This window comes from Ruditapes philippinarum, unplaced genomic scaffold (assembly GCF_026571515.1).
Source record: "Ruditapes philippinarum isolate M1 unplaced genomic scaffold, ASM2657151v2 ctg570_1_1_1_1, whole genome shotgun sequence".
NCBI classification, from domain to species: domain Eukaryota; kingdom Metazoa; phylum Mollusca; class Bivalvia; order Venerida; family Veneridae; genus Ruditapes; species Ruditapes philippinarum.
This window is the reverse complement of record NW_026859409.1, coordinates 435,266-723,623: the sequence shown is the minus strand read 5'-3', so window position 1 is coordinate 723,623 and position 288,358 is coordinate 435,266. Positions and strand designations below refer to the sequence as shown.

General features: G+C 31.2%; 2 protein-coding genes across 2 annotated transcripts; both read left to right on the top strand.

Annotated features, from left to right (window-relative positions):
* The first annotated feature begins 68,647 nt into the window (after nt 1-68,647).
* Nucleotides 68,648-184,091, top strand: LOC132756390 (keratin, type I cytoskeletal 9-like). The gene is made up of 2 exons (XM_060747452.1): nt 68,648-69,296; nt 183,997-184,091. The coding sequence occupies exons 1-2, from the start codon at nt 68,648-68,650 to the stop codon at nt 184,089-184,091; spliced, it is 744 nt and encodes a 247-aa protein (XP_060603435.1).
* Nucleotides 184,025-184,710, top strand: LOC132756389 (uncharacterized). Its single transcript, XM_060747450.1, has one exon. The coding sequence runs from the start codon at nt 184,180-184,182 to the stop codon at nt 184,708-184,710; it is 531 nt and encodes a 176-aa protein (XP_060603433.1). The 5' UTR covers nt 184,025-184,179.
* The last annotated feature ends 103,648 nt before the right edge of the window (nt 184,711-288,358 follow it).

Genomic DNA, 288,358 nt, shown 5'->3' with positions numbered 1-288,358 from the left:
AATTTGAAGATCAATTTGATGTATACATTATAAAATTAAAAACCAAGCTTATGTTACTAAAAATATATAAAACTAAATTATAGAAAAAACATCGAAACACGAGGCTATCTGATTTGTACGAGAGGGCGAGATTGACGAGTGCTTTCTCTGTAAATTTGTTGTGATTAATGCTTCCGAGGGATCACTTTATTTCCAGATTTTGATGTTCTTTTTTTGTATCATATGCAAAAATAAAAGCACGTTCCCTGTTATGTCAATACGAAACCCCTAAAAAAAGTAACCAATGAACAAGGATCTGAATATGATATTTTTATCGCATTCCTTTTCCCTTTCTCTGTCGTCACAATATGTAAACGCCAGACAAAATGAACAAATCAACGGGCATGCTCTGAAGTGTGGATAACTAACACCTGCACTGTACATGTATATGTTGTATATGATTTAACTCTGTCACATTTCCAACAGAAATATAGCAAACTATGATACAATTACTAATCCTTTTATAGTGATAATACAATTATGTGCTTGTCTTAGATACTTATGTGGGAGCTATTATTGCAAAAAGTATATAATTATTGTTGATATAGCTCAATAAGACAGTTTATGTGTTCTTTCGATTACATTAATCGCAACGTTTTCTTACATTTTTATCAGATAAATACAGACATTTGTCAAATGAATCAACGCGTTATCTTGAAAAACATTTCCTCTTCGGCGTTTATTTTATATTCTCTTTAAAAACGTAGTATTAATTTATTGTTGTTTGCGATTTTTTAAAAATATTTTACAAAAACAAAATCAGAACATGTGATATAGTAACCTTAAGTTTGTTTTGTCGTCACTTTCATTACATTTTCAACATAATTTGCTTGCAAAAAATATAAAAGTCCATTGTCACAAATAAAAAAAGAGTTGTTTAACCAAAGCAGCAAAAATCAATCAAATTATTGCCAGTTCACGCATAAAACTCACTAAATAATGAAAAACTCTGGTCATTAATACTCCGATGAGTTTTGATCACACGAACACTAGTTCACAACCTTTCCTTTCATAGACAGTGTAGTAAAATGGCTCAAGGGAATTGGTATCACACAGATTGCAATGATAAAATAAGGGGTATCACTGCTTATCTTTTTGAGTCAATATAAGGAGTGTTTGTCGTTTTTGGCTATATTAATACCATGAAAAAAACTTTATTTTCTATATTATTTAAATAAACAACATCTTTTTTGCAAATGAAACATTTCTTGTAACCACAAAATGAGAAAGATTTCGTAAAGAGAAGAACCAATTAAGTATTCAAACATAGCGAATTCGTAGTAACAAATAATTTCTTTATTAAATAAAGTTTTTGCCAGTAAATAATTTCATAAAAACTAGTACATGCGTGCTTCAGAATCTTAAATCTTAACTTAAATGATAAAGTTTTAAACGAATCACGAAGAAAATAAATTTGCATTATGGCGTGCGCCTCAATGGATTGGAATGATATAAGAACCTTTAGAATAAGATATACGAGGTATCTGATTGTGTACTTTATTTCTTACCAGTTAGAATTTGGTGTAACCAACATGAACGAATATCTATTGATATAATGGAAAGCAGATTGTCATGTTTATTTACGTAACCCCTTATTTTTTGTAGAAAAACCAAGTCAGTATTTACCCTTAGGTATCTAAGAGCTTTTTGAGTGTATATTTTGATAAATGATTGAAGTCATAGTTAAAAAATGACAAAAAGTCAATCGGTTAAAACATATACTGCAAAATCATTATTACTTGTGGAGAACTTGTTTTCGTAATTTTCCTGGACAGGTCAGTCCACAAATTTTAGATCACATGAACATTTCGTTTGATGAATTACATTATTTACATTTTATCGTTTGAAAAAGTAGACAGTCTCCGAATTTTAGAACTCACGAAAACTTTCATAATGGCAAAACCACAAAATTCCATGACTTAAAATTAAGCAAATTTAAAAGGATTTTATACGAAACGTTTATCCTGAACATAATGCTAAAAGCAACATGTTCAGGATTCTAGTTCATAAACAATTATAGTGTTTTTCCATTCAACACAGTTTTAAGACAATATAATTCCAACCAAAATAATACAGGAGAACACGAATACTTAACGAATGTTAAGCTTTCGTGTGGGTCATAGTTATGAGCAATTAGATTATTGTGATATTATAAAAATATAGATAAACAACTCCGTTTGACATTTGATACATCAAAATCTCCTGATAACAATACATTTTAGGAAGTTTCAATAAAAAAAACATTTCCTTTAGATATTGAACAGAAAAGGCTTTATATTCCATTGTTTGTCGCGATGGATTTTTGTAGATTCATTAAGAAAACTTACCTTGTTATTAATAGTTCCTCTTTATACATTTAGATAACATGCATATGAAATGTCGTATGCAATCACTAAAATATGTAGTTTCGAAGAAACTGGTTGCTTGAAGTTTGTAAGCCCCATGGTTAGCCGAAATCAGCGTTCCTGTTTCGGTGCCTTATGACTTGTACGACTTATAATGGTAAGCCGTAAAACCAAACAAACTTGTTATGATGAATATATATTAACCATATAATGGTACATACTTGCATGTCATCTTTATATTTATTTTATAATTATGGCAACATGCAAAGGCAATCAGCATTACCGTAAAATGACAGTAAAAATGATATTACTATCTCCTATACGGCAATCATATATCAAGGAGACTGCAAAAGGTAATTTGCTGTAACAAGCTGGTTCTGATCTGTCTCTTAAATATGGCATTTACCTACATTTTTAATTTAATTGCTGCATTAAGCTTCTAGTGAGCATGGTGATTGTGATTTGCTATTCTTACGTATCGATTTATCGTTATTAAACAATTTTTAGCACTATCCATGTTAATTACATAGAAGCTAATGATAAGTTTTAGACACATACTTGGCTTGCGGACGAAATGAGAGGATTAAATATTACATAAATTCAATTTAACCTGCACTTTCTAATGCGTTGCTTGCTATATGTGCAATTATGTTTCTTTGTTCAAGAACAAACAAGTTTTTTTCTGGTTAAAAGGCGCTTTTATATCAGAATATGATTCTTAAGAGAAATTAAACACATAACTGTTTTATATTCTGGTCAATCAAGATAATTACTCTTAGTGTTGAAAAATGAACATCGCTAAAGGCGGTGCTATGGGGATCAGAAATATGTTGCGATTTTCATTCTATCTCACAAACAGACTCCATTAAACTATGTCCCCGATGTTTATTTTTTGGTTTTTTTTATTTATTACTCACGAGAGGCCGTACATTTCAGTAATTTAGTAATTTTACTAAGAATGATGCTTACTTTGCAAACATTTTGAAATTTCAACCCACTTGCCTATTTCAGATCTCAGGTTCTCTGAGAACTGTTCTAGTTTTCTCGCTGTTATTAAAGTATGCATAAAAAAAGTATTACTTAGTAAACTTTTAGATGTTTTGGATTTGTGTATGAAACATGCATACATAAGAATGAATGTAAATAAATAATGCATTTAATAATCATTGGTGATGTTAAATTCAAAACATTGTTGAAATAGTTATATGAAATTAACAATCTATATCATTATACTTCTTATACTTCTTATTTCTAAATGCATGTACATTTCCTGTACGAAACTCTGCTTACAATCTTGTAACGTTTGATTTCAATTGGTAATCAAAATAGACATACGTTTTTATTGTCTGTCTCTACAGTACAGACTGTCATGCCACAACCTAAATACACTTTCTATCGCGTGCGACAAAGGAACATCAATCCAGACATTTTGCAATAACGGATTTGTAAAGAAAAAGTAAGTCCAGTTGTTGTGAATAAGTAAAACAAGAACCCAGTTTTTGCATAATGTTATAATAAATATTTCTGAGAAATAGTGTACACAAATGTTTAATTTCCATTTACTTATATAAAGTCAAAGGCCTCGTTAAGAATGCAATGAGGCCTTAAATAAATTTACTGCTTGCCAATTTTCTTAAGCAAATCACCGACAGGGTTTTTTTCAAATTTTCAGGTTTTAAAATTTAATAGAACAGATTTTATTTAAACTGGACGGTTTATATTATAAAACGCAAGTGGGAGGAGCTAAGTTTCGAAGAGCGCTTAGGTGCAATATACGCATGTGCAGAGATCTTGAAGTTTACTCCTCCTACTAATCAATATTAATGCATCATGTTTTTTTCCGTACACGCACATGTATATCGTCACTAAGGCATATTATTAAAAAAGAAGTTCATTGAAATGAAAAGTAAAAAAGTTTTTTTATTAACGGAACCAGTATCATTTTATAATTTCCAAATAAAAAGTTCACATTAACATTTAACACAATGTTTTTATGTATCTATAGTAATAAATTTGTTTCGACCATAGTTTATACATATAATATCTATTTTCTTATTTTTGTTTATTGTATAATATTGTACGGTTTTCCTTTCAATAATTGCTGGGGCATATTACTGAGCACACTGTCAAGTAACAATTTAATGCATATAAGAGTTATTTAAAACTATTCTCTAATTAAGAACGAAATACCGGTCTGAGGCTTAGGTTTCTCGCCTATCACCAACTGCTGGCTAGGAATTTGCATGAGTTGCGTAAATGAAAGAAGAAGCAATTATAATTGTTCTAAAATTTGAAAGATGAAGCAAGTATTGTTCTCAAACTCGAAATCTTCATTGAAGAATTGAAGCAGTTTTTGGTCGAGGAGATCGAAATCACCGCTATCATTTTGCGCCTCCATATTGTTTAATTAACCTAGACAGAATGCGGAAATTAGCTATGGAAAACACGTGAAACGTGGAACACCCAATATGCACTCTAACCTATACATAACAGGAAATATGGAAATTGAACGGTGAATGTGGTTTGAAAAAATGACTGTGAGACATAATTTGATATGTTTAAATAAATGCTTGAGGATCCATCCTTATTCTATTTCAAAACAACAAAAGATATCACATTTGAGAAATATTGCGTGATGAATATCAAAATAACAGAAATATAGAATTTCAATCTATCTTAAATTTAAATAGATGAGTTTTAATATGTAAACATTAATATGGACAACAATTTAGTCATTTACTTCAAATGTTTGAATGAAAATATATAATTATTACAATGTAACTAATAATTATCTTCCGGTGCACAAATATCTGTAAAACGGTAATAAAAGATAACCGAAAATCGTTTCAAATATTCTCTTCAATGTAACCTCTCAGCCACAAGGGGCACATTTCCAGTAACTTCTTGTATATGAACATGAAAATACAATAATATTTACGATAATTCTTCGTCAAATATTTGGTAAATTTAATTTTTATCACAATAATCTTCTTCTTCTCTAATGACTACAATATAAAGTACCCCAAACGATATGTCGTTAGAAACATATAAACGTTTTTTAAAGTTTGTTATGATGTTGTGACAATGGTGTTTAATATTTAATTTAAGGCATGCAGTTCAAAGATTCCTACTCTTGACATTTAATTTGAATAACAACACACTTAACGACATACATTGAAATGTGTTCTTTTGTGAACAACAACGATGTAGGGAAATTCTCATTGTATTTTTGTTATCCAGTAATCTGATAATATTTTAAGACAGAGTAATTTCATGTAGAAATATATGCATTACAACGAAATAATACATGTAAACAAAAATATACAGAGTTTAAATAAAATATCTGCATTTTATTTAATTTATGTATTTATCTGTAAAATTAGACATACATGTACTTATGTAACGAAATGAGACAAGCATGTAATTAACATATGTCATCCTGTGTGGCAGCTGTAAAAAGTTGCCCCGTACTTCACTTCAGTGTTGTTATATTTTTCTGGTCCTTCAGGATCATTGCCAGCACTATTAAGTGTTAAGAATTGAGTACCGTTCAAGTCGGTTCAAGGGTCGTGAGAGATTTTGCACTTATTCATTACACCTCATGTACAGACTCAATCAAACCGAGTCTGCAATTCTTATGTAATTTTGTTGTGATTAATGCTTCCGAGGGATCACTTTCTTTCAAGATTATGGTATAATTACGCAAATTTGTCACGAAACTATATATTGCATTATGTAATGACGTCAGGTTGTCAGGACTATAGACAATGTAATTATCTCTCAAGATGATACATATCATGTTGTTCTTTTCAAGAAGTTTATGCGCACCAGACAATGTAGACAAAATATTGAAAACGTAATAGTTTCATAGCATGCAAACGAACATAAAGTTTACCTCCTCATCCCTAATACCTATAGCAAAAGATTTGCCAATTTTGATAAAATTAAAGGGAGAAAAAATGTTGCATGCCTAGTGTTGACGACAGAAAGTGGTACGTGAAAGCCCCTTCAAGTCCTCTATCACCGGAACGATTATATTTAATCGGATACAGTCTGCAATTGTTATTTGCATCTATAACTTGTCACAGGGCCATCACTGATAAAAGATAATTTATTTGACATAACTGTCGTATAAGATTATTATTTTCAAGTATTTTTTTCTTCAAATATTAATTTGATATCTAAATATTAATATAAGTTTTACATGATGTTTCGTTTAGGACATATTTTGACTTTGATACAAAATGATTTCACATTTATGACATCTATTTTGTAAGAAAGAAAGAGACGGTGTCTCGGTCAGATGTATGATAGTTTGACATCTCGCGGAAAAGTTGTTGTAAACGCCTTATTACCGTGTTTAAGACATATATATAGTCTTTGTTTTCGGATGATAACATATATTCAACAAGCATTGCTTTAACTTCAAATGCGGATTGATAAGAGGTTGAGCTGCGATTTTGAAATTCAGAGATCAGAAGTATCATAAATATTTTAAGAGTTCTTAAGTTTTGAAAACTAAAAAGAGATAGTTCAATTTCAAACAAACTTTGAACTTGCGTATTTAATACTTTTCATTTCGATTTTAAAAGGCAATTAAACCTTTTTCTGTTTCTCGGTTGGTAAATTAAAGTTTTCAATTATACGATGCTTGTAAAAACAGAGTTATTTTTATTTTCTTTATCGTATTTTGTCTTAGAAATATATACTTTGCGTATTTAATTTACAAACAATATGTTTGTTTATTTATTAAAATCGTTGTAAACATATGAAAGTATATATATGTAAATTTCAGAATTGTTGGTCATGATATAGATGTAGAACATATAATAATAACAGAAAAGAAAAAAAAATGTACATAATGTATAGGTTAGAGTGCATATTGGGTGTTCTTTGTAATTAAGACAGCTTAAAAGTAGCGAAGCGACTGTAGCTTTCTTATTTACGAAAAACATTCAATATGCACTCTAACTCCGCCTATTTTTTTCCGCCAAACACACTGCGTGACGTCACACGATAGCCTAAATGTGTATAACCATATTTGGAAGACGGTAGCGGTACACATTTTCGGGTCACGTGTTTTCCATAGCTAATTTCCGCATTCTGTCTAGGTTAATTAAACAATATGGAGGCGCAAAATGATAGCGGTGATTTCGATCTCCTCGACCAAAAACTGCTTCAATTCTTCAATGAAGATTTCGAGTTTGAGAACAATACTTGCTTCATCTTTCAAATTTTAGAACAATTATAATTGCTTCTTCTTTTATTTACGCAACTCATGCAAATTCCTAGCCAGCAGTTGGTGATAGGCGAGAAACCTAAGCCTCAGACCGGTATTTCGTTCTTAATTAGAGAATAGTTTTAAATAACTCTTATATGCATTAAATTGTTATTAGACAGTGTGCTCAGTAATATGCCCCAACAATTGTTAGATTATTAGAATAGATGATTCCGGATAATTTATGATTAAATTTACTTCCTTATACAAGGATTCTACTTGCAAACAGACATTGAATGTTTTCGGATATAAAGTAAAATGGTATTCACAAATGACGTATGAAAGACGTTTTGTAAAAAGAATATTAGAAACGTTACACGCATAGATTGTGCAACCAACCTTTAAAACATATATTAATATAAAGTTTGATAAACAGATTTCTTTATATATTTAAGACTGGGCAATGATAAATAAATTAAACAAACGCCATTCTTTATATTAATTCAATATTTTGTCTGATAATTCATTTTAAACTTTACCATAATTATATAAAAAGTATAATTGTTGATAATGATTATTAATTTCACGAAGTTGTATCCACTTTTCATTTATACTAACTTAATAAACTTTTCAATTATACTGTCTTAATAAAGTGTTAGCACAGAACAACAATTTGTCTAGTATTAAAATATCTTATAAACGATGCAACCCTTATCTGAGAGCTAAGTGGTTTCATATAAGTATAATGATTAAATTATATATATTTAAAATATTCTTTCCATTCTAGTAAACATCGTACCTAATAATATCAAAATAAATTCTTCAGGCTTTCTTAGGGATAACAATATTTATCAATATGTCTCACATTGTGACAAATCATTAGAATTAAATATAATTTATTCTTACAAAAAAAAGCCAAAATAAATATGTCAAAACTGCTGTTATTTGCAATGGAAATAGCATATGATGTGAATTTTGTACTTTTTAAAAAATATACTGAGACAATTTCTTGTGCGTAGAATAGATAAAGGAAGGGCATGGATAGATTTATTTACTGAACATTTGAATTAAATAACAGCTTTAAATATTATTAGTGTAAAGAAAAAGAAATAAAAAAACTTTAGAAGATTATTTATATAACTACAGCGGAAATAAAATCGTCAAATTCTGCTACAAAATGAAGCCCCTTGTTAAAGAAAGTAGTTTGATTTGATGTTAAATAAATATGTAATGGGTATATACAAAATCATTGTAATTTTAATCAAGTCTGAAAAAAGTTGTATTGAAGACAAAATACCGTACGATCAATAAACATTTTTTTCTCACATTAAACACTGCTTCCTTCACATGATCAACATTAACTTCCTTCTAAATCCGTTACTTAAACATGAAGGAAAAATTATACTCACTTTCGATGCTTTATGTCCTTTTAAAAGACAGCATCCTGATTCACTTATTTACGAATTATAACCATGCATTTAATTGATATGGTTTTACATCATTTTTGCTAATTGGTTTAAATTTTATTCTTGATTAAGCATTAATACATTTTTTGATGGAATACGGAATTTTGTAGCCAAGAAAACAATTATATTGACATTCTTTGTACATTTATTGAATGGAAATAACTGAGCTTGATAGAAACATGCGCTGATATTCAAATGACTGTATCAAAACAATGTTTTGTCACAGACATTGCACCAGTCTCCCATAAGCCTCTGTATAATGTGTCTCTTACGCAAAACAACATACACACGGAAATTGTTTTCTAAAATTTGTCTCAGAATTGGTACATGACTACATGACTAGGACGGAATCTTGCCAGTACTCATTTAAGGACATAGTCATAATTTTGAAAAAAAGAACAATCCGATTTTGTCGATTTCAAATTTCTGTGATTATTGTGATAACACTTGTGATAAAGATATCACACGATGTGCATCATCTCAATAAGGTCTCCAGTCCCCATTCATTTAAAAGTTTAACCAACCTAACTTTAATTTATTTAAACATAATACAAGGCCCGACTTTTGTCATTTGTATGTAAAAGTAAAACGGCGTTCATAAATCACATGAGGACATCTACCCGCATACCAAGTATCATCAACCTAGGCTTTGGAATTTCGACGCATTTAGGGACTTAGATAAGTAATTTTCCTTTCGTTAAATGCGTCATTTGCTATAATCTAAAATATTACTTGCTTGTCTTTAATCCTAGTCTCGCTTACATATTGGCAAAAATACTAAAAGGCTAATACTTACCTATACTTTGAATGACTAAATAACATGTTATTACATGTCTGACTATAAAGGTTATTACCCTCATTGTTGACATCCTTGCTCCTTTTACTTTCAAAACCAACATTGGACTGTATTTATTTATAACATAAGGGCATACATATATTTACAATTAAAAGCTTTCCTTTTTGCCTACATTTTTGTAAAAATCAAAACTTTGACGTTCGACTTTTCTTTTATTATTTGAATAAGAAAAAAATCAGCTGTTGCCAATATAAAGTTTTAAATCAGATAAATTAGAAAAAGAGTAGCATTAAGATGTGGAATAAAACATATTTGATAATATGATACATTTTTATGTTAAAATGAGTGTATGTCTTGTATCGCCCATAGTCCGATTTATTTCCTATTCTAGAACAAAGATTGTTCCCAACACAACTATAAACTAGGTTTTTGGCTTTCTTCAGATATTCTTCATTTCTCTCTATTTTATCGCAACATCAGCGTAATTTGTGCCGTGTGGAGGCTGTAAAAAGTCACCCCGTACATTCAGTCAAGGATGTTTCATTTTCGATATTTACATAAACATCGTTCAGCAGGACATTATTGTTGTGTTTGTGGTACTTTTAGTTTACTTATTGGCATTTTTCTAGTTGGGTTGTTCCAATATTCCTACTTGAATAATGTTGAATCACCCTTATGAAATGTTGCCTGCCTTTTAAATTTGTCTTTTGACGTCATATCTTTGATATGCAGGCTTCAAAACCTCTGATCCTCTTTTAAAGTTCCATTTTATTTAGTTCCGCCCATTGTTATCTCGTTAAGGGCACACGCATTCTTTACTTGAGGACCATACGTCGCTTTTCATGGAATAGCACGAAAGTGTCACATTTAAGGTCCCATGATAACCGCCGTATGAACACATTTACGGATGTTTCTATATTCAAAATTTCACAATTACAATGATTAAATGTTGAATTTTGCTAAAGACTTTGCTAGGGGGCGTGAACGGTAACTTGCACTTTCCATTACCGTCCATGAACAGACTCAATTAAACCGAGCCTGCAGCATTTGCAATTTTATCTTCTTAGGCTTTCTTAAGAGATTCTTTATCTCTCTTTATTTTGTTATGAAAAAGTGCTAAATAAAAGCTGAAAGACCTTAAATGTTTCAATAACTGGAATGTCATAACGGGTTTTGGGAGAAATCGACTCAATATTAAATGAGGCAATTAAGCACAACGAAATACAGATTATACTTTTACATCCCCCATATAATAACTATAATACACTGCTAAAAACGATTTAACCCTTTCCCCCATGAGCATATTGTGAAAAATGGCCATTTTCACTGAAAAGCCTCCTCTTACAAGTTCCAACTGCTATGAAACTCTGAAAAATGCTTCAATACTAATCAAACTTGGCAAAAATGTTGACATGACCATTGCCTTTGTAATGACATGCTCAGTCTTAAATTTCCTGTTACCATGGCAACGAGGGGACATCTCAAAATTGCCAAAAATCACTTTTTTGCCTCGATTTTTCCATCAAAATTTATTTCAAAGTGCTGCAACTTCTCAAGGGATTGAGATAGAGTCAACGGCTTTTAAGTGTTGGTTACACGTTACCTTATGATCAACCTGGGGTCATTTTAAGCCTCTCACAAGTCCAAAATTTTCTTTGCGATGAGGGGGACTCCGCCCCCCCCCCCCCCTTCAAACCCCCAAAACAAAAGGGGATGTAGAAGGGGACACATCCCCCTTATGGCAACCCCCTGATGTATTATTTTGATGGTGTACGGTGCCGAAAAAATGGTCACTTTTTTAACAACATTTCTCAAACGAAAAACAGTGTTTGTGGTCTAAATAGGACATTTTGTCACTGTTTGAGGCCTAAAAAAAGGGGGGGGGGAAGTCGTCTAAACACGCTTATATAAGGAAAAGGTTAACAAAAAAATGATAAAAACCTTTGAATCACCCAAAATCAAGTTTTTTTCATGTTAACATGTGGTCTTTTACCTAATTTTGGTGAAAAATTGTTGTTTTGTAACATTTATATTTTTTTAGTTAACCCTTTCCCCCATGAGCATATTGTGAAAAATGGCCATTTTCACTGAAAAGCCTCCTCTTACAAGTTCAAACTGCTGTAAAACTATGAAAAATGCTTCAATACTAATCAAACTTGGCACAATTGTTGACTGGACTATTTACTTTGTAATGACATGCTCAGTCTTAAATTTCCTGTTACCATGGCAACGAGGGGACATCTCAAATTGCCAAAAATCACTTTTTTGCCTCGATTTTTTCCATCAAAATTTATTTCAAAGTGCTGCAACTTCTCAAGGGATTGAGATAGAGTCAAAGGCTTTTTAGCGTTGGTTACACGTTACCTTATGATCAACGTTGGGTCATTTTAAGCCTCTCACAAGTCCAAAAGTTTCTTGCCGATGAGGGGGACTCCGCCCCCCCCCCCTTCAAACCCCCTAAACATTAGGGGGTACATCCCCCTTCTGGCAACCCCCTGATGTATTATTTGAATGGTGTACGGTGCCGAAAAAATGGTCACTTTTTTAACAACATTTCTCAAACAAAAAACAGTGTTTTTTTTGTCTAAATAGGACATTTTTTTTTACTGTTTGAGGCCTCAAAAGGGGGGGGGGGGCAAAAAGTCGTCGAAACACGCTTATATAAGGGAAAAGGTTAAACACTAAACAGACATTGATCAATAAGAATACCGTACATAAAATGTGTTAGACTGTAAGGAATAAAAAGGTGTTACTATGGAACTTTTATTGACAAAACACGTCAAATATTCTACCCTTTTGCTTTGATAATTCTTATAAATAGTATAATTAACAGAAAACATGTCAGCTATGGAATTGTTGTTTAATAACTCATTTTAAAACAATTCTTCAAATGTGTACAAACAATGCTTTACGTTTGACAATCTTCACTATAGCATATTTGCATTTTGTCGAATGATAATAATTACAACTAATATTCCACGCCATACTTCCATCAGTATGGCAGCAAAACAACTAGATATATCACTTAAGGCAATTTATACCCCACCTGCCATCTTAATTATTTGATAAATTAGTCGTCTGAAGCCACATTTGAAGTAAACTTGTATAGATCAGGTAACATTCTTATTTAGAAATTATTACAATCTTTTATTTAAAAATAATCATCGTTAAAGTGAAGACGATTTTATATTAAAAAAAAAAAAAAAAAAAAAAAAAAAAACAAGGAGAAGAAAAAAAAAACATAACATAAGTAGCCTAATTCCAACTTGACCTGTATTATATGAAGTTTCATTAGTGTACCAAAACGTATACGCATTGTTAAAAGTAAGCATCTACAAAGTCTTTTTCCTGTAAAGAAAAAGGAACATATTTTTTGCCGTGTACTTTGTCAAAAGGTCACAAAAATAGCCTGTAAATATGAGGCCTATTTGATACCAAACAGCGATATATTACTAGACTTAGATCTGATCATGGTAAAAACGATTGACATACAGTCTCCTGGGATTATTTTCCTGATATTGTTGACATCTTTATCCTAACGGACTACTATTATGTTTTTCATTTTTACAAGATATAATGTATCTGATCTTGTCTGAATATTATTGGGAGGAGGTAAATCAACACAAGTTTATCGAATATTATTGGGCGGAGGTAAATCAACACAAGTTTATCGAATATTATTGGGCGGAGGTAAATCAACACAAGTTTATCGAATATTATTCGGCGGAGGTAAATCAACACAAGTTTATCGAATATTATTCGGCGGAGGTAAATCAACACAAGTTTATCATTCTTTATAACCACTCGGATAAATATAATGGAATGGTTAAACCTGCGCATATCATACTTATTAAATATCTCAAAAAATAGACTTGTGCTGACCGGTACATGTGAAGATATTGGCCGTGAGGTATATATACATGTAATATTACTTTTAATGTCTAACAATTAGGCATTGCTACTATTCTGATGTGTAATTCGAGTGTCCCTTCTTTCAATAGAAATTGCATTGAATTTATGAAACATGTCCACCGGGTAAAGACGGCAATTTTAACGTTCGTACGGAAAAGCTACGTTTAAGATTTTGTTCGAAGTGGGTGACCGTATGCTTGTATGTACTATGTTATTTGAAGTGTTAAAACAAAAATGTATTTTGCTGTATTACTTTTTAGAACGCAAACCATTAAGAGACCTTTATTACCGCGCTATATATTCAAAATCACATGACCATGTATATTTTAAGCTCAAATTTACTAACTGAATAAGTAGTGAAGAACATGATCCGATTGTACGGATGTGTTCTTGGTTTGCACTTCGCAGGTTTAATGTTATTTCAGCGATTAATTTCCACTTTTAATACCATTGTTTTGGGTGTGCCACAATATATTGACGCTTAACGTTATAATGTATAAAGGCACAAACATATCACCACGTGAGCACGTCAGAAATCTTTTGAACATTTTCATTTCATTTCATAAATATTCGTTTCGACGTTTTGTTGTCGAATTAACAGGCAATTTGGATCATTTTTAGTGTTTTTCAGTAGAACGATAGCACCTGCTCCTCCATAAATATCTTTCTGTTTTAGTGTTAGGAGAAAACAAATCTATAAAATAAAATCATGATTATAATAATTATAGCATGAAAGTAATACTTATAATAATACTGTATGATAAAATGCTCGTCAATGACAAATATCACCGTTTCAACAAGATTTATACACCTATGACATTAATAAATTTTCAGAAACTTCAAATTCTGTTACACTTCTTTAATAAATATAAAATGAAAAGCAAAATGTGTGAAATCGATAAACAAATAGCGGAAATGAAAATTTAGAACTTGTAGACTGTAACAAAATACTAAATTTTGATATGATGCAGTAATTCATTTATTGTCATCATACATAAAATAAACGTCATTAATATCAGAGTTAAAAGAACAGGTTCTAAGTAGAATGTTGACATAGATTTGATATAAATATATTTCGGAATCATGATGTCTTTTTACTGATATGAAGTAATGCCAACGTTTTTAATTTATGAACTATCATTTGCAAAATATAATACGTTTTGAAAAGCGCGTACAACTCTATTTATATATGATGATATAAAATTGTAAAAGAGAGAGGAATTGGAATGTAGGCCTTGTAGTTAGATGCACGAATTGTAAAATGTCTGTCTCTCAATCCAGGAACTATGGATTCGAACCTTATTGGAGTCTCAACCATATTTCCTTATATGGCACTGATACTGATTAATTCAACGAAACGGACCCGACAGTTGCTAAATAAGCTAAACGTTTCTTCACAAAATTGATAACTTATAATGTATTTAGAACGTTGTCAAGCTCAAATAAGCGCGTCCTCTGTGAACCAGCAAACCCAAATGCACGTAGTTTGTACCACCACACATCATCTGACAGCAGTTTATAGATACATTTGATGAGGTTTGACCTCAGTTGACTGTATTTTTTGTCAGACTTGTGTTCTATGCAATAAAACATCTCAATCGAGAATAAATCACATTTGGAAGATATTTATACGGATTTAATGATGAATGATGATCACCATAATGATATTTGGCAATAAATTCGTTTATGATAAGATCGGAGTAATAAACCGCACGTTTTAATCTTATATAAGGACACAACCCACGTTTGTGGAATTTTAGTTATATAATTTCTTACGTAGAACTAAAATGGACGAATAAAACAATAATATACTGAAAACATGTACAAATCAAAAAGTTAAAATATCTATTTATTGCCTTCTTCGAAATTGCTTTTAAATTCGTGTTTCAAAACATTGTTTAAAAAAAGGAACAAAAGTGAAAAAGTACAAAAATCCTTTAGAAAAACAAACCTCGAAATAATCAGCGTTTTTTTTTTATATTTTCAAATGTTGAATTCTGCTAAAGCCGTGCTAGGGGGCATGGACGCTAACTTGCATTTTCCAGTCCCGTCCATGAACAGGCTCAATCAAAAATCTGGAAACAAAGTGATGCCTCGGAAGCATAAATCACAACAAAATTACAAGAGAATTTCAGACTCGGTTTGATTGAGTCCGTACATGAAGGATAATGGATACGTGCAACATCCCAACGCCCCATAGCACCGGCTTGAGCGATACTCAATTCTCAACCAAGCCTGCAATATTTTTAATTCTGCCGTGTTTGGCCTTCTTTAGGGATTCAGTTTTTTTCCTAATTACAGTCTTAGATTAGTTGTGACGGAAGAATTACGACTTGCCCGAGATAAGAATCGAACCAGATAAATCCTTGTTGCTGGGTCGTGTAGGGATAACTTTCATTGAACGCCGACTTTCCTTGTTTACCTTGCCTAGTACCATATATTCTGAATTACAAATGAGATGCTGAGCTTAAAGGGAGGAATATACTTTAATTAACCTATAGCTCTTCAGCGCTTCTTATGTAAAATAATTTCCAATAACCGTAAATTATACCATACCCAGACTATGGTATAATTTTCAGTTTTGAAGATCGAAGGAGTAAGTGTTTTTGGGCGGAGCTATAGGTTAAAACAGATACACCATTGGTGCGTTGGCGATTTCTGGGTTTGCGTGAATTATACCATAATCACGTGACCTTTCTTATGCAACTTCGTCTCGTGAGGTTAAGGCATAAAAAAGGTCCCGTGATTATGGTATAATTTACGCAAACCCAGAAATCGTCAACGAAGCAATGGTATATCTATTACTTATAATTTATCGTATTAGACTCAACACAGTACTCCTAAAACATCAGAAAATATTCCATATATTTCATCATAGGTAGCATATATACGTATTTCAATGATAATAACAGTGTGCTTGGAGTAAATTTTCAGACATATCCGACATATATACATTATATCTGAACAAATTGTTGCATTTTCCAATGACGGCAAAGTAACATTAATCATAGCACTGATGTTTAACAATTATATAATGCTTTTAAAATTCATCCCATCTTATGATCATCTTACGATCCACATAGATAGCTTTGTGAATTTAGTTTATAATTAGAATCAATCTGTAGAAATGGAAGTCATTGAGGGTGATTTATTTTCTATATGTCATCTAGACTACATTTTATTTTGTAAACTTGAGGCGGGTAGATTGCCACATCATTTTTGCATTAAAACCTCCCTAATCGCATTATAATTCCTATATTGACATAATGGTGTGTTTGCTTTCTTAACTCACCGAAAAGACCAATGTTAATTTATGCAAATATTGACTTTGATTGGAGCCAATGACCATAAGACTTCACGTTCTAAAGAAGGCTTAACTGTATATCCTCTTTTCTTTGATAGCGTTATATATTAAAGAGACGGGCGTTCAACTTAGCAAATAGTATCATTTTAAATAAACACAAACCAGTTATGGTACGACCCTAAAGAAATAATTTTCATTTGAATTTGTAATGAAAAAATTGTCTTACAATAATAGATTTTATTCAGCAAGGAAATGACGCCAAATGTACAGAACGACCCAATACTAATTTGTTTAATTGCATCTCTCATTTAGCAAATTGCAAGTCTAGACAAAGATATCTGATATGCAATGAAATAATTTACCTTAAGGACAATTTAGCTACGTCAAAGACAAACTTGAATATTTTTAAGTATGGCAGCGGAATGCTGGTTGATGGATTTCAATTTTCTTTCCGACTTTTTTCAACTCACAGTTAAATCAACAAATTGATAATGCGGTCTATCAAATCCCCCAAAAAAAATCATTCGGAATATTAAAATATTTTTATAATATACTAATAAATGAAATATGGAGAAAAAATTAAGAAATAAGATGCGTATTTTCATTTTATGTATTTTCACTGTAAAATTTATTTTTCACTGCAGTAAAACATATATATTCCGTTTTTCACTGGTGTGTTGCTGGACTTCTTTCTTTTAAATTCTGCAAGTACACAAAATATCAGGGAAAGTCTTTCAAATTTTAATGTCAAAAAGGAGAAAAATGTATATAATAAACAGAAAATTCAAGTTCTTTCTATAAGTACATGATTTATCTTCATCTTGTGGCTGAAAAAATTACCATATTTCACTTGAGGCTACCGCCACTCATGAAATAATTATTTTCATACACCTGGATGAAAATAAATCATGTATTTCTAGAAAAAACTTGAATATCCTCTTTGTATCACAGATACTTTCCAGAGAGCATTTATATATCGTCAAAAATAATTTCAGACTGTTAACTTTAATTTTCCTAAATTATACAATACTTTAAATTAATGATACTACAATACGAACGAATGAACCTAAACGAAAAAAAAAAAAAAAAAAACATCAAAAAACCCCCGAAGAGACAGACCTCATGAAATGTAACCGTTGACGAAGGAACAAAGACCGGGCCAGCAAGTATCATAGATGCTCTTGTTCATATAGTTAATTTTTGGACAATAAATCCAACAAAAAGAACAACAATTAGTTCAGAATTCATCCGGGAAATATTTTAGTGCACTTTCCTCTCCATCACAAGTTCAATGCCCCGTTACTGTATGTGCATCCTACTGGTCGCCTTTCCGTTTTGTTGGTTCTTGAATGGCTTGAATCTGTCAGTGGAAATAGCTCTCCCTTGCTGATACCAACTATTGTATTTAGTACTATACAATAAATATAGCTAAACGTGTATTTAATGATAAAAGCTAACAGCAAACAAGAGGGCCATGATGGCCCTGAAGCCGCTCACCTGTATATAGGCCCCCTGAGCGGGGCCAGATTAAACCTCAGGGCTTTTATTTGAACAAACTTATAAGACACCCATTAGAAGATGTTTCATGCTAAACATCTAAGGTCTAGCTGGCCAAGATTTTCTTCACACATATATTTAAAAACAATGACACACCTGGGACAGGGCCAGTTTTGACACAAGGGCTTCTATTTGAACAAACTTTGTAGACACTTACTGAAAAATGTTTCATGCTTAATATCTCAACTCTAGCTATTTGGGGTTTTTTTCAAAGAAGATTTTAAGTTTTTGCTATACACATATAAGGAAAATCAATGCCCCCCCGGGCGGGGCCAATTTTGACCCTAGGGATTTTATTACAACAAACTTTGTAGATACTTACTAGAAGATGCTTCGCGCTTAATATCTAGACTCTAGCTATTTGAGTTTTTTTCAAAGAAGATTTTTAAGTTTTTGTTATACAAATTTTGACCAAAGGGTTCTTATCTAAACAAACTTGGTAGACACTCATTAGAACATGTTTCATGCTAAATATCTTAGCTCTAGCTCTTTGGGTTCTTTAAAAGAGAATTTTTTAAGTTTTCACTCTATGCATATAGGAGAAATCAATGACCCCCTGGGGCGGGGCCAATTTTGACCCCAGGGCTTTTATTTGAACAAACTTTGTAGACACTTATTAGATGATTTCTCATGCCAAATATCTAAGTTCTAGCTCTTTGGGTTTTTTAGAAGAAGATATTTAAAGTTTTTTATTTTGGTTGCAATGGCAACAAGAGTTCTCCATGGAATTAAATTCTTTGAACAATTTTCAAAGGTGACCACCAAAGGATCATTCCTGTGAAGTTTGGATGAAATTGGCTCAGTGGTTTATGAGGAGATGTCATTTAAAGTAAAAGTTTACGGACGACGGACGGACTAACAAAAGCCGGACGATAAGTGATCACAAAAGCTCAACCTGACACTTTGTGACAGGTGAGCTAAAAATGTGTTTATCTGACATCCTGTTTTATTTGTACTTACAACGACATTTGCAACACTATAGTGCATGCATAAAACTACCTGATCTATCTCATATTCTTATTGATGAAAAAGTTCATCACGTACTTATTAAGAAATTTATGTTTACATGCTAAGCCAAACTTGTTTTCAACGTACGTAAGTTTTCCATGTTTGTCCTGTTTTAAATCATTATCATCACCACAATAATCATCACACATCACCATCATTATTTAGATTTAATAACCAATATCCCTGCTCAATGACTTACAAAGGGCAAGGCATGGTGTAACAGATAATTAATTTAAGAAAGAAGTTTTAATCCCGTTCTAAATATTTGAAATTCCTTTTTTTCTTTCGAATTTGAACCATTTGTCGCTATAAAAAAAGCATTTTCAAAATATTTTACTTAAATAACAAGACTCAAAACAACAACAGCTGCAGCGGTATCAGAAACAGAAAACAATATAGTGTAGTGAATAAAACAAATCACGAGTCCTGTTAGAATACATGTACACGTTGTACATTACGTTTGCATCAAAATCAGGCACTTCTACGCCTCCGCACTATTTTATAATATCTGACATTTTAATGATAATTATAAATGAATGAATTTATTTTGTGGACAGAGATAATGTCTTTGACAGCTCTCATCTCACAGAAAGTAGAAGAGCATCGCGCAATGCTATTAAAAGCACAAAAATGTATTAAATTCAATCATGATTCCAAATGGACACATCTCTCAGGAGAAGAGTTTTTGTTTGAAGGCGTATCTAAAAGCAGACGACGGAAACATTATGTATTAATGCACTTAATAACTACTGGGGAAATGGTAAAAACAACTTTAATTTTTTGATTACCGGAAAATAAGTGGGAACTTGCGTAAATTGGTGGCCATAATCTAGTAGCAGAAAATGAAAACTTTAATAAACCTCCCCCCATGTAAAGGATATTGAATGAGTGTAGGTTTAATATAAAAATTATTAAACGAGTTGAATAAAATAAAATTATGCGAGCCTCTCACTAGCATAATATTGTTTAATTCAACGAGTTCAACAAATTTAGTATTGAATCTACAAGAATATCATAATTTATTTATCACATTTTCAAAAAGAGAACGGTTTATTGTTCAACGAGTTATTTATATTGTAACGCTGAAATTTTCGCGCTTTAACGCTATGTTTATTTTCTTAAATGACGGCACGTCAAAGTTTTATTACAAGTGTTATAACATAAGTTTAATATCATTTTTATTAAATGGCTTTATTACACTCCTGCACCGCGGTTTTTGTGATAAAACATTTGTATTTCTATTGAAACTCTTTGTTGATGTAAAGCATCTCTTTTTTTAACGCAAACTCTACACTTTGTTGACACACATTCTATACGTGGGGAGCGTACAATTAATATTATTCAGACTGTTATGGCTAAGATTACATTCATGACCACATGACTAACAAATTGTTTTGTCTGTACTCTAATCACGCATAAATTGTTTTAGCAATAAAAAATGAGCATTTTGACTTTTTATGTAATTCCATGCTAATCAAACATAATGAGGATTAAACTGAATTTTATCTGTCTATTTGAGATTAAATACCAAAAACTTGTATAATGTTGGTTAACAGAATCAAAGTCGATGATAAATGACATTGTAAGACATTGAATTTTGAGATGATTTTAAATGGACTAATTTCAAAACTAATTAGATGCTCATGCAAGGAAAATTTCAACTGATAAAAAAAACGTTCGCTATTTTTTTTTTTTAATTTTATCGATTTTCCTTGAAATTATTTAAAAAAGTAACAAAAATCGCATTACAAAATTACCCTAGCTTGTTTTTGTGGATGTAAAATTAAATTGTATTCAAATAGTGGAAAAAAAATGTTTTTTTAATAAATGGCAATTGTTGATTGTACAAAATAGAATATAGAAGGAAATATAATCACTACAAAAAGTTCGAAACAGCAAAATTAAAAATAACTTCAACGAGTCTGTTCATAAGACGTAAATAATGTAATATCTTTTTATTTTTAACGATGAAATAGGTTACTATCTTGCATGAAGGTCAGATGTTCACGAAAATGTGTTACATCTTTTTTATTTCATCTAAATGGATTGATATATACTTTTTTTGTTAGATCTTCACAAAGTTTGTCGGCTTGTTGCCAACGTGAACAATGCATGTTGATTAGTGACTACAGATCCGTTAACAAATGTAATTTAACTCGATAACTCCAATGACTATTGATTCAGGACAATTCAACAATTTTTTTCCATGCATGTAAAGTTTTGTTCGAATAATATAGTGCTACTCCAATGCTTTATTTTGTTAAGACAACAACAATGATAACAAAAATAAATAAACAACAGCAAACACTCCCCAAAATGCCTTCTTTACCGTGTAAAAAGTTTATTGGATTAATTGTTGCATTTATTGCATTGACGGAATGTACATTGTTTAAATATTTAAAACAAATAAAACGAATTATTGTTTTCTAAACCAAAGATGACAAATCAAGAATAATAGATTATACATATTTTAGATACAGTAGATGTTTGATGTCATTAGAAGGAATTTATGAGTTTGAAATAAAATTATTGTCATAGTAGATGCTGTTTATGGTACCATGTGATACTTGGGTGTAAGTAAACTCGCACAAAAAGGCGAGAGTGATTTAATTTCAATGGAAATGATTGATTACTTTAACTTTTGATTTATAACATAGCGTATTGCAATTGATAATGAAAAACATGACTTGAAAAGTATTTGGTGTATATTCATAACATTTTTAGTACTGGCCATGTTATCTTTTTGCCGGTTTTTGTAAACGATGATTTTTAATTCAAAATTCGCAAGTGTATGTTTAAATGCAAAAACCGCGCACCGGTTACGCTACAACCAGTAACCACTGTCTTTTTACAAATCACGTGATGATTTTCTTATCAAATGAATGTGTCAAGATGGCTGATACGCAAAAGGAATCGTTGAACAATTGTTTTTTCTGTAATAAACAGCGACATTATAACTTGAACTCTGATGACAAGTCCGTCGATATGATTGTAAAACTGTGTAGAACCGTAATTATAAATTAATTGAATGACTTTTCTTTTGAAAGCGGCCATTGTTTTGCAAGTAAACGATGTGGCCTGGACAAAAATAAAGTATGACAATTAACAAAGGGCAATCACTCAAAAAATAAGCAATGCAGATCAGCAGTTTCTGTGCATTGCACTTTTATCAATAAGATCTATCATCCTTTTAAGTTTCAAGTCTAAAGCTTTTATTATTTATGGGAAATTCCTGGACAAAAATAAAGTATGAACATTAAAAAAGGACAATAACTCAACAAATAAGAAATGCAGAGTACCAGTTCTTGGGCACTGCACTTCTTCTTACTGAGATCTATCATCCTATTAAGTGTTATGTCCATAGCTTTTATACTTTAGGAGAAAAAGGCCTGGACAAAAATAAAGAATGAAAATTAACAAAGGGCAACAACTCAAAAAATAATAAATGCAGAGTACCATATTTTGTGCGCTGCACTTCTTCATGAGATCTATCATCCTATGAAGTTTAAAGTCCACAGCTTTTATACTTTAGGAGAAATGGCCTGGACAAAAATAAAGCATGAAAATTAACAAAGGGCAATAACTCAAAAAATAAGAAATGCAGAGTACCAGTTCTTGTGCACTGCACTCACTTCTACTTAATGAGATCTATCATCCTATGAAGTTTCAAGTCCATGGCTTTTATACTTAAGGAGAAATGGCCCGGACAAAAATAAAGTATGAAAATTAACAAAGGGCAATAACTCAAAAGTAAGAAGTAAAGAGGACCGGTTCTTGTGCACTGCACTTTGGGTCATTATGAGAAGCATGCATACCAAGTTTGAAGTCAACCCGACTTATGATGACTGACTTATGCTCTGGACAAGCTTTAGTGGACGCCGACGCCGACACCGACACCGACGCCGACGACGACACCGACAACGACGCCGATACTGCCGACAAAAGTAACCCCTATATGTCGCCTTTTTCAAGGCGACACAATAAAAGCAAGACTGCAATTTTCATGTAATTTCGTTGTGATTTATGCCTCCGGAGCATAGCACTTTATCTAGATTTTTCTTTATATTTTAACTGCTTAATTTCTTTAATGGACTTGTCCAGCTTCCTATTTTGGAACTATCCAGTATTTTCCACAGGATTCTATTAAAAATACAATATGCTCACTCATGAGTTAAATGTTTCATTCACAGAAATTATTGAAATCTATTAACTTCTAACTGAATGTGTCTAATTTGAACCAACATGGAAAGATGCGTTCCCTTTTACGGAACATGTATAGTTGGTCTCTTAAAATAAACCTGCAACTTTTCCGATGACAATTTATATTCATCATGTGATCATCTGTAGTCTGTAGGACTTTATATATAATTATTAACATATTACTTTGTATGTCTATTGAGTTAATATTTTACAAAGATTTTTCGAAGCAATTATTAATATCTTCTTAAATCAAATTTGAGCATAGTAAAACTTTAAATTACGACAAAGATACCGGAAGTGATTACTTACTAAAAGTTATGTGTTTAGAAATTTCAAACATATATTAAGATAAAAAATTGAAATTGAAAAAATATAAATGATCGGAATGTTATTAAGAAGCATTAGTTTTCATTATTTTACCAAGTAAATCTACAAACATTAACACTAAACATCACAATGTCTAACGATTAGAAAGCAGTCCTAGCACATATGTTAAATCCTTTCTATAGGAAGTAGTCAATAATTGTGAAAAGGATGTAAATATATGAAATATTGGCAATGACGAAAAGTGCATAATATCATAAATACTAGAAACTAAAATAAATGCGCAAATATATGCAATTGGATTATTTATGAACATTTTAAATTTCAAGGGAGTGGAAAATAGATAAAAAGAGATTGTAATTAACATAACAGCTTTAATCTCACAAGATCTTGTATGGATACACATATCACGCAATATTGCACGACAACAAGGTGCATATGTATTAAAGAAGTCACATACCTCGTTAGAAGAGCAATAAGTCCTTATTTGTTTTTAGAGATTTCATCTTTTTAAAGTTGTTTAGTATTTTGCGAATTATTTACGTTTTCTAAATTTTCCAAATAATTTTCATTGGCTGCGTAGCTGAGCTTTAAGGCATTTTTACATAATGTGTACGTTATCTGTGGTAGTTTTTACTCCGTACCTTGACAGTAAGCCACACTGAATTTACTTAAAGCACAGTTCAGATGCCGATTGTTAATGGACAGGTTGTCAGACAGCAAACCAATGCTAGTTTTCTTCGCAAGAAACTGACAACTTCTGTACATGCCAAAATCAGAGGTATCATTCGCATGATTAGTACATTATATTATAATTTGCGTCTTTGATAAGATATTTTTTTTAACATTTCAGAACAATATCATTCAACATTTTTGCAATTGTTTTTGCAAAATCATGTCTTGAAGTAAAAGAATGGTATCTTACTTCCAACTTAAACATCTCAAAGCTTAATATTTTACCTGTTCTTAATAAAATGTTTCAGCATTTTTCATAATTAAATACGGACTATTGCTAATCCCGGGTCAAAAGGATGCGAAGTGGCTTGCTCATAGCACTATCTTTCCTCAACACCAAGCCTGCAACATCTTTCTTTCTCCTTTTAAGTTTAATGAAACTATTAATTTTAATGAAAATTAACAAATCTTTCGCAATAGAAATAAGGGAAGACCAGGTCAACTAAATGTACGTTTGCATGCTATGAAACTATTAAGTTTTCATTAGGTTTTCTTAATTGTCTGATGCGCATAAAATTCTTAGAAAATTACTAGAACGACCTTATATGTTTCAACTTGAGAGATGATTACACTGTCTATAGTCCTGACAACCAGACGTCATTACATATTGCAATATATAGTTTCGTGACATATTTGCGTAATTATAACAAGATGACATATCTGAATCACATGGTTGTAACATTTCGTTACATAAGTATGTCTGATTTTACAGATAAATTACATAAAAATAAAACGCATACATGTCAGTTAAATTCTGCACAATATATATGATGCCGTTGCTATGCATTTATTCCTACATGAACTTACTCTAAAAAATTATCAAATTACTGGAATAAATTAATAAAAATAAGTTTTCCCCCAAACGTTGTTGTTGCAAAAGAACACATTTCAATGTTTGTCGTTAAGACTATTGTTATTCAAATAAAAGGTCAAGGGTAGGAATCTATTAATTGCATGCCTTAAAGCTAAAGCATTTGTTTCAGCTGAAAAATATTAAATCATTAAAAGTATTTATGAATATATCAAACAATTCTAAAGTCACATTAACTATTTGAAAAAAAAACTAACAAACAAACAAAATATTTAGCAATGTTTCATAAAGATCACATGGCAAATATAGCAACTTCTTCATTAAAAACATTCTCATGATAAAAGAAATGAACAAAGTTTTTGACGACGCATTAACGTAATTATCATAACATTATATATGTTCATATACATTGGGTTACTTTAAATTAGCTCCTTGTAGCAGAGGGGTTGCTTTAAAAGGGTTGATGTATTAGAATTTCAGCCAACGTTCATCCCTGTTTGATCGTAAGAGGCGTGTAAATGGGTCTCAAGTATGGAGGTCTATACATCTCCTAACCCCAGCAGGTGAGGGTCTTTTGACTCCTGGTGTTGGCTTTTTAGTTTGTTATACCCAAGGTTAGCCAATATCATATTTCCTGTTTGGCACTATATGTCTTGCCCTAAACTCTGTTGTTGCGCCCTTAAACCAAACCAAACAAAAAACCCTACATTTAACTCCTTTCGATTACAAAACTATATTCTTTTGTTTGCTATTTGTTAAGTATTTCAAATGAAATTAATGGGAGAAGTTATCTTACGTCTACATCAAACCAAAACTGCTTCCTTCTTTAAGGTTGCATAGAAAAACACACAGGCTTGATATACACAATTACCGTATAGTATTTTATTTTAATTGCGGAAGCGTCAATCAAGACTGTTTGAATGTTTCTTGCATGCTGTCTTCTTCATGTTTTAATTATTCTTCTAAACATTTCGTATACCTAATTAAATGGAGCATTTTGTTGAATTAAGATGTGCACATAATCCTCCCAGAAATGTATGAATTTTAGTTTCGTGACATAATAAATTGTTTGTCCCCTAAACTGACATTAAGACGGTATAATTGATATCATAAATACTGGAATAATGAAACTATTTTGGTGTATTAGACTGAAAAATCTAATTGTCACAATGAAAAGATGAAACTGGATAATTTATAATTAAATTTACTTCCTTATACAAGGATTCTACTTTCAAAATAATATTAAATGTTTTTAGATAAAAGAGTAATGGTTTACTCAGATGCCGTAATAAAGACGTTTTGTTAAAGGATTATTAGAAACGTATATACGAATATAAGATTGTGCGCAATAAACACGTCAGACGTTTGAATATTTAAAAATACTCGCACATATTGATATAAAATTTGACAAAAACAGACTTATTTTTAAATTTAAGACTAGGCAATAAATAAACGCAATGCTTAAAACAAATTCAACATGTCTGATAATTCATTTTTAACCCTTAATGCATGTATAAACAAGTATAACTGTAAATAATGATTTTTAATTTAACGAAGTTGTATCCACTTTTCAATTATACTATCTTAATAATATTTCCGCATAAAAAACAATTTGTTTAGTATGAAAATATCTCGTAAAAGATTCAACCCTGTTCTGACAGCAAAGTGTTGTTTTTTATTTGTATGATAATTAAATTATATATGTTTAAAATAATTCTTCCATTCAATTGAAATTCGTTCCTAATAATACTAAAATATATTATTTAAACCTATCCCATGTTACAGGTTCTTTGGGAAAACAATACTTTATTATCAATGTGCCTTAATTCAAATGGAAAAATGTCATAAACGATGCAACTATTTTCTGAGAGCAAAGTGATTTCATAAAGGGACAATGATTAAATTATATATGTTTAGAATATCATTTACATTCAAGTGAACATTGTGCTTTGTAATACCAAAATAAATTCTTTAAACCATGTACGGGTGTCTAGGGAAAAACAATATTTATCGATGTGTCTTTTTTTAAATAGTGACACAACATTATAATTTAATATAATTCTTTCTTACTAAAAGGCAATTATAAATCTTTCAAAATTTCTGTTATTTGCTACGAATATTGTAATTTTTTCTGTGCTTTTAGAAAAGATATACTAATAAATTGTCTTGTGCTTAGAAGAGAGAAAACAAGAGCTTGAATAGATTTATCTACTTAACATTTAAAACATCAATTTGAAGTGAATTAACTAACTGTAAATCTTCAATCTAAAGAAAATAAATAAAGCGGAAATAGACTCGTCGAATTCCGCTTAAAAATGTATCCATTTGTTAAAGAAAGTAGTTTCATGTGATGTACAATCTAAATGTAAACGCTATGTTCATTTACTGCAGCTGAAGGCTTAAAAGAAATACAAAAATGTTGGGACATACACTGTTTAGACATTGCAACGATTGCATAAAGATGGTCAAAGACACGTGTATTTGTAAAAAAAGGTTTACAGCATACTCCTGACTGAAAGCTTAAAGAGAAATATTTATAAAACCCTTGATACGCTTTAAGAATTGCTAGAAATATATCAATACGTTTCAAGACACGCGTGTTTGCATAAAACATGCAAACCATACTTCTTATATCCTTTTGCGACTATTTATGAATAAAACATAAGTGACGTAAATAATATTAGAATATCTTTTCGTATGCTTTATAGAATTCATTTTGTTGTTGTATTCCGTGAAAAAACCTGCTAAAGAATATACTTCTTTGTAGAAACATAAACAAACCTTTAATAATTGACACTAAGCAAAAGATTTTTGTAAAGATATCTTTAATTATGAAAACAGATTTAATTAAATGTGTACATTAATCTTCACTGATATGTCGGAACATGTCACAAAACTTTTATTTTGATGTTTAAAACCAGCGTATGACTATCATAATTATCACTTTCTCTTGGTAGTGGGAACATATTCTACCAATACTTTCAGTGTATATTTAGACGATTGAACAGCCAAAGGTTTCAGTCCTAAAATGACACACAAAAACATATTTCTCATAACAAAGGCTTGTAACTTGTATTGAAACTTCTTTCTGAAAAACAAACGCAAATCTAATATGTAAAACGTATCAAATCATACATATATTACTCTAACAGAAAATACAGAAAAAAACTTTTTAAAAAGTAGTTGTATCTTAGTAATAATCTAGCTTTGATGAAGTTGACATAAATGTTAAATTGAAGAAAAAGCTTTTTTATTCAATTAAGTATAAAATTTGTAGAAATATTAAGAACAGTGTGCAAACTGTTAACATGTTAAGGGTGAAAACGGAGTATTATAGAAACTTTCAAGGGAGCTAAAATTAAAAACAGTATAATAAAACAGAACTTCTTAGAGTTTTGTTTTTGTTTGATTGAATTTTACGTCACAGAGACACAGTATAGGTCATATGGAGACGTTCCAACTTTACTGGTGGAGAAAGACCTCAGGTGACCTTCCATGCCTTTTGTCAGGCAAAAACGGGCACCTGAGTAGAACAAACGACATTCCGTAAGTTAGCTGGATAGTTTTCTCACATGAAAGAATTTAAAGTCCCTGTCGGGACTCGACCCCACAGCGGTGACGGTCAAGCGGTTTGAAGTTAACGACCACTTAGCCACGGATGCCCCAACATTTTAGAGAAAACAAAACAAGTAATGAAAATATGAATTGAAAATAGTAAAAGTTTTTCATTCAGAACTGTCATCTTACAGACGTAAGGAGACAGTTTGCTGGGATAAAGAACAAATTTTCACAGGCAAACATGGAATCATTGCCACTTAAGGTTTGAGACAATAAATACTCATTTAGGCTAAAATGTGGAAGGAAGTATCTGACTCCAAAATAGAATTAACTAGTAGCGCATTTTTACTGTAAAAAAAGTGAAAAGGCATTTATCTGTATTGATTAAAGATCCTGTATGCTTTGTGATTGATATTATTACTGTGTGAATACCACACTTGCAAAAATTATATATGTAAATAATTATGCAAATAAAACAATTTTCAAACATCAAAGGATATGTTAAATGTGTACTGCAAATAATTGTGCACATTATATTTAATCAATCAATTACATGCATTCATTTCTTATTGGAAAATTTGACTTAGAATTTATGGAAAATAAATTTATAATTACCTCCCTTTAATTACATGAAATGTTATATTGGCTAATATCTTCATAGATAATGCTTATTTGAACTTACAATATTGACACATCTTAATTTGAGCATCATATTTGTGTAATAAAACCATGAAAAAAATGTGTTACAGGATCTTTAAAAATTATTTTGTAACACTTTCCTTAATATATATATAGCCTATTCTTTACCTTGACAATTAAGGTATAGTAAAAGTGTTGAATGGAAGGCAAAAAAACATAAGATCAACGTGAATGTATAAAAAACAAGTTCTGATCACAGACAATCCACAAGTACCCTACCGGTATAATCTTTTATTCCCTAATTCAAACCAATATAGTAGATATATAAAGGCATAATTACATTTGTGAAATCATAATAAAAAGCGTCAAAACCTGAAAATAATTATTCTTAATTTTTGCCTACATTTTTGTAAAACAGAACTTTGCCAAACAACTTTTCCAACCTTTCATTCAAAATAAATAACATTCAGCTAATTTCTAATGTTATTGTACTGAATAATATTCTAATGATCATAAAACTTTTCAAAAAGAGTAGCGTAAAGCTATGTATGAAAAATATATTTTACAATAACATGTATCCTAATGTAAAATGTGTGACTGCATAGCTTTACAAATGTATCGACCACAGTCCGATTTATTTCCATTTCTTGAGGGCAGATGGTGTCGGAAAATGAGATACAATTTATTCAGACATTCAAGCATCATTGTTTCATATAACCGTTAATACTATAAATATTTATTAACTATAAAATTTCCAAAACAACCACAAAATTAATGTATATTAACTAGAGTAGGTTTTGTTATGACAAAGTGCTTAATAAAAGTCGAAGGATCTCTTAATGCTTTATTTACTAGAATATAATATGTTTTTTTTTCTTCAGAAATCGACTCAATAATAAGTTGGACAATCAAGCACAATCAAATACAGATAGCATTATTGCATCCTCCTAGATAATAATCATGATAAGCTTCTTCTAAAACCGGCATAAGCCCTCATTATACATTGATCAGTAAGATTTGTATCATAACATGAGTCAGAAAACAGGTCAACCTTTGCAATAAATTTAATTTAATTTTATTATTTTATTTTTTTATATTCAAGTGTATACAAAAACAATTTCAACTGTAATTTTAATAAATTCTTTATCCATTTACAAATAGCAATTTTACGTTGTATTGAATGATAATAACAATACTAATAATCCAAAACGTACTACCATCAGTATGGCAGCTAAAACAATTCATTCCACATTCCTACATACATGTTTTCCTTCACTCCGTTTGTGAGAGTATCACAAATTACTCGTATGTAGCCCGTTCGAGAAACCTTACTGAGATGTTTTTGACATTGGATCTTCAAGATCTTTGTACTGTTAGATGTATGTCTGACACAATAACTTATGTGCAAATTTTCAGATAATTCCAACATTCAAATTTACAGGGATAATGTTTATTGTGCAACATTATCTAAAATGAAATTTTTAAAGTGTTGCAACGCTATTCACTATCCCCGGACTTAGGATTACCCTTTCTATCGATTTTGATCAAAATGATCTATTAAAGACAACGTGCGTGTTAAGGCTTTTTAAAACACCATTTTAATTTATCCTTAGGAATTAAAGTTTTTTTTCTCCATATTTGAAATATAAATAATGCAAACTTTGGCTTCAGTAGTAACAGTTTTCAGTTATTTATTTTTTCTCTTTATTTTTCGTTCTGTATATACAATCATTTAAATCATAGTAATCAAATACATAAAGTTGAATAATGCCAAATATATTCTTATCTTAAGATCTTCTTTTATAGTATAATTTTTGAATGAAGAAAATGAATGCTAAGAAATGCTTATAGCACTATTAAGTGCATAATAAGTATGAGGGAGAAACGAACGTGTATGACAAAAAGCAAGAAAAAGAATTCAGTAATTCAATTTGATAATATAATTTTTTTAAAATAGGTTTCGTTCGTTGTGGCCCAACGAAGTGATATTACCCCTAATGTTACGTGTTATAGTTTTATATATCTTTCGAAAGTAGCTGTAAGACAATAGGTGGCTTTTAATTATATAATGACCAAATATTTCCCACAAAAATGACCATTCTGTTTTACCCTCTGCTGTCAGAAAAACGATTATTTGAATAATAGAACTTTACTTTTCAACTGTTTCTATATGATATCATTTAAATTGATTGGTGAAGACCTTTCAATCATAGATTTTTGTTACAAACAAGAAATCGTTCTGTTTAAATAGAACTTACTAAAGATATACAATAAAACATCCCGTTTCGGTTAGGGCTTGCCATTAAAGTATGTGATAGTGTTAAATGTGTGCAATTTAAATAGACAACAAATATTATTTGAACTTTTCGATAAAATGTTGTGCTCTTCATAAACTGACCTGAAAATAAAAAAAAAGAATCATTAAAGTGGATGTATCTGGTCAACCAGAATAAAAAGTGTTATTAATCTATCTTATATAGATGCATAAATGACAATTTTATACTATTTGAACAAGATTTATGAATGAGTAGCGGACATAAAATCGTAAAGTTCTCTTTAAAATGTACCTTGTTTTTCATCAAAAGGTAGCACATATCTGATTTCGGGTCCAGTATTTTTGGAGATGAGATTAAGAAAAACGAATTTAAAACCAGCTACACAAACTTTTATCAATAAATCATAACAAAAGTCTGATGAACATTCCGCTGTCAAAACAAAACTGTAAAATAAGATGGATTTTATTGTTTGGATTTTCTCATTCAATATTAAATTAATTTGTCATCTAGTAAATATATAGTTTTGAAATTTAATTTTAAAGAAAAAAAAACAATAATTACGGTTTAATTGTATAACATAGAGCGAAATAAAGGAACTATAAAGACAAATTGAAAATGTGACATCTATAAAGACACATTGAAAATGTAAAAGCATCTATAAAGACAAATTGAAAAAGTTTCAGACTTGGTTTGATTGATCCTTTTCATGGACGGTGATGGAATGTGCAAATTACCATCCACACCCCATTACACTTGCTTAAGCAGTATGCATTATTTAACATGAACTAGTAAGAAATATATGGCGGTTTTCAGGGAACCTTCATAAAGTAAGTTAACATTAATACATGTATACTAAAAAGCGTGCATTAATTCTACTTTCCCTTAATCCCACGTGAGGATGCTGCATCTTTACAAAATTGGAAAATTAAACGAGACTTACCTTGGATAAGTCGATGTTGTCAAATGAACACTTGAGGGATTAAATGAGATAGTATTGCGCATGCGCCAATTCAGTCTTTAAAGCATTTTGGCATTATTGCCTAAATTTTTTTAGAAATCTGCTATTTTTATACTGAAGTCATAAATGAACACAAATTTTATACATAATGGGAAGGGTGTGGAGGGCATTTAATCCCTCAAGTGTTCATTTGACTCATAGAATTTCAATCAAACACCGACTTAACCAAGGTAAGTCTCGTTTAATTTTCCAATTCTATTTCGTCAAAACACTTTCGGTCTAAATGAGAAGTTAAAAGCGCAATAATGACAAAATATAACAGACCTTATTGCAAAACTCCTTCTTCAAAGGAAACAGTTTCTCTCACCTCCCTGTCATAGAATCTCGAGAATGTTTTACATTTTGACCATCCTGCGTTTTCCAAAATAGCAGACACAGGAACGGCATTAAGTTTTGCCTTTGATGAAGATGCTCCTCGCACACTATGTGCAGAAAACATATCTGTGTTAACACCCGATCTAAACATTGTTTTTATCCACATTGATACAGTGTCACGTGATACTGGTCCGTATGGTTTCACATAACTTAGAAGCAGTTTATTAGTTTTACAGCGAACAGGTTTGGTTCTTGAAAAGTATTCTTTCAACACGGTATAGACACAAAGCCTCCTATCTGGAGGATATGCTTTAAGAACAAAAGTTGAAAAATCAGCTCCCGGCCGACTCTGTTTAAATAACGCATCAAATTTAAAAACAAACTGTGAACTGAACTTTTTCATGTTATTAACTGATAACAAATGTATAGTCTGAGCTCTAGCTGCATTCGTAATTGCTATAAGCATGACAAGTTTCATAGTAAGATCTTTCAAAGACAAATGTTTCACTGGACTTAACTTGCGTAGAAATAGTAATACAGTGTTAATATCCCAAGTACTAATGTACTTTGACCTTGTTGGTCGTATATTAAAAACTCCCTTCATAAATCTTATAACATCTGGATGTGATCCAACACGATGGTTATCTATGACAAGTCCTAAAGCTGATAAAGCGCCTCGTGCTGTATTTAATGCACTATATCCCAAAAAATAGATAAATACAGAATCCCTAAAGAAAGCCAAACACGGCAAAATTGAAAATGTTGCAGGCTCGGTTTGATTGAGCCTGTTCATGGACGGTACTGGAAAGTGCAAGTTACCGTCCACGCCCCCTAGCACTGGCTTAAGCAGAATTCAATGCAGATGTGTTCATACGGCGTTATCATGGAACCTTCAATGTGACACTTCCGTGCCATTCCATGAAAAGCGGCGTATGGTCCCCAAGTAATAAAAGGCGTGTGCCCTAAACGAGAAAACAATGGGCGGAACTAAATAAAATGGAATTTTGAAAGGGGATCAGAGGTTATGAAGCCTGCGTATCACAGATAAGACGTCAAAAGACAAATTTAAAAAGCAGGCAACATATCCTAAGGGTGATTCAACATTATTCAAGTAGGAATATTGGAACCACCCAACTAGAAAATGCCGAAAAGTTGAAACTAAAAATACCACAAGCACAACAATAATGTCGTGCTGAACGATCTTCAAGGATCGAAAATATAACATCATTGATTAAATGTACGGGGAGACTTTTTACAGCCGCCACACGGCACAAAAAACACGGATGTGATCATAAAATAGATAAATGCAGAATCCCTAAAGAAAGCCAAACACGGCAAAATTGAAAACCGCTTTGAAACAAAACTGTAAAAAACTCGATAACTCGATAACAACCACTATAGTAACTGAAATTGAACTAATGTGTCGTTCACAACAATACTGTAGCCATCTTGATATATACGTTTGATATTGTCTTTTAGTACCAGTTTTCCATGAAGACATGATAATTTTGGTTGCTTCTGAAGAAAAGCCACGATTTCTGAAATAGATAAATACAGAATCCTAAAAGAAAGCCCAACACGGCAAAATTGAAAATGTTGCAGGCTCGGTTTGATTGAGCCTGTTCATTGACGGTAATGGAAAGTGCAAGTTACCGTCCACGCCCCCTAGCACCGGCTTAAGCAGAATTCAACATTTAAATATGAAATGGTAAAATTTTGAATGTAGAAACATCCGCGGATGTTTTCATACGGCGGTTATCATGGAACCTTCAATGTGACGACTTTTCTGACACAAGACAAGCTATTAAAACCATTTTCCCCAATAATGGATGTACCTTTTCCCCTTTTGGGAGTGATAGAAGATTGTTCTGTGATGGGAGAATCAACGGTTCCTGTATTAACAATTTCATCAGCGTTGTAAACCATGTCTGTGTTGGCCACAGTGGAGCAATTACTATGCAACTTGCCATATCTATGGTAATCTTTTGGATACAGCGTCCCAGTAAACTGAAAGGTGGGAAAATATAACAACATGAAAAACTACTCCAATCTAATGTAAATGCATCTACATACTTGGCTCCTGGATCAGGCTTCCAGGAGCAAAAATCTGATATTTTAGCATTCAAACGTGAAGCAAAAGGATCAATATCTGACAATTTGGTTCTTGTGCAAATTTTTGTAAATATTGTATCATCTAGCTCCCACTCTAAATGATCCTTGAACTTTCGCGATGGAGTATCAGCTTGGTTATTTGTACCAGCTATATGGGCACATGATAACCAAATATCATGATCAATACATAAATTCCAGATTTGCCTACTCATAAAATCACAATCTTCTGACTTACTTCCGCCCATATTGTTTATGTAACATACTGCTGTTGAGCTATCTGACAAGATTTTTATATGTTTGCCAGAAATTTTCTCTATGCTCGCTTTTAAACTATGCAGCACAGCCATTAATTCTAACTAACTAATATGCCATTTTGATTCTTCTAATGTCCAACGACCCCCACTTTTAATGGTTTCTAAAACAAAACCCCATCCTTGCAGACTTGCATTTTTGTATTATTAATTCTGGATTTCCATGACTAATATGCCTGACTTGATGTCTTATATTTGAAAACCACCAATGTAGTTCAATTTTCATACTCTCAGAAATAGTCATTTCTGAATCAAAATCACCCTTGTTAACCCTCAATGCAATAGTTTTGGCTTTTTCTAAATTTAGATAGTGCATTCTACCGTATTCTACAGCAGAAAATGTTGACACAATAATACCTATAACTTTAGCAACATTACGAATTTTAACCTTTTCAGCTTGATAAAGCTTTTTACATTCTATCTCTACTGTAAGCATTTTTTCTTGTGTTAAATAAACAAGCATTTTTTCAGAATCTATCACATTTCTCAAGAAAACAATTTTCTTAGATGGCTGGAACACTGATTTTTTCCATATTTAACATGAAACCTAAACTGAAAAACATGTTCGTTGTGAAATCAAGATTTTCTATACATTCTTCTTTAGTTTTTCCGCAAAGGAGACAATCGTCTATAAATCAAGAATTAATATAACCTAACCCTCTCAACTTTGAGTAAACGGGCTTTAACAGCTTTGTAAATAACCTTGGACAAGGTGCCAAACCATTTGGAAACACCTGATACTCGTATATTTCTGAATTAAATGAAAACCTAAAATATTTCAGCTGTTCTTGAGCAAGAGGTACACTGTAATATGCATGGAGTAAATCCAATGATGCCATAAACATATCTTTTCTTATCAGTTGTAATGTTTTTTCAAAGGTGTCCATTTCAAAATGATAATATGGTATGAACGTATTCAATTTTTTCAAATTTAAAATCATTCTATAGTCACCATTTTTCTTTTTTCTAAGAAATATTGGGGATAAAAATTGCCCCGTCTCGTGATTCACTTTTTTGATATCACCTAGTTCCTACAAATTATCTATTTCTTTTAATATTATATGTGATTCTTCAAAGTTAAAAGAATATTGTGGACAATGTTCTTGTTTATATTCATAAAATTCTGGTTTAAATTGGATATGACAATGTTGAACCATATCCAAAACAGTGTTATCACTTGTCAATTTACTCCATTCATTTACAAAGTACCTCAATCTTCCTGCTTTAAAAATATTAAATTTTACCTTATCTACATGCGTGCCTTCCCCACTCCCCGACGGGAGTAGTTTTTTGGATCATACATTGTATGAACCAGCAGGTTGTGGAGCCCGGAACATTCCACGGCCAACTCCTCTAGGATAAGTGCTACGACCCCTAAAAGTCCCTCTGTAGGGCAATCTGTAACTTGGTCGTCCTCTCAATCCCCCACGGTGGAGTTTACTACTGATTTTTGCACAGTCCTCTATCTCCTTTGCTGTTTTGAATACGTCATCTCTAAACAACTCTTGTGTAAAGGGCAATGAATGTGTACACAAATGTGCATATTCTGTTTTTATTTCCGGCTTCATCAAATCTATACGTAACAAATTTATTTGTTTATTAGAGTGACCCAAAAGAGCCAAAACATCATTACAATTTTCAATTAACTCACCATATTTCTCATGTTCACGTTCCAAAATTGCCATTTTGTTCACCGATTTCACCAAAAGATTGGCAGCTTTGATTACAGAAGTCTCGACATTCTGTAATTTTTTATCATTTGTCCTAGCACCTTGTGATATGGCATCCCATATCAAATGATTTGTTTTTACAACAACTAGACTGTCACAATTTTCAGGTCTAGCATTTTGTTCATCTTTAACAAGTTCTGAATAACGTTCATCTTCAATTCCATTCCTGAATAATTCATTAACGTTCTCGGACAATGTTTCATCAACACTCTCATCGCAGTGTTCTTGCATTTTAAACCTCTTCGCCATGGAAGAGAAACGACCGTCAGTGTTTTTGCGTTTTGTCACATTCGCGTTTCAACCGGAAGTTCATCTTCCGAAGGCTCAGGCACGTAAGAACACTCGTCCTCGTACTCAAAACTTTGTTCAAAATAGTCCATTCTGTTGCTAACACTAGTCAACTTATCTTGTTCGTTCACGGACTCTTGAATTTGTTGCAACAACGTCAACATTTTATCATTAGTATTCGCGACCACGTCAGAATTTTCCTTTTCCCCGGATTTACCGGGTTGCGCCGGTGATTTACCCTTTGACGAATTCGCTATTTTATTTGCCTTTCCAGGCCTTTCCGAACTACGTTCGGACCTGTCTCTTGTTTTTTCCCCTTTTCCAGAGGGAAATTCTTCCGGCAATTTCTTACTCGATTCCGCCATTATCTTATGTTGAACACCACGTGTAACAACGAAAAAATCCTATTTTTACACAAAATACACAAAAATATAAATATCGAACGTCGTCCGATAAAAAATTGATGAATATTACTCAAAATATATCCGATATTAAACAACAAAACTAAATAAATCTTATTGTAAACCGCGTTTACAAAATATTAATATGAATTAGCGTGTCGTCTTCACGACGGCATGCAGCACACTGAATTGGCGCATGCGCAGTACTATCTCATTTAGACCGAAAGTGTTTTGACGAAATAGAATTTGTCATGAACAGACGTTATCAAGTCAATTTAAAAATTCTGTTATTTTCATTTTATATTATTGTTTTCATTATTAGGATTAAGGACCTTTGTATGTTTGGGCGTTTTGTGCGTTTTGTTTCACGTTTGTTTACACAATTTGTCATATCGCGAGTGTCGGTCAACTAACCGTTTTTTTTTCTTGCTAACTTACCAGGATTTCTTAAGTCTCTGCATATTCTTAAATTTTCAATCCTCATGACTTTTGAAAATTAAAGGCCCATCAATGCTATTATTTTTATTTCTCGCAAACATTTTATTTTTGGCATTTTGCAACATTGTCATAAAGATACACATTTGCCATATAGAACAATCTTTACTCTATTATCTTTGCTGGCAATTGGTTTAATTATAAGTATTTTGTATGAAAATCAAAGTACTACTTTGTTTACATATATTTACTTTACTACACATCACTGCGAATTCAGTGCTACTTTCTTCGGTTGTTAACATCTAACATGCTCTAATTTTATTACTGAAACATTATTTAACACATGTATAGCATTTTTAAAGAATTTTAAAAAAACATTGATTTCTGAGGCATATTGAGCCTTTAAGCGCTGGGAGACAAAAGAATCATTAGGCACAATGTCGCTGATCAATGATCTTGGTGAAATATCGTATCGACCGTGAATAAAAACCAACGACCCCTGGAATACATATCCGATGCTCCCCCTTTTGAGCTAAACGGACAGATATATTCATGCAAAATACTTCATGCTATGTGCAAGTACTTACAGTGCATTTTTCTATTATCAAGTTTTTACACAAAACTTGCAATATCAAAATGCATCATAAAGGAATCGTCTAGAAGCTTTTAACATTTTAGTTGCGTTTTTATTAGAGAGCAGATGAATAAAGGAAATCATCTTTACGATTCAATTAGGCATATTAATTGATTGTGCAATAAAATGAAATTTACTTAATTGAAAAAAAATGATAGTGCATGCTAGGAATCATAAATCTGTCCATTCAGAGTAAACATGCTATGGATAAAATCTTTATATAAGACATAATTCATATAAAAAAGTCTTGCACTTTCGAAATCTTTTACAATTATATTGTCAAACTAATAGTTATTTATAGAAAACACGTTAAAACGAAGTGAGACAGACTTATTTCAATTCTTTAAAAAATTTCCTTTGAATATCTTTGATGTAGTTAAAAATTGGTAAATAATGACAAACACTTTATCCAGAATGTGGAAAACAATGTACTACAAACTTTTATAACAATTCTTTCGGAGTCGTTGACATTAAAATATAATAATAAATTGAAACAAAAATTGATTGCATAAACATAATTAATTTATAGAAAATGTGGAAAATATACGATATGAAATTCAAATTTTAAATGTTTTACTTAAAAAAACTGACACAATTAGTTAATATGAGTATACTTTATTTTAAATGTGAAAAGCAACCTTATTTTAATTGATAGTGAGATGAGATGCGTTAAGAGAATGATTGTTTGGTATTTTTGTTTAAATCTAAAACAAACTTATGATTCCATATATTCCTAAATGATTCGTTTTATACTGTCTGTTCGTTATAATGTTAGAACAAGATATGTTTTAAAAGCATGTATGACCCCTATCGGCAGCCAATTAGTCATGTGATCAGGCTATTATATCTGAATTTTGACCAAGTGACCAAAATCAATTAGGGTTATCTACTGGCCGTGCCTAGTCACTAGGTTATGTGCAGCAATTTAATACTAAAGTTACCACAAGTCTTACCAAATAATATAAGCATATTTTTTTTAATCATGTAGGCCACATAAATGACAGCCAAGACCAATGCAGAAGTGAAGTCTTATTGTGAAGGGTCCATTATTTGCTGGAAAATTGATCAGAAAGCGTTTTAAACTATAAGGTCAAGATCTTGACACCAGATCAATTTATCAAAAAAATCCATTAACCTAAAGGTCATCTTCTGACCAAAAACAATGCATCTGCAGAGCTTGAAGGTTAGTGGTTCATGGATTGCCCAGTTATTGATATAACACAGTTTTGACATACAATGCCAATGCGACTATAGTATTTGACCCCTGACCCAAAAGACAAATGCATCGACAAAGTTCGATGGTCAACAGGCTATAGCTTGTCAATTAATTAATCGAAAACTGTTTCTACTAACAAGGTCAATTTGATCTTGACCTTAAATCCATTGACACCAAAATCAAAAGGGGTCAGCTATTGGTCAATTATAATGTACACACGAAATTTGAGGGTCAACAGGCGATGGGTTGTCAAGAACTTGATTGGAAACTGTTTTAAGATCAAGTAAATTTGGCCCCTTGGTCTTTCACCCCTTGATCCAAAAAATCAATAAAGGTCATCCTTTAGTTATGAACAATTATCATACCAAGTCAGAAGTTCTTAGGACAAACCACCAGGCTTTCATTTTTAGATTTACCGTTTGCTAAAATAAGGAATGGAAATACAAAGCAAATGACAGGGCCTTGAACTTAGACACAAAAACGACATTTTTCTTATATTAACTTGTCTTTTCTACGATATCATTTATTTATATAATATTATAACTAAAATAACTCTCTGATGAATTGATATGATGCAAACAAAATTATCTAGCAATAATTTTATATGCAAATGATATTTTTCCTTTAATAATTATTGATATACAATTGCAGATTAATGACTAATGGAAACAGCCAATACAAACTTGATATTAAGTGCAGGAAGAAATAACAAAAGTATGTTTCTATAGCATGTCAAATTCACATTTGTCTCACTTTATACTCTTTAACTTCTCAGTTTTATTCAAATTCAGATGTTTTTTTGACGCTGCAGCAAAAATCTAACAATAAAGCATAAAATGCTTATCATAAATGATTTTAAAGACTTGTTAGACGATGCCGTATATCTTTGAGTACTTTTGAAAGTCGATGTACTGCTACATAAATAACCGTGATAAAAAGTGAAAACAACAAAAACAGTTATCGGGATGAATGGAAACACACTTTCATATTTTTCTTATAACAGATCAAAAAAGTAACGAAAAGAAACAAAATAATGTCCAAAGTTTTATTCTTACACGAATTTAAGTTCAGTGCAGTCTCTTTATTCTATTTTCGTATTTATATAATCTTTAAAATGCATTTGTTTCAACATATTCACACATTTACATCGATCATTTAACATCGCAATGTCAAACAGACATAGCACTTATGAACGTTCCTTTTAATAGAAGTTAATAATTGAAATGGATGTCCCCAGTGAGGAAAAGTGCATACATGTATTAACTAAAATTAAAGTGCAGATGTTTGCAATTGGATCATTTATGAGCATTTTACATTTTAAGATAGATGAAAATAGATAAAAGGAGTGTTATAACATAACAGCTTAAAGTCTAACAAAATCATATATGGATGGAAATATCCCGCAATATGCCACTAAAACACATACTTGGCAAAATGAATGATGATTGGCTAGCAACTGTAAGAAATGTAGCTCCAAATATATAGCTGTATAGCACTTTGACCATATTATACAATTATTCATAAAATTTTATTAAAAAATATGACTTTGTAAAGTGTTTTTATTTTCAAAGTTGTGTAAAAAATGTAGAGATATATGCAAAATGGCACATATTTTAATTTATAATTAAAAATAATAACTCAACCTCAGATTTTGATTGATGAACCAGTCAGGATATCGATTAAATGTTAAACCGCGTAGCCAACTCTTCTGAGTTTTTAAAATTCACAATTTTGCTTTTAAAAGATTAATCACAAAAAAGTCAGTAACAGCTACCAGCTAAATGCAGAGGTGTAGGTGCACATATAATATAAACATAATCGATTCTGAAAAAAAATATCTCAAAGAACTACCTTAATAAGGAATATTCTTAAAATCTTTTGCAGCGCCCTTTGCCAAAATATCTGGAAGAAAAGAGATCCATTGGAAGCATTAAGGACATACAAATTGGAGTATTAGTTTGATTGAGTCTGTACATAAGGGATAATGGAACAGAGCAACAACTCTCTAGCACCGCTTGAGCTTTATTCAATTTCCAACACTTATTATTCAGGACTTAATGATCCCGAAGGACTCTAAAATATAACAACACTGAGTGTCTCTTATCTGTAGATATGCCTATTTCATAACCATCAGCGATAAATTATTTGACCTCAATCTGAGAAAGACCAAAATGACTGACATGCAGAGCCCTGGGATTGTTTTCTTGATATTATTGACATCTTCATCCTAAGGGATTATGTCAGTTTTTGTACATTATATAATGATACGCATCTTATACTGATATAATTGGACGGAGGTAATTAATCGACAATAAAACTTCAATCTTTAGTTCATGGGAGTTACTGTGTATCATACATTATTTTCTATTTTTCATGTAAATTATTGTGCAGTAATTGGAGGGCAAAACAAAAATAATTGTACACAAAATAGAGGACAAAACAAAAGTGATGGTACAAATAATTTACTTGACTATATGACGATTTGTACTTTTTGTACTTAGCTCAACAATAGAAAACAACGAATGTTTTACACGTTTAACGTCTAGCATCTGCTAGACAAGCGGCATGTTACTTCAATTGCCATAAATGGCGACATTCAAGTTTTTGCACCAGGTAATTTGCAGCACTATCTGACAAACGTGATGATTACGATTAATGCTAAATGCTAAACATTTTCGAGATAATAAACTACTTGCCACCACAACAAACAACTCCAATGTAATGCAGACATCTGGCAATTTTGTTTCTTGAGCATTATGCCGTATGTATCCGTTTATGGAAACGAAGAAAAGAAAACACATGCACGTTTGTATTGTTTATTGAAGTGAAATCAGTCAATTTGATTGATTAAGTTAACTTTGCTCCTCTAAATAGGATGTATTTCTACGAAAACATGTTGGTTTAATTTAGAGCAATTGTTTATTTTTTCGTATAATCTAGCCTAATCATACATTTTACAGCGTATTATGAAAAATTTGTAAATTTTCAGATTCACTCTTTGTACTTTTATCAATTTAAAATAGAATATCACATAATATTAGGGTAAAAAACTCTTGCTGCGATTTCAGGATATAAGGGGTGTGAAAATATGAATGCAACTGGGTCATTTTTAAGAAGTGCTTAACAAACAGTGCCCAAAAAATCAAAATACTCACCACCATGTTATATACAAAGTTTCTATCTTTTGAATGCACATTCATTATCTTTTCGAGGTATACTGTTCAGGCACTAATAAATAGCTGAACCGATTTTTTTTACGTTTGATATTTTCTTCCAACAAAGGTGTTTTTTGAGTCTCGGAAAATGGAAAAAGTCACAAGATCTGGCGAATAAGGAGGGTGAGGAAGCTCGCCGACATTTTCCTGTTTCAGATATTTTCGTACAATGACTGCTTTGTGTGGCGAACCATTGTAATGCAACAACCAGACACAATGGAGACAGTTTCTGGTCAACAATTTTTTTACAAATATTTCTTTAACTTATGAAAGTATTGTTCATAAAACATTGTTATTTATTCTCAGGCGCATTAACTTTAATTATAGTTAATTAGTCACTACATTTATCTTGTAAACGTGAGGTTGCAACATTTTTTTTTGCATTTATGTCTTTAATCGCATTGCAATTCCTATATTGACATAATAATTTGTTTGCATTCTTAACCCATCGAAAAGATTAATGTTAATTGATACAAATATTGACAACGATTGGAGGCATCGCCGGCAAAACTTAAAGTTACGTTCTTAAGAAGGCTTAGCTGTATATCTTCAATTCTTTGATTGTGTATTAAAAGGTAGGTTAAATGACCTTCACTTTGGGAGAACGGGCGTTCAACCTAGTAAATAGTATTATGTTAGATATACAAAAACCATTTATGGCATGACCACAAAGTAATAAGTCTCTTTTAAACCTGTAATGACAAAAATTGTCTTACAATAATATATATTTTATTCAGCAAGAAATGACGCCAAATGCACAGTACTACCAAATAGCAATTGGTCTAATCGCATCTTTCATTTAGCAAATTGCAAGTCTAGACAAAGATATGTGATAATACAATTAAATAATTTACCGGAAGGTCAATTTAGCAACGACAAAGACAAAATTGATAGTTTTAAGTATGGCAGCGAAACGCTGGTTCGTGGATTTGAATATTTTTTTCGACCTTTTCAATTTACAGTTTCCTGCCCTACTTATCAACAAATTGATAATACAGTCTATCAGTTCCCATCAATCACTTTAGCACTATTATACACTTGCATTACAGATAAATTGCAGGGAGCATTGAACACACCGGCAACAAATATTGCAGACTCTTTTTATTTGTATTTTCCTAAATTATACAATTATATAATGAAAGTACAATAAAAACGAATGAACCAAATGAATGAAAACAACGAGATAGACAGCATGAAATGTAACCGTTGATGGGAGTACAAAGACCGGACGGTAAGTATTATAAATATTCTGGCTCATATAGTTAATGTTTGGGCAATAAATCCAACAACAACAGCAAAACAACAACAATGAGTTTATAATTCAATCTGGAAATATTTAAGTACACTTTGCTCCATACCCCCGTTTCTGTATGTGCGCCCGACTTGTTGCTTTTCCTTTCCGTTTGTTCTTGTTCGGTTTGAAACTGTCAGTGGTCGTAAATCGTATTGTGTACTATTTATAATAAAGTTTAATCAAATATTAAAAACTAAAAGCAATTATTTTTTATGAAATCGTGCTTCGTTTGTACTTAGAAAGACATTTGCATACACATACAAAATAGGTCCTATATCAAATTCTTATAGACGAGACAGTTCATCACTCAAACTTGTTCATTATTTATCAAGAAACTTATTTTAACATTAGTCAAGCCTTTTAACTTGAAAATTTGTCATGTTTTAAATCATTATCAAATCACTACAATAATCATCACACATGACTATCATAACCTCGATTTAATGAACATCCCTTCCTAGTGACGTATAAAGGGTAAGTCAGGTTATTACGGATAATCAATTTGAGTAAGAAGCTTTGTTTCCGTTCTAGGTGTTTGAAATTTCTTAATTTTTCTATCGAATCTGAAGCATATGTCACTATGAAATGAGCTTTTCAAAATATTTTACTAAAATAACAAGAATTACAACAACTACAGCTGCAGCAGTATCAGCAACAGAAAACAACATGGTATAGTGAAATGGTTGTGTCGAAGGATACTTTCTGAGAGCGTCACAATATCTTTTTCCTCTTTGTTATTTTTTTACTTTTAACAATAGGATGTTGCACATTTTCATTATCCCTCATATAAAGACTCAATCAAACCGAGACAATTTTCATGTAATTTCGTTGTGATTTAAGCATCACATTTTATCTAGATTTCTTCACATTTATCATGCTGGATTTCTAAAATGGATTTGTCAAGCTTCCAAGTGTAGAATTATCTTGTATTTTCCACCAGATTCTATTTAAATTATACTATGCTCACTCATGAGTAAAATATAACTATTAAAGAAATCATTAAAATATAATTATGAACCATTCACTGAATACATCTAATTTCAACAAACAAAATGTAAATTTTGAGCATAGTAAATCTTTAAATTACAGCAAAGACACCAGAAGTGTTTACTTAAAATATTGAAAAAAAATGAATGCAAGGAATTTTATTTAGACGCATTAGTTAAGACATATTTAATCAAGTAAATTTACTAACATTATCAAATCGAAAGATTAGATAGCAGTTCTAACACTTATGTCAATTCCTTTCCATAGGAAACAGTAAAAAATTGAGAAATGGGTGTAAATTGCTCACATGAGGAAAAGTGCATGTAAACTATAATAAATGCACAATGGTATTCAACTGGATTATTTATGAGCATTTTACATTTAAAGGGAGTGGAAAATAGATACAAAGCGATTGTTATTTACATAACAGCTTAAGTGTATGTTTCACAAGATCTAATATGGATGCACAGATCACGCAATATTGCACTGCGACAAGGTGCGTATGCATTAAAGAAGTAACATGCCTCGTAAAAGAGTAATTAGTGTTTATTTGCTCTTAAAGATTTTATCTTTTCAAGGTGCTTTAGTATTTTGTAAATTATTTACGTTTTCCAATATAATTCTCATTGGCTGTGAAACAGAGAGCTTTTTGGCGTTTTTTCATAAAATGTAAAGTATTTGTGGTCGTTTTTACTCTGTATCACGACAGTAAGCCACATGTTATTCACTAACCCAGGTCGAACCCAGGTCGCTCGATTCACGGCAATCCAAAGCTGTATCTATTGAGGTAACCTGGCGATATGTGTATCAATATTTTGAACATGTAAGCGCATGTCATACATTTTGTTTCAAAATTTAAATGAGTCCTACACGAAACATAATGTAAAATTTTTTGTATATATGTAGAAAACAGGGTAATTAATAATTCTAGAAACAATTACATGAAATGTGTCCGTTTAATGCGACATTTTTGTCTTAATAATTATCTTTTATCAGTGATGGCCATGGGAAAAGCTAGAAATACAAATAATTATTGTAGACTTAATCCAATTAAGGAAAATGAATTATAAAACATCTCACACCAAGAAAAACCCACGATTGGAAAAATAAAGACCAGTGATTGCACTTTCTATTTTTTTAAAGTCAAATGTTAAGTACATTATATTATAACTGTCTCTTTCACGATAAACGATGTTTCAAACATTTCACAGCAATATCATTCAACAGTTTTTCATTTGTTTCTGCATAAAAAACGTCTTGAAGTAAAACACTGATATCTTACTTCAAACTTGAAAATTTCAAAGTTTATTATTTTATCTGTTCTTAATAAAATGTTTAACCATTTTTCATGTTTAAATACGGACTTTTGCTAATACCGGTGCAAAAAGAGAATTAATTACATTGTCTATAGTCCTGACACCATGATGCCATTACACACTGCAGTATATAGTTTCATGATATATATTTTCGTAATTATACCAAGATAACATATCTGAAACACATGTTTGTAACCTTTTGTTGCATAAGTTTGTGTTATTTTACAGATATATTAATATATAAAAATCAAACCCAGATATTTCTGTTAAATTCTGTAAAACTTATTATGTCGTTGCTAAACATATATTCCTATATCAACTAAATCAATTGTTATTCAAATAAAGAGCCAAGAGAAGGAATCTATGAAATGTATGCCTTAAATTACATATTGTGTGATCACCATTGTCACAACATTATCACACACTTTAAAAAAACGTTGTTTTTTTTTATATATTTCTTAAACATTTGTTGTGTTATCATACATCGCGAATTCGTGTCCGACCCATAACTTCATTATTTGATATCGGCTGATCACCATATAGAGCCCTTAAGTTTGGAATTATCACACTTTGTACTTTTTCTGGGACATAACTGTGAAACTACTAGAGATATACTTTTCTGTGTCAAAATCCTAGTTGGGAAGCATCACCCGGTTCAGCCGGCTCTTGTTTAAATTGCGGAAACGTCAATCAAGACTGTTTTAAAACATAATTCTTGCATGCTGGCTTCTTTATTGTGAAGAATTTTGTTTTAATTAGTCTTCTGAGCATTTCTTATACTTAATTTAATGGAGCATTGTATTGAATTAAGATTGCTACATGATGTCTCCCAGAAATGCATAAACTTTAGTTTCGTGATATAATAAATTGTTTTTCTCCCAAACTGGCATAAAGACGGTATAATTGATATCATAAATACTGGAAAAATGAAACAGATTTTTTGTGAATGCATTAGACTTAGAAATCTGATTGTCACATTGAATAGATGACGCCGGATAATTTATGATTAAACTTACTTCCTGATACACGGATTTTACATGCAAACATTATCCTTGTATAAGGAAGTAAATTCAATCATAAATTATCCGGCATCATCTATTCAATGTGACAATCAGATTTTTCAGAATATCCGAAACGTTTATACGCATATAAGATTGTACAATAAACATACCAGCCGATTTAATATTTACAAATGCTCTAACATATGTAATAAAAAGTTTGACAAAATCAGATTTCTTTATATTTCAAGACTTGGCAAAGTAACAGAAAGAATAGTAAACGCCAGTCTTTATATTATATAAATTCAACCTGTCTGATAATTCACTTTTTCCTTTACCATATATTAACAAGAGCTGTCGGTAGGACAGCAACGCTCGACTATTCTTAGTGCTTGATTGTAAAAAAAATGCTTTATACAGTTACCTCCTCCTGTTTACAGGTTGGGGTCATGATGGTGAACAAGTGTGCAAAGTTTCAAAGCCATATGTCAATGGACTTTGAAAATATTTGAACTATTACAAAAACTTTAACGTAAATTCTAAGTCGAAAAAGGGGCATAATTCTGTCAAAATGCTTGATAGAGTTACCTCCTACTGTTTACAGATTGGGGTCATGATGTTGAACAAGTGTGCAAAGTTTCAAAGCCATATGTCAATGGACTTTGAAAATATTTGAACTATTACAAAAACTTTAACGTAAATTCTAAGTTGAAAAAGGGGCATAATTCTGTCAAAATGCTTGATAGAGTTACCTCCTCCTGTCTACAGGTTGGGGTCATGATGGTGAACAAGTGTGCAAAGTTTCAAAGCCATATGTCAATGGACTTTGAAAATATTTAAACTATTACAAAAACTTTAACATAAGTGGTTACGCCGACGCCGACGCTCGGGTGACTGCAATAGCTCTACTTATTCTTATCGAATAGTCGAGCTAAAAAGTATAGGTGTTGACAGTATTTTTTAATTTAACGAAGTTGTATACACTTTTTAAATAATATGTTAGCACAGAACAACAATTTTATCTTTTATGAAAATATCTCATTAACGATGCAACCCTTTTCTGAGAGCAAGTGATTTTTTTTATATGTACGGAGCCTCTAAGGTGACATTTTCCACGCTTTTTCCCCAGAACTTAATTCGTAATAACAAAATAATAATTCGTAACTTCGAAATAATAATTCGTATTTACGAAAAAGTAATTCGTATTCATGAGCTTTTGTTCTTTATTTAACAATGGAATGAAGCTCATAAATATCAAATGTTTTCTCGAACATACGGACAGACGGACTGACGGACAGACGAACGGAGGGTAAACCTAAAGTCCCCTCCTGTTAACCGGTAGGGGACTAATAATCGCTTTCAATAGCGTTCCTGTGATAGTACCCGCGCTAGGAATATTTGTGAAATCGGGGTTTCTGTGCTTCACATCCAAACACAACATTTCCTTTTATGGTGTTTTATAATACATGTATATTATTGTATATGTAACTGATGCCTCTAAGAGGCTAAGCATTTTCAATAAACTGTTAAACTGTTAACTGTAAGTTTTTTTGCTTTTGTTCATGTTCATATTATTGAGTCTTGAAATAAAATATTATTTTTGTTTGATCGCACGGTGTCCCATACATAAATTGTATGGTATTATACTTTTTAAAATTGAGTAGACTAGTGAAAATCTGGAGCATACCCCGCCCTTATGTTTTACTAATTTATATGATAAAAGAAAGTTATAATATAGCATGTTTCTTTTTTAAAGAAAAATGTCAAAATAGATTAATTGTTTCAAATATTAAAACATTGCTGATAGATATAGTATTTGACAATGAGGGAAAGGGAGATATTTCGGATACAGAATGATTTCTCACTCACAAACGCTGAGCACTTAAATATAATAACTTGAGAACCTTCCGGATTATAATTGCAAGGTGAGATTAGTAGGCTCTTGTCAAACTCACAATTACTTTAAATATGATTTTGTAAATTTAAAGCGAATTAATATTTCGTAATAACGAGTTATTATTTTCTTAAAATGAATAATTAGTTCGTAAAAACGAATTAATATTTCGTTAATTCGAATAAATATTTCGTTATTAGGAATTAAATTTTGGAAACTACGAATTACTTCTTAGTAAAAACGAACTAATAGTTCGTTAAAACGAATAATATTTCGTAAAACGAATTAATATTTTGTAATTACGAATAAATATTACGTAAAAACGAATTAATAATTCGTAAAAACGAATTAATATTATTTCGTAAAGTTGAATTAATATTTCGTAATTACAAATGAATATTTTGTGAAAACGAATTAAACGCCGGAAAAAACGAAAATGTCACCTTAGGGGTTCCGCACATATTATATAATAATGATTAAATTAAATATATCTAAAATATCCTTTCCATTCAAATGAACATCGTGCCAAATAATACCAATATAAATTCTTCAACCTCTTCCATGGTAGGGTTTCTTAGGGAAAAACATTATTTATCAATTTGTGTCTTACATGGTGACACAATATCAGAATCAAAAATAATTCTTTCTTACCAAAAAGCCAAAAAAAAAAAAAAAAAAAAAAAATCCAAAACTGCTATTATTTGCAATGAAAGTCGTTAACAATATAAATTTTTTACCTTTTGAGAAAACATATTGTGCTAAGAATAGATTAAACAGGGTCATGAATAGATTTCTTTGTCTTCTGAACATTTTGACACATGAAAATGAATTAACTAACGGCTTTAAATCTTGTTAGTGAAAATAGAATGAGAAAAAGCTTTTTGAAGAACATTTATTTACGTACAACGGATGTAAAATCGTCAAACTCTGTTATAAAAAATATCCGTTTGCTAAGAAAGAAGTTTTATGTGATGTAAAATCAATATGTAATGGATATATATACAAAAACATTGTTATTTTAATCAAGTCTTGCTGATGACTTAAAAAGTAATATTGAAATATAAAATCTTTAGTACATAAACGATTGAAATCCTTAAAAAATATATAAATGTTTCTAGAAACGTCTATACGTGCATTTGTAGAAAAAAAATGATAAAAACCAAAAGGTATCTTTTTAATTTCTACATGAAATAAATGAAATATTACCCTTTTGCATTGAACATATTATAAGTGACTTATTTCTTTTAGAAAAAAAACAATCATTTTACTACACCATCAAATGTTTTGGTCTGTTGTAGTGATAATGACAAACAAATGAATATGTAATAATGAGATTAAAACAACTGGCGACAGATTTACTGAAATTCTTCAGATTATTTCTTATAATCATTTATAGTCCTAAAGAATTTTAAGTTTTAATAGGATCACTCAATGCATCAAATACATATGTATTTTTGAGCATGCATAATATTTGAATTCTATTCTTAATGAGCTTGTTCCTACTTTTATTACGAAAGAAATATGTTTTGTTTATTTCGACACTTTTGGATTCTAGGACATGAGGTATCCCGAATATAAACATAGTGCGAAATCTGCATTCTGAATGCAGACAATTATGTTGAGAAATGAGAAGACCATATTCGACATGATTAGACAATGCAACATGACATTATTGACAACTGATAATTCGATATAATATGTAAGACATGTAACTTACATAGATAGGTAAAATCAGCTTGCAGGGAAAGGCAAGTTTCAATTACCGAAATAATTTTTATCTTACAAGTGTTTCTTATTTTCAAAAATAGTGAAAAAGCAATTTTGCAAACGTTTTGTTTTAAATTACAGTTTGAACCATTCTTTACCTTAACATTTTGGCAGCCATCAGTAACGTTAATGGGATTTTTTTAAAAAGTTGAATGGAAGACAAAATACCGTACGCTCGATAAACATTATTTTTCATGTTAAATACTGCTTCCTTCACGTGACCAACATAAACTTCCTTCTAAATCCGTTAAATAAAAAACATTAACGAATAATAATTATCACTTTAGATGTTTAATATTCTTTTAAAAGACAGAATTCTGATGCACTTATTTACGTGTTATAACAAAGTATTTAATTGATATGATTTTACATAATTTTTGCTAATTGGTTTTAGTTTTATTCTTGATTAAGCATTAAAACATTTTATTATTAATTAATTCGGAATTTGTAGCACAGAAAACAATTATATTAACATTTCGTTTATATTTATTGAATTGAAATAACTAGGCTAAATAGAACATGCAATAATAATCAAATGACAGTACAAAATCAAGTTTTTGTCACATAAATGCACCAGTCTCCCATAAGTCTCTTTGATCATTTAGTTTTTACACAACACTTGTAACATTAAAGTGCATTATAATGGAATCGTGCAAACTTAAGTAACGTTGTTTTTAGCAAATGATTAAAGGAAATCATCTTAACGTTTCAATTAAGCATAATCGAAAGTGCAATTTGGTTAACTGAAAAAGCAATTACAATATTTAAATATTTTATGAATTTGATTGTGCATTCTAAATAGGCTACCATAAATCTGCCCATTCAAAGTGAAATATGCTACGGACAAAATATTTAAATAAGACATAATTCATATCCAAAAAAAGGCTTACATTATTAAAATCTTATACTATTGTAATGTAAAATTATCAAATATTTATAAATGACATGTTAAAAGGAAGTGAGTCAGACTGATTTAATTTCCCTAAAGCATCTCCTTTGAAAGTCTCTGATAAAGTTTATATAACTGTGTAAATAATGACAGACACTTTATCCAGAATATGCAAAAACAATATTTTTTCTGAAATGTTGACATTAAAATAAATTTATAAAATGAAATAAAAATTGATTGCATAAACATAATTAATTCATGGAAATGTGAAAAATATATGAAATAAAATTCATGTTTAAAAGTTTTACTTGCAAATTTGCCATCATTAGTCAATATAAGTATACCCTGAATATTTTTAATGTGAAAGAAACAAGACTAATCTCACTGATATTGATTCAGATGCGTAAGAGATGGATTGTTAGGTATATTTGTAAACTTATGATTCCATATATTTCAAAATGATTCGGGGCAGTGCTAAAAACCGTGTACTGTTTTCCTTTTCTGACAAACAAATGTTCCTACATGTTTTACAAAATGTTTAAGATTTGGAGACATCTTCGGGAGAAATGAAAATGTAAGTAGTTTAATATAGCGAAATCGGTTCCATTTTATTAGGTGTGTATAAGCACAGTTTATTAGAAAATCGACAGTGGAAATAGAAGAAAATGAAAAAAGCGCAACTGATTTAATTTATATCATGTATATTGTTTGTTCGTTATAATGTAAGAAAAATAATTCAGGTGTTTATAGCACATTCAAGAAAGCATCATTGAGGTCCATTACCTTTTACAAATAGTAATGTAGAACACTTAGGATTCTCGGCCGGTCGGTATTAGTCAAACGCGCTTTAACCCTTTTCAATTTTGGATTAATTTTCACAATATCAATAATTCTTTTGGGGTGAGCGACTGAACTGAAATTATTAGTTTTAACAAATGGTACATAAGACGAAGTCCCGAAAAATATTTCTATTCTAGCCATTACTGTCAACAGAGTCCGTAAAACACCAATTTGTCGTTAAGATGCAAAATACAAGAGGGCCTTGATGGCCCTGAGGTCACTCACCTGTATAAAGGCACCCGGAGCGGGGCTAGTTTAAACCCCAGGGCTTTTATTTGAACAAACTTAGGAGACACCCATTAGATGATGTTTCACAATGTAAAGTTTTTACTACACACATATAATGAAAAACAATGATCTACTCCCCCCCCCCGTCAGGGCCAATTTTAATCCAGGGGCTTTTATTTGAACAAACTTGGTAGACACCAATAAGAAGATGTTTCATGCTAAACATCTAAGCTCTAGCTCATTGGGTTTTTAAAAGAAGATTTTTTAAGTTTTTACTATTCACATATAGTTAAAAACAGTGACACCCCTTGGACGGGACCAATTTTGACCCAAGAGCTTTTATTTGAACAAACTTTAGAAACACTTACTAAAAGATGTTTCATGCTTAATATCTAAACTCTAGCTATATGGGTTTTTTCAAAGAAGAATTTTAAGTTTTTGCTATACACATATATGGAAAATCAATGACACCCATAGCGGGGCCAATTTTGACCCCAGGGCTTTTATTTGAACAAATTTTGTAGACACTCACTAGATGATGTTTCATGCTTAATATCTAAACTCCAGCTATTTGGGTTTTTTTTTTCAAAAAAGATTTTTTAAATTTTTGCAATACACATATAAGGAAAATGAATGACCCCCGGGGAGGAGCCAATTTTGACCCCAGGGCCTTTTATTTGAACTTGGTAGACACCCATTAGAAAATGTATCATGCAAAATATCTTAGCTCTAGCTCTTTGAGTTCTTTAAAAGAAGATTTTTTAAGTTTTTACTATATGCATATAGGGAAAATCAATGACCCCCTGGGGCGGAGCCAATTTTGACCCAAGGGCTTTTATTTGAAGAAGCTTGGTAGACACTCACTAGAAGATGTTTCATGCAAAATATCTAAGCTCTAGCTCTTAGGATTTTTAAAAGAAGATTTTTATATTGGTTGCCATGGCAACCAGAGTTTTTAATGAAATTTAAATTGTTGAACAACTTTGAAAGGGGTCCACGTAAGGACCATTTCTGTAAAGTTTGGGTGCAATTGGCCATGTGGTTAAGGAGGAGATTGTTTGTTTGTTTCATTTTACGCCTTTTTCCAACAGTATTTCAGTCATATAGGCGGGTAGTTTCCTAACCATCGTTCCTGGAGAGTTACACCAGTACTAAACTACCTACCTCCGCGCTAAACTACCAAAGCATCTCCCGGGGATCGAACCCACTAAGGAGGAGATGCTTTTTGAAAAGGTTGACGCCATTTTTTGAAGGACGCACGACGCACTACGCACGACGCACGACGGACGCAGAGTGATGACAAAAGCTCATAAAAACCACCAGGCTTTCATTTTTAGATAAACTGTTTGCTTAAATAAGGAATGAAAATACAACGCAAATGACAGGGTCTTATACTTAGACATACTCTTCTGCGCATCGGTCAAATGATTCACTATCGCTCACTTCGTACTGTCTGATGTAACGTGAGTGTATTCAGTAAGCTGCGAAGGGAGCGTAACTTAGACATAACAACGGCTTTTTTCCTTAGTACAGTCTTTCCTGAGATATCATTTATTTATATATTATATAAATCTCAAATTATTCCGGTAAAATAACTTCTGATGAATTGAAATGATGCAAAGAAAATTTCCTAGCCATAACTTTATATGCAAATGATAATTTTCCTTTTATGATTCTTTATATACAATTGTAGATTAATGACTAATGGATGAAGCCACTACAAAATGGAAATTAAGTGCAAGAAAAAATCAAAAGGTATGTGAATATAGCATGACAAATTTACATTTGTCTCACTACATACTCTTTTACTTCTCACTGTTATGCAAATTCAATGTATACTAACACTGCAGCAAGAATCGAATAATAAAGCATAAAATGCATATAATAAATGATTCTAAGACTTGCTAGACGATGCCATATATCTTTGATTACTTTTGAAAGTCGTTGTACTGCTACATTAAAAACCGTGATAAAAATAGAAAAAACAAAACAAAAACAGCTATTGGATAAAATAGACATACTTTTACTTTTTTTTCATTATACTCAATTATTGTTGTATTTATATTTAGAAGTTAACGTAACTAAGTTACATGTACATCATGAAATATAAAATTAATGATCAAACTTTTATTCTAACAAAAAGTATTTAATGTCAGTGTTGTTTCTATTAGCCGACTCTTAGCTTTAAGCAGTGGACAGTTAACAGTTGTCAGAAGGCAGTTGACAGTAAGCAGTTGAAAGAAGGCAAGTGACAGTAAACAGTAGGCTGTCGTTCATGGAATTCGCAAAACAGTTAAATTGTGATAAGAAAAGATGCATGTTCAACACATCTATATTGAAGTTACTTATTTTGTTTATTTAATTATTCTAGGACAGGTTGTAAATACACCTTGGAATGGTTACCTGTGATAGGAACAAAGGAGGAGAACGATTATAAAAAAATCAATACACGTCGTCTGTTACTTAAATACAATCGATTACGTTATGTTCCGTAGGGCTATGTGGTACAAGATTATGCGATTTATTTTGTTTATTAACTCAAGCGTTACAAAAGAAAATCTGTTTTATGTGAGGTACTTAAACTGCAAGTAACAATTGTTTTCCAGCCCTTTAATAAAACAGATGTCGCTACCATATGAAAACGGTATATGTAATTCTAAATTTTATTGTGACAGTTTCTGATCATATAAAGGTGATTTCAATTACATATCATACGCTTTAAAGACATTTTATTTACTTTATTTTAGCTAAATGTGACATAATCCTACAGCTTGTATTTTAGATAAGGTATGTTGTGATTGTCAAAGTCATAATTTCTGCCTTATTTAAGATCGACACAATCTGAAAAGTATCATCATATTCAAAATAAATAAATATGATTGGAACATGTAATTATAAAGTTGTAATACATTAATTTCATTGGATTAATAGCACTTTACGCAACTTACGTTGTACCTTACGGTTATCCCTAAATTTATCTGGTAAGATTTCACTGTAGGCATAGAAAATTTCAGTAATTCAAAATGTATTACAAATGTGATAGATAACGCTTTAACAAGATTGATGGGGGACTTAAACCTAATGCAAATGGTTTTCTAATGTGTTTATTACCATATAAATTTGAGGGCATCCTTACAAATTTCTATATAAATGCTTAATATATATAATGCGTTATCCATCGAATAAGTAATGTTTAAAATAGAGGAATTTTAGCAAAGAAGTATTTAAGCAATGCACTTTCGTTGTATTTTGCTTTGAAAGAGAATATTGATTTCCATGTTTACTTTCACTTTGATATCTAATCGTGCATTTAAATTATATTTATTATAAAATGAATCTAGCATTGGCCATTTCCAAAGAATTGATATTTAACATGATTCGGTACGGAATGGAAAATTACATACGCTCTTAAAAGATAAGTGTCATTTTGCTCATATAACTGTTTGTTTTAATTTTAATTGTGCTTAAATTAAAACATTCAAATTAAAATTAAGATGAAAAATATTGTTGATACACCAAGTTTGGTTGCTTATTGATTCATACACGTCGTCTATTCATACACGTCGTCTGAAGAAATTTCATACAAATTGTGACAAACATTTCAATACCGGTCCATGTTTGTGTTAGTAAACGTACGCTGAATCCGAACTTAAATGCTAAAATGCAATGCATGACCATTTTAGATAATAATTAACGTACATACATTTCAGGATTTTAATTTTATACATGTATTGTTTTGTTTTGCTGTAAAACTTTGGTTTTAAAACAGTAAAGACTTGTACTGCCTTCAATTGGTAGACTGTTGCTTTGATTAAAGTTTGAGAATTATCGCAGATGTTTCAACAGTCATAACAATCACAAAATATTTTGTCCGAAACAATACAATGTTTTATAATTTGAAATGAATTTCTGCAATGTGCTCCCAAATATCTGTATCTGTTAATTATTAAAGTTCATGGCCGCAAAATTCTTTTCATTAACAGTTTTTATGTGATATTTTTTTTATATTTTGTCTAGCATTGACAATATGAAATCCATAAGCATTAACTATCGAGTAAAGATATCGATAGTATGTCATAAAATCTTTTATGAAATATATGATGAGAATTTTAATTTATTTTAAAATTTCATTGAATGTTACTATTTATTTCTATTTCAAATCCAAGACTCCTTAAATCACTTTCACAATGCCAACGACGGGATTTTGTGGCAATTCGCAAACTTTACTATTTAACATTAAACTTTGTCAACAATATCATTATATTATATGTTTTTGGCTTCTTTTACTTGTTTGTGAAGTATACGAATTTTATAGAAAGTGTCCGTGCTCAAAACACTGAAGTGATAGACATAAATATATATTAATTTACAGCAGGGTTATCATGTATTTTTTCTTTATCCTATTTTGCTTCAAAAAAATCAAGGTATTGTTCTAAAACGTCATACCTATGCTTTCCAGAATGCTTGATAAAACTGTTGATATTTCATTTATAATAAGCCATTAAATACTTTTACTTCTGACAGTACGTAATGCCAAATGAATATATTTACTTGTGATTATAGATTTTTTTATACAATACTTTGAAATGTGACAAGTGCGTGTTTGGTTTTGCAGCCTTAAATATCCTTAGAAATCGATTAAACAAGAAACATACTTATTCTAAACTTAATTCCATTTACTTTACATTTACTTGAATGCAACTTTATTTAAAACTTCAGTTCCTTTCTCAAACAGCACAATTCATTTTTTAATTTTAAATTACTGGAAACTTAAAACATGACATCAGGTGTACACAATAAGTGATTGAACGTTCATGCACTTAACGTTCATGCACTTAACGTTCATGCACTTACGTCCTAAAAAATTAAAATATAATCGGTCAAACTACGCACTGAAGGTAAGTAAATTTTTCCATATTGTGCAAATACATTTATTTTTGACTTTGATTTAAAGATAAAGTTAACTCATTTGGACACATTCCTCTTTGAAGTATAATGTTATAAAATGCCTGATAACCTAGTTGTACCATATTCCAAGTATCTGACTGTCAATCCAATCTTGTCACATGTCAGATCGTTGGAAAATTTCGTTAATGATAATTGCAGTTTAGATCAAATTACATTTCTCAAAATAACTTTTGATCTTCATTCATGTCTGGAAGAATTGAATGAATTAGATTATTATCCTTACTCTGTTATTTCTAGAACTATATCAACGGAAATATCTATCTAATTTAAAAACGAAGTAAATCTCATCGGTAAGGAAATGTTATTAAGAGTAAAACGAACATTTTTATATAACTTGTAAGTTCAAAGAGAAGATAAATATGACCATGTAATTCTGACTCTGACCTTAGGGAGCCAAACAATGCGTTTTGCATATTTTCATGGTATTGTTAAGTTGTTTGCCTTCAAGTTTTATGTTTTCTATAGTTATTGATATTACTGTCTTAATTAAGTATTAACAAAAAATATTTGATTTAAATTCGTTTATGAAGAAGTCTGGCCCCATGTGGCTGAGGTAATTACTTTGCCGGCTGATGCATCATAATTGCAGTCACCGCGAAAAACTGGAGTTTATGCATCTTTTACCTCTTGCAATTAAGGTAGTTATGTTCCAAAATATTGCTTTAAAATTTGTAAAAGCAGAGGTTTCGGAACCACACAACCCAAACCATGCCGGTGCGTCGTACAAACATATAAGAAAGTCGGTGGTTTTTTTCAAACAACTCACATGTACCTTACCAGTAATACTACTTAGAAATATGAGCTGAAGGGCTCGAACATATGACCGTTTTGACAGGAAGCAGCCATCTTCGACGGAAAGGCCGTTTTAGACAGTATAGGCAATGCCACTCAAGCAATGAATGGAGGCACTAACAACCATCACTGCACTGGTATTTGAAAAGATAGTTTCTTAACAATCTCAATAATATATGGATTGATAATAATTCGACAATTACTCGATAACGAAAGTAAAGTAGATCTAGATGACGTGTTACAATCTAAATTAACTGCTGTAACAATATTATAATGTAAGTTTATACACTCAGGCAACGTGTGTTTTAAACTTATGCAAATGATTTCAATGAGTCATATCTAGAATATATCGTAGACGTTAACAATTGTAAGTGTTAAAGTATTATGCGATGCTGCGTTTTATCAATCATATGCGTTTTCTTATTACATCATTCATATTGTCTCATGCCTATAGGCAATATGAATGAAATTCATCTTATTAAGCAATAACTTCTGAACATCTTAAACACTGTATAACTGACCTGTTGAGACGTTTTTGTCTAGCAAAACACAGAAAGCGAAACTTTGCAATAATACATAATTACAATGTGAAAGATTTATCACATAATTATAATTTCCTTAAATCATGACGTATTATTGGACAACAGAGAATAGTAGAGCAGCAATTCTTTGTCGTTTACTAAACGTACATGAACGGTATACAATTATAACAAAAGTTTTCCCTTCCATGGTTTACGACATAGATAACTTGTATACACGATTAATTTAGAAACGAATACATGATATATTATGCAACACTTAAAGACAAAAAAGTTTAAAAACGTTCAGATACTGATTTAATGATTATGCTGATCACTTGAGGAATATAGCGTTTAATGTGATGAAAATATAAAAATGTAAACAAAGTAGTATTTTGACTTCCATTAATCAAACAAATTCAATGTTACGGTACTAATTGACCAAACGCAAAAGAAGTGAAGATTCTTTAGTGTTTGCAAATGATAAATGATAACTCCTTTGAAACAATACCATAATGCCAGAATATGAAGGTTTAAAAAGAAGAATAAAAACATTTATAGGGAACAATGGGCCTTTATAGAAAATAATCTAATCGTTATGATTGACAAAAAGTAAAAAATAACTTCATTTATTTTCTCACTGCAATCGACGAATCTTATTGATCTGGAGATATTTTCATTAGAAGTAATCACTTTTTACATCAAATTACGACATGTACGATGCTCAAAATTACTACTTGAGTATTGTAATTTTATCATTGATTATGTCTGCAGGTCAAGGCAATATGTATGAAATGAAAAAAAGGCATGTGGTTACTTTTGGCATCTTATCTTATAAGATAAAGACCATTTTGAAAGGTAATCACTGTGCATCCAAAACCACACCAGCGATGCTGCAAAAGATGGATTTATAACGTTACAGACTGTACATATCAAATTCATATCAATGTTGTCAGACCAAAAGTAAAAAAGTAGCCTTTTCGTTTTCAAACATCAGTTTTAATATAGTCTTAGTATTCATTTGTATCAAAATAAACTTATAATGATTGATGCATGAATATTAGATTTGACCGCAACTGTAAACTTAAGCCAGTAATAAAGTCATTGCATTTTAAAAAAAACCTAAATAATATACGGCTTACTGATGAAGATATTGTACAAGAAAGATAATTATAAGCGTCTCTTTGGTAATTTCACCTTTACCAAGCGAAGCATTTGCAAGAATTACATAGAAACAGGACAGTTGCCATTGGCAAGCAATAATTTTTGCTTTATGCAAATGGTGTTAGAGCGAATGTATACAAGTATAACAGAGACTGATATGAATGAATAATGTGTTCTTTTAACTTGTTATACATAAAATGTAAAACATATTGCGCGCGCCAAACAAAAATTACAACTCCAGTATTTGATATTATGTTTTCTTTTTTAAGTCCATGTGCAAATATCTTACATATTTGCACTGCAAGTTTATCCTGAATAAAAGTATAATATCTTGCAGTATTATAGTATAATATAAATCTTGTACTAGTTTTGTTAAATAGATATTCGTATTGATTGGTAATCATTGAACACAATTATAAGACTCCATATATTCATTATGAGGCACAGTTTTATGTTAAATCTATACAAAACATAGTTACAGTTGTACATCTTTGCTGATTCTCTTAATTACCAAAACCAATGATGAAACAGAATGAAATGGTTAAATAAATAAATAGATAAATAAATAAATACAGAAACAAATTGCATGAATTTTCCTGATTATATTAAACATTTCTTAAGTTATTGTTCTATAAGAAAATATTGAAATGCAGGTTTTAACACGTAATATCAAAATATATAAAACATTAAGAAATGCAAAGTATCACTTTATTATAATGTAAATAGTTTTGTGCTATTTATAATATTTGTGTGACTCAATGGCCAATAATTGTTCCGTAGAAATTTCGCCTAGCCTGAGGATTGAACCGCCAATCCATGGATTTCTAAACCAGGTCTGTTCTTTTAGATTAAAGCAGGTGAACAACCTCAATGCCGGAACAACAATAAAGTAAAATCACTATTACTATATTCACAATGTCGTCCTTGTATACTAGATAATAGACTGATACTGTTATAACAGATTAATGTAAATTGACCAGACCAAGATGAAATGTAAATGTCATATTATTTAATGTTGAAATGTAGTATTATACACATAGACGACACCTTATTTAACCACATGCAAATATATTGACGAGTTATATCAATGTCTTATCAGTTTATAATAATCAGTCTATAATAAATATTGTCTGATGTTGAATATTATTAATCTGATACGGTGTTTAATAACGTAATAGATATTCTCTCATCCCTAAAGAGAGCATAAGGCTCATCTAAATAGCGTCTGTACGTCTTCAATACACATATTTTAAACTGCATATCTGGCCTGTTGGGAGTCCTCTATCTTTAAAATCAAATAAAGCTAGACATAGCAACAACACAAAAATACAATAGTAATGATCAACAACTGATTATTTTCCTTAGAAATGAATTATTGCGTAAATTTCTTGAAAACAAATAGTGTGACAGTTTTAAAGAACAGGCATTTCCTTTACAGCTCCAAACATATGAGTTGTATGATAACATATGATAAACAAGATCAACAATGAAAGGCGGAGTTCAAAATCCATCCTTCAATAAATTGTTTTTTTTTTATAAAAATATACCACAAGAAATGATTCTTTGAAGACAAAATTGGTTCTTTTTTCAGTTTATGACTGATTTCTGTAGGCTGTACAGCAAATGATTAAAAACAAGTACTTTGACTACTCGGCAGCGAACACTCTATATGTTTTTAAATTATTGATTTTTAATTATTTAATCTACATTTATGAAAGCTTATATTACTCTTTTACGCCAATTCGCAAGTGTAACAATACGATTTCGGTCAGCAAAAACATTTGGCGACCGTTTATTGTCAAGCCTTTGAGAAGTGTCAAGAGAGCTATGTACTTTTTTTTGTTCAACACATGTGTAACTGCTGTCCAAATTTCTATTTCTAGATGGCTTTTTGCCAAATCCAATTTATGGAGATGTAGTATCAACACCGTAGGGAACGTGTTAAAGTATCGCGTTTTCCAGTTACCGTATAGAATTTTAAAGATGGAGGATTATTTGTTGGGAGGTCAGGTAGGTGATTTTTATTCCGTCCATACTACAAGTATTTTAGTTTCTAAAAGATGTGTTTGTGCTTTGCTTGTAAGGAACAGAATCCGGTATCTACCCATATATTTCTTTAGACGCTGCACCGCAGATTTATCGTTATATTGTCTCATAAATATGCAGATTTGACAATTTGAAAATTTGAATCGAGAGGCCAACGCATTTTCCTCCAATTTCGACATTATTTATGCATGCCTAGAAAAATTAAATCTGCAAAACGTTAGTCCTACATGTTAGGAAACGTTTATAAAAGTAAATGACCAGTTGAACCAATTTTCCTGTTCTTAAAATGCGTTTGAAAAAATAAACAATGTTACAGTATAGAGCGAGTTGATTTGTGCAGGGTTACAGCATAGACCTAGCGATTTGTATTCAATTTTGTTACAGTTTATACCAAGATTTCGGTTACAGTTTAGACTTCGATATTTTCTATATATACTAGGTAAATTGTATGAATGTTACATAGACTTTTAAATCTCTGTGAGCTTATTGGCCCGATGGTTATTCGTCCGTCTGTCGTACATATGTGTGTGCAATCTCATCCGCTCAGTAACTACTTGACTAAATATGATGAAATTTACATGACTTTCTACCAATTAAGTTGTTCCAATGGTTTCGGTTGCAATCGGGGATACGAAAACCCAAAACATAGATTTTGAAAAAAGGCAATGTTTAAAGACCCTTTTCATCTAGAACCAAAAGTATTCAAATCAAATCATGATCATGGCGTCATTTTGAATGCTTCTTTGTTGAAGTTACGATTTTTTTGTCATTATCAAATTAAAAGTCGTTTTTTTTTTATTTCAGACATCCTGTATAGCAGTTTTCATGTTTCTGAAAAAAAAATGATATTGAAAGTTATAGACTATAAATAAAGGTCAGACAATTACACTATCTCCTCTAGTAAGTCTGATGGAGGAACATAATAGTGGCAGAGTCGGGATAAGGCCGTCGACTTCAAATCATCTTTCATTTACTGCTGTAGTTGAAATCCAGTCATTGGGATTTTGTTTTTCTCTATTTAATTGTCACATCCGTGTTATTTGTGCCGTGTATCGGCTGTACAAAGTCTCCCCGTACATTTAATTAATGATGTTATATTTTCGATCCTTGAAGATCGTTCAGCAGGACATGCACTTTCCAGTACCGTCCATGAACAGGCTAAAACGAGCCTGCAACATTTTCAATTTTGGCGTGTCGGACTTTCTGTAGGGATTCTGTTTTTCCCTATTTTTTTTTATTCTTTGTATGTGAGAAATCTATCAAGCTAATTTACGGAAGGTCGGTGGTACTAGTCAGGTGCCCGCTCGTGTCTGAAATGTTTCAGAAAGGGTATCTATGGTCTTTCTTTACATTAAAGCAGGAATGTTTTCACATGACCTCAGTGTCTTTGAAACTTAAAATCCAAGAAAGCCAAACGTAACAAACCCTTTTAAATACTTACAAAATACATTATGGTAGATGGAAAATCCAACTTAAAATAAAATGTATGGTTGCAGTATTGCTCTCTTAAATACTGTTTAATCATTCTTAGGGTATTGCCTGCTTGTTAATTGTGTCTTTTGACAGCTTATCTATAGTATGCAGGATTCATAACATCCGATCCCCTCTCAAAATTTCATTTTGTTTAGTTTCACTCATTGTATTCTCGTTTAGGACACACGCAATTTTAACCGGGGTGTAATACGCCGCTTTTCATAGAATGGCAATAACGTGTCCACATTGACGGTTCCATGAAAACCGCCATATGAACACATCCACAGATGTTAAAAAAATCTGAAGTGGACCAGTTCATGTTTAATGTGAATTCTGCTGAAGCCGGTGCTAGGATGCGTGGACGGTAGCTTGCAGTTACCACTAACGTCCATGAAAATAACATCTGAAAGCTTACAGATATGTGGTGGTGCTGTATATTTAGGAAATAGAAAATAATTGTGAGTGCATTGTTGTAGAATAAAGCACGATTTGAGTTCAAATGCGTAGTAATATAATCCTGAAGGCCGATTGGCCTGAGTGATTAATTACAAAGCATTTGAACGGAAAACGTGCACTATTTTTTTACAATAATGCACGAAGAATTAAAACCTATTTCCATTCTAACACGTCAAGAAAAAATAAAATTATGATCATAAAATGGACTTTCTGTTTCGTGGTTAAATTTGATTTCGCCTCAGAGTTTCCTATAGAAACGTTCTTAAAAGGATGTTCCAGTGGGTTGAAAAAAGACTGTCGTTAAATCTGCCGTGTGATAAAACTTAAAGTGTGTTTGTTTATTTTATTTCACTCAAAAATTGTTCAAGCGATATAAAAATTATTAAAAAGTGAAATAAAATGTAAAACGCCATTAAAATAGCATACTTGATTTGATAGTTTTGCACGTGCTGTTTGGCGCTACATTGTGACGTCACGTTAACGACACTTAAAACGTCTGTACAGCGTTGACAACTGAACTAAAGATATTTATATTCGGATTCATTTTCCAAGTAAGACCATTTTATTACATGTTTTTCGGTGGTTTATAGAAATATATCAGTGATATAAAACAGGTAATTTCACTGTTTGAAACAGTGAAATTATCACTTTGATAATTTCACTGTTTTGAATTTAAGCCCCTCGCGTTGTTTCAGTGAAATACAAGCGTGCACAGAACTGGGTACCAATTTAATGACGTGACGTCGTAAATGACGTCACGTTGTATTATTATTTGGCGCGTTTTTCATTCAGTATTAGGTTTAATGTCTTTTTAAAACGCTTCTTTGCATATAATAAAAAGAAAATTTGTTTAGTTAATTGTAAGATCGAGATATATTTCCCCTTGTGAACACCAAAAGTTCATATTTCACTCGTGGCTACGCCACTCGTGAAATATACCTTTTGGTGCTCACTCGGTGAAATATATTCCGATCTTACACTGAACTAAACAAATATCCTCTATTTATTTCATTGTAGATAGTTTTTACAACAAAATTCGACAAAAAATGTTTTTCATTTATCAGATTTTCCAAACAAAATGGCGCCCTAAATAGAGATAATAAGAATGGCTAGTGCATTGTTGTAGAATAATGCACGCTTCCTTCTTTGTTTTTATAGAGATACTTCCAATAGAGTTAGAATCTTGAATTTTATTTACAAATACTAATGATTTGTTTATAATACCACATGAAGAGGGATTTTAACAAACGTATTTATAATCTAATAATTATTTCATGACTTCTAAAAACATTTTGTGGTTATATTTTTTCAATATTATAGATTCTAATAAGTTACAATATCGTTTAAAAGTGCTTTTATAACAAACAAATTACTATTCAAAAGTACTATGTGGATCTATATTTGATTGTTTCCAACCATATTAATTTATATGCATTTCATTATATTTCTTCGTGACTGTAACAAATATAATTTCTTTTTTGAACTCATACTTTTCGTAAAGCAAATAATTTGTAAAGGACTTAGTATAATTACAGGCTCAAACTTACCAAGTCTATTTGTTGACAAAAATGCAAGATCAATCACTGTACTTTGCATTGAAAAAAAATATCTTATTTATTCTTCTATTCCTTGATTATACCAAGAAGTTAAAAGTCCCATACAAAACACTACTCCACAAGTTTTATATACATGAAGGAAACACATTGAAAAAATCAAGAGCATAACCCGTTATCATATCCTAGTAAATCATCAAATTTAGACACCTTTGATATCAGATTGAGTTGCTGCAATATTATTGCTGATTCTTCTTTTTCATTGAATTAGACGTTATCCCATTTTCTCTCCGACCTTATGGAAAGTATTATTTTCATAAAGAAGGAGTTTTACCATGATAGTAAACTGTTACAAAAATAACGCACACACAAACGCACGCACGCACCACCGCACTCATGCACGCACAAACACACAAATGAAAACAAACTCTCTAGGATACATATTTTGCAATACGGTTTGTTTTCATTTTGATATTGTACAATAGCCTTTTGCAATGCAAATTTGTAAAAATAACATTTTGGAATTCAATCAGAAATGTAAAACAAGAGGGCCATGATGGCCCTGAATCGCTCACCAGAAACAACTGTTTCAGTGATTATAGAATTTTTTTTCAAAATAAACTTGTTGCAAGACAAGTCCAGGTCAACTTCAACTTGCCTCTCTAGTTATAAGGTTTCCCGACACTGATTGTTTTTTCTTTATAGTATAATGATAGGAATCAAGTTTTGTGATCATTCATCCAGTAATTTGTGATAAAATTTTCCTATGATTTTTCAAAATTGCGATCTTTCTTCCCTTTTTAATAATCTAAAAAAAATAGATATTTATATAATCTCAGTATTTAGATATACATGTATACTGTTTGTCAGGATGACAACATTGGTCAATATTTATTTAAGATAACATAGGTATACTAGTCAACTTGAAGTTGACCAGAAAAATAACATTGCGGGTTAATTATCTTACACTCTAATAGAGATCTTTAACTACATAGAGGAAAAAGGCAAAAGGTTGTTTTGATGGAATGTATTCAGTGAACATGAAAACAACTTTATATACATTGCATGAAACAGTACAAAATTACTTTCAAAAAGTGATAACCAAGTTTGCAAAATGTAATTCAGAATAGAAATAATTGAAACTGATACTAAAATAGCACAAAGAATGAACAAGAGCCAATGCCAGGTGGGGGTAACGCTCGACTCTTTACTTTTCTTAAAGCAAACAAAGAAAAGTTTGACCAATTCTTAACGTTTCCTTTCTATAAATTTAATCGGTCTGTCTTGTCACAATAGTTTTGTCTGTATGTCTTGAATATCTAGATATATATAAATGCTTATGGTGGTGTTGGTCCGAATGGTAGAGGTGGTGTTCAGCATGTTGGTGGTGGTCCGCATAGTGATGGTGGTCGGCATGTTGGCAATGGTCCGCATGTTGGCGGTGGTCTACATGGTAGCAATGGTGATCCGCATGAGGGTGATGGTCTGCATGGTGCTTGCAGCCCGCATGTTGACATGGTCTGTATGGTAGCGGCGGTCCACATGGTGTGGTGGTGGTTTGCATTGTGGTGGTGGTCCGCATGGTGGTTATGGTCCGCATGATGGGGTTTGTCCAGCATGTTGGTGGCAGTCCGCATGTTGGTGGCGGTCTGCATTTTGGTGATGGTCTGCATGGAGGTAATGGTCCGCATGACGGTGGTGGTCTAAATATAAGTGGCGGTCAGCATGGTGGTGATGGTCCGCATGTTGGTGGTGGTCCGCATGTTGGTGGCAGTCCACAAGTTGGTGGTGGTCCGCATGCTGGTGATGGTCCTCATGGTGGTGGTAGTCCGCATGACGGTGGTCCGCATGGTGGTTGTGATCAGCATGGCAGTGGGCGTCGACATGGTGGATGCGATCTGCATGTGGTTGGCGGTCCGCATGGCGGTGGCAGTCCACATGGTGTTGGTGGTCTGCATGGTGGTGACGGTCCGCACAGTGGTGGCAGTCTGCATGGTGGTGGTGGTCTGCATGTTGGTGGCGGTCCGCATGGTGGTGGTGGTCCGCATGGTGGTGGTGATCCGTTTGTTGGTGGTGGTCGGCACGATGTTCCACATGTTAGTGGTCCGCATGGTGGTGGTGGTCTGCACAGTGGTGGTCGGCATGGTGGAGGTGATCCTCATTGTGGTGGTGGTCCGCATAGTGGAGGTGGTCCACACAGTGGTGGTCCACTTAGAGGTGGTGGCCCGCCTGGTGGTGGTGGTCCGCATGGTGGTGGTTGTCCTAAAATTTGGACTTTTGACCTTGAAGGTCATGGTCATTTATGGATGAAGGTCAAGGTAAGTGTGGTCTACTGAAAGATCTTGTCCAAGGGGTTGTTGTGGCAAAGTATGAAGACAATACACCAACAACTTAAAATGTTATGATCCAGGTACAAGCTATGGTAACGGAAACGCCGCCACAACTATAACAATACCTTTTTCAAAAAAAGTCGTGCTAAAAATGACAAAACAACATAAAGACAAGTAAGTTATACTTTTCAGTTTTGTTCCTGCATGTAAATGATAAGTTATAAAAGGTTTTAAAGTAAAATAAGATGAAAAATAATTTCAGCCATATCTACATTTATGAAATATTTACAAATTTATAAGCATTAAGCGTATTAATTTCTCAGTATTTCTCTATTGATAAATTATTTGAATATTAAATTATGAAAGCAAAAAGAAGGGAAAAAACTGAGATCAGAGAAAGTGATTCAATTACAGGTAAATCGATCAGGCTATTCTATATATTATTATTTCATTCTCATATAAATATAATGCAACAGGTACTTTAATGAGTCTCAGTGAAAAACAATTACCTATCTTTTAGACAGTGACAATATCCCATGCACATATGAAACATCAGGTTCAACAGTGTGTCCCTATATTAATTGAAATTTGCTTTCTCCAAGTGTGTAAGCTACCAGAAACAAATGTTTTAGGCCTTGGAAAAAATTCTCTAGATTGACCTACAAATGAACCTCAGAACTATGCTACTGCTTTATGAACTCTAGGGCACAAACAGATACAAAGCACATTGACCTCAGATCTCTGTAAAGACATTAAGACACTCTATGTTTTTATGCATAACATGAACAAACATGTGAACCTTTTTTCAAGAGGGATAATTAACTTCAAAAAGAGGGAGATTTTTTAATTCACAGGAAACCAAATAAAGCTTGATACTAAGTCCTTATATATTTTGTATAATGTACTTAAGTTATTTCATAAGAGGTCATGACCTCAAATGATTTCATCAGCAAACAGCAGGTTATTCACTTGTATGAAAGAAATTCCAACAGGAGTTGTTTCCCTTTCATTAAACTATAATTTGAAAAAGTGCCATGGTCTGGGGTATCTTAGCTTTAGCAATACCTAAAAGGACAATTCAAATAAATATGAGCAATTTTTATAAAAGATTACTAAAACAATGCAAATAACAAAGTTTGGTGATCATCCATCAATAAGTTCTGTAGGAAAAAAAGCTTTCTAGAGGTTTACATTTTTTTAGCTCCATTGACCCCTAAAAGGGGCCTATCAAATTAATATGAGCAAACTTGATAAAATACTACATAAGAATGCTACAGACCAAGTTTGGTGATCATTCATCAATTGGTTCTGTAGAAGAAGATGCCTAAATGATTTCCTACTTTTAGGTCTAGAGACCCCAAAAAGGGGCCAATCAAATTAATATGAGCAAATTTGATAAAAGACTACCAAAGAATACTACAGACAAAGTTTGGTGATCATCCATCAATTAGTGCTCTAGATATAGATGTTTTAAGTAATTTCTATTTTTAGCTTTAGCAGCCGCTAAAAGGGGCCAATCAATTTAATATGAGCAAACTTGATAAAAGACTTTCCAAGAATGATAGAGACAAAGTTTGGTGATCATCAATCCATTAGTTCTGTAGAAGAAGATGTCTAAAGGTTTTTAATTTTTTTAGCCCTAGTGACCCCTAAAAGGGGCCAATCAAATAAATATGAGCAAACTTGATAAAACATTACCAAAGAATGATACAGAAAAAGTTTGGTGATGATCCATCAATTAGTTCTGTTCTAGAAGATGTTTTAGGGTTTTTCTATTTTTCGCTCTATTGGCCCCTTAAAGGGGCCAATTGAAATGACATGAGCAATTCAAGTGTAACTGTGGCAAGGATGCTACAGACCAAATTTGATGTAAATCTGTCCAGCGGTTTAAGAGAAGAAGACAATCGTGACGCATGACGACGGACGCCGGAGTATCCCCCTTTGATACTAATAGCTCACCCTGAGCCTTCGGCTCTGCTGAGCTAAAAAAAAAACAAGAAAACATAATCTAATCGATGATATTTTTGGACTAATCTGTGTAATTACAAGGGGTCAATACTTCGATCCTTCTCTCTGGCAATGCGATTCTTCCGTCTGACAATTGAGGTAAGACACCGCACGCCGCTGATTCAATAATCATGTGGAATAAGTAATCTGTCATTAGTGATAATTGGTAAGATATTCAGCAAAGGCAATTACTCATATGAGGACGAACAACGCCAATTTATGGCCAGAAATGTATTTTAATCGGCAATAAACGCAGATAAACAAACAAATAAAAGTATAACAAAATCAAATTAAACAGCACAGTGTAATGAAATAAAATCAGAAGTAGGTAATGTCTGATATAGGCAAAACAATTATGGAATAATAATAGTATCAATCAAAATCAGAAACAATAAATTCACATGCAATATCGTGATATGAATGGCAAGGAGATTTCTTACTTTTGAGACATAAATAATGCTATAGTCTGTCCCATCAAATTTGAACATTCCATTTTTTATTTAATATAATAGTAAAATCATTTAAATTAATGTCATGTTAACCCTGACGTCAATATCTCTAGGCATGTTTTTCATTTTTTTTCATAAAGTCATTAATATGGTCAAAATGTTAAAATTATATGTTTCCCCGTTGACTTACGTTGTAACCTAAGGTGACGTCCATTTCAAAATGGCGGCGCCCATATAGACGTCATTTAGGGTTCGTCTCACAATTAGCGTGAAATGTACTCGGTAATTATACAAAAAATGATTATTCTTCATTACTTGCTGATTAAATAGCTAAATGTTCTCATTAAAATGAAAAATGAAAACAAAGTTGGTGTCAAAAAAGACAATTTTACTAGCAAACCATTATTTAAAATAATCAAAATCATTTGAAGTGAAAATATCAGTAACCGCTTTATTAATTCTAACACACAAATATTTCTATAATTACCATGACATACTGTCGTATTTTATACTGTCGTATTTTTTATATTCTTTTTAAGAGAAAAAGAACAATGAAGTGATTTGATTAGATAGCTTTTCAATCAAGCGCGTATCTTGAATACCGCAACGCGTCGAAGGGGAGCGGGAACACTAGCTAGAAGACTATAAAATGGTTATTCGGTAATTAATGTTTAATTTACATAATTCTGTAGTTGTCTGAATTCTGTCCATTAATATGTGTCACGTCTATTCAAAAATAATTAGAATTGACCAGGTTCGATGAGATACAAAAATATGTTACCCTTCTTATTTCGGGTGCGATGTTCGTGTGCTAAACCTTTCCTTCACAAGAAATCGCCAACAAATAATACATTATCATGCAAATCTGACAAGAAATATATAGAAAAGAGAACTGATTCACTATACGTTCAGCATTGGTTTGCTTGTTACCACAGTGTCTACTTTAACTTACCCCCTCGCTAACGAGAGAACATATATATAGACTCGCGTCCGAGGAAATTGTAAAATTATAAGAATATAATATCACGCTTTCTAGTTTGAGCAATCAAACGTAGGCCTATACACTTTAAGCTCGTAAATACAGATTTATCGTTCCGTCTCACAATTCAACAAAATGTCCAGAAATACCGGCGGTGATTTGATATTATTAAAAATAAGTTTGAATTGGAGTGTTCAATAAGCGACAAAAAGTGCGGTTTTTATTGCAGACTCAAAGTGTTACATATAATTATTATGTTAATATGAAGGGGAGGTCGAGTCAAAGAGAACCTCAATAATTTTAGCCTTCCTAAAATTTGAAAAGATTCAGTGAAAAAACAATAGATCTAGCATATTTTTCGCGGCAGAAAAAAAAACGCGTATTGTATATTTTGTAACTTAAAGAGTAGGATTAACAGAAGTCTTTAATAATAACGGATAATATGTAGGGAAATCATTTCTAAGAAGTATATAAAATAGTTTAAAAACATAAAATCAAAACGAATGTTATATGTAATTAATGGAAGAAGTATTGTACTGTTATAGATTCATGTCATTAAGTGAGTTTAAAAATATTTAAATGTTATCGAAAGTTTTATTATTAATATATGAATTGAAGGTATAATTTTTACAGTTAAGTTGCAAAATTTGGGTCTACAAAAATTATTTAAAATGCAATCAAGGCATATTTATCTCAACGCTTGAAATTATTTTTTTGAGGTTACATTGGCCTAACCGCCCTCTGTCAATGCCGCAACTGGAAGCGCGAGGCATTTTTGTCATATATTTCGTAAATTGTTGTTGACGTAATAAAGTTTTTTTTCGTCAGGAATCCATTTTCAAGAGTTATAAACATTGTGATGTTAACAACTAAAATTGATGGGCCGTTCTTGAATTATGGATTTGGAACATGCTGAATTATGATGTGTTTCATTTACATATTTCATTTGCTAACCCAGATAACTCCACAAATTTAACCAGACGGATTAACAGTTTAAAAAATCTGGATCATCATAGGCTAAGTGTAGGAGTCATGTCATTCAGGAGTTTTGAAGCTACGGAACTGGATAGAAACTTGCAATAAAGGAATCTTCAGAATGCGAATTTGTGGTGACGTTCATATAAAGATATATTTCGAAATTCATAGGGATTCTATTCAGCTTAAGTGCAATTTCTTTTCCTACTCCGTGTGACTCGGTGTTTTTGTGTTGCTTATTTTTTTTTTTTTTAAAGTTTTCCATCATGCATTGCAACTAAACTGTTACATCTTGTAGATCCAGCTTTGTAAAATAATCATGAAACGACCCCGAGAACCTCATGTATATTTTAGAAACATAACACGTGCTTTCTCCCGTTCATCTTCAAATGAAGAGTACTTCGGCAATGGCTACGACAAAATAAACAACAGAGATTTGCCATAGAGAAATCAAAATTTGCTTTCACAAGAAAAGTAGACACTTTAGAGAAAAATCCTGAAAATCTCGAGGGTGACTTTTTTTTAGTTTACCAAAATAGTTTAATTTTTATTTAACCTCGTTTTGTTAATTCACACGAGGCAAAAGTTCATTTCCATTTTTAATGGGACAGACTATAGTAGTCATGATTGTCTGTTATGATTTATATCATTGTTTATTTGAGATATTTTGACGTAATGTAATCGTGATATTCGACCGAAATATATAGAATCACTTATGCATGCCTGTCATATAAAACATGCATTTATTAACAAGAAGAGATTTTAAGATACGTTAAAATCTAAAGAGAACATTTTATACGAAATTTATCATTATTCCGAACTGTTTTATACGAGATAGTACGAATACATGTGTTTTTCATGGACTTATGTTAAATACTATTTCCTTATAGGTCAAAATGATAAGGGACCAAAGAATATGCCAGAATAAATAGAGCAAATAATGTCTTTTCTAAACTGCGTGCATTGACCTTTAACAATGTTATGCAAGATTTGATGAATACGTTTTTTATTGTATACGCTTGTGTCAAAACTATATCAAAGCTTGCAACATATAACAGTCATGTTATTAGATATATTTATCTTGATGAAGCGCAATAAAATCAAACGTCAGATTGAAAAGTAAAACATTTCCGATAGGTTTATGCCTACAAATTAAGCCATTTCCCGAAGTAACAATTACTGGACGATCAGCTAAATTAAAGAAAAGACATCCATGAAACAAATATAATTTGCTTCTATCTTGAATACACCAGCAAATGTTACGTTATTGATTGATCATTTTGGTAAGATATAATCATGTTAATACATATATCAATGAGTAAAGGCGAAATGATCCTTAATGGCGTTGCTTAAACAAAGTCATTAGCACACTTTCTTTTATATCTATTTGGCAGTACTGGTACATGCAAAACAAATGTATGTTCAACATATTTATTCATTTTCTAAATTTTGATTTAAATAGATAATCACCAGGTGAAACAAATAATAAATCAAAAGACACATTTTGAATTTGAATGGACTACGACCGCAAACTATAATTACCATTTCTTTAACACTTGATTTAAATGTAATCAGAGCACAATCAATTAAAGCTTTTATAACAAATCATTGCTATTACAATAAATGCCATTATTATGAATTTATTTGGGAGGTTAAATAAATAAATCTTTCCAATCAAAGAATGTACCATGTAAACACATTTAAAGCTTAAAGGGAATTTAATTCTGGAAGTCTTGTTTTAGAGAAAAATACCAGATACTAGTACATGTATGTGCTTCTGAAATACAGATGGCGTCGCAAGAAAGAATATAGAGTTTTAGTCATACATGTCTGTAAAATTAATATTAAAATATACCTACATCATATTTTGAATTATTATACCTGGGAATATTAAACAATGGCCCACTTAGCGCGTTAATCTTTTTTGAGAATGAGTATATTTTACTTTGCATTTCGTTTAATGGTGTTGATTCTTTCTCAAATCTTTTTCTAAAATTACATGTATATAATCATTATATCCTTGTGAATTAAATTTACGCTATGGTAAAAAAAAACATGTAATAAGATTGACGACTACTTAAACAATTTTGGTCCGCGGCGACTCGTAGTATTTAGTGAGTAACGGAATGTTTATGTGCAATACTTTAGCAATTTATAAATTATTGGACTTTCCAGAATTTCATACTTCACAACAGCAGGTGTCAAATGCTGTGTTGCAGCTATTAAAAGTTACCCCGTACTTCACTTCCATGTTGTTATAATTTTCTCGTTCTTCGGGAGGGGGGCGTCCGTTGCCGAGTGGTTAAGGTCGTTGACTTCAAAACACTTGCCCCTCACCACTGTGGGTTCGAATCCCGACAGGGACTTTCGATTCTTTCATGTGAGGAAGCTATCCAGCTAGCTTACGAAACGTCGGTGGTTCTACTCAGGTACCCGTTCGTGCCTGAAATAATGCACGGAAGGGCACCTGAGGTCTTCCTCCACCAGTAAAGCTGGAACGTCGCGATACGACGATATGATATGACGTAAAACCCAAAACAAACAAACAAATTCTTCGGGAGCATTAATGCTAGCACTATTAAGTGTTTAGAATAATTATTGAGAATTGAGTGACGCTCCGGTGCTAAGGGGCGTAAGGGATGTAACACGTATTAATTATCCTTCATATACACACTTAATCAAACAGAATGTGCAATTCTCAATTGTGTTGTGATTAAATCTTCCGAGGGATACTTTGTTTCCAGATTTTTATCTGTTATATTTGTCGTAATACCAGCTTACATAAGACGGTGGACCTTAATCGGCTTGACAAGAAGACATGAACCTTTAATTTTTAAATAAAGGCATGGATGTGTTAAATAATATTAGGAAAATATCGAATAACGGGCTTGCATCAGCCTTGGATGCATAAAAGTTCGTATAAAGATTGAATGATAAAACGTTGTCTTCAGTTTGTCAGAAAAAATTAAATAAAGTATTAATTTGCTCGCTTCTTCCGTTAGGCTTTATCCTTGATAAAACTTCTGAAGTAAGTGGGTCACACATGCTTTCTGATACAGTATTTAAGATTAGGAAAATAAGATTTTAATAAAAAAAAGATCTAGCGTACATCTCCCGAAACATATCTCATACGAGAACATTTAAACATATGGACAAACTAGAAAATATATTAAAGTTATCAACTTTAAATATCAAATCACTTCAAACATGAAATTAAAATAGTAAAAGGCAAATTGATACTTTATAACTCCTGGCCAAACAGTTACAAAGTGACAACAGAATTTAAGCTAGAATATTCTCAGTCACTCATGTTAGACCCTATAACTTGAATACAACATATTTTATCATGATTGTAAATGCATATTATTTTTGTAAAATCATTATTCGTATAAAAGATAAAAAGACTTAAGTTAAAGTTATTTTGTAAGGCACGGAGGTAATATATTTTTTAATAACATTTCACTCGTAGCTGCAAAAGTGAAGTTAACACATAATGTCATTTTGTAAGCATTATGTCCACTTATATTAAAACATATGCAATGATAAAAATTTGCAGTGTGATATATCGACAAATTAGGACTGTTCATAATGATTTAAATGTTGTCAAGTTTGAAAATGAAGCAGTTTTCTTTATTGAGTATTCAATAATTATTGCCTCATGCTTAGCTGAAACATGCTTTATCTTTATGAAATTGGGAACTTTTTCATATATCCTCGTGTGCCTTATTTGATCAATTAGAGGTTAATTGTCTGACACAGACAACAGAAAGTTGATAAATTCCATGATTGTGAATAGATACTAAACGCAGTAGGAGGCACATTTCCGGTAAAAATTGGCTGCCTATTTCGCCAACCAGAAATCACTTTAAAGTAACATCTTGATAAGAAATACATCTATTTTGAAGTGCCTACATATGTTCATTTAATCTTGATGACAGTTTGTAATTGCACCTTTAAGTGTTGACTTGTGATAGAAACAAAGAGAACAATTATTATTAAAGACGCGTTTTCTACAACTGAATCACCATTGCCTGCATTTGGATTATGGAGAGTTATGTGGTACAAGGGCATGAGATTTATCACCTTTAGTAAATCCAATATAACAAAAGAAAAACTTTTTTATATGGGGTTTTTAAACCGTACATAACACATGCTTTATAGTCGTTTGTCAAAACAGATGTCGCTATCACTGAAGATCGCTATCTGTCGTTTCAGATTTTTTTATATATGACAGTTTGATATAATTAAAACATGAGTTAAAAAATGCAACTTAATCAATTTAAAACTCATTGTGACAGATCTAGAATCCTACAATTGTAAAGAAATGCCTGTTACAATTATAAGAACTTTTTAATATATCCTCATGTACCTCATATGATCAGTAAGAGCTTAATTATCACATCTTGAAAATCTTTGTCTTAGCTAAAATCAAAATTACAGAGCAAACATCACCCTATCGACAGTTGATAAATGTGATTGAAACATGTTTTCCTTAAGTCTTAAAACTTAAATTACATTGGATTAATACACGTAGTGTAACTGACGTTGTACCAAAATTAATCCGATGCAATAATTGGAAGACTTTACTGTAGACATAGAAAATTTCAGTAGTTAAAATGTATTTCACATTTGATTAACAGCGCTTAAACAAGCTTGATTGGGGCATTAACACAATGCCAATGGTTTTCCTAACGTGTTAGTTGCCCTATATATTTGCAAGAGTTAACATTTCTAAACTGTTCATTGAACGCCGCCTTTCTTTCTTGATCTTGTTTATCATATTTTATACTTTATGCGTTATCAGTCGTATTAAAATATTTTATATATGGTAATTTCTCTTGGTTTATTGATCTTATAATTATGTGTTTATTAATAAAGTGATGAATTGGGAATTGTTGGTGAGAAAGATTTGAACAATATGATTTTGTTTAATCTTTTATTAAACCAGAACACTATTTCTTTCGTCGACCTTCACCGTCTTATCATGTATTCAATTACATATACTTAATCAACAATTGTAACTTCCAAGGAATTAAGATTAAACATGATTAGTTATCACACTTGAAACATGCAGTTTTACAATATATCATGAGGGCTAAATATGAAATATCGTTTTGTTCATGTTACTTTTTAAAATTTTTCAAAATGCTGTTTGTTTGTTTTTTATTTTACGCCTTTTCCCAACAGTATTTCAGACATTTAGGCGGGTAGTTTCCTAACCATCGTTCCTGGAGAGTTACATCAGTACTAGACAACCTTCCTCCACGCTAAACTCCCGGGGATCGAACCCACGCCAGAGAGGTAACTGGATTAGAATGCATCGACTCTAATCCCTCGACCACGAAGGCGGTATTAAAATGCAATTCAGATGAAATATACATGTAATGATATCAAATTCAGTTTCTTATTCAGTCATATATTTCGTCCGGAGTAAGTTCTTTTAACTTTAGTTTCAAAACAAAATTGATTTGTATAACCTTCAGTTGTCAGACTGCTTCTTTAATTATAGTTTATTAGATCACAGATGTTTCAACAATGATGACGATGACAACATATTTTGTCCGAAACAATACAATGTATAATTAAATAAAAGAATATATTCTGCAATGCGCTATGTATCTGTCAATTTCATAATGCTCATGGCCGCATAATGTATTTGATTAACGATGTGTTTTCATGTGAAAATATTTTTTTCTCTAAATTTTGCCATATTGTGGAGAAAAACATTTGAATTTTTGACTTTAATAATGTATATTAAAATATTTCTGAAATTCCTCATTTACTTCCCAAAGATAAACACACAATATAACAGGTCAAAAAATATGCACTGTTTCTTTTATTTCGTTACTCACGGCTTTAATTGAAAGACGTTATGCTTGTGATAATTTAATTCTTCTTTTCGGCTGTTTTTTTTTTTTTGTTAGGTGGTTCCAGTATTCTTCGCTTGAATACTGTTGAATCACCCTTACGACATGGGGTCTGCTTTACAAATCTTTCTTTTGATATGCAGGCGTCATAACTTCTGATCCCCATTCAAAATACCATGTTATATAGTTCCGCCCATTGTTTGATCGTTAAGGGCACACACATTTTTTTCCTTAGGGACCATATGCCGCTTTTCATGGAATAGCACTTACGCGCCACATTGAAGGTCTATGATAACCACCAAATGAACATATATGCGGATGTTCGGATCTGTTCGTATAAAATGCTCAATTTTACTTAAGCCTGTGCTAGGGGGTGGGGGGGGGAAGCGTGGACGGTGGTTACTAGTTTGAACTTGACAGTACCGTTCATGAACAGGCTCAATCAAACCGAGCCTGCAACATTTTCAATCTTGCCGTGTTGGGCTTTCTTAAGGGATTCTTATTTTCTCTATCATACCTTTATTGTGTATGTAAATATACTTCTGAAACTACAGATCAAATTTTCATGGGTCTGATTTTTTTAAGATTAATCTTACTAATTTGAAAGCATGTTTAATTTTAAAGATAACGTCAGCGTTTTCTATTGTTTAAATGTTTTTTTGCGATCAATCGTTATATATACAACTGAATTGCCAAATCAAAAGACTTAAGGAAGAAAATGAAATTTGGCGTAGATATAATGTATAAACAATATTGAAACCCCTCTAAAGCTCTAATATACCGGTTCGCTCTCTATATGTAAAATAGTAAAGCGGCTTTACATTTCTCGATCTTCTTCATAAAAGAACGTCACGACGCGTTGAAAAAAGCTTTTGGACACTGTTTTGAAGACGGTTGAACAGTGAGATGATGCACCTTTCCAAGATAAAACAATTGAAATAATTATTTTGAAACAACTTTTAATTTTCTTTCAAATAAAAAGTAGAAGCCCTTTAAATTTTATTCTATTAAATGGTTTATAACGACTTCGTGCTATTTCCAAATTAAAGTATCTGAATGTTAATCTTGTCATATGTCTTGGCTTGAGAAAACATCATTTAAAGTAATTACATTTTAGATCAAAATACATTTCCCAAAATAACTTTTTCATTATTAAGATTTGATCTTCATTTTTTGTCTGGAGGACTTGACAATTTTATTAGAATAAAATAGATTTGTATGCTTACTGTGTTTTTTTCTAGACTAAAATATCAACAGAAATGCCTAGTATTCTAAAATTCCAAAAAAATCTGAACCAATAAGTCAAGTAGTTCGGTTTTACAAATGATAAAACTTTAATTTAATGAAACTCTTTAGTTCAAAATCGATGATAATAAATAAAAAAAAATGTTAAAAAGATAAAAATTAATTGTCAATATCTTAATTCAACATAATATCAAGTAAGTTCATACACTCAGGCGACGTGTATGTTATAATTAGCTAATGATTTCAATGAGATACTAGAACTATCACTAAATGTGATTAATACCCCCACAAGTCTGCATCGGAAATGAGGATGTTACTACTAACAGATTACCTTGTTTTATTATAGAATTGAAACATAGAGTTATGGTTGAGGGCAATTAAAGATAATTGTGGTTCATGTGTGTGGCATTTCCTTTCAATGTGGTTGGCCATTGATGAATTTTAATCGAATTACTCTGTAATAAGTCCAGAAAGACAAAGAAAAAGAACAAAGGACAATAACTCTATAAATACTGAAGATAGAGTTATAGTTCTTGTGCACTACACTTCCTCTTATTGTGCTTGATCATTGTATGAAGTTGTTTTGAACTCCAACCAGTACGTTTTAAGTTAAGTTCCGAACAAGGGAAAGTATGAAAGGGCAGTAACTCTGTAGAGTTATGGCTCTTGTGCACTGCACTTCCTTTTAATGTCCTTGACAACTGTATGAAGTTGTACTGAATTCCAAACAGTAGTTTTCAAGTTATGCTCTGGACAAGGAAAAGTAACAAACGGCAATTACTCTGTAATTAGTCAAGATGAAGTTATGGTTCTTGTGCACTGCACTTTCCCTTATTGTGTTTGATAATTGTATGAAGTTGTTTTGAATTCCAAGCAGTAGTTTTTAAGTTATGCCCCGGACAAGGAAAAGTAACAAAGGGCAGTAACTCTGTAATAAGTCAAGACGGAGTTATGGTTCTTATGCACTGCACTTCCTCTCAATGTGCTTGACCATTGTATGAAGTTATAATAAATTCCAACAATAAGTCTTCAAGTTATGGTCCGGACAAAAGAAAGCAATGGAAAAGTAATAAAGGGCAATAACTCTGTAATTAGTCAAGATGGAGTTATGGTTTTTGTACACTGCACTTCCCCTTATTGTGCTTGGCCATTGTATGAAGTTGTTTTGAATTCCAACCAGTAGTTTTAAAGTCATGCTCTGGACAAGGAAAAGAAACAAAGGGCAGTAACTCTGTAATAAGTCAAAATGGAGTTATGGTTCTTGTGCACTGCACTTCCTCTTAATGTGCTGGACCATTGTATGAAGTTATAATGAATTGCAACAATTAGTCTTCAAGTTATGGTCCGGACAAAAGAAAGAAATGGAAAAATAATAAAGGGCAATAACTCTGTAATTACTTAAGATAGAGTTATGGTTCTTATGCACTGCACTTACTCTCAATGTGCTTGACCATTGTATGTAGTTATATTGAATTCCAACCATTAGTCTTCAAATTATGCTCCGGACAAGGAAAATGCAACGGACAAAAAAAAGCAATGGAAAATCAACAAAGGGCAATAACTCTGTAATTACTTTAGATAGAGTTATGGTTCTTGTGCACTGCACTTTCCCTTATTGTGTTTAACAATTGTATGACATGTATGAAGTTGTTTTGAATTCCAACCAGTAGTTTTCAAGTTATGCCCCGGAAAAGGAAAAGTAACAAAGGGCAATAACTCTGTAATAAGTCAAGATAGAGTTATGGTTCTTGTGCACTGCACTTCCTCTCAATGTGCTTGACCATTGTATGTAGTTATATTGAATTCCAACCATTAGTTTTCAAGTTATGCTCCGGACAAGGAAAATGCAACGGACGTCTGGACCGACCGACCAACCGACCGACCGACCACCGGGTGACTCTTATATACCCCCCACCCAAACTTCGTTTTTGGGGGTATAATAACTTGAAAATATCTTACTAATAGACGTTTACAATTGTAAGTGTTAAAGTAGTGTGTGATGTTGTGCTTTATCAATCCTTTTTCATTATTACGTAATAAATATTGTCTCATGCCTATATGCATTATGAATTAAATCAATGTTATAACAATTATAACGTCTCAACATCTTTAACACTATTGTTACGAGCCAGGCGTTACGAGAAAGAAAAGCCAGCAACAAACTTGTAACAATAACACATTTATTACAGAAAAATTATTAAAGAAAAATGAAATAACAAATTATGTTTACAAATACCTGAAGTCCAAATAAAAATGAAATCTCAAATGTCTAGTCTGATCCTGGAATGATCCTTTTTTGAATAGCACATTTAAATCCAAGTAAAATCCAAGAACACTTTAAAATAAATTCCCACAATAAAATCCACAAGAATGATTTTAACTATTTTAAAATAATCCAAGCTCCAATTAATAACTTAATATCCAAGTTGAATAATACTCCAAATATATTGATGACTTAAAAGGTAACTGATGACTTAAAAGATAAAGGTAATGAAAAATATCCCGCAATATCTACAAGAGCTGTCCGTAGTGCTTGCCTATAATACAAAACATTGACAGTTAAGGGCCATAATTCAAATAAAATCTTTGACAGAATTACCTTCTCCTGGACATGTTTGGGAATCATGATTGTAAACAAGTATTCCAACTTTCAAATTAATATCTCAAACAGTTCAGTCAAAAAGTGGACTGGTACTAAAAACTTAACCAAGATTCTAAGTCGATAAAAGGCCTTAATTTTTAAAACAAATCCTTGACAGAGTTACCTTCTCTTGCGTACAGATGGGGGTAATGATGTGAAATAGCATTAAAAGTTTCAAAGCAATATCTCAAAGGGTTAAGGCAATAAGTGGATTTTACCCATATTCAATGTATTTTCTAAGTCAAAAAGGGGCATAATTCTGTCAAAAACCTTGACAGAGTTATGTCCTCTTGTCTGTTGATGAAGGTCGTGATGGTAAACAAGTATGGTCAGTTTCAAAGCAATACCTCCAATGGTTTTGAAATAAATTGAGGTGGTACAAAAAACTTAACCAAGCTCAATACACTTTCTAAGTCAAAAAAGGGCCATAATTCTGTCAAAAACCTTGACAGAGTTATGTACTCTTGTCTGTAGATGGAGGTTATGATGGTGAACAAGTATGGTAAGTTTCAAAGCCATACTTGTAATACTTCTGAAATAAAGTGGGGTGGTACGAAAAACTTAACCAAGGTGTGACGCCGACGCCGACGCCGACGCCGACGCCGGGGCGAGTAGGATAGCTCCCCTTTTCATAGAAAAGTCGAGCTAATAAACTAAGAACATTCCAGAAAAGTCTCTTGTGTTCTAGAGTAATCATAATCTAGCACTTTCAACAACAAAGAATAATCTGGAAATTTCTATCTAAATAGAATGCACGAATCATAATCTAGAAATTTTCTACAACAGTTAAGAAAGTTCTAGTACATACATGTAGTTAATGTTCTAAAAATAGAACAGTGATAATACTATATAAATATCATATGTTGCATACATAACACTGTTTTCCAAAACACATACAGAGCTAGACTTTACAATAACACATAATAACAATTTGAAAGATTTACCACATATAATTTTCTTATAGAATGACGTATTATTAGAGAACAGCGAAAAGGATGGCAGAAATTCTAAGACTGTTTTCAAACCCACATAACTCTACACTATGATCCTAAAGGTCTGTCTTAATTATAAATTAAAAGAGAATAATTCTATAAGACTTGCCCTTTATTATCTTCCTTTTCCATTATGCAAAAATTATTTGTGAGGAGCATTTTATGTGTGTATCAAATTTGTCATTTGACATGCTCCTAAGATCGATCGTCTTACCATACTCTTGATCATATCCAGAATGTTTACAAAATCATCGTAGATATTTTATTTAGAATAAAGCATAAAGTCACTTTTTACAGAATGTAACAAGTGTCAGAGTTATAATATTTATGGAATGTAAAGAAAAAATGTGCCAATTGTTAAAACTTTAAGACAATTTTTCAAAAATTCTATTTCACAAAAAAAATCATTTTTTTTTACTTGTAAGCATATTAAGCCTCGTAAACGAATACATATTGCTTTCAAAAGCAAAATGAACATGTTTAAAAACATGTTAGATGCTGATCGCCTTGGAAAAATAGCACAAAACCTGATAAAAATAGCAAAACAAAAACAAAGTAGTATTTTGACATAAAACATCCTAACTAACCGTAACTGTTCAAAAAGCGAAAGATGCAAAAATGCGTTTTGTAAATGGTAATTTTTGGAAACTATAATAGAACACCAAAACATAATACTTTAGAAAAACAAAATAACAGCATTTCTGCGGAATAATGATATTTTAATGAAAAATTTAATGCTTATCATAATGTTCGACGAAAAGCAAAAATATTTTTATCATTGCGATTGACTAATATGACTTATTTGTAGAAAGTATCTTTAATAGAAATTATAGTTTGGATCAAGTTACATTACTTCTGCATCATTGCAATTTTATCAATAATGTCTGCCGGTCAAGGAAAAATATATTAAATGAGACGAAATAGGGGCATATGCTTCAGTTACTTTTTGTCATCTGATATCACATATCAAAGGCTAGTTTATACAAAACAATCACTGCGCATCCAAATACGCATCGTATTCTGCACCCACAGGATTTATATCGTTTCAGACCATCAAAGTTGTCTGTAAAAAGAAAATAACACTAAAAATTGCCAAGACGAACGATATAAAAGAAAAAATGTTTAAATAAATAAATAAATAAATACAGAAAAAATATCATTAACTTAGAAAGACCATTATAATTAAACATATATCAGTCTTTTATTCGTTGAAGGATGTTTAAATAAAAAAATCTTAACATTGAAAAAAATGCAAAGTGTCAGCTCATTTTAATGTTTATAATTGTGTTTTATGAACAAAAATAAGTTGCTTATGATGTTTTTTTTGTATGTTTGCCGACTATAAGACATATGATGGTCTTAACCTAACCGACTTTCTTCGAAACGAACCAAGTGACCTACTTCCATGATAATGAATACAAGTGACCTACTTCTAATCCATCATCATTTATGTATCAGTATTGAGAGAAAAATGACGGCGATACTCAATCTCCATGAACGATTTTTACAGAAACATTTAACCTCGCCAGAGGATTGGACCGACGAGCCATGGATTACTAAACCAAGTCTGTTCTTTTTTATTAAAGCAGGTGAACAACCTCAATGCCGGAACAACAATAAAGTAAAATCACTATTTCTTTAATCACAATGTCGTCATTCTATACTAGATCATAGATTAGATAATAGTCTGATACTATTATAACTGAATTATGTAAATTATCCAGACGATGATGAAATGTTAATATCTTTCTTTTATATACGAAATGTTATTATATTGAAATGTTGGATTGTACACAGATACGACACCTCATTTAACAACATGCAAATGTATTGACGAGTTATAAGTAGTCAATGCCTATCATTATTATCTTATAAGCGTTTATTTCGCCGAAAGTTTTCTCGATATAAGCTTAAGTCTAGGCGGAAACGTATCTTTTCGACTTTTTACAGCATTTGTCTTTTTGACAGAAAATCGCCTACTACATGTAATAAAACTGGTAGACAAAATAAAATTTCAAACATTATAAAAAAAGTGATAAAGAATGGCAAAAAATGGTCAGGTCTTTGTGAATAAAATGATTTGATTTGTGTCAAAACATCCAATCAAATCGAATAAAATCAGTCATTTAACATTTCATTAGTGCAAAACACTTAACGTTACCGTGAATCTGAATCTTTATTTTAATCACGTAATAAATAGTGTCTCATGCCTAAAGGGAGCACAAGTTTCATCAAAATGAGATATAACGTCTAAAAGACACATATCTTACACTGCATATCTGGCCTGTTGAGACTCTTCTTTCTTTAAAAACACATAAAGCTAGACATCGCAATAACACATAATTACAATGGTGATGATTCACAACTGGTAATTTCCCTAAGAAGTGAACTATGGCGTCAATTTCTGGGAAAAATAAAATAACAACAATTGAGTGAACGTTTGTAAAAAAACAACATCAAATGTCTGATGTTTACAAAGTCCTCAGTAAAATATGCTTTTAAATAAATAGATATCACAAACTAATTCCTTGAAGAAAACTTTGCTTTTTTCCAGTTGACACTAACTCATGATTGGTGAGGAAGCTATCCAGCTAGCTTACGGAACGTCGGTGGTTCTACTCAGGTGCCCGTTCGTGTCTGAAATAATGTACGGAAGGGCACCTGAGGTCTTCCTCCACCAGTAAAGTTGGAACGTCGCGATATGACCTTTACTGTGTTGAAGTGACGTAAAACCCAAAACAAGCAAACAAACAAACAAAGAAACTCATGATTGTATTCATTAGGTTAGCTGGAAAGCAAATGATTTGAAGACAACTAACTAAACCACTCGTCATCGGACACCCCCCATATGCTAAAGTCAAATATAAATATAAATTCATTGTATTGATTTTAATTTGTTATTAAACCTATGCATTCTTAAATCTTATTCATTTTTATAGCATGATATACTTTTTTTCCCTTTTACAGCATGACATAAGTTGACAAGTATGTCTTGTCCTTGACATCTAAGATTGCCATCGTTTCAAGACGGCATATAATGTGAGAATTAAAATTTCTCATTCAAGTTATCGGTAATGCTCACTTAATATACCAATAGATTTATTTTTACATTGTGTAATAAATACAAAATAAAGCGCTATTATTCATTGTTATGTAAGGAAGTTTTGACTCATTATTAACGTCCGAAGGTAAATGCGTTATGGTTGCATTTTTTCGTTCATTCGTCTTAATGTTTGTCCGTTTGCCTCAACAACATGGGTGGGTCAATATAAAATTTAGTACGAATATATATTATATTAATAAGTTCGTGATTCTTGTTTGTATAACTATTACGTGCTTTAAAACATCTGCCTTTAAATGACATCAAAATCATGTGTTTGCCATATTCAAAATTACCTTTTACGAGTTTCTTCATGGAAAAAATGATGAGGAATGGTCACTTAGAAGTGCCTAAATAAGGGGTTTAGATGAAAGCTCGAGCAAAACTATGAAAATGTGGTACGATAATTTCATAATGATTTATGTTATTTTCATGGTTACAATGAAGAATCGTATGCAACTTCTCCGAGGTATTTCCTGCATGAAAAAGCTCCTACACACAAATGAGCTACTGTAACTGTATTTTCATTGCCAAAAATGATTGAACTGAGTAGAAATGGACTAACATCGAACATGTTTTAGTTATGAAAAGGTATATACTATATATATTGATGACTATGTTAAAGCATTTAAAATTAGATTAAACGTCTGGACCTTTGTTTCTATGCACAAGAAAAAATATTTCGAAGGGCAGAAATTGTTAAATATTTACTCGCTTGTTTATTGACTATATACATGCAGCTTTACATATTAACCCCATCGTAAATTTGCTAATTTATATTATACTTAGTAGGGTGGTTAGTCATGGCTTGTTGAATTGACAAGAGGGCCATGATGGCCCTGAAGTTGCTCACCTTTATATAGGCCCCCCGGAGCGGGCCAGTTTAAACCCCAGGGCTTTTATTTGGTAGACACCCATCAGAAGATATTTCATGCTTAACATATAAGGTCTAGCTGGTCAAGATTTTTCCTTTACACGTATAGTTAAAAACAACGACACACCTGGGTCAGGGCCAGTTTTGACCCAAGGGCTTTTATTTGAACAATCTTTGTAGACACTTACAAGAAAATGTTTCATGATTAAAATCTAAACTCTAGCTCTTCGGTTTTTTTTTCAAAGAAGAGCTATACACATATAAGGAAAATCAATGTCAGCCGGGGTGGGGCCAATTTTGACCCCAGGGCTTTTATTTGAACAAACTTTGTAGACACTCACTAGGAGATGCTTCGTGCTTAATATCTAAACTCTAGCTATTTGAGTTTTTCAAAGAAGTTTTTTTTTAAAATTTTGAATAACACATATAAGGAGAAGGAATGACCCCCGGGGCGGGGCCTTTTTTGACCCCAGGGCTTTTATTTGAAGAAACTTGATAGACACTCACTAGAAGATGTTTCATGCTTAGTATCTAAACTCTAGCTATTTGTTGTTTTTTTTCAAAGAAGATTTTTTAAGGTTTTGCTATACACATATAAGGAAAATCAATGTCCCCCTGGGCGGGGCCAATTTTGATCACAGGGCTTTTATTTGAACAAACTTGGAGAAATCCATTAGAACATGTTTCATTTTCTTGCTCTTTGGGTTCTGTAAAAGATTTTTTTTTAAGTTTTTACTATATGCATATAGGGAAAATCAATGACCCGATGGGGCGGGCCAGTTTTGACCCCTGAGCTTTTATTTGAACAAACTTAGTAGACATCCTTTAGAACATGTTCCATGCCAAATATCTAAGCTCTAGCTCTTTGTTTTTTTTAGAATTAGTTTTAACTATATGCATACAGGGAAAATTAATAGCCTCCTTGGGTGGGGCCAATTTTTGACCCCATGGCTTTTATTTGAACAAACTTGGTAGACACTCACTAGAAGATGTTTCATGACAAATATCTAAGCTCTAGCTCTTTGGGATTTTAGAAGATGTTTATAGTATTTCTTTTGGTTGCCATGGCAACCACAGTTCTGCATGGAATGGAAATCTTTGAACAACTTTGTTAAGGCTTCACACAAGGAACATCCCTGTGAAGTTTCATTATAATCTGCCTTATGGTTTCAGAGGAGATGTCGTTTGAAACGTGTGAACGGACAACGGACGACGTACGACGGACGACAGACGACGGACGAAGAGTGATCCTAATTCACCCTGAGCACATGCTCAGGTGAGCTAAAAACCATATATTACCAGAACACCTGCTTGATATATACAGAGCGGAAGTGAGTCCCATATCATTGAATGACATGTAATTCAAAGTCAACGTCGGGCTACAGAAGCTTATTTAAACGGTTGGTGTTTTCTGTAAGGAGTAAGATGAAAAGTAACACTAGTAAATATTTATGAAACAGTCGTGTGGCTCAAAAGTAACGATAAGTCATATAACCTGAATGTTCCCTTAGATAGAATTCCATTAGCGACACTAAGAACAAAAAAGGTACGAAACTTGATAGAGATCAGGGCGAAATTTTTGGAACAATTATTCACACACGTACACTGACGGATATTTCAGAGGATGATACGCATAAGTACACTTTGTGAAATTTCACAACCTCTGTCTGTAGGAAAAGAGAACAAACCACAATGTAATTGTAAGAAAGGTGGATCACACCTACCAAGTTCAGGTATAAAACTGCTCTGATTAAAAGAAATGTTCGTCTAACGACACAGACATTGCTGTATTGACAATCAAGTAAGAACAAATGCAAGCCTTTAAAGTAAAGATGTTGCTCGGTTTATGCAAATTATGAGGTACTTGCCAAACAGCACATCTTAGACAGATGTAATCCTAAAAATATTTTGGAAAAGTTAACAATTTATTCATTGTTTTTCATAACTTTCGTTAATGATAACACCTACAAATTCTACAGTTTAGGTAAGGCATCAAGTGTTTTCTCATTATCATGAATCCGTCTATTCTAAACGTTATAACAAGTGACGAAGCTAAATAATGTGAAATGTTGTGACGGGATCAGAATGTAATGAGGCTTGCATACAACAAGTAGGAGACAAAGAAAAATAATGACATAAACGATTGGATTCTTTATCTGCTTCCGGAAACTTAAACTCAAGTTAAGATAAGAAGTGAACATGGAGTGGAAAAGTGTAACACTTTATGCTCTTGCACCAAGTTTCATAAAGTTTGATAATAAAAAGAGAACAGAAAAGTCGATGCCACCATGGCCTTTTTACGGCAAACGTATAATGTTATTTTATTCAGGTGTAAATTAATCTTGATCAAATTGACATTTGTTGTGAAACAGATCCATGTTTTGTCCAATTTGTCACTGGTAAATGTCACTTTGAGCCTTAGTTCATGTAACATTGGAATTGAATCCTTTGCAGTGAAAACGCTTTATTTTAGGTATTGTAGACATATGTCGCAAACCCCTATAATTTCTTTCTTTCATTTAAATACAAAAAAAATGAAATAGGTTGTGGGGATTTTCATAAGTTATCTGAAAGTCAATATTTCGATCTGTTTAAAAACTGTAAGCTTACAGGTGTGTGTTACAGTTTAATATTGTTGCATTTCATTTATAAACACCAAAATTTTGTTTATAATACCACATGAAGAGGGTTTTTAACAAAATTATTATTTTAGTTATAAATTCTAGAACACTTTGTGGTTATATTATTTCAGTGTAATAATGAATTACAATTTTGTTTAAAGTGCTCTTATAACATTCAAAAAATAATTTAAATGTACTATATATATTTATTTCTTTTTCAAAATATGCTTATTGAGATGCATTTCATTGTATTTCATATTGACTGTAAACAAAATAACATTTCTTTTTTTAACTTATATTCGTTCAATATATTTCAAAGCAGATAATTTGTAATAGATTAAGTATAAATACAGACTCGATTTCACCAAGTTTTATGTTGACAAAAAGAAGGTTGGCATTTTAAAAAATTATATTATTTATTATCGAATTCTTTGAATATATATAGAAGTTAAAAGACCTTATAAACACTTCTTTAAACATTGAATGTACATGCAGAAAATGAATTGAAAATGGGGCTAATTCAGGATCATGACCCGTTGTCATATCCTTGTAAATCATCAAATTCAGAGGCTTTTGGTATAAGACTATTACCAAATTGAGTTGCTGGAATTCTATTGCCGATTCGTCTACCATTTGCCTCATTTTATTTTACTTTATCTCATTTTATCAACACGATTTTTTCTCCGATCTTAGGGAATGTATTTTTCTCTTACTTTTTTACTGCTTAAAATACAATTGTCTTAATGATGGGTTTCTATAATTAAAATGTAAATTCTTACAATTATAAACTTGTAAACTTATCTTTTGTTATGTGGTTAACTAGTTACGTAACTTTTTTCCAATTAATAAAATATCATAACGGGAAATAAATGCATGCTAGTGCCTACAACTTACATCCTTTTATTATTTTACCAGCTTAAAATCAAGAGATTAACTAGTCACGTAACTAATAAACCTCTTAACTAACTAGTTAATTACGAGATTAACTAATTAAGCAACTAGTTCAATTCTTAATTAACTAGTTAGTTAAGAGGTTAACTAGTTACGCATTTATTACCTGCTATGATCTTTTATTTATTGAAAAAATAACTAGTTACGTATTTAGTTTACCACATAACTAACTAGTTAAATAAGACGTTTACTAGTTTCGTAACTAATTAACTTCTAAATAAACTATTAGTTAAATGGTTATCTGGTGGCAGAAATATTCCACCATACAAATATTTTATATTTGGTAGGATATTCAGCAAACGCACTAATGAATCTACCTCGAAGATTTATGGCCAAAAACATATATTACAATCGGCGAGGAACGCAGATAAACAAACACAGAACTCTAAAGTTAGCAAAATAAATTTATGAGCAGTTTTCTGAAATTCAATCAGCAAAACATAAACTATCTTAGAGATAAAATACATTTGGAATATTTAAAGTTATCTGAGAGCCAAAATACGTATGGAATATTAAAAGTAGTATCAATCAAAATCAGAAACAATAAAAACACATGCAATATCGTGATGATTCTTTACTTTAGAGACATAAATAATGCTTGTATTCATGATGTCTTTCTTGATTTATATCACTGTTTATTTAAGGTATTTTGAACATAATCTAATCGTAATATTGGACAGACATAATTATAAATCACTTATAAATGTCTGTCACATAAATAATGAAAGCGTTGTTTAAAAGTTAATGTAAAACTTCAAGAGAGAAAATTATTATATTCTTAATAGAAATACTAAATCGTACGAATACTTAATTTGTGTTTTGTCATTTCAGAAATCGTTCATTTTATAATAAATTGTATGTGTACACTTAAGCAGACACATATTTAAACAAGATATGTTTGTAAAACATGTATGCCCCCTATCAGCAGCAAATTATTCATGTGATAAGGTAATTATGCATGACTTCTGACCCAGTGATCAAACAATTAATAAGGGTTATCAAGTATCTACTGGTCATGACCTTGACCTTTGACCCCTTGACCCAAAACTCAATAGGGGTCATCTGCTGGTCAAGACAAATCATCATACAAAGTTTGAAGTTCCTAGGCCTAAGCGTTTTTACTTAATTGATCAGAAACCGTTTTTACTTACAAGGTCAATGTGACCTTGACCTTTGACCCCTTGACCCCAAAATCAATAGGGGTCATTTGCTGGTCATGACTAATCACCATGCCAAGTTTGTAGTTCCTAGGCCTAAGGGTTCTTTTATTATTGATCCGAAACCGTTTTAACATACAAGGTCAATGTGACCTTGACCTTTGACCCCAAAATCAATAGGGGTCATCTGCTGATCATGACCAATCACTATGCCAAGTTTGAAGTTCCTAGGCCGAAGTGTTCTTTAGTTATTGATCAGAAACCGTTTTTACTTACAAGGTCAATGTGACCTTGACCTTTGACCCCTTGATCCCAAAATCGAAAGGGGTAATCTGCTGGTCATGAAAAATCACCATACCAAGTTTGAAGTTCCTAGGCCTAAGCGTTCTTAAGTTATTGATCAGAAACCGTTTTTACTTACAAGGTCGATGTGACCTTGACCTTTGACCCCTTGACCCAAAACTCAATAGGGGTCATCTGCTGGTCACCACCAATCATCATACAAAGTTTGAAGTTCCTAGGCCTAAGCGTTTTCAGTTAATTGATCGGAAACAGTTTTTACCTACAAGGTCAATGTTACATGACCTTTGACCCCTTGACCCTAAAAACAGTAGGTCATCTGCTGGTCATGACCAATCACCATACCAAGTTTGAAGTTCCTAGGCTTAAGGGTTCTTAAGTTATTGATCGGAAAGCATTTTTACCTACAAGGTCAATGTGACCTTTCCCTTTGACCCCTTAACCCCCAAATCAGTAGGGGTCATCTGCTGGTCATGACCAATCACCATACCAAGTTTGAAGTTCCTAGGCCTAAGGGTTCTTTAGTTATTGATCGGAAACTGCTTTTACCTAAGAGGTCAATGTGACCTTGACCTTTGACCCCTTGACCCCAAAATCAATAGGGGTCATCTACTGATCATGACCAATCACCATACCAAGTTTGAAGTTCCTAGGCCTAAGGGTTCTTTAGTTATTGATCCGAAACTGTTTTTACCTAAGAGGTCAATGTGACCTTGACCTTTGACCCCTTGACCCCAAAATCAATAGGGGTCATCTACTGATCATGACCAATTACCATATCAAGTTTGTAGTCCCTAGGCCTAAGGGTTCTTTCGTTATTGATCGGAAACCGTTTTTACCTACAAGGTCAATGTGACCTTGACCTTTGACCCCTTAACTCCAAAGTCAATAGGGGTCATCTACTGATCATGACCAATCGCCATATCAAGTTTGAAGTCCCTAGGCCTAAGGGTTCTTTCGTTATTGATCGGAAACCGTTTTTACCTACAAGGTCAATGTGACCTTGACCTTTGACCACTTAAACCCAAAATCAATAGGGGTCATCTGCTGGTCATAACCAATCACCATACCAAGTTTGAAGTTCCTAGGCCTAAGGGTTCTTTCGTTATTGATCGGAAACCGTTTTTACCCAAGAGGTCAATGTGACCTTGACCTTTGACCCCTTGACCCCAAAATCGTTAGGGGTCATCTACTGATCATGACCAATCACCATACCAAGTTTGAAGTTCCTAGGCCTTAAGGTTCTTTACTTATTGATCGGAAACCGTTTTTGCTTACAAGGTCAATGTGACCTTGACCTTTGACCCCTTGACCCCAAAATCAATAGGGGTCATCTACTGATCATGACAAATCACCATACCAAGTTTGAAGTTCCTAGGCCTTAAGGTTCTTTAGTTATTGATCGGAAACCGTTTTTGCTTACAAGGTCAATGTGACCTTGACCTTTGACCCCTTGACCCCAAAATCAATAGGGGTCATCTACTTGTCATGACCAATCACCATACCAAGTTTGAAGTTCCTAGGCCTAAGGGTTCTTTAGTTATCACTCGGAAACCATTTGGTCTACGGACCGACGGACCGACGGACCGACAAGTGCAAAGCAATATACCCCCTTTTTTTCAAAAGGGGGCATAATAATGATATTTGGTTGTATTTAATCCAGAAATAAAGACAAAATTTGTTTAGTTTTATCGACTGCGTGACACAGTTTTAATTATTTATCCGCATTAATGTTAAATGCTATCTCATATAGGTCAAAAAGATAATGGAAAAAAGAAGTAAGCCAAAATTAATCGAACAAAAAAAGTCTGTGTGAACTGTGTCCATTGACTTTTTAACAATGTTTTGGGCGTATTAATAGGTCCGAATTCATCACCTGTATTCGCGTGTGTCTACTTAGCAAAACTAGATCAAAGCTTGCAAACATATAACATGTTAATAGACATATTTATCTTGATGAAGTCGTCTGTCTAAAATTGCATTGTCTCGTGACTTAGCGCAATAAAATCAAACGTCAGATTGAAAAGTAATTTAAACATTTCAGATAGGTTCATGCCTGTAAAATAAGCCATTTCGCGAAGATACTGGATGATCAGCAAAATGAAAAAAAAACAGACAAACAAACAGAGAAAAAACGGACATCCTTGCAACAAGTTTAGTTATGGTCTTAACTTACATACAGTTACCAGCATATACAGCACACATACATTGTTGCTTTAAAATGTCGGTCAGAAATTATCAAGTGGTAAGTGACACGATCCTTCATGGCGTTTCTTAAACAAAGCAAATTGCACACTTTGTGGTATTTCTATAACTGCAATACTTGTATTTGCAAAACAATTGCATGTGCAACACACTAAGTAATACGTATGTGTTAAGTAATATACTGGGGATAAGTCTATGACAAGAAAATATGTGGCAACTACAATTCAGCAATTCAGTAATTGTCATTTTAAGTTATTGAGGTGAATTTGTATTTGAGTTGAGAGAAAAAGCAATACATTTTTGAGATGTTGCTACTTCATCAAAAATATATGGCCTCAGGGAAAACGGGCTAGTACCAGTCATGGGCACATAATATTTCGTAAATACTAAATAGATTACATACAATTAGTTTGCCTTTGACAAGAATTTACACGCAGTAACGCAATCGAAGTATTCCATACTGTTTGACGTCAGGAAATTTTTTTTTATCGAAAATGCATCTTACGTTAATCAAGACTTAAATTTTGGAATATCGATTTGGATTCCCATGAGTGAACATGTGCATATATGAGTCAACAAGGAAAATATGAAGACTTTATAGCGTCCGTACATATCAATTTACGTCCAATATCAAAGCAAAGTCCAGCAAGGTAAAAAAAACAATCATATAGCGCAGAATTCCCGGTTACACCTTGCAACACAGCCTCAAAATGACAACACAATCAAACACGATTTTGTGTTTAATTAGGCCCTTCCTGTCACTTAAACTTTTGACCCCCTTTAGCTTGGATAAAATCTATTTGATAATGGCAGTTATTTATGTATATTTTTAGAATCATTAGTAAAAGAAACCTTCGTCTCATTAACTTCTACTTTCTCTGTATTTAGATACTAACTATAAAAACAACCATCTTAAATAAACTTAATTGACATCTTGAACTAGAAGAAAACAAGAGAGGTGAAATTTTAAGATTTCTGAATTAATGCAAGAAAGAAAAAAAAGACTAATGATACAAATAAATTCCAAAGTGTGCCAAACGGAATCATGAAACATAAATTATTTTTTATGTTACATTTGACAAAGTAATGCTTTTTTGCGTGACGGTATATTATTTAATATCCCGACTGTTGATTGATCGATTTCCAAGATTTATTTACTGTTTAAAGTTTTAATGTCATAGAAACTAAAGAAACAACTAAATCCATTTATTTTAGAATATTTTCATATTTTCATATTCCCAGAGGACTTTATTATAACAAAACGTCTTATTGTTTTGCTCAAGTCCCAGATATTTCTACTTTGACTTGGTGGTGTGTTTAACATAAAAGTATTGTCAAATCCTTAACATGAGTAATATCAATCTGTCCGCGCAAAAACACTTGTGATATTTCGAAATTGTTTATTGTTTAGTTTGTATGTTTATAGACTTGTAAATCTTTTACAAAATAAACCATTTATATGACAGAAGATATATTTAAAATGTAATCAAAATGATAACTATTGTTTATATATCTGATAATAAACGATTTCCATTTACTAATGCTCATTGATAATAGATTGTTTTGTATCTTGTTTGATGTTTTGAATACCAACAGTACAAATACAAAATATTTTGATATCCATTCTGTTGATATTATCTAGAGGAAGTAATCACTACTTCAATTAAAATTATTATATGCCCATTAAATCCAGAAAATCCTTTTATTTTTATTTCTCAAAAGCTTTTCAGTTTGGTAATCCTTTAAAGTTTTTTCATTGGACCATCACCTGCAATAAGTGCATTTATGTAATTAAGTATTTTGTATGGATGTCAAAATACTTTTTTTATACATTTTGCTACTTTTACAACGTTTTACTTTACACTTAAAGCTACTTTTTATCTGTTAAAAATCATCTAGCATGCTTAAATAATTATTTAAACGTTATAAAATTCATGTTTGACTTTTCTAAAGAAATAATATGTATTCATTATGTGCCTTTAAGATCTGAGCAATTATATATACGATCGAAAATAAATCAAATAAATGAATAAAAGAAATATTTTGAGAGGCAAAAAGTGTTTGTTATACGGAGTGGTAACTTCATATTTTTAACCATTGCTGTGTTCATTCTACTAAAATAGATATGAAAATTTAAAGAGTATAAATCTATATCTAATGAAATAGTTTAATAAAATGAATAAACATTAGCATTGAATAGTGTCCATAATTTGAAGGTCGATCTCCAAATGCATTATGACATAGAATGTCACTGTTATTACATTTGAATAAGTTATGTAAGGAGAATAATAACAGTTATATTGTAAATTACAGTAAGGAGTTACATTGTTTTATTGTCTTTAAGAAATGGATTTGTCAAAGTCAATAAAAAAACAATTACTGTAGAAAACATAATTTTTAAAGCTCATTTTATGCGAACATTTCTTGTTGAATTAAACAAAGATGCAGAAGACTGTTTCTTTCTTAATCACATATGACTGTCTGTTAAAAATCCCCAATTAATTAGGACGCAATTGATACAAATATATTCTTTGAAATATAGGTATTATTCAATTTCCTTGGACATAATTCAAGGACTAAACAATTCTCAGTCATATCCCCTCCTGACCAACACACAACACAACATAAGCATTCATTCAAATCGGAAGTAGAATTTTCTTGAAAATTGAACATTGAAATCATAAAAGAAAAAGTCACCAGCTAAAAAAAATAATCTTAAGTCAACCAAACAATCAAACAGATTCAACCTGGATTTATCAAAATATTAATACAATTTATGTCATTAAAAAATGTGTCAACAAAACACTGCTAATAAACCTAACTATTATCCATCTATGAACATTACAAATAATATTTTGAATCAGAACAGTTTTATCAGAAAAATGTACTGCACATATTTAGGGGCCTTAAGGCTGTCGACAACGTCATTGTTTTCTACTTTAATTGATTGTATCTAATACAGCGTTATCGAGAAGGCTTTTCGGCGATGTTCAAGAAAATTGCTGAATTTGCATATGATACTAATGAGTAGAGTGCAAGAGAACCAAATTACTTGAAGACTTGAAGCGTTCCGTTGTAAAAAAGGTGTAAAACGGATAAACTATTGATTTATGAAAAGCAAACAGCACAAGGCTCTAACTAACACAGACGTGTCATGCTATCAAAATAAGTCTTGGAAAATTGTCTAGTGCTTTTGTACAAGTAGATCATTATATTAACTTAACTGGTGTCAATAGCATGCTTTGTGTTATGAAGACAGTGGCAGGTACAAGAGACTGACTCCATATTCATTTTATTCAATTCAATTAACCAATATTGAAGGAACATTATTCCTCAGAAACGAATAAATATTTCCTGAATATGAGTTTTATTACTTTATAATTAATATGGTTTTAGAGGATGTTAGCTATTTATCAATTGAAGAAAGGAGTGCTAAATGTGAAATTACTTGTCACGAATGAAGCAATATGTAGATATTTTGACTTCTATACTAAATATCAGTCACTCTAATTGTACTAATTGCCAATGAACACCGCAATCAAGAGATGATTCGGGTAACTTTCTGGAATCTATAACAGGACATCAAAATTATGCTATTAAGAAAAAAGATATAGAGGATATTCAAGTTTTTTCTATAAATACATGATTTATTTTCATTGAGTGGTATGAAAATAAATATTTCATGAGTGGCGGTTGCCACAAGTGAAATATGGTAATTTTCATGCCACAAGATGAAAATAAATCATGTATTTATGGAAAAAACTTGAATTTTTTGTTTATTATGTACATTTTTCTCTCTTTTTTTTGCGATAAAATTTGAAAAACTTCCCTTAAATTTTGTGTACTGGTAGAATTTAAAAGAAAGTAGTCCGGCAAGACAACAGTGAAAATACGGAAAATATGTTTCACTGCAGTGAAAAATAATTTTTTACATTGAAAATACAGAAAATGAAAATACGCATTTTATTTCATCAATATTTATCAATATTTCATTTATAAGTATATAATAAAAAAGCATTCCTTTGGCATAACGTGTCTTTAAGTAAAATATTTTTATAAAAAGGTAATTCTTCATTCAAAACATCTGGGAAAGAAGCTAGTTCACAGATGTTAAAACAAAGTGTATGGACAACGAGAGATCAATTTTATGCAAACACGAAACGAATTTCTTTGTACATTCGTCACATAAACCTAAGATTGGTACATAGATAGATGTGTTGATAGTTATGAAATCTACAAAGATTAATACACGAAATCAATTTTAAGCAACTTTATTTGATTTTCATTTACACTAGAAATAAATACAATACACCAAATTGTAACCAAGATATATCATATTTAATTTTATTTTTCAACGTTTGGATGAAAGTGCTTATGTGTGATATACTTATGCAAGAACTAGATTTAAGCCTATTTTAAATGTCAAGAATTTAGTATCGGAAAACTATGTCTGGTATTACTCTTTATATATAATCTTTTTAAGTGTAGTTTATCGTGATTATATAACAATCACATCAAACATAAAAATGAAAAACAGTTTAACCTGTGGTTAACAAGTTAACATATCATGGTAAGAGATTAAAGCAAAAAAAAAACAACGTTACAAAATGCTTTTATTTTGGTGTACAATTAAATAATAGAGTTCTTTACGCTGGGGAACTTAAATTAGTGCAAATCAAAAAACGAATCCTGTAATTTGAGATTACAAAAAGAATAAATCTAAAACATACAAAAAGCATTAACGATCATTTGTCTAGCGTTGCTCTGCCTTAAATGAAGTAAGTACAGTGTATATTCAAACAAGAAAATATATTTGTCCTTAAATTACAACTTCTTTTAAATGATTAATCATCCTTCTCATACTACATGTTTTGTTGATTTTTAATACTTTGTCTACAGAGTCAAACAATGATATAATTCTGGACTGTATTTCTGAAATACAAATATTCGATCATGATAACCATTAAACGAAACATTATATCTTTAAGTGCAATATTTTATTCATATGAAACAAAAAACGAAGGCTTAAGCTTATTCATAGTCTTTGCGCTTTTGCGGGTCCGTAAATGGTATTGCACGGCAATGCATCTAATTTGACGTGACGTTATTTGCGTAAGATAAAATACACAGGGCTTTCTCTTTTGCATATGTGTCTACAGCTCATCTTTCAAGCACTTAAAATCTTATTTCTTTGATTTATCTATAGTACATGATACTGGCACCGTAAACCATACATAACAAACACATGTATCTGCTCTACATCTTTCAAGCACCTGAACTCTTACAGCTTTGATTTATGTACAGTACATACAGTACATCATATTGACACCTTAAATAAAACACAACAAGTAAACGTTTATCTACAGTATATATACAGTATATATATATTTTTTTTCTTTTTTTTTTTCTTGAACAAACAATGAAACGTGTGCGTATTATTGTAAGTTTGTTCAATCAGTGGTCTTGTTCTCTTTGTGTCTATCAGTTTCGATTGAACGATTTGTAAAAAAATATTAAACAATCCAAGCATTATTCGAATTAGTTCTTGTTCAAGTTTCTAGATATTTCGCTGCTGAGAAGTTAACTTTCATTTTAGCACTAAAGGGTTTGTATTTCCTCATGATTTTGTGTCAACACAATAACTTTTGCTTGAATTCAAATATGTGTTTCTCAAATTTGAACGAATTTGAAATGTTATCTATATTCATGTTTGTTTCAACATTTGAAACATCCATATTTGCCCCTAAAAACTACACAGTGAGCAGTTAATAGTGTGTTTTTTTCTTCTTTCTTTTGTAATATAAATTATCATCACTCAGAGGCATTGCTTTAAGTGCGATATTGTTCTAAATTCATCATAAACAGTCTAGTAAGAGATGTATTTTAGATACTTACACTTTAAGAAAATGGAATATTTTAGTAATTGCAAAAAACCATGTAGTTGGCATGATCGATTTAGCCAATGCATGGACTTCGTAAGAAATATAAACTGCTGTCCTCGACCTTACGCGCCGGCTCAGAGTTTAACGTTTTAATATAAGACGGTGTTAAATGCTTCAACATCAACAGATGTGGTCAAGAAAGTTGTGTTTTTTATCAATTAAAAAACTTAATTTCCAGAATTAACAACAACAAAAACAACAACAACTGAAATAACTATTATTTTCTTCTCAAAAGATGACTTTGAATATTGTCATTACGACATATTTTTATGGACACGACATAAATGTAATAATAACATAAAATGCTGTTGTCATAGAGATGGGTGACTTTATTTATTTCTATAAAAAGATATTTCATGTAATTTTTAATCTTATATTCTTAATTAATCAGTTATGTGCCTAATGAAGTTAAAAAGATCGATACAAAGAAACTTGAAAAAGTAAAGCACGGAGATATTCTTGTCTTTTCTTGTTTAATGATAAAGCAAACTTAACTTATTTACGTAAATTGGAAACATCTAGAGGAAAAAGATGTAGATAATCAGGGAGTGTACATCTTTGCCAGATAAATTCATCGCGAAGTCAAATTAGGAACGAACAGTTTGATTTATTGTCTCTGTCAGTCAAACATAACAGATACAATATCAGATATTCTTTCAACCTTTCTCTGGAGGAATGATGTTAAATGCGAATCTGTAAGTAACAGTTTCACATGATAAACTAAAGAATCAATAAAAGTTTATCTAATAAGCCGGTTGTTACGATATATCATTCGCAATTTTCCACATCGTTATCTCACTATTAAATATGGTGATTTTTGTAGTTTCGTTTTTTTTTCTTCTGAATGAAAATCAATAAAATTTTGATTATGGTATAGAAATGATATTATCTGAAAGCCAATAAACCAAAGTAATTCATTTGCTTTAGAATTTGAATTAATCTCGCCTTTCACACTTCAACAGAATATATTTTTTTTCAATTCAATCTAGACAATCCACCACAACTCGATGATTGTATTGATCTAAGACAACCTAATGGAAGCAAAAATACAATAGCGATGAAGCATTGTTTAGATTTGCAACAATCCAAGAATTACATAGTGACTAAAGATTAATAATTTATTCAGTGATTTTTGAAACAATAGACATGTGAACACAAATATTATTTTTCTAACCTCTTTGATCTCTCAGTATCTATATATAAAAATTCTGAAATATTTTCAACGAACACAATATCTACATAAAGTAATACTTTTTTGCTTTGTTTTTATTTCTGATCTGATGGATTGATATTAATAATTTAAAGAAACAGTTTGGTGTGATGAAAGACATATGTAATACTAGTCTAGCAAATTATATTTCAGACAGAATTTTCTTTTGTTTTAATAGAAAACCATTGTACGGATCAGTTGTTTATACGGAGTGAGATTATTTATATAAATATACATGAAAGTAGTAATAAAAATGTACCAAAGAAAATCCCTCAGGAACAATTGCAATTAAAAATACAAAGGTTAAGGTTTTGAATTATTTCTGCCTCTGAGTCAATTATATTTCACACTTCAACTTTGAAAGAGGTAAATAGCTTTGTAGACGAGATACTATTACATGTTACATATTCCCACTTACGACAATCATATTTTATTCCCTGCGGTCCGGAGACCGCAGGGTATTGGTACGCGTTTAACTTTTGAGGCATGGAGGAGCACGTGACCTGTTTTCGGTACATTGAGGAGCATGTGATCTGTAAACCGTATATGACTGGTTAATTGACCATTTCGAAAACCCAGCTAAATACCGTTTGCCGGTACGTTACGGATTTACCTGTAGGGAATTAGTCCGAATTACACCTAATTGAGAACAAAAATCTATTACGTGATGTTTCTAATTTTCTATTAATATTTTACCGTTTAAGGTGGAAAAAACTTGAATGATGTGTTTGAAAATTATCAATGTAACTTTAATATCTATCTCAAATTTTACAAACAATAAATTGTTTACACTGAAAATCTACAAAATTAACGTATATACTTTAATATTGTTCAATTATTGTAAACTATATTCCTGTTACAAACGTTTATTTAGAAAATAGTTAATGAAATATCTTTATATCATTAAAATGTTCACCGCAGGAAACCATTTTACTTGTTTAAACTGGTACGGTTAAGAATTATTATTCACCCAATCTCATTAAAGTCATCTCCAAACTGTCGCAGCATTAACCTTCGCTAGAAGCTAACAGTAACGGGCCGAAAACGATGATCTGATTGTAATGAGATTTGGTAAAATATCCAAGAAATGATAACTTTCTAAAACTGCTGTCTGCTTCGATGAAAGAACCACTTTCTTGATCTTTGTATTTTGTAAGACCTCAAACCCCTTCAAGTGTATCCGTAACTCGATTACTTTATGTCATAAAATACCTAGAAGCCAACATTAGGCAGTTTCTGATTCTTCCAACATATTTAAAAGGAGTTTGAACTGAGTATAAATATAATATCAATATCAATTCGTTTGTTAAGGTATACCTTAATGTATTTGAATACAATCTGCGAAATGTAAATTTATTTGAGTTTACAAGATGTGCCTTGAAATTTTATTGTTTACAACATATCTAAGATTAAAATTAAAAGGGATCAGGAAACATAGTTTATTTTACTTTTATAAATAAAACACTGGTTTGGGTTTGTTTAAACAACATATTCAATGCATTGGTTCAGATTTTTTCAAAAAATGTTGTTTATAAACATTTATGAAAACGTTTAAAATATTTCAAAACGAATTTCGTAGTTCAATGAGAAAAGGTGCTTATTTGTTTATAGTCCAACTAATTAGACTTGTCAAAGAGACACCGAGATAATTTTGGACGGGCGCTGTCTTTTTCCAAGTCCAACCACGAACTGCATTTTTATGCACGGACGCTTCCCAATTATTGGGAGCGAAAACTCAAGAAGTTTCAAAGAAACGGTCTACATTACCTGAAAGAGAACCGTTTTTTATGCAAGGTTCCCAGTTATCATACTTTAAAGTCAAACACAAGTCTAAATATTCCACTTTAACTTTTTAAATCGTTGAAAATTATTGTAAGTGGCCATTTTGGAAAATGACGCAAGCGGTGACAGGGTAAAACAGGGTAAAATTGTAAAATTTCCATGGTGTAACACAGGTATCGGCGGCAATCGATTGTCTTTGTCAAGCTTTATAATATAATTTGTTTAAGTTATTTATTATGAATTATGCAGGAATAACTTTTTTTTCACACAAGAATATTTCAGCATTAAAAATAAAATGTGAAAAGGATATTCTGATAACCTTACTTAGATGTCCGACGTCAGTTCATGCTGCATTTTAAAAGTCCATTTAAATTGTCAAATTAGAAATTGTAATGTCGGATTTTTTAACATTTGTGATCATAAGATGAAATCTCTGAACTGCCTTTTTATTTTATAACCCTGCCATGATTTCGCACATATGAAAATACAATATAATTGTAGGTACATCTTGAATTATAAGTATACTATACATGATGAAGCAAAGAAGAATTTCAATTTATATTAAACTCTCTATCAATTTCTAGTTTATTATCTTTAAAAAAAATTTAGGACAGTTGTGTAGGGGAAAAAGTTCAAAAACAACCAAAAATAACTTTAAATTCTGAGAAAAAAATCTTAAAATTTCAAACTATAAAATGGAATTTCAGACAGTCCTCAGTAAAATGCAATTGTCGAACAGATATGACGGGGTTTATGATAAAAACGCAGCAAGCGGAAATTTAGTGACCCTTATTTAAGACGTAGAATAGCATAACAATGAAAGACAGATGGGAGAAATGGTCGGATTAGATTACTGCAGTCGTCTGTTAGAACGACTGTCGCAAAATGACACCAAAACCTATATTCATTTAAAATTCCATGTTATCTAGTTCCCGCTTTTCATTGAACGGCACTTCGAATGTGTTGCATTGAAAGTTCCATGATTACCGCCGTATTTTGTACACATCTGTGGGTGTTGATTAAAATTTCTACATTATCATGTTTAAGTGACGAATTCTGTTGAAACTGGCGCATTGGAGCACATGTACCTACCAGAGCCGTCTTTGGCACCCATGTGTATTTATGTTTCGGTTTTGCAGTTTCAGGCGTTTCTTTGGTGTTTTTATTTTTGGAGGGGGGATATGTGGATAAGTTTTTTCTGTTTTCTTTACATTTCTTTGCTTACTTGTCGAACCTTGTATTGATAATCATTATCTGTTTGTTATGGTTCGGTTCGGTATACAAGTATAAAATATGATAAACAAGATGAACAAGGAAAGGCCGCGTTCAATGAACGTAACCCCTGCACGACCCAGGAACAAGACCATTTGCAAGGAACCCAGGAGGATCCTAAACAAAAAACAGGACGGCGCAAGAGAGAGCACGGTCTGGCTTATCACTAAAATGATACAAAATGATAAATATAAAGAAATAATGGTAACATACAAGGAAATCAAAATCAAAGAAAATAAATAAATGAATGATTAGTAGGACCATTAAGTAAACTGGCACAGTGGTAGGAGATAGGCAATTCGGGGAAGGGGGAGGGGGCAAAAGAAATAAAACTAGGGGCAAAGGGAAGATACTTACCATATACGAGAAAACAACAAGGGACACAAACAAAAGTGTCGCCAAAACAGTATGAAACAACTAGACATACACTTTATACATTTATAAGTCTCTGAATCTGTTCATTTGAAAATTCTTATCTTCTCAATGACTATTTTTAAATATCCTCTACTTAAAATTTATTTCAATTAAAATATGTGACCCTTCCCTTATAGTTACACAGCATATGGCTGGATCACAATAAAGTTCATTTTTTAGTAAATTAATAAAGTATGTCAAGAAGACATTTAACTTTATCAGTAGGTTTAATATGGTATTATAATATATATCAGCAATAGGTGAAAAAGAATTCCTTTATTTCTTTTACATTCTTAATTGTCATTTAAATATGCATGTATAAATGAAGTCAGTATTTTATCGGCAGTCATTAGCAGTAAACAAGAAGGCAAACCATCTATTGATAAATGTTGAGTACATGTATTAAAACATTTAAAAAATATTAAACAACCGTACTTGTACGGAGCCTATTTGCTACTATTGTATTTTAAGTTTAACACATCGATACTTCTCAATAGTATTTAATAATGCACACATTTATTTAAAAATAATGAATAGATTTATTTCCCCGATATTTTTTCAATTTTTTATTTTTTGAAGTTTAATCCTCATGCGTAACTAACACTTACCTGCTAGACACACTGGTTTCTACTACCAGCTTTCACGGAATCGATTTTTTACGATGACGTCATAACATGTCCGCCGGAGATAGTGTATGCAGTGCAAATTTGAAATAAATCGCATGTATGCGTTAAGACAGGTACAATCTAATATTTTTTCTAGGAGAAGTTAGTACTAGAATTTATATTCTATTGATTTTTAGAGGACATTGAAGTTACTTTCAGGTTTAAGCAGTAAAAATCAGTCCAAACTATCGATAGTGTTGCCGGTAGATTTTCCGTGCGTAAAAATGACAGTTAAAATTAGGCGTAACGGTTTGACAGTAAGAAAAAAAAGTCTGTAAAATGGGTCAAACCGTTCACGCCAAATTAATTAGGCTAATTTGTTTAAAATATCATTTTGCTATGTTTTTTCTTTATGCTTGGAACAAAAGAAAATTAATGTTAATTTGTTCATCTAACAAAAAAGGATGACAACCTTAGAATTACCCAAAGACTTGTTTTTCCATGTTTTTACGTGCCCTTGCACCTAATTTTGTAGAACATTCTTTTTAATTAACAAAAAATCATAAAAAAGCTTGGAATTAACCAAAACTAGTTTTTTCCATGTTAACACGTTACCTTACAACAAATTATGTTGAAAAATTGTGTGTTTTTTATTTACTTTTTTATCTTTTTTAATTAATGAGCACAAGTAAGTATTTAAAATATAACACTTCAGTCTATTATTAAATGACATTTTACAAAATCAATATTCAATTACTCAATGTATTAACACAAGTTTAAACAATAATTTAACAATGACTGCGAATATGCTATCAATGGGTGTCTGCTCACAGAAAAAATGGAACAGTAATGAAATTTCACTGAGGTCGAGATATGCGAAATATGATAAAAAAAAATCATCAGAATTGATTGAAATTGGATTTTTGTGTGATTCTAAAGGTATTAGATGTATTTTTGTCATTATTTTACAAATTATCTATAACTTGACAGTACTGGACTTTATTGTATTTTTGACAGAAATAAGAAACATAACAAAAATATTTATTTTTTATATATTAATTTTTATTTGACGTTTAAACATTTTTTTTTCAATTTTCAATTACATTTTGAATTGCAATTCACGTATTATAACTTTTTGTTATAACTGAATGATAATGTACTCAATATAAAATGTTTTTACACTTTATTCTTTTATTTATATTGTCATTTTTTATTATCTATTTTGCCTTTTAATGAGATACATTTAATTTGTGACAATCGATACCTTCCTGCAATACTCAGATCCTTATCTTAAGGACCACAATGGAAATAATGGTTTGTTTAACTCTTTGTTTGTATAATTCTTGATATATATTATGCTGTTTGGCATTGCTATTTATCAACTGATACATTTTAAATTATATTTCTTTATATTTTATGATGTGCCATATGTTTTCAATTGCATATTGAAATAAATCTATCCAAAAGTTAATTAAAATTCTGACAGATACAACGTATAATCTGTCAAAAAGAAAAAAAATGTTTTATGATGTGCATATTTGAATGACTTTATCAAACACATAACGCCAAAATCATTTAAAATTTTGACAAATAAAACGTATAATCTGTCAATGCAATCTTCAAGAAACAAAAAGATACTCCGAGCTGTTACATCAATAAAATTAATAAGGTAACGAGCCTCTTAACTGCTCGAGAATTAACTTCATATTTACTTTTCCCTGACATTTAAATAAAATTAATGATCTTGTTTGTCTTGTTTGTAATTCATGATTAGAATTTAAACGATTCAATACAAATGGTGACAAACATGTTGTATTACATTGTATGTAACTCTACTCTTCACTACACAAATGATTTAAATTTGAGAAAATGCTTTATTAAATTGGTGTATAAAATAAGAAACAAGAGCTGTCAAGCAAATGACGATTGCACCCGAATAAGTTATTTAGGCAGGCCGGTTTTATAAAAAGAAAAGAGAACGAAAGTAACTAATTGCTTAGAATTGAAGTTATAGCAAACTTAACACCTTGGGGGAAAAGGAGTCTTGGTTGCGACATTTTTTTTTTTTTTTTTCATTTTGTTTGGTGACTTCAATGCCAAGTTTTTAAATCCTTTTCTTTGGGCATGAAAAATTGTTACAGTTTTGGAATTAAATGTGTGTTTGTTTTTATGTATAGTACCCCCGGAAACTATTAGAGTGAAGGCCTTGGGGAAAAAAGTAGATTTTTACATCAACAATTTTTTGATGTAGTAGAAATTTGTTGAAGTTTTTTTTGTTTGTTTTTTTTTAACTGTTCAATGCATGACAATTTACAGTCCCCGGATCAGATGGCGTTAGGACTAAGAAAGCTTTTCTTGTGAAATATACATCTTTAAAAGGTGGACCGACAGACATGAGAAGCGTTTTTTAATATTGCCCGTCCTTTGGTTTGGCAAACATAAACCGACTCAAAATATTTTCCGATCGTGCTTACACTACGGAAAGCGGAAGAAGTAAAGCCATCTAATAGAATTTCGACATTCCGTAAGCTAGCTTCCTTAAAGCGGGATTCGAGCCCAAAGTTGTAAGGGAAAAGTAACTTGTAGATTCTGTTGTTTGCGTTCCATAATCCAGGAAACAGATATCTGGAAATATTTTTGTATGATTTGATTCATCATATGCAATTGTTTCTAACGCTTAAGCTGTGGGATTAAGGCATTAAGCAATGGTGAATATTTTAAAAAAAATAAGACGTTAATATAGGCAATTTGATAAACTGTTCAGAATGGAAGAGATATCATTGCAACGTATGAGAATTCTGAACTCATTGTAGAACCTTTGTGTGGATTACTTGTATTCATTAATGTATTGACATTTGAACATACGCTTCAATTTGTATTAGTATAAGTTAAAAAGTGAAACTTCAAATTATCTTTACTGTATTTTCTGAACCGTTTGACCATTATTTAATACAGGAGAAGAATAAGTTTTGTTTTGGGTCAGTACGTTAAAAACCCCTTTTAAAATTGGCTTAAACTATTACCCTATGCATATGAAAACATTTATATTTTTTTAAAATGACAAATGAAAAAAATTCCAACAATATTAATGAGTTCACCTTTTAGGTTTATCAATGTTTAGACGCCCAGCATTTTAGTCTTTTGGCTTTTTAAAAGAAAATTTTTTTTTCCCACAAATTTTTGTAAAACCCCCTTTTAAAAAAGCAATTCATAGATGTTTTTTTATTTCACCTTTGTAAAAAAAATTTTTAAATTAATCAAATTTCCCTGTCGGGAAAACAAAAATTTTAAATTGAAAAAAACTTAAAAAAAACCAACACTGGAAGGGAATGTTATTCGAAAGCAGTTCAAACGAATATGACCATTTTTACGGAATTGACCCTTTGACTTTGGGAATTCATACACCAGGTCTTATGTGTTCAAGTTTTTAAAATTAAAAACTAGACGTGTATTAAAAATCGGACGGCAGTATTTGATCGATTTTTTGTACTAGTCCTTCACTAACCGTTAACGTCAAAAACATGTGTTATTTCTTTTTCTAAACTTTTTGCGATGCAAAAAAAAATAAAAATCTTTGAGATGATAGTCCCCCTATTGCTTCCTTCCTTGCCCCCCCAGTTTTGAATTTTTCCCCTGGGTATTAAATTTTTCAAGGGGAAAATTTTTCCCCCCAAAACGAAAATGTTCCAAATTTTGTCGTGTATGATAAACAGGCCTGTTTAAAAATTCTAAAAAATGAAATACACAAAAAAAGTTTTTGTCGGGGCTTGAAACTTTTACCTTTGTGTGCCTTTGCGTTCCTTTGACTTTATATTTAAATTCCCCCCGTCTTTCCCAAAAAAATTCTTGCTTTTTTTCACAAAACATTAAAGGAGAAAGTTGCAACGGGAATTCAAAAAAATTTTACCCTCTTAAAAAAGGACCTATGTTAAAAAAAAAGGATAGCGGAAGTTTTGATTCCAAAAGCCTTTTACCAAATTTTTCCAAAAAAAAGCCCTTCTGCCCCTAAAAAAAATTACAAAACACAGTAATGCTTGCTTAAAAACTGCTGGTGCCCTTTGTCGTTTTAAAAAATCGTTCCCCCTTTAAAAATGGTATGATCGATAAATCTTTAAAATTGAAAAGCCGGTAGAAAACTGAAAAGCTATGAGGAATCCGTTTGACTTCCAAAATTGAAAAAGGCCTTTGAAACCCAAAAAGAGGTAACCCGCTTTTTGGTAAAAAATTTGTAGACTTGGCCCCCAAAAAAATCAAATATTTTTATTCCCAAACCAGATAAGGCTGATTTGGGGCCCCTTTCTTTTCTAGGAATGCCCCCAAATTTTGAAAAAATGCTTTCCAACAAATCCTATAAATAAAAAATTTTAAAATCCTTACAAATTAATCACCAAATATAAGTGATATTGTAATTGGATAACCCAGGATAAGCCATAAATTGCCTTTGTTTCCATCCGTCCTCCGAATCATTACCAGTTAACGAAATATTACAAAACCCACTACAATTTTAGGGTTACCTAAACTTATCTCCTGTATCTAAAGACGTTTTTCCCCTAGTTCCGCCTAGAAACTCTTTGCATAAAAAAAAAATGAATTATATTATGGCTTCTTGTTTTAAAATTAGATTTAAAAGTCGCCTGTCTTAAATTTGTCCTTTTTGTGAAAAATTTCCACAGGGCTTCTTGTAAACAAATTATATTTTTCAGTTCGATGTTATCCTTCGTTTAAAAAAATTCCCTAGAAGTCTCTAAATTTATAGCCAAATAAGACCCCATTCTAAATCCCATCTGAAAAATAAAATAATTTTAGTATGATATGAAATTTTTTACGAGAAATATTTTAAATGTTTAGCTTTGAAAATATATTAATTTCAATATTAAAAAGTATTTGAAAAATTTTTATTTTTATTTCTTTATCTGGGGGAAAATTTTTTACGTTATCTTGGGGTTATTTTATTTCCCCATTTTTGTTATTAATTAAAAATTTAATTCTAAAAATTTTTATTCAATCTATTTAATTTCTTAAAGCCATTTTTTCGAGGACGCTTTAAAGTTAAAACTAATCCTTATTTCCGTCTTTACTATTGAAAAGGAATTTAAATTCAGTTAAAAATCTTTAAAACAAACAACATTTAGAAAAAAAGTGTCCCCCCAAAAAAAGTTTTTAAAGTGCTTTTAAGTAAAAATGTTAAATGAATTGATGTTTTGAAAAAATTGATCTTTGAATGTTGATTTAATTAAAAAAGGTTAGAAACCCCAACAAAAAAATTTAAATTTTACTGTAAAGGGGAATCCAAAAAATAGAAAACCTGCAAAAAAAAAAGAAATAACTCATTATGAATTGAATATTGCTTTTTTTGTGCGCTTGAGCAAATTTTGGATATTTCTCACAATTAGGAATAATTTATCTGGAAAAACGGAGGAGTGAATGATACAAAAATATTACACACCAGTTATAATGCTGAACCTTTACATTTAATGTTGAGCATTATATTGAAAATTTATTTCCAATCATATTATGTAAAAAACATTAGTGGAGTCCCTTATGAACACAATTAAGCGCACAAATAAAGCAGCACGCTTCAAGATTATCAGCTCTTTAATTTTAAGAGAAAAAAAACAAATTAAAATGTAAAATATTGTGAAAGTGAAAACAAATAAATATTTCACATTTTCAAACAGCACTTACAAACCCATTGTAAATCACCAAAAAAGATACAAAAATAGCCCTTACTGTATTATATATGTAGTAAACGCAGTAGAAATATTGATACAAATACTAAAAACCCGGTCATAAATAGCACATTACATGGCAATTATTACTTTTATCTTGCATTCTTTTACTTTCTAAAAATCTCAGTACTTTTTTCTCAAGTTTGATTTTCTTTAAATATTTCATCTAAAGGCATGCAACGTTAAATATACAATTATCTAAATAATAAAGCAGAAAAAATTACTAACAATGAAGTAAACAAGTAAGTACACAAAAGTTCACAATTAAACTAGATAACTAAGTATAACAATTAGAACGCAGATTAACGCCAATTAACCTGACATTGGTTTTTCTCAGTAAGAATATATGTGATGTTGTTAGTAAATTTTTTATTCAGCATCATTTCTTCATTTTTAGTGAATTATTCATGTTTCGGCCCCAGACGCATTTTTACTTTATGTCAATGTCCTTTTTCAGTTTGTCCGAAAGCTGTCCCAAAGCTGTCATTTTCATAGACAATGACATTTTGAACAGCATTTTTATCAAGTCAATCTCATAATTGTAGGATCAATAACAACTGTGTTTTGTATAAGAAATGGACAATTGAAAAAAAACCCGAAAAGCCGGCCAAAACGTTTTTGGATTCAGATTTTCCTTTTATTTATGGGGGCAAAAATATTTAATTCCGTTGGCAAAAAAAAAACTAAAATTTTAAAATTTTTTGGGAAAAATTTTGAATTCTTGACTTTTCTTTAAAAAAATTGCATTCAATTATTGTATTAGTCAAATTTCCATTTTACAGAGAATGAGTCGTAAAAAAAAGTAAAAAAAAAATTCAGTCATTTTTTTAAAACTAATTGAAGGGGTCCTTGTTTCATATAAATCTGAAAACATAATAAAACTAATTTGTGGATACATTTGACTTGAAAGCTTCATTAAATAAAGTATACCGACATCATATTGCAAAAATTTTATGTGGGCACATGCTACTAAAATTCAGAATTGAAAAAATAGAAATAAAAAATTGTATCTAATTTATTTCCTTGTAGAAACAATGTTTGAAAATTTATTATATGAAAAAACCTAACTAAAAAATGGGACTTTTAAAAATTAACAAATACTTGAAATTGAATTCTTTCAAAATTTCCATAACTTATATATTTTCTTCAATGGGAAATATGCTTGAAAAATGCTTTACGATGTTGCTATTTGCTCGTTTCTAAAAAATTATTTTTCTTTTCAATGATAAATAATTTATCATGGTATTTATAAAAAACGCTTTTCGCATCTCCTCTATCGAGAAAAGGCACATGGCATGTTGCAAGATAGATCAAAATTGACACTGTAGAATTGTTTTTAACATTTATTGGCTTTTAAAAAGTATTAGAGAATAGCCCCTTCAATTATGACAATATGTACAGAAAAAAAACAGTGGATGATCCCTATTACAATAAAAGAGTTCAAACATAACGAATAGTTGTTAAATTTGTATTATTCAAATTTTGTAAGATTAACAATAATAAAGTGTTAAAGGAAGGCTTAACAAAAACATAATGTCATGTCAATGATTCAGAGTCTAATAAGAATATAAGGGTTAATATCGTCAGGAATCGTTATTATTGTTTTTTAGTAAGATTTTTATAATTCAGCCCATTTTAAATAAGCGTACCATGACAGAGCGCAATAACGTCAAAGACCAATTTGTAAAGTTACACAATCTGCTAATGATCAAAGTTGAAGCCATTCATTTTACTGTCAGATTTACGACCAGTCAGCAAGACATTATTTATTCTAGTCTGAACGACATATTTGAACAAAAATATTAAACTGGGTAATTTGAGAAATAAAAATAATATATGCCACGTTGTCATTAATAATAACACTGGTCATGTAAAGCATGTTAGTCGCTTCATTTCAAATCAAGTTATTTTTATTTTTTATGTCACAAATTAGCCAGATGCTCCTATATCAAATTGATTTAGACTTTCAGAAGCACGTTTGGCCCATTTCAAAAAAGACAATCCTACGCAGGTAAGCACGTATAAAAATTCTGTTGAAAGGCAATATCTAAAAATGTTTCAAAGGATGAAGATTGCAAAACAATTACTTGTGTTATATGATCTGAGTTTACTTCATACAGAATTTCATTTTGTTCGATTGTGTATGAAGCTATAAACTTTTAGGTACACTCTCGAATACTTTCCTCGAACCAACCAGTACCAGCAGAGCAATGAGTGTGAAGTTTCTTGCAAGAGCATAAAACAAGAAACAACGGTTTTGGCTTTGACGGGGTTTGAAACTACATTACTAGATACCTGTAGATTACAATCTCCGACGCGCTAACAAATCGGACATCTCGCTAATTTTCAAAAAGATGTTTTATGTTACACAACAAAACTTTTTTATGTTCAAGGAAATTTTCTAGTTATCTATACTCTAGCTTTTCGCGTTTCAGATGCACTCATGATAGCTTTTGTTAACTTTTTCTTCTGCCCACACAAAAACACCACACACCCCCGCGCCGGCCAAAGACGCCCCCAAAAAAAAAACCCTTACCTGCGTTTAATTTGCGGTAATATTTTTTTTAATAAAAAAAAATTACGTTTTAAAAATCAAAAAACTAAAATTAAACCCTTAAAAACCAAAAAAAGGGTTTATATTCCCCTATCGGTCTTATTTAAAGATTTTCAATGCCAAACATAATTGTTTACATAGTGTTTCATCTTTTATTGAATTTTTACAAACTTTTAAAAAACCCGTTTTACATTAGTAGTTTCCCAAATTTTGCTCATAAAAAAAGTTATTTTTTAAAAAATTTAAATTTTTAGGGAAAAATTTAAATAAAAATTAAAATTTTTTGGGGCCAAGAAAATTTTTTTTATTAATAGGTTCGAAAAGAATCATTTTTATTAGCTGTACGTAATAGCCAGATGAAAAGTTTTACAAGTCTTTATTGAAATAAATTATATATTCTAACCGTTATGACTGCGTTTGCAATATTTGCCAAAGGTAACCATACTGTTTCACCTTAATAAATCTAGACATTAAGACATCTAGATTTACGTTATATCATTTCAGGAGTGTATTTAGATAGTTTTTAGTATGTGCATTAATGTAGTTGTTCATTTTTTAGTTATCAGCATGTAAAAAAACACACACACAAAACGCACAAAACGGTATATAGATCTTTGACATATGAAATGGCCTGACAATAATTTTATCATACGTATCCAAAGATGATCTACTTATTCCTTGAACTTATTCTCCACATAAAATCGTTTTATTTTGTTCCTTTTACTAAACTGTATATTATAATGTTTCTGCCGCAGTTAACTCTTACACACAAAACGATCAAAATATTACAAATTTTATGCAAACCCGATACAAACCATTGTCAAGGGAACACGATAAGATCGACCTTGAATTGATGATTAACACAGCTGATCATTTTTATCCTGTAGCTTAATCAAATTGTTTTGTATTTACAGAAAAAAATACAGTTTTTGTTTGTTATTTGTTGTGTTCGATATTTGAAGGAAAAGATGAAATCGAATATATCGTCACCTTTGTGCAGTAACGGCTTAATTCATATTCAATAATATAAAGAATTAACCTGTTAATGCATTTAGGTGACGATATTATATTCATTGTAGACTTTTTCTGATGATTTGATTATATCATGATAGGATTGTGTATTAAACAATTCAATATTTCTTTTAAAAAGAAAAAAAAAGAAAGGGAAAATAATAACCGATACAGCAGAAAATACCAATTCTATTATTGCTATTAAAGGATAACAGTCAACAAATACTATAAAATGCATTTATAAACCAGCTTTAAACAAAACTTATAGAGGATATTAACGTTAATATTTAAATCTGTTTTCCCCATTGAGAGCCCCATTTAGTCGGAATTTCTCATTAAATACAAGAGGTCTTGAGCTGAAAATAAGTTCGGCAATCAACATTAAATGATTCATTTTATTAAACAAGAGCGATCAGTAATCACATGTGTCGCCTCATGAAGGCAAATTTCATGTTGGGACAAATTTTGTGACAGACAGACAGACAGACGGACAGTGCACAACTAGACTTGGTACTGATCATTCCTGTAAAGTTTGGATAAAATTGCACCAGTAGTTTATGAGTAGTAGTCCGGACAAGCTTTTGCGTATCTGGCAACACACAGAAAAAAAACACCTTTTTATCAAAGGGCCATAACTCGGCCAAAAATCATTCAACCGGAAAACCCGTGCAATATGCGCAAGGACTTGAGCTACAGATCAATCCTGTAAAGTTTCATTGAAATTGCATTAGTGGTATAAGAGAAGTAGTCCGGACAAACTTTAAAAATAAAAATTATTGAAGGGCCATAACTCTGACAAAAATCACTGAACCGGAAAATGCTGACAATATGCACAACTAGACTTGGTACTGATCATTCCTGTAAAGTTTGGATGGAATTGCACCAGTAGTTTATGAGAAGTAGTCCGGACAAGCTTTTGTGTATCTGGCAACACACAGAAAAAGAAACCTTTTTATCAAAGGGCCATAACTCGGCCAAAAATCATTCAACCGGAAAACCCGTGCAATATGCGCAAGGACTTGAGCTACAGATCAATCCTGTAAAGTTTCATTGAAATTGCATTAGTGGTATAAGAGAAGTAGTCCGGACAAACTTTAAAATTAAAAATTATTAAAGGGCCATAACTCTGACAAAAATCATAGAACCGGAAAATGCTGACAATATGCACAACTAGACTTGGTACTGATCATTCCTGTAAAGTTTGGATGAAATTGCACCAGTAATTTATGAGAAGTAGTCCGGACAAGCTTTTGTGTATCTGGCAACACACAGAAAAAGAAACCTTTTTATCAAAGGGCCATAACTCGGCCAAAAATCATTCAAACCGGAAAACCCGTGCAATATGCGCAAGGACTTGAGCTACAGATCAATCCTGTAAAATTTCATTGAAATTGCATTAGTGGTATAAGAGAAGTAGTCCGGACAATGTTTAAAATTAAAAATTATTAAAGGGCCATAACTCTGACAAAAATCATTGAACCGGAAAATGCTGACAATATGCACAACTAGACTTGGTACTGATCATTCCTGTAAAGTTTGGATGAAATTGCACCAGTAGTTGATGAGGAGTAGTCCGGACAAGTTTTGTGACGGACGCACGGACAGACAGACAGACAGACGGACAGACAGACGACGGAGAAGTGATCCCTATATGTCGCCACTACTCCGTAGAGGCGACACAAAAATATGAATGATCGCTTGTTTTAATAATAAAAACAAACTATTCTATTAGGAGAAGAAGTCCAACCATTCATCCATATTTCTGTTACTTACTGCGAATTTAAATTAGACCTGGCTTTGTTAAATGTAAGCGGCAGCCATTTTATAAAGCTGTGTATTTCACTGGAGGAAAATAATTGTGTTTGATTCAGAGGGATATCATTTGGATTTGCTAGTCATACACCTTTTTAAAAGAAATTAAACTTATTTGAGGATTGTAACAGACAAAAAATAAGTGTTGACAGATGTGAAAACATTCAAAAAGCATCCGAGGAAAATGGAAAACTTGGAAGCTGGCTCAGGAACGCTGGGTTGTTTACCTTTTCTTCGAGCTGATCGCTGTCAATGCTTTTCAATTTTTCATAAAGCATAAGGCAGTTATTGCTCGTAGGATACTTTAATATGCCCAAATGTCATCAAGAGCAGTTTTGCATGTGGACGAAATGTATTTTTCAGACTGTAAAAATGAAACAAACAAAAAATTAGAGACGAAATCTGGTGATTGTAATTTGAATGAATATAATTAAGTTTTCTTCTTTTTATTATTTTTGACATTTAAGTTATTTATCAATTTCAGCTTTGCTTTTTCTTTAAACAGCATGACATTGTCAGAATTGTCAGCAAAAATAAAATTGAGGTACCACATGGGGAAAACTTTAAAAAAGTAGTTTCGTCATTGAAAAGTGTGAACTTATAATTTGATAATTTTCACTGTGAAATTATCAAATATAATTTTCATGGATAAATCAGTAATCCACTGAATAGCATAAAATAAATGAATCTTAATTTCTGTTTGCGGTTAATTATAGTAAATAAACTCTCAAGTGTCAGAAAACGTGACCTTTAAAAATCAATTTTCTATTTATGTTTTGATCATGTATTTGCAACAAACTGTTCATTTTATAAAATTTTCTCCATGAAAGAAAAGAAGTGTAAAATATGTTTTAATTTAGCACTTACCCGCGTCGTTTTTCGACGCCGTGAGGAGGCGCTAAATGTAAGCATTACGCTATAGCAAATCAATGAATTATTTTGTTTTAACAGTTGTAATTTTTTTATATGTGACGAATAGAACATTAAATTCGTATTGCTTTTTTTAAACTCGTTGAATAAAATAATATATTGTTTGCCAGAGGCTAGCATAATATTATTTTGTTCAACTCATTTAATAAATTCAGTTTTCAACCTACACTCATTCAATATCCTCTATAAAATTTGTGTATTTGTACATAGTTATTAGAGTTTCATAGTTGACAAATTGTTGACATCATAGACAAATGTTTTGAATATAAGTATTTCAATATGAATGATACATCCATCTGGAGATTTTGTAGACAAATTGGAATACTTCAAAGGCGTCATTACGTATTATGATTAGGTTGCGGCACGGCCGATGGTTATCCCGTCGGAGTAGTAATGTGAGCTCTCAAGCCGCGTAGATTCAATTCATTCAATTCAAACTGTCATGTAAACGATTTTAAAGTCTACAGTAGAGATTAAGTTATACACAAAGCATGTTTGCATCATTTTAAAAAAGAATCTGAACTAATCATATGTAAACTATTTTAATGCGTGCTTTGAACTAAAATTAAATTTCAAATTTCACCAAGAACAAAAAATTAATTATGAAATAGTAATAAATAATCATTTGCTGTAGTTATATGCACCCGACCACCTTTTTCTGTTTGAGTAAAACAGTACCTTGCCTGTCAAACATTTATATTGCACCAAGAACCTTTCTGGTTATCTATTCCGACCTACTTTGTTTTGTCACACATGTTATTAAACAATGCATTTGTGATATTGCAGGTCATCATTTGGTTTAAAATGGAAACAATACTCAAAGGTCACAAAGATCAAAAGAAACTAATTGGTTCTGACATTAAGCCGTTATCGGTTAATTATTAATATTTCAGTCTTGAATGATCATGCAAAATTATGTTCCAGGTGAGTGCTTTGACCTTTCATTGCTAGTTCATAATTGAAACAATTTCAAAATAACCTGAATTGTACAATAAGTAGTCCAAATATTATGAATCATTAAAAATAAGTTATTTTGTTTTAAAACTGTTTAAAGTTCCATACTGTTTAGTAACAGAATAAAGCAAAAGAACAAATTTTAGTTGATTGGTACGTATTAGACCATCTTGTTTAATATCAGGTAAGTTTTATAGCGAGTTGAAATATTTTAAAAGTCTTAATTGAAAGGTTGTTTTATACTTACATTTATATACAGTTATGATTGCAAACATGCTGTGAGGAATCAAGACACTAAGGCATCTATATCTTTGTGTAACCGTTCAGGTGTGTGCTTAGATTGTTTTAAGTATGTGCGTGCATTCAGTATTAAAATACAGTTATAAGCATGTAAAAAGAACACAAAAACATATGTAGACATTTGGAATATGAAATGAGGTAACTTCCTTTGATCAGATGATCAAACAAAAAAACACCACTATTCTTGATATGTGTTAATGCTATAATAACGTTAGTCAATAAAGCCCTTTCAAGTAGTCTATTAACCAAGACATTCCGTACCATTTGATATTGTGAAGCCAGCGAACCGCAATTTTATTTTGACATACAAGACGAAAATAAAACATTTTGATGTAAAGTTTTTTCACTCCACACCATACCGTCATGATAAAGAATGAAATGACTTATATTTGTACGTCGTATTCTTAGGAGCTATGCTTTGATTATGTTGTGCCGTGCATTTAATTGCACCAAACGCTTATATAACTGATTTTATGCTTTTTTTTTAAGTACGCGTATTTCAGATAATCCTAATTCGTTTTAATCTGCATATTTTGGTAAGATAAGATATACTTTTATACATATTTTACAAACAGAATAATTATTCTGCAAAAAACAAAGTGAGAAAATGACCTGAAATTGTGCACACAAGTTTTTTGGCTGGACTTCCATCAAGTGAAACATTAACATCGAAAAATATTTCAAGTCCATGTAAAAAAAAACGTCAGTGGAGTACCTTTACATGAAAAATGAATGGGTTTTAAAAGTGTATATCATGTTTTATTACATATCACATTAAGCAACGTGTTATACATTTTAAACACACATTAGATAAAACTCATTTATTCAAAGAACCTTTACCATCAGTTTCACAGATTATAGCATGTGATAGTCAAGTTATGTTTTGTAACCTATCTTTTACAATAGAACGCATTTACATCAAATAAATATTACATCCAACTGAGTTCAATAAAAATGAATGTTGTCTTTGACAACCAGATACCGGATATCAGTTCACAAACAGTTTTTATAAGAATCAAAAAAGTTTTAGAAATAAGGGTAACCGATACGGACTAAAATAACTCAATCCGTCATCCGGTATGCTCAAAAGGGCCTTGTGTTAATGTCTGCAATCTGAAACCTGGAGTTACCATGTGAAATAATAGATTGTTACCTTATGACTTCATATAAATGATTTCATCTAACAAGTCATCCGCATAAGGTTTATAGAGCTTGTAATTTTTTTTCGTGATTAAAGTTCTCAAACGATCAAAGGAACTTATTAATTCTGTTATGTAGCCTATAACGGTGGTTAATTATAGATACATTGGTCTTAAATAAGATAAAGCATGCTAATCGTAATTATTTTCCGTATATGCTTTGATCATTCAATGTTTATTCCTTTGGATATTTTAAATAATATAAAATTCTACGTAAAGTTACGTTATAAATGTTATGCATCATAGAATGATTTATATTTTCGTCAAAATGATGTTTCTAATTTTAAATTGTCAAATAAAATTCGTTCAGCAAACGAAAGAAAAACAACTTCTAATTGAAGTAAAATACCAATACTTTTCAATATCAGCTATCTCCTCAAGTCTTTATTAAAAGGTTGTTTAGTTATAATTATTACATTATTATTACATATTATCAATAACGAATGCGTTACACATGCAGTACACCAACATTTAAGATGTGTTTAAGTAGATTTTAAGTATATGCGGGAAAAAAACGTTTAAATATATTGATGGTATCAGTAACTTAAACAAATGCAAAAACTTTAAATAGACTACTTTCTTTTTTGTTTTTTTGTTTGTTTTTTTTATTTACTTAAACGAATCAAAATATTTCTTTTAAATACATTTTTTTTCATTTCAAAACATTGCCGAGCAATATTGTATATATTTGTTTCTTTTCTATACCTACATTCATTGTTTTGTCTTTAAACTTTAAAATAACAAACATATGTTTACAAAAGAAGCAGACATCAGCAATCTGTCATACTATCTTATACAAACGATCAAAACAAACATTGTTAATATTCAAGCACAGTTGAGAAAAAGAAGAAAAAAAAACAATCGTCAGGGGATCATGATTAGAGCAACCATTAATACATCAATAGCAGAATTAAGTTAGAATTGTTAGCTTATAACTCAGTGGCGTATTTTGTTTTTATTGACGGAAGAAAATTATAAGTTTAGTTGTTCATACATCAGGGGAATAGGTATCATTATTTAAGCTATAAACTGATAACTAAATGATTCTATTATTCTAAAGCCAGCAGTCTCTAAAATACTTAGAACCAGTCTCCTCGGTGTGTTGAAATTATTGCATTAGCCAATAAAACTGTTTAAGTATCACATAACTCAGACATCTCGTACAATTTGATAACGTGAAGCCAACAGACTGCAATTATAAATGGACAGTCTCATTTTCTTTTGACATATAAGAAGACAATAAAAACACTCTTAAAACTGTTTTGTGAACACTTTTAACAAAGACATATAACACAGTTTAATATGAAAAGGAATCATATTACTCTTAGTATGTTTTATACACGTATATTTGAAAATCGTATGCTTTTTTATTATGGCTTATGTTTTATAATGTAGTGGTTATATTGGTTTGCGTCAAGGTGGACTTTTGATATTCGTTTACAATATTATTTAATTGTTAAACTTATCACATGTCAAGAGAACACACATATTTACTACAATCTGATATTTTAATTAAACAAGTTTAAAGTTTCAAGTTTTATTTACATATTCATACAAATACAAGAGATAATACATGTCAATTACATTACATACAACAATTAGTCACATGCATAGCAGAGAGCAACACGAACGATGTCTAAAACAAACTTTAGGACAATTTTTCTGACCAATTTCCTTTATATGTGTTAATATCATTACGTTAAGTCAATAAAACCTTTCAAGTGTCACAATAACTCAGACAGTTGGTACAATTTGATATTGCCTAGCCAACAGACCGCAATTTTATATGGACACTCTCATTTTCCTCTGACATAGAAGACGACAATACAAACACTCTTAAATCTTAATTGTCAACAGTAAATTGCACCGAGTTGTTTGTTTACCTATAACATAATGACTTAAGAATGCCGTTCATACCAGTAGTCAATATTCGAAAGATACAGTGTTTGCTTTGTAACATACTATATAAAATTGATGTCACATCGTTTAGATCGGACCATTATTATTAAACCATTTTACTGACTGCTTTGAACACCTTTAATGAAGAATAAATAAAGTAAGGTGTATCGGAAAAATTAAATATTAAGCTAAATAGGTTATTTTAACTACAAATCTCTTTTGAAATAATGTGAAACATAATTATGTGTCCCTGAAGATTTCTGATAATTATTTTGTTCGTCAGATATATTACAAACTTCTAGAATCATTTGAATGAGTTATGGGAAGTGTAATAAATAACTGAATAAGGATTAAAAACCACTCGACTGACATTTGAGAAAGTTTAATTACCATTACAAAAGTTAGAAAGTATTAAAATGTAATTTTTTAATTTGTTTATTTAATATTGAGTAGAGGGAAAACATGCTAATTTTTATTGCAGTCCAGTATTTAATTACCTTGGCTTTAAACTTACATAACATAAAGCAGGGCAAATATACGCTAATTTTTATTGCAGTTCAGTATTGAATAAGCTGCAGGTTAGGATAGAATTACCTTGACCTAACTTTTATTGCAGTTCAAAATTAAATAAGCTAGATCGAAAGCAATTAAAATATCTATTAGGGAGAATACGTGGATATATCAATTGCAGTTAAAATTGAATAAGGTTGGTTTTAAAACATAACATCTAGTAGAGTGAATACATGATTTTTTATTACAGTTCAATTTTGAATAAATTAAATCTTAAACTAACATAATATCTAGTATAGACAACACTTTCTAACTCCTATTGACAGAACCCTATTCTGACCTTTCATTTGAATAAAAAAAGATTTAACCACATAAATTGACATGTGCTCTTTTGTTAACAAATATGATGTGGTGAAATTATAATTGTATCCACGAATCTTTTAATTAGAATTAGATCGGTCAGTGATCTATGCATTGCCTTGAAATATTGAATAAGCTTGTCCTGAAGCTCACTATCAAATAACATCCATATGCACTTAGAAAATCTGATTAAATATGTACAGAACACTTATGAGGACAAAGCAATTATTGCAGTTTGCAGGAACACTTCAGAGAATAACACGTTACTATATCCTGGTGTCACCTACAAAACGATTTAGCCGATTGATTATAGAAAAAGGGGATGAATCTTTAATGTACTCCCATTTACATAAAAGAAGTGCTTATTCATGTAGATACAAATTCTAAATTGAATAAAGTGGAGCATGCAAATTAATTTTAATTGAATGACGTTGTGCATGCAAATTACTTTTGAAAAAGATTTATGATTTCAAATAATCGTGATCATGTGCTTTGCTGGAGACGAGCTCAACTGATAACGAAAAATATATAATTATCAGCCAAAATGACTTTTCTGACATTATTCTTTAAAGGCACACTATCCCTCATATAGTAACAAATTGTTTCTACTTTTGAAAGGACAAACATAAATTCTATATCACTATAATAATTAATAGTTTTAGTGTATCTTATTTTTTTCCCATAGAAGTAGCAAATTGTAAACAAAGTTGTATTTTGACTTCCATATACAAAATACTAAATCAATATAAGTGTACTAATTTCCAAAAAGCAACAGAAGCAAAAGATGATTTGCCAATAAGATAATTTTTGGTAACTATAATTGTAACAGGACACCAAAAATATGATTTCAGAGGCACAATAGTCCTTTAATACGCTTAAAATCCTTCAATTTGTACAATACCATAAATCATGTTTAGGGAACGTTTCCAAACATGTATTACTTGACAAGCGAACAATGCTGACCATGATTAAGCAACATGGATGTGCCGGCTGAGCTAAGTCACCAATGCTTTATTGAATAGAATATGTTGCCGCTGACTGGCTTTGAATTAATACATTAAAATATCTTGTTATTCTTTGATTCGAATACGATTAATCCTATGAGTAAACTTTAATTATAAGTTACAACAATATATTATGTGGAACATTTACAGAGCAGAACAGAACAGACATTTTATTAGACTTATACATAAGTATATCATCTTAATACATAAACATCATATTAAACATGTCACATATCTAGAACATATTACAAAAGTTTAATCAAATGCACTTTAACATATATTTACATATACTACATACATGTATAACAAAGACAGTAAGGTAATAAGTATACTACAGCGCATCAGGTCATATTATTTATAAATGAATTTCGAATAACAAATGCCTCTTTCATATATTTGCACAAATTAACAATATCGTTTTTATTTGAAGAAGTAAGCAAATGATGCAATTTAAAAACAGATGGATTGACAAAATAAAAACGTTTGATATATTTCTTTCTTATTTTAGAATAGCAATTACATATACAAATAAAGTGGAGTTCATCTTCAATATCTCTTGTGTTACAACATAAGCAATATCTTTCGTTTCTTGGTAAATTATTACGAGTATATCTCCCTGTTTGTATTATCAATGGATGTAAAGAAATTCTAAGTTTAACCAAATAAGTGCGTAATTTCCTTGGTAATAAATCTAAGTATATTTCATATTCAAGTAATCGCTATAAAAAAACCACCGACTAAATACATGGAATATAAATACTGTTAAAATATTTGAGTATTGGCTGCCCTTTTAATATCATTAATCAATATGAAGTTAATTAACAAGTAAGCAAATGATTAACACTGCAGGGCTCACTATAACTTTTGTTTGAAACACGCACCTTCACTCTTTCATTTCCATACATTGCATGTTCATTAATAGGATCATTACAAATTAATAACTGAATCTCAAGAATTTGTGTTATCAAATTCATGATATATATATATATACATCTTTATTGCCTCCGAATGTTCGAAGATATACATATTACATAAAACAGTCAATGAAAAGAAACAACATTAAGCAAAGAAAATCATCATAATTAAACAAAACAAAGATATAATTATAATCTTTGAAAAGAAATCGAACTTTAACTGAAAATGTGTATGTCAAGAGAAAAACATTTTAAACTGGTAATATATTCAGGCTTCTGTAACTTTTGGCTTTCTTGACAGACAAACCAGGTAATTGTTTTTAATTTCAAAAATAATTGGTAAAAAATACAAATCAATATCGTTATTTTTAAGTTTTTGTTACTTTCCAATTTTGTGCCAGTTCTTTTGATGTTTTGTTGCTGTTGTTGATTTTGTTTGTTTTATTGATTTGCCTCATACCGACACTTTTCAAACAGCCATATTGCAACTTTCAAATAGCCATATTTCGGCTGCTCAGCTATACTGCCGGATGGAGAACATCAGATGCCTTTCCATGCATTAATTTAGATACGAGCGGACGCTTGAGTAGAACCACTAACATTCCAAAAGCTAGATGGAAAGCTTCCTCACATGAAAGAAAACATAGTATCTATCGTAATTTGAACCTCAGCAATAAGAAACAATTAATTCAAAGGCAAACAACTTAATAACCTTTCGGCCACGGACATGCACGTTTACGTTATAGGAAAATAAAAAGTCTCTATGGATGTATCAATTTCATATGATCTTATGATAAATAATTGTTTGTATCTAAATCTAGCCGACGAAAGAAGTTAGAAAGGTTGATAAAACTTTTTTAGACACTGAAAAACTTAGTAACAGTTATAATACGGTCAATTCTAAACAATAGTTTCAAATTGTTTATGGGTGAGAATAATTATCATTCATTTATTTATATAGATTCAAATTAATTTATAAGTATTACATGCAAAAATGTGGGTTGAAGCTAAATCTGCATGAATTATTTCAGATATAAATTGGCATAAGGAGACTTAAGTTTCGATTACCCACATACGTTTTATTTAAATAATCTTCAACAATCCACAGTGTGTAGGTGCATAGTGTCAAATCATGTCCATATTAATTGACGAAATACATTTCATTTTACAGCTGTCAATAAATCAAAGGAAAAAATAGTTTGATAAACTCAGTTTCTATCTTCCCGACAACTGTCATTGATCATTAATGAGACAGCATTTCTTTGTTGCAATTAATATTTTCTCTGAATATATTCACACGAAAACACTCTCGGATAATGTTTATCTTAATTCATTTTCAATATGCTACCGATACACTTTCCTATTTTTTCCAGACCTTATAAAATGTTACGAAAGCCTGGTATGAAAAATAGTAGGAAGAGCAAAGTGATAATTATACACACCAGATCTTTCTTTTTCATCAAGTTAATTATTTTTGCAGTGCATTTTTGAATCATCAGTTCAACATTTAATATTAATGAATACATTTTATAATATGTACATTTAGTATTGCCACTTTTCGAAAATACTTTTGTTCAACACATTAAACGTGAAGTTATTGTATAATTGTTACTTTCAATGTTAAAAACGTATCTAAAATGGCCAAAAACTAAAATGTATATGTGTCTCAAAGTTAAATAATTCATTTTATGAAAGAAAAAGAGACGTATATTTTAAAATCAAATGATATCTTTTAATTATCTGATACCTAAGAAAAACAATTAAGCAATATTTGTACGGAAAGTATACTGAACCACATTAAATTTGTTGCGATTTGATTGATTTTTTTATCATTTTATGATTACTTATTTTTTATGTTATCATCACTATTAATTATGAAGCAGTTTTATAAACCTGATAATATTTTAATCTTGAACATGGATGGATATTTGCATTTAATTGTAATGGTCATCCTGCTTAAAAGCCATTAAGTATTTTAAAAATTAACATTACCTTTGAATAGAATAAATATTTTAAAATTATTTGAATTTCAGATACTTCATACATATTCTTTTTTCCAATTATACGTACATTAAACTTATAAGGAAATATTTTTTGTCCTGTTTGAGTCAATGTTTGCGTGCATATAAGATGCTAATCAGCTAAATAAAATAGCTCTAAATATTTAATTATTTGCCATGAAAGTAGCAAACTTTTTAAATGTAGATAAAGAGGTATTTTCTACTTTCTTACAATAATACTTAATCATTTGAACTGCAGGACTTGCCAAGAATAAAGCTTTGCAAAGAAGCAAAAGATGGCTCAGTTCATCATGGTCATTGTCTAATGAGTAACTTTTGACAACTTAAACGGGTCACAAGGATTAAGAGTTTTTTTGTTTTGTTTTTTTTAGAAATAAGAAAAAAAGCATTTCGAGGACACAAAACGCATTTAATTAATCATCTCCTCATAAGCTTTAACTCCAAAATTATAGAAATTCTAATTAAATTATCAAATTATTTAGTAAGGTTTCCTCAAATATCTTTTTCTTTCTTTTTTATTTTTATTGTTCATTTCTTATTTGATATGATCTAATTAATCTTTTATTTAATACTGTCAAATATACTAACCTGCATGATAATTTCCATTATTTCTTCCTCAAACAAAATCATCATATTTTATTTCCGATAATTTCATTTATTTCGAAATTAATACAAGTGATTAAAGACAACAACGTAGGTATTCTACCAAAGGAACTCCCAAAATTTCAATTCAATATATTTTACAAAAGAAGATTTCATATAGAATTCGTTTCCAAAGCCATATTTCTTCTACATTACGATGTAAAGAAACAAAATCATCATTGGAGATCACAAAGTTTAAGCAGATATATATTCAATATCAGAAAAAGCTAAAACTTATTTAGAGCAATTCCGCGAAGACACTGTTTGTACTGTCGGAAATAAGCACAGTTAACAAAGCCTGAATAAAATCCGATAAAAATCGCGGCGAATGCCAGTGAATAAAGATGATAGATACCTTTACGTTATAGGATGTATTTCATTTAACAGGAGTGACATGCATTTTTACTAAGATTCGGTATCTAAATACATTAGATAAACTATTACACAACAATACAGTTTAATTAGGAAGATAATTATCAATATTATAATTAATATTATGGTAACAATTTTACAGGGTCTAACATTTTGTAACAGAAAAAAAAACGTTGTTTTGTTTTTTATTTTTTTGACACAAAAAAATAACCAATAACAACTGGTCGCGTGGTGTTGTGTTCATTGAACGTCGCCCTTCTATGCGGATCTTATTTTTTTTATTTGTTTCGATTTTATCTAAAACTATTTTTATACATATTCTTTGTCAAAATGTTTAAACGAAAACATTTGATTTACCTCAATGACATTTAAAAAGTATAGAATTCATAGTGCTGACACAAAATGTCCGATTTTTGATCTTAAGGAGTGCTTTTGATATGAATTTATGCCTGCACAGTTTATGAATTTATGCCTGCACAGTTACTGTAGGGGTTTTGTAAATTGCCTAGTTTAGGTGAACATTTGAAGAAATTCCTTCAACTAGCATACATTTAATTAATCGACACATAAGTTGATAAGGTGAACATTTGAGCAATCTTTGCAGAAATCATTAAAGGGCCATTGGATTTATAAAAATAAGAAGACGAAATGATACATTTAAAAATGTTGCGTGCTTTACTATTTCATTTAATAATTTGACATACAATCAGTTATATACAATATATCAGTTCGGTAAACATTTCCCTCGAAGGATCATTCCAAATCATATCGCTTCAAGATCGGTTGTTAAGCGTGGTTAAGCAGTTATAAACGTCAAGTCTACGTATTATTACAGTGTCTGGATTCCTATGATCGTTTTTAGAATACTTTTAGTGCCTTAACAAAACACCGCTTTGAGGGTGTGGGAAATGCTACACTTTTACGACTTTCATTGAAACAGATTTAAACCAAAAACGATACTTCAAAGTAACATTATGGCCATCTCAGTGAAATGGGTAATTAATCAGGTTAAAAAAAAGATAATTAGATTTTTTTTTGTTGTTGTTGTTTTTTTAAAGTTGTGTTTAACTTGTATCTTAAACAATTTTTGATTATCTAATGTTGGGCAATCACCATTACAATAGCAAATCTTTTGAAATATATATTACTTATGTAGTTATTCAACTCGACAGAAACAAAAATTGACATACCACTAAAAAGCTCTGAGTAAATTCTTCTCGTCAGAGTTACATTCCATATTTTGGTGGGTTTTTTGGGTGTTTTTTTTTTCAATTACGTACGTTGCATTGTTCTTAGATCTACAGCAATTCGCCGTCAGTGCTTATTAAAATCCTGCACTACTTAGGTTGTTTCAGTGAAAATGTAATAATGCAGTGCCTAGTAGTAATTCGTAAATTACCCTAACATTTTGATTAAACAATGTGCTTTGAATGCCTTTGAGCAAATTATGGTCTCAAATTATAGTGCTAGCTTAAAAAAGATACTATATATTTCAGAGAACTTTATTAAAATGCGTAAATTTGAAACATACAAAGACATAACATGTATCTATATTCTTACTTTTCTGCATTTATTTCACTATTAGATTCACAGGTTATTAACTTAACTAACTGTAATTGGTTCAGATAACTTTTTGTTAATATTCGCAAGTAACAGACTGTTTCCTTTAACTACATTTAATTAATAACAACAAATCAATATTTCAAAAAGTAAGAGCTTAACAAATTAATTAAATAAAGGAAAATTAATTTGATTACGTAGATTTGCTGAAAGATACTTGAACTATGTTCTCTTAAAACATTTTAATCTTCATAAATCAAATAATGTTAACAAAAAACCCATTTGAAAGAGCTTTATTTTGAGTTCTGATTAGATCTTTTAATTAGATAATTACTTTCCTTGGAGTCTTATTTCTGCATCTATAGAATGCAAGACAGACATTGATAAAATTAACTAAACAGCATTGTTAAATATGTAACGTTGGATGTTTTGTACCAATAATAGTAGTATAGATAAATTATGTATATATATTTCTAGTAACGAATGTTGTGTTTATGTCTCCAGGCGAGTTAGATTATTTATTCTCCCAGGGGAAATACAAAACATTCAACAGCTCAAAGATATTAACAATCTGCCTTTGGCATTAATAGCAAATAGCAACCTTAATTTAGTATATCAACATAATTACGTATATACTTATTTACAGTAATGAATATCAATCCGGATCTAGGGTCGCGCATACTCCAAGATGCGTTGCATTTTATTGAACAGCGCTGGTGTCTCAAAACTTGTTGCAAATGACTTATTAAGTAAATAGCAATTAGCAACGTAAATATTCTCTATCACCTATGGAATTGCCATTATTCATATGGTATTATCTGTTTATAGCGCGGCAGTGTAGCACCGACTTTAGATATACAGCTTTTTATTCATTAACGTCATTAACCCTTGACTATCACGAGAATAAATCACTTAATGGTATTCCCACGCGTATTATCTTTTTACACTTCATTACATACATATTCAGATTTTTTTCTAATTTCTATAAAAATGTCGTTATCGACTACGCTAGTTTGCTTTCAATACCGTTGTGAAATAACGTAAGTTTTAATAAGATTTTTTTAGACCAAAGGTCTGCTGTGAACGATTTGATTTCTTGTGATGTTTATACGGAAGGATTAAATATAGGAATATTTTTTTCATCGGTTATTTTGATCATTTCTCCTCTTACAAAGAATGCAAACAATGGGGATTTTACAAAATAGTTCAATTGTTATGAAATTTCAGAAGACTTTAACTCATAAACCCCCAATAGATCAATAGAATATAAGAACAAACATAATATTTTAAATTTTGTCACATATGCACCAGAATTCCTTTGTATTAAATTGCAACATTATTACAAATGAAATAAATTACATTCGTTGCATATTGAGATGAATATGTATATATATGTACTAGTACCAGAGATATATAATATCTTACATTAGAAAAGTATCACAATATACAATAAAATTTATCATAATTCTTTACCTCATAAAAACCCGCAAGACATACTTTTTAAAAATATTCTATACCCTTAATATTTTATTCTATTTACATCGATATATAAAAAATACAATTTTAAGTTATTTGGAGTGCTACTTCAGAGGAAGCAAACTTACATTAATCTTAAAATCTGGAAACAAAGTGATCCCTCGAAAGCATTAATCACAAGAAAATTACAAGAGAATTGCAGACTCGGTTGATTGAGTCTGTACATGAGGGATAATGAATAAGTGCAACATCCCTCACGCCCTTTCGCACCGGCTTGAGCGGTACTCAATTCTCAACACTTAATAGTGCTGGCATCAATGATCCCGAAGGACCAGAAAAATATAACAACAATGAAGTGAAGTACGGGGCAACTTTTTACAGATGCCACACAGCTCTTGACACCTGCTGTTGTGAAGTATACAAATCTGGAAACAAAGTGATCCCTCGAATGTATTAATCACAAGAAAATTACTGTAACAAGAGAATTGCAGAATCGGTTTGATTGAGTCTGTACATGAGGGATAATGAATAAGTGCAACATCCCTCACGCCCTCTAGCACCGGCTTGAGCGGTACTCAATTCTCAACACTTAATAGTGCTGGCATCAATGATTCCGAATGACCAGAAAAATATAACAACAATGAAGTGAAGTACGGGGCAACTTTTTACAGCTGCCACACAGCACTTGACACCTGCTGTTGTGAAGTATAAAAATCTGGAAACAAAGTGATCCCTCGACGAAAGCATTAATCACAAGGAAATTATAAGAGAAATGCAGACTCGGTTTGATTGAGTCTGTACATGAGGGATAATGAATAAATGCAACATCCCTCACGCCCCCTAGCACCGGCTTGAGCGGAACTCAATTCTCAACACTTAATAGTGCTGGCATCAATGATCCCGAAGGACCAGAAAAATATAACAACACTGAAGTGAAGTACGGGGCAACTTTTTACAGCTGCCACACAGCACTTGAGTCACTCCAGTACTTCCAGACGTTTATAGATTCATTTCTATAATTGAAATATATTTTTAAACAAAATCAGCACGGAGTTCAATTTATCTTCATTGATTTTAATAATAAAGCATCTATTATTAATAACTAATACGGTATTAACCTAAAAAATTGAGACTTCGTCCAATTAATCAATATTTGATATCTGTTCGTTAGAGACAAAGGTAACTTTCTTACACCATAATTTTGATCTATTGATCATTTTCTTGATCACCCGAACTTTTATTTGGAATCAGTCTTGATCTTAAAACACTTTCATTCATAAGTCTCACGTAATACTTATAATTTATGTAATGCATGTAGATAACCTTGCAAGACCGAAAGTTAAAATGTAAGTAGTTCATCTCTTTATTGTACTTTAAATACTTAGCATGGCATTTTAAAAGAAAATAGAAATGTGGATTCGCAGAACTTTCTCAATCATTTACCTCATTTACAGTCTATTCATTCTAAACTTTGTACACATTTTTATTGTCAACGACATTTAAGATTTTAATGAAAAACAGAATTTTCTATCTTCCTTGTTGTTTAATTTCCGTTTATACTACAGGGTAAATCTAATTTAACTCTTGAAAAAAATCTAGGTTCATTTGGTACGCTATGCAGAAATAGACATCGTAAGAAAATATTGTTGCAATTATTGTATATTCTTCATTCAGAATTGTATTCTAAGGTTCGTCGGTATAGCTCAAAAGCGACGAGGCGCAGTGTTATAACTCATTTGATCTCGGACAATCAGTCTTATGGTCATTTGTCTTTCACCGCTGATTTAAAAGCAAAAAAATCTGGAATCAAAGTGATCCCTCGGAAGCATTAATAACAACAAAATTACATAAGAATTGCAGACTCGGTTTGTTTGAGTCTGTACATAAGGGATAATGAATATCCGCAACATCCCTCGAGCCCCCTAGCACCGGCTTGAGCGGTACTCAATTTTCAACACTTAATAGTGCTGGCATCAATGATCCCGAAGGACCAGAAAGATATAACAACACTGAAGTAAAGTACGGGGCAACTTTTTACAGCTGCCACACGGCACTTGACACCTGCTGTCGAATATTAGTCGGTCTTTAACGGAGAAATTGGTGATTGTTGGTGAGTTATCCAGAACAGCCTGTAAGATGGATAGGCCGCTGAGATACATGCATGTAAAAAAAATGTATGTCAAATAATTCTACGACCTCTCCATGCATATGGAACACCCAGGGCAAAATCTTATCACAATATTATTTCTGCCGACATTTACGTTTCATATACATTGACCAAAATTATAGTATCCATACCAAGTCTCGTGATTATATTTTTTTTTATAAATTCTCTCAATTTAAGATTACAAGATTGCTTTGTGAACCTTAATATTGGCCACATAGACAAGAATTGTGTGTGAGACACTCTAGCTTATTCTGGCCACAAGTTGTACCATTTTTGTTTTTTTCAAATTCCCTAAAGTGTGTTTACATTATAATCCGGACAAACTTTATACCAATAATCCCGTAAGTGTTTTATTGTGTAGGAAGCTATCATCTTATAGTCAAACTCTCGAATTCATTCTAGGAACTACGCCCCCGTCGCAGCTCACTGAATACACTGACGTTACTGTAAGAACGTGAGCGATTTAGTGAAACATTCGACCGATGCATAGAAGACTATCATGGAACCATAGACTTGCAAAACCGCAATTAAGGCCACCGCGGTATTAAACAAATTAGACACAGGACCCCAGATTTCCTTAATAGAGGAGGAGTTTCACTGTACTTTACAATGTTATTTATTATAATTTTCAACTGAATTGAAGAATTACTGTTCACTGTGTATAAATCGAGTGCTTTTTGCAAATAACATAATGAAATCTCTCCGAAAACAGAAGTTAGGTGATTTTTTTCAGATAAAATTATATCCCATTAGCTCTATTCGCCAGATGACTTGACATTTGATAAAGAATAAACTGTTTAGTTTAATTTCTCGCTGAATGATTTTACTACAGACAAATAACAAGATTAAAGCCAGCCTTGCAGGGCGATTTGTCTAATATAAATCACTATACAGCGTTAGGAAAATTTAAGAACTTACAATTACAATTATAATTACAATTAAGAACATTTTCAATTTTGCCGTGTTGGGCTTTCTTTAGGGATTCTGTATTTATCTATTTTACGTTGCAGGTTTATAACTATATGTACTATTACTAATAAATTTACTTGTGAAGGATATAGTGGAATTTTAATTTTAATATGTAAAGGGCGTTTTAGATTTTATAAATGAAAAGTTTGATTATTTTCTTTTTTAAAAAATACCTTCCTTATGAGTTATTTCAATCTATTCCTCTGGATAAAATTTAAAAAACTTACTTTTTCCTACCAGTTAAGACCAAGCCGATCTGAACATCCACACAATCTAATTAATCCATAAAGTGGATAATTTCTCATATCAGTATTTAAATCTCCTAAATTTCGAACGGACTGTTTCGAAATTAAATCAGGGCAAATCAAATACACACAATCAGGTGAAGGGCTGAAAAGGGTAATTATAAAATAAAATATAACTTATAATCAATGAAGCGGCTTAAAATTTTCGTGTGAACGTATTCTTATTCGCTGATTATGAATTTTAGTTATTTTTCATCTAAGACACTTTCATTTTTTCACTCCAGAGACGACTAATGAATTAAGAAAGAGTTATTAGAGAGGATATGTAGCCTGAAGGTCTTGTTGGCGATAATGAGATTTTTATACACGATATCATACGATTTAATGAGAATCTTCCGAATTCTTGCTCTTCTTACTACTTATCTTGCATTGCGAATTATTGACCGGCTCTAATCGATTGATATTGGTCTAAAAACTCATATCATAGTGTAATGACCTATTGAATAATGTTGTATTTTTTTCAACCATGTTGCAACGTTATGTTGTATATGAATTTACTTTATCCTTCGTAACAACAAAGGCAAACAACTCAAGTATTTTAAAGACTTTTACGTTTGTTAACGCAAACCAAAAGGTGTGATTACGCAAACCAAAAGTCGCGAATCAAGGCGTAATAACGCAAAACAAATAGCGTTATTACGCCACTTTAATACCATATTAATGCTCATAAAACAGCAGATTAACGCAAGAAAGGAAGAAAAAATTTGGTTTGAATTAATTGTTTAAGATATAGGCGTCTTATTTTCAACTATATACGGTTTTTGTTTTATATTATATGAAAAGATACCATTACCCAATTAGGAGTGTTTGCACCATTTCGCGTTACTTTGCCTTCATTCGCGTTATCACGCTTTTTTCACGTTACTAAGCTTTTTTCGCGTATTTACGCCATTTCAACCGCGTTATAACACCTATCAAACATTCTATATTATTTCATTTGAGACTATTAGGCTTTCGTAAAAAAATATCGGTGTAACTAAATTAAAGTAATTTTCAGAGTATACCAAAGTTTATCATAAACAGGCAGCCAAAAGACTGGAACATATCCTTGGGGTCATTATACAGTATTCAACTAGGAATACTTGAACTTTCCAACTAACATAAAAATGTATTATAGATGAAACAATAAACTTGACAAACTCGGACCGTTATTATTCATCAACATTAATAAGTATGTCGTTTACAATTGTAGAATGATTGACACTTTTAAAGATAGGGTAGAACCAAATTATTTACTGCATACGATTAAATATGCAATCAATTTGGATGGTTATCTATTTACCATCTGAATTGTTTTGTTTATTGCATAGCTACAGAGCAAATTTGGACATCCCTGATACTGAATTCCGACCACATAAACTAGATCTTTAGTCTAGAATAAGAATCGATTAACAGCGGAAATTGGCATGTCGTGTTTCTAAGACAGAACTAATTTTGTTCATACATTTATGAAGCACCGCCCACTAAATTAAATCCTGTATAACAGAAAAAAGTAAATGTGTTTATATATTTCATGCTGTGATCATTGTTCCCCAGTTGTTTGTTTTTCTGCGTGCTGTTTTGCTTCATTAGTAAAGGTACGAATATAAATAAAGTTCACTTTGCTGGAAAAATGCCCATTGGCGTGGTTCTTTGACTTTGTAAGAAAATTTATGTATCCTTTTGTTAAAGATGCTGTGAAAAGCTTATTTAAAAAAACTTTGTTTATAGCAAAACAGAACAATTTTCCTAGGAGAAATGTTTCAGGCTACATACACAGATTGGTACATTAAAAATTAAAAATTCGTTTTTACAATGGTGGTTGATTGGCACAGTATGTAACGGATACACAACGTACCTTGGGAATTTTGCAGGTTTTTTGCATTGGTCACTCTATTAAACATTGTTTGGCTATCGCTCTTAATTTCAGTTGGTGTAATAATTAAATATAAATGTATGTCTGAAAGCATGTATTAATGTCTAAGACCAAAAATCATTACCTAATAGATGCTTAATCTTTATGTAAAACATTTGTTATGACCAAAGAAAACATTGTCAAGGTTCAAACCACATGACAAGGTGTAATGACAAAACAATAATTGTTCACAAGAATATCAGTTTAATAGAATATGATTTGTATTGATGGAACCATTAGCTGCAAGTATTTGAAATTACATTTAACTTTCTTATGGTTCAATTTTGATGTACGGTTCACCATTTTATTTGACAAAAGTCCATTAGACTTTTGAAAATCCTATCTTGTAAGGTATTTGACTCTTATTTTTCATTAAGCAATTTTGCATAGCATATTTTCTGTAATAATATAAGAAACTATAATTAAACACTTCTTAGAATTTCTTATGTTCCTATAGTGTTTTTAGTAGATGACATTATATAGAAGTGAGATAATACAAAGTAATTAAGCCGTAACGTAATTACTTGTAACTGTCTATGATATCCATTATTTATGTTTATGTTTTTCTTAATGACCGGATTACCGTGACTTAGAGTTACATTTTTTTGAAGAGGAAATCTCTTAAAATTACCAAAAGAAATAAATGAGAAAGCACAAGGAAATACTTGAACTTATTAGTAAAAAGTGGAAAAAAGAACATCACAGAAAGCGTAAATTTTCTCGAACCATCTATTTTTATTATTTATATTTTTCATACTCTGATGTAATAAAGAAAGTCATCAGGTAATTAAACTTCATAAACAACTTTTAAAGAAAGGAAGATATTATTTTCCACCAGAACACAAGAGCTTACACACATACTTGGTTTGTAGTTTAGCTTGTCAGCTATAATCAAATTCTTTTCGTAACTGTTGTAAAATTGCTTACTTGAAAATTTATAATACAATGTAATTAGAATATTGATAGGACGATGTGCTTGTATCAAGATTCATAAAACATAAATCACAAAAAAATAATTTTTTGTAAGATATAATCATTTTTGAATAATACAGCTTGAAATTTTAAACGGTTACGTCAATAATATTTAGTTGGTAAACATTGTGGCTTATGCTTTGATCGCCTCATAGTATTGAAAATGCACGTGCTGCATGTAGTTTATGACATGTCCTCAAACTGCACAATGGATACATGTAGCGATCAAAATAATTTAGATAAGTATCTGCCGTGATTGATTTGGACGTTCTCAATCAACTGAAAAAGAAGTACAGAATCGATCAAGGGCTTTGAAATGTAAATTGTTTTGGAAAATACTTACTGATAATATGTTCACAGTAACTCTACATTTCCGTTAAGTTAACGTTAAAATGTTTAAAACTTTAAAACGTTTATTGTAATGTTTTAATTATCATACAATTAAAACAGAATCTAACAGGCAAATATGCGCCACTGTTCTTTATTACAAAAACGTTACAATATCTGATGAACATCCAAAAGAACAAGAACCGGTTGAACCGGGTGATGCTCCCCGAGAAGGTTCTGGACACAGGAAAGTATAAAAAAAATGAACAAAGGGCAAAAACTCCAAAATTAGGCAAAGCGGAGTTATGTTTTTTTGCACTGCACTTCTATTCAATGAGATCTATCTATCTATAAAGTTTCCTGATGATATCAGAGTTATGTCCCGGGTAAAAGTCAAAGTGTAAAAATGAACAAAGGGCAATAACTCCAAAATTAGACCAGGCTTTGTTCAGGTTCTTTAAGCATTGCAATTCTATCCAATTATATCTAGCTACCTACAAAGTTTCATGTTGATATCTCTAACAGTTTTAAAGTATTGTCCAGGACAAAAGTCAAAAAGTAAAAATAAACAAAGGGCAATTACTTCAAAATAAGGCAAGGCAAAGTAATGATTCTTAAGCACTGCACTTCCACCCAATGAGACCTATCTATCTACAAAGTTTCATGTTGATATCTCTTATAATTTTAGAGTAATGTCCCAGACAAAGTCAAAGTGTCAAAATGAACAAAGAGCAATAACTCCAAAAGTAGGCAAGGCAGAGTTACGGTTCTTGTGCACTGCACACCTACTCAATGAGATCTATCTACCTACAAAGTTTCATGTTGATACCTCTTATACTTTTAGAGTTATGTCCCGGACAAAGTTCAAAGTGTAAAATAAACAAAGGGGGATAATTCAAAAATTAGGCAAGGCATAGTTACGGTTCTTGTGCACTGCACACCTACTCAATGAGATCTATCTATCTACAAAGTTTCATGTTGATACCTCTTATACTTTTAGAGTTATGTCCCGGACAAATTTCAAAGTGTAAAATAAACAAAGGGGGGTAATTCAAAAATTAGGCAAGGCAGAGTTACGGTACTTGTGCACTGCACACCTACTCAATGAGATCTATCTTACTACAAAGTTTCATGTTGATACCTCTTATACTTTTAGAGTTATGTCCCGGACAAATTTCAAAGTGTAAAATAAACAAAGGGAGATAATTCAAAAATTAGGCAAGGCAGAGTTACGGTTCTTGAGCACTGCACACCTACTCAATGAGACCTATCTACCTACAAAGTTTCATGTTGATACCTCTTATACTTTTAGAGTTATGTCCCGGACAAAGTTCCAAGTGTAAAATAAACAAAGGGAGATAATTCAAAAATTAGGCAAGGCAGAGTTACGGTTCTTGTGCACTGCACACCTACTCAATGAGCTCTTTCTACCTACAAAGTTTCATGTGGATACCTCTTATACTTTTAGAGTTATGTCCTGGACAAATTTCAAAGTGTAAAATAAACAAAGGGGGGTAATTCAAAAATTAGGCAAGGCAGAGTTACGGTTCTTGTGCACTGCACACCTACTCAATGAGATCTATCTACCTACAAAGTTTCATGTTGATACCTCTTATACTTTTAGAGTTATGTCCCGGACAAAGTTCAAAGTGTAAAAATAAACAAAGGGGAATAATTCAAAAATTAGGCAAGGCAGAGTTACGGTTCTTGTGCACTGCACACCTACTCAATGAGATCTATCTACCTACAAAGTTTCATGTTGATACCTCTTGTTGTTTCAAAGTTATGTCCCGGACAAGAAAAGGGGACGGACGGACGGACGGACGGACGGACGGACGGAAAGACGGACGGACGGATGGACGGACGGACGGACAAGGCGGCGACTATATGCTCCCCCGAAATTTTTTCGGGGAGCATAAAAAGTACGAATTGAAGGTAAGCGCCATATCGTGATTTCTTAATGATTTGTAATAAAGCAGAAATACTTATCAGTATGCAACTCTTCATATTTTGTTTATGTTTTACAGAAAAACAACTTTCAACAGTCACAATGTTAACTGATGACTACTTTCAGCAAATCGTTCAAACCTTTAGTTTGTATAATTATACATATGATGTGATGTGTGCAAAAAGTTCGTTATAAGTTCTTTCATTGTTTTAAACAGCTTTTAAATGTCACCATCCTAGATTATATATTATTACTTACAATGACTACTATGTTTTTCCTTCAATCCATATTTAAAAGAACATTGTTACAGTAGACACTATTCAGTAAACACACACTTTTGAAACGCTAATTTCACTAAACAGTCAAAAGGGTAATTTTCTTATATTGTCTACTTTGACATAATTCAATCATTTGTCAGAATACTTAACAATTTGTTCCAGCATAAACAACTACATGTTGTTATTACATCAGGCAAATCATTTAGACATTTTGGCTCTGCTCATTAATGAATATTTTTATTTTTGAAAATAAATATGTTTTTCAAAATAAAGAAAGTCATATTCGCGACTGTCAATTACTCATGTCTAGTCTTTCCGGAGCACCTTGTCTTTTTTATTAATATATATTTCTTATTGCGAATTTGGTCTTATTTTATTGGTTTGCTTTTTTTACAAGCTATCTCAATTGTACTTATAAACAATAATTATACTGGTTTAGTCTGAATGTTATGTGAAACAAAACAGTTCCCGCTTACATATCTTTTAAGTGTATACAATCTAAGATATCAGTGTGTTTTATATAATGATATACACACTTGATGAAGTTTATTTCAATGCACCTTGTATCATCATGGGTATCCATAATACATTAACATAATACATTTACTGTGCTCAATAGCAGAAATTTGTGACTAAACAATTTACTCTTATTTTTCTCAAAACGCATGGAATTGTGCACATGTTTCAATTTAATTACCAGAAAAAAAGTTTTTGTTTTTTTTTGGCTCTTTAGAAGGCATTACTGTAATGCAACCAATCTATTCGACCTAACAATACAAAACATATTGCAATCTAGTAATGCTTTTAGAAAACATTACGAAAATAATGCAGATTGTGTGTGCCAGATTTGTATCATGGTGTTAAAATTGTCATGAAACATTTGAGTACCAGCATTTAAGAATTAGATAAATCTCCTTCATTTTACGTGACAATCGTATTCCATGTTTGCAAGACCAGTTTTATTCAGTCGGATATGTAAAATTTTCAAATCAATTATATAATTGCCGTTTTCACGTTTAATATTAATCTCATCAATAATTAGAGTATAGTGTTATATTGATGCAGAAAGTCATTTTTCCGTTGTTTCTTTGCATAAATTGCGTAAATTCATATAATCTGAATTTACCCAATAGTTCGCATCAATTATCAAAGAACATAAGGTCAAAATATCGAACAATGTCTTGAATATCTGACCATAAAATAGATACTCAAAGACAGACAAAATACTGCTGAAAATATCAGGATTTTCTTTCAGTTGTGATTCCCTGTTTATGTGGGGTAATTCTACAAATTTGTTATAATCCGTGACACATACATGGGGTAAAGTTTTATAAGATCTGTGAACTATTATACTTTTTTACTTATTTTTCTTCTATGAATGATTGAGTGGTAAATTACAATTTTATACATATCATAGATAAATGCATAAGATCAGTGTTAAATGTGTCTATGTTTGGCATCGTCTGTCATACATTGTAGGTCATTATATTTTAAGATAAATTGCGACTTGTATTAGAGGAGACAATATTTTATAGATACCTCTTTGAGCTGAAGGTTTCTTTTGCAAACAGTTCTTTTAACAATTTATTTTGATTCTTTGTTGGTTGTCATACATTCTTTTATTCACGTTAGTGTTTGAGTGTTGTTTATGCTTTTAGAATTATATTCTTCATGCCTTTTTCAACTTTGTCGCGGCGATTGATTTCTTCTTAGAATATATGATTAATTATATGCTTGACGAGAGAAATATTCTAGGTTATATATGTCAAATGGAGTTCAATTCGTGTGCAAAACATACACGACTCATGAGATTGTTTCTACCTTTTGTATGTTTTGGCTTACACAACGAGGCATTTAAGTCTGTGTACATGTTGCAGTGTATATATAAAAACAAATGTAATGACTGTAATATTCATAATTTTAACGTAATTATAATAAATGTCAAAATATTTCCTTTAATTTTATATAATTTTAAACGTTTTGAATAAATATCACTAAAGAATGCCTGTAAACGGAGGTTTAATTATTGTATCTTTGAGCCATACAAATTACCTAAAGATTTTATGTTAATATGAAATCTTATAGAATGTTAAACGTTTTGAATACATACCGCTAAATAATACTTGTATAATAAGATAGTTTTTGAACTAAACAGATCTGCACAAAGATAAAATAATAATTATCTTGCTAAAATTTCCCATCTTCTATCCAGATTTCAATCAAAACGAGGTATTTTTGAAAGTGCATGTATTATTGTTTTGTAAGACAGTAAAATAAATGTTTATTGTTAACCATTATAAAACTAAACTATTATTAAGTTACCACATCTGTTGTGTTGGATAAAAAATAAGGTAGTCATCTAAATGTTGATTTCATCTTTTTTTATAATTGGAAAAAAATTATACGACAATTTTCATTAAATGGCAGCACAGGAGATTGATTTTAGTTGTCTGAATATAAGTATCTTGATCCAAGTCAATTGCAATAAAAACGCATTCGCATTTGTAAGCAGATAAACATATTGCAAGGACAAATGCTTAAAATGGGAATCATATTTAAATTTTATTTCAGATACATATTGCTCAAATGTGATATTTGCAGAAAACAAAAAACAAGACAATAATTATCAAACCGTCTTTGAAGAAAATGAATATTTACATACAGATGAGATATGTATCAATTTAAACTCTTCACTCCATAGGTAATTACAGTTTGAATGCAGTGCCAAAACGTTTAGTTTGAGAAAGGACCAAACTAACTTGACTGGTAATAAGGAAACATTTAAAAAAAAAGACATTTTAAATATTAAAATATCCTAGATTTCAAAACAAAAATAGGATAAAAGTTTGTTTTTTTCAAAACATGATCATAATGTATCTTTGAATACCTTAACAACTATTTAATCATCCTGCTCAATATGCTATCTTTTAATTTCATTTAATTTTTGATATTGTCAAAAATACAACTTTTAAGCTGTTTAATGGGCGTATTAGATTTAATAATTTAAAAGTTTGTTTATTTGTTAAAAAAAATACATCCCCTTATGAGTTATAGTAATCTATTTATCTGCATTAAATTGTTATTGTTGCTATGTTAACATATGGAATTCAATGAAACCATGATAATGTTGAATCTATATTAATTTTTTTCACCATAAACCTAACATTGGCCACCAGTTAAGACCAAGCCGACCTAAACATCCACGCAATCTAACAAACCCAAAAAACTGGATAATTTTTCAATTTCGGCATTTTGGTAATTTGAATCTCCTAAAATTCAAATGGACTGTTCCAAAATCGAATCAGGACAAATCAAAAACACAATATCAACAGATGAAGGACTTAAAACGGTAATTATAAAAAATAAAAAAATAACGTATAATCAAGGACGCGACCTGAAATTTTCATATGAACGTATTTTGTGTTCACTGTCTATGATTTTACTTTGTTTTTATCCGAAACACTTTTCATTTTGAACTCAACAGACGACTTTTGAATCAAGAAAGAGTTATTAGAGTAGGATATGTAGCTTGAAGGTATAGTTGGCGATAATGAGATTTTTATACACGATATCATACGATTTAATGAGAATCTTCTGAATTCTTGCCCTACTTACTATATATCTTACATTGCGAATTATTGACCGACTCTAATCGATTGACGCTGGTCTAAGAACTCATTGAATAATGTTGTATTATTTCAACCATATTGCAATGGTTTTGTATGTATTAATTTATCCTTTGAATCGTATCAAATCAAACAAGTAGAGTTTTTGATGCTAAAGCATCAAGTCGCCGGATAGAAATATGATTGTACTATTATAAATAAAAGAAAATATCAGTTTTAAAGAAAAGAGGAACAAAAAGTTGAGTAATGTTTATTCATAAGCACGTTTTCATTTATATCTTTCTTGCTATAAACTTTGTAAAAGAGGTTTATGCAATAAATTTGTGTTATTTTATAATAAAACATCATATTTGAAGCAAATTTTGTCAAGAAAATGTTATAATTATTAAATAAGCAAGTATTGTTTGGCAATATTTACCAGAGACTGAGGTGTTTCGTTTAGTTTTCATAACTTATTATGATTAATGTTAACGATTTTATCGTAAGTTTAATTATATGTATATATCTCAATTAATACTGCTCGATGGCCTAGTGGTAAGTTGTAACCTAGTAGGTGCAAGTTCGAATCTTGGACAAATCCTGTTTGTAGTTTTCATAAATTGATTTTTATTATATCTTTTAACTATATGAAACATAAGTTGATAAATCGTGTGTTTCATTTCTAGCACTTTTTTATTTCATAATTTTGATAAATGGTCAAGTTCTGCAAAATACAAAAAATATCATAAAAGAAAACATAAAAAATCAACTTATCGAACATACAGTCTTCAATTTGAAACTAACTGAAAATCTAACACCTTGTAATCGAGGGTTGTATAGCAAGTGATATGCTTGTAATTGTACTTGTAACTCTACTTTATACATATACCATTGTACCATACAAAATATTACATTGAAATACATGTACATATGGTTTACTTCAGAATCCGATAATTACCGATCATCGAATATTTGCAAAGAAAATATAAAAATATATATGCTTAATTATTGCATAAAACAATGTAATTCTACTGTAAAAGTGGTGTCTGCATAAAACATTATTCTTATCGAAAAAATATATAATTTAGTTGAAATCAATATTCTCGTCGTTACATACGATATAGTTAACGTTTAATTGCCTTCCAGTGTGATAAACTATCAACAAAAAGAAAGTTTATTAGTTTTCTCTGTATATCCAATACGATTCCGGCCCCCTACCGTCATACCGAGATTTTGTAATTATTCATACAAAATTACTTTGATTTGCACTTTATAAGCTTACCTGTATGTCTGTAAACAATTGGCGTAACTAAATTAAAGGAATTTCCAGAATATATCGACGTTTATCATAAACAAGCAGTCAAAAGACAAATATAAAAGCATTCCAACATATCCTTAGGGTGATTATACTGTATTCAACTAGAAATACTGGAACTTCCCAACTAACATGAAAATGTATTATAGATGAAACAATATACATGACAAATTCAGACCGTTGTTATTCATCAACATTAATAAGTATGTCATTTACAATTGTAGAATGATTGACACTTTTAAAGTTTTGGAAGAACCAAATTATTTAGTGCATACTATTAAATATTCAATTTGGATGGACATATATTTACCATCTAAACTATTTCGTTTATTTCATAGCTACACAACAATTTCGAACATTCCTGATACTTCATAACAACAACATAAATTAGACCTTTAGTCATCAAACGAATAAGAATAGATAAACAGCGGAAATTGGCATGTCGTGTTTTAAGGACAGAACTTATTTTGTTCATACATTTAGAAAGGAAACCTACTAAATGAAATCCTGTTGCACAGAAAACAGGCTGTTGTTATATATTACTTGCTGAGATCGTTGTTCCATGTTTTGTTATTGTTGTTAGTTTTTTGTTGTTGTTTTTTTCTGCTCGATGTTTTGCTTCTTTAGTAAATGTAAGGATATAAGTAAAGTTAACTTGGCTGAAAAAATGCCAATTGGCAAGGTTCTTTGATGTAGTTAGAAATTTTATGTATCCCTTTGTTAGAGATGTTATGAAAAGCTTTTTCAAAATAACTTTGTTTATAGCAAAACAGAACAATTTTCTTAGGAGAAATGTTTTAGGCTACATAAAACACATAACACATAAAACTAGACCTCAGTCATCATAAGAATTGATAAACATCGGAAAAAAGAATTTGGTATGTCTAAGACAAAAATGATTGCGTTCTTACAATGTTGGGTTGATTGGCAAAGTAAGGAATGTAAATACTAGTTGCCTGTGATCCATTGGTTTATCCATACGTCTTTGTTCTGAACATAGTTTTGTTGATATTTAAAGCAAAATCTTTTTGCTATTTGTCTTATTTTAAGTGGTACAAGGTACAATGACAAAACAATAATTGTTTATGAAATTATCAGTTTAATTCAATATGAAATATATTGTTATATTGTTGTAGTATTAGCTGTACGTATTCGAAATAACATTTAACTTTCTTGTGGTTTAATTTTGATGTACGGGAACCATTTTATTTGACAAAAGTCCATTACACTTTTCAAAATCTATTCTATCTGGTAAGGTATTTGATTCTTTTTTTTTCATTAAGCAAATTTGCAAAGCATATGTTCTTTCTTTTATAATATAAAAAAATTATATTTAAACACTTCTAAGAATTTTTGATGTCCCTATAGCGTCTTTAGTAGATGACTAACTATAGAAGTGAGAAAATTCAAGGAAATCCCTCACACTTACCAACAGAAGAAAAGAAAAACACAAGGAAATACATAAAATTATTAGTAAAAAATGGAAAAACAACATCACAGAAAGTGTAAATTTCTTCGAACCATCTATTTTCATAATTTATATTTTTCATACTCTGCTATAATAACGAAAGTCATCAGGTATTAAACTTAACAACCAACTTTTAAAGAAATGAAGATATAAATAAATGTGAAATTGCTTACTTTAAGATTTAAAATATATTAATTAGAATATTGACGGAACTGTGTAATTTCAAACACATGGGCTTGATCATATGGTAATAGTTTATTAAGCCAAATGTTTTACATCTAAAATGAAACACGATGTACTTGTATCAAGATTCATAAAACATAAATCACAAAAAAATAATTTTTTGTAAGATATAATCATTTTTAAATAATACAGCTTGAAATTTGAAACGGTTACGTCAATAATATTTAGTTGGTAAACATTGTGGCTTATGCTTTGATCGCCTCATAGTATTGAAAATGCACGTGTTGCATGTAGTTTATGACATGTCCTCAAACTGCACAATGGGTACATGTAGCGATCAAAATAATTTAGATAAGTATCTGTCGTGATTGAGTGGGACGTTCTCAATCAACTGAAAAAGAAGTACAGAATCGATCAAAGGGCATTGAAATGTAAATTGTTTTGGAAAATACTTACTGATAACATGTTCACAGTTACTCTACGTTTCCGTTAAGTTAACGTTAAAAAATTTAAAAATTTAAAACCCTTTATTGAATTTTTTTAAAATTTTCATACAATTAAAACAAAAAATTTTAAAAACCCTGAATCTTTCAGGAAAATATACGCCACGGTTTGGTTCTTTATTTTCAAAACTTACAAAATCTATAACATCCAAAAAAAAAAAGAAAAGAATTTGGGAAAGGGAAAAAGCCCTATCGTGAATTTTTTTAAAAGATTTTTTAAAAATAGCGAAATTTCTTATCAGTATGCAATCTTCATAGTCTGGTTTTTTTTTACAGAAAAAAAACTTTCAACCCGCCCCCAATTTAACAGATGGGCTACTTTCAAACAAATCGGTCAAACCCTTTAGTTTTTATAATTAAAACATTGATGTGATGTGTTTCAAAAAGTCCCTTTTTAAGTTCTTTTATTTTTTAAACGCTTTTTAAAAAATCACTTCCCCCAGAAATTTTAAAATTATTACTTACTATGACTACTATGTTTTTCCTTCAATCCATATTTAAAACTACATTGTTACAGTAGAAACTATTCAGTAAACACACACTTTTGAAACGCTAATATCACTAAACAGGAAAAAGATTAGTTTCTTATATCGCCCACTTGGATATAATTCAATGATTTGTCAGACTACTTGACATTTTGTTCCAGCATAAACAACTAAATTTTGCAATTACATCTGGCAAATCATCAAGACCATTTAGACTCTGCTCATAAATGAATATTTATATTTTTTAAAGTCAAATTAATATGTTTTCCGAAACATAGAAAAAGGCCATATTCGAGGCTGTCAATAACTCATGTCTAGCCTTTCCAGGGCACCTTGTTTTTTGTATTAATATATATTTCTTATTGCGAATTTGGTCTTTTTTTATTGGTTTTCTTTTTTACCATAACACAAACCATAGCTATACTTATAAACTTAACTATACTGGTTAGGTCTGAATGTTATGTGAAACAAAACATTTTCCGCTTCCTAATTTTTCAAGTAAAATATTTTTATTGCAGAAATGTATTGAAATCCATGAAATTCTTACTGTTTAATTTGAATAAAATAATGTATAAACTATGCACGGGAAGCTGCATTTCTTATTACGGGTCAAGTAAAGTTTTTTTGTTTTTTTTCTTTAAAAAAAACTGCCAGTTCTTTTAAATGACATTATATAATCATATTATGTCCATATATTGTATGTAGAGTTTGAAACATGGCGTATGTACTTTAAATGCAGTCAAAACATTTTGAAGCAATTATGAATATTTTCAAACATCAAATTTGAGCAAAGAATATCTGTAATGTATTCTTAGAAATATATGATTAAGTGTATGCTTGACACGATATACAATGGAGGAATATTCTTGGTAATAGATTTCTAATGACATTCAATTTGTGTAAAACACCCAAACGACTCGTGAGATATTGTTACTGCCTACTGCCTTGTGTATGGTTTGGCTCAAAAACGAGGCATTTAAGTCTTTGTACATGTTGCAGTGTATATAAGAAACAAATGTCAGAAGGTAATAACCATAATTAAAACCTAATTATAATAAATATTATCATGTTATTAAATCTTATATAATTTTATCAACATTTTAAATAAATATCACTAAATAATGACTATAAACAAAAGGTTTGAGTATTGAATCTTTGAACTAGATAGGTTTAAAGATAAATTATTATCTCACTATTAATAATAACCTCGGAAAAACAAATTAGTTTATCTGCGTATGACTTTAATTTTAGTTTTTATTGCACAATATTATCCCTCTTTCTATCCTGATTTCAATCTTGTAAGAAGTATTTTTAAAACACTATTAATAGGTAAGGCAGTATTATAAATGTTTATTGTAAAATGATAACTATTATTTAGTTACCACACATATTGTGTTGGATAAAAAACAATGTAGTCATCTAAATGTTGATATATTTTTTTTTTACTCATTGGAACAAGATTATAAGATTTTATTTCCATTAAAAAGCAAAACAATAGTTTGACTTTATGTAGTTGTCTGAATAAGTATATTGAGCAAAGTCATTTAAATAATCATCATAATATTTTTTTAAAGATCAGTTTTTTACAGTTTTTACTGCACTGTCTTTTCTCACAGCTGTTTAAAATAACATAATGCCCATCCAAGTTCAATTGTTCATTGATCAGATACAAGAATGTATTTCGAGAGTAGCGGCGTGACCGAGTGGTTAACGCGTCGGACTAGTAATCTAAAGATTGCTGACCGCGTGAGTTCAAACCCTTCTGGGGCAAGCCGTTGTTTCTTTGAGAAAGAAACTTTACATTCATTGCTTAGAACTGGTTGGTTCCAGAACGGATTCGACAGTGTTTCAATAAGCTTAATATAGCTTCCAATACAATCCAACTGAAATAAATTTGTATAAACTAATATATACAAATACAAATAATTTGACATAAGCCCAAGTTGTTTGAAAAAATAATTAATACTCCACCTACTGCAGTAATCAACGAAAAATTGTATAAAAAAATGTTTTGTTTACGTTCAATACTCAAGAACAGTGGGACACTCATTTCATATTTTTTTCCATGATCAATTATATGTCAGTCAACATAATAGTCAACTATTTTGAAATACATGTATTTTACTCAACTTGACACGAAAAAAAGGTCAGAATGTGATGTTCAAAGTGTTACCTTAATTTTAAAAACAACCGAAGTGGCACTAATAAATGATTTATCTAACATAAGCACATTTAACATTTCTTTATCGTGAAGGTAATTTATTGTTATTATTTTATTTGTTTTTTGTATTTCCAACAATATTTTTATAAAAAATAAAGACAAAGATGATTTTTTCCATTCATTGCTATAAATGGAAATGAAAAATGTTTGTTTCAACGTGCATAATGTAGTCATATTATTGTTACATTGAATCAGTGTATTGAAATATATCTTTGATAAGTTAAATTTTAAACATGTTTGATATTTAAATGTTAACTGAATACAAATTTTAGTTAAAATAAAGCTTAGGTTATTATAAACTTGAAATATAGCTTAGCCTAGTTTCCTTTCGGGAAAACAATTTTCACTTTTGACTCTTAAAGTGAAAGGAAGATAATAATCCTGGAAAAGAGGTTCCATTTAGAACGTTAAGATTAAAAGAAGCCATTGACATGCCACAGGAAAGCATTATCTCTCTATATGTGTAATAATAGGGGCAGAATATTCAGAACAAATAAATCTGAATTGCAAAATTATTCAATAGAAAATTCATAATTCATCTATTGGCAACTAAGCGTTGTTATTCTATGAGAATAATATTTATATAATTATTTTTATACTTCTTTAATTACTCGTAATATATTCTTAATTGGAACTTAATAACGGACTGAGGGCAACAATCTCAGATCGCTGCAATTTGAAAGAGCCAAACACTTTAAAATGGCTCGACAAATGAAGAAATTATTAAAAAATGTTTCGCCTCTTTTATAATTAGCATTATGGTAATGATAAATTTTTGTAATGTCAATCCAATATATTTGCAAATACGATGTATGACTACGTCAGTAAAACATTAAATAAAAAAAATGTACCAAAAAATATATAACGTTTAAAAAACAACAATACTATTTGTAACTGAATAAGACATGAAAATGTTATATATTCGTTGAACTGCAAGAGTTGCTATTGTTTACTTTACGATACAAGTGTACTAATACCCTTTTTGGAGGAGGGTAGTGGCGGGGAGTTAACGTTGCACCAAACATAGTATAGGTCATATGGCTACTTTCATTTCTTGTCGAAAAAGACATCGGTTGGTTTGAAGTCAACGACCCTAACCACTTTGCCACGGTATCCCCCGCTACTCTTTATGAAACATTGGGACATTTACAGCGGTGTTTATACTAATATTATAATATGATGTCATATCATCATTGTATATAAGGAAGTTAAGTTTAATTAATATAAAGCAAATGCTTAAACAATCTCAAAGTATTTTTCATATGTTTTCATTAGAAATTCGAAAATGATCAAGTTGTACATTTCAGGGTAGAATCTACACGGTATCTGCTTTCAGAACAATATGTTAAAAGTGCATTTCATTCGAATCGTTGGAGCAACTTCAAAAGATGCTCAGATAGATATTTTCAAAGTGCATCCCTTTTGTATTTTTGAAGCGTGAATACAGAGATGACTTTCATAGAGCAAAGTTTTTGAATTTCTTTTCTATGGGTACTTTTATACAAAAGTGATGTTTTTTTTCTGAAGATGCCATCAAAAATAAGAATTATTCAGCCAATCTGTTTGTTGAATTATCAAAACATATGAATCCCACTACCACACTTAAAAAATACAAAAAGAAATGTTAAAAATAACAATAATAAAGGTCGTTTTTACCTTACTGCAATACTAGTTGATAAATAAGTAATCACCAGTAAATTACCAGTTACTTATTTACTCATTATATTATCCGTTATATTAGGTAACAAACAAGAAGAAATACAGCAATGCTTTTATGTCAACATTTCCAGGGTTAACTTTTCATTTATATTACAATTTTCCCAAACTCTTGAGACAATATTTAAGTTTAAATAATGTACTTTCAGTTTAAGCTTTATTCTTTAATAAAAGCGTTTAAGAAAAAACTTATTTTATTCTTGTATAGCTTACAGTTTATTTTAAGAACCTTGCAAAATGCAAAGTAAAAGAACTTTCTTTTACCTCTCACACACATGTCATGGAATGACAGTTCAAATTTACAGTTTCAAGTTTCAATAACAAAAATGTCATTAAGTAAATTTTACAAAGTAAGATCAGTTTAATTTAAAAAAATTACATGTATTGAATGAATACTCGTATTGCAAAGTATGTGCTGTAATAAAAAAAATCAGATAAGAAATTATAATCAAACACATCTTATACTTTCTGTTCTCCCGGGGGTGTCTTTAAACGATGGCCCAGACGTGAAAACAATCAAATTAATAATTAAGCCTTAATTTCGTGGCATTGTCTATGTTATCAAAAGTTTATGCTTTTGTTTTTCCGAATTATTGGTTTATCTGCACTTAACTTCATAATAATTCAAGGGAAAAACTTAATAAAACATATCATTATTACAAGATGTTAAAAATGTCAAGAGCAAATAATGAACCTAAATTTTGAGGTTGTTGCGTGATCGGCATAAAGAATTAGGTGTAAACTATGTTTTCAAAATTGGTTATTAAAGTAATTTGTTAGAGGCCATGAGAAATAAATTGACTGCAGAATATCTAAAAAAAAAAGAAAAGAACTAATACTTTCAAACATGTTATGGTTTTAAACAATCATTATTTATAGACTAATTTGACAATTATATTGGTGTATCAAATATAAAATGATATACTTTGGTCATGTCTTATGCTAATTTACAAAGAAACAGACATAAAGAAACATTTTTGAGCTCATATAGTATGTATGTATGATAATTTTCTAAACAAGAGAAAAAATGCAAGCTGAATGTAAAAAGATTCGCTCACTGAACTCGGATCTATTATAGTTGTTTATAAATTGTCTTAAACTATAATTGATAATACCCATGTAGATGGTTTATTAATTTCCCTCAAACTGATCAGTGGATATTGTACTCCAAATAAAACAGAATTCATTAAGACCAATCAACTGAAATTTAGGAAACGTTTCAAAAGCAATGGTAAAATCGTTGTCAAAAAGTATATACATAAAATATTATCTCTTTTATAAAAGAAAACACTCATATAAAATGCCTATAATATTGAAAAATGCTTTATGACAATATAAGAAATTCATGATAACTTTAACATGAATATTGACATGTCATTGAACATTGTTGGGAATAAAATAAAACAAGTAAAATTCATATCCCAAAAACAATTAAAATAATCATGTTGGATATCCTATTTAACATATCTATATTATCAAGAACATGTATGTAGCAGAAGAATGTAATAACAATACACATAAAAAACAATTATTCATGCCTTTTTCATGTATAATGTTTTTATCGTCATAACATTTCAAAAGTATGAATTAAAATTAAAAGATCAAATAAACGGGAAAACAACTACAATATGCGTTATGGTACTTCATGACAACAATTCTACAAACGTTAGGTTTATGTTTTGTTTAACGGCGCCCAACACAATTTAGGCGATATGGCGCCGAAACAGGAAAGATTGGTTTTGCTAACGTCGGATGTTACACACTTAAAGCAACACAAGGATTCAAAACTACCTCGCCTGCAGGAGCTAAGATATGCATAGACTCTAATTATTCTAACCCATTTAGTGCAGATCTTACGATCACACTGGGATATACGGTGTCTGTATTTCTGATGCCTCAATCCTTAAAGATAACCCCTCAGCCTCAAGGGGACACCAACATTTGGTAGAAACCAACGAACAAAATTGTAAGAAAATATTTTGAATGTAAACGGTAAAGTTTATATTTTTATATTTCGAACTGTTAAAATAGATTACTTATCTCTGAGCAACTCTATCCACATTGTGTATATTTTACTAGATAAATAATTGGTTAATTGCCACAACATTTACTGATGGTACAGCAGATCGTTCTTACATTTATATATGATGTGAAGTGTCCAGTGGGTCCGTTGAAAATTGTTTCATCGCTTTAAACGGCGTTCAATGTAACCACTCAAGAGTATCTATAATAATAATATTAAAGAAAAAAAATAATTTATGATTACAGATATGTGTTTTCCTTAAAACATTATGTAACAGAGCTTCATTGTAAAACCACTCAATAAAAACACTCTGTTTTGAAACGAATATTATGAAATCCTTATATCACTTGCAATCGAAAGACGAAATTTCGATCATCGCCCACGCGGGTATAATTAACTGATTTGTCAGACTACTTGACATTTGCAGCATAAACAACATTTGTTTTTACATCATGCAAATTATCAAGGCCATTACATTTTTGAAAGACACATATTGTCAATAAATATGTTTCCCGAAAACAGTAAAAGCTTTATAGGCTTTTATCAATAACTATTGTCTAGTATTTCCGGAACACAGTTGTTTAATTTTTGCAAGGTTTTTGTATACATTTCTTATTGCTTTGATCTTAGTATCGGTTCGCCTATTTGTTTTATAGAGAAACCAATAAAACCTATCGGCAATGAAATAGTAAAACATGGTTAAGTATTCAAATGTTATGTCAAGCAAAACAAAAACATTTACTGCTTCTAAATTTTAAAGTATGAACAATGCTCTCGTATTTAAGGTATCAGTATATTTGAAATTGTGTGATACATATTTAACATGTACTGTACGTCATTATGGGTATCCCTCCATCAAATTAAATGTACTCAATGACAAACATTTTTGCAAAACATTTTTCATTTTCTTCTGTAAGCATGTACTTTTGCACGTGTTTAAAAATGCTTTATGAAACTTATAAAAGTCATTACAATAATAAAATCAATCAGTAAATAAACATGCAACTGGGTTTCTCGATAAAGAAAAAAGTATTAAATTATATTGCTGTTTTAGAAACCATTATGAGATTATACACATTTTGTGTCATAGCAAGATAATCAAGTTGTCATACACAATTTGTCTCGAAGTATTATTGAGAGAAAAATTACAGAGATTCATATCATTTAACGACGTTACAATCATATTCATCAATCAGACGGACATGCAATTATACATTTAATTTAACATCCATTTGTACTTTTATTTCCAAATTCGAAATATCAAATTGTAATAGTAAGTTCCAAATATTTATTATAGAACACACATTAAAACTGAAATTGAAACGGCGTTTGGAGTATCTGACCATAAAATAGTTTCTTTATAGTGTCCAAACTTCAGGATTTTCTTTAAGTTATGAATCCTTGAATCTGTGAGGTAATTTAAACACACGTTATAATCAATGTCAGCGTAACATGTACTTATATGAACATGTTTAATGAGATATTTTCACCATTCAAGAAAATTTTACTTCTGTTGTCTACAGGAATGATTGGATTAGATCACTATTGAATGATTGTCTGAAACAGGAAGCAGATAGTCTGGCATTTAATGTTTTAAGATCAGATTGCTACTTGTTTTAGAAGAGACACAATTTAAGTAATAACTTCCGCAACTGTATGGCTTTTTTAACGTACAGTTCCATTATCATTTGATGGTTAGTTGGTTGTCTCATATAGTGTCATATGATATTGTTTGCATGTTGTGCACTGACAATAATTCTATGAATTGTAACCTCCTGTAACAGTTTCAAGACTGTATGATCAAGAATTCCAATTGTACAAAATATCCAAAGGACATACAATGTGCGTAATTCTTTTTGTATTTCTTTGCCACAACAAAGCTAATTATGTAAATATATGGAGTGTGTTTCTATTCAATATCTTGCTATTGAATGTGATGTGACACATAATTTCTCGCATAATGATATTAACAAGTTTATTAATATATTAATAATCTGTTTGAAAAATATGCTACATCAATAGCGTCCGATGGTATTGACATCAATTTATTTTTATTGAACTAATATTTATATTATTTCAGGAAATATTTATATTGCATAACTTACCGATTTTTATATTGTAGTCTGTACTTTTATTTTTGTTTGTTCGTTTTGTTTGTGTTGACGCCACACCGACACTGTAAAAGACACATGGCGACATTCGAGTTTTGCAGATGGAGAAACACCGCAGGTGCTCCTCCGTACATAATTTCAGATATGAGCTTGTACTTCTATGAAGACTTTCAAAAATGTTTTACATTTAGAGCAATATTTTCGTCTCATTGAATGTAACTTTTTTACATTTAAAGACATGCTTTATAAGAATCGTTTAGGACAATATTTATCTAAGTTTATCAACTTTATATTCATTTTCTTCAATATTTTTTAGACGACATGATATTTATTCTGAAGCAAAAATGGAAATCTAATCCAGGAACATAAAGACTTCATCATAATCAATGAATGTTTATATCATATCAAGAAATGACAGGAAATTGATACAGTAAACACGTGCACTCTGAAAACCGGACCCTCTGAAAACTGGAATCCTCTGGAAACCGGACCATTTTTAAAAGTCCCGTAAATTCTCCTCATATATTCATTGGAAAAAAATCCTTTGAATACCGGAACCTCTGAATTCCGAAAACCGGACGATTTTCTATGGTTTTAAATGCTAAACATGCATAAAAAATCCTCTGAAAACCGGACAGCAATTTTAAGTGTCAACTTTCTGTGTAATTTAATGTAGATTAAAACATAATCGCAACTGGTGACATGTTCAATTACCAAATAATGATCACCTCCTTTTTATCTATGCAGGTGTGAAAACATTTGTCAGTTAATTTCTTATTGGCAATTAAATTAAAGCTTATTCATCATAATTGTGTCTTTCCCTGTATAGGCATGGTTTTTCAGAATGTTTTAAATTTATTGTGTTTTTATTTTTTGCTTAAAATTTTGACCTTGATGTTATCTTTGTTTGGATATTAATTATATATGCAAAAATAGTAATACTAAATTCCATTAATTACATATTTCAAAAGCCAATTAAAAAAATATCTTTCAGACAATGTGTTGTTTTAATTTCTGATTTTCTGAACTATATACATGGATTTGCATAATAAAATTACTTAAGACATTTATTGCAAAAAGAAATTAAAATATGTCTTAGACAAAAGGGTTGAAAAGTAAATACAAAATGATTGAACAAAGTCATTGTTAAACACATCATAATTATCAATAATGTATAAAACCTCTGGAAACCGGAATCCTCTGAAAACCGTATTTTGGCCAAGTCCGGACAGGGTCTGGTTTTCAGAGATTTTACTGTACAAATTTGATGAATGAAATAGGTAGATTTAAATAAAACATTTAGTATTTTCGTATTCACAGTATATTCTTATTCTATTCTTCTAGATTATTTTTTGAGATCATAATATTGAAAACAGTTAAGATTAAGATATTTCTAAAAAAGTGTTTGAATAAAGTGCATGCAACAATAAAACATGTACAAGATGAAGGATGGTTGAGTTATTGATGTATTATAAAATGTAGTACTACGTTTTTAAACAGTTTCATTAAAATGCATCAGAAATATGAGAAATATCAATAAGTGACTCGTTTTACGATGGCACAATCGGGTTGCTCAAGCCACATAGTAGAATACATCAAAGTGCTGAGTAATTATTAAAATACAATTCTTAGCAAGAGCTGTCTCAGGGATCGCGCTGCACTTTTCTAAGCGCACATTTTCGACATGAGGAGATAACTTGAAGAAAAGGTCACATAGATCATTACCTTTTTACAAAAGAATGGCGTGGCATACAGAAATCATCAAGAGGTATCCATAATTATATCAGGTTATGAACCATAAACAAAAACTTAATCTAAAAATTTAACAAGGGTCATTTTGTCTTTGGTTTTATGTATTTTAATGTCCTAGATCAATGTAATTTGATATAATAGTCAGTTAAATGTTTAGAGAAGTTGACCTTTAAACTTTTGTCATGTGAATAGGTGCTTTTTATAATTCATCTGTATACAAAGTTTGAAGTTCCTAGGTCAATTCATTTTACTTCAAAGGCCTGTAATTTTTTATTTTGCAAGTCGAGGTGACCTTTTGACCTAACAATAATACTGCCTGCAGAACTCATCAAGGTTCAACTACTTTTAAAGTTTCAATAAAAAGTTTTATTGCCATTGATGTTAAAAGAAAATTTAACCTAAAAGAGCAAACAACTGCAATGTCAACGCCGACGCTCACGAAAGGGTCACTTCAATAGCTTCTTAATGTAGCTTTAAAATACATGTAGATCAAAAAGATAGCAAGGTATGGTTTCATCTTTAAAAAATAACATCTTTTACACAACCATCACACAACAATAAGTGAATGCATTTAGACACATTCTATATAATAATATGTAACTGATAATAGGGTAAACATAATATGACAATAAAATATAAGAGGTGGGCTATGTAAATAAATTGTACTGCATTTGTTACCAAAAAGAAGGTACTGGAAAGTGCAAGCCACCATCGACGCCACCTAGAAGTCGGAAGTATAGTGAATATTACCACTTATAGCCTTACAACATTTAACCATGTCAGGTTTTGACACATTTGGAGCCCACTGTTTATATGCTCTTTATTTATTCATGATTCCCGGCAACTATGGCAGCTCTAATGCTTCTTTCTTCCAAGCGATATGCACTATTATTTACTAATGTCTAAGAATTCTTAATTAGGGAAAGAGGTTTTATGAGATTTTTAGTGTCAGAAAATAATTGCCTGTAAATCAGGGTACCAGATAGGAAGATTAATTACCTATGTCTTTAATTAAACAAGCAAAACCGTAACTGTAAATTACTATTTAAGTTTTGTGGCGTGTAAGGATACATATCTACATTTTGTCGTGCAATGTATTGCTAGTCTGCAATATATCCAATTTTGTCTTTATAGTGATAAGAGCTTTCAAAAAAAACAATTCATTAGAAACAAAATGTATTTGAAGATTTCTGTAAGTGAAACTGGGTATATGAGATTAAAAAAGGTATAAAACGCCGCTTCGTAGAATATCAAAATAACATTTTAAGGAAAACTGTTATCCTTTTAACCAATTACCCGATTTACACGCCTTTTAACGCCTTTTCAACCCCTTTTTGTTGTCTCAAATGGTTATTAAATGCCTTATTTAGGCCCCAAACACTTGTTTTTGTTTGAGAAATGTTGTTGAAAAAAGTGAAAACTTTTTCGGCGCCCCCCCCCCCCCCAACCAAAAGAGACATCAGGGGGTTGCCAGAAAGGGGATGTGCCCCTTTCTGTTTTGGGGTTTGAAGGGGGCGGCAGTCCCCCTCATCGCCAAGAAAATTTTGGACTTGTGAGAGGCTGAAAATGACCCCAGATCGATCATAAGGTAACCTGTAACCAACGCTGAAAAGCATTGGAGTCTATCTCAATCCATTGAGAAGTTGCAGCACTTTGAAATCAATTTTGATGGAAAAAATCAACGCAAAATAGTGATTTTTGGCAATTTTGAGATGTCCCCTCGTTGCCATGGTAACAGGAAATTTAAGCCTCGGCATGTTGTAACAAAGGCAATGGTCCAGTTAACATTTGTGCCAAGTTTGATTAGTATTAAAACAGTTTTTATAGTTTTATAGCAATTTGAACTTGTAACGGGAGACTTTTCAATGAAAACAGCCATTTTTCACAAAATGCTCATGAAGTAATGGGTTAAATAAGTTTAACAAAATGCGTCAAATGATATTTTATATTTCTCTGAGAAAATAACACAGCGTATTTTTATGTTTATAGAAGATATTTTGCCATAACATATTCACGTTAATATTTAAATCCACTTCAAATATTATCTGTACTTCATTTGCACAAAACATTTAGTCTTTATATTATATTTCTTTCCTCTCTTCAACAACCAGCAGTAACTGTTGGCTTTTGTATAATTCAAGTTAATTGGTCTCTAATAGAAGGTCTGTATTAAAAAAATAAATAATTAAGTTGATAGTGTGTAGTATAACACGTAACTACAACAAAATGACAGAATTATACATAAATGTTGTCTGCAAGTTTGAGATACATGGCCCGATTTGACATATATCAATATAGCAGATTATCAAGTGTTCTTGAACAATATATTATTAGTATCATAAAATTGTTTATACTAAATCACTAAGGACTTTATGAACATTGTTTTTCTTTCAAGCAAATTTATGAGAATTGAATTTCAAAAGCATACATTTCTACAGGGTTTTTGTTTTCAATATTCCAAAATACTTCTTGAAGTTGTGTCCATTGTGGACTTATTCACTTTACATTGTAGACTAATTCACTTTAAAGTGTGTGTTCAGAATGTTTACCAAAAACACCGCTTCGTTTGTGCTTCTTCTTATTGTCATTGCTTTGTGACTGCACATTTTACAGACGTTGGACTTTTTCTTATTTTAATTTTCAAATTTCTAACACTGTCATTAAACAAAGTTCAATTGTTATGCTAAATAGCATTTCTATTCTGATTTCTTGATATTTACTTGACCTTGAATGTTTCACAAAGATGATAAAACATAATTATTATTTCTAAATGTCACATTGGAACAAGAGGGCTGGAAAACAGTCTTAATGTATTTACAATCCTAGATGATCTATACAAATGGATTTGCATTCCCTTGAGCGTTGAGTAGTGGTAATTGCATAATAAAAATGTACGACACAAATTATGTATTCCTTTAGTGTGTTCCGCCAAAACCATTGATATAATTAAAATGTTGCCGACAAAAGACAGTAAAACAAGGTTTCTTCTGAGTTATTGAAAAAAAAACAACATGTTAGGATTAAGCACTTTGATTTACATGAGAAACTGAACAACAAAATTCAACGTAAAGATGTAATAAAATAATGAAATTTTGTATCTTTACCGGAGGCAAATTATTTTGCATTCAAGAATATAGTTTAATATATTTAGCCGTAGTGTGGATGCGGAAAGCGATGTATTTAAATTGTACATGTTTATGTTTTTTATAGCAATTTGGTTTTCTACTTTTCCGCATCTACTGTATTTTTTTCGTCAGATATTGAGACACAATACTTACTGGTAAAGTTTAAAAGGTCGGTTGATGACAATTTGTAATAATATGTGAAGGTTAAGGTCAAGTAAAATTAGTCATCACATCATTTATATGAGCGCTGCATCTAGTTATTAGTGAACATGTTATGTAATATACCATACATTTGTAAACGTCAAGATTCATGCTTAATTTAACAAGAGACAGTTAAAGTGCAAAACGGTTTATCTGAGGAAATATTTTTAAAAAAACATTTAAAGACAGTGAAAATTAAAATGTTTATATATTATAATAAATAACCTTATGTTGCCCATGTGTCAGCTTAAGGTTAAGGTCACAATTGAAGGGCAAATTTCAAACACAATGAAATATTAGACAGTATGTCGTGTCCGCTCTATAAGTCCTACACTAATTGAAAGATTTTCTTCAAACTTGGCACAAATGTTCACCTCAACAAGGGGATGTGCAGAACCTATAATGCCTATGTGTCAGCTTAAGGTCAAGGTCACAATTGAAGGTCAAATATCAAACAATCAAATATTAGACAGTATGTCGTGTCCGCTCTGTAAGTCCTGCACTTATTGAAAGATTTTTTCAAGCTTGGCTCAAATGTTCACCTCAACAAGGGGATGTGCAGAACCCATGTAGCCCATGTGTCACCTCAAGGTCAAGGTCACAATTGTAGGTAAAATATCAAACACTCAAATATTAGACAGTATGTTGTGTCCGCTCTGTAAGTCCTACACTAATTGAAGGATTTTCTTCAAATTTGGTTCAAAGGTTCACCTCAACAATGGGATGTGCAGAACCCATGTTGCCTATGTGTCAGCTCAAGGTCAAGGTCACAATTGCAGGTCAAATATCAAACAATCAAATATTAGACAGTATGTCGTGTCCGCTCTGTAAGTCCTACACTAATTGAAAGATTTTCTTCAATCTTGGTCAACAAGGTTATGTGCAGAACCCATGTCACCCTTTTGCTGGCTAAAGGTCAAGGTCACACTTGAAGGTCAAAAATTGACTTAGAAAATGTTCTTATATTTTAACATGTACTTGAATATTTCTGAAACTAGCACAGATATTTGCTTGAAACTTAAAAGATATATGAGGTGTCACAAATAAGATGCTGGTCAAGTTTCATAACTCTGTATTGCATTTTGACAATGTTATGCCCCTTTTTAAGTCTTAAAGTTTACATACAATCAATACTAAACAATATTTCGTGTCTGCTCTTTAAATTCTATACTAATGGAAGGATTTTCTTAAAACTTTACTCAAATGTTCACCCCAACTTGGCAATGTGCAGAACCCATCTTACCCTTGTGCCAGCTTAAGGTCAATGCCACACTTGAAGGTCAATAATTGACTTTTTAAAATGTTTAGTACATTGGGAAAATGAAAGGTTATTTGTAACTGTTCGAACATGATTTGATAATACATAATTATACTATTACCTAGTGTACAATAAGTTTTTTTTCACCAGAGATAATTTCTTTTTATGTATTTGTGCCACTAAAGTTATTCCCTTAACCACCTTTCCAAGTCGTCTTCTGTCAAGGACATTGGTGGGGGTATGAATCGCATTCAGCGATAGTTCTAGTTTAATATACATGCATATTGTTTGAAATAATGCGCTCTAGCAAAAAACTAAAGACTTAAAATCGTAAATTTAAACTTATAGACAAACTAATGAATAATCGTTTCATTTTCTTTTAAATATTACAGTTTTATGTTGGAAGTCAATTATAATGGTTCGGCACTATAGTTCCCCATATAATATCACAATACATACATACAAATGCTATATATGTTTAAAGAAACAAGAAAATAAGTCTTACATATGTACATTTATTTCAATAAATTATGCGTTATCTGGCCCTTTTAATTCTTTATTATTTTTATTTATTTATTTCTTTTATTATTTATTTTCGATTGTATGTTTATTAAAGTTTGTTCTTAGTAGACTATAATATAAAAGACGTCGCAAAACATACAGTAGTAACGCAGTAATGAATAAAAAATTCTTCATTCCCATTGGTTTCTTTTACAGAGAAAATGCGTGGTTGACGGATGCATTTACACTTAGACACCATTTGCATTTATCAGACATAAGTCTTATTAAATCTATAATTAGAAAGGCTGATCAATTTGACAAAACCAGGACCGAATTAACCGTGTAAGGGAAAGAGTCAAGTCTCAGTGCGACATTCATTCTTATTCTGAAAAAAGCACAATCAAACAGAAATTCTCTTTATCGTTGACATTTAGGAATGATATCTTAAATTACATAGTTGTGTTTTAGAGATAGCTGCAATTAGCTACATAGCCACAAATAGATAAAAAATATAAAAATCGTTCATTCATCTTTAGCAAGCAAAGTGCAAACATGCATTCTATTTAAAAATTGAAAATTGATATTAAATGTTCAATCGACAACTTTATAGATTTAAACTAATCAGTATCAGTTTGAATTTCTAACATGTCCGTCCTTTTCTGGGGTCCGTCCTGGAGTATTTTTTATCTCATTTGAAAAATGATAAATTTTCAGATATGTAGAAAAGAAAGCACATTAAAACTCAGATTTTTTTTCGCAGAAATATGTAAATATTTTGTTTTATAGAAATAGCAACTATGTGTTTTAAAAAAAATGTAATAATTTATATGGAACAAAAGAGATGTTTATAGCATTAAGGAAATAGTGTTCAATTTGACATCATTGGACAAAAAGAAGGCAAGTGTAAACAAAATATTTTTTGGGTTTTTTTCTGTACAAATATTTAATCACTACTGTAACTAATACTTATTGCAAAATCGCAAAAGAAGGAAACTCTCGCTCAGCAATTGCAAATGATTGAAAGTTTGGAAATGTTATGAAACAAAAAAAAAAAGAAACAAGAGGGCCATGATGGCCCTAGATCGCTCACCTGAATTATCAAACTCATCCAAACAATTACCTAGACAAGCATTCTGACCAAGTCTCATGACAGGTGAGTCAAAAATGTGACCACTACAGTGTTAACAAGGATTATCCATATTTGAGCAGTGCGACCTAGTTTTTTACCCAGGTGACACATATTCAAACTTGACCTAGAAATCATCAAAACAAACTTTCAGACCAATTTCCAGGATACTTGGATCAAAACAGTAGCAACTAGAGTGTTAACAAGATTTTTCTATTTTTAGCTCCGGTGACCTAGTTTCACATGCGATTTCGAACTCATCCAAGCAATTACCTAGACAAGCATTCTGACCAAGTTTGATGATAATGGAGTCGAAAATGTGACCACTAGAATGTTAACAAGGTTTTTCCATATTTGGGCGGTGTGACCTAGTTTTTCATCCAAGATGACCCATGTTCGATCTTGACTTAGAAATCATCAAAACAAACTTTCAGACCAATTAACAGAATATTTGGATCACAACAGTAGCCACTAGAGTGTTAACAAGATTTTTCTATTTTTAGCTCCTGTGACCTAGTTTTTCATCCGAGATGTCCCATGTTCGATTTATTCCCAGCAATGACCTAGACAAGTTTCCTGACCAAGTTTGATGACAATTGAGTCAAAATTGTGACCACTAGAGTGTTAACAAGGTTTTTTCTATTTTTAGCTCCTGTGACCTAGTTTTTCATCCGAGATGACCATGTTCGAACTCATCGGAGTTATTACCTAGACAAGCATCTTGATCAAGTTTGATGATGATTGATGCAAAAATGTGACCGCTAGAGTGTTAACAAGGTTTTTCTATTTTTAGCTCCGGTGACCTACTTTTTCATCCGAGATGACCCATGTTCGAACTCATTCAAGCTATCAACTAGATAAGCATCCTGACCAAGTTTGATGATGATTGATGCAAAAATGTGACCGCTAGAGTGTTAACAAGGTTTTTCTATTTATAGCTCCGGTGACCTAGTTTTTCATCCGAGATGACCCATATTCGAACTCATCCGAGCTATTATCTAAACAAGCATCCTGACAAAGTTTGATGATGATTGGGTCAAAAATGTGACCACTAGAGTGTTCACAAGGTTTTTCTATTTTTAGCTCCTGTGACCTAGTTTTTCATCAGAGATGACCCATGTTCGAACTCATCCAAGCAATTGACTAGACAAGCATTCTGACCAAGTTTGATGATGATTGGTTCAAAAATGTGACCACTAGAGTGTTCACAAGGTTTTTCTATTTATAGCTCCTGTGACCTACTTTTTCATCCGAGATGACCCATGTTCGAAATCATCCGAGCTATCACCTAGACAAACATCCTGACCAAGTTTGATGATGATTGGGTCAAAAATGTGACCTCTAGAGTGTTCACAAGGTTTTTCTATTTTTAGCTCTTGTGACCTAGTTTTTCATCTGAGATGACCCATGTTCGAACTCATCCGAGCTTTCAACTAGATAAGCATCCTGACCAAGTTTGATGATGATTGAGGCAAAAATGCGACCGCTAGAGTGTTCACAAGCAATTGTGGACGGCCGGACGGACGACGGACGACGGACATTCATCGATCCTAAAAGCTCACCCTGAGCAAGCTCAGGTGAGCTAAAAAAACTTTTATGAAATATATACATTAATAATATATTTTAGACCTTTTAGTTATATGTTTCTCTATTAGTTATCATAATTTAACTTAAAATCAATCAAACCAAACCTGCAATTTTACATGATTATCGTTTATCTCAGATAATTCCTATATGCAATAATTGGCAAGAACTCTGCAACTGCTGTCATGTATAAAAAAAAATCTCATTCCAAAGATGCACCAAAAACTGAAAGAATCTTTTATCCCGATTTCTTTCGTGACAGACACTTCCAAGTCCTGGTTTGAATACATATTGATTATCAACGAAAATGATAATATAGTGTTTCTCTAAGACTGCTTATTCTGTCTCAAATTTGATAGCGTTTTTTTTTCATAATGATATACTGTCGAATGTAAAACATGTCAAAATATTCACGCCATACTGTGTAAGGGTGGTAGGACTATGTTTTATGGTAAGTTAAATATTAGGACGATTGTATGCAATATCTATAACAGCCGTATATCACTTAACAATTCTTTAAGCACCTATAATGCATCCTACATCTTGGCACACTTTCAAATATAGCAAAAAGATCTGGAAACAGGGTGAAGAAAACTACTAAAATCTGGCATCAATAATTAACAGCTTTCTTATCATAACAATGTATTTTATGTGTGGAGGAACTGATACAACAAAATAAAATAGTATGACAATTGCATTTTATAGATCGCTTTGAATTAGCGAGACGACATCTTTCACAAAAAGATGATTCCCGACATATTCATAACATTATGATTTTGTTTGTTTTTCTACCTCTCTCACAGAAAGAATAATTTCTTTTATTTCAACCTTGAAATTCTTACAAAGTTTAAATCTTTACGTCCTCCAGAAATAAAAGAAGCTTTAAGAAAGGCACGAGGGAATGAATAATATTATAAGATCTATTGCATGTTGTTGACAATATGCCATGGAACTTGGTTTAGTTTTGCTCAAGTAGTATTCTTAGGATTCGTTTTATTTCTGAAACATGAAATATAATGTTCATTATTTGATAGGAATAATAAATATATTCGAACAAACTGATACATATATAATATGAAAATATGTAGTTTGATGTGGACAATAACAGATATTCGAACATTTTCCATTTTTATGAAAATTCATTGTTTGCATAATTATGACTTAGTCATTGTATCATAGTTTCCTTTTTATTCTTATATTTTGCACACATGTTTCAAACAATTTTATGATAAATTTTGTTAAACGTTACTTAAAACCGCTGATATATATATATATATACTATCCATAACTTTAATCAAAAGATTTGTAGATTCGTCTATAATTTACACATTAATTTTGTAATGTAAAACATTGAATTATTCCAAGTATAATTAGATACGTATAATTTGAAATAAAGTTTTGAAAAGAAACTTGTGAAATAAAGTTTTGAAGTGAATTTAAATATTGCTTTGATAAAAATATAAAGCTATATTCATATCATTTCAGTACGTTTTGGAAAGAAGAGACGAAGAGAATCCATATGATTGTGTACCAGGTGGTCCATTTTATGGACGAGGTATTTTAATGAGGGCATTGCCAAGCCAAGTATATGCCTTATCGTTAATAAGCTCAAATACTCTATACAAAATGAACCCTAAAAGCAAATAAATATTTATTGTACACACATACAAAATATTCTTATTTCATGTTATGTCGTAAAATTTCTTGGCGTCGTAATTTTGAAAGAATACCATATATTATAATTATAGCGTTTTATAATTCAAGACGCTACTTTAATCACTACTAATTTTATACAAAATTTTGACTACATATATTTAAACACAAAGGCCAAAACCCTCAAAGCGCTGAAATTTAAACACTGTGTTATTAGATAGTGTGACAACCCAAAACATTTTAATAAATGATCAATAATTTTGGTCGCATTTTTGAGATCACCTGAGCACTGTGAGCTTTTGTGATCACAATTTGCCCTTTGTCCATCGTCCGTCAGTGCGTCAATGCGTCCGCCTTTAACTTTTTTTTATACAAACGACTTCTCATCAGAAACCGTTGGGCCAAATTTGATGAAATTTTATTTGGATTTTTCAGGCAACAATCTCTAATAAAATTGTTCAAATGGTTTTACTACATTAAACAGCTGGGTCAGAAAGACAAAAATTAGATTTTTAAAATAAAATCTTCATCTCCGAAAGTGCAAGGCCTAAAGTTAAGATATTTTGTATGTAGCATCAGCCAATTAAACCTTACATAATCGTTCAAATCATAGCCCTAGAATCCAAATTGGCGTCGCCCCGGGGGTCATAAATTTTCATTATGCACATATAGTATAAACTTAGATAATCGATTTTCATAATGTACTTATAGTTAAATACAAGAAATCTTCTCCTTTGAAAGTGCAAGGCCTTGAGCTTAGATATTTTGTTTTGTAGCATCATCTAACGAAATTCTACAAAAAATGACCATATCATAGCCATTGGGTTAAAATTTGCCTCGCCCCGGGGTCTCATTGATTGTCCTTGTATGTATAAAGTAACAGCTTGAAACATCATCTCTGTTTTGACAAAGGCTAGAGATTTCTTGTGCAATTCTGAATATGGGTTATCTGGTGTCACACAGCCCAAATATTAAAAAAACCTTGTTAACACTCTAGAGGCTAACACCGAAGAGGATACTTTTTATGTCTAAATATCCTGGAAAATTGTCAAAAAGGTTGTTTAGATGGTATATAGGTCATGTTTGAATAAGGGTCAACTGGTGTCGAAAACGAGGTCACACAACCATAATATGGAAAAACATTGTTTTCATTCTAGAGGAAATATTGTCATTACAAATATCCTGACAATTTGTCAGAAAAGTTTTGGTGATATCTTGATCAACTTTGAACATGGGTCATGAGGAAACAAATAGAAAAAAAACTTTGATATCACTCTTGAGGTAATATTTTTAGCCCAAATGTCCTGGAAACTGTTAAGAAAGGTTGTGTTTGAATATGGGTAATCTGATGTCAAGGAAAAGGTCACAGCACATGAAAGGGCATTTATGAAAAAAAATATTTGCACACTTTCAGGTGCAGATATGAAGGTTATCATTATATATGCCTTTCATTCACTATTCTTTAAAGCCTCAATAATCAAGTGAGCCATTATGACCCTCTTGTTCGTATTTAAACACGACATGTAGAAACGTGTATTTGCATTTTAAGCGACTTGTTCATTTAAGGTTACTGCTATGTTTAAAGATATGTCATATCGGATAATGTGTCTCACACTTACCAACAACTTCCATTTATAATTCCATCGCGATTTATTGTCATTTATTTCATTATATTATATTTATTATCAACGTTGTTATTTATGGTATAACAGACCTTTCATTATGGACCATTCACTTTAATGGCGCAATAAAACTACATCAAATGCAATTTAAAGACGTCGTTTATCTACCAAGTTCTTCCTTTGCAAAGAAATATATATAACGTACATCCCATTATTTTGACAAAGCCATATCGCAATCAAATATTTTGCACGAGTAATATTTATATGCTGCAAGAAAATATCAAATGTTTAATTAAGTATCACACGTTGCTGCCTCTTAAGATGTCAATGAAATGGCGAGTCGTAAAACTAGCATATTTATCTAGCCATTACCTCTTTTAATATACAGAATACAAATCAAACTGGCACCACTTTATCAAATTTATAAATAAGATAGAAAACAAACGTTTTAAAAGGATACCAGACGAGTTGTCACATCACGTAAATGTGATAACATTTATTAAAAAAATATTAATACGTTATATATGTTGCTGACGGAGTAGATATACATGACAATACAGATATTAAATTCTGAATGACCTGAGAAGCTAGCCTACAGTTATATAGACTTGGGAAATATCATCCGATTCTACTGTTTTTGTCTTCAGATATTGAGACACAATACTCGTAAAGATAAATAATATCGGTTAATGTGTGCTTATATTTTGTATCTGAAAATAAGTTATATTATGTGATGATCAAAGGTCAAGTAAAATTAGTCATCATATTATTTATGTTAGCGATACATGTACTGTTGAAAATTATTTATTTCGGAACCGGAACATGGATCAATGCACTCCAGAAAAGGTAAGTCACGTGTGTATATATAGTACAGTAATGCTTATTGACCATAGCTCTTGCAGTGAGTCGTTGTAGAGTAGTGGTAGCGTGCTGTTACTTCAATCATTATGGTGCGAGTTCAAATCCCAACAGTTCCATTTTTATGAAATTAATATTTTTTCAATGCAAGGGTACTTCGTGTTTGTCATGCATATAAATACCATTCCGTTGAGATTTTGTGCTACACATGACACATTGTCTTGCAACAAAAATCATCTATTTTATTGCGAGCATGTGAGTCCTGGGCATGTTTGGTTGAAGTATATGTTATGGTGCTGTAACAAGGACGTCATCACACTTTTTGTACTTGACTTCGTTGGAAACTTGTCATCGTAAATGGTGTAATAAGGAGCGATGTCTATCACCACACCACTGCATGTGTGATTAGCTTTTGATAAAGTCGCTTGATGAAAACCTCAGCGTACATTTCTGCATGGTAATCACCTATTGAGGTACTCGCTTGGCACCGGGGAGGAACTCGCCAATGGCGCGATTGAGCGTGCCACAGAAGCTGGAGACATTTTTTGAATTGCTGAATTTAATTTGAATTGTAACTTGTAATATATACTATAGCATTCTCGCAAATAAAATACGTGGGAAGATATATAAAAAAGAAAAAATGAAATAAATCAATGAAGTAAAGTGCAAAACAGAATAAATAAAAACTAGGAATGTGTCATCGTGCCACGGATGCTCCCGCATGCCGCCAAAATTTCGGATGTTATAATATTTAGTTCCAAATTTGTTTGCACAAATTCTTTTTTTTTTTTCATTTTAAGTTCAAAGCCCTTAAAACTTTTCAATGTTAACACAAACCATTTTTATACAATGCTGAAGGCACTGAAAATATTCAGTCTTAACCTTTTGTAAATTGCATATTGCATATTTGTAGCAAAAATAATGGCTACATACATTTCCACAAAAGTATGAATGCTGAAACGGAAAATTCAAATTTTTTCCAACATTCAGGAAAGATAAGTTTGTCCAAAGTCATTGAACCACGACCAAATTCAAACTTAAACTGCTTATTCCTTAGATGTTATCATGTATCTTTATGTTAAATTTGAGTTGAATGTGTACAACCATTGGGTAGATAATGAACGGAAACTTAAAATTTCTGATTTTTTTTCAAAGTTCAAAAGGTATAACTCTGTCAGCTATCATCAAACCATGACCAAATTCGAAACTGACCAATGCATTCTTATGACATATTTGAGTTGAATATGTACAACTGTTGGGGAGATAATGAATGGGAACTGAAAATTTCCTTTTTCCAAATTTTCCAAAGTTAAAGAAGTTAAAAGGGCTAAAATCATCAAACCATGACAAAATTAAAATTTGATCTGCACATTTCTTTTACATATCCATATGTCAAATTTGAGTTGAATGTGTAATACCCTAGAGGAGATAATGAACGAAAACTGAAAATCTCATATTATTTTCAAAGTGAAAGGGACATAACTCTTGCCAAAAAATCAAGGAACCATGACTAAATTCCAACTTGACCTGCGCATTCCTTTGACATATCCATATGTCAAATTTGAGTTGAATATGTAACACTGTTGGACAGATAATGAACAGAAACTGTAAATTTCATATTATTTTCAAAGAGAAAGAGGCATTACTCTGCCAAAAATCATTGAAACATGACCAAATTCGAACTTGGCCTGCGCATTCCATTGACATATCCATATGTCAAATTTGAGTTGAATGTGTAATACTGTTGGGAAGATAATAAACGGAAACTGAAAATCTCATATTATTTTCTAAGTGAAAGGGGCATAACTCTGCAAAAAAATCATTGAACCATGACCAAATTCGATCTTGACCTGCGCATTCCTTTGACATATCCATATGTTAAGTTTGAGTTGAATGTGTTGTACCGTTGGGGAGTTAATGAACGGAAACTAAAATTTTATATTATTTTCAAAGTAAAAGGGGCATAACTCTGCCAAAAATCATTGAACCATAACCAATTCAAACTTGACCTGTATTTTCTCATGACATAATCATATGTCAAGTTTGAGTTAAATGTTTTGTACCGTTGGGGAGATAATGAACGGAAACTGAAAATTTCGTATTTTTTTCAAAGTAAAAGGAGCATAACTCAGCCAAAAATCATCGAACAAATAACTTTTTTCTGTTTGTTTCCTTTTACGCCTTTTCCAAACAGTATTTCAGTCATATAGGCGGGTAGTTTCCTAACCATCGTTCCTGGAGAGTTACACCAGTACTAGACTTCCTTCCTCCGTGCTAAACTACCAAAGCATCTCCCGGGGATCGAACCCACGCCAGAGAGGTAACTGGATTAAATTCGAACTTGACCTGTATTTTCTAATGACATATCCATATGTCAAATTTGAGTTGAATGTGTGCAACCGTTACTAAGATAATGAACGGAAACTGATGATGACGGAATCACAGAATGACGGAATGACTGAAGGACGAATTGACGGAATGACGGAACAGGGTAACACTATATGCCCCGGCTATTATATGGCGGGGGCATAAAAAGTGCCAGTATAACTCATTGTGGGATTTGAACTTCGACCTTCCGCATGTAAAACAAGCAACATAACCACTACACAAACAAGCCAGTTAATATTCTTTTCAACTATTTTCCCAATGGTGTGTTTTCGTATAAGGATTTTTCCTGCACCCCGTATTTACTTTCAAATTTAAGATTTCACATTCTCGATTATATTTGAATCGACAGTAGTTTAAGTGTAATATTGTGTCATGTGATTAAACATACATTTTTGTTATCATCAAGATTTAATCTTTCTAAAACATTGACAGTTAAAGTGTTCAAACATACATCTGAGGAAATATTTTATGAACTTTTTTAAAAAAGGAAAATTTTATTGTTTTCATAATCTTAAATATACATGCATAATGTTTGCAATAATGCGTTCTAGCCAAAAACTAAAGACTTTAAATTACAAATGAAATAATCGTAAGTTTAAAGTTATACAGTTTACAAACTTTTTCAAAACCGTTTCTTTTTCTTTTATATGTTATAGTAATATGTTGATAGTCAAGTTTAATGGTTCGGCACTAAAAGTTTCCATAGGTATTCACATGTACGTTAAAACAAGTGGTATATTTTTAAAGAAACAAGAAGGTAATTCTTACATATGTATATTTATTCCATTAAATTGTGCGTTATCAGGCTATTTTTATTATTCAAAATTGTTCAATGATATAAACTAGGTCGCAATACTTGATTCAGTAATGCAGTAACGAATAACATTTATTTTTTTTATATTTTTAACAATCCCCAACCCCCTTTCTTCATCCTTACAACCCTTATCCCTAAAATTCCTATATGGACCCGTTTTGGTTTTTGTGTCGCCTCTACGGAGTAGTGGCGACATAAAGGGATCACTTCTCCGTCGTCAGTCTGTCCGTCAATCCGTACAAACCAGAGCTACATTATGGGGTTTGGTCTATTGTTCTCATAACAATAGATGTCTTTGATGTCATTCATTCCGTTTCTCTTGTGGGATTATTTTCTGCATTGTGGGGTTAAAAAGAACAAAAGAAATAACAAAAGTAAACCCCATAATGTAGCTCTGGTATAAACGTCCGTCCGTCCGTCCATATGTCCGTCCGTCACAAAACTTGTCCGGACTACTCCTCAGTTATGGCCCTTTAATAATTTTTATTTTTAAAGTTTGTCCGGACTACTTTTTCTTATACCACTAATGCAATTTCAATGAAACTTTACAGGATTGATCTGTAGCTCAAGTCCTTGCGCATATTGCACGGGTTTTCCGGTTGAATGATTTTTTACCGAGTTATGGCCCTTTGATAAAAAGGTGTTTTCTTCTGTGTGTTGCCAGATACACAAAAGCTTGTCCGGACTACTCCTCATAAACTACTGGTGCAATTTCATCCAAACTTTACAGGATTGATAAGTACCAAGTCTAGTTGTGCATATTGTCAGCATTTACCGACTCAATGATTTTTGCCAGAGTTATGGCCCTTTAATAATTTTTATTTTTAAAGTTTGTCCGGACTACTTCTCTTATACCACTAATGCAATTTCAATGAAACTTTACAGGATTGATCTGTAGCTCAAGTCCTTGCGCATATTGCACGGGTTTTCCGGTTGAATGATTTTTGGCCGAGCTATGGCCCTTTGATTAAAAGGTGTTTTTTTTTGTGTGTTGCCAGATACACAAAAGCTTGTCCGGACTAATCCTCATAAACTACTGGTGCAATTTCAACCAAACTTTACAGTAAAGATCAGTACCAAGTCTAGTTGTGCACTGTCCGTCTGTCTGTCCGTCTGTCACAAAACTTGTCCCAACATGAAATTGGCCATCATGAGGCGACATATGTGATCACTGATCGCTCTTGTTAATATTTTACACATTACGCGTCCCTCTCCTCCTTTCGCCGCCCTTATGTCCACTCCCGGTTTTTGTGCCTTCTGGGTGCCCTGCTGTGATGGCTTGGGTGTGTCGGGGGATGTGTCCTGTGAACGTTTCCTTTGCCTTGTTCATCTTTATTCTCGTTTTTTTTCTTTATTCACAGTGGTTTCTGTTACATAGAAATTGCGTGGTTGGTGGATGCACTGAAGACACCAAATGCATTAATCGTATACTCTACAATTAGAAAAGCTTAGGAATTTGAATAAACCAGTACCAAATTAACCGTGTTAGGGAAAAATTCATGTCTCTGTACGTCATATATTCTTATTCTGAAAATAGCACACACAGAAAATATCTTTAGCGTTGACGTCAAAGGATGCTGTCTTCATTATAAATATAGTTTAAATTAGCTGCATAGCCACAGATAGATACAAAAAAAAACTACAAAAAAGCTTTCGTTCACCTTTAGCAAGCAAAGTGCAAACATTTATTCTAATTCAAAAATGAAAATTGATATTGCATGTTAAATTGACAACATTATAGATATATACTAATTAGTACGATACTAATTAGTATACGTACACATTTCTAACATGTCTGAAAATAGAAGCTGTAAAGTTAAAGTGACATTATGCCCATCCAAGGGTATATAGTGAGAGAACAGGTGAATATCAAAATAAATTACATTTTGCCATAACTTCTTTTAATTTAATAATTTACTTCCCGTAAACAATAAATAATGCAAATATCCAAATAAAATTTCTGTAAATATCTATTAGAATTTACCTTTAACGCTCTGTTTATAAAAAAGAGTGGGGCAGTCTTTTTATATTTTAGGCAGATTTATAATTTTATCCTAAAATTTTCCAGTATCAACTGTTGGTCAAACACCATTTTAACAGTCAATCTTTTGAAATATAAAGTCAATTCAGCTCAACTTGACTATGAAAATATGAGCATAATGTCACTTTAATAGTTGTTGTAGGGCTTCTTTCGGATCTGAAATGCATGTAAATCTGTATTATTCGTCGTACCTTACAGTCCATACAATCTTATTTTACAAGAGCAATATTATTAAACTTTTTCTTAAGAACGATTAGAAGTAAAATGCTTTTAATATGGAAATTTTATAAAAGTTTGTTTTTTAGATCTCAGGTAAGTTCTTCCTTTAAACAATATAATTGTTGCAAGTGCTTTTATGTCTCATTATCGTTATTGCAAATTGCATTAAAGTATATTGCGTTGTTTTGCAAAATACGGTACTGATATGTTACATTCTGATCACTCTGCTAAACCGCTTACCGAATGTCAGCGTAAATGTTTTGGTGTTGAAACATGTTTAACTGCATTGGAAAAAATGAGGAAGAAGTAGTGCTGAATACGACATGATTTGTAATAAAGAAGAACAAAGAAGGCAAATGAAAACAAAGTATTTTTTACTTCTATACAAGTACTCAATTACTGTAGATATACTTATTGCAAAATCGCAAAAGAAGCAAAATATTGCCCAGCAATATGTACAATAAATAACATCTTGGAAAAGGTCCTAGACCACGAAAAATTAAAAGTTTTTGAAAATTAAAATGACATTTTAAAGCAAAATGGTCCTTTCAGTTATTTATTTCGCTAGGTTTTCAATTGTCTAGACCGATCATGCAATTTTATATCTAATTACATTGTTTACATTGTTTTCAGGCGATTACCATATGCCATAGTGGGTAAGAATTCTGTAATTGTCATGATTTAGTTTCATATTTATAAAGAAATCTCATTCCAAAAGGACACAAAAACCTGAGGGAAACTAATGCTTGATCCCGATTTCATTCGTGACAGACATTTAAGGTTCCAGTCCTGGTCTGAATATATATATTGATTATTAACGGAAATGAGATTGTCGTGTGTTTCTAACAATGCTTAATATTCTGTCTCAGCATTGATAGCGTATGTCTTCATAATGATATCCTGTCGAATGTAAAACATGCCATACTGTGAAAGGGTGACATGATTTTATTTTACAGTGCTTATATATTGAGATGTGGTTTTTACAGATGTATATCAATTGCCGCTTCAATTTAAGCACATTAAATGCAGCTTACATCCTGGACTCGTGACTTTGTTAAGTGTAGGTAGAATTGAATAATAGTTTCGTTTGTTATTTTTATATTTTGCACATTTTTAAAACAATTATGTGTTAAATTTTCATTTTTCATTTTATGAAAAATGCATTGTATTATTAATTGTATTAATTTACTGAACTCGTGACTTTGTTAAGTGTACTTAGTTTCGTTTGTTATTTTTTATTTTGCACATTTTGTTAATAATTTTGTGTTAAATTTCGTTACAAATAACTTAAAAACACTTCGATATATACTATGGCTAACTAAAGAAACAAAACGAAGATTAGTTTATTTAATGTAAAATAATAATGAATTAATTACTAGAATATGAATGGTATGAAGTAAATGAGGTTAATATATTCTAACAAAATAAATCTAAAATGCAAATGAACATTTATTGAATAGACGCAAACAATTTTTCTATCTCTTGTTCATATTATTTCTTGGTGTTGTAATTTGGAAGAATGACGTGTATTATGGTCGCGTTTCATTAACCTAGACGCTACTTCAATCACTACTAATTTATTCGAAATTGGGACTATTTAAAAACAAAGGGCAAAACCCTTAAAGCGCTGCCATTTGAAATATGTTTTAGTATAATTAGTCTAATAATGAATTGCTTAATAGAGTGACAAACCAAAACACTTTAAAGCGTTACAAACCAAACATTTTTTATAAATTAATCATGTTAGATATCTTTGTCGCTTTTTAGTAATAACTCACGCCATGTTGTGTATTTGTATTTTAAGTGACTTGTATATTTAGGCCAACATTGCAGCACAAAGTGACACACAAGCACGCTCGAGATTGTTTCCATTAAACAATAAATACAAAACACACAAAGCAATTTTTTAAAGTTTGAAAATAAATTATATGTTTGTTATCAAATGAAGTATAAAAATGGTGTATGCATTTTTGTTTGATTGTAACATTAGTGCTTGTCGATTAAACGACGCAACGCACAGAAGGTTTTATCCATTTCAAACGTTGATAATGTTGATGCGACGATGTCCGCAATTATCAATCTTATAACAAATGACCATAAAGCAAATGCTAATATGAATATTATATTGATGTTACTCGATTAATTAAAGTGGATAGGACTACAATAAGCAAATTTTTTACATATATGTTTCAAATATTGATAAAACCAAAGACAAATGCAATTTGAGGATTTGTATAAAATATTTCGTAAAAACAAATTGAGAAAGTTCTAAATGATTCAGTATGGTGATTGTTATGTCGAATTATATTATTATGTCAAAGAACAATTCATTATCTGCTCTATAAAGATATGTTTTATTAGATCATGTTTTTCACACTTACCAACAACATCCGTTCATAATTCGTCATGTATTTAACTTAATACTATCAACATAATTATTTATGATATTATAACAAACCTTCAATTATGAACCAATTTAATTTTAAATTAAAAAGCGCAATAAACCAAAATCAAATGTTTTGAAGTGTTAAGGACGTTGTCTACGAAGTTATTCCCTTTCAGAGAAATATATTGAAACTACATCTGACTAGTTTCGTCGGAGCCATATCACATTTTATTTAAAGATGGCTTTCGCAAAGCGACTAAAGATTTTATACTTATTGGAAAAAATCATAATATTATGCTAGGTTGAATAAGAAATTATTTTTGCTTCTTCTTAGGATGTCATTTTAAAAGAGGAGAATCTTTGTTTTGTTTGTTTGTTTGATTTGGGTTTAACGTCACACCGACACAGTATAGGTCATTTGGCGACGTTCGAGCTTTACTGGAAGAGGGAGACATCAGGAGAATCATCTCGTCTCTTCTTATAATAAAATAAAAAGAATACGGATCACACTTGCACAACTTTATTAAGAAATTTTTCAATTAAGTAGTAATTGCACATAATTTCATCACTAGTCGGTTTTAAAGTTCATGTGATATTTTATCAGTATATACTTTCACAATCTCAGTTACTCAGTTATTCATTTACTATATTAGTACCTCTTATAGGTTAATATAATAGGACGGAAAACACAACATTTATCTAAAATGTCAATCCGGGGTAAACATTATCCAGTTTCATAAATTGAATTGATTTGTGATTTAAAATTGACCAACTGTTGACAAAATAACTAAAAACAAGCAATACTTTAGTCTCATTATGAACATATTCATTTTTGTTGTCATTTAAAAATCTGGAAAAAAGATCCTCGGAATAATTTTAACAACAATATCATATGACAATTTCTGCCACCAAAAGGGTTTTGGAAAATTGATATATGACAAAGTGGTTAAGATATATAGAGAATTCCTTCCACACATTGCTAAATATTAGGAATTTCTATTTACAATTCACACAGGTCTCATTCACATATCTTTCAGACATCTCGTTTTTAAGATTAAACAGCAAATCTAATGATCCACTGACAAATCTTGTTTTACAATCAGGAAGTGACCTTGTAGCCAAATCAATGAGTTGCCAAAAAAGTAAAAGCAAATGTCGGTAAATTCAAGCAAACACGTTTCCTGGTTATTTATCTATTTTGGCTTGTCATACGTTTTTATAATTAGTTTCTTCATCTCTTTTGTCTTCTGGGAATTCGGTTAAAATAAGATTCCTACAAGTGTAAGACAGTACAATTGCATAATTTTAAAGGCTTATAATGCCTCAGAAACGAATAATTTTGACTTCTTTTAAGAGAAAAACTTTTTATCATTATATTTTAAAAAAGTTTTTATCAATGGCGTCAGTGACAAACCATTTATTTGTTATTACAAGATGGTTTATATTGCTCTTGTACATAGTAGAATGAATCAAAGGAGCTAAGCACATGCTTTGCGGTTTTGTTAAGATGACATTTTTAAAAGATAATTTCATAAATATTCAGGAGGTACGGTTTCTTCGTAGAATTTTTACACTACCATAACACAACACTGAGACGTGCTCCTGCAAAATGCATTTTATAAATTAAGGTAATATATTAACTATGTAATCTTTATAACCGGAAAAATATAAAATGATAATATACTAATAATATACTTGCACACATAAGGATTTTCATTCAAAAGCCAGTATGCATTACATGCAAACCTACACAGTGTTGGGTTATTAGAAAAGTGAAATCATAAAAGGTAATATTCACATAGGTAATGAATTTTTAGCATCAAAACACAAACTTGACATTGAACAACAGCCTTCTTAACGGTTTAAAACAATTGACCAGAGCTTTTATAAATAATAATGTAGGTTGCTGAGAAATATAGCCTTTTAAAAAAATAAAATAACATAAGGTGCTAGCCGACAGATAAATAGATCTTTGACGTATAGGATATACAACACTTATTGCTTTAAAACATTTAACCACGTCAGGTTTGATCATTTAAAGATACCGCAATGTCTGGCCATTACACTACTTCTAATGGTTTTTATGTCAAATAAAATGCACTTTCCTGTTCAAATATAGTAAAGGTAATAGCTTTATGAGATTTTGAATGCCAGACAATTACTGCCTACTACAGGAAGCAAATGACATCTTCAAGCAAAAAAGTTACTGTCATTATTCATTTTAGTGTTGTTCCAAGTGAGGGTGCAAATATATAATTTATACAGTTGTACGTAGTCGATATAATATTTCTATTGGAAACAATTGTATATGACCATAAAACAAGAAATAAATGGTCTATATAATAGCAAAAACAACTTTAAAAAAGAAAATATTTTATTCTACATGCATTAATTTATCATAATTATATCAAAATGTGTAAAATAACATACATAAAAACATAGACACTTTTCGTTTAATAACAACATGATAGTAAACTTAACGCAATTGATAAAGGATATATTGTTAGTAATAACTGCACTTGTTACATTGTTTTCAATATGCCTTTCAACCATTTTCGCCTGTTTTTAAATCACAGTGCACTAAGTCTTTTGTACTCATTGTAACAATCAACCGAAGTCATTTTATTTCTGTTTTTTGTTTGTTTGCTGGTAGGTTCATGTTTTTGTTTGTGTTTTATTCATTTATTTTTTATTCCATAAAAGTAAAAAAAATAATATAGCCTCACTTTTTTACTTTCTTTTTTGCTTTATGGTTTATTCTTTTAATAATGAGGCTCATTTTTAAAATACATTTCTTTTTTATTATCACTTAGTAAGTTAAGATCTTATTTCACAGAACGTGTGACTTACTTTTCTAATGACAATTTTATTTCTTCAAATGTCTTATTTGAAAAGATTAAAAGATTAAAAGAAATCATTGATAATTACTTCTAGATTTAGCTATTTTAAAACGTTTGTATATAACATTCCTTTTGGAAATAAGCTTGAACTTATCTTCAAATTTATCTTCTTTTTCAATGATTTATAAAGACCACCGTTTACCTTTAACAAATTTTTTACACGTTTAACAATTTTACAAATTAACATATACTTTCGTTATCTCTGCTACAAAAATCGTTAAAAGATGACAAAACATATACCCCTTAATATCACAATGGAACAAGAAGGCGGAAAAAAAACCTTAATGTATTTACAACCCTAGATGATCTATACAAATGGACTTGCATTCCCTAGAGTGCTCATTGGTGAGAGTATAATAAAAATGTACGACGCAAATTATGTCTTCCCCTAGTGTGTTCTGCCAAAACCATTGACATAAATAACAATGTTGCTTACAATAGTCAGTTCAAAAAATAGAAAAAAGCAACGAATAATAATACGATATCTCAAAAAAGTAACTAAGGACGTAAATATTACTTTTTACTTCACATTTCTAAGCGAGACATTTTGTTAATTTCCGTTTGCAATATGGTTTCAAAAGGACAAGGTTCACAAACAGGGCTTTTTAGCCCAGTAATTTTACGAATGCAAAACCATAAAATATAAACGACATCCTACATATTGTACAAGAAATGGCCTATTTTCTATCAAAAAATCACAAAATATCACAGTAAATCGTATTTTAATGTCTAGAAAACACAACTTATTAACCATGCATAATTGTCAAAATAGCGAAATTTAGAACGTTCGCTGTCGTATTTTCCTAAAATAACATATGAAGAGCCACGAGCAACACAAAGTCCTTTTCAGGTAATGATACTTAATATATAACGAAGCTGTGGCCGAAATATGTTGTTGTCGGGTTTGGTTCTTCATATCTAAAAATTATGTTTTCCGACATTCGCTGTTGCTATGGAAATTCGGTCTTAGCTGATAATACCCAAAGGCATGATATTTGGCATGAAAACAATATGTTTGATTTAAAAAATCTTAACTTAACTAATTACTCATCTAGACCTTTAATAAAATTATATAAACTTAGACAGCAACTGATTTATAACATATTTTACGTGTTTTTATTTTTAATCATTATCCGAACTTGTCCTGCCCGAATACGTGGTTGATCAGAAAACATGTTATCCGTGTGTGAAAAACGTTTGTTTATGTCTTGCTAATAAATGAATACTTAAGACAATATAGCATATTGCATTTATGTTTAACCCGCTTCTCGTAAGAAACAGAAAAAATGCGTACGAACGCCAACTTTTTGTTCGAGAATTGACCACTACTATATTCAAGGGAATTAACTCGACATTGAAACTGAAACTGAAAGTAGACTGCTACTGTATTGTTTTTCTCTCCGATCGTTTTCCAACACTTTTTAGCGATGTAGGTGCAAAAACTGGAAACGAAAGGTAAAAACTCTTGTATAATTATATTTTGTGACGATAATACTTTTAAATTCAATTTCTGTATCGAATCAAAACGTTTATTTCGATCTGTCATTTTGTGTTGTTACGGACGCAGACGTTTACATGTCAACTTTTAAAATAATGGAAGAACAGTGATAAATCAATAGTGAAATTAAAATATTTGGTAATGGGTTAAAATATTTGAAAGTTTTACAGAAAAGAGCATTAAAGTAGCATTAAAGTATCGTTTTTAAAGGAGTAACAGAGTGATAATGTTTTTTAAGTGTATTAATAATTTGTTTTGCAGATGGAATAGTCAATGTACTCCATAGCCTAGTGGATGTAATGGGTGACTGTCACCCGATAGGCCGGTAGCTACCCTTTTTTTCTTGTCTCTTTCTTTTTCAACCACTTTCTTAAGTTAATGACAACATATGATGCAAATGCCAGTCGGTTTGTAACAAAGGTAATAAACTACATATATAATTAATTATTATTATTAACTTCAGATTTAAATGCACAGCTTTAATTGAAAATTATTTTATGAGATATATTTAAGTTCAATTCTTATATATGAAATATTGAACATTTCTTAAGTAAAAGAAGATAAATTACATTGTATAATATTATCAACTTAATATAAGTTCATATATTTTCATGTATACTTTATCAACTTTTCATTTTAACATACATTATTAGATGTATTTTAATAATATTGAACATTTCCAGTAGGTCATTTCATAATTAAACATTAGGGATTATAAAATATTATTATTTTAAATAAAACCAATTTAATTAAAATACATTTAACATCTATTGTTGACCAGACTGTTCTGAAGATTATCATATTTCTTCTTGATACCTTATCTCTCATTAAATATGATGTACTGTAATACTGTATTTTTATTCAATATAATGTAGATAGTTTACTGCAAGATTAGTATACAAATGTTCATAATAATTCTTCTATCTTTTATTTAATCACAGAAATATTGCCTGATTAATTAAGTTAATTATAATAAGAACTTAAAAAACTTTAATCTTCAATTATGTTTCCAAAGATTAATTAGTTTATTATAGTTTATTAATAAGAATTAAAAGAAAAACAAACCAGAAACACTTCTCAGACTACTGATTATAGAAAACTGAACTCAAGAGACCCTCAAATTCTTTAAAATTGTAACAGTAAGTCACATTCTGGGGGACATAATTGAAATTAAAGTTAAATAACATGGCTAGAGTTATTTGATATTCATTATGTAACAATTATAATGTAATAATGAAAAATATTTCTTGGTTATCAGAATTCAACTTTTATTCAATCCTTTACTTGTACATTGTACTATACATGTTAAATTGGATATTCTAACTGTATTATTACACATGTTTTGTTGTTATATTTAATTGTGCTTCAGGTGAGATGGGTGGTAGAGGCTGCAAATGCAAGGATCAAAAGGTGGAAGTAACTTTCACATGTTCTTCCAACAAACCAAGTGCCATACATAGGTGATTATGTAAGCATAATTTGTGCCTTATGTAATAAGTACCTGTCACCTATCAACCAAACCCAAGAATTTGACTCAACTTTAGCAAGCCATATGCGGGATAGATTGTCATGCAATCTTTGTCTACAAGATTTTGTGGAAGAACATGATCTTGCTAGGAGAAGTGTAGCCCATTGGACAACTACTGAATCATTGACAGATTTTCCAAAACTGTCAGAAACTATATTGAGAATTTTAACTCTTGGTACTTACCAGTTAAAGCTGAGCTCAAGCTATGTACAGGAGTATATTAGTGGTACTTGTGACTTTCACTTCCACAAGGAATTTCCGGGTCTTCTAAGAGTTAGACTTCAGAGCCGCCATATAACATCAAAATCATATCTTGTATGGTTAAAATATGATGAAGACCATGTAATTGCATGGTATTGCAAATGTAGGGCTGGGGCTAGGACAGTTGGTACTTGTTCTCATGTTGCTGCAGTCATATGGTACCTGGGCATGGCTGTCCATACAGCTGAAACAAGCTTTGGTGTGAAAGACTGGGGTGAGTATTTGGAGGATGCTTCAGGTAATCCAGAATCAATAGACTCTTCAAATTCAGAAGAAAGTATAGTTGAGGAATAGCTTCCTCTCATAGAGTGGTTGATATAATGATATATTCAAATGCAATTGTTCTATTTTCAAATTCTGTACAAACGTCTTTTTCAATTATGTGATTCTGTTGGGTTATATATTTAATAAATATGTCTAACAGGTCATATGGCCATGTATGATTGATTGTTTGCAATATAACCAACCCCTAGTGGCTCATGTTATTTAATCTATCAACTGTTTATATTGAACTATGTACATGGCCTGACAGACATTCTTGTAACTAAAATTATCCTGTAACAATCAGCGTGTCATACTCACTTAGAATATGTTAATATTGAACTAAAAATTAACCATTAAGTAAATAAGTGTTTATAAAGTCAGAATAAATTCCATTCAATATGTTACCCAGTTGTGCCAGATCTGACAGGTTTAAATACAGTAATGCTGACTAATATATTTATAAATAATGTAAATGAATATATACTGTAAATTCTAATTGTATGTTTTGATGTACATATAAGTAATAATGTTATATTGTTTTAGTGATGTTAATCTTAACTTGTACATCCGTAAAAAGTGCAGGATATTAATTTACTGCATAAATCATTTAAACTGTTATTGGAAGCATTTTGAACTATTTACTGTAATTACAATGTATCATGTTTATCTGTATAATATACTTAATCAATGCTCATTACTGTTACTGGTTTATTTATATATTAACTGAGTTACTTTTATTGTCTACTTCTTAGAACATTATGTACCCTTTATCTTTCAATTGCTACAAACGTGTATCTCACCAAAAGCCAATAAAACAGTGTTGCTATGGAAACAAGAAAATTTCCATGCCCTATAAAAGTAAAAACGTTCTGAAAATTAAATGTATACGGTAATTCATAAACATCCAAAATGTTAAAAATCTAACACATGCAAAGTGTCTCTTCATACAACTTATTTTGTGTGAAATGAAACTAGTTTATGTTTCCATGGCAACACTGAAAAAAATACATTCACATTCTTAATCTTGGAACTTTTACTGTAGTAGAGGCTTTTTTTTAAATGTTGACATTATCAATTTTATATCTAGAGAGATGTTAAGTTTGTGTGTCTGAGAATGTTAACTAGCTATTTGCCAATGTTATAAGCAATTGTTAGAAATATAAAAAATGGTGCATTTAACTTGGTTGCTATGGTAACCTAATAAATAGAAAAAATGGCAAAATTGTTCTTGTTTCTTTTTCAACACATAAATATGAATCTTTGCTGAAATTTTGATGAATTTCTGAAACAGGGCTTTTTTCACCAAAAATGAACCTAGCCCTTTTAAACTTATCTGAACCTAAAACGGTTATTAAAATATAAAACATGTCTTTAACTGTCTGGTTGGTAACCAGCAAATGTAAAATATATCAGATCTTTTGCAAACTTTAATAAACTGTGTTCATAATAGAGAACAATTTTGCTAGACATTATGCTGCAGGTTGCATTTATAGTATGTGAAACTGAAAGTCAAACATAAGCAGTGAAATATATATTTGTTATTTCTGATATATGGTGGTTTCGTTAAATTGTACTATACGCATTTTACATAGATCAATAAAATTACATCTCAACACAGTCAGAATACTTGGATAAGTATAAGAAGTGGTGCCAATTTGTTTCAATATAATATGTTACAAATACTCTGTCTTGGAACAAAGAATAACAAGAGCGATCAGTGATGATAGCCAATTCAGCATTTGAATTGAGGAGTGATTGTGATCAGTTTGTTCCCCATATGTCGCGGCGACTAGTTAATGTTTGACAAGACCAAAATCATTACCAAACCAAAATGCCTTTTTATTCAAGGGCCATAACTCAGTCAAGAAGTCATTCAACTTAAAAACCCATTATTTCTGGGCAAGTACTTGGGGTATCAATCAATCCTGTAAAGTTTCATTCAAATTGCAGAAGTAAGATAAGTAGTCAAGACTAAACTAAAAACAAAAATAAATAAAAAAAAAAGGCCATAACTCTGACATTCTATTTTGACACAATGAAACTGAAATAATTTTCCGTAGATAAGTCTATATAAAATACGTAATCCCCGGGGCGGGGTCATTTGCTCAACCTGTGTATTTGACATTATCTCATTGTAATATTTCTTGCAAAAAAGTTTTTAATTTCTTCCTATCGCATTACATTTTGAAATCCAAACAAAGTTTGACAAAGTGTGACATTCACATTAACCTAAGGAAGGTCAAACCTACGCTCTGCATATCGTTCGATTATGGTTAACATTTCTTCAAAAGATAAAGAGCGGACACGAAAGCTGCTAACAGACGGACGGACGTACGACCAGGAGCATATCATTATACGCTGAAGTCTGTTCGGGCGTAAAATGAAAGGGTAAACATTGAGTAGACATTGATCTATCATCTAGTTTCATGTAAAATAAGAACCTGTGTTGAGGCGCTAAATCATTCATGTGTGTGAAAAAACTTTAAGAATAGCACAGTATACGTACTTGTATAAACAAAATTATTTTTACAGGAAAATCTCTTTATCCTGTTTCTGTCTCGCGAGCCTGTATGATTCAATGTGAACCCTGTCTTGCGATTGCAAACACGTAAAAAACTATAACTTCCGATCAATATATCTATCTTGGAAGCTTATACATTGAATTTGAATATTTCGTGCGGTGACAGAAAGTAGATGTGTTTATATACTGGGAATAAAGAATGCGTTTTCGTTCCTGAATAAAATGTGTTCACATAAAACTGATTAGTCCCAACAGCAACACTGAATAATGAATTCCTTGCACTTCGATGAACTTCGTCTTAGTGTTCTGCATTTTACAAAGTAAATGCGTGGTTGACAGATACAGTTGGACAAGATTTGCATTAAACAGATTCATGCATTAAATTACCAGGCAGGACCAATGCACTTAAAAGGAAATATTCATGACATAATAAACCCCATTAGGACAGGAAATTCAGTGTATTAGTTTCTAAGAAGTGTATATATAAAAGGCTTTATGATAATTTAAGGAATGCCATAGATCACTATCTACAAATAGCTACTTGTACTGCAAATAACTTTGATTTATATATCCAGGTACGTATACAAACTACAAACATTGATGTTTATATAGAAATTATGCTTGATTACAATTAAGTTCAATATTTTTCAGAATTTCCCTCAATTTGTAAGACGTTTTCGTTAGATCAGACAAAATAAGATAAGACATGATAGACATATGTTTATTGCAACCGTTTTCGCGCAAGAATTAAAACAACATTTGTAGCCTTATTTCTATATTCTATAGAATCAGTTTAAAGTTTAAAATAAATCCCCACAAAAAGTGGGTGTTGGTTTGATATACAAATCTTATTGCAAACAAACTGAAATAACTAGCGTTGTAATCGGTTTCTTGTACCAGTTGCTGTTTGATTATCTAATGATTAACAACGGAAATGAGATTTTCGCCTTTTTCTGACACTGCTTATTTAAGAATAGTAGGCCTGTCAACATAATGATATCCTGACTAATGTAAAACGAGTCAAAATATGAGGTTTGTTTTTTATAAGAAATAGGACTAACAGTCTGACGTACTTTACTTCAATGTTGTTATATTTTTCTTTTCCTTTGTGATCATTAATTCCGGCCTTTTTAAGTGTTGAACATTAAGTAGTAATCACACTGGTGCTAGGGGGCGTGAGAGATGTTGTATTTTTCATAGTCCCTTGGTACAGACTCGATCAAACAGAGTCTGTAATTTTCATGTAATTATGCCGTTATTGATGCTTTCGAGGGACCACTTTTGTCAAATATGTATTCATTAACATGTACAGGGACCGGTAAATGTTAAATGTCTAAACATAATTAATCGTATATTATCTTCAGAATGTGTAGCCAAAGTAATCATAAATAACCATGGAAACACGGACCCGGCGTAGTCCTTCGAATAAGTTTTTGAATCTATGTTGTACTTCGAGTTTAGTCATTACTTTACGTCTGTTTTACTATATATACCATCAACGCGTTTCATGACACTTAAGTGATATGATGTCAAAATTTTGACATTAAATGGCAAACAACTCAAGTTTTGAACAGCAGTGGTCATTGAGTTAAATTTAGAAATTTGACATCCGTTGAAAACTGGAAATTTGTACCATCGTTTCATTTTGCCAGTAATTGGTGATACTCCAGACAATTAAATAAACGAAGGGCTATAATCGGCCAACAGAACAGACGTTTTGACTTCGCAACAGCAATTATAAATAGAGAAAAGGGAATCCCTAAAGAACACGTTATGCAATTCCATGAAAATCGGTGTTTGTTCCCCAAGTAAGTTTTCGTGTGCCTTACACGAGAAAACAATAGGGGAAACTAAATAAGCAGCAAAAAAAGACACATTTAAATAGCAGGCAACATATCCTAATGGTGATTATACAATATTTAACCACCCAACTATCAGAAGTAGGAAACGGCAAGTGAGAAAGTGGAACATTTACAAAACAGTTTTGAATTTAATTGCAATAGCGATACAATAGGATCGACGAACTGTCTTGCATGTTTGATGTCTGTATCAGGTATATTGAATCAATTATGTCCAAAGAATTGAATATGAGACAGGTGTATTAATCACTACTTTATTTAATTAACTAGCTCTACAAACTTTGAGGTAAGTTGGAAGTTTTTTGACTCGGAGTTACATTAAGTAGCGCCATCTGACCATGCTCTGCGCTTTTCACTATTCAGTCAGTACAAAGTTTTAATTTTTTGTCAAAAAAAACCAAAAAAAACAACAACAACAACAACAAAAAACGAGGATTTTTTTCACAATTGAAATGTTTATAAAGTTATTTAAAATATTTGCGGGATAATGGTTTAGTGACATGATAACATAATCGGGCAGTAGAAATGTTTGCTGTTCCTGATTATAGAATTAAAGTCATTATATGTTACGTAATCACACATAATAATAATAACATCTTTTAGCGAGTTGTTTAACATAAACATAGTTTCGCATTTGTGATTATGTGATTACTTTGATTTAATTTCTTTGTAAAATGAAATGTTGCAATCTAGCTATTAATGTTATTGCATTTTTTTTTTGTTTGTCGAGACTTAAACGTAAGTATCTGGTGCATAAGTAAGAGTAAAATATGATTATATTCTTAGACAATGATTATTATAAATAAAAACATAATTTCAGCATAGATATGAAGGTCGCAATGTAGTTTATTTAGTATGATGTTTGCTGAAGTAAAAAAAATATATATGAGTTTAAAATCATGTTTGCAAATACTCAATACTACTCAATAAGTTGAATTAAAAAGCTTTTATTTAGATACAGTTATTACCAATATTTTTGTACGCTTTTAGTTCTTGTAAAATGTTCAGTCTCTTTGTTTAAAAACAAAATAAATTACTTTAAACCATTTTAGATATCCATGTAAGGGAATAATTAACAAATCTTCTGGAACTTTTTTTTTCTACAGATTTAACATGAAAAAGACGTTTTTTCTGCCATATTGGGAGAGTTAAATTTGATTTAAGGGCAACATTGCGTGCAAAACATTTCCTGGTTTTCAAAAGATGAAGCAGTCGCCTTGATAAAAGATATATGTCACCTAAAGGGTTTGCATAAAAAATCAACTTTGTTCCAAGCGCAACATTAAATTTACAAGAACATGGTTTGGATTTTGCTTTAACAAGAACGAGAGCTATGTTTTTTGCCTATCCATACTGATTAAACTGATTGTTTGAAGCTTGCTGTCTTTAAATTTAATTGAAACAGTTTGTCCCGCATTTGTTATTCGTCGCTAGGTCAACTCCTCACAAACCAACACGATTATTGCTTTCGTGTAACCAAGGCATCAAGTGCATACAGCAGTGGAAAGGTCCATTTATGATGCTGCAATTCATTTATAATAATCTAAATGAGTATGCAAATGTGTTTTATTTTGCATGTTTAATGTGAGCGAATGTGAATGTGAATGAGAAATGTTTTTGACAGACAACCTAGGATGCTTTTTTGTCTTTATTCTTCTTTATTCTTCTCACAGAACATGAACTTAAACAATTACATTCAAATGAATTGGATTAAGAATTGTTCATTACAGAAATATATTGGACTGAATAAGTACAATTACTCTCCCTGTTGGAAGAAGATATACATGTAAGTCAAAATAAATATAAAAACACAATAATGATATTTTCTAGATGTTTCTAACAGCTTTTCAATAACAATATAAAATTTAATATGACTGATCGCCTTTTTGATACTTTTGCGTTCGATTGGGTTTCTCTTCTAAGCTGTTCTGGTCATGATATTCTCTTCTCGAACTGGGCATAGACGATTGAAACGAACTTTCGACTAATTAACAGTTGCAAAATTCTCCGTGGAATTAGTGCACAGTATCTACTAAATGTTTTATTATAAATTCCTATTGAAATCAAATTCCATTTTGATTAAAATCAAATAATGTAGGTAATATTGTTTAAATCTAAGATGACAATTAATGGGAAAGACTTGCGAGTAAAATGAACTGAAATAAAACTATAGGACGAATAAAATGTTCTGTTTGCAGTTAGCATGGTTAGTGGTAGCTTATCCAATGCAAGTTAACAAGTTTGACTTCGGTCGAGTATCTGTTTTAAAGATACTTCTTGCTTATTCTTATTTAAATGGAGAAATTTCGCCTCGCCCGATAATCAAACTAAAGGATTAAAATTGCGATGTTTTCTGTATGATAAAACATAAAGGGATTAAAATTAGCTTACAGGGATACAAAGTGTACTTTTTGAGTATTTATTTGTAAATGGGTAATACTTTATAGGATAATTATACTGAACATTGATACATATTTTATGAGTTTCGACTAGAACATTGTTGATTATCAAATAAACATAATGTATAGTGTGTTTTAAATACACTTATCTAATGGCTAGAGAACAGTTACTCTGCGGTAAATGTGACAAATAAATTACACATTGCATTGAAATTAAATTTGAAACATGCTGTAATTCAAAATAAATGATAAAAATCACAGTATCCAATACACAATCAAATGCCTTAAGCTTAAGGGTATTAAAAAACGGCACTGTTCTTAATCCTCAGTTTTCTTTATTTACGTATCTTCTCATGAAAGATACAATTAATGAATACAGCATATAATCAAGGGAATGGAAATCATTTTGTAACATTAAGAATTCTGAATGTGAAAGAAATTATTGATTTTGGGTTGATGGGGTATAATCTAGATAATGATCCTTTCTATATGCAAAATAACATACTATTTATACGTTAAGGCACTCTATGACCAGTTAATCCTGCTGATCGTTTGAAGTTACATTTACTAATTCACGTTCTCTGAAATAGCTAACATATCACGAAGATATTTTATTGTTGATCCATTTTTAATATGTCAATACATATTTTGCCTTAAATCATTTATCACTTTTACCACACACGATTTTTCGATTAGTTTAAACAATAGTAACTGTTATTCCAGCTCTACATTCGGGAAAGTGTTCGAAAGCTTATTCAAACTACTTTTTAGTCTATTTCTTACTGGAATTTACATGAACTAGCATATATTGAGGAAACACGGTGGTGATCCAAATAAGGCTCGAACCTACGTTTTCTTTTCTTAGTTAAGATGCACATTAAGCACTAGGTCTAGTTTTATATATTCTCCTTCAAATGATACTTATATAAAATATTTTAAAATTATATAAGTATCATCATCTTTGATGAAAAAGAACAAAACGGTCAGTAATGTGAAGCAAAATTATTTGTATATTCAATACATCGTATATACGGTTATAATACGGTTCATACGGTTTATACGGTTCATACGGTTCATACGGTTATAATAAAGAGGGTTGGTCTACAATGGGCACAATTTCCTACTTTAGAAAATGATAAAAACAAGGAGAATGTATCATTTGGATATTCAAATTATTTTTTTCTTGAAAAGAAAGGGTTAAAGAAGTTCTTAGTGATTTATTGTGAACATTTATATGGTGAATAATAATATTTTAAATTGTTCTATTACACTTCATTATCTTCTACATAAATATATGTAACATCGGACAACAACATCAATATATATTAATTCTTCCGTGTTTTGCACTTAATACTGTCAACGTAAATATGCATTATATTACAGACCTTACAAAAAATGGGATTTAAATGTAGTCAGGCATGCCATATATGTTCGAGTTATCAATTTCTTTTTCTCACATAGAACAAAGGAAAAAACATTTATGTAAATAAAATATCTTAAACATTTTACTGCAGTCACTTCTCCAAACTCTTTTACACTGAATTGGACTTTCCTCTTAAAATGTTTAATGTAATACTGCATATATTTTCTCAGCTCGTTGACATGAGGTTCAATATCCTCAAATGCATTTATATAAAAAAATGTATATAATTATGTGTTTCATCTAAATTATTCACAACAGATAGACAAACTTACGTACTTACTTTTGACAAAAGAAACTTGATATCATTTACTGTCATAAGTATTATTCCCAAGGCTCTCTACATGAACCACGTTGATGCGTTTTATTTCCATTATGTTCACTGGAAAGAAAACGTCAATTCTCATTTTTACATAAAAACATGGCACATTTTTCTGTTTGTTTCTATTGATCTGTAACGCATAAAACATCGTACGATAACCTTCTTAGGAAAATATATAAAAGGGTTTAAAACTTAATAGCATTTAAAAGTTGTGTCTTACTTAAATAAGTTTCTTACTTTCTAATTGTATGTCAATCGAAATTATTATTGTCATAGTTACATAGTTTAATTAGGCTGCCTGTATTATAAAAATAAATGCACATAATTTTTCAATGGATATTAGATAAATACATTAGTTACTCAATCTGTTTTTATCATACATCAGAAGTCACTTGGAAAATCTACCTTCCTCCGCGCTAAACTACCAAAGCATCTCCCGGGGATCGAACCTACGCAAGAGAGGTAACTGGATTAGAAGTCATCGACTCTAACCCCTCGACCTCGGAGGCGGTTCTTTCTAATCGTCCTCTAAAATGCCGAATTCGCAAACTTATTCCGGAAGCTGTTATATATTAACTATACATTCTTTTTATGGCAATGTATCTTTAAGTGGATACTTTTAAATGAGACATAAACTAGGGGTTTCTTTTATTCTTTTATTTCGCTTTAGAATTTTTTCAATCAAAATTTATTATATGTTTGGAACTGAGTATACATATAGTCTTACAATCTAAAATATGCACTTACTAAATAAAATAATTAATTGAGATGAAATATATTATGTAATAATATTAAATGATCTATGTATCCAACTTTATATAGAAATGTGTAGCATAAAGTTTTTATTAAATGTATATTATAACGGCACACATGACTTTATATTCAATTCATATCCTAAAGTTCAAACAATAGGTACTCCAGCTTAATTGTAGCAAATGGTTAAACTAGCTTATCTTAACCTTTTGAGCCTGTTTTTTGCACTTACATTCACGAATGTCTTATGACGAAACAAGCTGGTGACCTTAGTAGTACTGTGATCAAACTTACGATCTCTGACTTGAGATGTAGACATCTTTAGCGCTTGGTTATATCTCCTTTTCAGTTGGTTAGATTCTCGAGTCACATTATTTAAATATCAATTTTATGTATCAGATTAAAATTTTATTAATAATGAAACAGAGTCCAAAATATTTAACAAGAGGGTCATGATGGCCCTGAGTCGCTGACTAGAAACAACTGCTTTTCAGTAAAAGGTGAAATACTATCTAAGAATACTACAGACAAAGTTTGGTGACCATCCTTCAATTAGTTCTGTAGAAGCAGACTTTTAAAGGAATTTCTATTTTTTAGCATTAGATGCCCCTAAAAGGGGCCAATCAAATTAATATGAGTAAACTTGATTACTAAAAACGGCTACAGACAAAGTTTGGTAGTTCATTTAAATTGTGTTATTACAATAATACTATTTAAATACTTTGAGACATGCAATACTTGTATATGCTAAAATTAAATTTTGTTCACTCAAATTAAATTAAAAATGAACGTCTATACTAATTTTGATTAATTTAGCTAAAATATTGCAGTCACTTCTCCAATTTTCTACCATAATGATTAAAAAGTTTTTTTCTTTTTAAAAAATATTTAATGAAATACTGTATGTGTTTTAAGCACTTTGATATCCTCACATCAATTTGTATAAATCAGTTGTATATAAAAATTATATGTGTTCCAACTAAAAATTTACTACCTTTTGAGAAAGTTAAAAAAGAAAATTTTCTGTCATAAGTATTATTCCCTGATCTCTCTACATGAAACACATTAATGCGATTTATTTCCATTATGTTTACAGGAAAGAAAAACGTCATTCACTATTATAACATGACGTTATGATAATTTGTTTCATAATTTACTGTTATCAGTATTATTGCCAAGCGTCTCTACATGAGCGCTATTGATGCAATTTATTCCTATTATATATACCAGCAAGAAACGTCATATACCATTATAACATGAAAACGTGACAAATTATTCCCTTTTACTGTCTTGATAAATTATATACGAAATAATTTCAGAGAAAAACAATGTTTGTAAACGACATCAGAAGCTCTTATCTAAGATATTGAATAAAGTTTTGATATGTTTTTCTTACCTTAGCTCAAGGAGTTTATTTGCATCGTTTACAAAAAGACACACATAGAAATCCTTTTTATGACGTTAAATATTCTAAAACAAAATTGTGTTTACGAACATAAAACGTAACATAATGTCAAAATCAACAAAATCACACCGATTTTATAAATGACTATATAGGGAATTTTCTTTGCTTAATAGAAAATACGGAATTTGCTACTACAATAAAAATTTTCGTTCAAAAAAAGTTGTTTATTTTCTTTCTTAATTCTCCCACTATTTCTTATTTCTCCCGTTTTATAGAATGGGGATAATACAACAAGCAACTTTGATTGTGTCCCAAACACTATTTTTGGGGTGGTTTTTTCAAATTTGAAGGCCAGTTTTTGCATTACTTTATACCTATTTCCTTGGTTCTCTCATTACTTAAGGAAAGATAGCCGAGTTTGCGAAAATCCCGAATTTGCAAACTTATTTCGGAAGCTGTTTATAGAGAAACACATTTAGCCATGACGGCAAAAACATAGTTTACATGTTTACATGTATATTCCTAGAGCAAACTGTATCTATCTTTTAGCATATCAGTTAATAAAACAAAACGAACTTTGTGCTGGATGTTTAGAAATAGTGTTGGAAGAACTTATAAACGTGTATAAAATTTAGGTTAACTGTATATAAAATCTTTAATTTCAACATACAGGATGTTCTATATATGTCATCTCTATAACATAAACATTTACGAATTTTGCTCCTTACTATCAGGCCAAATTTAATTTAATTACTGTGTAGATGTTGTTAATGTTCAAAGTATACACTCCGTTTTATAAGGAAGAGGAAGCCTTGTAGAGGCAGTTATTACTCATTATATTATTTAGAAGCTATAATGCATTACTTCTAACATATAACCATAACAAACGGATGGACAGAAGACCTGATGCAATTATACATTATCCGCAGGATTTTCGTTCAGGCCCGTTATAAAGATACCTTACATATTTATTAATAAAATTAGAAAATTTGATTAATAAAACTCAAACAGTCACTTTGAATCATTCATCTAAATTTTAGCTGGGAAACACAATACCAAATTTCATATTTCTAACGACTATCTTTTATGTGTGAACCATTATTACACACAAGCTATTGAAACATAAAACATACTTACATGTAGATTACTTCATAAATAATGTATCTGGTATTTACACTGCTGGGCAATTCCATTCTAAAGACAGTTCATGTTTCCATGTTGACGTCATCCCGAGACATTCTGGGACTAAATAATTATTTCATTGAAGATCTGGGAAAAAAGAAAATGTACGTATAATAATTGTTATCCCTTTCGCCGTTTCTTTTTTCATATTTTCAACAACAAAAAAATATTCTAACAAATTTCATTGTTTTAAATTTGTATCATTAAACATCTCGTCTCATCGCTGTGGGTTCGAATTCCACCAGGGACTTTGAATTCATCGATGTTTGTTTGTTTGTTTCATTTTAACAGTATTTCAGTTATAAAGGCGGGTAGTTTCCTAACCATCGTTCCTGGAGAGTTGCACCAGTACTAGACTACCTTCCTCCGTGCTAAACTACCAAAGCATCTCCCGGGGATCGAACCCAAGCCAGAGAGGTTACGGGATTAGAAGTCATCGACTCTAACCCCTCGACCATGGAGGCATTCATCGATGTGAGGAGGCTTTCCAGCTGCCTGCTCCTTTCATGACTGTGTAAGTGCGGCGTAAAACCCAACAAACAAAATGTATCATCTATATGCAACAATGGTGTAATGATGTTATTTCAAACAGTTCTTTTTTAAGTAAGATGCTGCCTATTTATTTGTTGAATAGTTAAGCTTTTGCATATCAATATAAATGATGAAATAAGATCTAAAATATAATTTTTATGTAAAAATACCTGACAGCACATTTATTCAAATTAAATACTCCAATTATATTGTCGGATACACATAAAGGACTACATAAAGACCGTTATCTCGTTCAATAATTCAGAAAAACGAGAAAAGCATTACAATTAAGTACATAAACATGTTAGCCGTACACTGCACTTATAGAGTATGCCCATTTTAGCTATTTCTAGAGTGAGTGAGTCACATGTTCGTGTATAAAATATATATAAAATAGTTTGCAGATGACGTTGGTACGGCCTTGAAATACGATCAAATTTCGATTTCGAACATGCAAAGACCTTTGGCCGTATCATTAAATTCTGTCAAGACTGTTCTACTTTCGTAAGGAACATAACTAGTACGGTTAGTATCTGATTACGAGCAGCTCATACAATTCTCAAACGTAACTTGAAACTGTAATATTTCCATGCTAGAACGATTCCAGATGTGTCCACCATACACACGCCCGTTTAACTCACAACGATGTTCCTCGTTGTGAGCACCCATCTAGGACGTGTGACACGATAAACAAGGTGAGTTTTTCATAATTTTTGAAGATTACAGACATTTATGTAAAAATATCGGAATGCAGTTAGCTAGCGATGTGTTTTCCGAGTATGCACATGTAAAGATATTGCCTGTTGGTCGACAATTTTATGGAAATACCGTGCAGTCACTTGGGGTAGCTGGAAAACTGGAGACAACTTCTCTCCGGACCAAATTTAACATTGAAAAACGTCGATTCTGGTGACGTTTTGTGCATTCTAACCTAAAACAGATGCCCACAAGTCTTCAGCGTAAATTATTACATGAAAGTCTTCATAGAAAGGAAGATATACCATGTGAGCAAGACAAGCGCAGTGCGTGTCTGGTTTTAATATGTACAATTCCAGTGGGGAGAAAACAATTTTCAATCTGCCAAAAGCAATCAAAACGTTTTTGCACAATAGTTTCTCTTTGCAATAGTTCTTTTTTGTCTACATAACTTGGCCAGTCTAACATGAATAAAAATCAGGATAAATACATGCATGTTTATATTACACATAGTGCCCTCTATGTTAACTCTGGCAACACGAAGTATATGCAATTAAATACATAATTTACCTCCCCTTATTAGTTCACCACCATTTGCACAAACAGCAAAACATCTGCAAAATTGTAGGTATAAGTAGTTTTTATGTCCTCGGGCATATAGTAATTGAACCGTCCGTCCGTCTGTCCGTACGAGGTTAACCTAGAACGGCAAGTTGAATTTTTCTTAAGTTCTACCTGTACCAATGGCTTCTAAGTTTACACACTTACTAATCAATACAAAGTACGTGATCTGGGCAAGTTTCATAACTCTGGCTTTCATACTTACCAAGTTATTGCCCTTTTCATCACTTAGAAAATGAATAATGGTTAACCTAAAACGGCAAGTTGGAAATATCTTAAGTTCTATCTATACTAATGGCTTTATAATTAGCACACTTACTTATCAATACAAAGCACATGATATTGCCAAGTTATATAACTGTGTCATCCATATTTCCCAGTTATTTCCCTTTTTTCACTTTGAAAATAGGGCCTTGTCTGGTTAACCTATTTCGGCAAGTTGGATTTATCTTAAATTTCTCCTAATTGCTTAATTTCTTTACTGATATCTTTCATATTTAGTAGGTGGATACCTTTGATGGTTCTCTAATTTTTTTGGAGTAAGCGGTCTCTAGGGTCAAGGTCAAGGTCACTGGTTTGAAAAATAAATATAAACCTTTTTGCTCATACAGCTTTTATTTTTAGATGATGTCTTAGTTTAATACAAACACCTCCTTCTTTGGGTGTAGTATGGGGTCATTCGGGTCAAGGTCAATGTTACCAATGTCAAGGTCACCAATGTTAAAAATATATTTTTACATCTTTACAGGTGTATTGACCTTATTCTATAGACAGATGTTATTTATAATTGATAGAAACATAAACTTTGATAGAGTTAGTGGTCAGTTGGGTCAAGGTCACCAGTGCTAAAAATTGATTTTTACACATTTGCTCGTACAGCCTTTATTAAGTGACAGATATATTTTATATTTGGTAGGAAGATAACTTTCATGGTATTCATCCTTTTGATTGTGGTTGGGATCAGTGGGTTAAGGTCACTTGTGCTAAAAATAGATTTTTACACTTTTGCCCATACAGCTTTTATTTATTGACAGTTGTATTTCATATTTGGTAGGAAGATAACTTGCATGGTATTCTTCCTTTGGATGGAGTAAGGGGTCAGTTGGGTCAAGGTCACAAGTGCTAAAAATAGATTTTTACACTTTTGCCCATACAGCCTTTATTTATTGACAGATGTATTTCATATTTGGTAGGAAGATAACTTACATGGTATTCTTCTTTTGGATAGAGTTAGGGGTCAGTTTGGTCAAGGTCACCAGTGCTCAAAATAGATTTTTACACTTTTGCCCATACAGCCTTTATTTAATGACAGATGTATTTCATATTTGGTAGGAAGATAACTTGCATGAAGTTGAATATTTTTCAACTTCACAAGTCAGAGCAATGACTTGGAAACTTATATTTTTCACAATTACAAAATGCCATGACTTTGTCAAGCTATAAAACTTGTGTTTACAATTTTTTTGAGATTTTTCTGTCCATACGTGAGTGAATGGGTAAACATTTTTTGAAGTATTGCTACTGACAAGAATCTGAGCCGGGGGCATTTGTGATTAACAAACACGTTCTTGTTTTTGTTTACCATTATCTATTAAGCTAAGAATATACTAGTGAAGTGTTAAAAGTTACAATACACAAAATAAGTAATCCTCCACGAAAAACGATAGTCGCATATAATAACAGATTCAAATAGTTCTCAGCGTTTGTTTGCTCTGTACACGAGCATTTTTCATGATTTTAGTTGCACTGTCTTTCCTAGAAAGCTCGTGACAGTCTGTGTTTTACATTTAAATAGCATTTTCATCATGAAATAGTGGCATTTTAAGAAATCTTCTTGACTTCTTAGGTGTTTCACCACTGGTACAATTTTGGGTTAGCTAATTTTACAGTGTGTTTAACTGAAAAGAATGTTTTTGCATGAGACATGACCAAAACTTTTCTTTTGATTTTTATGCATCACTGACAGTTTTTCTAGTAGTTCTAATCTTTTTCAGACCAGGGCAAGTACATACTTGATGCCTCGCTTCGGTCTCTCCTTGAACGACCCCATGTCCAATCACTGAAAAGAATAGTACTGCAGTTGGAAGGACTTGTCCAAAGAGGTGTTGTGCCTACATATGAATTAAATTGATTTACTAATAAGGACATCATGGCCAATCTTAAATGTTTTTGGACAAATTGACCTTCAAGGTAAAGGTCATTCAGGGATCAAGGAAAAAAATACAGGCCCGTAGGAAGGTCTTGTGCTAAGGGATGTTGTGTTTAAATATGAATCAAATCCGTTTACTAATGAGGAAGTTATGGCCAATGTTAAAGTTTTCGGACGGACTGACGGACGGACAGTTCAAAACTAATATGCCTCCCTTCGGGATATACACAACGTCATGCAAAGAAATGCTGCTGTGCAAAAACGTTTTAATTGCTTTGGTAGATTGAAAATTATATTTTCACCATCTTTTGTTTGTTTTGCGTTTTACGTCACATCGACACAGTATAGGTCATATGGCGACGTTCCAGCTTTACTGGTGGGGGAAGACCTCAGGTGCCCTTCCGTGCATTATTTCAGGCACGAACGGGTACCTTAGTAGAACCACCGACGTTCCGTTAGCTAGCTGGATAGCTTCCTCACATGAAAGAATCCAAAGTCCCTGTCGGGATTCGAACCCAAAGAGGTGAGGGGCAAGTGATTTGAAGTCAACGACCTTAACCACTCAGCCACGGACGCCCCCTTTTTCACCATCTGAATAACATATTAAAACCAGACACGCACTGCGCTTGTCTTGCTCACAACAAGGTTATGGTGCTCACAACGAGGATTAAAGCAAATAAGGGTATATCTTCGTTTCTATGAAGACTTTCATGTAATAATTTACGCTGAAGACTTGTGGGCATCTGTTTAAGGTTAGAATGCACAAAACTTCACCAAAATCGACGTTTTCAATGTTAAATTTGGTCCGGAGAGAAGTTGTCTCCAGTTTTCCAGCTACCCCGAGTGACTGCGTCGCACGGTATTTCCATCAAATTGTCGGCCAATAAGCAATATCTTTACATGTGCATACTCGGAAAACACATCGCTAGCTAACTGCATTCCGATATTTTTACATAAATGTCTGTAATCTTCAAAAAAATATGAAAAACTCACCTTGTTTATCGTGTCAAACGTCCTAGACGGGTGCTCACAACGAGGAACGGAAGTTGCTCACAACATTTTAACCGATGAACATTTTTCACTCGTTGTGAGTTAAACGGGCGTGATACAGTACAGTTTAACTTGCACAAAATCGAATCCACATTAGAATCAGACAAGTGCTGTTTTTATAGTTGGCTCCTAAATATGGCGTTTATGTTACAAAAATGTATACAGTTTATATGCAGAAAGAACGAATCGCGGGTCCAAAAACGACCATGTTACTCGGAAATCTCCTGGATATTTTTTTAAGTTTGGGCCTTCTTTTAGTGTAAAGAAAAGCAACCAAACTTGATCAAAATTGAATCCGCATCGTTATAATACAAATGTTGTTTTCAAGGTTGGCTTGAGAATATGGTGTTTCTACAAACAATTCTATAGTTTATTGACAGAAAGAACAAATGGCAAGTCAAAAAAATACACCAAAAACGACTTTGCCTGTCGGATATTTTACTTTGGTTAAGGCGTTGTGCCTTATATTACTGTAAAAGAAGGCCCACAAAAACTGTACAAAATAGAATCTGTAAAGGTGTCAGACATGTTATTTTTAGGGCTGGCTCGAAAATATGGTGTTTTAACGAAAATTTCTACATTTTACATACAGAAAGAACAAAACGACGGTCTAAAAGAGGACCAGCCACGCGGAAATCTCAGGGACATTTTACTAGAATTAGGGCTATGGGCCTTTTATTATAATAACTGTAAAGCAGACCCACCAAACTTGTACTTGTAAGCAATTTTGACAAAAAGTGTAAGTTAACAAGAGCAAAACATTCGGTGTTACCACTTGTCTGTTTAGACAACCATATTTGACAAAAAGTTAAAGAGGCATTACTCAAAAGGTATACTTGCAGTTTTTTTAAGTATGCCCCTTGATTAACAACTGCACTTTGTCATGGATAATTCAGATTTCTATGTTTCAAGCTGGTAACTTTTGAAATGTTTGAATAATGGGATGCAATAAAAGATTTTATTTTTCACAACGCAAACGACGACGACAAAGTCGGTCATAATAGTTGAAACAAACGAGCTAATAAAAAGGGGCATAACTCAAAATATATAGCTTTCGGAATGCCTCTTGAATTTAGATAAGACATTTTTGTCCCCTTTCATGAACAGACGCCAAACTAAACAAAAGGGAATTTTGAAAGAGGATCAGCGAGTATCAAGGTTTGTAAAACAGTAATTAAGAAACTAAAACATCAGTCACCAATTTTAATAATGATTATATAATTTTCGAGTAAACAGACTGTTCCTACTTGCAAAAATAATAAAAATGATGGAATTCAAGATACCATTGTTTACTTTAGACAGAAAAGTAAGAGAACTAAAATGACGATTGGAATTATTCATTTTATTTATCAAACTTCATTATATCTGGACTTTTACTGGATACTGAAGTACAATAGAGTTGTCTTGTACGAAGCTCTTAAAAGTTGATTTGATTTTTGTGGCAAACTGGATATTGTGACATTCGTTTAATTTAGTTCTCAGTTTACAAGTAGTCGATGTCTGTTCTATTTGAACTAAATGACATTTGTAATTCATGAACTTTTTCAAATAAATGTCTCCATGAATAATACTTATTCTGAACGAACATGTTTCATCTTTTTCAGTGTCTATGGTTTCTTTTTATGCTTTCCGAAGGGAGGGCATATAGTCGCCGGCTTGTCCGACTGTCCTTCTGTCCGTCCGCTGTCTTGTCCGGAGCATTACTTGTAAACCCTTAGAGATAATTTGTCGAAACTTCACACAGTGGTAAAGGGTATTGTGGCGGAGAACAGTGTTAAAGAAACATAACTCTATTTTGCACCATTTTTGAATTATCTCCCCTTTTCGAAAAATATTGTCCGGGACATAACTCTTAAACTATAAGAGATATCAGCATGAAACTTAGTAGGTAGATAGATCTTAATGAGTAGATTTGCAATGCGAAAGACACGTTACTCTGATTTGCTTAATTTTGGAGTTATTCCTCTTTGTACATTTTTACACTTTGAACTTTGTCCAGAACATTACTCTAAAATTGTTAGAGATATCAACATAAAACTTTGTAGGTAGTAAGATCGCATTAGGTAGAAGTGCAGTGCAAAAGATTCATAACTCTGTTTTGCCCCATTTTTGAATTATCTCCCCTTTTAGAAAAATCTTGTCCGGGACATAACTCTCAAATTATAAGAGATATCAACATAAATCTATGTACTAGGTAGATAGATCTCAATAGGTAAATGTGCTGTGCATAAGAGCCATAACTCTACTTTTCCTAATTTTGGAGTTATTGCCCTTTGTTCATTTTAACACTGAACATTGTCCGGAACATAACATATAGATAGATCTCATTGGGTAGAAGTGCAGTGCAAAATAACCATAACTCTATTAAGCCTCGTTTTTGAATTATCTCTTCTTTTAGAAAAATCTTGTCCGGGACATAAACAATAAGAGATATCAACATGAAACTTTTAAGAATGATTAGATAACGACATATTACAACTGTTTAAAGTAAGTGGTTTCAGTTAATATACATGTTTGTAACAAGAATTTCAGAGAAAACAGGGAAAACCCCATTTTTTGGCTGCATCCGCCATCTTGTTTGTTTGGGTAACGAACGGCGTGATTCTCCCCCTTGAGAGGTATCAACAAGAATCTTTGTAGGTAGATATATATTTATTAGAAGTCCAGTGCAAATAACAGTAATTCTGCCTTGCCTTATTCTGGACTTATCGCATTTTGAGCTTTTTTCAAGGACATATGTTTTTGGTGTCCTGCTGGGCTTCGTGATTTTGGTCCTGTTTGGCTGGGTTGTGTTCGTGTCAATCACATTATTATAAATATAGTTCGACAACTCTTAGGGTTGGAAATATAGTGATAAAAATATGTTAAAAAATGCCTTTGTCATTTCTTGCATTTCATACTATTAATTTTTCAATATCGTTTGATAGTAATAAGTAAACAAGAAAATATCAACTCGTGATCATCTTATTTCTGCCAGCGGAATAGGCATGTATTCTGATTGCAGCTTCGCATCCAAATTAGAATGTACTAAAAATACAAGCATTCCTTGCTCAATGCCTACTGTCCATCTTTTATCAATTTACAGTAACCATTAGTCATATAAACCTTGGTTCACATAATTAATGAATTATGCCTTCAGTTGTTAAGACCAGTAATCAGAATGGACTGAATGACCACTCTTTTGACAGATTAACTACATTGACAAGGTCATTAATTATAGCTTGGTATCTACTGATAATCATGCAATATGTATCGAAATTTATAATATTTATCAATTAGAACGTGTCATTAAAAATTATTTATAAGGGGTTTGTAAGACAAAAATAAAATTCTGAGAAATTTTGATCTTTGATTAAAAAGAAAATGCTTTTTAGATTTTTGAGAAAATAATCTGCATGCTATCATATCGTATTTATTGATATACGTACACAATTTAATTAGTTAAAAAAATCAAGTTTTATTGAATACAAATGTTCTATATTGTCAAAAATAAATAATAAAAATTCTAACGTAGGAAGATAACTAAACATACTGGATTAAATAGAAGAAAACTATATACACCATATATGAGCAACCACAGGGCAAATAACTTCATTAATAGTTATTGATGATATTTTTTATTTTTAAACATAATCCATTAATATTTCAAAAGATTTGACATAATTCTCTTAACGTTTTACAAATCCATTGTTGATACAGTAGAAAATATCTGGAACAATGACACTTTATATCAACATATACATAATTATATTTGGCCATTGCCTTAAAAACATGTCAGGTGATGATAAATTTTGTTGGTAACATTGTTTATTTGATTATCTTCGATTTGGATAAATGTTCCGGTTCTCTGCTCTTATGACAAGATCACACATTTGTAACTCTGATTGATGATATTACTTGGCACCGTTTCCATCTAGAGAAATAAATGTGTCAAGCGCCTTTGTGCACTTTAATCTGAGAGGAGTATGTACTTTCTTGATATCAGAATTAAAATCAGATCGCTTATCAAAATAAAGTTTATTCCTGTACGTGTTAAATAACAAAGATATTTTATGTTACAACTCTTTCCTAGACCCGATCATAAGATTACGGAAATAACATGACTTTCTGTTTTAAAAAATATATAAATATTTCTTTAGATAAAGCGTTATACCCTTTAACAGTATTATTCGTGAACACTTTCAAATTTCACTTGGTATACTTTATTTATAACTAGATCAAAAAGCAATTTTAACAGCACTAGTCAAGTAATTAGATATCAGGTGTTTTCTTGAACAGGATTAGTTCCTCACATTTTTTACGTCAATTTTTTTTCTGGGAAATTAACATTTAACACTTTTTTTACAGATTCTTAGATTAGCTTTTCTGTTTTTGAAAACATATGCTCGCTGACGACCTAATATATTTAGATACTTCCCTCCTTTTTCGTTTAATAAGATGGTCTTGATTCGCTTAAATAAAAAGTATCTATTTCACGTAAAAATGAAATCATGAAAGAAAGAAATATTTCTGAAGATAATGTTTATTGTACGATGTAAAATTGAAATTAACTTTCTAGAAGATCTTCACTCATTATTTATATTTACTTTGTACATTTGTGTTTGAATAAATTTCTGCATTCATTATATTTATTACTGAAAACCTGGTTTCGTTGCATTGTTTTGTTTCTTGTTTAACATTAAATCATTCCTTTTAACTTACTTTTTACATGTCAAACTTGTTCGTACTCATTTTGTTTAAATACATTATATGTGTTAATCTTTTTATAACAAAACAATTGTTCCTGAGGCCATTAATGTGTAAAAAATCAGAGGTTATACTCCATTTACGTTATCTCTATAATATTGTTTTAGTATGGTATTTCAAAGTAGGAAAACGTGTCGTGATGTTTTTAATAATTTATTATCTGATACTTTTAACATTTTTGATTAGCAAAATACGTAAGCTTTTTTTCTAACTACTTTTTCGTGTTTAAAGATTAAATGATAGTTATCTACTTTATTCACTTGGAAGCAACTTGTATGAATCCCAATCTGATGACACGCTGAAGATCATTGTGTGTGGTAATGGAGTGATATTCTAACAAAAATGTTGTAATCAGTGCAATTACTTTTATAGTCATTCCATTCATGTGATGTCTATGCAAATCTCAAAATAACTTTTTCAAAAATTATCTTTTAAACCATATTGCATCAGGGGAAAACAGGGACAATAATGAGGTGATTAAATCACTCCTTTACTTTACAACATTTTATCGTTTGAACAATTCAATGTGACAATGACATTTAAGGAAGAGAAAAAATTAAAAAATATAATCTGAGATCGTTCAATTAAAGACCTATTCTTGTCATTTTTTTGTGAAACATTTTATTGCCCATGTTCTTTTTATTATATAAAGGTGATATTGGTACGTTGTTTAAATGGCACGAGTAAACACGCAACATCAGTAAATAAAGTATTGAAATTAACAAGATGATTGAATATTGATTTCATATCAAGTAGTATTAATAATACTTCAAGTCACAATATTATCTACCTTGTCAGTGCCATAACGTAAAATACTTTAAACTGTCACACACACAAAACAGTGAGATTCATGGATCAAAACACCTTCAATTTAATTTTCCAAATAGCATTTGGACATTTATCAAATAGCAATTGAAAATTTATATAATATGCCATCAATATTTTAATCTAAAATATATATATAAAGATCAATAGGATCTCAGAAGATTCAGTGGTAAGAATATAAAGGTAAATTGAATATCATATAAAGTGTGTAAATTAGCCCTTTGTCAGTTTTATGACAAGAGATGAAACATTTTTAACCAGTATTAAGAAGAACGAACCCTAATATAATCGGTAAAAAATCGACTAATTTTGAGTAATTTCGTAAAAAACGAGGCTTTTCTCGCCTACCTCCAATAATTTCCGCTATACATATCTTGTGTACATTTGTGCAGCGGGTTATTCCATGGCCAAATTAATTATTAAACACACAAGAATTGTATCTTTAAATATTAAGAATAAGGTGTATAGAACACAAAAGGCATTTCCGGAGGGTTTTTTAACCATATAAGATACTGGTGAAAATGATGATGTTGACAGATTTGCGCCATAATATATGTCAGTATTGAAAAATTCAAAACGTAAAATATATCAGTTTTATTTTCTTGGTTACAATTCTTGAAACGTTCAATATCTGGAAAAAAGAATCAATTGTCAGCCAATATAATCTCGATGACTTAACATCATTATTAATTGTTGACAACTGAATGTATTAATATATGTTCCACTACGTCCTTATACATTTTGTCCATAAATATTGACGTAAGATGTTCTTACATACATGTACTTACATGATTTTCTCTTATCATTTAAACGGACATGCAGACAAGTCAATTGTTGTTTAATGTCTGGTTTTGTGTGTTTCTGGTTCTCTTTCCCAATGTGGTCCTGTATAGCGAACTCATTATTGTTTTTATATTTGCCTTCCTTGCCAAAAGTGACTGTCAAATTAATAGTTCGTTTAAAAAAGAGAAATATTGACACATTGGTCTTTCTTTTAGCATTGTGTCCTTTACAATACACCATACAGCTAATTAGCTTTAAATGTAATAGCTGCTTTTCTGACTGACTGGCTAATCAACGACTGAGTGCATTTGAAAAAAATATATAGTTAAACGAAATTAGAACTAAAATATGGATGGCCCTCTTAACTATTCACATGTATACCAGTTCTTTTGTACTTACTTAATCGAATATTAAATTTGTTCAAAGATTGAATAAATCTTCTCATCTGAGAATAATTTTGATTGACAGCAATTGTAACAGAATAATTAAATTAATATAATTTCTTGGAGAAATAAACCAGACTTCAAGTTTGTTATGTTAAATCGGCAACAAAAGTTGACAAATAAAAGTATATCAACACTACATGCATCTCGTTTACATTTATTTATTCAAGACATATCTTATCCATTTAATGTCTGTTAGACACGACAATTAAATAAATCAGACGATTTGATAAGTTTATATAAGGAATAAATCATGTATTAAGACGAAATTGCTATATATATACATATACATTCTTCTAGCAAGATAGAAACGTGTTGACTTCAAACGTCTTTCCTCTAAACGATGTGGGTTCAACCCCTGCATGGGCATTGGATTTCCATAAGAAGAGGATAACCAGCAAACTTACGGAATATCGGCGATTCAACTCAGATATCTGGTCTTGCCCGAGTATAAAGAAATTTTTCTCCGCCTGTAAAGCGGGAAATCGCAGTGTTAGTGTCACGTAAAACCCAACAAAAAGAAAAAAATGAACAATAGCTTTTAATTCAGTGTCATCAACTATTTTTATGAGTATTTGTTCATGTGAATGTTACCCTGTAGATTCTGTAAATTTAATTCCAAGATATGAAGCTGTTTATGTCGATCTATTAATATTATATTACAATATATATCAAAGTTGGCAATTTGAGAACATATATTAAAAATGTGACTGAATATTGTTTCAATTCGAAATTATGTTTTAAAGAAATAACTAGAATATAACGAAAAGATATTTATACCTACGTAACTATGATCCAAGACCATTTGTACACTATTCTTCACATTATCAAAAATGTAATAAACAATACAGCCAGTAGTATAAAAAATCCCTTGTGACTGAGGGAAGACACATCAGAATTGCAGCCGCGTGAACGTTAGAGGCGGCTAAAGGGGTTCAATTTTCTAGAATGCATGCTCTCTTAGCTGCAACAGGTGAGGTGGTTAGACCCATGGTGATACTTTCAGTTTGTAAAATCAACTTTCCGGTTCCAGCGCAATATGACCTAAAATGTGTTGATGCGCCATAAACCGAAACAAAACCTAACAAATAAGTTGTATAAAAATGACACTTTCAAAATACTGGCTAACAAAACAAATAGATTATATAAAACAAATTTATAAGAAGCTGCAAAACAAGAAATCTTATTGATGATATAAGAGTATTCCCAACGATATGCGTTTATGAGCCGGTATTAAATCATCATAACATTTTATTTCCTTGTAGCTTTACCAGTCCTATCTTCACAAGGCAGCTAACGAGTTTAGTAGGAATGTTCTGTGGAACAATGAAACTATACTTCAGCATATATGCATCATTATATTTAGCTATATTACGTAAAAGACAAGACAGGAGACGATAATAATGACAAAATATGCTGCGCATAAATGTTTCTTGGACAATGCGTTACATCAGATAAATGGTGCGGGTCTGATTAATTATGTCAAGATCACAAATCAGTAAACTTGATTGATGATAACACTCTGGCATCGTTCCATCCATAGAAATAAATGTGTCAAAGCAATGTATGTACTTTGCTCTTTGTTGATCCGTGTACAGACTTGACATTAGAGTTGAAAACATATCATTGTTTCAAATTTATAGCGCTGTTTAAAATGATATGCCCATCCAAGTGTTTTGATAAAATTCAAAATAAATTTACATTTTGTCATAGTTTATTTCTGTTCATTTTTAGGTTTTATGATAACCATTACCTGAGGAATTGAATAACCCTTTAACCCACATGAATATTTAAAGATATCTTCGGAAATTATCGATAATGTTCATTTTATTTAAAGAGTGGGCAGTGTTTTAATATTTTAGGCAGATTTAATATTATACTCTTAACATTTGTCATTATCAAATGATAATTGTTTTTTGTTTTGTTTTTTTTTTTCGATTTTTCATTCAATGATTAAAAGGTTTTAATGAGTAATTGACTTGTCAATATACTGTCAATCAAAACCTAAATATTAAGTGATGTGACAAGATTTTATAAGCATTTCAAATGTGTTGCATGTTGATTTATTCATTCGATATTTTTTATATGAAATTATTGGTGCGAGTAACTTATATAAAGTAACATTTTTGTGATGTTTTTCTGTCTCATAATAGACAAGAATCTGAAGTAATGAATTAGCTATGGTATAGAAAAATTGTTCTGTAGAGATGTATTTGTAGACAATTTGTCTTAAGGTCACATACAGGAAACACTTCTGTCTTAAAAGCTGTTATTGTGGAATTTTTGCGGACACTTGATAGACCAGTATATAATTTGTTTCAATGGCGTTGTCTAAAAATGTCTTTTATTCACGAAAAATTAGATATAAGGTGTTTTATTGAAGAGATAAGTACCTTTTACAACTTATAACGAAAAAAAAAACATTGAAAAGATCTTATCCAGTTTTGAATATGTTATCAGCTTTGTTGTCAATCAACATTTAAAAAACAGTCATCACAATCAATTGAGTCTGTAATTTTCTTGAAATTTTGTTGGGATTTATGTCAGAGGGATTATCTTTTCTCCATATATTTCTCATCTATAAAATTCATTGTATTTCTAGATTTCTAATTTAACATAAATTCAAAGGTACTAGAATACTAATTACATGTATATCATTCTTGTCAATTACATCTTAACACATTTATATAACTTAATATATTTTAAATATAATTTATATAGAATATTTCTTCTGTATAATAGAACGTGCAGCTTATGAGCCTTTTAATATTAAAGACTTGAGGTAAAATTAGCAACTTAAAAGCCCAATATGGCTCAGAAAAGCATTTATTTTATTTTCTTGAAACCTTTTTAATATGGTTCCTCATTGGCCAATTGTGTTCTAGTATTCCTAACTTGAATACTGTTGAATCACCCTTAGGATATTAAGCCTGCTTTTTAAATTTGTCATTTGACGTCATATCTGCAATATGCAGGCTTCATAACCTCAGAGCCCCTTTCAAAATTCCATTTTATTCAGTTCCGTCCATTGTTTTCTCGTTTAGGGCACATGCATTTTTTACTTGGGGACCATATGCCGATTTTCATGGGATGGCACTAACGTATAGCATTGAAGATTCCATGATAACCGCCATATGAACACATCTGCAGATGTTTCAAAATTCTAAATGTTACCAGTTCATGTTAAATGTTGAATTCTGCTTTAACCGGTGCTAGAGGACGTGGACGGTAGTTTGCACTGTACTGTACCGTCCATGAACAGGTTCAATCTAACCGAGCCTGCAACATTTTCAATTTTGCCGTGTTGGGATTTCTTTAGGGATTCTTATTTCTCTTTATTTTCTTTATACAATAAGATTTAAATAAAAGAATTCGTCTTCGTAAAAACGTAAAAGTGGGATATATAAATAAGATGAAAACTTGTAAAGGCGGGAGGTAATTCTGTTGATAGATATTTAACGTAATGGTAGTAAATTAATCATATAATCAGTTTCAAATACAAGGTCTTACAAATAATAGATTCAAGTATTAATTCACATTCTAGAAAATGTTATTTTTTACATGTATTAGTTCACCTTTCAATCAAAAGATACAACATCTTAAAATGAAAATAAGTAAAATAGAAATCATTTTGCCGTTATAAAGCATTTGAAAATAATGTAAGGTAACATAATACTTTAGTAAAAATTTAATAATCATATTAATTTTTATGAGAACGTTTGGATACTGAACGGGTTTATGTCTGATTGAGCTGTAAGGCATACATATATACTTACTGTACGCTTGGAAAGAATAATATAGAAACTATTCCACACATGCGATCAGTGCAGATCAAGGTCAAGTCAGCCGGTACATCAGTGGTAAGCAATCATGGTCTGCACTCTTTTCTTTACAATCAGAACGTGTTTTGAAACTTTCTATAAAGTACTGCATTGTTTACTCTAGATTGAAAGATAAGCAAGTTCATAAAAAAGGTTTTAGCGAGCTTAGGCTTAATGCTGTAAGATAATAAAGAAAAAATAGAATAGCTTGTATAGCCACTGTTTTCCAAGCCTTTTTCATTATTGAAATATTACTATAGATTGAATCTGATATCTTTCAATTAAATGTTTAGTTAAGCTTTTTTCAAATTCTTTTGATGGCTCTCCATATTTTAATGATAATCACATATTTTACACATTAGGGACAGCATCTATAAATCTGAATTGTAACGTTTTCTGCTGAATGTCTGATCATGTAATGATACGATTGAACGTGCAAAGACTAATTATAGAGTAGTGTACAATCCATTTTATTCTTTATTATAGTCTACAAAAGCATAGCACTTTAAGTAATACTAACCACGAGATTGATATCTTATTAAATGACTTTAATCCAAAAAAGTGTGTGTTTTTTTTCTGACTCAAACTTTTCCTGCTTATACATAATGTTATGTGCTAAGTCTTTCGCTATTAAGAAATTTCATGTCCGCAGTTTGCTCTTTTTTCTAAAGATAGTATGCTATCTAAGTTTTTAGTGGTGTACGATAAATTAAAATATAAATATTTGACTTTGTTCGCACGGGGCACCTTACCTTATAGAAGGGGCATCTTACCTTATAGAAATAATATTATTTTGTAATGTCTCAGTAATCGCGCACTTACGAAAATAACTAATATTATTTGGTTGTATGACTGTTGTACATGTAACAGAAATTAAATACGCGTGTTCGTATATTGAAAATATTTTGTTTGACGTTTGTAAAAAGTCCTGTACATTTGATCATGCATTCTAATTTTAAATAAGATAAAAGCTTTTTTACTCCTACATGCTATTTAAGCATACACCTTTAAGCAAAATTATTTCAAACAAACAAACAACAACACCAGAATAACTCTTTCTTCATCTAAACTGTTTTCGACTGAAACACTAATAAGCTATAATCTAATTCGAGTGTTATCTAAATATAAAAGAGTCGATTTTGAATAAACTTTCTTTTTAAAGTAGTATTTTATAATTATGGCAATCTCAATTCATCGAAAAGACGTTAAGCAAAACTGTTTAACCGTTGGATCAGGTTTTGCATTTTTAGAAAAACTGGGTTTTCTCTAGAAAAAAAATGACAAAGTGTTAATTTCTCTCAAAATTGTCTTTGGGTGAATATTTTATTATAAGATATTGCCTCATTATAGGTTTTATATCTGTTACCGGTAAATTCGGAATTTGATACGGCTATCACATGCTCTATTCGATATAAAGTCGATTACTTAATTTAATTTAGACAAAACATTTTTGTACGCTTAAATATTGTGTTCAATTTTAAATGATTTGTAAGCTGCATCATAGTTAAATATATTTAAAAGCAGTATGTTTTCCGAAATCCATGTTGTTTTGTCTTACAGTTCATAGTTTCTAACATAATGTGAATTGCTAAATGTTTGAGAGGGAAAATATACATTTTACAATATTAATCTGTTAACTAACAAGCTGTGCCTGATCTACTCCGAGTATATTTTACAGTTGATTTTTAGAGGACTGTTTCATCTCAAACACAAGTGTTTTTGTTTTGCGTTTTATAAAATACGGAATGTTTGGTAAATTTGTAACATTTTATGGATAACCTTCAAATATTCCTATATCTAAATATAAAATTAAATAGTCTTGTCTGACGATATATTCAATTTAAAACATTGTCACAGTTTTGATCAAATTAGTGGCACTTTATTATAACGCAATTGCCTTACGTTCCTTAACTTAAATCACTTAGACGATTTATTACATCTGCAAGAGACAAAAATAAGACATATAAATTAAATATAAGATGACAACATGAACAGTAGACTTACACAACATTCTACTTTAAATGAAACTTCTTTGTCTTATAATCATATTTATCACGTTGAAGAGAAATGCTTAACATGACGAAATTAGTATGGGAACGTTAACAGCTTTTTACATTACAATTTGTTAGAAGCAATCGAAATCAAAGGTTTTGACATTACTAAGTAGGAAGTTAGTTACCAACAAATGATGACATTGTTCATGAACAGGCTCAATTAAACCGAGTCTGCATTTTTTTTCCAATTTTGTCGTTTTGTGCGTTCTTTAGAGATTCTTTATTTCTCTCTATTTTACGTTAGCTTAGGTCAACATCAATAAAACATCAAGTATGCAATATATTTAATTTGTTTGTAATTGACAAATATATCCTTAAGATAGTATAAAAACTTTGTTCAAAGTCATTTCATTAGTTATTTTACAATCGTTAGACATTTATACATTTAGACATTGCTGGTTACGGCCAACAAAGGGTTGTTAACAAAACGAAATTATTGAAGAAATTGAGCTATATATATTTATCCAGCAGAAGTCACATTGTAGGGCACCGAAAAAAAATTATGGTGGTTGCTATGGCGACACAGTGATCAATACATGCGATTACAAACATACTAGGTGACAAATGTGAAAACTTGGTTGTGTAAATTTTACGAGTACATTCATATTAAAAATGAATTTCAATAATGTTTTATGAGGTGTCACAAATACCAAAAAGACAAAATCATATCCAGTTTCATGTTAATTCTGGTGAATATATATGATATATATTGATAATTTTTCTTGTTGTTGTTGTTGTTGTTTTTATTATATGACGGCAGCCACATTGTACCTTAGTTAGCATTGTGTCACAAATAATGTGAATGCTTTTTACGCTCCATTTTATGTTTTATGGAATCAAAATGATACAATGTATGTCAACAAACTTTCATTGCAATTAGCAACAACAAATGTCTGTTACTTTCCTGTCAAGAAATATTTACATACGCTACGTTAGCTGTGTTAATTTGCTCTTGTAACGCTTTGCAAAATAAGGTACACATCAACTAATTAAATACACTTACATGTACGTTTTAATTATTATTTTTATCGGAATTCCTCTCACGCAATATCTACTTGAAAATGATCGTATTCTACATTATAAAATAAACTTATACCCTAAACACTTGGATTCTTCAAAAATGCTTACTGCCCAAAATACAAAAAGACTGTTTAAATCGACCGATATTTTCCTGAAGGATATTTATAGATTATGTGTATCACGGACGTTTCTGATTACTCAAATGACGTTTATCGAAAAACTTGAAAACAAAAATGACAAAAATCTTAAGCTATTTACATTTTAACTGAACATTCGCCATGTACTTTTGGGTGGGCATAAAGTCACTTAAATGAAATAATTGAATCAGACACATGCAATATCGATCATCCCTAAAATTATTCATTTACGAGTACATTTGTATTTTTTTTGTTAAAGCACATGAAAACAAAATTTAAATAAACGCTGGATGTGATTTTTGCAATCATTATGAAAAACAGCTTTGACAAAGAGTTTGTAATCACGTTACTAAAAGCACCGTAAAACGCGAACATTTATTTGATAACCTTACATTTTTTAAGAACGAAATTTGCGTTATGTTATTTATTTCAGTAAAATTTCGATGTAAACTTGTAGCTTATTTCAACCACTGTCGAGGCTGTTTCCGTGAAGTTACCAATATAGTAGATACATCTAACGCCAATGTAAAATGGAAAAGATGACCTTCAAATCTGCAACTTTATCCCTCTCAATATATCGACGCTCACATATCGGGTCGTTTTGTTTGTTTGTTTGTTTTTTGTTGTTTTTCTTGGGGGGACAGGGGTTGGTACTTTTTAATTCTTAATTGATTTACTCATTTGTTATTTTTATGGGTTTTTGTTGTTGTTGTTGTTTTTATATGTTTCTTTAATCCATTCCTACTTTTTGCCTTGATTATATCAATTTTCTGTTCAGTACTTGACGCATTATCTATAATAATTCAAGTATATTTACCTGACATTCATACATGATGAAACCCCATCTTTTAGCGAGTCGTCTGATATGAACATATTTTCGCATTTGTGATTATGTGATAACTTTGATTTAATTTCTTTGTAAAATTAAATGTTGAAATCAAGTAATAAATGATATTGCATTGTTGTTATTCGTTTGTCTAGACTTTATTGTTAGTATCTGATGCATGAAATAGAGGAAAATGTGATTTTATTCTGAGACTATGAAACTAATAAATAACAAAATTATTTCAACTTAGATATGAAAGTCGTAATGTTCTTGATTGCAATTAATTTAGTATCAGAATCGCTGGAGTCAAAAAATTAACTTACTAGCTTAAAAATTCGTTTTGTTTTGCAAAATCTTCAAAACTGTTATGAATTAAACAAGAGGGCCATGATGGCCCTGAGGTCGCTCACCTGTATATAGGCCCCCCAAACCCCCCCCCCCCAACGTTGCAGAGCCAATTTAACCAAGGGCTTTTATTTGCACAAACTTGGTAGACACCCATAAGAAGATGTTTCATGCTAAACATTTAAGCTCTAGCTCATTGGGCTTTTTAAAAGAAGTTTTTTTTTAAGTTTTTACTATACACATATAGTTTAAAAACAATGACACCCCTGGGGCCGGGCCAGTTTTGACCCCAGGCTTTTATTTGAACAATCTTTGTAGACACTTACTAGAAGATGTTTCATGCTTAATATCTAAACTCTAGCTATTTGGGTTTTTTCAAAGAAGATTTAAAGTTTTTGCTAAACACATATAAAGAAAATCAATGACCCCGGGGCGGGGCCAATTTTGACCCCTGGGCTTGTATTTGAACAAACTTGGTAGACACCTATTAGAACATGTTTGATGCTCAATATCTTAGCCATAGCTCTTTGAGTTCTTTAAAAGAAGATTTTTAAGTTTTTACTATATGCATATAGGGAAAATCAATGACCCCCGGGGCGGGGCCAATTTTCACCCCAGGGCTTTTATTTGAACAAACTTGGTAGACACCCATTAGATCATGTTTCATGCTAAATATCTTAGCTCTAGCTCTTTGGGTTCTTTAAAAGAAGATTTTTTAAGTTTTTACTATATGCATATAGGGAAAATCAATGACCCCCCGGGGCGGGGCCAATTTTGACCCCAGGGCCTTTATTTGAACAAACTTGGTAGACACACACTAGAAGATGTTTCATGCCAAATATTTAAGCTCTAGCTCTTTGAGTTCTATAAAAGAAGATTTTTAAGTTTTTACTATATGCATATAGGGAAAATCAATGACCCCCGGGGCGGGGCCGATTTTCACCCCAGGGCTTTTATTTGAACAAACTTGGTAGACACCCATTAGAACATGTTTCATGCTAAATATCTAAGCTCTAGCTCTTTGGGTTCTTTGAAAGAAGATTTTTTAAGTTTTTACTATATGCATATAGGTAAAATCAATGACCCCCGGGGCGGGCCAATTTTGACCCCAGGGCTTTTATTTGAACAAACTTGGTAGACACTCACTAGAAGATGTTTCATGCCAAATATCTAAGCTCTAGCTCTTTGAGTTCTTTAAAAGAAGATTTTTTTAAGTTTTTACTATATGCATATAGGGAAAATCAATGACCCCCGGGGCGGGGCCAATTTTCACCCAGGGCTTTTATTTGAACAAACTGGTAGACACCCATTAGAACATGTTTCATGCTAAATATCTTAGCTCTAGCTCTTTGGTTCTTTAAAAGAAGATTTTTAAGTTTTTTACTATATGCATACAATGTATAGGGAAAATCAATGACCCCCCGGGGCGGGGCCAATTTTGACCCCAGGGCTTTTATTTGAACAAACTTGGTAGACACTCACTAGAAGATGTTTCATGCCAAATATCTAAGCTCTAGCTCTTATGGTTTTTTGCATGGAATTAAATTCTTTGAACAATTTTTAAAGGTGACCACCAAAGGAACATTCCTGTGAAGTTTGGATGAAATTGGCTTAGTGGTTTATGAGGAGATGTCATTTAAAGTAAAAGTTTACGGACGGACGGACGGACGGACGACGGACGGACGACGGACGGACGGACGCCGGACGAAAAGCGATCACAAAAGCTCACCGTGTCACTTTGTGACAGGTGAGCTAAAAACATTTATATAAAAACAGGTAAGTTTAGGTTTGTACGCTCTTACTTCCTGTAAAAATGTTCAGTCTCTTTATTTAAAAACAAAGTAACTTATTTTAAGCAATTTTAGATATCCATGGCAGGGAATATTTTATTAACCGTCACAAGATTTAACATTAAAAGGACGTTTTTCTAACATATTTGGAGATTGAAATTTGATTTAAGGGCAACAAAGAGTTACATTGCGTGACATAACATTTCCTGGTTTTTAAAAGATGAAGCAGCAGTCGCCTTGATAAAAGACATTTTTAGGTCACCTAAAGAATTTGCACAAAAATCAACGTTTTTGTCGGCTCAAAATGCAGTTCAAAGCTCAACATTAAATTTACGATATCATGATTGGGATGTTGCTTTAACATGAACGAGAGCAGTGTTTTTACCTATCCACTGATTAAACTTTCGGCTTTTAAAAAAGTTTAAAAAGTTTGCGCCGCAGTTTTTATTAATTGCTAGGTCAACTCCTCACAAACTAACACCATTCGAGATTAAAGGATTCTTTAAATGTTATTTACAAACATTTTCCAATACTTTTTGCCTTAAGGGTATTTTATTCTTCTCAGAGAACATAAACAAAATGAATCGAGTCAAGCACTGTTCAAAATATAAATGTATTGGACTGCTTGAGTACAACAACTCTCCCTATTCGAATAGTCGAGCAATGTTATGTTCACTGTTAAGAAAACCAGATTAAAATTTGGCGTATTGTAATGATTATGTTTTTTTCTCTGTGTGTGTGTGTGTGTGTGTGTGTGTGTGTGCGTGTGTGTGTGTGTGTGTGTGTGGTTTTGTATTTTTTTTATTTTTTTTTGTGTTGTTTTTTTTTTCGATTTTTTTTTGTCTTATTATATAATACATTGTAAATTATTTCCTGACTTGCACATCTTTACAACAGTTTCTATTAAACAACATATTGGTTAATAACAGAAGCCGATCATAACACAGTCCATGTTTTTACTGATGTTTATTTAATTGTATCAAAGTGAACAAGAACGTTTTGTTTTTGTTTTGGTTTTTTTATGCCGATTTTAACATGTTTTGGTTAGATCTCGGTAATGATTCTTCTACAACCTTACTGACTTTCTTGAATATAAAACCAGTAATTACAAGTTTGGAAATGTTTTATATTTATTTAAATGGAGAAATTTCACCTCGCCCAATAGTCAAACCAAATAATTTAAAATGTGTTTTCTGCATGATGCAACCAAAAGGAATTAAAATAAGCTTACAAGGATACTGAGTGTACTTTTTAAGTCCTTATTTGTAAATGTACGTAATAAAAACTATAATACTTTAATTATAGGGTATACTGAACATTGATACATATTTTATAAGTTTCGGCTAAACAAATGTTGATTATCAAATTAACGTAATGTATTGTGCGTTTCAAACACATTTGTCTACTGGTTAGTCAACAGTTACTATGTAAATAAAATAAGGGTGGTTAATGTGATAAATGAAGAATAAATTGCGTTGCCATAAAATTTGAGAACAAACTCTAATTCTCAATAAATGATAAACATCACGGTATCCAATACACAATCAAATGTCTTAAGCTAAGAGATATTTAAAGTGGAACTGTTCTTATTCGTCAGTTTTCTTGATTTACGTTTCTTCTTGGGAAAGATTAAAACATTGAATAGACCATGGACTCAAAGAAATGGAACTCATTTTGTAACATTAAAAATTCTGAATGAGATAGAAATTATTGATTTTGGGTTGATAGGGTATATTCTAGATAATGATCCTTTCTTTATGCAAAATAACATACTATTTATACGTTAACGCACTCAGTGACCAGATAATCTTGCTGATCATTTGAAAACAGATGAATGATCACGTAGATAATTTATTGTTGATCCATTTTTAATATGTCAAAACATGTTTACCTGAAACACTTATAACCTTTGTCATACTCATTTTTGATGAATTAATAGTTATTCTAGCTCGACAATAGGCAAAATGTTTTAAAGATTATTCAAACCACTTTTTAGCCCATTTTATACTGAAAGTTACATGTACAAAGGAAACACAGTGGTGATCCAAATAAGGCTCGAACCAACGGTTTCTGAGTTAACACGTATACACCTTAACACTAGATCGTCTCTATTCTTCAGTCCGTTGGATTTATATATCCCTCTTCATATGATACTAATATAAAATATTATAAAATCAAATAAGTATAAACAAAGCAAAAGAAAAGTACTCAATGACATTATTTTGGAAGTATGATAATATAGTAAAAAGACCTTAAACACCTTATTATAGTCACTCCTCGAAACTCCTTTACACTCAATTGCATTTCCCTCTTAAAATACTGTATATATTTTCACAGCTTGTTGACAGAAGGTTCTATATCCTCAAATGCATTTATATAAAATAATTGTAAATAAATATATGTCTCATCTAAATTATTCATAACAGATAGACAATTATGGACTTACTATTGACAAAAGTAACTTGATTTCATTTACTGTCATAAGTATTATCTCCAAAGTTCTCTACATGTACCACGTTGATGCAATTTATTTCCATTATGTTTACTGGAGAAAAAAAACGTCATTTCCTATTTTAACATGAAAACATGGCACATGTTTTTTCTCTTTTAATCTGTGACACATGAAAAAAACGTACACTAACCTTCTTAGGAAGATGTATGTGTGCACGACAGAATAAGCTTTTGGATAAGGGTTTAGATATTAATTAAAGCATTAAATATGTTTGTCTGACTGAAATAAGTTTCTTACTCTAATAGTTGTATGTCTATCGAAAGCATTATTGTCATAGTTACATAGTTTAATAAAGGTGCCAGTATTACAAAAAATGCACATAATTTTCCAACGGATATTAGATAAATGCATTCGTTACTCATTTTATAAGGTACACAAACACAATCTGTCTTTATCATACATCAGAAGTAACTTGATAAATCTACTTTCTATCCAATTTCCAATATGATTATGACAGAATGACAAGGTGTTCCAATTGCTTTTTGTATATGCTACAAGCTCTTTCGGGCGGTGTAATCGTCCACTAAAATGCTGAATTTGCAAACTTATTCCGGAAACTGTTATATGTATACTGTAAAACCTTTTTATAGCAATGTTTCTTTAAGTGGATACTTTTAAATAAGACATAAACTAGTTTTTTCTTCATTTTTTCTTATTTCGCTTCAGAAATTATTTAAATAATCTAAATATGCACTTACTAAATAAATAAAAATTAATTAAAATGAATTTTTATACAATAATATACAAAAAAGATAATGTGTAGGGGTGTCACGGTTAGAAAAACTACTAACAATTTAAACAGCGACGTTATAACCGGGTTAAACGTGTCACCGACCGTACTAAAATCCTTAAAATTTTCAACATTAACTTTGTTTCTTTATGACAAGATATGTCATTTTATTCATATGTTTTGTACCCAAAATGACCGAATATGGAGTAGATGTTTTCGGGTATGGTCGTACGTATCCGATCAGATTGAAAAAATACATAGTTGAGTAAAACTAAAATACAAACAATTGTCATATCTTGTCATAAAGATAAGGTTATATTTAGAATCAATACAAAACTTTTTCACCCCTTAGTCAAATACTTACCTGAGTTACCAGTTTTTGAATTTTCTAACCGGCTAAAGACTGACACCCTAGATATATGTTTGCAACTTTATAAAGAAATGGGTAGCATAATGTTTTAACTAAATGTATAATTTTACGACACACATGACTTCATATTCAATTTATATCCTAAATTATAAACATAGGTTCTTCTAGCTTAATTGTAGTGAAGGGTTATACTGTCTTGTTTAAACCTGTTGAGCCTGTTTTATTGCACTTACAAGTACAATTATTGTCTTATGACGAAAACACTTTGGTGACCTCAATTGTATTAGACTCGAACCTACGATCTCTGACTCGAGATACAGGTATCTTTAGCACTTGGTTATTTCTATTTTTCAGTTCGTTGGATTCTCGAATATCAATTTTATGTATCAGATTAATATTTTATTAAAAACGAAACAGAAACCAAAATATTCAGTAATGAAATGCAAAATAGTGCTATTGTTTTGAAATATGGTCATATTTAAGATCTTTAACGATATTGATATGTAATATTTGGTAATAATTTAAAGTGTGTTATTACAATAATAATATTTACATACTGTGAGACATGCAATACATGTATATGTTAAAACTTTTTCACTCAAATTAAATTAAAAATAAACTTTTATACTCATTCTGATCTTTTAGCTTAATATTCCAGTCACTTTTCCAAGTTTTTACCAAAATGATTGAAAAGGCTTTTCTTCTTAAAAATATTTAATGTAATACAGTATGTGTTTTAAGCACTTTGACATTAAGGTTCAATATCCTCGCATTAATTTCTATAAATCAATTGTATATATGTGTTCCAACTTAATAATTCACTAACTTTTGAGAAAGCTATATGAGCAAATTTTCTGTCATAAGTATTAATCCCAGGTTTCTCTACATGAACCTCATTTATGCAATTTATTTTCATTATGTTTACAGGAAAGAAACCGCCATTTACCATTATACGTTATGACAATTTGTTGTATAATTTACTGTTATCAGTATTATTGCCACGTGTCTGTACATGAACGCCATTGGTGCAATTTATTCCCATTATATATACCAGAATGAAAACGTCATATACCATGATAACATGAAAACGTGACAAATTATTGACTCCCTTGATAAATCATATCCGAAGATATTTCAGAGAAAAACAGTGCAGAAGCTCTTAGATAAGATATTGAATAAAGTTTTAAAATGTTTTTTCTTACCAGTTCATTTGCATCGTTTACGAAAAGACACACACAAAAATGTTTTTTGTGACGTTAAATATTCTAAAAGAAAATTGTGTTTACAAAAAAAACGTATCATAATGTCAAAATCAACAGAATCACACCAATTTATTTATGATTGGTGAAATAGGGGATATGTTTTGCTTAATAGAAAATACGGAATTTGCTACTACAATAATAGTTTTCGTTCAAAAAAAGTTATTTTCCTTCTTAATTCTCCCACACGCAACTTTGATTGTGTCCCAAACACTTTTTTGTGGGGAGGGGGGGTATTTCAAACTCGAAGGTCAGTTTTTGTATTACCTATTTCCTTTGTTCTGTTATCACTTATAAAAAGATAGCCGAGTTTGCGAAAAACCTGTTTTGCAAACTTATTCCGGAAGCTGTTTATAGAGAAACACATTTAGCCATGATGACATAAACATAGTTTACATGTTTATTCCTGGAGCAAACTATATAAATCTTTCACCATATCAGTTAATAAAACAAAACGAACTTCTTGTTGGATGTTTATAAATAGTGTTGGAAGAACTTATAAACCATTAAATTTAGGTTAACTGTATATAACATCTTTAATTTCAACATACAGGATCTTTGATATATGTCACCTCTATAACATAATCATTTACGAATTTTTCTCCTTACTCTCAGGTCAAATTTAATTTGATTACTGTGTAGATGTTCAAAGTATACACTCCGTTTTGTAGAGGCAGTTATTACTTATTATATTATTTAGAAGCTATTATTTATTACTTCTAACTTATACCCTTAACATACCGATGGACAGACGACCTGATGCAATACATTATCTGCAGAATTTTCTTTCAGGTCCGTGAAAAATATACCTTACATATTCATTTACCCTTTCCCTTATGTGTTAACTTTAAAAATCGCCGTTTTCATTGAAAAGCCTCCTGTTCCAAGTTCAAACTGCTATGAAACTATGAAAAATTCTTCAATGAAAACAAATGTTGACTAGACCAGTGTCTTTGTAACGGCTTGCTCAGTCTTAAACTTCCTGTTACCACGGCAACGAGGGGATATCTCAAATTTGCCATAAATCATTATTTTGCGTTGTTTTTTTTTTCCCATCAAAATTGATTTCAAGGTGCTGCAACTTCTCAATGTATTGAGATAGAGTCAAAGGCTTTTCAGCGTTGGTTACACATTACCTGTTGATCCACCTGTGTTTTTTTTTTTGGCCTGTCACAAATCAAAAATTTTCTTGGCTATGAGGGGGACTACCGCCCCCTTCAAACCTCACACACAGAAAGGGGCACATCTCCCTTCTGGCAACCCCCTGATGTACCTTTTTGATAAGGGCTGATTACTTTTTCAAGTAACATTTCCCAAACGAAAATTTTTCATTGTTTGAGGCCTCAAAAAGGGGGCTCGAAAAGCCGTAAACAAACGTCTATATGAAGTAAAGGGTTAATAAAAGTTGAATATTTGATAAATTAAACTCCAACATTCACTTTTTATCATTCATCTAGATTTTAGCTGGGAAGCAATATCATTTTTCATATTTCTAAAGCTTATCTTTTGTGTATGAACCATTATCACAAACAAGCTATTGAAACATAAAACATACTTACATGTGGATTAGTTCATAAATGATATACCTGGTATTTTCACTGCTGGGCAATTCCATTCTCAAGACAGTTCATGTTTTCATGTTGGCGTCATCCCGAGACATTCTGGGACTAATTAATTAATTCATTGAAGATCTGGGAAAAAAGAAAATGTAAATATAATAACTGTTATCCCTTTTGTCGTGTCTTTCTTCATATTTTTAACTTACGGAACATACGGAACATCGGTGTTTTATAAGATGTCTGGGCACTTTAGATCTTCCTTCACAAGTAAAGCTGCAAATTTGGCATATGGAAATTATTGTGTTTTTGCGGCGTAAAACCCAACCAAACAAAATGTATCATCTATATGCAACAATGATGTAATGATGCTATTACAAACATCGTTCTTTATTAGTAAGACGCTGCCTTTTACTTGTTGTAAAGTTAAGCTATTGAATGTCAATATAAATGATTAAGTAAGATCTAAAACATAATTATATGATAATATACCTGACAGCACACATATTCAAACTATATACTCCAAATATATTGTCGGATATACAAAGACTGCAAAAATACCGTTATCTCTTTCGATAATTCAAAATAACGAGAAAAGCAAGATAATTGAGTTCATAATCATGTTAGCTTAACACTACACTATATATTAGAATATGCCCATTTTAGCTATCTTATAGTCTCATATCCATGTATAAAATATATACAAAAGTTTGCATATGACCATGGTACGATCAAATTTCGTTTGTGGATTAACTTGCACAAAAACCAGCCGTAACAGTAAATTTTGTCAAGATTGTTCTACCATCGTTAGGAAAGAAAAACTAGTACGGTTACTGTCGTCTGATTACGAGCAGCTCATACAATTCTCAAACATAACCTGATACTGAAATATTTCCGTGCCAGAAGGATTCCTGATTTGCCCACCCTACAGTTTACCAATTATAATACACCGTTGTTTTTTCGCAAATGATAATGCACAAGATAATGCAATGGAAATGTCTAGAAGGTGATCAAAGCCATATTCTTCACAGCTAAAAGTTCAGCCATTCATTGTTACGTAACTTATGGTAAATCAGTGGAAGTCAAGTTTTGCAAATCTGAAAATGAAACGAGAGCTCCGTATGTGGTCTGTTAGAAATTATTATTTAAACTCTCCTCGACATTTTACTTGGGTTAGGGCTTTCGGCCTTATATTACTGTTATGAAGAGCCGCCAAACTTGTACAAAATTAATTGTACCGCAATTGAATCCGACAAATGGCTCGTGAATATAGTGGGTGTTTTAACTAAAATTTCTACAGTTTATATGAATAAAGAACTAATCGCCGGTCCAAAAAACGACCATGCTGCTCGGAAATCTCCTGGACATTTACTGAGCCCTATATTACTGTATAGAAGAAAAAAAATTTAAAGCTTATGTACAGAAAGAATAAATCGCATGTAAAAAATCACATTGCCACGTGAAAATCTCCTGGACATTTTACTTGGGTTTATGCTCTGGGCCACTGTAAAGAAGACCCACCAAACTTTAAAAATAAATCGAATCTGCATAGGAGTCAGACATATTTTATATTCATGGTTGGTTCGAGAATATTGTGGGACTTTTTTACGAAAATTTCTTCACTTTAAAAACAGAAAGGACAAACCGCCTGTCTAACCACTTCAAACTTTATTTAGTTATAAGGCCACCGGCCCATACACATATAAAGATTGATAATACAAATACGACCATGCCACGCGCATGCCACATTTTACTAGGGTCAGGGCTTTAGGACTTATATTACTGTAAAAAAGACCCACCAAACATGAACAAAATCGAATCCACATCGGAATAAAACAAATGTTGTTTTCAGGTTTGGCTCGAGAATATTGTGTTTTTCTATGGCAATTTTTACAGTTTATACACAGGAAGAACAAATTGCCGGTCAAAAAAAACGACCATGCCTCGCGTAAATGTCCTTGACATTTTATTTGTGTAAGGGTTTTTTGCCTTTTATTACTGTTAAGGAGACCCGCTAAACATATCCAAATCGAATCCTAATCGGAATCAGACAAATGTTTTCAAAGTCGGCTTAAGAATATGGTGTTGTTTAAACAATTTCTACAAATTACATGCAAGCGTAACAAATCGTCGGTCAAAATAAAACGGCAATGACACGCGAAAATCTCCTGGACATTATACTTGAGTTAGGCCTTTGAGTCTTATATTATTGTTAAGAATACCCACCAAACAAAGACTCACCGACAATGCTAGATATTTTTAAATTTTTACCAATAATTATTCAGTTTTTTTTACAAATAAATGACAAAGCATTAAAAATATAGCTTTCAGAATAATGTCCCTTGTCTTTAAATGGTGCCTTGCTATGGCGAAAAATGTTCTTAGATGTATTGAAATCTCTTTCATACTTTTGAAATCATTCTACTAAATAGGCAAATTTGAAGTTAAGAAGCTGATTATTTCTTGATAAATATTGCTATGAGGATCATGGTCCTAGTTTTACTATTATGTACAAGTGCTCTAAATGTCACATCGAAATCTGAAATACTTTCGAGATCATTCAAGTAAATAAGCAATTTTGACAAAACGTGTAAGTAAAGAATGCCTCTTGAATTTTGATACAACATTTGTGTGCCCTTTCATAAACATACCCAACACTAAACAAAACAGAATTTTTGAAAAGGGATCAGCGTTTATTGAGGTTTATAAATCAGAAATTAAGATACTAAAATATCAGGCACTTCTTTACTGTGATAATAAGTTTTGGAGCAAACAAACTGTTGCCACTAGCAAAACAAAATCAATATGATTTAATTCAAGATACCTTTGTTTACTTTAGACAGAAAAGCAAGAAAACCATAATGAAAATTGTAATTATTTTTTTGAATTATCAAACTTGATTAAATCTGAACTTTCACTGGATACCAAAGTACAATAGAGCTGTCTAATACAAAGCCTTTTAAGTGATTTGATTTTTGTGGCAAGCTGGATATTGTGTCGTTCTAACATCACAAGAAGCCAAAATATGATAATTAATAAATGTATGTTATATATGAACTAAATGACATTTGAAATTCATGAACTTTTTCAAATATATGTCTCAATGAATGATACTTATTCTGAACGAACATGTTTCATCTTTATAAGTGTCTATGATTTCTTTTTTGGATTGTTTATAGTGACGCCAAGTCTGTGCTTCTTGTCTTTGTGTCCCCGCTCTGTTCTTAGTTTGTATTTATTTATATATTTATTTATTTATTTATTTATTCATGTTTTTGGTGTATTGCTGTGCTTTGTGTTATTGATCATGTTTTGCTGGGTTGTGCACGTGTCATTCGCATAATTATAAGCATAGTTTGACAAATCTTAGGGTTCGGAAATTTAGTGATGAATGTAGTGATATAGTAATATGGTAAAAAGCCCTTGTCATCACTTGCATTATATAGATTTTTTGATATCATTTGATAGTAATATATAATATGGAACAGAATTAATGCATTTATTCTATCTTGCTTGATGACATTGGAACTTGCATTATGCTTAATTCCATCTTGCTTGATGACAAGTTGGAACTTGCATTATGCTTGATTCCATCTTGCTTGATGACATTGGAACTTGCATTATGCTTAATTCTATCTTGCTACATGACATTAAAACTTGCATTATGCTTGATTCCATCTTGCTTTATGATATTTAAACTTTGCATTATGCTGGTTTCCATTTTTCGTTATTTCATTCAAACATTTCGTAGTCACCAATTCTTTCATTGAGTGATAACTAATAAATTGGAACAAGCCATTTGGAATACTAAAATGTTAACGTCATATACCTTTATGCATAAGCTACCTTTCTCCATGCTCTATACAAACCATTTACGGTTTAGTTTTTTTGTATTACTTTTATGTATAAGTCATTTAAAATTAACTATTTAATGTTCCCTGGTGGATTTTTTAAAATATGACTTATAGCTCGCATGGCGTGATTACTATTAGCTTTCGCTTATATCCATTATGCAGTGTTTATGCTTAATAAAGCTCGGTGTCTGAGGCTTTGTGGATAATGTTTGATCATCTTACATTATGATAAACAATTAAAACTATGGACTGTTAAAGGGCGAGAACTCTGTTATCGATGTCAACGGAATTGTTTCCACGATTCGCCTATCATCGGAATTTTCCGTATAGATACCGCGTACATGTATATATAAATACGTACTAAGCGTTTAATACATACATTGCAGTTGAAAGAATATAAATACAAGTAGTAAAGGATTATGCAATATAATTTTATATATGTATACAGTCTAATTGAAAAAAATATGCTCGTAAAAAGTGATGCAATGGGGCAGTTACACGTACAGTCAGTGGCGGTTTCAGGCCATGGCTTAAGGGCTGCACCTACCCCCAAATATACGTGGAATATATACGTGTCAGTTTCATGCAATAGTCTTCTTATTGTACTCCCTTACCAAAACATATTATGCTGTCATCAAGTTGTCTAGCACCTGCCTAGGTACTGCGAAGGTCTTATCTAATGACTTGGACATTAAAAAGCAAAAATTATTGACCTTTTAACTAAATAAATGTCTCAGAGTCACTAGTATTGGCAAATAGGTATGTAACGCATTAAAATATACATGTATAATAAGGAAAGAAGGAAGTTGCGTCGTGACAAAATCAACATAATTGGTTTGCGACCAGCATGGATTCAGACCAGCCTGAGCGTCCGCGCAGTCTGATCAGGATCCAGGCTGTTCGCTACCAGTTTCTCTACTTGTAAAAGAGTTGGAAAGCGAACAGCATGGATCCTGATCAGACTGTGCGGACGCGCAGGCTGGTCTGGATCCATGTTGGTCGCAAACCCATTATGTTGGTTTTGTCGTGACGCGGCTCAAATGTTGGGCATATGTGTGTCTGATTATAGATCAGACATCCCTTACACACCACCACATTCACATATATACATTTGTGCTTAATGATATACTATGCACATCTTTCAGTAACATATTTTATCACAGAAATTTATTGAAATCTATAAAATTCTTACTAAATATGTTTTATTTAAATAATCAAAGGGCTGTATGCTCTGTGGTATTTTCTGATCTTTCATGTGTAAGTTTATTTTTATATACTATTATTCATCTTACGCAGGGACTGCGTTTAACATGCAGTTTGTGATTGATACATATGGAATTTTGCATGCTTAGAGTTGCATCAAAAATCATTTTTCATTTTTTATTACAGCCACACTTTATCCTTGCATATCGTGGCAACTTCCTTAAAAAAGCCACTTCAAAAAAAATGTTGCCTCGACAAGGATTTTAACCTCAGGCCTCTTACACCTTAAACGAGCGCGCTACCTCTGCACCACAGTGAAGTAATACGTATGTAGCGTGAATAAAAACAAATATATTGTAATTCTAAAATTGAGAATTTTCATTTCGTATTTGTAATTCTTATTTATTTCGAGGTATTTTGTTCACGATAAACCTGTTGTTAAACACTGATGAAAATAATTTAGCGAAAATCTTCTCGCCAAAACAGTCCGACATGTATATATTCCATTACTCGACAGTCAGATTTATTTGTGTGCTACGCTCTGGAGTATTCGGTAATCGACATAGCTAAAAATAGCATTTTCATTGATTAAGCTTTACGGAAATAGTGGAACATTTTTCATTGGGTAAAAAAGATATTCATCCGCGAAATTTGTGATTGTAACCTCATATTTCCATTGACTAATGTAAACTTTTAATGCACTGTAATTCGTTCAATGCCTACATTAAAAATTATTATTTCTTTAAATTGCTGGGTTTTAAGCAGTTTTGAGTGAGAACTACTTTGCGTTGTTAGGTCTGTGAGGAAATTTTGTGTTAGACCGTGGATGTTAGCTATGTATTTACTGATTTTGCGATCAGAAAATACAAAAACACATACACATAATGTATAGGAATCTGCTTTCCTTATTACGGGTCAAGTAAAGTTGTGTCTGTCTTTAAAAGAAACTTCCATATATATATATTTTTTTTGTAATAACACTATACGTTTACGAATGTATATTCATACTGCCCACTTACAGTGTAAAGGATTGAAAGCACAATATTTGTATGAAGCCAAATTATATTTATTTTATTCTACAGAAAAAAATCAAGTTTGAACTGTATTAACTACTAAGTCGTGGCCACGAGTTACTAGATCGTTTTAGTCGTGGGAACGAGATAACTGTGTCGTGCAGACGAAATAATTTAATCAGATTACACCATGATTTTCTAAACTTAGAAAATTTCTGTTTAAAGATTTACGTGCAACATTATTTTTTTGAAAATACTGAAGTGTTCACTTTGAACTTGATACATGTCTTAAGGATCATCAGGCCCATAAACCATACATTAATTTTGACTTAGTTATAGCCCTTTGTTGGAATTATTCTATGATAGAATTGGTCATTTTGTACGTACAACGGCCTGTTAACATTTGAGAGGGACTTAGTCCTGGTTTATTTTATTGGGTAGGGACATTGCCCATGGACAGTAGATATCCTATGAGGATGTTTGAGGTCACAGGTCAGACAAACATGACACTTCATGTAAAATCATTGCCTAATCGATGAATGATTTAGAAAGAATAAGCTGTAGTTTATATAACCTAAAAAGATCAGTAGATGACATCTAATAATTTTTAGGCAATTTGGTCAGAAATCAGGGTCACAATGACGCTAAATCTTTGACCAATCAATAACTTGTATGAATGTACGTACTTTTACGGACAGGAGAAGTAGGGGCATCCTTGTTAGGAAAATTCATATAAATAGTGTAATTTGATTGGTTATTAAATATCTCGTTCCCACGACTTAACTATCTCGTGGTCACGACTTAGTAACCCGTGGCCACGACATAGTATCTCGTGCGCATGAGATAAATAAAAACACACACATGTCACCTTTGTGCCACCGTAAGTTTGAGCATAGTATATCTTAAAATTCAATTTCACTATTGCTCATACGACTATCACACACGCCCAAAAAGAAATGTAAACAATTATATAAGAGGTGAGTTGCCACTTGTAGGATGAGTTATTAGAGAAATCTATAACATTTTTTTTCACATGCTGGCGGAATCTTCAAAAACACGCACTTTTCGTCTGTCGCATCGTGTTCCCTTGTTTTCCAGTAAATTTTCCCTTTACATGTTAGTCTCCAACTAACACTGTTCTGTATACGCCCCTGTATAAAGGGGACGTAAATTTGTTTTACTCCACGTGCCAAAATACGGGATTATCCGGAAAATAACGGGATGTACCGATAAAGCGACACCTGCTGTCATAATACGAACACAAATTATTGCAACTCGCATTATGCTTACTGCCAACTGCTTAGTGCGTACTGTCACATGCGACTATAATATCGCTATCGTTGTCATCTTCGTTGTCGATGCGCAGTGATCCTATATTGCATTATATTTGTAATCAGTGAATATATTGAAGCATATGAATGCTAAGACACATCAAATTCGCCAATTATTGATCAAAATTAATAATTTATTGTGACATAATGTCGACAATATAAGGCAAATTAAAGGTACTGACAGAAACTAACCATGTGACATTTAGTTATATCAAGAACAAGCAAAGAATGTTATCTTAAACACCAAACATAATACGTTGATCTTTATAAAAGATGCAATTAAACATATAGCATATTAAAATATGTGAGTTTGATGGTTTAGTAGGGAACACATAAGGTTGCAATTACATGAAAGTGAATTCAGTAATAATAAGGCATGACTGAATTCAGCAAAACGCAGGTTTTCATTGTCATAAAGAAGTATAGAAGCAAGCATAATGTAAGTCCCAATATCATAAAGCAAGATGGAATAAATGCACTAATTCTGTTCCATAATATAAACAAGAAAAGGACAACTTGTTTAGAAACTTCCATGAACATCTTATTTCTGACCAGCGGAATAGGCATGCATTCTGATTGCAGCTTTGCAGCCAAATAAGGATTAATTGAAATACAAGCATTTCTTGCTCAATGGCTACTGTCCATCTGTTATCAATTTACTTAAACCATTAGTCATATTAATCTTGGTTCACATTATGAATGAATCATGCCTACATTTGTTAAGATCAGTAATTAGAAGGGACTGAATGGCCATTATTTTATCTATTAGATTAACTACATTGACCAGGTCAATAGTAATAGATTGGTATCTACAAATAATCATGTAATACGTATTGAACTTTATAATATTTATCATATGACATTAAATTTGAATGTGCCCTTAAAAATTATTTATAAGCGGTTTTTAAGACAAAATAAAATTCCGAGAAATTTTGATCTTTGATTAAAAAAAATGCTTTTTTAAATTTTTGAGAAATAATCTGCATACCATCATATCATATTGATTGATACTCATACACACTTTAATTAGTTATAGAATCAAGTTTTATTGAATAAAAATGTTCTATATTGTCAAAAATATATAATAATCATTTTCACGTAGGAACATTACTAAACACGCTTTATAAAAAAGAAGAAAAACCATATACACAAAATATGAGCAAATACAGGGCATTAACTTTGTTAAAGTTATTGATGATATTTTTATTTTTAAAGATAATATCAAAAGATTTGACATAATTCTCTCAACGTTTTACAAATCCATTGTTGATACAGTAGAAAATCCACTGTTGATACAGTAGAAAATATCTGGAACAATGACACTATATATCAAAATATACATAATTATTTTTGGCAATCGCCTTAAAAACATGTCAGGTGATGATGAATTTTGTTGGTAACATTGTTTATTTGATTATCCTCGATTTGGATAAATGTTCCGGTTCTCTGCTCTGATGACAAGATCACACATTTGTAACTCTGATTGATGATATTACTTGGCACCGTTTCCAGAGAAATAAATGTTTCAAGCGCCTTTGTGCACTTTAATCTGAGAGGAGTATGTACTTTCTTGATATTAGAATTAAATTCAGATCGCTTATCAAAATAAAGTGTATTCCTGTATATTTTAAATAACAAAGATACTTTATCTTACAACTCTTTCCTAGACCCGATCACAAGATTACGGAAACAACATAATTTTACTGTTTTAAAAAATATATATAAATATTTCTTTAGATAATAAAGCTTTATATTCTTTAACAGTATTATTCGTGAACACTTTCAAATTTCACTTGGTATACTTTATTTATAACTATATCAAATAGCATTTTTAAGAACTGCACTAGTCAAGTAAATTAGATATCTGGTGTTTTGTTGAATTAATTCCTACGTCAATTTATATCTGAAAAAAAAAGCATTTAACAGCTTTGTCCAGATTCTTTGATTAGCTTTTCTGTTTTTGGAAAACATAATTATGCTCGCCGATGACCTTATATATTTAGATACTTCCCTGCATTTTCGTTTAATAAGATAGTATTGATTCGCTTAAATAAAACGATTTATTTCACGTAAAATGAATTAATGAAAGAAAGAAATATTTCTGATGATAATGTTTTTTGTACGATGTAAAATTGAAATTAACTTTCTAGAAGATATTCATTTATTATTTATATTTACTTTGTACATTTTTGTTTCATTATGTTGATTACTGAAAACCTGGTTTCGTAGCATCGTTTTGTTTCTTGTTTGACATTTAATCATTCCTTTTAACTTACTTTATACATGTCATTAAATGTGTTATCTTTTATAACAAAAAAATTGATCTTGAGACCATTAAAGTGAACAAAATCAGAGGTTATACTCCATTTACGTTAAATCTATAATATTTATAATTGTTTTTGTATGGTGATTCAAGGTAGGAAAAAGTGTCGTGATGTTTTTAATAATTTTTATACAAGTCTTCATCGTTATTGAAATAAACTCGCAGGCATTATCTGATACTTTAACGTTATTGATTAGAAAAATATGTAAGCTTTTTTTCTAACTAGTTTTTCGTGTTTAAAGATTAAATGAGTGTTACCTACTTTATTCACTTGGGAGACAGCTTTATGGCCTCCAAACTATTCACATGTATATCAGTTAATTTGTACTTACTTAATCTAATATTAAATTTGTTCAACGATTGAATATTTTTTCTCATCTGAGAATAATTTTGATTGACAGCAATTTTAACTGAATTATTACATTCGTGTCATATAATTTCTTGGAGAAATAAACCAAATTTGAAGTTTATTATGTTAAATCGGCAACAAAAGAGGACAAATAAAAGTATATCAACACTTCTTGCACCTCGTATACATTTATTAAAGACATATCTTATCCACTTTAATGTCTATTAGACACAATAAAATTAATTAGACGATTTGATAAGATTGTATAATAAATAAATCACGTTATAAGACTGAATTGCTATATTTACAGTCGTCTTGCAAGATGGAAACTTGTTGAATTCAAACTTCTTCACCCTAAACGCTGTTGGTTCGATTCCCGCAAGATCATTGGATGTCTACATGTAAGGAAGATAATTAGGAAGCTTACGGAACGCCGGCGCTACGACTCAGACGCCGGTCTTGCAAAAGTGTACGGGATTTCCTCCGCTTAAAAGCTTTTAAAATCGCCTTGAATTAAACAGTATAGTGTCCCCTAAACCCCCAAAAAAAAAAGGAATATAATTTTTTCTTTTCAGTGTCAAAAATATTGTCATAAATTTTCAGCTTTTTAAATTTTTAATTTTATTTTGTAACATGGTTTTTTTCAAAGAAAATAACGTCAACTATTTTTATGAGTATTTGGATGTTACACTGTAGATAAAAGAAAACAAAACAATTAAATTACAAGATATAAACTTCTTTATGCCAGTCTATTGATGTTTTATTGTAACGTTTAGATATATTTTATAATACACTTGTACTTGTTTTGAATAAATATAATTATCATTTTCAGAAATGTTTTTAGTGTTATTTACTCTTTTGTTATTTGGGTTTTATTGCGGAAAGGTTTTATTTTAATTTAGGTTTAAAATCTTTGTTTATTAAGTATTTTCAATAAACGTTTTAATCTAATGTAAAAAAACGTTTATGATGTGGGGTCTTTCTTATTGGAATGAATAAAAAAACTCTACATCATCTACAGGTTTAATTTTCGGCGATTGGAGGGGCCCAAAAATTACCATTCTGCAGAAGAATTTTAAGAATGTATTCATGAATAAGTTTTATACATGGAGTATTCAATTGTGGTTATAAAAGTTTTTTTTCAAAATTTTTTCAATTGAGCTAGGTTATGGGTTGTGGGGTTTAAAATTTTTAAGGTTTTTTGAAATTGATTTTTGACACCGAGTAACTTTATATATTTTCATATTTCTGAACCAGCTACAGAATTTTTAAAATAAAGGGAATAAAAACCAAGGGAAAGTTTAAAAAGAATAAACTTGTACATCGAATTGTGCCCGTAACTTAGAGGCGGTTAAAGGGGTTTAATTTTCTTGAATGTATACTCTTTAGCTGCAACAGGTGAGGTGGTTTGACCCTAGGTGTTGCTTTCAGTTTGTAACACTCGCAGTAAGCCAAAATTAACTTTTCTGTTCCAGCGCAATATGACCTAAATTGTGTTGATGCGCCATGCACCAAAACAAAACCAAACAAAGTTGTATAAAACACTTCCAACATACTGGATAACAAAACAAATAGATTATATAAATCAAATTTATAAGAAGATGCAAACAATAAATCATATTGATGTAAAATTATTCCCAACGAATTGCGTTAAAGAGTCGGTATTAAAATTAATAATGATGACATTTTAATTTCTTGATGCTTTACCAGACCCATCTTCACAAGGCAGCTAACGAGTTTAGTAGGAATGATATGTTGAACAATGAAACTATTCATCAGCATATGTACATCATTATATATGGCTATGTACGTAAAGGCAAGACAGGAGACGATAATAATGAGGATATATGCTGCGCATAAATGTTTCTTGGACAATTCTTTACATCAAATAAATGATGCAGGTCTGATTAATTAAGTCAAGATCGCAAATCAGTAAACTTGATTGATGATAACACTCTGGTATCGTTCCATACATAGAAATAAATGTGTCGAAGAAATGTATGTATTTTGCTCTCAGAGAAGTATATTACATACAAAAGTGTTGATCCGTGTACAGACTTGACATTGGAGTTGAAAACCTAACATTATTTCACGTTTATACATGTACATGCCAATCCAAGTGTTTTGATAAAATTCAAAATAAATTTACATTTTGTCATAGTATATTTCTGTTTCTTTTTAGGTTTTATGATAACTTTTACCTGAGGAATTGAATAACCTTTTGACCCACATAAATATTTTACTATACGTATCTTCGGAAATTATCAATAAAATTCATTTTATTAAATAGTGGGCAGTGTTTAATATTTTAAGCAGATTTAATATTATACTCTTAACATACATTTGTCATAATCAAATGATAATTGTTTGGGTTTTTTTCGTTTTTTTCATTCAATGATTAACAGGTTTAAATGAGTAATTGACTTGTCAATATATTGTCAATCAAAACTTAAATATCAAGTGATCTGTCCAGATTTTATAAGCATTTCAAATGTGTTGCATGTTGATTTATTTATTTGATATTTTTATATGAAATTATTGGTACGAGTAACTTATATAAAGTAACATTTTGTGATGTTTTTCTGTGTCATAATAGACAAGAATCTAAAGTAATGAACTATGGTATGGTATATAAATATTGTTTTGTATAGATGTATTTGTAGACAATTTGTCTTAAGGTCACATACAGGAAATACTTCTGTCTTAAAAGCTGTTATTGTAGATTTTTGCGGACACTTGATAGGCTTGTATATAATTTGTTTCAATGGCGTTGTCTTAAAATGTCTTTTATTCCCGAAAAATTATATATAAAAAAGGGTGTTTTATTGAAGAGATACGTACCTTTTACAACTTATAACGAAAAAAAACATTGAAAAGTTCTTATCAAGTTTTGAATATGTTATCAGCTTTGTTGTCAATCAACATTTAAAAACAGTCATTACCATCAAATTGAGTCTGAAATTTTTATGGAATTTTGTTGGGATTTATGTCAGAGGGATTATCTTTTCTCCAGATCATTCTCATCTATAAAATTCATTGTTTTCCATGCCTTTTCATTATTGAAATATAATTATAGATACAATCTGATATCTTTCTATTCAATGTTTAGTCAAATGTTTTTATGGCTATCCATATTTAATGGTATTTACATATTTTACACATCAGAGACAGCATCTATGAATCGGAATTGTAACATTTTCTGCTGAATGTCTGATCATGTTATGATACGATTGAACGTGCAAAGACTCATTATAGAGTATTGTAGAATCAAAATCAAAGCACTTTAAGTAATTATAACCACGAGATTGATATCTTATTAAATGACTTTAATGCAAAAAAGTGTGTTTTTTTCTGATTCAAACCTTTCTTGCTTATACATAATGTCATTTGCTTGGTCTTTCGCTATTAAGACATTTCATGTCCGCAGTTTGCTCTTTTTTCTAAAGATAGTATGCTATTAATACATCTTAAAAAAGACAAGTTTTTAGTGGTATACGATAAATTAAAATACAAATATTTTACTTTTTTCACACGGGGCACATTGCCTTATAGAAGGGGCATCTTATCTTATAGAAATCATATTATTTGTAATGTCTCAGTAATCGCGCACTTACGAAAATAACTAATATTATTTGGTCATAATACTGTTGAACAATGTACATGCAACAAATATTAAATACGCGTGTTCGTATATTGAAAAAATTTTGTTTGACTTTTGTAAAAATTTCTGTACATTAAATCATGCATTCTAATTTTAAATCAGATAAAAGCTTTTTTACTCCTACATGATATTTTAGCATGCACCTTCAAGAAAATTATTTATACAAACAACAACAACATAAGAATAACTCTTTCTTCGTCTAAACTGTTTTCGACAGAAACACCAATAGGCTATAATCTAATTTGAGATCTAGAGTGTTATCGAAATATAAAAGGGTCGATTTTGAATAAACATCTATTTAAAGTAGTATTTTATAATTATGGCAATCTCAATCCATCAAAAAGAAGTTAAGCAAAGCTGTTTAACCGTTAGATCAGGTTCTGCATTTTTAGAAAACTGGATTTTCTGTAGAAAAAAATGACAAAGTGTTAATTTCTCTCAAAATTGTCTTTGGGTGAGTATTCTGTTATTAAATATTGCCTCATTATAGATTTTATTTCTGTTACCGGTAAATACGGAATTTGATACCGCTATCACATGCTCTATTCGATATAAAGTCGATTACTTAATTTCATACAGACCAAATATTTTTGTACGCTTACATATTGTGTTCATTTTAAATGATTTGTAAGCAACTACATCATGTTCATGATATTTAAAAGCAGAATGTTTTCTGAAAAATACAGGTTTTGTTTTACAGTTCATAGTAAACGTCACGTGAATTGCGAAATGTTTTACTGTTTAAAAAGAGAAAAAATATATTTTCTACAATTAATATTAATCTATTAACTAACATGATGCGCCTGGTGTGCTCCGAGTCAATGTTTCAGTTGTTCTTTCACAGGACTGTTTCATCACTAAACCAAGTGTTGTTGTTGCTGTTTTTTTCACTTAAAAATACAGAATGTTTGGTCACATATTTATATTACATAAATCCGTGGTTTGGTTAAGCGGTAACATATATATATATAAAGATAATAACCTACAACTATTCCTTTTTCACAATATTAACTTTATATCAATTATTTATTATTTCGAAGAATAAAGCAAATTTGATATGAATCAGTTTTTTTAGGCAACTATATAGGCAAATTACACTACATGGGCTTCACGTTCCTTCTTTTGAGACATTTATTTTCCACTAAATAATGGCTATTAGACAAAATTTAATCACTTAGACGAATTATTTGCCAAAGACGAAACTATGACATGTAAATCAAATACAAGAGCGATCAGTAATCACATGTGTCGCCTCATGATGGCCAATTTCATGTTGGGACAAAGTTTGTGACAGACGGACAGACAGACGGACAGTGCACAACTAGACTTGGTACTGATCATTCCTGTAAAGTTTGGATAAAATTGCACCAGTAGTTTATGAGGAGTAGTCCGGACAAGCTTTTGCGTATCTGGCAACACAAAAAGACACCTTTTTATCAAAGGGCCATAACTCGGCCAAAAATCATTCAACCGGAAAACCCGTACAATATGCGCAAGGACTTGCGCTACAGATTGATCCTGTAAAGTTTCATTGAAATTGCTTAAGTGGTATAAGAGAAGTAGTCCGGACAAACTTTAAAAATAAAAATTATTAAAGGGCCATAACTCTCACAAAAATCATTGAACCAAAAAATGCTGATAATATGCACAAGTACCCTTGGTACTGATCATTCCTGTAAAGTTTGGATAAAATTGCACCAGTAGTTTATGAGGAGTAGTCCGGACAAGCTTTAGCGTATCTGGCAACACACAGAAAAATACACCTTTTTTATCAAAGGGCCATAACTCGGCCAAAAATCATTCAAACGGAAAACCCTTGCAATATGCGCAAGGACTTGAGCTACAAATCAATTCTGTAAAGTTTCATTGAAATTGCTTTAGTGGTATAAGAGAAGTAGTCCGGACAAACCTTAAAATTAAAAATTATTAAAGGGCCATAACTCAAACAAATATCATTGAACAGGAAAATGCTGACAATATGCACAACTAGACTTAGTACTGATCATTCCTGTAAAGTTTGTATGAAATTGCATCAGTAATTTATGAGGAGTAGTCCGGACAACTTTTGTGACGGACAGACGGACAGACAGATGGACAGACGGACAGACAGACGACGGAGAAGTGATCCGTAGAGGCGACACAATAACATGACAACATGTACAATAGCCTTGCACAACATTTTACTTTTATGAAACTTATATGTCTGAAAATGCTCTATTTATAAAGGTGTAGAAAAATGCAATATATGAAGATATGAGGATGGGAACGTGGACAGCTTTTACATTACAAATTGTTAGACGCAATCAAAATACAAGGTCTTGACATTATTATGTAGGACGTTAGTAACTGTTACCAACAAAGGTTTTGACATTGATTTTGACACTGGTTCATGAACAGACTCAATCAAACCGAGACTGCAATATTTTCAATTTAGTCGTTTTCTGCATTTATGTAGGGAATTCTTTATTCCCCTCTTTTTTCGTTTACTTGCATCAACATCAATAAAACATCAAGTTTGCAATATACATATTGTGTTTATAATTGACAAATACATCCTTAAGATAGTGAACAATCTTTGTTCAAAATCATTTCATTAATTATTTTACAATCGTTAGACATTTTTACATTTAGACATTGCTGGTTACGGCCAACAAAGGGTTGTAAACAAAACGAAATTATCGAAGACATTGAGCAATATATATTTATCCAGCGGGAAGTCACATTGTAGGGCAGTAAGGACACCGAACACAAATTTAGGTGGTCGCAATGGCGACACAGTGATCAATACATGCGATTGCAAGCAGACTAGGTGACTAATGTGAAAACTTGGTTGTGTAATTTTACGAGTACATTCACATTAAAAATGAATTTCAACAATGTTTTATGAGGTGTCACAAATACCACGAAGTCAAAATCATATCGAGTTTCATGTTCATTCTGGTGAATATATATTTTATATATTGTTGATTTTTCTTGTTGTTGTTGTTTCCTTTATAATATGACGGCAGCCACATTGTACCATAGTTAGCATTGTGTCACTAACAATGTGAATGCTTTTACACTCCATTTTATGTTTTACGGAATCAAAATATAGCCAAGTTACATGTATATATAACATACATTTTTGCTTATTCCTCCACCCAGAATATTTGTGACAATACTACTGCAATTAACTTGTCATGTGAGTTAGGCCAAAAAGTCACCATGTTCATACAAAAGCGTAAGTTTAGTGCAGCATGATGCACCCAGCATTGCTATGTAATTATAATTATGCAGTAAAAGAGTAATGATGTTCCAAAATGAATGAGTATATCATTGAGTATAAGATTGTAACCCAAAAAGCACCTGACTCTGAAAGGTGTGTGACCTAATATATTCGAAAAAGTACATGTTTATGCTAAATGTGTGATCCAATAAGTACATGATTGAACATGGTGTGTGACCCAAGGTACAAATTGTGCATGATGTGTGATCCAATAAGTACATGATTGCATGGTATGTGTCCCAATAAGTACAAAATTGTATATGATGCATAACCAAATAAGTACATGGAAGAACATGGTGCGTGAAAGGTCATTATTCTGCACTTTCTTAGATGACAGTTTAGTGAATAATATCAACAATAATTGGTTGGTTGGATGGATATATTTGACTGTCAAGGGTAATCTACTTACAGCATGATACATTTGTGTGCCAGTGTAGATAAAATGTATAGGGTACAAACAAACTGCACTTAACTCAGCCTTAAAATAAACCATTTAGATCAATCCAAAACACAATATGTATGTCAGCAAACTTTGATTGCAATTAGCAACTACAAATGTCTGTTACTTTCCCATCAAGAAAGATTTCCATAGGCTACGTCAGCTGTGTTAATTTGCTTATGTGACGCTTTGAAAAATAAGGTACACATCAACCAATACATTTACATGTACTTTTTAATTATTATTTTTATCGGAATTCCTCACACGCTCTACTTGAAAATGATCGTATTCTACATTATAAACTAAAATTATACCCTAAACACTTGGATTCTTCCAAAATGCTGATTGCCCAAAATACAAAAAGACTATCTAAATCGAACCGATATTTTCCTGAAGGATATTTATAGATAATGTAAATCACGGAGGTTTCTGATTACTCAAGTGACGTTTATCAAAAAAAAATGAAAACTAAAATGACAAAATCTTAAATTATTCAAATTTTAACAGAACATTCGCCATGAACTTTTGGATGGCATAAAGTCACTTTAATGAAATAATGGAATCAGACAAATGCAATATCGATCATCCCTAGAATTATTTATTTACGAGTATTTTTTTTTTTTGTTAAAGCACATGAAAACAAAATTTAAATAAAAGCTGGGTGTTATTGTTGGAATCATTATGAAAAACAGCTTTGACAAAGAGTTTGTAGTCACGTTATTAAAGGCAACGTAAAACGCGAGAATTTACTTGATAACCTTATGATTTTTTAAGAACGAATTGCGCGTTATGTTATTTATTTCAGTAAAACTCCGATGTAAACTTTTAGCTTATTTCAACCACTATCGGCGCCGTTTCCGTTAAATTACCATTATACTAGAAACATCTCCCTAACGCCAATGTATATTGGAATAGTGGACCTTCATATCTTCAACTTTTTCAACGCATTTTCTATGATAATTCAAGTATATTTACCTGACATTCATACATAATGAAACCCCATCTTTTATGTGATAACTTTGATTTTATTTCTTTGTAAATTGAAATGTTGCAATCAAGTAATAAATGATATTGCATTGTTGTTATTCGTTTGTCTAGACTAAATTGTTAGTATCTGATGCAAAAGTTACAGGAAAATATGATCTTATTCTTAGACTATGATACTAATAAATAAAATATTATTACAACATAGATATGAACATCGCAATGTTATTGTTTGCCATTAATTTAGTATGAGAATCGCTTGAGTAAAAAAAAACTTATTAGCTTAAAATTCAAATTGTTATGAATTAAAAACCTTTTACATGTTTTATATAAAAACAGTAACTGTTATTGTCATTATGTTTTTACGCTCTTACTTCTTCTAAAAATGTTCAGTCTCTTTCTTTAAAAACAAAGTATCTTATTTTAAGCAATTTTAGATATCCATGTCAGGGAAAATTTTATTAACCGTCCCATGATTTAACATAAAAAGAACGTTGTTCTGACATATTTGGAGATTTAAATTGATTTAAGGACAACAAAGAGTTACATTGCGTGACATAAATTTCCTGGGTTTTAAAAGATGAAGCAGTCGCCTTGATAAAAGACATTTTTTAGGTCACCTAAAGAATTTGCATAAAAATCAACGTTTTTGTTTGCTAAAATGCAGTCCCAAGCTCAACATTATATCTTCAAGATCATTGTTGGAATTTTGCTTTAACATGAACGAGAGCTGTGTTGTTTTACCTATCCATACTGATTTAACTCATTTTTGAAGCTTTTGGTCACAGTTGAAACAGTTTGCTCCGCATTTTTTATTAATTGCTAGGTGAACTCCTCACAAACAATCACCATTCAAGATTAATGGATTATTTAAATGTTACGTTGGGTACAACAACTCTCCCATTTCGAATAGTCAAGCTAACACTGAAGATTATGTGATAATGTTGACTGTTAAGAAAACCAGATTAAATTGGCGTATTGTAATTAGTCTGGTTGGTTGTTTTTGTTGTTGTTTTTGTTTGTCTTATATGTTACATTGCAAATTATTTTCTAACTTGTTGATGTTAACAACAGTTTCCGTTATACAACATATTGTTTCATATCAGAAGACGAACATAACACAGGACAATGCTTTTACTGACGTTTATTTATTTGTGTAAACGTGAACAAGAACATTTTGTTTTTGTTCTGTTTTTTTATGCCGATTTTAGCATGTTTTGGTTAGATCCCGGCAGTGATTCTTATATAAAGCAATTACAAGTATGAAAATGTTTTATATTTATTCAAATGGAGAAATTTTGCCTCGCCTGATAGTCAAACCAAAGGATTTAACCTTTTCCCTTATATAAGCTTGATTCGACTGCTTCTTGACCCTCACCCGTTTTTTGATGCCTCAAAAAGTGAAAAAATGCCCTATTTAGGCCCCCAACACTGTTTTTCATTTGAGAAATGTTGTTACAAAAGTGACCACTTTTTCGGCGCCGTCCCCCATCCAAATGTAACATCAGGGGGTTGCCAGACGGAGATGTTTAGGTGGGTTTGAAGGGGGGCTGTAGCCCCCCTCATCGCCAAAAAAATTTTGGACATGTGACAGGCTAAAACTAGCCTCAGGACAATCTTATGGTAACTAGTAACCGACACTGAAAAGCCTTTTACTCTCTCTCAATTTATGAGAAGTTGCAGCGCTTTGAAATCAGTTTTGATGAAAAAAACAATGCAAAATAGTGATTTTTGGTCATTTGCGACGCCCACCCCCCCCCCCCCCCGTTGCCAAGGTAACAGGAAATTTAAGATTAAGCATGCTGTTTCAGGGGCTATGGTCTAGTCAACATTTGTGCCAAGTTTCATCAGTATTGAAGCATTTTCCATTGTTTCATAGCAGTTTGAACTTGTTACAGGAGGCTTTTCAATGAAAACGGCCAATTTTCGCAATATGCTCATGGAGCAAAAGGTTAACATGTAATGTTTTCTGTATGATGCAACCAAAAGGAATTAAAATGAGCTTTCAAGGTAGCAAAATGTTCTTTAAAAGTCCTTATTTTTAAATGCAAGTATTAACAACTAAAACAACTAAAATACTTTAATTATAGGATATCCTGAACTTTGATACATATTTTATAAGCTTCGGCTGAACAAATGCTAATTATCAAATTTCTGTGATGTATTGTGTGTTTCAAACACATTTATTTACTGGTTAGACATTGTTACTCTGTAAATAAAATAAAGGTGGTTAATGTGATAAATGAAGAATAAATTGTGTTGACATTAAAATTGAGAGCAAACTATAAATATATTATAAACATCACAGTATCTAATACACAATGAAATGCCTTAAACTAAAGGACAATGAAAATCGAACTGTTTTTCGTCGTCCGTTCTCTTGATTTGCATTTCTTCTTGGGAAAGATAGACTCAAGGAAATGAAACTTATTTTGTAACATTAAGAATTCTGCATAAGATAGAAACTATTGATTTAAGATTTGAGATAAGGTATAATCTAGATAATAATGATCCTTTCTATATGCAAAATAACATATTATTTATACGTTAACGCACTCAGTGACCAGATAATCTTGCTGATCATTTGAAAACAGCTGAAAGATCACGTAGATATTTTATTGTTGATCCATTTTTAAAATGTCAAAACATGTTTTCCTTAAACACTTTTTACCTTTGTAATACTCATTTTTGATAAATTACTAGTTATTCTAGCTCGACAGTCGGTAAAGTGTTCAAAAGTTTATTCAAACCCCTTTTAGCACATTTTCTACTGGAACCTACATGTACTAGTTTGTACAAAGGAAATAGAATGGTGATCCAAATAAGGCTCGAACCTACGTTTTCTGAGTTAAGACGCATACACCTTAATGCTAGGTCGTCTCTATTCTTCAGTGCGTTGGATTTATACATCCCCTTTCATTTGATTCTAATATAAAATATTTTAAATTCAAATAAGTATTATCATCTTTGATGAAACAAAGAAAAAGAAGAAAAAAAACTAGATCATATACTCAATGACATTATTTTGAAAGTATGTATATATAGTAAAATTAATTAAAGATCTTAACATTTTATAATAGTCTTTACTCCAAACTCTTTTACAACGAGTTGAATTTTCCTCTTGTTAATTAAAATGGTTAATGTAAATCTGTATATATTTTCTCAGCTCGTTGACATTAGGTTCAATATCCTCAAATAAATCGATATATGTGTTTTCATAAAAAATATTCATAACAGATAGACAATTACGGACTTACTTTTGACAAAAGTAACTTGATATCATTTGCTTTCATAAGTATTGTTCCCAGGTTTCTCTACATGTACCACGTTGATGTGCGAGTTATTTCCATTTTGTTTATTGGAAAGAAAACGTCTTTTCCTATCTTAACATGAAAACATGGCAAAATGTTCTGTTTGTTTCTTTTGATCTGTAACACATAAAAATCATCGAAAAATAACCTTCATAGGAAAAAACATAGTTAACATGTATATTACTAGAGCAAACTGTATAAATTTTTTAACATATCAGTTAATAAAACCAAAATAAACTTATTGGATGTTTATAAATTGTGTTGGAAGAAACGTGTATAACAATTAGGTTAACTTTAAATAACATCCTTACTTTCAACATACAGGATATTTTATGTATATCACCTCTATCACATAAACATTTACGAATTTTTCTCTTTACTTTCAGGCCAAATTAATTTGATTAATGTGTAAATGTCGTGAATGCTCAAAGTATACATTCTGTCGTATAAGGAAGCCTCGTAGAGGCAGTTATTACTTATAATATTATTGAGAAGCTATTATTTGTTACTTCTAACTTATAACCATAACATACGGATGGACATACGACCTGATGCAATTATACATTATCCGCAGAATTTTCGTTCAGGCCCGTTATAAAGATCCTTACATATTAATAAATAAATTTAGAAACTTTAATTAATAAAACTGAAACAGTCACTTTGAATCACTCAGCTAAATTTTAGCTAGGAAACACAATATCAAATTTCATATTTCTAAAGATTATCTTTTGTGTACACACATTCTATTAGAACATAAAACATACTTACGTGTAGATAAGATCATTAATAAAGTATTTGGTATTAGCCCTACTGGGCAATTCTATTCTCAAGACAGTTCATGTTTCCATTTTGACGTCATCCCGAGGCACTCTGGGACTAATTAATTAATTCATTGAAGATCTGGGGGAAAAAGAAAATGTAAATATAATAGTTACACCTTTTGTCGTATCTTTTTTCATATTTCCAACAACAGAAAAATATTCTAACTAATTTCACTGTTTTAAATTTGTATCATCAAACATCTCGTCCCGCTGTGGGTTCAAATCCCACCAGGGACTTTGTATTCATCGATGTGAGGAGGCTTTCAAGCTAGCTTACGGAACATCGGCGTTCAAATCAGATGTCTGCCCTTGCCCGAAAGGCACTTGAGATCTTCCTTCACCTGTAAAGCTGCAAATTTGGCAAAATGATGACAGTGTCTGTGTTAGTGCGGCGTACAACCCAACCAAACAAAATTAATCATATATATTCAACAATGGTGTAATGATGTTATAACATAACATAGTTCTTTTTTAAGTAAGATGCTGCTTATTTATTTGTTGAATAGTTAAGCTTAAATGCATGTCAATATAAATGATGAAATTAGATCTAAAGTATATTTTTTTATGTAAAAATACCTGACAACACCTTTCTTTAAATTAAATACTCCAATTATATTGTCGGATACACATAAAGGACTATATAAAGCCCGTTATCTCGTTCAATTATTCAGAAAAAACACAAGAAAAGCAAGATAACTAAGTACATAAACATGTTAGTCTTACACTGCACTTATTGAGTATTCTCAGATTAGCTATTTCTAGAGTGAGTGAGTGTCATGTCCGTGTATAAGATATATATAAAAAATACAGATGATGTTGGGACGGCCTTGAAATACGATCAAATTTCGATTTCGAGCTTGCACAGACCTTTGGCCGTTACATCAACTTCTGTCAAGACTGTTCTATTTTCAAACATTATTTGAAACTGTAGTGTTTCCGTGCTAGAAGGATTCCAGATTTGCCCCAATCATACAGTACGGTTTAACTTGCACAAAATCGAATCTACATTAAAATCAGAAAAGGTTTGTTTCAATGAATTGCTCGTAAAAATGGTGTTTATGTTACGAAAGTTTCTACAGTTTATATGTAGAAAGAACAAATCGCGGGTCCAAAAACGGCCATGCTACTCGGAATTCTCCTGGATATTTTTTAATTGGGGCTTTTAGCCTTCTTTTACTGTAAAGAAGACCAACCAAACTTTAACAAAATTGAATCCGCAGCGTTATAATACAAATGTTGTTTTCAATGTTTGCTCCAGAATATGGCGTTTTTACAAGCAATTCTATAGTTTATTGACAGAAAGAACAAATGGCAAGTCAGAAAACACACCAAAAACGACTATGCCTGTAGGATATTTTACTTGGGTTAAAGTTTTTTTGCGTTATATTACTGTTAAAGAGAGTGCACCAAACCTGTACAAAATAGAATCTGTAAGAAGTCAAACATGTTGTTTTTACGGCTGACTCGAAAATACGGTGTTTTTACGAATATTTCTACATTTTACATACAGAAAGAACAAATCAACAATCTAAAAGAGAACCATGACACGAAGAAATCTCAGAGACATTTTGCAAGGATAAGGGCTATGGGCCTTTTATTATAATACGAGGGTTGTTCAAAAAGTAATAGGACTGCAGTTCTACTGTTCACATTTTTTAATTTACGTGCTTAATTTTACAAAATAATAATATCGGAACATATCCTCTTTATACAGTGAAGAAATCAATAAAATATTTTTAAAAATAACGAGTCTGTGAAAATTTCAAATGACAAGGGGTTCGCGACCCGGCGCACGCTAACAACACAATAAATGACGTTTATGACGTCGTCAAATAAAAACAAAATTTATCAAGCGTCGTCCCTTCTGAAAGAATTCTCCCTAGTGCTCTAGGTATCTCAATCGTGTAACTTTGACCAGACCTCATGTGTGGAGATGAAGCGAGAAAGAAAACGACCACATTCTCGTTCCCCTCTTCGAAAAAAAAAGCCCGATAGCCGGCCACTCTCCGCTTTTTCAAGTATTCTTGTATCTTATAGTAATCAATACATATTAAACAGACATGAACTTATGATGTTAATGAAAAAGCAATTAATAAAATTATTTTACACATATCATCATACGTTCTTAAAACAATATGATTATGTAAGTAAAAATAAAAATAGATATCAACTGAAAAGTATATTTTCCTACTAAGAGCAGCGTATCATTTTTAAAAGAAAATCGGGGAAAATATTAATTATTACCGTTAATCATTATTACATTAATGTATTGATAACACATATATCTATTAAATGAAATAGAATTTTGTTTATAACAAATCGTTTGGGCAGAACTGAATCAATAGACCCAGTGCAGAAATCAAACATGCCGGGGAATTCGTCGATCATTTTGTAGCGCTTTTTCATTTGACGTCACTAACGTCCCGTCAATTTCTCGCTATCATTGTCATCCTTTCCAGTTTGTGATCTCGTATGTGCAGTTCTTGAATTGCTTGCGCAAGCTGAGAACGAGTATCCTGATAGCCGATTAATTGTACTATGTTTATTTTATGTTTCCATATGTATCTGAAGGAGTATCGCCAATTTGTTGGCAAAGTTTAACGATCGCACACATTTTCAGTTTTTTAACGAACGTCAAATTTCTACATTTAACGTTATGACCACTGCTGTTCAAAACTTGATGATTTAGCCATTTCATGTCTGAATGACGTCAAATTTGGACATAATGTCACTTAAATATAATTAATTGTGTTGGTGGAATAAATTGGGTGAAAAAAGAAAATAAATAATGCATAAAATAAAAGTTCAACTAAGCTTCATTAACTTTTTATGTGCTGCGCCGGCTGCGTGTTACCATGGTTATTCAATAACACAGGGAACACGCGTTAAGCACAATAATTCAATAATTTTATGCTTAAATTGAGGAAAACATTTTTCGGTCGTTGTACATATAAAAATATTATAAATTGAATTAAATATTAAGGTGCAAGACGCTTAGTCCTATTACTTTTTGAACAACCCTCGTAACTGTAAAGCAGTCCTACCAACCTTGTAAAAAATTGAATCCGCATCCGAATCAGACAAATATTTTCAGGGTTAGCTCGAGTTTTTTAAAGAAATGTCTACAGATTATATGCAGAAATGTAAATACATGTAGAATGTGATAAATTCTTGATAAATATTGCTTGCTGGTTTTCCTATTGCGCCTTCTAAAAACTACAAGTGTTCGAAATCTTTGATACTTTCGAGATCATTCAAGTTAATAAGCACTTTTAACAAAAAAGTGTTGACTAGCAGGTTTTACTCATTTATTTATATAAATTGTGTGGATACTTTTATAACAAAACTGTTGTTCTTGAGAACATTATGGTGGACAAAATCTGAGGCTACACTTTATTAACGTTATCTCAATAATATTATTTAAGGGAAAAAAAGTGATGTTTAAAATCATTTTTATACAAGTCATCGTCTTCATTGAATTAAATCGCAGGCAAAATCTTATTCTTATAACATTATTGATTCGCAAAATATGTAAGCCTTTTCTAAATACGTATTTGTGTTTATTATGACAGTTATCTACTTTATTCACTTGGGTGAAGGCTTCTATGAATCCCAATTTGCTGACAATCTGATGATCATTGCGTGATGTAAAGAAGTGCTAAAAGTGATATTCCAACGAAAACTATGTAAATCAGTGCAAGCTAAGTACGTTTCAGTCATTCCGTGCAAGTTATCAATGTTTATCTTAAAATGACTTTATAAAAAAATCTTTGAAAGTTTCTAACCCAATTGCATCCTAGGAAAATCAGTGGAAATTATAAGTGGATAAAATTCACAAAAGGATTGATGATATTAGTTTTAAATCAATGTTTGATTTCAGTGAAATGCACTTTACAACATTTTATCCTTTAACAGTTAAATGTTATAGTGACATTTAAGGAAGAGAAAGTAAAAATATCCTCTGATATCTTTCAATTGAAGACATGGTTTAGTCATTTTTTGTGAACCATATTATTGCCCATGTTCTCTATATTATATTAAGGTGATATTGGTACGTTGTTTTAAGGGCACGAGTAAACATGCAACATCAGAAAATAAAGTGTTTATTAACAAGATAATTGAATACTAATTTCATGTCAAGTAAGTAAAAATACTTTTAATCTCATTATAATTTACCTTGTTATTACCATAACGTAAAATACTTTAAACTTTAACACACACAATACACTTAGCTTCATGGATCAAAACACCTTCATTTTCAGATTTCCACATGTGGACATTTTCCAAATAGCAACTGAACATTTATATTATATGCCAACACTATTTTAATATAAAATATATGAACAAAGATCAATATGATTTCAATAGATTCAGAGGTAAGAATATAAAGGTAAATTGAGTATCATATTAGGTGTGTAAATTAGCCCTTTGTCAGTTTAATGACAATAATTGAAACATTTTTAACAAGTTTTGAGAACAACGAACCCTAATATAATCGATAAAAATCGACTAATTTTGAGTAATTTCGTTTAAAATGAAGCTGTTCTCGCCGACCTCCAATAATTTCCGCTATTATATTACATATACTCGTATTATATACATTTTTGCAGCGTTTTATTCCATGGACACATTAATGATTAAACACAAAAGCATTGTGTCTTTAAATAATAAGATTTAGTAGTATAGAACACAAAAGGCATTTCCGGAGGTTTTTTAACCATTTAAGATACTGGTTAAAATGATGATGTTGACAGATTTGCGCCAACGAACTTGTCAGCAGTATTGAAAAAATTCAAGCGTAAAATATATCAGTGGTATTTTTTTGGTAAGAATGCTTCAAACGTTCAATGCCTGTAAAAATATAAAATTATCAACCAATATAATCTGGATGGCTTAACATCATTATTAATTATTGACAACTGAATTGATTAATATATCGTATGTTCCACTATGTCCTTTTACGTTGTGTCCTTAAATGTCGCCGTAAAAAGTCATAATTATTTGATGGTACATGTTTTTTTTCTCTTATCATTTAAGCTTAAAGTCAGACATCTAATTAAATTCTTGAGTGATGTCTGATTTCGTGAGTTTCTGGTTCTCTTTTCCATTGTTTCAGTATAGCTTACTTATTGTTTTTTTTATATTTACACTTCTTGTCATTTTAAAAGCTCTATTTAAAAAATAAAACAAATGACACGTAGGTCTTTTTCGTATTGTATTCTTTACAAAACACAATACAGCTAATAAGCTTCATATATATTTAACACCTGCCTTTTGACTGACTGGCTAATCGACGAGTGAGTCCCTTTGTAAAACAACAAAAGAAATATATAGTTAAACGAAATGAGAACTCATACGCGGATGACCTTCAAAATATCTACATGTATATCTATTTTTTGTACTTAAATGATCAAATATTAAATTTGTTCAAGATTTGAATTAACTTTTGAATAAAACTTCTCATCTGAGAATAAATTTGATTTACAGCATTTGTAACAGAATTAGTAAATTCGTGTCTTTTAATAAAATTTACGTTGAACAATTAAGCAGACTAGATGTTAGTTCTATTGAATCTGAAACCAAAGTGGAAAAATAAAAGTATATCAACACTTCATGCTCCTCGTTTATATTTATTTATAACATATCTTATCAACTTAAAAGTCTGTTAGACCCAACAATTAAAAGATTATATAACGAATAAATCATTTTATAAGACAAAATTGTTCTATATGTATAGCTATCAGAGATTTGGTAACATAAAGATATTAAAAATCCAGAGGTAGAGTTAACACGAATAAGCTTGCAAAGATGAAAATAGTTGGAATTTTGTTTTAAATCCCTACCAGAAGCTTATCATCCTATTGCTTCATTGATGGAGAGGTACTTGCTGGACTATAGGTTATCATTAATCCAAGCTGATTGTTTATGATATCAGATAATTTCACAATCATTTGCATCTAATCAAACGGCAGGCAGCTCAACGAAAAATTTATAATAATTTCGTTTAATATATTTGCTCAGTACACGTTACAATATTCCAATCAAAGTAAGCAGTTTCAGACCAAACATTGATAGTATGACTGAAAATTGTTTTCAATCCAAAACTCAGTATTTATGAAATAACTTTAGACATTTTACCAAATGATATTTATACCTACGTAACTATGAACCAAGACCATTTGTACACTGATATGTTTTACCTATTTTTCACATTATCAAATATATAATAAACTATACAGTCAGTAGTATATAAAAATCACTTGTGACTGATGGAGACACATCAGAATTGCAGCTGCGTGAACGTTAGAAGTGGCTAAAGGGGTTCACTTTTCTAGTATGTATGCTCTCTTTGCTGCAACAGGTGTGGTGCTTTGACCACAGGTGTTTTTTAAGTTTGTAACATCCGAGGTTAGCCAAAATTAACTTTCCTGTTCCAGCGCAATATGACCTTAATTGTGCTGATGCGCCATGCACCAAAACAAAACCAAATAAACAAGTTGTATAAAAATGACACTTTCAACATACTGGAACAAAACAATTAGATTTTAATAAACAAATTTACAAGAAGCTGCAAAACAAGAGATCTTATTGATTATATAAGATTATTTCCAATGAATTGCGTTAATGAGCCAGTATTAAATCATCATGACATTTTATGTTCTTAATGCTTTACAAGCATATATACTTCATTATATTTGGCTACATACGTAAAAGACAAGACAGGAGTCGATTAATAATGGCAAAATATGCTGCGCATTAATGTTTCTTGGACAATTCGTTACATCAGATAAATGATGCGGGTCTGATTAATAATGTCAAGATCACAAATCAGTAAACTTGATTGACGATATCATTCTGGCACCGTTCCATTCATAGAAATTAGTATGTCAAAACGGTTTTTGCACTTTGCTTTGAATTTTTTCTACAAAGATGTTGATCCATGTATAGTCTTTACATTGGAATTGACATTCGAATTGACCTTATTGAAATTGAATTTAACATTTGAATTTAGACATCTATACTAGCTAGTGAAATGTTAAATTTCAAATTGAAGAAAAATCTAGTGATTATTAATATTGCAATACAAACTGGAGGAATACAAATGTATTAACCCCGGAACCATTTTAAATTTAACTACAACTTACTAAGACATCTATACTAGCAGCGCAGTTTTCATGTTAAATTTCAAATTGAAGAAAACTCTAGTGATTATTTATATTGCAATACAAACTGGAGGAATACCAATGCATTAACCCCGGAAAAATTATAAACTCAACTAGAATTTACAATTTTCTTTAATAAATTTGACATTTAAAGAATTTAGTCATGCAATGACAAAGTCAGAAACTTAAAATGACAAGGATAAATTAAAGAAATATTGTGTTAACAACCTTGAAGTGTATAAAGCTATTAATATATCTCTTGCAAAAAATTGAATTGAATAAACATACTTCCACAGTCTTCACTGTATGAAAAAAATGGTTGCATATTGTTATAGAAATGCTAATGACCGAATAATTCTTAAACGGCTAAACCCTTACTAAAATAACATCAAAACTCTATCGAGAGTCGACTATCAGATTGTAACAATAATTTAATTCTATTGTTGATATTTTTTATAAATATATTTCTAAACATATACCTTTTATGAATTGAACAAATGAATAAAATATTATCTCAAAATTGAATTTTATGTATAATATATTCAAGCAGGCCATTTTGAAATAGGAGGCACTGTATGGCAATCAGTATATAGACTTACAAATAACCTCATGTCGGTCTGCCAAAAACTGTTGCTAGCAAAGGTAAAATTATATTTTTGGCTTACATTGAAAAATGAACATATATCACCTTACAAAATTGTGACGATGACAGGCGTCAGTAATCAGCATCCGGTGCTTTAGAACCATGATTGACCATTTTTTTAATGAAAATGTTTTTATTTACCATATATTGTAATTGTGATGGACCCACGTAGAGTTCATATCTAAGTTGTAGCTGAAGATCTTCTTGTAAGTTTTATAATATCAATAAAAACGTAGACCAGCGACTTGAAGTCTGATTGTGAAAAAGTAGCCACTGACAAGCGTGGGCGGTTCAGAATTTCTGAGAAAATTACATGGTGTTCCGTTTTCCCATTAAGCCTTGATAATTGTTTTCTCCACTTTTTCATTCAATGATTAATAGGTTGTCATGAGTTATTGACATGTCCAACATATTGTCAATCCAAAACTAAATAAAAAAATAGTTGAGGCAGCAGCATGTTGCAGGAATTTATAAGCATTTCAAATGAGTTGTATGTTGATAAATTTATTCAAACTGTTATTGGATTATATCAGAATGCCGTACGAGTTACTATCAAAAAGTAAGAATATCGTGTTTCGATAATAAGATTTTCTATCGTATAATAAACAGAACTTGAAGTAATGATCTAGGTCATGGTATAGACATTTTGTTCTGGTATAAAACGTCTTGTCTTACGATATATTCAATTAAAAACATTGTCGTAGTTTTTATCAAATAAGTGACACTTAATTATTTCGAGAAATAAACCAAATTTGATATTAAGTTGCCATACATAAAGAAAATTAAAGTTTATTAACACTATATGGGCCTCACTTTCCTTCTTTAGAGACATTTATTATCCACTAATAATTGATGTTAGACAATTTATTACTTCTGTCAGAGACGAAAGTAAGACATAAAACTCAAATATAAGATGACAACATGTACAATAAACTAACGCAACATTCTACTTTAGATAAAACTTGTATGTCTGAAATAACTTTGTTTATTAAGGTTAAGAGAAATGCTTAATATGACGATATGAGGATGGGAACGTAAACAACTTTTTACATCAAATTGTTTGGCGGAATTAAAAGCCAATGCCTTGACATTGTTATGTAGAAAATTAGGTACCAAGAAAGGTTTTGAAACTGATTTTGACAATGGTTCATAAACAGGCTCAATCAAACCGATCCTGCAACATTTTCAATTTTGTCGTTTTGTGCATTTTTTGGAGTTCTTTATTTCTCTCTATTTTCATTAATTTGGATCAAAATCATTAAAAACATCAAGTAAGCAATATTCTTTATCGTTTATAATTGACAAATATATCCTTTAGATAGTGAAAAATATTTGTTCAAAACCATTTCATTAGTTATTCACAATTGTTTGACTTTCTATACATTGCTAGGTACGAGCAGCAAAGGGTTGTTAACAAAACGAAGTCATTAAAGGCATTTAGCAATATATGTCAAACATAAAGTTACTTCGAGGGGCACCGAACATAAATAAAGCTGGTAACAATGGGGACCAGTGATCATGCATGAGATACGAAACATACTCTGCAACTTATTGTGAAACTTGGCTGTGTGCTTTTACGAGTGCATTCACATTAAAAACTGAATCTCAACAATGTTCTAGATGTCATAAATAAAACAAAATCAAAATCATATCGAGTTTCATGTTCATTCTGGTGATATTTGTTATTTACTGTTGATTGTTGATTGCTTTTGTTGTTTATCATGTGATGGTATCCATATTGTACCTTAATAAGCAATGTGTCACAATCAATGTGAATGCCTATTACGCTAAATTATATTTTTTAAGGGATCAAAATGATACAATTTATTTCAGAAAACTTTGATTGAAATGGACAATAACTCCTGTCGGTTACTTTCCCGTCAAGAAAGATTTGCATAGACTACTTTTTAATTTGCTCATGTAATGCTTTGCAAAATAAGGTACATACCAATCAATGCATTGACATGTTTTTATAATTGATGTTGATGATCAGAATTTCTCACTTAAACTGATCGTATTCTACATTATAAACTAAAATTACCCTAAAATCTTGGATACTTCACAAATGTTACCATGGATAAAACAAATACTGCCCAAAATAGAACACTTAAGACTATCCTACACTTTATTCCTAAATTGAACATAACCGGTATTTTCCTGAATGGTATTTATAGACAATGTGGATCACGGGATTTCTGATTACTCAAGGGACGTTAATTGAAAAACTTGAAAACATATACGACAAAAATCTAAAGCTATTTTAATTTTAACTGTACACTCGCATTGTAATTTTGGATGGGCATAAAATCACTTTAATGAAATAATGGAATCAGGCAAATCCAATAACGATCATCCCGAGAATTATTGATTTGCAAGAAACTTTTTTGTTAAAACACTTAAGTTTCTTGCATAAAAACTAAATTTAATTAAAAGCTGGAAGTGATTGTTGCAATCATTATGAAAAACAGCTTTGACAAAGAGTGTTTAGTCACGTTACTAAAAGCAACCGTAACAAGGTTTAATTTACTTAATAACTTAATTGTTTGTTAAGAACAAATTGCGCGTTATGTTTTTTATTTGAGTTCAATTCCGATGAAGACATGTAGCTTATCTAAACAACTATCGAAGACACGTTTCCGTGAAGTTACCAGTACACTGTTACGAGAAAACCCAGTGAAAAACACGTTAATTTCATGTACCACATGAAAGCACTAAAACAAGGGCGCATCGGTTTGCATTAATTGAAAGTGGTAATTGAAACTAAAGAAGTTCAACTTGAATAAATTGAGATATCTGAGAATTAGGATGAATAATTTTATCATTCTCCAAGGAAATACCTAGGAATAAAAATGTCTGGCGTTCAGACCAAAATTATTAATAGAGAAATAGGTCATAAGTATAGTGTGGTATTTTATATCTTTAAATAATTTTATTTGAACGAAGACATTTTCTAACGATTCTTTATTTATAAGTAACCAAATAATTATAGAATAACTGGAAACAGCAATAAAACCCTAATTCAAGTCTACACTTATATCAAAGAATATTAAATGTCCGAAACGAGTCAATAATTGCTCGTATAATAGAAAATCTAAATGACCAAAACAAGTTTACATGTATATCAGAGAATATTAAATGGCCGAAACGAATCAATGATTACTCGGATAATAGAGAAGCTAAATTGTCAAAACGAGTCTGCAAATTTATCAGAGATGATTTAAATGAACATGTTTTTCAGAGATTATTTGGATGACAAAACGAGTCTACACGTACATCAGAGAATCTTAAATGTCCATCGATATGTAACAGGTGTATAGGATAAGACTGAAATTTAAAAGAAAAAATCTCTATATAACAGAAAGCCTGACACGGCAAAATTGAGAATATTGCAGTCTTGGTTTGATTGAGATTTCTATGGACGGTAGTGGTGTTTGCAAACTACCGTCCTCGCCCCTTAGTGCCAGTTGAAGCAAATTTTAAACATGTAACATTTCGAAGGCATAGCAGTTTGTCACTTCAGAGCAACAGTTTGGTTATTTTATAAAGCATGTAGAATGTATAAATGACAAGTGGACCCTAATATGAATACAATTATACAATTCTGTAAAACATTCTGTGTCTCAATTTTTTGCTTCACTCGATTAAAAAGTTGGCTATTTTAACACTTTAAGATATTTATCTTCTTTTCTTTATATGTTCTGTTCTGTTCATTTAGCGCATACGAGGGTAAATATTATTTAATACAAGTATTATTCCCGTTATTTTACTACTCTGTTCCAGAGATAACTTTAAGTCTTGCAAACCATGATATTACATCGCAGTAATAATTGTTTCGTCACTTTCAGGTGTAAGTCTGTCAGAATTAATTTACATCGAGTTTCTTATTTCTGCGAGTTCCATTTTCTACAAGTTGATGTATGATTTCGCTTTGCTAACAAAGGCGGAACAAAAAGACAAAACTTACATCTTTAATGATGACTATTAAAATAATTTTCTTCAGACACTCCCAGATTTGTAAAGTTCTTATGAAACTTTATTCATTGTTAGTCGAGAAATTTAAGTACATATGAACGGATATATACGCCACAGGTGGGACTCAAACCGCGTGTCTCTGTCATTTACGACGTCACGTCAGTAAGTTGGTTTCCAGTACTTTGCACGCTGGTATTTCACTATTATAACAACGTAACGGGCTTAAATTCAAAACAGTGAAAATATCAAATTGATAATTTCACTTTTTCAAACAGTGAAATTATCATTTGTTTTTATTTCACTGATATATTTTTGTAAACCACCGAAAAGCATATAATAAATAATACATATTACGTTTAGTGAATTTCAGAGCTGAATAGTTGAAAGCAATGTCTTTATGACAGCTCATGCTACGAAATTTGACAAAACGTTATTTCGGTATCAAAATAAACAAAAATGTGATCGGTAAAGCCGCCGTATGATGAAATATGAAGAAGATTAGTTACTTGTTTTTTTTCTGTTCAACGTTGTTCATAGATTTTTCAAAGATTGATAATATAATTATGCGTAAGACTCTATCGATTTCTTACATAAGCCATTATCTTAACAAGTAATGAATCTATGAGTTCATGTTCAATTTCGCGTTTTGAAACAAGCATAGTTCGTGATATTTAAAAGATATTTTTATCAACAGTTTATAGTAAGCATGTATTTACTTAATGGAAATTGCAAAATTGCATTTTTCTTAGAATGAAAGGAGATAATTATATTTTACAATTCTTATTAAATCTATTAAGGTATTACGACCCTAATGGGCACTATAAGGAACTAAAAAATTGACATCATAGGTCAGATATTTACCTTAAAGAACACCTGTATGCAAAATTTAAACAAAGTTTACCGTACGGAAATCAAGTTATGGCCGCTCCGAACTCAAGCTAGGATGTTATGAGGGCACTTTTTTAGAAATGAGGAACCTTTAAATAATATGCAATAATATTCTAATGAAAAATGTTTTCCCATTAATTTTTGGTAAGAAACAAATAGTACCATTCAGCTAACAATCCACATACGCAAAATTATGGTTTCTACTTAAAATTTATGAAATCTGTATAAAAATGTTACCCTACCCTACCTATTTTACCATGTTTCTGACCATTTTCCTACTTATGGAGCCTATTTTAAAAAAAATCTTAAAATTTACCCAAATGAGTGCCTGTTTTCAAAGTTTCCCTAAATTTTTAAAGAAGTATATTGGTTGATCTTGTAAAATATGAAATACTTTTACCGTCTAGTTTTGATTTTATTACACTTTGAAAATATCAGGTACCATTACTAGATTTAGCATAATTTAGCAAATAGATACCTATTTAAATAAAAAAATCAAAATTAAACACTTTTTTCTTTCCAAATGGGACATGAGAGATACATAAATAATGTTAAAAGAAAAAAAGAAAGAAAAAAGTTGACCCTTCTGGGGATTGAACCCACAGCTCTAATTCCCAATGTATTTAGCAGTTACTGTAGTTCTAGCCTAATTTAATACTCTTTAAAGCGAACGTAATTCATTAGGATGGTAATACCTTAACGCAGTGCAGCTGACTTGTTTCAATTATATTTAACAGTTGCTTTACCAGAGGACTATTTCAGCACAAAAACAATGCATTTTTCGTTTGTAAAATAAGGGATATAAGGAATGTTATGATTAAGAAAACACTTAAACAAATTGATTACTTTTATATTCAGAAATTAAATTGTCTCGTCTAAGAATAATTTTATTTTTTGTCACTTTATTGCGCCGAGAAACATACCAAACTTGATGTTGATCCGATAAATTTGCAACCAAAGTAGGCGAATAAATGAAAATTAACGATTCAACTTCCTTATTTTGAGACAAATTTGATAATGGCTGTTAGACAAAATGTAATAACTTCGACGATTTTTTACTTTTGCTTGCAGAGATAAACGACATGTCATTCAAATAATTCAAGACAACATGTGCATTACTCTTGCTGATAGTACCAAATTAAATGTCTAAAAGGAACTCCACTGAGGTACAAATACCTAAACTTATAAAAGGTCGAGGATTTCTTACAAAGATTAGCTGAGGCACCTGAAAAAGAAAGATATGCAGACACAAAGTAAAAAAATATACTCAACAATAAATTGAAATTTTATTAAGTGAGCTATTCTTAGCCTGATTTGAGTAATTTTGGGTCATTGTTTACAATTTAAGTAAGTATCCTGGAAAAACGGAGAGAGCAAATAATCTGTAATTATGCACACAAGATATTGGTTTAGACCTTCATCAAATGGAATAAGAATCAAGTAATGAAACTGTATTCCTGTCATGTCAAAAACAACAAAATGCCAATGGAGTTGCTTTAGTTAACTTCATTTCCGTTAAAAGGGAATGTTAAGATGGGGGTATAAGGATTGAAACGTGAAAAGCACTTTACAGTTTCCAAAAGAAGCCTTGTCTCTTGAGAGAATAGTTCTATGTAGATAGTTATATTTACCTACAGATGTTTTGATATTGGTTTTACATTTACTTGCTTGAAGCAAAATTTATCAATTAACCAACAGTAAATGAAGCATCAAGCTAACGTTTTTAATTATTTTGTTTATATTTGACAAATATGAGTATGAGATACTGAGATACCCTCAGTCACAAGGATTGAGGCATATCGAATAAAGACAATCCCTAGAATAAATTTGTAAAAGTAGAAACGTCAGCATGACAGTTAAGTAAGTTTTTTTTTGTAAAAGCACTTAATGTTCTTGTATGAAGGAAACATTTAATTTAATAATAAAAGCTAAAAGTGATTGTTGCAACCATTATGAAGAATAGCTGTGATTTAGAGCTTGCAGTCAGGTTACTTAAGGTACCGTAAAATGCAAAAATTTTACTTAACTACATAAAAGGGGTATTTTTATGATCGAATAACTTGTTACATTTTTTCAAGCTTTTATTATTTTGCTTTTTCTTAATTGTTTCAAACGTTTTGTAAAGAAGTTCTAAGCTAACGCAAGGACTAATACGTTGTACTAGTAGTACACGTTTTATACTGTGGTAGGACGATTAGCTTCAGTCAATGACGTTATGTACCAGGAATCCGACACAATCTGTTTATATATAGACAGTGTTGCTCAGATTATCATAATGCCGTGAACATTAATTATTTACATACCGATTAAACGATTTATAATCTATTAATTAGCAAATAAATAACGATAAAACATCAAATTTGAGCATACGTAGTATATAAAACATTAACGGCATCAGTTCTAATTAAATCATCTCAAAAGAAAAATACAAAACTTTAAAAGATAAATTTCTTCAAAAAAAAACTTGTTTCCTAGTTTCGTAAAGTAAACAAATGGATATATTGAAAAATTAAGATCTTTTATGAAAGTGAAATGCAACAGCTATTACAATAATGCGTTTTGTCTAAATGTGAAATAGTTCCAATTTAGTTGAAGACAACGTATTTACGCATGATTTAATTTTAGCCTGGTTCCACGATATTGCATCTCGGTAAACTACAGACAGTCACAGTACATAATTTGTATACGGGGATAAAAAAAACGTTGTCTTTCCATTTTAAGAAAATTTAAATAAAAATGTTTTGCAACAAAGTCAGAAATTTTAAATTGGTCATGAAGTGTAAAGCTGGTGTATGTAAATGTTTTATTTACTTGTGTTTGTTTTATTGACGACTCGCAAAATGAATTGTGTTATTTCCGCAGTAAATCATGCGTCTTATTTAAAATCATATAAGATTAGGCTAAATGATTTTCATCATTTTTTTCTGAATTGGACTTGTTCCATATAAACATAATGTTATGCCTTTGGCATTTTTTAAGAGCCCGCAGTGTGTCTTTTAACCGCTCTAAACCTTTCGCTTTGTTCTTCTTTCTTAAGATAGAATGCTATCTACACAAGATGATAAAGACAAACTATTTGTTTAAAGTATTACAATGTCACTTTGCTCTCACGGCGCCCCTTACCTTATACAAATGGTAACATGTAAAATCTTAGTAATCGCACACCGACGAAATCAACAAGTATTATATGGTCGTAGCGATGTTGTTTAAGTGTTTGTACTATGTAACAATAATAAATACACTTATTCAGAACGTCAAAATATAAAATGATTAAGAGAAGCCCGCAAGTTTTTAAAACATATTGTTTTAAGGAATACCTTGCTCAAATTTTATATTTGAAAATATGTCGATTGCTACACAGTATCTTTGTATGTATACAATAAATATGTCTTGATTTCACATCAAGTAGATATGCCATGTTTTAATACATTATAAGCGGACACAATATAAATATATAATCTAATGAAAAAAGCTAGGGTTTTGTTTGGGTTTTTTTTTAGTTTTGTTTTTGTTTTTTGTTTTTTCAAAAAAATGGCAGGCTTTACTTGACACAGTTTTTTTTTTCAAAGGGCCAGCTTTAGGGGCCCGTTATAGGGTATTCAGCTTCCCATTTATAATTTATAAATTCTTGTATTCAAATTATAAATATTCAGCAAGAATTTCATAGAATTTAAATAGCTTCTGTGATTAAAAAAATGTATAATCACTTCTGCGATTTTAAAAAAATTAACCACAGATGCGCATAGTATATATTTAAAGTAACATTTCTTTATTATGGCATATCTAAATTTATAAGAATAAAAAGACAAAATTAATGCCTAGCTGATGGAACGGCTTTCCAATTTCATTATCAAGCTTGTTAGAAAACGGGGGTTCATTTAAAATGTAGGCGTTTCTTTAGAAAAATGACAAATTTAGATAAAATGAAAGTGTTATTTTTTTTTTAAAAAAAAAAGGTCTTCGGAGGAAACGTTTTGCGATTATTTCTGTTACCGGTTAATTCGGCATTTGATCTCGCTTTCGATGCTCTCAGACTCTTCTATATAAAATCGATTAATTAATTTGACGAAACAAATTGTGTTCGCTTCAATATTGTGTTCATTTTCAAATAAATGGTAAGTCGCTTAATCATACAAATGTCTGACTGATAGGATATGAGAGGTATATAGTTTACAATAAATATTAATCTTTTTACTAACATGCTCCGGGTGTATTTCAAAATTGTTCTTTAAGAGGAATGTTTTGTCACGAAAAAGTATTTGTTTTTTCTTTTGTTACATAAGGGAATGTTAAATTGGTAAAACGTTAACATATACATGAATAAAGATAACCACCAACTATTCCTTTTTCAATGTAACTGTATATCCAGAAACAAACTCGTCTTGTCTGACAATATATTTTATTTAAAACATTGTAACAGTTTTTATTAAATAAGAGGCACTTATTTCGAGAAATAATCCAAGTTTGATATGTATTCGGTTTTTTTTCGGCAACTTAATAAGGCAAATTAAAGTATATTAACACTACACGGGCCTCATATTCCTTCCTTTTGAGATATATATTATCTACTAATAATGGTTGTAATACAAAATTTAATCACTTAGATGTTTTATTACTTCTGCCAGAGACAAATGTAAGATGACAACATGTACAAAAGTCTTGCACAACATTCTTCATTTAATGAGATTTCTATGTCTGAAATAAATTTATTACTGTGACGAGAAATGTTTAACATGACAATATAAGGATTAGAACGTGAACAGCATTTTACATTACAATTTTTTTAAAGGCTATCAAAAAGAGATGCAGTATTAAATAGGAAGTAAAATACATACAAAGGCTTCGACGCTAGTTTTGACACTGGTTCATGAACAGGCTCAATCAAACCAATTTTATCGTTTTGTGCGTTCTTAAGGAATTCTTTATGTCTCTCTATTTTACGTTTACTTGCATCAATACCAAGCAATGCATCAACTGCAAATGAAACATCAAATACACAATTTGCTTATTTGTTTAACATTTGACAAATATATGCTTAAGTTTGTTTGTTTGTTTGTTTCATTTTACGCATTTTCCCAACAGTATTTCAGTCATATAGGCGGGTAGTTTCCTAACCATCGTTCCTGGAGAGTTACACCAGTACTAGACTACCTTCCTCCGCGCGTAACTACCAAAGCATCTCCCGGGGATCAAACCCACGCCAGAGAGGTAACTGGAGTAGAAGTCACCGACTCTAACCCCTCGACCACGGAGGCTATGCTTAAGTTACTGAACACTCTTTGTTGTAAACGATCATTAAAGGTTTGTTCATAAAACGCTTGTGATACATGTCCACCGGAAAGTCACTTTTTGGGGCACCGAACAAAAAATGACAAAGTACATTGTTTGGGGTGGTCGCATTGAGAAAGCAATGATCAATACATTGCGATTGCAAAAGTGAATGAATGTTTACTGAGAGCTAATATTATAATGAGAAGAGGCAAATCAAATATCGACCATATCTAGAATTATATGCAACTTTTTTGTTAAAGCACTTAAGTTTCTCATGAAAACAAAATTTAAATAAAAGCTGGAAGTGATTGTTACAATCATTATGAAAAACAGCTTTTACAAAGAGTTTAGTCACGTTACTAAAGGCACCGTAAAACACGATAATTTACTTGATAACTTAATTGGTTTCAGTACATTTCCGATGAAAACATGTAGCTTATTTCAACCACTATCGAGGCCGTTTCAGTAAATTTACCCGTATTCTGTTGTCATATACAATGTAATGTTTAAAAGGCATTGATGCAAAGCATCAAAGGGTGTCCAAGCAAGAAATGCAGCAAGTGAAGATGAACAAGTAGACAACTGATGACCAGATATATGCTTAAGTTTGTTTGTTTGTTTGTTTGTTTGTTTCATTTTACGCCTTTTCCCAACAGTATTTCAGTCATATAGGCGGGTAGTTTCCTAACCATCGTTCCTGGAGAGTTACACCAGTACTAGACTACCTTCCTCCGCGCGTAACTACCAAAGCATCTCTCGGGATCAAACCCACGCCAGAGAGGTAACTGGAGTAGAAGTCACAGACTCTAACCACTCGACCACGGAGGCTATGCTTAAGTTACTGAACACTCTTTGTTGTAAACGATCATTAAAGGTTTGTTCATAAAACGCTTGTGATACATGTCCACCGGAAAGTCACTTTATGGCGCACCGAACAAACAAATGGCAAATGACATTGTTTGGGGTGGTCGCAATGAGAAAGCAGTGATCAATACATGCGATTGCAAAAGTGAATAAATGTTTACTGAGAGCTAATAAAATAATGAGAAGAGGAAAATCAAATATCGACCATATCTAGAATTATATGCAACTTTTTTGTTAAAGCACTTAAGTTTCTCATGAAAACAAAATTTAAATAAAAGCTGGAAGTGATTGTTACAATCATTATGAAAAACAGCTTTTGCAAAGAGTTTAGTCACGTTACTAAAGGCACCGTAAAACACGATAATTTACTTGATAACTTAATTGATTTCAGTACATTTCCGATGAAAACATGTAGCTTATTTCAACCACTATCGAGGCCGTTTCAGTGAATTTACCAGTATTATGTTGTCATATACAATGTAATGTTTAAAAGGCATTGATGCAAAGCATCAAAGGGTGTCCAAGCAAGAAATGCAGCAAGTGAAGATGAACTAGTAGACAACTGATGACCAGATATTCTTATAAACGCTTCAATGGTTAATTGGTTTTAATCAGAATTGTATATCATTTTTGAATGGACGGACGAAAGATATTATTCATCATGAACCTTGGTAGGGATGCTAGAGATTAAAATATTTTTTTTTCCCACAGGAACTTGAAATTCTATCAATATTAACGATAATATTCAAAATATACAGGTCTATATATATATCCAATATATACCCCACTATGGTATATTAAAGTTTATCTATACTTTATAGGGGGGTATTTTTGGATATTATCATTATCATCACATTGGTAATTTCATAGAATTCCTTGTTCATGCGGTATTTTATTTGACACATACAAAGTAGTAGTCAAGACGAACTTAGTCTGCTAATTAATTTATTTGGAGGTCAATCTACAATTTTAATTAAGTACTTCAAATACTAGTCCAAGAGATTGCATGGTTTTATTGCAATTTACCGTATCACCAAAAATGGCATTACCATCATTAAGTATATTGTCTGTAGTTTCAGAAATCCCGTGTCTTAAGTTCTGCAGCCCGGGCAAAAGTACAGATATTCAAGATGGCCGCCAATATGGCTGCCAAAATCAAGGAAAAAACATATAGATTTTGTTTCATTACTTTTTACTTTAAAATTATGTATAACACAGGCTTTATGACACAATATCATACAAAAATGACTAGTTTGTGTAACAATATTGTAAAATTGACGATTTCATAACAAATTTCAAAATTATCACATTAAATTCACTAAAAAGATGTGAAAAATCACAGTTTTTTATACTTTGGTGACTTTCGTTTTATTGTTTTGACACACAATCCAAGGAATTGTGCTTATGTTGTATGTATTTATAAATTGAACATACCTCGACAAGTTTAGCATAAAAAATTATCACCCGATCATATATCTTTGAAAATAACAGTATTTAAAGTGGGTGGGGTAAAATTACCACAAAATCATTCAAAACTACAATAATCGTTGAAGTTTGCTTTTGCTTTGCAAAAATAATTTAATAGTTATAAAATGTTTCTAATGAAAGGAAATACGAATGAATTGTGGTAGAATTGATACGGAAATACATCATTTTAAGAAACAACTCTGATGAGAAACATCTAAAATATATATAATCATGGGGATTCACTGTTTTCTTTGTTAATTTAAATGATCATAATTCTTAGTTTGTTAATGAATCTGTATACTTTGATATGAGCAGTCAAACAAGTGAGAAGATAATAGAAAGCACCATATGTTTAACAAGTCAAAACAAACAGAACAGGTAATTTCCATTTTTATTGAATAGTTTACTTTTTGCAATACGGTTGTTACTTCCCTTTGAATTGAATTCACCATCAAAAATCCTACCTTCCAGCAGACGAGGGGAGTTTAACAGGTTGTATCTTACAGCGAAAGATGTTTTTGAAATGATTGCACCTGGTTAATAATTTTTAATGCGTTTTATATGTCAAGTCAAATATTTCTTACAAAATGAAGTTTTATTATGTTGTCGTTTATTCATTTTTTTAAAACTGTTTTCTTTTAAAATGTAACATGTTGGGTTTTATTGACATTTATAAAGACTATTATGTAGAGAATTATTGATCATACCTAAGAGTTGATTACTAATTACAAATTATTGTACAATGAAAATAAGAGAAAATATACATGGCCTACCCCTTTTCATTTTGTTTCAAAGAAAGTGTAATAGTATTCGGATATGCAGATTCGGATATTGCATATGAATATTTAAGATTTTTTTTAATTCAATAGATATTCAAGTGTACATGTTTATATCCTTAGATACAAATACTTTTGCAAATTTTATAGAAATAATTGTCATGTATTTCTTTAAAGATATAAACCTGAAATCATGTAAATTTAGAGTTTCACACCTGTCATACCTGTGGCACGAACAGTAAGAGGTTAAATTTTTAATCTTACTTAAAATATATTTATATATTTCTTAATATATAAAAGTTATAGAAAGAAAAAAAACATGTGACAGCCATTTTTAATCAGAAGTAATTACAAGTATTTTATAACATTATTTATAGAATTATTACAGGCATTTTATACATTTTATTTTTATAAATACAAATGTACAATGCTTTAACAAACATATGAAATATTAGAAGTTTTACCATTTATTCAGACCCTATTTTTAAGAATATAAATTTAGTCTTGCTTAGTACAGTAACAACAAATAACATTATTCAAACAAACAATTCTTTCTTTGCAGAGTAAGTGTTGAATGTAAGAAGAAACTAACAACATGTCAAAATTGTGTCTAAAAGTGTAAAAGGTAACAAATTATATATGTTAAAGATAAATAATTAATTCTATATCAGTTATTTCATACGGTTAAAAGTAATGTAATAGATTTGAAATTGCCTTTTTAATGACAGCGGAAATTTTATATTATTATTATGATATAGTACTTTTCTAACATAATTATGTTTTTGTAATTTTAGAATGTTGCTTCTTTGCAATACAAGTGAGACTGAGGCAAGAGTTATTCCACCTGAAAGTCATTAACTGCGGCAACTAGGTATATGTTTATTTAATTATTAATCTATTTAATATATGTTTTTGGTCTAAATCATTTCTCAATGATATATGATAAATAACAATTATAATTTAAATTAAACATGTAATGGAACTCTATACATTTTAAATCTCTAAACTTATTCCGAAAAAATAATTTAAAATTTCATAAATAATGTACTTGTGAATATCTACTTGCAATGACTGCCTTATCATTAAACAGTTAAAATCCGAAGCTTTCACTTAAGTGGACAAGACGGTCAAGTCAAATATTTAAAAAGAGCATAGATCAAAATAATATAATTTCATAATATTTCAAATTCATTACTTTTTGTTAAAGTTATTAAACATAGTTATCTAATATATTTCCTTTGAATTTTCAAACGTAATCACTGGATCAAATGAAAAATCAGCATCAAGAGTTGAACGATACATTGACTCACTGTGTGATGACTGTTTGACATACACAAAGGGTGCCATAAAACCAGTGAAGCATACTTGTCTTGGACTAGGGATCAAATCGATAATTGGTAGCAGGAAAGTCATTGATTTTCTGAATCATTTTTGTCATTGTTTGCACTACAACACGATTGAAGAACTGGAAACAGGTTTAGCCATTTCAATAGAAGAGAGACATTCTACAACACCAAGTGAACTGCAGTGTAAAGATGGTCTTTCTACTTCACTTGCCTGGGACAATTTTGACCACAATAATGAAACACTCTCTGGGAAAGATACTTTGCACGACACAGTTGGCATATGTTATCAAAACATTTTCCCAAGCGATGGCGACTGTAATAGATCCAAACATAATGACAATTTACAGACAGAAAAGAAACGCACCAGAAAGAGAGCACTTGATTCTGACTCCAGCAATTATATTGAATCATATAGGAAAAAAACAAAAATCAACAAGTTTAATTACAATCAGAAGATGCCTGGAGTTCCCTTTCATCTAATTAAAATGATCAAATGAGACCTTTTGTGGACAATGGCGTGTCATTTATGCTCTATGACGCCCATGTGGACTGGTTGGAATGCCAGATACATTAACGATAATCTGCCTCAGCAAAAGATTGGATAAATGGATAGTATTGCACGTCCTCCAACACGACTAGATGTTGTTGCAGAAACATTAAGGATATCTCAAAAAGTAGCTAAGGAATGCAAGCAGAAGTATGTTGTAGTACATTATGATCTTGCAATTGCGAAACCAGCAAAACAAGTACAATTAACTGAGTCACCAATATATGACAATGTCTTCATCTGCTTCGGGCCGTTTCATATTCAACTTGCATACATTGCGTCACTTGACTATGTGTTATCACTAATATTTTCACAGATTGTGAGGTTCTTGGCTCCGGATAGTTTAAAGGATTCCTTCATTGGATACATTACTTTCGATGCAAGCGAATTCATCAAATGATCTTCCAGGCTTTGATTCAACTGCACCGAAAAGAATTCCTTGACATGTATCCGTTCACAGAAGCAATGTGTAAAGCAATCAGACGACTCTCTGACATTCAAGGTTCTGAGCTGTTGAAAGAAATTAAACAGTCAGCAGAAATTCAACATATGATGTGTACGTATGAATCATACTTACAAGACACGAGATCTGGATTACATGGAAAAACTTCCCATTTCTGGATACATTACACAGACTTAGTACAGTTGTTCCTTCTGTTCAGCCGGGCATGTCACATTAATGATTTAGATCTATTCACCTACTGCATCAGAGAAATAGCTGCAATTTTCTTCCGCACAAATAGGCACAAATATGCACGATGGATGGTTCGATATCACATAGACCTGCTGAATATGGATGAAACACACCCTAGAGTGAGGGATATTCTTAAAAAAGGCGCATTGACAGTAAGACGAACGGAAAAATCCTTTTCAAGAGCTCCAGTTGACCTTACCTTAGAGCAAACTATTAATGCAGATGCGGCGTCTCGTAATGGAGGTTTAACACATTACAGTTCCTCTTTGGCATACCGCAAAAGCTGGACGATAACACACTCAGTTAGAACAATCATAATTGGAAAGTTGTTCGAGAAGGCAGGCATCAAACCAGTTGACTCATCCATTCAGGAAAACAAAAGATCTAGAATAAAACGTGACCAGGAAGATTTGAACAAGATTCAGCAAGGCATCCTTGATACGCTTAATCCCTTTGAATCCAAGTTTGCAGATAATGATCTGTACTCATTGTCAACAGGAAAAGCAGTATCCAAAGAAATCGCTACAGACTTAATATCAATTTAGTCAATTGGGACACGATGGATGGAAGAATTTGAAGCTGAATGTTTTCTTGACCCTTTGCGTTTTGAAAAGCCAATTAAACGAAAAAAAATCCGTAACTTTTCTATGAGTATCGCAAGAAAAAAATCTGATCACAAGGATATCAAATGTAAAGAGCTAGTATGCTCAAGAGATTTTTTCGGATGCCTCTTGTTTCTTGCTACTGAAAAGAACTTAGATTGAAGTATGTATTGCAATTTCCACCGGTACCTTTACCATTGTGCCTTGCACATATGGACGGAACAATAATGAAAACAGACAAGTCTGCTTTGATGAGGAAGCTAGAATCAAAAGTAAAAAGCAGTGCACCACAAACTATCGATGCAACAATAGTTGATGCCATGTTTCTGATCCAATCTCTTAGCAACATGCCGACTACCTTTGGGGGAATTGCAAAACTACTCATGAGACTGCTTGTCTTTGTTTCACCTACTGTTCACTTTGTAGCGGACACATATAAGTCTCCATCTATAAAAGATCAAGAACACTCAAATCGTGGCACCTCTGTACTCAACATTAAAGTAACCGGTCCAGAACAAAGACGTCCAATTGACTTTCACAAAGCATTAAAATGTTCATCATTTAAAAACAGTCTCCTGAGGTTTTTGCAAATTGAATGGTCAAAAGATGAATATGTTTCACACCTTGGTGACTTCAAATTATACTTTGGATTTGATGACAAATGTTTTTAGTATCGGGCAAATGAACACAAGATGACTTGCAATGAAGAATATCAACTTAATTGCAATCATGAAGAAGCTGATTCCCGTGTAGTTTTACATCTGGTACATCCAATTCATAAAGCCAGCACAAAAACAGTTGTGGTTAGAAGTTCTGATACGGACGTTCTCATCATACTCACTTACCATGTTAGTGCCCTGAATTACAATGAAGTTTAAGTGTTCATGGAAATAGGGCATGATAGTAACAACAATAGAAGGTTCATAGATGTCACACAACTAAGTCAAACGTTAGGTCCATCTGTCTGCAATGCTCTTCCTGGCTTACATGCTTTCACTGGTTGTGACTTTACTTCAGCTTTTGCTAGAAAATGTAAAGTACGGCCACTTGAAATACTAATGCAATCAAAGATTTATCAACATGCATTCCAACAGCTAGGTGAAACAAATGTACCCGAGTATGCGACAATGCCTGCAATAGAATCATTTGTATGCACCCTTTATGAAAAGAAAAGTTTCAAAAATGTAAATGATGCCAGATTAGCATTGTTTAGAATAAAATATGCACCAACATTTACAAACAAACCTTTGGCAAAACTAAGAGGAGCTGATGCATCATTTTTACCACCAACAAAGTAAGTGCTCACTGAGAAAATCCAGCGCTCACATTATGTTGCCTACGTTTGGAAACACTCCCATTGTGCTTACATTTCAATTCTTGACCCAACTGAGTATGGATTGCATCTTAAAGACAATACATATCAAATTGAATGGTTTCAAGGAGAGCAAATACCTCATGACAACAACAGTGACAATATATTAATGATGATTATGCTCCTAAGACTGGTGCTTCTAATGATGATGACGATGGTGATGATGAGGGCGATGATGATGATGAAGTTGGCGGTGATTATGATTATGATGATGACGAAGATTATGATGATGATGGTGATGATGATGATGTTAAACTTTATACATAAAAATGGGTATATTTAAAGAAATTGATGCTGAAAATAAGCAGGAAACAGATGATGAGGATGATTTATAATATGATGTAAACGTGTTAAATGATCTTGCTTGAACATCACAAGATTACTTGATTGAAGTTTGATGATTAACTTTGCATTTACAATTTTAAGTAAATATTGCTCCTTTTATTTGAACTTTTAGTAGTGAACAGAATGTATAACTGAATTAATGCATTTATTTTGACTGTATTTCTTTGTGTTTATCAATTTGCTTATTGTGGTCAAAACATGTTTTGCATTTCATTAGTTTACTTTTTAAATTTCTTGTTTGTGCTTCTATTCACAATGAATTTTGTTAACATTTCCATTTAATTGACAATACCTTCTTATTTAATTAATTTTAGTTATAAAATTAACAGTGATATTGATGTTGTATCAGTTAAAACATACACTGCACAAAATAAATTTCACAAAATGCTGTAAGACAAAGTTATATAATTATGTTCTTCATTAATATTTTAGTGTGTTAACAAGAAAAGTTCTGTTTATAATTTTGGTTGATTGTTATTTAAATGTATAACTGGTTAGATTTATGCAGGAAAACATTGTTAGTAAATGTAAAATGGATAACATTTAGACATGAAAACATTAATGTATACTTATATATTACTTAGTCAAATGAAAATATTTAAAAAACAATAATTTTCTTATACATACAGTTCATTCAGACTTGTTTTTCTTTTACCTGTTATGTTAAATCAACAGATAACATAGATTATGAAAGTTACAGAGAGTGAAAGCAAGTTTTATGAAAAAACAAATTTTGATGTTCTGGGGTCATTTATTCAAACTGCTGCTTAAGCTCTACATTTCTGAGATTCATGCTGAGGTAATGATTATTATGATTAACTTTTCAGCTGTATGAATTAATGATGTGTGTGTGTTTAAAGCTCAACAAGTGTAACCTAAATGGCAAAAATCTTGTGGGTTTTTTTATCAATTATTTTGGTGAATTGATGGTTATAATTTTAAAGTTTGCCTAGAAATGATGTCTTTTCATCCTAATTCTACCATAGTTTATTCTCATTTTCTTTCATCAGATGCAATAATTTAATTACGAAACTGATTTATATGAACATTATAATTTTGTATGGTTTTGGGTTATTTTACCCCACCCACTTTTTAAGCTCTAGTGTTAAAAGATGATTGGGTGATAATTTTTTATGCTAAACTTGTCAAGGTATGTTCAATTAATAATACACATACAATTTAAACACAATCCCTTTGATTGTGTGTCAAAACAATAAAACGAAAGTACAAAAAACTGTTATTTGTTCACCTCTTTTTTTGGTGAATTAATTGTGATAATTTAAAAATTTGTTATAAAATCGTCAATTTTACAATATTGTTACACAAACTAGTCATTTTTGTATGATATTGTGTCATAAAGCCTGTGTTGTACATAATGTTAAAGTAAAAGTTAAAGAAACAAAATCTATATGGTTTTTTTTTCCTTGTTTTTTGCAGCCATATTGGCGGCCATCTTGAATATATGTACATTGCCCGGGCTGCTGAACTTAATAAATGGGATTTCAGAAACTACAGACAATATACTTAATGATGGTAATGTCATTTCTGGTGATACGGTAAGTTACAATAAAATCATGCCATCTCTTGAACTATACCTCGTCTGAACCATCAGTGTGTTTACATTCCTATCAATAAACACATAACAACTCATGTTAAAATTGCAGACGAAAGTTTTATTGTTAAAATGTCACAATATTCGGCAAATTATCATTCCACTCGAACTTCCATAAAATCGATTGCCTTCAAACAAAATAAAGAACAGCAAAAAAAACAGGAAATCAGGGTCGATTTTAGCTAAAGAGATGTGAACAGCGAATAGATTTTATTGAATACTACTGCAGGACCCAAAATTAAAAATAAAAGCGAAATAAGTTACGAACTAGGTCAATTCAAATATTCACGGTAAAAATGTAATTTATAAAGTGCAATCAGTGCCATTAAAAAGAAAACCGAAAAAAACCCTACAGAAAAGATAATTTCAAAATGATAATACAATGGTATAACAATTCATTTTTTTCTTTTTGAATGCGTTTATTTAAGGTCGCCGCCGGAAAGCCCATATTGACGATCGTACACTCAAGTCGGGCCATCCTAGAGCGTCCCGCCGAGATTTTTTCGTCGATTTTTTTCTCGCTTTAATTGGTGGAGGAAGACTTCAGGTGCACCACCGGGCATTATTGGAGGCACGATCGGGCACCTGGGTTGAACCACCGACCTTCCGTAAGCCAGCTGGATGGCTTCCTCACGTAAAACAAATCGTATAAATAGCCTACTTAAAGATTGCAATTAATAGTTTGAATATGTTTGCATTGCATTTCCTGCAAAATTCTCTGATTCGTTATTTATTACCATAGCACGACAGGAATGACCGTTTCGTTTAACTAAAACTGCTTTCATAAATAGATTTTCGAACTTTCACAATGTTAAGTTCATCATTCCATTATAGGAACATCAATAACATTATTAATAAAAAATCGAGGAGCGCGATTACTTGACGAATAAGATAATTTCATTTGAATATGTTTCCATTGCAAAATTCTCCAGTTCGCTATTCATTGTACGTATCACGACATTTCATTTTTTGTCAAACACCCTCATACCAATCTGAATGATCGGCTATTATGACCGACGAAAAGGCCCGAGAAGTTACAATTGCCCTTTCACAAAATCTAATTTTATTCCATTAAGGGCGTCAAAAATGGGTATGACCCGACATAAACTGAAGTACGAGTTATGTAAAGATGTCATCAAATACAAACTCGGCCCTAACGTCAATGTATGTTATATATTGGAACAGATGACATTCAAACCTTCAACTTTATTTCGCTTAAATATCGACTTCTATCACATTTCTATCGGTCGTTTTATTTGTTTTTTAATTTCGTTCAGTTCTTGGCCTGTTTTCTATGATAATTCAAGTACATTGTAAATCAACCTGACAATCTAAGTAAAGTTTAGATCTATTTATTAGCGGAACGTTATTTAAAGTTTTTTTTTAATCAGATTGATCTACCTGACAAGTAAATTCATGTAACATCTGAATGCACTTAAAATAAGCGAAGCGGTTTTTAGAGATTTTGGAAGGTTGTTGCTGCTTTTCAATGTTGTTGTTGTTCGTTACTATGAATTTATGAATGAAAATATCAACTTTTATAATGGAAATAATAGCTCACAAATACGTCTATGTAGGTTGTGTAAGATATTGTACAGAACAGGTCTTTCAATAAATAAAGTAAAAAAAAAAGATTACAATACAAGCTTTGTTGTGTGTTTGAAGTTGTCATCAAAATAATCATATTGAACATTCTATACGCCTGATTTTCAATATAAATTTGTTTTTATTTTGACAACAATAACTTAAATGAATTGCTCTTAGCTGGTGGCAAATCACCTTTGGCTCAGCTAGTTAAGGTTAAAACATTATTCAATCATATTTGTAATAACCCTTACCAAGCAAAATATCTAAAATATACTCGTGTGCCCTTGGTCTGCATTGGTCGCATTAGAGAAGTCAGTCGCCGTAAGCAGGCGAAAAATAGTTTCAAGTAAGATATAATTTTATCGCAATATATACATGTACATATAATTTTTCACAAAGTACAAAATGTTTGTCTTAAAAATGCATTTACATACACTTGAATAATGATTGATTATCGGATAAAATATGCATTTTTACAGCATTACTCTTTTATGGTTACAAAAGAATGAATTCATCGATAGCGCTTGCAAGATAAATCAGATTTAGATAGGATAATGTTATCATTCTCTCGGGAAATACCTAGTAATAAAAATGTCTGGAGTTCTGACCAAATTAATAAATTAAGAAATAGGTCAATAGTATATAGAGGCATTTTATAACGGTAAATAATTTGATTTGAATTTTTTCTTCCCTATATTAAAAAGTAAGCCTTCTTTTACATATTAACTTAAAGATATTTATTTATTATATACTTATAAATGAAATATTGAGAAATATTGATGAAATAAAATGCGTATTTTCATTTTCCGTATTTTCACTGTAAAAATTTATTTTTCACTGCAGTGAAACATATTTTCCGTATTTTCACTGGTGTGTTGCCGGACTACTTTCTTTTAAATTCTGCCAGTACACAAAATTTCAGGGAAAGTCTTTCAAATTTTAATGTCAAAAAGGAGAAAAATGTATATAATAAACAGAAAATTCAAGTTCTTTCTATAAATACATGATTTATTTTCATCTTGTGGCATGAAAATTACCATATTTCACTCGTGGCTACCGCCACTCATGAAATATTTATTTTCATACCACTCGATGAAAATAAATCATGTATTTATAGAAAAAACTTGAATATCCTCTATCTCTTTTCTATACCTGTTCTGTTTATTTAGTGCATAAGCAGAAAAAATATATTTTTATAAAGATAATTTGGTTATTTTCTACTATGTTACATGTATAAAGATACCTTTTGTGTCAAGAAACTCAAGATATAAAATTCCAAAATTAAATGTTCGTCACGTCCAGATATAATATGTCCGATAAATTGCCATACGCGTCTCTTGTTTCTGCAAGCTCCATTTTCTACAAGTTGATGTATGATGTCGCTTTGCTAACGGAGGCGGAACAGAAAGACAAAACTTACATCTTTAATGATGGCCATTAAAGTAGTATCCTTCAGGCACTCCCAGATTTGTTAAATTATTATATGAAACTTAATTCAGTCATAGTCTAGAAATTTAAGAACATATGAACACGCTACACGCAGTGGCTGTTACCATTTTCGTTTTTTTTTTTTTTTTTTTTTTCTTCTTCTTCTTTTTTTTTTTTTTTTTTTGGGGGGTGGGTTTTTTAGGGTTTTTTTTGGTTTTGTTGTTGTTTTTTCTGTTGTTCTTTTTTTTTTTTCGTTTGAAAAACTGTTATTCGTATTAACGTTATAAAAAAGACACGGGTGCCAGGCACTCTTAGATATTTGTGATTTAAATTTTAAAGTAACTTGATAATATTAAAATCAATTTTATTACATGTGTTTACGTAATCGAAATTGCAAAATTGCATTCATTTCTTAAGAATAACAGGAGATAATTATATTCTACAATTCATATTAGTCTATTAACTAACACAGTGCAGCAGACTTTTTTCAATTATATTTTATAGTTGCCTTACCAGAGGACTGTTTCAGCACAAAAGCAAGTGTACTTCTCTTTTTGTAAAATAAGGATTGTTAAGAAAACGCATAAACATATTGATGGCCTTCATACTCTATATTCAGAAACTTAGTTATCTCGTCTGAGAATATATTTGATTAAAATAAAATATTGTCACCGAAATATTAAGTTCTTGTTACTATACTGCGCCGAGAAACATACAAAACTTGATGTTGATTCGAAATAATTTGCAACAAAAGTGGCGAATAAATGTAAATTAACGATACACTTTTCTTATTTTGAGACAAATTTGAAAAAGGCTTTTAGACAAAATGTAATTACTTACACGATTTATTACTATTGCTTGCAAAGTTATAACGACATTTCATTCAAATATTTCAAGACAACATGTTCATCAGCCTTGCTGATTGTACCATATTTGATGTCCTAAACGAATTTTGCTGACACCAAAAAGCCTTGAATGATACAATTTGGAATTCTTAGTACATCAGCTAAGACACTCAAAACAGAAAGATATGCAAAAATATATTTAGAAATATACTCAGCAATAAATTGGCAATTGTATTTTTGTGCTATTCTTAACCTGACTTTGGTAATTTTGGTCATGATTCAAAATTTAAGTAATTATCCTTGGCAAACAGACTTGGCACATAATCTGGAATTTTACACGCAAATTATTTGTCTAGACCATTATCAAATGAAGTATGAATCTGTGAAAAAGAGATTCTTTAAGTAACTTCATTATTGTAAAAAGGAACGTTAAGATTGGGATGGGAATGGTCCTTTACAAGAAGAATTGGCTCTTGGGAGAACAATTCTATATAGGATGTTATTTACCAAAATGTTTTGAGATTTACATTTACTCGAATCAAGCTGAATTTATTAATTCACCAATAGCGAGTGAAACATTAAGCTTACTGTTTCATTATTTTGATATTAACTTACAAATGTGAGTATGAAATACTGATTTTTTCAAAACAAATTCAAGTTATTAATATGCAATTTTTAAATATTTCTTGGTTACGACCAATTAAGGGGAGTATCGTTCACAAAATACTGTCCTAGACGGCATCCAGTGAGTGGTATGGGTGCATCGGTGAGGCACCAGACACCGAATTAAAAAGGTAAAGGCGGCAAGGCGCACAGTAATCTATTCATGTACTTATAAACATACAAGGCGGTTTATTTTGAAAGTTATGTGAAAATGTTTTTGCAATGAATAACATTAAAATAATGGTTTCCAATATAGAAAAGTAGGAGATTAGTGCCATTTGCAGTTACTCTTTAATGAACAGGAATAAATTTTTTTTAAGAGATGAACGTTCTGCTAATCAAGATTTTATTTTCATTATGTAAAGAAAAAAGTTGTTTTTATTGAAATTTACAGAATATTTGTTTAATGTAAATAGGATGTGTTGAAAAAAACAAATTGCGTGCGTAAATAAATTAAGATAGCGCAAAAACGATCTATATCAAGTGTCCACTTTATTTTAATGTTTTAAATACATAAACGTAGTATTTATACGTAGTTACTATACACGCATTAAATAAATATGTTTTGCTTTGAATTACTTCTAACAAGTGTTCATGTTTGAAATTATTGTTGGATTAAAAACAACAACTATAGACGAGACAGTGGACAGTCTTTTAATTCTTTTAATAACAATCTTATTATCTGAGACAACCAATGTGAACATTCATGTTATTGCTTTTGACATTTAGAGAGATATTGGTGTAATTGTTTCGTGCGTTGCCGCCACCACCGTAGAACTCGCAGCTTCTGTTGATTTTTTACGGCAACCGCATTTTGGTTAAACTATATTTGAGCAAGTCAATGTGAATGTTTCTTAAGGTCGACTTGACTTTGTTTTTTTTAGAATGGAGAAGATACATTTTATGTCAACAGACTTGGATTGCATTAGGCAATAATAACAGTTTGTAACTTTCTGACATTAAAAATTTACATAGGCTTCATTTGCTGCGTTAATTCGTCATCTAATGCATTGCGAAATGAGGTTGACAGAGGACAATACACTCACATATACTTTTATATCTTGATTTTGCACAAAATTCCTCACACTTAATATCTATATATCATTTGATATTACTCCTCTGTTCTATTATATGGTATAAATAAACATATGCCCAAATTACTTAGCTTGTAAAAATATTATGAAAAGATTTAATCTTAAGTTTTTTGTTGTTTTTTTCATTTACATAAATGATGAATTAAAGTGTATGTTAGATTGTCTTGAACCATTTGACCCATTGCCGCCTCAACGTTCGAAACATAGTTTTTTAGGTTTTACTTACTTATTAACAATTTGTTTAAAGAATGCAAACTAGGATTTTAAAACATATACACAAAAAATATGCAATTACTAAGCGAATCTGCCTAGATTTATTAAATATGAAAGCCTATTTTATGTGATTTGGACGATAGTGGGCATGTCCTTCATCGGGCATTGTGGTTGATGTAGCACGTTGTTAGATTTTGTGTGGAAAAAAATATAACACTCCCTAGAATATTGTAATTACTTTTCAAGATCTATAAATGTTGTGACTTCTTTAAAGCAGCACGCCTCCAGATTCATCCTAAGTTTCATAAAAAATTTTGAAAATGTATTTAAAGGTAAAATATTGTGAAATGATCAAAGAAAGTACTTGACACATTACAATTGTCACTTAAAATCCACGTAAATTACCAAAAACAGGTCAAAATTTGAATAAATAGCCCTTACTGCGTTAGTAAGGCAGTAGAAATATGGTGATAAATACTACAAAATACAGTCATTAATTGCACATAATATATAAATTATCACTTGAATCTTTAATTTGTTTACTTTTCTCAAAGTTTTATTATGTTTTTTTCCAAATTCAATTGTCTTGAAATATTTTGGGTCATCTGGAGTCATGCAGCATTAAACTCTTATTCAGATTTAAATAAAACTTCTTTTCTTAATTCACTGAAAATTCATCCTTTTTTTACTTAAAATACTATTTTGGCATCAGTATTGTACAATGCTATCTAAGATATATCAAAAGCTTCAAATGGATTTGACAAAATTATACGATTTCTGTTATGTCTGTAAGATCTGCAAAACCTATTTCCACAATCCCTAGCTTTCCTTTTAGTAGAACAGTCATGTGAACGTCAAAATATCAGCTGTTGTTAAGCAAAACTTATCAGATAGCAGTGTCATTACATACGAGTATAAAATCATTTTCATCGACCTTTATATATTAAATGATAAAAAAATGCGACTCGGGCAACCTCAGGAACATATATTACTTAGAAAGCTTCTTTACATTACCGGAAAATATATTTGATTATTATAAAGTTTATGTCAGAACATGAAATGGGTGTTATTCTTATTTTCTTTAAACGTAATCCACCAGTAATGAGATGTTAGTCGTTGTACCAAATTTAATCATGAACATGTTGGTAGGTAAAGTACGATCATTGACATTTGATCGATCTTTTTATTATAGAACGAGTAATAGGTAGAATGGGTTGTGAAGGGTTTGTATTGGTGATTACGTAACAGTCTGATCAAAATGAAACATTTGAAGGTATTTCATATTGAGAAAATATTTTTAGAAAAAATTATTGAAATTGAAATGAATAAAAGCACATGAGTTAAATAAGGTAGCATATTGTTAACATAGATGTATATGACTTCGGTACAAAATACTTTAACACTATAATTTAAGCAATTGATGAAAGGCAAAAGAATCGTGAGATTGCTCAGGAATATGACAAATGACTAATTTTTTTTATATTGTTACAGAACGCCAACTTATCAAAAAAAACTTTTGAAAAATAAAAATGATCACAATTTTAGGCTTAATGGGTTTTGAAAATGTATTATTTCAGGGTTAAGAAATAAAGGTAACAAATAAACGCAGACGAATTGCTTTGATTCAAACAACGAACGGTGTATCATTTCTCAAACAAAGTAATACGGCATGCTACACAAAATTAGACTTGTATTATTAAATAATAGAATACATTTGAATGTGTCCGTTTTGTTTTGTTTCACGCTGCACTATTACAATTTAGGTCATTATTATGACGCCGAAACAGAAAAGATTATTTTGGCTAATCTCGGGTATTGCAAACTTGAAGCAACACCAGGGATCAAAACGAGCTCACCTGCTTGAGCTTACAGATATATAGACTCCAATAATTGGCTCTGTTATAATGCATCAACACTTAAAGGCAACCCCTCAGCCGCATACGGTGAGGCATATTGAATTAACACAATCCCTAGAATAAATTTGTAAAATGAAAAGTGTCAGTATGACTTGTTACAAAAGTTTTTATTAAAGCACTTAATGTTTTTGCATGAAAACAATATTTAATATAATAAAAGCTTAAAGTGGTTGCTGCAATCATTCTGAAAAATAGCTGTGATTAAGAGCATGCAGTCACGTTACTAAAAGCACCGTGAAACGAGATGATTTTATAAGATTACATAATAGGAGTATTTTTCATGACGGAATACCGCGTGTTACACTTTTTCATACATTTATTGTTAAATTATATGACGATTTTAAATCAAATTTTCCTTTTTTAAATCATTTGCTGCAAACGTTGAATTTAAAGCAACTGACATTTTCTTTTTAATTTTATGCAATCATCATTGAGCATGATACCTAATCATTGATTTGTTAAAGCTGCATGCCTCAAAATGAATCAAATATTTCAATAAATTCAAACTTGAAAACTATGTACTACGATTTAAGGAAACGTTAAATGATTCAAGATTGAGGTAATAATTTACATGTTATGTGTGGTTAATGACTGATTTTTTAGTATTTACAACTTTATTTCTACTGCGTTACTAACGCAGTATGGGCTATTTATACATATTTTGACCACTTTTGGGTAATTTACATGGCTTGTAAGTGCCATTGATAATGTGTAAATGGCTTCCTTTTGGTAATTTCACAACATTATACATTCAAATACATTTTCAAAATTTTCATGAAAATTAGGATGAATCTGGAGGCGTGCAATCAATACCCTGACCTGTTAGGATACAAACCCTGCTTCCCCTTATTATTTTGTTCATTTAGAACATTATGTATTCAATAAGCACAATGCACTGTCGGACACTGAACTTGTGTTATTTGAAGTAAATTATATATTGTGCAAAGAATCGAGAAGTAATGATTCCTTGCTTCCGTAAACACTAGATTAATTCGTGACAAAATGTCCTTAGTGAATATAAAATGTTTTACAACAATATTTACTGAAAATACGACATAACTCAAAATACATTTGTGGTGCCATCTGAATGACGCAATGATTGAAATTAAATCTAACTATTGAATATGTTTATCACAGCTGTCCAATGCTTGAGTTTCGAACTTCATTAAAATATCATAATTTAATAAGGCTGGCCATAGAGAACTGATGTTATGTTTATAAAAATCGACACGGTGTTACCCCTATTGTCAGGGTATAAAATAGCCTAGGTTCCACTCTGTCGATTTTTATGTGCTTCTGTATGACAAATCAATAAATATCAATGTTAAAAGTATGAATACAAGCACATTACATTACATTGTTATAAAATAATTCACGAATAAAAAAAATACCAAACGAAATTCATGGCTTAAACATATATGTCTTTGCAAGCTGTTTTTGTTAAGCAGATGCATTAATCAATAGATATTCAATATTTTATCAATAAAGTTACAAAAATTCCAGAGACAGTTTTTTTTTTTTTTTTTTTTTTTTTTTTTTTTTTGTTTTTTTTTTGTTTTTTGTTGTTGTTTTTTTTTTTTTTTTTTTTTCGTGTTATCTTAAAATAAAATTATACTTTATTTCATTTGTATATTAAACTTCTATAATAAATTAATAATAATATATAACATACATTGATAATAGAGTGGTGATTTGCTTCAAGAACTAATTTACTGAAAGCGGTAGTTGTAGCAAAATACCAAGTGAATTTAGTCTTGCAACGTAAGTTAGAATTGGGTAGGATAATTATATAATTCCCTAGGGAAATACCGAGAAATGAAAAATGTCTGGCGTTCGGAGCGAATTAATTAATAGGAAAGTAGGTCAAGGGTTTATTGCAGCATTTTATTTCGTTGATCTGAGACAATTTTTCACGTTTTTTATTTATCTTAAAAGATCACTAGATAGATATAGATTTAATGGCTATTGCAATGAACGCCCAGAACATATCTACACGATTATCAGAGTAGGTGAACGACCAAGGACTTAAGTCTAGTCTTCGTGTATTAAGGTGGAAATTTAATCTGTCATCCCGGTTCGGAATTAAACCCAATCCGTCTTGAAAGTAGTTCTTATAAATTTTTGAGATGGCAACATCTCAATCTTCTCTAGTATGATTGGTCATCAAAGCCTATGCATTGCATTTGTGTAATATGTAATATTTGTGTAACATGATGAATTGAATAGTTGTGTGCGTGCGTGCGTGCGTGTGCGTGCACGTGTGCGTATGCGTGCGTGTGTTAAAAAAATCTGAATAATTAGATGGCTATATGTATCTTATTTAGAAACTCATTTGACTTACAAAGTGTTAATGTTTAAAGATGAAGACAGTATATAATTCGTCAAGAAACTTGGAAAAGAGAACTAAGCCTCAAATTTAACTGATTATATACTATTCTATGACAAGGCCGATACTTAAATGGCTAAAACGAGGTTTTTCATATTTCAAAGAAGATTAAAGTTAAACGTCGTGAACATACTGCTTTATCACTTTACAGCAAGACATTTCGTTTTCTTTTAAAACAATGCATAATAAATTTGCTTAACGCATTTGAATACAATTATACAATTTTGAAAAACATTTCTATGTTTCTTTTGTGTTCTTCTTTAAAAGTGAACTGGTATATAGTGGAAGGGCTATCAACCCATATACATGTATAATTATGCTGTTCGTACATTAAGTATCATATGTGATATCAAATCAGGAAAGAAATATGCCCTGTATATGTATAGAGATGTTGTTAGTAAGTTTGAGAAACATGATCGTATATCTACGTGTATATACAGCAGATGAATTAATGTTCTAGAAAAACATATAAGCCGTGTCATAACAAAACCAACATAGTGCGTTTGCGACCAGCATGGATCAAGACCAGCCTGCGCATCCGCGCAGTCTGATCAGGATCCATGCTGTTCGTTATCAGTTTCTCTACTTGTTTTGGGGTTTGTAAGCGAACAGTATGGATCCTGATCAGACTGCGCGGGTGCGCAGGCTGGTCTGGATCCATGCTGGTCGCAAACCCATTATGATGGTTTTGTCGTGACACGGCTCATATTATTAAGTGATCATTCTAAATATCTTACAACTTTATTAACATTTATCAAGAAATATTTATACAGATATCCAAATGTTAGATTTCTATTGTTTTTATCAATATTTGAAATTAAGGGTTTTACGGAAACTGTGCCTGTTATAAACTAATTCACTTTAAAATTAAAAGAAATATTTGGTTATGCTATGCTTATTGATAATGGCTGTTAAAGAAAATGTAATAACTTTTTACGATTTATTTCTTTTGCTTGCAAAGATATAACGACATTACATTCAAATTTCATGCTGATTACACAACATAAGATGTCTTAAATGAATTTTGCCGACGCCCAAAAGCTTAAAATCATAATATTTGGAATTCTTACAAAGATAGGCTGAGGCACTTGAAACAGAAAGATAGGCAACAGTATAGGAAAGAAATATACTCGGCAATAAATTGGAAATTGTGTTTTTGTTGTATTCTTAGCCTGATTTGAGCAATAAAAATCTTGAATTTGCACACAATATATTGGTCTCATTGGAGACCCTTTAAGTAACTTTATTACTGTAAAAAAGGAACTTTTAGAAGAAAATATAAGAATGGAAACGTGAAAAGCACTTAACAGTTTCCAAAAGAAGCCTTGGCTCTTGAGAGAATAGTTTAATGTAAGTTGTTATTTACCTACAATAGTTTTGATATTGGTTAACATTTTCTTACATGAAACAGTATCTATCAATGCATCAATAGCAAGTGAAACATCAAGCTAACTGTTTGATTATTTTGATAATAATTGACAAACAATATGAATTAATGTAGCAATAGCAAGTGAAACATCAAGCTAACTGTATGATTATTTTGATAATAATTGACAAATTTGAGTATGAGATACTAATTATTTCGAAAAATATTCAAGTTATTAATTTGCATTCGTTATATATTTTTTGGTTAAGACCAAAAAAGGGGAGTAACCTACACATAATGCAGTCCTAGACGACATACAGTGAGTGATACGGGCTCACCGGAGAGGTACCGTATAAAAAAAGGTAAATCACGGAGAAAATGCTTTTGCAAAGAAAAGAGCAATTAGATAATTGATTCCAACTGTTACAGGGTGAAAAATGTTCAGCCTGACCGGGACTTGAACACCCAGGACCCTTGAAATACCGTTTCGCGGCTTTACCGACTGATCTATTCGGCCGCTTACACATCTTCTCCCCTTAATAGTGAACAGTTTTGAACCGTGACATACTCCCCTGCTTTATTGAAATTTGTTTTAAACCGTAACACAACAATGGAAAATAGAATGGTAACATTTCCGGGTACATTCCTATGAACAAGACATAATGATTTCTAAAAAGACAAATGTTCTGTTAATCAAGATTGGTTGCATTATATAAGAAAATCGGCTTTTTTATACAAAAGAAATGCAGAGAAAAAATTCATAGAATGTATTCAAAATATACTTTGCGAATTAAATAATTAAGACAACGCAATAACAATCTGTATCAGGCGTCACATTTTATTTTAATATATGTTTATCATAAGTTTTAGTTACTATACACGCATTAAGTGAATATGTTTTGCTTAAAATTAATTCTACTATTGAAATAATTGTTGGACAAAGCAAAAGCAATAAACAAGACAATTGTTTATCTTTTAACAATCTTTTTATTCCAACTATTGTTAACAATCAATTTTATGGCTTCTTCCTTTTAGAGACAAATTGATGTTGTTTTGCTGTTCTTAATGATTCTTTCGCCGCCGCCACAGCAGCTGTTGTTTTTGTTTCTGTTCTTGCTATTTATATTTTTGTTATTGATTTTATTATTTTTAGTTTGTATTTTCTTGACTGCAGCCTTATGTGCCGTTGCAATAGTTTAAGACATTCAAGGTGAATGTTTCTTTAGGTCACTTTGACTTCGTTCCTTCGTTCTTAGAACTGAAAAGATACAATTGATGTCAGCAAGCTTGGATTGCATTAGGCTATAATTACAGTCTGTCATTTTCGGACAAGATAAATTTACATAGGCTTTGCTGCGTTAATGCGTTAATTATGTCATCTTATGCATTGCAAAATGAGGTAGACATCAGACAATACATTCACATGTACTTTTATATATTGTCTTATATAGGAAATTCTCATACTCTATATCTATGTCTAATTTAAATTTAATCCAATTCTATACAATAAAAAATATTATGCCGCAGTAACTAAGCTTATAAAAATATAAAGAAAAGTTTTAATCTAAAGTTACTTTTTTTATTTTAATTTTGGAAGATTTCTCCCATTTTCTTAATTGGGTAGTTCCGCCAATGGGAGAATGGCAAATTCATGAAAATGGGATTAAAACTTAAAACTCAATGGGAGAATGTAAAAACTCCATTGGAGGCCACACTTTGAACGCTTACCCAGCGTTTAATTATTGTGCTATCTTTTTATAAACGGTCAATAATCGTCTATTTTTATCCAAATTACGGTGTGATTGATTTTTGTATTGAAACTATATTAGAAAGGGTAGTTGAGCTTGCGAAAATTCCGGATTTGCAAACTTATTCCGGAGGCTGTTATTACCAAAAGTGATGAATAAAAGTGTATGTTAGATTGTCTTGAACCATTTCA

Bases quoted from the DNA above. Each gene is read 5' to 3' on its own strand.
- LOC132756390 (XM_060747452.1), top strand. From the start codon at position 68,648: ATGGGGTTTGTCCAGCATGTTGGTGGCAGTCCGCATGTTGGTGGCGGT. The intron at 69,297-183,996 runs GTGGTGGTTGTC...ATTGTGCTTCAG, and splicing joins TGGTGGTGGTGGTCCGCATG to GTGAGATGGGTGGTAGAGGC.
- LOC132756389 (XM_060747450.1), top strand. From the start codon at position 184,180: ATGCGGGATAGATTGTCATGCAATCTTTGTCTACAAGATTTTGTGGAA.